General features: G+C 41.4%; 7 protein-coding genes across 22 annotated transcripts in view; 4 read left to right on the top strand and 3 right to left on the bottom strand.

The window, feature by feature from the left end:
• Window positions 1-7818, top strand: part of MAPKBP1 (mitogen-activated protein kinase binding protein 1) — a 107935-nt gene extending 100117 nt beyond the window's left edge. For all 8 annotated transcript variants that reach the window (XM_030038191.2, XM_041118294.1, XM_030038234.1 and 5 more), the window contains 2 exons: window positions 1712-1797; window positions 2792-7818. In XM_030038191.2, the coding sequence (XP_029894051.1) occupies window positions 1712-1797; window positions 2792-3085 (380 nt within the window). In that variant the 3' untranslated portion in view covers window positions 3086-7818. The remainder of the gene's footprint in view (window positions 1-1711; window positions 1798-2791) is intronic.
• A 101-nt stretch (window positions 7819-7919) lies between these two features.
• Window positions 7920-16905, top strand: JMJD7 (jumonji domain containing 7). The gene is made up of 8 exons (XM_030036966.1): window positions 7920-8060; window positions 8761-8914; window positions 9854-10107; window positions 10914-10970; window positions 11378-11473; window positions 13281-13357; window positions 14456-14615; window positions 16284-16905. The coding sequence occupies exons 1-8, from the start codon at window positions 7994-7996 to the stop codon at window positions 16370-16372; spliced, it is 954 nt and encodes a 317-aa protein (XP_029892826.1). The 5' UTR covers window positions 7920-7993; the 3' UTR covers window positions 16373-16905.
• Window positions 16811-22682, top strand: LOC115350882 (acyl-coenzyme A thioesterase 1-like). The gene is made up of 4 exons (XM_030036955.2): window positions 16811-16888; window positions 17864-18597; window positions 19853-20055; window positions 21404-22682. The coding sequence occupies exons 2-4, from the start codon at window positions 18144-18146 to the stop codon at window positions 22004-22006; spliced, it is 1260 nt and encodes a 419-aa protein (XP_029892815.1). The 5' UTR covers window positions 16811-16888; window positions 17864-18143; the 3' UTR covers window positions 22007-22682.
• A 6467-nt stretch (window positions 22683-29149) lies between these two features.
• Window positions 29150-87310, top strand: LOC115350857 (cytosolic phospholipase A2 beta-like). Of its 6 annotated transcripts, XM_041129258.1 has the most exons (28): window positions 29150-29239; window positions 29335-29458; window positions 30053-30102; window positions 30332-30510; window positions 33453-33638; window positions 35040-35183; window positions 37045-37215; window positions 39595-39686; window positions 59948-60020; window positions 61088-61264; window positions 61901-62037; window positions 62743-62874; window positions 64088-64146; window positions 65907-65949; window positions 67177-67240; window positions 67655-67782; window positions 67905-68015; window positions 69071-69108; window positions 70012-70147; window positions 71138-71274; window positions 71531-71753; window positions 72355-72472; window positions 73487-73624; window positions 74833-74937; window positions 75529-75714; window positions 78779-78945; window positions 79472-79658; window positions 82992-87310. In XM_041129258.1, exons 7-28 carry the CDS (start codon window positions 37209-37211, stop codon window positions 83234-83236), a joined length of 2703 nt encoding a protein of 900 aa, XP_040985192.1. In that variant the 5' UTR covers window positions 29150-29239; window positions 29335-29458; window positions 30053-30102; window positions 30332-30510; window positions 33453-33638; window positions 35040-35183; window positions 37045-37208; the 3' UTR covers window positions 83237-87310. The 6 variants fall into 6 exon arrangements, with proteins under 6 accessions (XP_040985192.1, XP_029892765.1, XP_029892774.1 ...); XM_030036905.2 differs by lacking the exons at window positions 29150-29239; window positions 29335-29458; window positions 30053-30102; ... (2 more) ...; window positions 35040-35183; window positions 37045-37215 and adding an exon at window positions 53507-53718; XM_030036914.2 differs by lacking the exons at window positions 29150-29239; window positions 29335-29458; window positions 30053-30102; ... (2 more) ...; window positions 35040-35183; window positions 37045-37215 and adding an exon at window positions 53600-53718 and having other exon boundaries at window positions 39646-39686.
• A 7838-nt stretch (window positions 87311-95148) lies between these two features.
• SPTBN5 (spectrin beta, non-erythrocytic 5) lies at window positions 95149-204327 on the bottom strand. Of its 3 annotated transcripts, none has more exons than XM_041128072.1 (70): window positions 204252-204327; window positions 195993-196108; window positions 194888-194968; window positions 193767-193883; window positions 191061-191228; window positions 189664-189783; window positions 188687-188844; window positions 187594-187822; window positions 184562-185193; window positions 183431-183569; window positions 181770-182002; window positions 181175-181328; window positions 180083-180283; window positions 178703-178909; window positions 177335-177526; window positions 176468-176620; window positions 175795-175925; window positions 174315-174566; window positions 173347-173634; window positions 172445-172691; window positions 171441-171580; window positions 170356-170455; window positions 169480-169650; window positions 169223-169387; window positions 168244-168470; window positions 167490-167676; window positions 166006-166206; window positions 164709-164825; window positions 163946-164109; window positions 162181-162313; window positions 161231-161376; window positions 160380-160494; window positions 158316-158426; window positions 156988-157167; window positions 152735-152938; window positions 151346-151495; window positions 138712-138816; window positions 137478-137663; window positions 133108-133263; window positions 132289-132480; window positions 131549-131644; window positions 128646-128764; window positions 127887-128001; window positions 125917-126030; window positions 124277-124398; window positions 123449-123611; window positions 121359-121547; window positions 120245-120322; window positions 118663-118835; window positions 117499-117589; window positions 116699-116845; window positions 114947-115084; window positions 113959-114215; window positions 113602-113788; window positions 110488-110700; window positions 109912-110108; window positions 109119-109323; window positions 108196-108390; window positions 106914-107069; window positions 106167-106384; window positions 104450-104639; window positions 103290-103466; window positions 102313-102417; window positions 100691-101311; window positions 99662-99733; window positions 98242-98328; window positions 97729-97820; window positions 97448-97533; window positions 96821-96956; window positions 95149-95476 (listed from the first exon to the last, which is right to left on the bottom strand). In XM_041128072.1, the coding sequence occupies exons 4-70, from the start codon at window positions 193875-193877 to the stop codon at window positions 95302-95304; spliced, it is 11679 nt and encodes a 3892-aa protein (XP_040984006.1). In that variant the 5' UTR covers window positions 193878-193883; window positions 194888-194968; window positions 195993-196108; window positions 204252-204327; the 3' UTR covers window positions 95149-95301. The 3 variants fall into 3 exon arrangements, 2 of the variants coding, with proteins under 2 accessions (XP_040984006.1, XP_029860363.1); XM_030004503.2 differs by lacking the exon at window positions 204252-204327 and adding an exon at window positions 202050-202684; XR_005933754.1 differs by lacking the exons at window positions 95149-95476; window positions 96821-96956; window positions 97448-97533; window positions 97729-97820; window positions 204252-204327 and adding exons at window positions 100163-100420; window positions 202050-202684 and having other exon boundaries at window positions 98308-98328.
• EHD4 (EH domain containing 4) lies at window positions 202771-235927 on the bottom strand. Of its 2 annotated transcripts, none has more exons than XM_030042534.1 (6): window positions 235654-235927; window positions 227024-227200; window positions 222260-222357; window positions 214096-214508; window positions 209897-210061; window positions 202771-207378 (listed from the first exon to the last, which is right to left on the bottom strand). In XM_030042534.1, exons 1-6 carry the CDS (start codon window positions 235887-235889, stop codon window positions 206842-206844), a joined length of 1626 nt encoding a protein of 541 aa, XP_029898394.1. In that variant the 5' UTR covers window positions 235890-235927; the 3' UTR covers window positions 202771-206841. The 2 variants fall into 2 exon arrangements, with proteins under 2 accessions (XP_029898394.1, XP_040984013.1); XM_041128079.1 differs by lacking the exon at window positions 235654-235927 and adding an exon at window positions 227841-228219.
• A 2821-nt stretch (window positions 235928-238748) lies between these two features.
• On the bottom strand, window positions 238749-278057 carry LOC115353588 (cytosolic phospholipase A2 epsilon-like). The gene is made up of 21 exons (XM_030043241.2): window positions 277937-278057; window positions 277501-277587; window positions 270179-270254; window positions 259926-260062; window positions 258983-259111; window positions 258257-258297; window positions 257646-257688; window positions 257163-257226; window positions 256058-256227; window positions 255841-255933; window positions 255020-255057; window positions 253665-253800; window positions 252022-252158; window positions 251479-251704; window positions 249951-250065; window positions 249369-249506; window positions 247452-247559; window positions 246170-246358; window positions 245126-245292; window positions 244223-244373; window positions 238749-239959 (listed from the first exon to the last, which is right to left on the bottom strand). Exons 1-21 carry the CDS (start codon window positions 277961-277963, stop codon window positions 239649-239651), a joined length of 2583 nt encoding a protein of 860 aa, XP_029899101.1. The 5' UTR covers window positions 277964-278057; the 3' UTR covers window positions 238749-239648.
• Window positions 278058-288358: the final 10301 nt, after the last annotated feature.

Below are 288358 nucleotides of genomic sequence, written 5' to 3'. Positions count from 1 at the left end.
CAGACCATGTTTCCCAAATTTTTAGTGGTAGATGCTGAAAAAGCTGTTTAGATCCAAGTTGGCTATTGCTGTGAACAGTTTACTGTGGCTTCTATGGATCACAGTGTGGCAGTTTAGATTAGAACTGTAGGGTTGACAGAGACCTGTTCTGCTTCTGACTTGCTCTGTGACTTTGGGTTTCTACTTAATTTTTCTGTCCTTGCATTTTCCTGCCTATATAACAGCTGCAGATAAAGAGACTTAATCGTTTTTGTTAAAGCATTTTGACATCTACAGTTAAAATGCTGCAGATGTGCTTAATACTGTTGCTGTGTTTAATATTCTCTGCTGGTTTCTGAGGAGCTCTGCTCTGCACACCCGAGAGGCAGAAAATGCCTATTACTCAAGCATTTATGTTATGTTTGTGACCTTTCTCCAGACTGGCAGCTCACAGAGCTGGAGGCCAGCATAAAAAGCATGATCAGAGGAGAATTCCAGAAACAATCATGAGAAGAAACAACTGGGTTTAAAACAAAAAGAGGGGAGGAGGGGGGCAGCAAAAAAAGAAAAAAAAAAAAAAAAAAAGAAGAAGAAAAAAAAAAGGCAAGAATCTGGGACTACACTGAAGCCCACTGTACTCAAACTCTACAAGGTTGGGTGATTTGGGAACAAAAAGTGCAGATGGAAGGATTTGTTCATGCCCCTTTGTTCTTCTAGATGTGTTTCTTTATGTATAAATAGATGTTTTTCTAGCTGTATTTGTTTATACGTCATCTAGATGTATTCATAAAATTAGCTAAGGTCCCCTCCAGCCTGTTCAAAGATGATGTTCTTAGAATTGCAGAAATAATAGTGCTAATGTGACCAAGTTTTGGTTTTAGGTAACTAAAGGAAGTCGAATGGACTTTGTCCAGGCCTTTGCAAATTGAAGATAACTGCAGACTGTGTGTGTGTCTATGTCTTTGTTCATGGTTTATGTCTAACTCATGAAAGCGTTTATTTTGTTAAACCATTGCAGGCCTTCAACTCTCATCCTTTGGAGATAATATCTGGTGGGGGCAGGGAGAAGATGGTGTCCTTCAGTTGCTTGCTTTTATTTTTCATTTTCAAATTATGGTGTATCGGCAGTGCATATCTTGGGTTGCTCAGAAATGTGTTTCTGTTGTGACTCAGTTTGTTTGTCAACCCTCCTCTGGACCTCAGTCCTCACTAGAGAGCACTGTAATAATTCAGAGTAATCCTTCATCCTCAGTGCATAGTTGTACATTGTGCAGAAGCATACATGAGGGGGAGCATGTAGATTTCTGACTAGGTGGAAGCTAAATTAGAGGCTCCTCAGATCAGTTCCTTTTGCCACTGGAAGCCTTCATTCAAACTTGACTTTAATTATAATTGAGAATGGCATGGGTAATCTGTGACTATCCTTGACTGTAACAAAAATGTGCAATCTGAGAAAAACCGTTGCTGACTTTGGAGAGACTAAAGACTGCAAAAATAGGAATGTTTGAAATAAGCAGCATCTCTAGGTAGTATGAAGGAAAGCTCATGTAGAGCTTACCTGTTTAATGATTGGCTCAAACCAGCCCTAAAAATTGAATGAGAAGTGTGTGCATATGGTCTTTCAAATATATAATAAAAAAAAAAAAAAAGTTTTCTTACCCAACTGTGAGATTGCGGATATTGGAGTGTGTCTGTGCCTTAGTTTGGGTTTTTATTTTTTCCTCCCCTTCAGAATCGTGCATCAGTGTAGAGCAGTGTGAGCACGTGGTATCCGAGCTTCAGGACAGCATGCGCAAAGCCATTCATCTTTACCGCATGGTGAGTGACCTCAGACATGGGCTCTGTTACAGTAGGTTGGCTTTACAGCCTACGAGCATTGAATGTATGTGCTTACTGACTCAAGGTGTTTTCTTGACTGGATGTTCAGTGACACAAGCTGCCTGGTTGTCCACTTGACTGCACCTTAAGCTTGAACCGGGGAGGCAGGAACTCCTGATGTCCAACTTTTGGATTTTCGAATGGCTTGCTATTGTACTCTGAGTAAATCAATTCACTTTTCAGTCTGTTTAGCCTATCTGTAAACTGAAGATAACAGTACGCTCTTTTTCAAAGGGGTATTAGGGAGTTAGTTAATATTTATACAGTGCTTCAGAGATATGAAATATTATAGGAGCTTTAAGTTTTATTATGCCCATCTGTTCTCTGTCTTTGATGTCTGGGAAAAGGATTAGCAAATGTGAGATACCATGGGAATCCAGCTGTGAGAGGGAACATGCAACCACTCGCCCGTCCCTCTCACTGCCAGACCGGAGTTACATGCAGAGCAATATAACAGCTCTTCGTTTCTTCTCTTAGCACTGATCTGTCAAGGCTCCTGTAATGAGCATGAAACTTCCACAGCGAGCTTCTGCCATTTGGTCCTCCGCAGCTCTGGCCTTAGTGCTTGCATTAGCTCTCTGACCTTGCCGTGTTCTGTGACCAGCTGCATCTGGCAGGCAGGAAGAAAAGGAGACTGTGGGCCTGTGCTGCAGCTGGGAAACATAGCACCTCCTTAGGCCCAGTGTAAGGGGAACACTATCCGAAAATGTGCTTCCCATCTCTATCCTATTGGAGTAATGCCTCTGCATTTTGTGTGACTAGCAGTATTGGATGCCTGCCCTGCTGCATGACTAAATTGGCAGCCTTGAATGTTGAAGAAAAGGACGCTTGAGTGGTCTGCAGATCTTCATGGCTTCACTTCCCTAAAAGGCTGACACTGCTCTACCTAAACCCCAATGCATTCTTTTTTTTCCTTTTCCCTCTCTATTTTCAGGTGTTAAATGATACGGAGTCTTCTACTGACAAAGATAAAATAGCAGGCCTCCTGACAGAAACGTTCTCCTCGATGAAGAAAGAATTGGACTCTCTGAAGGATGAGGAAGAGCTTCCAAAGGTTAAGGAGGTACTGGCGAAGCCACAAGATACCATTAGCCCAATGAATGAGGGATGTGGTGCCAATCTACCGAGCCCCAAGAGTCTGGGAGATGAGCAGACACTAGCTTTGCTGGAACAGTACTCAGAGCTATTGCTACAAGCTGTGGAACGACGCATGGACAAAAAACTCTAAGAGGGGTGGCTTTCAGGTGTTTGTGAATACACAGAAATAATCCCAAGAAGAGGACCACAGAGAGAGCTTCAGACCGATGCTATCATCACACTGGTCCAGGGCTGGTGGGGAGACCTTTATAAATTGATTTTCTCAGGCCCCTATAACGGACTTGCTCTAATTCCTAGCAGTGTGCTGGCCACAATTTTAATATTTTTTCCCCAATGGTCTTCAAATTCCTGTCTCTAGACAAAGTCTTGAAAGAGGAGTTTGGAGAAATTGCCTTGAAATTTCTTCATAGCCAGGAGGTCAGGGTATTTGGCACCTAAAGAAACAAAGAAAATCCAGTTTATCCGAGAAATTCTGAACTGCTGACTAAAAACAAAGGATTCCAAGTGAAGCCAATCCCCTCCTCTCCAAGGCTTCATGAGAATCAAGAAGCAGACTTTTTATGGGTTTATTTATTAATTTATTTTTCTGACTGTTGCTCTATGTCACGTTTGTGGCTATTATCTTTGTCCTTTAACAAAAACTGTCAATCCCTTTGCCATATCCCAGCGAGAAACAATCTCTGTACTATAAACCCCCAACAGGGAGACAGGCTGGAGTGTCTGTGCAATTAATGAACTGTTTTCTGCTTAAATCTTGTCTTGCTGTTCTTTCTTTTCCTGCCTTAGTTTTGTTACCTGGAGTAATCCTACTGTTGTCATGACGACCCTGTCTGCTTTTCTCTTGTTTCAAGACAGTCCCCACACTGTATTTTATCTGCATTCACCTCTGGGGGAAGGCTCTGCAACCCTTGGACCATGCTTTGGAGATTACTTAATGAATTCAGTAGTGGTATTTTTAATCCGGAATTTGACGTTATATTGGTACTTCAGACTGGGGTTTCTGCAGGTATTTTAAAAATGGGATTTAGATACAAATACGAAAGTTTGTTTCAGCCACCTTTCATGAGTAGAAAATGGATACTGACTTTGCTGTTATCGTGACTGGGAAATTTGGGGTGATGATTTATTTGTCAAGAAGTGACATGGAAAAGCTGGTTTCCATCTCTTACAGCATAACTCTGGATTTGAGAGATCTTCAGTGCAATGGCTCATCCATGTCATTTGTTCATTTCACTGTGATAGGAAAATGTTTCCTTCTTGCTTTTCCAGGAAAACAGAATATTTACATCCCAAGAAGGCTGGGATTCTCTTACCTTTTGTAAAGCTATTTCAACTACCCACAGAAAATGGTTTTCCAAGAACTTCGAACAAGATATTTTGGGATGTGATTACCACCATTTCACCCACCCCCAGCCTCTTTGCTTTTTATGAATTTCTGGTCTGAGAAACGGAAAATCTTCCCTTCTTGCAGTTGTGTGTGCAATACTCTTCTCACCCTGTGGAGCTTCTCTAAGCCCATGCTAACTTGTGTTCATTGTGGCTTAAAACTGTCCAGTGATGTTTACTTGGTCAATGATAAGCTAAGAAAAAAAAAAGTTCAAACCAATGAAATTCTTCAGCACCTTCCCCCTTACTCCCACTCCTTTCCACAACAGGGACAGATACACAAAATGCTTTATTTCTTCCTCCATCTCCAGTCTCTGTCTTGTATTTATTTTAAGGCAGAGCAGTGTAATCCCAGTTTATAAAACTAATGCAAGCAACAAGCTTATGGTGGGAGGGAGACTGCTAGTATCTGTGGAAGTCACTCAAAGGCAGCCAAACTGCATCACTTGGTTCCACAGGTTACAGGCTTGAAGCAGTTTTCTTTCATTTTACTGTCCTGGCTGTCATATCTTTGAAACCCCGTGGCACTCGGAAATGTGGTTTGTTGACTTCTCTGGCTTTCTGTGACTGGAGATCTGCAGTGCAGCCTTTTTTCTACCAGGCTGGCCAGACTGGTGTAGGATGACCTATTTCTTCCAAATAACTCCAGGGCTGAATAATCTGCAGTTCTCACTCTCCCCCAACAGGTTTGCTGGCTGATCACCACTGCCAAGTGCTTCAGGACTTGGCAGTATGGGGAGCACTTTGAGAGCTTTCCAGCTACTTCTGCCCGTAATTTAAATCTGCCTAATCATGTTTCAGGTGTCCTTCCTAACCTTTACTTCCATGGGCTTGTACTGAAACTTTAAAAGTGTTATTTTCTAGTCCTGTCTCAGCATTGCACTGTGCTGAATCAGCTGGTGTTCTCAGTCCCATGGGCAGCTTCGCTTGCACAGTCAGGTTTTGCAAAGGAAGGCAAGTTGAAAACCAGAGGCAAAATTTCTGGCAGTTTCCTTGAGTGAAGAGGTGTGCTGGAGATGCCACGAGTGGAATGTATGAAGGCAGTCATGTCGGGTCTGTGATGGACTTAGTGTGGGTCAAGCTTGCTTTTGAGGTAATTAGTTTCCTCCACTTTCAGACTGTGAACATACGTCCTAGTATACAGGAAATTCCTTGCTGTACTGGGGACACAAGACACTCAGGTAAAATAGCAGTCCCTTCAACCCAGGTATCTTTTGGTACTGGCGATAACGGTTTGAGGGTCCTTTATATTACTTCCCTGTGCAATTTTAGTCCATTTTATTATTTAAACCTTGAGGTAGTGACAAAAAGGGTCAGAGATGCTACAGAAGAGCCAGTGGCAAGAATGAAATTCCCATTAAGGTAAAGAGCAACAACCAGTGAAGCTGGCGTAGAGGTATGAAAAAAAGCTCCTTGGAAATGAGTTGCGTGAAGCAAATCTGATTTTTAAGCTGATCAGAGGGGGATTTGCTTCCTGGAATGGATTTTGCTTGGCTGCATACAGGAAACCAGAGGTAAAATCTGATCAGAATGATGGTAAGAGAAGTGTCAGGCAAGTAGATCAGCTGGAGGATGGTTGTGTAGTTTAAAATAAATTAGAATAGTATATGTAGGACACTCAGAGGTAGAGATGGTCTTGGCCTGAGGAACACCATTTGGCCAATACCTGTGAAAGATACAGTACAGAAAGGCTTCAGGAAAGTAGATTTAGGACTGAGATGGTGATCTGTAATTGAAGAATGAATTGGAAAGTGTTTGTTTTTAAATACGTCCTATTGGGCCCCTTGTTTCTTCGCTTGCTGTCCTCTAAGCAACTATTTTTTCTTAAAAGGCAAAGTCGTCAGCTGTTTGCCCAAGGCTTGGATGTTACAGATTGAGTAGCAGAAGGCCAGTAAAGGAGATACTGGTGCCACAAGTTTGTTGCTGAGAGGGGTGAGGAGATAGTGTTGCTCTTTATAATTTGAGACTGATCCAACCGATTCTTCCCTGCTAACTTCCTATTGCTGGCAATAGGAAATATTCCTAAAAATTCTAGTTTACAGAACAAAGAGAGCGTAAATGTGTTACCTTTTGTTGCACCTTGTGAATATGTTTCACCACAGGCTGTCCATTGGGCCAGGTGGAGAAATACTGAATGGTAACTGCCTGGGAAGTGAAGAGGCTTGTGGGAAGAGGTAATAAACTTGAGTCTATCCCTCTTACTGGTTTGTGATCCCTCTTACTGGTTTGTGTGGGTGTTAGCATAGGCACAACCAGGTATCTGCATTAAGACAAGTTGTTTAACATAAAGCCTGAAAAAATAATTTGGACCTACCTATCCTCTTTACATACATTTTGTCCCCTCCAACCCAACGTTCCTAGTCAAAATGAGAACAGTTGTTGGGGTTTTTGTTTCCATCTTGTAAATAGTATTACTTTGCCTGTGGGACCCCTGGGTTCGTTCTTGGGCTGTCTTGAACTGGTGCAGCAGGAAGGGCTGCAACCTGAGAGGGCAGCAATCTCTTTCGGTTTTATCTCCTGCTGCAGGCAGGTAACCCCTTCCTCCTCTGCATCCCTCAGTAGCACCCAGGAGCTGTGCATATGGGAGTCTGCGTTTCTTCCACCTCCTCTCTCAGGTTGTCCTCTCCTTTCCACGGGACCTCCCAGGCGATGGTTGGGGCAGGCCTTACAGCAGCCCCCTCCCCAGTCCCCCGTTTTGCAGACTTCGTCACGACTCAGAGGTATTGGGACGTTTCTTTCCGGGAGTAGAAACATACAAACTTAATTTTTTTAAAAGAAAGAATATGTATATAATTATATATAAGAAAAAATGAAATACAGGTATTTAAACAGCATTGGTAAATTCATGCATGTATATGGTGTCTCCCCCCCCCCCCCCCCCCCACCTCGTTGGATGTGTAGCATCCAGGATGCTAAATGACAAAAACCTCATTAAAACAATAGGCAGGTCTTCTAGCGGGCCCTGAGTGAGCAGGTGCTTCCTTCTCTGGATAAGACCAGCACGTCCCATATTTCAGATCGTGTGTGTAAATAACACGGGGGCGGCTGGGACTGTATTCGTATGGGTAACCCGCTGTAAAGCGTGGAGGGGGAGATGCATGGGGCGGCAGCGTTAGGAATAAGCCATGTCCACTCCGCATGTCTTACCTGCGCCCTGGGCACCAGGCAGGCAACTCTTTACCTGTGTTCTCCAACACTACCCTTTTCCTTCACCCGTTTAAACAAACGAAACAAAAATCCCCCCTTGCTTTATTTATAAATGTGTGTTTTTATACTTTTGGCTTTAGGTAAAATAATCCCTTAAAATGTCTTCTTTTTTTTTTTTTTTTTTTAATTATTTGGGAAAAAAATAATAAAAATCGTTTGTTGGGTTTTTTTTGCACTGTGAGGCTCCCCGCGGGGGAGCTGTTTTTAACTCTGTATTCATTTGTACTCCGTGTCTTAAACCGTTTCAATAAAAATGTGATCATTTGTTAACCGAGCCTGCGGGTGAGCTGCGCGACCCACTCGCCCACAGGGCCCGCGGTTTCGTTGTCCCGGCCCGGGGAGGCGGAGGCAGGAGGCGGGCGGCACCTCCTCCTCCGGGGCCGGGCCGGGGCCCGCTCCTCTCCGCTCCGCTCCTCTCCTCCGCCCGGGGCCCGGCTGCCGGGGCATGGCGGAGGGCGCGGCGCTGCGAGCCGTCAGGGGCTGCCTGGCCGCCTTCCCGCGGGAGGCCCGCGGTGAGCGGCGAGAGGGCGGGCCGGGGCCGGGGCCGGGGCCGGGGCCGGGGAGGGCCGGCTGTGGCGGGAGCGGCGGGCGCTGGGGCCTGGGCCGGGCTCCGCCGCCTCCCCCGCGCTCTGCAGGGGCCCCCGCCCGCCCCGCGGGAGGGGAAAATTCGGTCTCCGGCTGGCTCGGCGTGCCGGGTGGGCCGCAGCAGCCGCAAATGGCACCTGCGTGGGTTGAAGGGGAGCATCCAGGCTCCTACCTTGTTTTCAGCCAAATGTTTCCGAGGTGAAGCAGCAGCGGAAAGGCCGCTGCAAGAAGAAAACCAAACGTGAGAAAATGGCCCTTTCAGGTTGTTTTCCTATGTATAAAATAGCAAAACAAAGCACTATTCCGGCTTCTAAAAATCCTCCCGTGGTATCGTCCCTGTATCGGAGGCACATCTCCTGTAACGTCCGTCCGTCGTGCCCGCTCTCCCGTGAGGAGCTGTGGCTGACAGCAGGAGAGTGGCAGGGCGAGGGCCTGAGGTACCAGTCTGACACTGAAACCCTCCCTAACAGCCTCCGGGTTTTAACGGAGAGATTTCTGGAGCCGAGGGCACACCGCCGGCTTTCAGTTGAGCACCTGTGGCGTGGGGTTGGAAGCCAGTTAAGTTTGGTAGCAGAAAGCGCTTCTCTCAGGATGCTGAGTAACGCTGTTTGTCGTTTGCCTGGACAGAGCTGGGGTGGACAGAGTCCATACCCTATCTTGACAGGCCTCCGTCCCCGCTGGAGTTTTATCGAGAATGGGTGAGTCCGAATAAACCCTGTATAATTCAGAATGCCATCAGCCACTGGCCCGCTCTGAAGAAATGGACCTCAGCGTACCTCAGGTATGAACGAGCTTTGGAGCAGGACTGGGGGTCAGTTTCGGTTGACCTCAGTAAAAGGCCCTCGGTTAATCTTTGCTTTTATCCGTAAGATTAGCCCAGGTTCCTCCGTGCTTCTGTATTAAGGTGTTCAGTCTCACCAAACTCATGTGTAAATTTCTTCCTGCGAACCTGCTGTCCTCACCAGTTCCGATGCAGTCAGGAGGGTGGGTTTGCTGACTGTGTGCAGCCAACAGACTCCGGCTATCGAAACCCAGTCTGATCGCGGTGCTCTGACCAGTGCTCCACCCTGTAGCCTCCCAGTTGGAGTGGGGCTGTAGCGCTGTAAAGAATGGACTGACTTGTTTGTGGCCGAGTACACCTTGGTTTTTAGGAAAAAAAACAAATGATGAGCATTTTAACGATGATTTTTTCCTTTAAAAAGCCCTTTTTTGAGAGGGGATTTCTGGTTAGACCTAAAATCTATGGGTTTAAAATTAAATTTCTCACAGAAATAAGGGCTGTTAGCCTCACAATGTGTGTGTCAGTCTCCGCCTGCCCTTTCTCCCTCCTCCGTTGCTTTTGAACATATGGCCACCCAGATTTGGCTGGGTTGAGTGGTCCCAAGAATACCAAGCTCTGCCATGACTCGTGAAAAGAAGTGGCTGAAGAGGGCCCTCTGCATGGAGGGAAAAGGAGCTCCTTTGTGAACTCACCTGTTAGATACAAGAGAATTTAGAGAGGCAAAAGATACTATGTATGGTAGCCTTGACCACAGGCAGCAATCGGAGCAGAATGCCAGAGGCCTCACCGGAGAGTAGAAAATCTAGTTGAGACACCCATCTGTGGAAAGCCAGGCTTCTTATGTTTGCTGCCCATGAAACATGTTGTTTTTAAAGTAACCGGTGTCCAATATATGGGCCAATTGCAGGTCTGGCTGTAAACCTTTGATTTATTTTGCAGGGAGGTGGTAGGTCCCAAGGTGGTGAGTGTGGCAGTAACACCAAATGGTTATGCAGATGCGGTGTTTCAGGACCGTTTTGTCATGCCAGAGGAGCGCCAAATGCCTTTCATGGACTTTTTGGACATTGTGGAGAAGAAAGTGACCTCTCCCAACGTATTCTATGTGCAGAAGCAGTGCTCAAACCTAACCAAGGAGTTCCCTGAACTTGTCTGTGATGTGCAGCCTGACATACCATGGATGAGTGAGGCACTTGGTAAACATTCTGTTTCTCCTGTATTCAGTAAATATTTTGTATGGAGCTTTAAAACATGCTAGGTACATGGTGCATGTTTGTTCCATTTCTGGATGCCACAGCTCAGCTTGGTTTCATCCCCTTAGAAAGTAGAGGTGGTAAAATACTTAATAGAGTAGTCCAGGTTTTGGGGTTGGATTACTCCATAATCAGTATCTCGGCTGTGCATTGGGACCATCACAACTGAAACAATGTGGTGATAGTGCCATATAGCACTTCTTTTCATATAGTGGCTTTTCTCTGATTTAGAGTAATGTTTCAATTCGGATTCATGCTGTTGCTACCAAAGGTAGGATAACAAATGAGCGAAACAGCACACAGCCCCCACCCCCTTTAGTAAAATTACAGATGTTTGTTTCTAGTTAAACGCTGTCCTGTTTCAGTTGGTTTCTATTTTACAGCATGTCTTTCCTTAAAATGTCAGTGATTTATTGTGATCTCACCTTCTTTTTGCAACTGTATGTGGACGTGCTGTAGTTTCTCTGTGAGATAAGTCTTAGGGATTCAGAATGTGGAAACAAAGAGTTGTAACCATCGATTTGGGGATGGATAGTCATGAAGTCTGATGGGCACTACAGTGGCTTCCAGTGGAGGAGGAGGTTGCTGTTGCTCGCAGAGTGCTATTTGCAATGCAACCTGTCATAGTTACGAAGGAAGTTAAAGGATAGAATTTGGCAGAAATTGGCAGAAAATTATTTGAAACGCTTTTAAACATGACACTTCAAATTCTTTTTTTGTTGACGTTTCTCTGTTCCCTAACCATACAGGGAAGAAGCCTGATGCTGTGAATTTCTGGCTTGGGGAATCAGCTGCTGTGACATCTCGTATGTATTGTATGGCACTGTAAGTCTTCTGTGTGCTTTCAGTACAGGTTTAAGCAGACTTGTTTTGAGTTAGCGGCTCAGTAGGATTGTGTGTTTTTTCTGACAAGGCAATTCTACTTTAGCATGCTTTTTTGCATTCTTTCTCCTGCAATTCTGCAGCCTCTTACTGCTGTGTCTCTTGGTGCATCTACCTGCCATTGTGTCAGGCAAGGCACTGACAGTTTGCTTCCTTGAATACATTTGCTACAACATTATATTGTTAATTTCCTACTGGCTGCAAGAGGAGGAAGCAGTCTGGTAATAAGAGGACAAGCTGACACTTTCAGTTTACTATAGTTTCTGATGTAGAAAAGGAAATAACACTGATTTTCTCTCTTTCTCCACATGTCTTTTTTTCTCAATCCTAGTACATAAAGATCATTATGAGAACTTGTACTGTGTGATATCTGGAGAGAAACATTTTCTACTGCATCCACCCAGTGATCGTCCCTTCATCCCATATGGTACATAGTTTACTATGCAGTTTGTCCAGAGGTTGGAAGGAGGAGAGACTAAAATATTGAAAAATATGAAAATGGAAGCAGAGATAACATTTTGATGTTCATGCAGTGTTACGTTTTCCAGTGTGAACAGAAATCTCTTCTCTTTTGTGCTGAAGGTAGTTTGTAATACAAACATTATTCTGAGGTGAGGTTTTCCTGTCCTGTAAGGTAATAGGTTCACTGATACTCACGGCAGTCTCTTCAGCTTTAGAATATTTAAATTATTTAAGTATCTTGTCAGTATTGTAGCATGTCGTTTTTGGTGTTTAACAGGTTTGTATTCTGTCTGCTCATTCGTTTCTCTAGGAAAAAAACCAGGAAGCTGAAAAAAAGGTTGTAATTTAATGAAATATTCAAGTTACTACTTAATCTCTGAGAACTGGAGAAATGAAAAAAGAGATTCTTATGGCAGCATTACTTCACACTGCCTGTTTTCTGTTTCTTTATGTTGCTTTCCTGTGTGCACAGTAGTAGTTTGTTATGTTGCAGTGTCATCTAGAAGATGGACAGCTTAACTTTATGCCTCATAAAATAAGATTTTATTTTCCCATTCCTTGACTTTCAAACCATCAGATTAAGTGAATTCAGAGTGCTATATGACACTGGTACATTTTTGCCTAGATATGTGCACTGCTACAGTATTTTGTTTATACTGGTTTTATTTTGTTTACAACCTTAAAATCACAGAATCGTAGAATGGTTTGGGTTGGAAGAGACCTTGAAGATCATCTAGTCCATTCCCCATGCCATACACTAGATCAGGTTGCTCAAAGGTCCATCCAACCTGACCTTGAACACTTCCAATGATGGGGCATCCACAGCTTCTCTGGGTAGCCTGTTCCAGTGCCTCATGACCCTCATCGTAAAAAATTTGTTCCTTATATCCAATATCAATGTACCCTCTCTCAGTTTGAAACCATTGCCCCTTGTCGTGTCACGACAGGCCTTGGTAAGAAGTCTTCCTCTGTCTTTCTTATAAGCCGCCTTAATATATTGAAAGGCTGCAGTAAGGTTTCTCCAGAGCCTTCTCTTCTCCTTGCTGAACAACCCCATCTGTCTCAGCCTTTCTTCATAGGAGAGGTGGTGTCATATGTATGTGAATGTATGAGATACATGTATGTCATATGACTCATACTTTGTAAAACAAGTTACTGTTAAAGCATAGAACAGAGATAATGCGTACATTTTATAGTGTGTAGTAAAAAGACGACTCCATCTTTTTGAACATCAGGTTAATGGAGAGAAACTCTCTCAAGGGAGGGCTTAGAAAACCACATGTGCTGAAGCAATGAAAGAAAAGCAACCTGCAGTATCCAAAGCAGTTGATGAGCCCTATTGGATAACTAGTAACTCTTGTGAGTGCTATCTTGCTAGGCTGACATAAGAAGAAACGCCAGAATATAGAATGATGTAAGTCAGGGTGTAAGTCAGGGATGCATTTATGACTTCTGAAAGGAAAACAAGTTACTGGAACAAAATAGGACCAGAAGTAAAATGGGTTTTGAGGAGAATAATTCCTGTGAAGAAAGAAGGTTGGAATTCCAAACAGGAAGGCAGTTCAGTCTTCAGGCTGACTTAAAAAAAAAAAAAAAAAAATTAAGAAACTGGGTAAAAATCGAAATGGACAAAGGGAAGGACAGTGAAGACAGTAAGTTGAAAATGGTTTTGTCTTAATTTTTCTTTTACTTGGTGAAAATGTGAAATGCCCTGCGATTAGTTTCTCTGAGTACTGCTGAGTTGTGTCATTTAATTCTTTCTGTGGTTGCAGAGCTCTATCAGCCAGCAACCTACCAGGTGTCAGAAGATGGCTCATTTGAAATTGTGGATGAGAAGAGTGCAGATAAGGTAAAAAGCATATAAAGAACCCAATCAATGCAGTAAAGATAGTTTTGGACACTGCTGAGCCCTCAAACTGAGCATATTGATTGATATTTAGAAATCCTTCATTACTGGAAAGAGAATGCCCAGATATTTCACTTGTATTTTACTATTCGCAAAGGATGCCCAGCTTCCAGAAAAGATTTTTTACTGCACGCCTGAAACTATTGTTATAATAAACTGTCTGTCCTGCACCAAACTTAAATAGATCCAGTAAAGGACTTTTAAATTAATCAACAATAAAGGAATTGATTTCATTAAGACCGAAATAGACTCCTCTGCATTCACTTTCTTTTGGCACTCTATTGAGGGCTAGATTTAGCTCTACAGCAGTATCACCCAGTGCAATAAAACATATCTGTCTCAATGAATAAATTGTGTTTTCTTAGTAGTAGCAATATTTATTTCATTAAAATGTATAGATCTGGAGGCACTTTACAAAAACTCAGTAGCCTTTTGTATCTAATCTCTCCCCTTTTGCCTCTGCAATGTGACTAATGCTACAGCTGAACTTGAGCTGGGGCTTTTTCTCTGTTTCCAGAGTGGCACTCATGGAATCTCACAGGAACATTCCTGTAGTGCAGTAAGGTGGAGTGCTGAGGTTTATAACTCTGTAGGGCATAGAAGAAATGAATGCAGGCAAGAGGGATTTCCCAGCAGGAAGCGGGGGGTTTAGCCGCTGGGAATAAAATTAGACCAGAGAGCTTTAAAGAAGAAAAGAGTTTCTAAAAAGAGTGGTGCAGATAAAATACTGAAGTACTGAATGTAGGAGGAACAAGTGACTTAAGGGGCTGGAGGTGTTTTGAAAGTATGCCACAAGACTGAAATTTCATGGCTGACTTTTAGCACCTTTTCCCTAATCAGAAATGCTTCACTGAAGGAGGCAAATTTTTGTATCCTTGACCTATTCCCAGTTGAATGTGGAAAGCTGTGTAGCAGTACATGTTTTGCTAGGCAAAATACATGTTTTGTAACCTAGTAAGTTTGGTTATCAGTTGTTTTTCTGGAAGCTTGCTGGAATTTTTTGCCAGGCTCAGTACCATATACATACTCTTTTGCTTTTAGGTGCCCTGGATCCCCCTGGACCCCTTGAACCCAAATCTGGAACAATATCCAGAGTATGCTAAGGCAAAACCTTTGCAGTGTACAGTGAAAGCTGGTGAGATGTTATACCTACCTTCTCTCTGGTTCCATCATGTTCAGCAATCACATGGCTGTATAGCAGGTAAAATACACAGTATTTCCAGATATGTTTTTGAACTGTGGTGGGTGTGCCGCTAGATATCCCACAGCAAAGCGTAACGGGGACCAAAGGTCCATTTAGGATCATCTACCTCTCCTCAGGAGGAAATAACAATCTTGGCAGATGGCATGGGGCTACCTCCTTGCAGTCTGTTTTGCTTCTAATTCATAGCATTGTTGACAATTGCTAGGGATGTAGCAGAAGAAGAAGTCTTTCTAGTTGTCAAGTCTGGAGAAGGATAACTAATTCAGTGATCATGATCCAGTTTATGACATGGAGCTAAGCAGTTTGTCTGCCTAGCTTGCTAACTGCAAATTGGTCGTCTACATACCTTTCACAAAGAAACTGCGAGTTGTGTGTGCCGTTATCACATCAGCAAAAAAGGATCTGGGGGAAGAAAAGGAAACCAGAAAGTGTATGAGTTTTAGGCATGGATGTAGAGACAACATAGAAGATACTCTGTTGTCATGCGAGCTGGAATCTGCTCTGACCCAGTCTCTTACCTTGCTAATAAACCTATGCTTGTGTTACTGTTTCCCTGCACTTACCAAGAGTCTTGTTATCTCCTTCTTTGTAAGGTCGATCATAGTCTCTCTCTTTTTTTTTCCTTCCCCAAGAGAGTTCCAGAATTTCAAGCATTGCTCATTTGGTGCAGGTGGAGGGGTGGGGGTGGTGCAAAGTATTATCGTTATGTCATGTAAGTTTTGCAAGGTTTGAGGAAGAGTTTTTTGCTGTACTTTACCCAGGGTAATCCTGTCTGTGCAGTAAGAGTAAACACAGTATTTTGAACAACGTAATATTAGTGTTTGTGCAACACTGCAAATATTGCAAGCTCTTTTTTTTCAGTACTTTTGATACTGTGATAGAAAAACAAGCTAGCAGTAAAGCAGTATTTCTGATTCTCTTTTCCCAGTACTGCTGTGGCAGTCCTTAAATATCTTTTAGAAAAAGTAAGAGTTGTTTCCAGTTGGAAGCCCCCGGCCACTCTCTTTTTCTCTGTCTAGCAGAAATGCAGAAGAGCTGATGAGCTTATTTGGCCTTTAGTCTGTTAACTGCACTACAGTCTGTATACACTTGAAAAATCAATATTCTCTGGGTCTGGTCCAGTGAATATCTGAAGCTAGAGTGTATCCTCTTCCAAGAACCATTGGTACAATACTATACTGCTTGGCTTATTTTTTCTAGGAGATGTACACCAAAATTAAAATGAGAAGTAGAATTAAAGCATTGTCTAATTGATGACCTTGTGAAGTAGTGGTGAATTTGCCATCCTTTACACACTCAGAGGAAGAGAGGTTCCTATCCAGATATTAAACTTTGCAGCATATTTGTTATTTTTGGTCTAAACAGAAGCATACATTTTCTGTTCCTAAACATTTTGCCGCCTTCTGCTCCAAGGAATCCCCAGTACAGAGTCTGAAGAGGAGTTGGCTTGGGTTAAGACAGATTTGCATTGGCAGCAGTGTTAAAGAACTCTAATGTTTGCTTACATTATTTTTGGCTGTAGTCAAAGATGTGCTTGTTTCAAAGTTCAGTCAGTGATAAGGAAAAGCCTGTACTAGCTGAACTGTGTAAAACGGTCTATGAACATGTTTGTAAATCATTACATTCTAGCCTTAGAAATGTTTTTCCTTTTTCTTGTCTCCTCAGTGAATTATTGGTATGACATGGAATATGACCTTAAGTACAGCTATTATCAACTATTAGATTGTCTCACAAAAACCGTGAAGGTGTTATAGCAGAGGTGGGAGGCTCGAGCTTGTGATTCTCTCTGATGTGATACAATCATCAGCACCTGTGACTGGAGTACAAGCATGACTGAAGTGAAAAGAACCGAACATTAAATTGTCCTCAGCAATGTCTGTCAAACAGATCATGGCTATTTTGCTTGATTCCAGAGTCCAGATCGATTGGCCAGATTTTTTGGCTTGTAAGTAGAAGGTTTGATAATAGCATTTTTAGGTCTTTGCGTGTTGCCTCAGTGACAGTGAGCAAAATAAAATTTGAAGGGAGGCAATCCAGGTTTTGGAAATTCCAAAACAGAAGCCGTGACTGTTTGTTCAGATCTACAGATTGTTTTCTTAACAACCCAAGTGGACAAGGAAGAATCTGCTCTGTCACCCACCTGTGCATCAGGCTGCATCAGTCCAACACATGCATTCCACTTAAGGTGAAAGTCCTGTCCAGTTGTAATTCACTAAGTTCAGTGGCTGTGGTGTTTTGATGGTGAGAAATTGCAACTTCTTCAATAAAAGGTCAGTTTGAAAGCTTATTTCTGTACTAATTCCTTACTTTTTTTCAAATGATGTGATGGGTGGAGGACATCTAGGAGGACATGCAAAAGTCAGCACTGGCTATTTTCCATGTTAAGCTACATGTTTTTATTGCTGGGGTTTATTTGTTTCCACTGTTGTATTTAAATGTAGCCACATTCTTTTACATCCTGAGTGGTGATTTTAGAGTTGCTTTGCCAGATCTACAGTCAATCTGCATGTCACCTGTGGTCTCGTGGCATGACATGTGATTCTGGAGCTCTGTAGGCTCATTGATTGTTTCATTCCTTTGCCATTAATTGCTGCCTAACACATGGTCAGGCGAGTTGTGTGAACCGGGAGCCTGTTTCTGCAGCCTTAATTCCTATTTCTATGTCCACAGAACAGGATGAGACCACTCACGTGTCTGAGACCTGCAGGGTAGGACTAGAAGGCTACTAAATACACGAACATTGCAAAAATGTAGTAGTGTTGTTTATCAAAACCAAAAGCTGGTATTTATCATCAAATCTTCAAACAGTTCCTTAGAAACATTGGCGATATGGGGGGAAATTTATTTTCCATATATTAATTAGGAAAACGTAGATACCCTTTAGACAAGATCGCGTATTGTGAAGAAAAATATAATAATTCTTTTACCTTGTCTGTTTGTTTTGTTTTTTAAAGAAACATAGTTAAAGCATAAAGCACCGTTTTACCTTGTGGTGCTTGTCCAAAAATTGCTGAAAACTCGGGAGGGATTAAGGGCAGGCTTTGTTTCACTGCTAGATTAAGAGGTCATGTTACCTCAGGCTTTCCAGCTTGTTTGTATTCACTGTGCCTTGGCAAAGGCGCCCGAGGCAGTTCTGCAGTCAAATCCGGACTTTCCCACAGTCGGGGGCGGGGGGGAAAGGTGATTTGAATATCTCTTTCTGTCACTTTGGGGTTTTTAATTCAGTCTCTCTCTGTAATCAAAAGTAAGACCGCACAGGCACAGGACGGCATCTGTTCCCGGCGTGCGAGTGGATGGCGTTGCTGTACCGCCGCTGAGCCGAGTGTCTGGAGAGAGGCGTGCTCCGAACTACGCCTCCCAGCAGCCCGTGCCTGCTGACCGAAGGAAGTGGTCACGGTGGTTCCTCTTGGACTTTGGGCAGAGATTTGAAGCCTGAGAAGCGACAGGCTCCCGACGGTCCTGTTCCAGGCAGCCCGTGCCTCGCCGCAAAAAAGGGCAGCTCCTCTCCGCGCCGGCAGAGCTGGGATGGCGGTGCAGGTGACGGTTCTGCCTTCCCCCCGGTGTCTGTTCGATGACCCCGTGCAGATCCGTGTGGCGGGTCTCCTGCCGCAGCAGGCGGTCACCCTCCGAGCCAGCCTGGTGGACGAGAGCGGGGAGCTTTTCCAAGCCCATGCTCGCTACAGAGCTGGGAGCAGCGGGGAGCTTGACCTCAGCCGCTCCCCAGCGCTGGGGGGCAGCTATTCGGGAGTGGAGCCCATGGGGCTGCTGTGGTCTCTGCGGTCTAAAGCGCCCTATAAGCGGCTGGCGAAGAGGAACGTCCTAACCCCTTTCTGCGTGGACTTGGAAGTGTACGAAGGCCACGGGGACATGAGCCGCTTGCTGGGAAAATGCACCAATGAACGATGGTTTTTAGGAGAGGGGGTGAAGAGGATTTCAGTCAGAGAAGGTCACCTGAAAGCAACCCTCTTCCTCCCTCCTGGTGAGTTTTAATTCCGTTCTGGTTTTCCAGGTGTGACTTACACCGCGTAGTCTGCCCTGTGGCCCCCGGCTGCGCTTGGCAACCCAGGGCAAAGCCTCAGCTGATGGTTCCCTCAGCCTGTGCTTGGTCCAGATACTTGGATCCTCACAGCTGAGCAGGGAGGAGCAGATGTTGCCCAGGCAGGTCAAGTGCCAAGTGCAGGGAGGGCATGTCTCCTCTTTGTTCTAGCTGAGGGGGGTCAGAACCGCTCCTGCGGTGAGAGCTCTGGGGAAGAGCGTGTTTATTTCTTAGCTCCTCTGCTTAGCTGACAGGACAAAGAGGCCTCTGGTCTTTGGCAGAGCTGTGAGGCGGGACGGGTCTGGCCGTGGAGTGAGGAATGACGAGGCACGGTGGGAGCACTGGACTTGGGCTGCAGCCAGCCTAGGCTGCTCTAACAGCTGCGACAGATCTTCCTGCAGGCTCTGGACTTGTCTCTCAGTCTCTCTCTTTGGCCAAGGAAAAGCCAAAGAAAGAAGTCTCTACCTGGTTGAGCGGCTTGACTGCACAGGATACTTAGGAAGATGGGAGACAAATGAGAAGAGCAAGGTCTTTAATTAAACAGGTGTCATATTCCACAGCTCCATACAGAGATGGTGCTGAGGCTGAGTCCTGTGTAAAGCTGCTCTGAGCCCTGAGCTGTTTATGTTCCTTGAGCAGTACTTAAACATGAATATCTTGCTCTGTAATGAATAAAAAGTCCCTTGCAGCTGCTGTGACACCAAATCTTGTAAGGGAAGTCTGGGTATAAGAATGGGCAGAGCAGCAGCAGGAAAGGAAGGTCCTGTGGCTGCAGGAGGAGAACTGAGAAGCCCAGGGGTAATTACCCAGATCATACTGAAGCCTGAATTGGCGTAAGTCAGCGCTGGCATTTGTGGGTGCAATTCATAATCCAAGTATTCCCTCCCTGGAATACCTGCTAGCACAGTTGTTAAAGAAGCTCATGTGGCCGTACTGTTTGTTCATCGATCCCCAATGGCCTGAGAACATCTAGGCCAATGTCAGCTGAAATTCATGGTGGGAGAAGGATGCCCAACATGTGAACTTCCTATGATGAGTTCCTAAGAGAGAGAAGAAATATCCAAATTAGTGTCTTTACAGTGATTGTGTGTGTCCTGAGGGGGCACTACTGAAGGGACAACTAGAAACTTTTCTCTTTGAGCAGATATATATATATATATATATATATATATATACACACCCACATCTTTCATTGCAGGACCGGGTCCATTCCCTGGACTTATCGATTTGTATGGATCTGGAGGAGGTCTTGTTGAATACAGAGCAAGTCTCTTGGCTAGCAGAGGCTTTGTGACTCTGGCTCTTGCTTACATGGCCTTTGAAGATCTCCCTGCTATGCCAGAGATTCTTGAACTGGGCTATTTTGAGGAAGCTGTGAACTTCTTGCGGAAGCAGCAGCAGGTAAGAGATAAACTATGGTGCTCTTCCTGTTGGAAACTATTTTCCAGTTTTCTAATTGGAATGCTATACGTCATTGAATGCAACTAAGTTTCTGAGGTGTTATAAGCAGACAGCATTGTCTGAAAGACAGCATGATCTGAGAGATCGAAAAGCATGTGCCTCAACTCATATTTTGCAAGTAGTTGGATAGCTGGTTTTGCACAGCATCTTATAACAGTCCATAAACTGTTGTGTAAACCAGTGTTTGTTTAAGACTAAATCAGAGCAGTTCCTGGACTAGAAGCACAAAACTGCTTAAGCAGGAAATGTTAATTTTTTTCCCCTACTTTTGCATCTTTCAAGATTTTAGAAGGGAAGAAAATCCATTGACTTTTTCTGCTATTTCTGAGATGTTACAAGCTTTTGATTCTGAGTAAGTTTCACAAGACAGTAATAAAACACTTTAACAATGGAATCCCTTACAGTTGTAGCACTGGAGAGTGTGCCATGTCTTAAGAAGCTGGGGCTGTATTTGAACAAGTACGTGGGATGAGAAAGATGCTTTATAGCAATATATCATCATACCAAGAGAAAGAGACCAAAAGAAATCAAGTAGCATTTAAACTTTGAATGGAATGCTACTTAATGTGGTATTTGTTTCACAAAGTGACTTATTTTCTAGCACGTGGATACCAGGAATGTAGCCAGTGTGAGAGCAGAATTCAGCCTTGCTTGTTTGTCTTGTTCCTCATTGAGCTCTGAAACTTCCAGAGTATCTTACAAGACACACGTTACAAAATTAATTTGGTGTGAAGAGCCTTCGCTACAAATAAGTTGATTTAAACAGTTATTGGGCTTACTCAGCCTCAGGTGTAATTAACCTTATGTGTTCCAAGGCAAAACAGAAGATAACAGGTCAGCTATAGAAGAGTATCAAAAAACAATGGCATGAAAGAAAATCAATGCAAGTAAAGCCGTGAAACCCATGAAAATGTGGTTTTCCAAAGGGAGCCTGAGGAGAGAAGATTGAGGGGGTTTGGAGACAGGAGCAGTAAAAGATACAATACTGAGAGCAAGTGTCTAGCCAAGATGTGCAGGGAGCAAAGAGGCTTTGTCTATAGAGGTCACCAGGAAGAAAAAGTGTTACAGGAGGAGAAATGTTGGGGAGCTGCAGAATTCATAGTCACTGTTGTGGAGGCTCAGCAAAGGGATGGATATGGGAGTGATATAACCTGAACAGAGAGAGGGAAGGGGTAAAATATGGGTGGTCTTAGTTGGATGAGGAGTGAGGAAGCAGAACTGGAGATGTTATGTCAGCCCAGGAAGCAAGGAGTGGTTGATAATAGTTGTTTTCGTAACTGTGTTTCAGGTGAAAGACACTGGAATTGGCGTTTTGGGCTTGTCTAAAGGAGCTGATCTAGCCCTTTCCATGGCCACATTTCTGCCTGGCATCAAGGCAGTTGTCAGCATATCTGGAAGTGGTTTTAATTCTTTAATTCCCCTGCGGGGGGATGGCTTCACTATTCCTTCCCACCCCTATGATTTGGGGAGGATGAAGACCAGTGACGAGTCTGGCCTAGTAGATTTTTCAGATGTCCTACAGGATCACAGGGACCCAGCAACTTGGGATTGTCGCATTCCCGTGGAGAGGTCCTTGGCCAAGTTCCTCTTCCTGTCCGGACTGGATGACAGGAACTGGAAAAGTGACCTCTATTGCCAAGATGCTGTTCAGCGCCTTCAGCAGCATGGACGGCAAGTGGAATTTTGCTCCTATTCTGGAGCAGGGCACCTCTTGGAGCCACCATACTTGCCTCTGTGCCAGGCTTCGATCCACAAAGTGCTTGGGATGTTTGTGCATTGGGGAGGGCAGTGGAGGGAGCATGCCAAAGCCCAAGAAGATGCATGGCACAGGATACAGGCCTTTTTCTGGCAACACTTGATGGACTCAGACATCCCTAAGAGCAAGCTGTAGTGGAAGCTGTCAAAGATGCTGACCAGGTTTGGTATTTCAGCTCTCACTGAATCTTGGAAACTCATCAAAAGTTTCCTGGCCTGCCTTCCTCTAAACCCCACTGTTGCATAGTTGTTTCATTCCCCAAACAATTTTCCATTTTTTAGTTGAATTTTAGATGTCTTCTGGCCCCAGCTGCACTGTAGATTGGCGCCATCTGATCTGCGTGTGTGCTGTAGTCATCTGAGAAAAAACCAGCATCCCATCACGTGGATTGTGTTTGTACTGAGCTGTCTTTGCCCTCAATCTCCAACCATCTCCTTTCGTAGCAGGGAATACTGTCACAGGAGGAGTTTTTCATTGAATTGTTTAGTCTTGCACCTTTAACTAACCTAGATGTAAACAGCACTTTCTTGGGACAACACTTTAGCATACTCACCTTTCCTCTTGGTATATAATTTTCTCACATTTCTTAGTAAAAAGGTTGCAGCAGTTCTGATCTCAACTAAGTAAAGAGGCACTCTTCCAACTTATTCTGAAGTCCAGTGATAACTTTTTTTCCTGGTACCTCAAAAAACAGAAGAAGCGAATCTTACCCAAGTTACACTGGTTGTATCTCCTGCTGATTCCAGATAAGTTACGTATCAGGGTAAAGTTTCCACTGTACTGCTCAATAAATGCAATGTGGATGTGTGTATGCACAGTTTACTTGAAATTATCTCAATGAAGCCTTTGACTGTCTTTATGCCTATAAATACATAGGCTCAATCCTGGTGTAGTCACAAGCTGTCACTTCACCTGGCTGAAACATTTATATACAGAAGTCCTTACCTCCTGGTGGTAAGAGGAGTTGTGGAGTTTGCAGTAGGGGGTCCGCACAGTGCTCAAGATGGGGGTGATATAGATGTGCTAAGTACCTGCTTTTGAATGTTGAAAGTCAGTTTAGCCCCATTTTGGGGAGGACGAATAAAGCCACTGCTGCTGCTGAGTTTCCAGGAGCCCTGTGGAGTGGGCTGTCTCAGTGGTCTTGGCACTATAGCAGACAGCTGCGGGCTCAGTGACAGCTAGGAGATGCCACTCTTGAGAGAGGACTCACCTTGCCTTCTGGGGAGAATGTGCATTATCTCATCCTTTACTGAGGTCCAAACCTGCCAAGGACAGCTGTGATCTACTTCATGCTTTTGTGGGATAGTGGCAAACAGCAGCTTGATGGCATTTTCTAGATATCAAATGGCATCACCTGAGCAGATTTTGCCTCCTGGAGCAGTCAAGGCTCCCATTCTGACCACAGAAGCAAGCAGCAGCTGGAGGTCTCTGCCTTTCAGTGAGGCAGCAAAATCTTGCCTTTAAGAGAGCAGTAGTGCCTGGTTTCCAATTCCTGCTGAGATATGAGCCCTGCAGGAGCCTGGACCCTTCTGAGGGCAGAACCATGCCCTCAGTTTTCTTGCTTCAGGGAGCAATGGCTACTCAAAATGAGCATGTTGGGCCTCAAAGGGCTGTAGACTCGCTCATGCAACACAACACATCCAATGCAGAGTGTACCCACCCCTTCAGGTACTTCCAGTTTTCCCGCCCCAGCCTATTCCTCAGAATGGTAGATGGGTACCACTTAGCTCAAGGTGTGAGCAGTTAGAGTGGGGAGGTCTCCCTCCTGCTCACCTGTACTGGTCATCCACCAAGTTTTATGCTATTACCTCTTCTTCATTTCTTTGTCCCCTGTGTATCTATGATGTCCTGCATGGACTGTTCCAGGTGTTTAGTCAGTGGGTAGGACCTGGCAGAAGAGCGACGTGTAGCAACAAGGGAAGTCAAATACATTTAAGCAGTTCAATCTGAATAAGGGACATTTTATTTCCCCTCATTTTCCTATTTTATTGAAGCAGTCAAAAAACCCTGGGTTTTCGATCCACATTTTCTTCAGACTCGGCACTAGGCTGTGAGTTTCTCTGTGGTACGAGTAATTTTCATTTGTTTTTACTGAACGCAGTGAGGCTTATGCAGTGCAGTCTGTTGTTCTCCAGCCTGTGGGATAACTTACACCTATTTTAATTCCTTCTGAGGGAAAGAAAACTTTCTCAGCCTTCAGTGGGCAGTTTACAGAGCTATACTTTGAATTACAAAATTGTGAGCTTCTGAGAAAATACATTATCTATAGGAAACTACCATTAGAAGGAAAAGTACTTTCCATCAGTAAATCAACAATATCATCAGTGGTGCTTTCATACAGTCTGTTATGTTGTCACATTCAGCAACCAGGTTCAAGGAAAACAGCGTTGGAACTAGAGGATGAAGGGAGCTGACTGATGACTCCACTGATGACAATAGCACATAGGTCCTTCTTGTTTTGTTGCTCTGGAATGAAAGCTTTGCTACCCAGTTAAAAGCCCTTTATTTATCACTTGGATGGCAGCTGGCAAGAAAGACTGAAAAAGCTGATTTAGCTGAACAGCTCTGTGGCATATACAAACAGGAAAATATACAGGCATACATATATACAGGCATATACAAACAGGCCAGCCAACTCGGTTGCAGTGGGAATTCTTTATAAGTGAGCTGGCCTTTTAAAATTAAACTCAAGTTTGAAACTTACCTTCAGGAAATAGAAACTGGAAATTGGAGGGAGACTAATATAAAATAATTGGAAATGGCCTAACTTCAATAAAATGGTTATGCATGTTGTTAAGCAGGTTCTTCAGTGTTTTGCTGAAGACTTAGACTACTTAATGTTTCTTCTGCTGAAGAGATGATTTAGACAAATGGGGCTAAGCTCACATTTTTTTCCAAGTTAGCGGCAAAAATGCTACCAATTGCAGCCTCTAGAGTCAGGGCACTTTATATAGTTTGTCCAGGCTTACAGAGTACAGACAACATTATTCAAGAACAATGTGAAAATTACTATTTAATTAAAGATAATTGACCTTTAGCTGCAAAAGAGAGCCTGTGCCAAGTGTGACTGAAAAAACTAACAAAAATTGGATGGGGAAAGCTATTCTTACAATCTGCTTGTAATTGAAAAGTGCTTCAGATAAAATAGAGCATCAAAGTACTAGCTTGAACTGGAAGATCTCGGCTTGATGCTAACATCAATCATCCCTTTGTTTAGCACTTTGTGCTACATTTCTATTATAAGAATGAGAATAACAAAAGTTGTGACAAGTCTCTTAAGAAACTGAGAAACAATGTCCCCACATGTAAGCTGCTATGAACAAATTTATTATAAGCGAACAGTACATCTTGCAGTGCTCTTTTGGGGCAGGATGATTTCCCTAGCTAATTTGGAATCAGGCAACAATAGAGATTGCTGGTTTGCCAGTGCATTCTTAAAATTTTCCTTCTTTGCTCTGGTTCAGCTTGTGATCTCTCTACGTAGAAAGGAGACTACCCAAAAAAGAAGAGAACTGGTGTGAAAAAACATGTCCTTGAGTGGAATGTCTCTAAACTCTACTTTAGCTTTACTGCCCAGACCCCATGAACCTAAGATAATCTGGGTGAATGCCATCTAAGTTATATGAAGCATATATAGCTTATTATTTTAAATTAGGTGTCCCTGAAGCAGGCCACAGGCTATTTGCACACTGAGACCTTTGGACACAGCTTATCCTTTTCATTGTGGGCTTTCTGTATCACAGTGCAGGTATGTTCTTCACATAGCTCAATCCTGCTGTCCTATCTACTCAGTAACCCCTCATGAAAAGCTCCAGGGACTCCTAACTGGAAACATTTGGGCACTGCGTGGAGCAATGAAGTCCTCTGTACTTCTCAAGGCTTCTTGAAAAAGCTTATGGGGTTCTTTCCCCGTACTTTGCCATGTGTGTTGTTAGGCTGTGTATAGCTGTGGAAGAAAGAAGTTCTTGATGTTCTTTACCAGAGACCTAGAAGTACCAGGTCCAGTCAGGTATTGAATTGAACACAAGCTAAAGCTGATCCCGACGCATTTTGATACATGTACAGTATAACTTGGAGGAAACTGCAGAATGAAAGTAGTCAAAATGCCTTTATTAGAGAAAAGTGAACCACAGGTACAGAAGACGTGAAACATCGTTGAGAAAGTAGCTATACATTGAGCACTGTGCCTCTCCAGAAGTAGTGGGTATTTGCGGCTTCAGTGGAATTTTACTATAGACTGTGCTGAACAAGGAGATTTCAGTGCAAATGTGCTCCTGTAACACTAGCAGCTTCTTACCCAGGAGAAGCAGTGTCTCCGGATGGCTTCTGCAAGCAAGGTTGTTTCACAGCCACAGGACAGAAGGAATGAAGTGAAAGATGAGAATACACATTGTGCAGTGTAATTCAGAAGTGACCTTTCTCCATTCCCTGTTTCTGTTTCCTGTGTGTATTTGGAAGTCTGAAGATTATTATTTTTTTTTTAATTCAGAACTTACTCAGTTCTCTAATACATTACCAGATCATTTGTTGTCAAGCTGTGGGATAAGACCAACATTTAACGACAAAATAAAAATACTAAAAAGTTTTGCTATATTAGTATTTTGCTAAGAAATTTATAATTCTACCATTTCAGAAAAAAATCACTATTCTGCACTTTTTAGTGCTCCATACATGTCATTCAGAAATGGAATCTGAGCCAAATGTTGTATTAAGCGCAGAGAAGGTGATACTTCATTTGAAGTTTGGCTAGAAGGAAAATTAATGTTTCCGATGAACTAATGCTCCTTGCAGCATTTACTGCAAAATATCACTGCCATTTGTCATTGTCCAGGACAAAAAATAGAAATGCTAAAACTCACTGTTTTTCAGAGTCTTGAAAAGTTGTCCATGCAAAAATTACATTAAACCTAAAAATGCCTGGGCCCTGACTCTAGATAGCACTTAGAGAAAAATAATTAAATGAGTTACATTCTGTTAATTTAGGCTTGTATCTTTTCAGTGACTTAAGCCACTGAACATTTAACATCTTGCATTTAGACTGTAAATTTATGTCTGCATTAAAGTCACTTTAGTGAAAGGTATGGGTTTATGCTCCAGTTTAACTATTCTAAGAATACCTTGCTGCTCAAAGGACAGTCATGACTTTTTCCTGCGTGCTAATCTAACTGAGAGGTAATCCTGTGGGAAAAAAACCAACCCCAAACACAAAAGAAGATTAAAATGTTCAGCTGGATCAGAGAAAGAAGTAGCAGGAATGTGCATGGGGTTATCAGGAGAAGCAGGAGTGAGCGATACTGTGCCTTTCAGCATCAGTGTGGCCTTATGCCAAACCAAGATAATTGAGTAACTCTGAGCAGAGTTTTTAGTTATGTTTGTAATAACTAGTCCAGCTGATTCTAAATTATGATCCATTTCTGTATACAATGAAGTGAATGTTTGGTGGCTCGTTGTGTGCTGCCCCTGTTTACAATGGATCTTGTCCTGAAAGAGTAAGGTATTTGGTAGTGGAGAGAAAATTGTGAAATATGAGTATCAGATAGGAGGCAAGCTGGATAGATGGTTCAAGGGAGATGTCCTGCATAGGAACAGAGCATGTGCCTATCTCTGCCTTCAATTATAAGAGCACTTACTGTTTCCCTGGCAGTCTGCATACCACTCCCTGTAAAGCTAAGACCTCTTAGGCTCCATTTAGATCAGCAACGTGCAGGGGCAACTCTGAACTTCCATGCCTTCTAGGGATCTTATTCTATGGCCATCTGTACCCTCACCTTGAGGGCATAATGTCTGCTTTCTCTTTTTTCTCTACCTTTTGCACAGTCTTGCTCCTGTCCCACTGGCCACGACCCGGGCCATTCCAATTCCAGGTCACGCCGACACTTTGCATGATCTGCTGGTGGAGGAGGAGCACACTCAGCAATATGTAAGACCAAAGCCAGGCAGCCACATGATAACACTGGCAATGAGGAACCGTGACGCTTTGACTGGTGAAGACCAGATGATATGACATTGTCGTGTTGAGAAATGACCTCAAACTGGTTTTGTTTCTGGCAAACTACCTTTAGGTCGGTCAGAAGGACAGCTTTGCAGTGGTAGATTGGGTACAATGAAACATGTCTGCCAGTCTAAGAGCTGTAAAACTACAGGGGATGCTCTGCTACTAGCACTGAGAATGGGACATGTTGCAGTATATTTATAGGGGCTAATGATTGTGTTCAGCATGTTTTGTATGTGATGAAGAACACTGGAAAGGTGCACCACGTGTGGCACCTCAGTAGCAAAAAGTGAGATTAGGAGAGTGATAGGCCATTCAGATGGGTCATTCAGACTGGGCTAATACTTGAAGTATTTTTTTTAGTTTAAGTTTTGGTCTAGTTTAGTGTTTAGTTTTTTAGAATTATACCAAGGGAGCCTGGAGGTGGCTCTTGTTTCCATGTTGTTCATTTTGAGTTGAGTTTGCTGTTACTGAAAGGAATGCATGTGACACTGCTTTGGTTATGCCTGGTTAAAAGTAGGATCTGCAACAATCAGCTAGTTTGACCATGTCTGTCTGTAAGGGAGCTGGTAGGCCACAGAACAGCCACGACTGGGTACAGAGCCAAGTGTTGGCTAAGTAGACCAACTGCTATGACTGAACAGGAACAAAACACTGGGAAAAGCCATTAGCATCACACTAGCAGAACACAGGTATCTGGAGAGTGTTCTTGTTCAAACCCAGCCTGCTCAACTTTCAATTTCTGGTGATGGAACTTGCAAAATGGGACACATCTGTGATTTGGAGGTTACCTCCCTGTGTGACATCGGAATTACACAGGTGACAGTGCAATTTGTACATAGTGATGTATGGAAGTGATGCAGTTGGGCTTGGGGTAAGATGAAAGGGCAAATCTTTCAATCTGATCTGATTCTTTGTGAGAATCTCCTATACAGATTAGGTTGATGTTACATTGATAAATCCATGCACTGATTAAGCTGCATTTGTTTATGAATTCTGGATGCTGAGCCTAAAAATTCAAGCGTTAAGCAGTGGCTTAGAAGTTACACCTTGACACTGTGCAGGATTTGAGAATGTCTGTATGAGCTGGACCTGGTGCATTTGGCCTGCTGACCAGTCAGCAGTTCCCTGCCAGGCACTGAGTGCGACATGAATACTCATCTACTGTACTGATCCTTTGTGCTACTGACAGAATATTGCTAATACTAGATTTAAATCTGCAAATAGATAAAATATATTTGTCATTTGCTTCAACCATGTCAGCCATGTTTCCCACTGGTCTTCAAAGCATCTTTGTTCATGAGAATGAGCCGCACCCTGATCGATGCCACACAAACAAGCCCACTCCACGATGACTTACCATCTAAGTATACAAGGTACTGATTAGATGCAGTAGAAAAGCATTGGACAAATGTATGTAAGAGGAATATCAAGATTAACTAAATTCAAAGACACTACCTCTGCCTTTCAGAGTCCCAGAACCACAGATTACAAGATTCTGGAAGAGTATTCTGGAGAATTACAACAAACTGGTCCTGTTCTTGCATTCTCCTGTGGACCTCTTCTTTGACCATTGGCAGAGCCAGTGTGCTGGGGTAGATGGTCTGCTGGGCTGAAGCAGAGAAATCAGTCTTATCTTTAAAAGACGTTTGCCATGAGTTTGGTTATTCTTGTAATGGAGTCCTATTTCAGATTTCTAGGAGTTATATATCAAGTCCTGCTTCAACAGACAAGGTGCACTCCAGCCACCTCCCTGTATTCATGCTCTGGCACATACCCCCTCCTTGTTCCTAAATTCTACACTTCACTGCAAAGCAATAAATGAAAAGATACCTCAGCAACTGAGAAGGAGAAAATAGGGCTTGCTCACATGCAGTGGTCATGAATGGTTAGCAAATGCAGTAATCATGCAGTGATTAGTAAAGAAAGCAAACATGAGCAAAGTAGAAGAAGAAATTTTCCTTAAGACGCACCATCATTTCCTTCTTGTGTGGATTAGGAGTTTTTCCTTACCTAGATATAACACACCATGAGTGAGCGTTAGCGTCTCCGTGAATGTAACCTGAGAAAGCTCAGCAGACTGTGACTGTATAAAGGGGAAATTATCTTCTGTTTCTAATGTAGAAACAGTCATATATTGTCCATCAGTTACGTCAGGGATTTAATGTATGTGTCTTTCTTCTTTCCAGAGTAACATACATGATGCTGATATTCTTGGAGGCAGAAATTTCTACATGAGGTGTGCACAAGAGGAATAATCTTTTTCAGTTTTGGACATCAAAATGGGTTAGGAGCTGCTGAACTGTACAGAGGTCATGTAGCATTTAAAAGTCAGGAGCGAGCCATGGGTCTTTCCATGCAGTACTATAGCCCTGCAGCACTTAGGGCATTTCCCTTACTTGTGACAGAAGTAGCAATGTCTAAAGGAGGAAAAATTAATTATGTTTTGTATCTTTCTCGCTTGACAGAGACCTGATTGTTACAAGTGGGCACCAGCTCTCAGTAAACCCTTCCTTAAATCCCTGGCATGCAGCTCTGGACTGCTGCCAGTGGACTGAAGAGAGAGCACGCTGCTTTAGCTTCAGGGATGTTCCAGTGGAATGTCTGTTGGAAAGTGGAGCATGACAATGTTATTTTCCAGTGAAAGGTATGTTTGGAAGGCCCTTATTTGCCGATAAGGGTGTTTTTTCATCTTGCAAGAAAAGTTTTTAAGTGGCAATTCATATGGGGGGATTCTTCTCTCAATTGGACTGTTCTGAATAACTTCATGGTTTCCTTTCTTAGAATGTATGCAGATGCAATTTAAAAAAATCTTTGGGTGTACCTATCAAACTATATATGGCTGCAGCTTTATGGTGAATATTCATATTCCTGTTTGTAGTATGAGGTAGGTAAATGTTAACACTGTAAAGCCATCTGAAGCCTTTCAATATTCTGATAGCCTTTGTAACATTCCTGACTATTTTCTATAGGATGGATTATAAGTCAAGAACACAGTCACATGCTATCCTTCCGTGTATGTTCAGGATCAAGATTAAAATTCTACTTATGGGTCCATGCTTATAAACAAACATATGAAACAGGCTGTGCTGGAGTGTGTATTGGTGATTGATTATTGTGACAGTGTTCAAGGCTTTAAATAAGAAAGGTCAGGTACCCTAGAGATTCCTGCTGAATATCTGATCATCTTTTATTCAGTAATTTGCATGCTAGAGACATGGTGGCTGGTAAACGCTCACAGCTGTTCTGGTGAGGAGGGTGATTAGAGAGCTACTTCTTTCAGTTTGTGGGTTATCTTGCATCTGCAGGTAGGCAAAACAGTCAGACCTTAAGACAGAGTTCAACTAATTAAGCCACTGACACCAGCTGAGACACTACTGAAGAAGAAAAATGTTCAGGCTAAAAAAGTGATACAGACTGAGTATGTTCTATTCTACTAGCAGGGAATGCGCAGTGCAAGAACAACACATAGCAGTCACAGTTTGCAACACGGGAACATTGGGAAACAACAGAAAAAAATTCTTCGCAGTGAGAGTGGTTAAACAGTAGAAGAGGTCCCCAAAGAGGTTGTGGAATCACTGTCTGTGAACATTTTTGACTGAAAAAAAAAAAAAGAGCAACATGATCTAACTTTGGAAGTTAGTCCTGCTTTGGTCAGATGTTTGGATGAGATGACCTTGAGGGCTCTTTCCAATTTTTTGAGATTCTAAGAAATGGCATGAAGTGCACTTGCCTGAAATAGAAAGGCTGGTTCACGAGGCATTAAACACATGTTTGTTTATCCTTTTAAATGTTATGCACCACTCATGCATTATATCCACAGTCAGAAGAACAGGTACAGGAACCTATGACTTCCTTTAGCAAATGTATGAATACTTCAAGGAGGAGATGCGGTGTCTCCTCCTGTCTTCTGGAATGTGTACATGCCTTGGGCATCATCTCTCATAGAAACTGAGGGATAAATTTAACCAGGCAGCGAATGACACAGTTCCAGTCAGTTCTGTTGAGATAGGTGTTCAGGAAAGGTTCCTCTCTTAGAAGAAAGTACATACTGGAACTGAATTTTTTTTTTTTTTTTTTGAGAAGCAGATTCCAGTCTGAGAGGAACTAGTAGAGTTTTGGAAAGATCCTACCCTTGACCTAGCAGGCAAGTAATTCCATAGAGCGCTTGGGGATCTTAAAGATATCTTTAGCATGGTTTTAATGAGTGAATACTGTGAGTACTGTAGGTACAAGTCAAAGTACAGCTAAGAGGTGGAAGAGGTTTGTTGATTAATGAAAAGAACTGTAGCTCCTGTGGAGACACCAGTTCTTACTTTTATGTTGTGCTGTTTGTTGTTCGCTGCTGAAGATTTACAAATCCAGGAGAAGCAGTTGGCAAGTGGCAGTGGGTGAACTTGTATATGCCTCCGACAGCTCATCTTCCATCCAAAGCTGTCAGTGGTGTTGTCTGCATATTGCTACAGAGCAAAACCCAACCCTTGCTTTGAAGTAATGAGAGATTTTTAACAGCTGCATGAAACCCCGTCATAGTGCAGTTTTAGTTGGCTTGTACTAGAACGTGCAAAAAGGTGATGCTTGAGAAAACTGGATGTGAGGCTGACTTGGGACTGATGCTTCATTTTGTGTACTGGCTTATTTCTGCCCTTCTCATCAGACTAGATACTACAGTCCAAGCCTCCCTATAAATGCCTTATAAGAAAATGGAAGGAGAAAGGGCAAAAGAGTATCCTGCATAAGAATCTGTGCATTTGATGTGTCAGGAGCATGTCAGAAGCATCCCCATAGAAGAGGGAAGGTAGTTATTTCAAACATGCCCAGATTTTATCGGCGACAGGGTTTTTGCCTTTTAAATCAAAACTCACCATGAAAGTAATTTTGTTAAAATATGTCCATAAAAAAATTTGATTATGACTGCCATGGTAATATTCCTGTCACAGCTCCTGTAAGACTTCTTATCCTTCTCAATCTCAGTTACTTCAGAGGTTTGTTCATAGCTCTTGTGATCAGTGAAAGGTCAATGCCTTCAGCCTGTAGTCACTGATTTATTGCATCTTACACTCCTGCAAATGATTTCCAATACTTCTTATCATCAACGTTTTATCATCATCCTTCAGCTCTGTGGAAGAAAATATGGTGCCGCTCAACCATGGTGGCTTTTTAGAAGTGATCCATTACAAGCCTTGTTGCCTGCTACTGTCTCACAAGTGGTTTTTTTACTAGTTTCTATTTTATGATGGGAAAATATGTAGAAATATTTCACTCCAGTCCAGTACATGCAGTGGAATTTCAGTATGTGCAATAACCAAAATCAAAATCATAACCCAGCTAGGCAAAATAAAAAATCAACTAAAATAGAGGTATAAATTGCACATTTCTAAAGAAAAGAAAGAAAAAAAGTGCATTCAAGGGGTATCAGTTCTTAAATTTCTCCCCTTCATAAAAGGAAGTATGTAAGTGTGTGTGTGTGGACGGGTATGGGTGTATATAAATGTGTGTTGGAAAGGAGGGGAGAAATGGATTGGAAAGAAAAGGAAAAAAAGAAGATTAAAAAAATCTGTTTTGTAATTACTTGTATGTTTTTTGTAGAATGTAGGGTTCCCAGCAGAAATGTCCTTCTGCCAGAAGACATACACATGCAAGTGAAAGCAAGATGGCTCAGGTCCCGACCAGATGGTTGGTTTCACTGTGCAGTGCCAGAAGCGAGCATACAGTTCCTCCTCCAGGATTAGTAGAATAAGCATGGTTACGAGACGCCAATTGCTCAGCCATAAGGTGAATCCATTTTTCTCTGTAAGACAATGAATGACAGTATCACCGGCTACCACAGGACATAATAGCTACTTAGAAACAAGTCACTGAAATCTGTATTTTGTATACTTTCATAACTAAGTGGTTTTGCAATCAGTTATTATTAGTACAGTTATTGTCTTGGGACACTGACAACTAGTGCTTTTATGAAGACGTAATAACTGCTTTCCATCACTGAAGCTCTAGTGACAGGTTACAGAAGTTTTCTCAAGATCTCTCCCTTTGAGGTTGATGTAGAAACCAAGGAAAAATTCTACTTCATTTCTTGTTGATTCCACTCAATCACTAAAATCAGACGTGAAAATAACATGGTCCTTTGTTCTCTGACAGCTAGAAAGGTATTTTAAAAAACTCTTTTTTTTTCCCCACTGGGGAAAGGATTACCACTTAGTTACATAACTTTGTTTTATCCTCTTAAAGAAAGGCAGTAAAAGTCTCCTTGAAATAGCTGTTAAACTAAAAGTTGGGGCTCTCCATGGGGATTAGGAAGTTGAGGCTCGTGCCTTGGCTGTGCTTGATTAGGTTCTCCCATTTCCCACACTAGTGTTCTGATCAGCAGGTTGTTGATTATCGGTACATGGGTGGTTATGGTGGGTTAAGAAGAAAGTCTTGACTTTTATTCCACATTAGACCAATAAGTTTTGAAATCTTGGTATTTTTTTCAAGAGATGAAAGCTTTCTTTTATCAACCATTACCTTACACATCATATAATGTGGTGTTAGTCTTTTGGTAATTTAACTGCTTTAGGATATATGGCTCATTCTGTGCCCTGTCGGTGTTTCCCTTCATTCATCTGGAATATTATGCCTAGAAGAGAGGGAAGGAAAACCAGAGATAAACATTAACTTTTTTCTTTTTTTTTTTTAGTTGTCTCTGGCTACTAAGTGCATTTTACGTAGCTTAAGAACCACTGTCCACTAGCAAAAGAACTGCTTGGAAAAAGCCAATGCCATTCATCTCTGTACATGGCCTCTTTATCTTCTGAGGCCTGAGAGAAAGCTTTGATTCTGGAAGGTGCTAGTGCCTAGTAGTTCCTAAGCAGAGAGAGTTCAGTCATAGTCAGGCCAGAGCTATCTTCTCTGTCCACTTCATTTTCTGCTTATTCCATTTGCTTTCTGGGTATTTTAATTTGTGTCTGCTTGATTAGCCATATAACAGACACCACACACAGGATGATAATGGGCTGAGGCAGGTAACTCTACCTTTCAATTCACAAATTTAAGAAAAGTAGCTTGAATTTTTAACAACATGGAGGAGTAATTTGCTCCGTGTCCTTTGCATGTGCAAGTTCTCCCTTCCTCTGGGTTGAAGAGAAGAGAAGAATTTTTTAAGAGTAATTTATTATCCTTCTTCATTCCTTTCAGTTGTCCACATAAGGCTATTCGGCTTTCCAGCGCTTCTGCTTTGCTTTTCTTCTCCTGCAGAAGAGCATGATTTTGCATTGTCAATGAACATCAGTCCAGACCTCAAAAGAATGCAATTTCCTGGGCTCAGGAAGAAATCCAGAGGTTAGTCTCATAAATCCTATGTATGCTCTGCGGCTGTTCCAGCTCTGAGCCAAGTTTGGCAACAGGGTCATTTCATCTAGCACTCACGTAGTAAACCACATTTCTTTTATGACCTCCTAGCCAGCTGTTCAGGCTAAATCATTGTACATACAGTCATGACTTGACTAATGCCTGTGCATGTCTCAGCTGCTTTCCTGTTATTGTCTGTAGAATGGTACAAAATTCTCCTTATGAGGTGGTGTTCCTGAAAGACAGAGCCTCCTGCTACACATAAAAAATAGTGATTTTTCTGTGGGTCACCGCATGTACAGACCACAGAGTCAAGTAGATTCTAGCTGGAAGGTGACTTAGTATAAGAAATGTACTCATCTTCTGGGAGTAGATGAGTGTCTCTGGCCTGTAAGGATGGTTACTTCTTGCTGTGGTCCCCAGTTCTTCAGTGCAAGGTTCCATGTGGAGACACTCAGGAATGCTTTCATCACTGTGAGATTTTTCTTCATGTGTTTTAGGTTTTCATTAAAGAAGTGTAAAAACTGAAAACATGTTTAAGCATGCTTTCAATCTTTTCATGCCTCTGAAAATGGTAGTATCAGGTCATATCTCTCCAAACAGGCTTTTCAGCAGAAAAAGAGATAAAAAGAAAAGCAAAGCTCTGGTTTCTCAAAAGCCATTCATTACCTAAAAAATGTTTCACTGAAACAAGAGATGCTTTGGTGAGCTTAGATCTCATGACATTGTTTGCTTGGCTGGCAATTCTGCAGCACCCTCAGCTCTGACTTCCTGCAGGCGCAGCAGAAACAGCAGGCACAGCATGTACCTACCTCCACTTTCAGGGAAGAGCCACAGACCAAACCACCATGCTCTTCTGCTGTTGCCCCCGGGGCAGCTAGAGGCCTGAGCTTCTGCTGTTTATCCCTCCTATGTCCTTGGTCCTTTGTTTTATTCTCCTCCTACTTTAGCCTGTTTCACTCTGTTAGGTTTTCTGAATTCTGCTTTTCTTTCTTTCCTCATGTCTCTCATAAGATCAATGCCAGCTTTATTCTGAGCTCTCATTGTTGACAAAGTTTGTAAAATGAGTTCTGTATCTCTTATTATAATACAGATGATTGGATTATTGTGATGAAGTAGGTTGAAAGGAAAGGTATTATCAGGTCTCAGGCTTTAGTCCAATTAGCAGACTCTCAAACTACAACATAATTCTGTTAACACTGGTATGAACTTATGTCGTTGTGAGTCCACTGGCTGTTTGGACTGCTGCTGCAACCTGAATCCATTCTGTGAGCTGACTGTATCAGGGAAGGGAGAGCCTGGTGTATTACTGTAACAGAGAGGAGATTATAAATTAGGAAGACTTAAAGATGATATTTGCTTCAGGGCAGAGGGACTCACTCAGTGCTTATGGTACCTCTTAAGCCCTCCTTGTGAAATGAGGAAGAAATGACAGACCCAGCACAAACTCTTGTTGCAGAGGTAGATTTTATCTAAAAATAAAATACCTGTATGTCTGGAGCTGGGCTTTAAGAGTATGGAGATGCAAATGCTGCCATGGCAAGGATTCCTGCACGGAAGTAGGACCCTTTCTTACCTTTATCATTAACACATGACTGTCCATTTCCATAGGTGGATTAAGTTTGCCTGAGAGAGAGGATGTGTCCTTGCCAGCTATGGATGCCCACTGTATTCTTGGCTTTCTACAATCCCACAAAAAACACCAGCAATCCCTGGACATTAGTCTGGAATCATAGAGGTTTTCTGGCAACAGAATACCTTCTGCTCTCATAAGTGGGTCTTCTACCCCTTTCAGAGGAAAGGAACAGTCTCTTTAGCAGTATCTGTCTGATCTAAAGACTTCTTGTTTCAGCTCACCAGGTGGAGTCCTGAACACTGTCTCCAGGATTTTTGACCACGAGAGTACTATGAGACCAGATGTCACACATCCTGAAAGGCTCCCAATTGAAATCAATGGGATTTTACACATCCACAAACATTAGATTGGTGCCAGTGATCAGCATCTTACAGAAATGAATGCCAAGTGAGTACAGAGATTCATTTTTCCTCTTTCCATATTCTAGAATCATGATTTACTGGATAGGTGTGAAGTCAGTAATGGAGCAGTGGGGGCTTAGAGACTGGGGCTAGAGCATTTATCTGTGCAGAGATTAGGTGTAATGATTGTTTGCCATTGAAACTCCATTCTGGTTGTAGTCTGAAGGCTGTTCTGGAGTTTCACTGATACACTGCCTTCAGTTGACCTTTTGTGCAAGAATACACTTCATCCAAACCCAGCAGAAAGATTAAATACTTTCTTGGCTGTGGAAGAAGGTGGCTGTAAAAGAGGCAGTAATGAAAGATAGGGGACAGGCAAAGATCAGTAGAACCATATTTATACTTACATATATAAGAGTATATCAGCTCCAGGTATGTGCTGCTGAAAGGAATATTTGTTCCCCAGATAGTCATCAAGATCTGCTTTTAGCTCCAGCAGACTAGAAATGATGTCCGGTTGATGATGCATATTTCATTATATCAGTTGGTGCTTGCTGGAAAGGAAGGGAAAAGAATGAACTCCATTCTCTCACTTGGATATGGAATATTAAAGATAAGATTTGATGTGAGATGATCTAGTTCTTCTACTGCTTGCTTAAATAGTATATTGTGTTTTTGCAAATGAGGTGTAGCAGTTTGTCATGAGAACTGGAATTTTCTTCCAGCTCTGAAGAGGAATGTGGCTCTCCAGAGTAAAAAGCATTTACAGTTGCAGAAACAATAGTATACACGTCCTTTCTGAGCCTTTTCAGAAGGCTCAGCTACCACAGTTGGATCTCACACAGTAGGTTTAGACTTTTGCAGTTGGCCCTTACCCTTCCATTCTCCTGGATCTCAGGCACATCAGCTGTGCAAGCTGCGGCATCTCTCCTGCACTACGCTGTGCCATGTCAGATGAGTCGCTGCTGACACGCAGCACAGTGTGAAGGACTCTTCTCCTGACGTGACTATACCAAATGTCTCCCCTGACAAATTGCTTTGCTGTCAGGAACGTTGGAAATTAAAAAACTTGAGACACCTTCCTCGTCCTCTGAAGGAACAAATGCTGATGTTAAGGAGGGTCTATGCCTGGCATCACAGACTCACTGAGCGACTGCAACCACATGACTTCACGTTCTTCAATTTTTTCTTGACTTTGCAAATGGATTAGCTGTAAATCTGCCCAGAGCTTTGCACTGCCACAGCAGTAACAGTTATTATTATGATTGTTGAAATACACTGCTAAGTCTCACAGAGATAGTTCAGCTGGCTGTGTATTTCTCTGAATATTTTAGTATTATAAGAAAGTATAAAGTCGCCACTGTCACAAGATTTGAGGTTCCATTTATACAATCAATGCAATGCAATTAGCCTCCTCAAAAACAGGGAACAGGCAAACATAACCTTCAATTGCTAGCTGGGAACCCTCATTCTGCTATGCCATATCCTGAAGAAAATACAGTATATCTTGGAAACTCTAACCAGAGTCTAAGTGCAGGATGCTTTGGTTTACTTTAGCATACAAGGATTAGGGAGAAAATACTTCAGTGATTTGGGTGTATAATGGTGGTTGAGGCTTTAGTAGTGAAGGAGGACTGATATTTGTCTCCAGTCAGACATGTTGAGGGAACCTTTCAGCTATGCATGCCTTCCTGTGGGCTCTCCCAAATACGTATCCAAGCTCAGAGCAGCTGCCTTGTTAAGCTCAGAGCTCTCAAGCCTGCTTGTACCTGGTATGTCTCTGTTCCTTCCTTGCACATGCATTTCAGATTGTCAGCATTTCAAGGTTTGTTTGTATGTCTTCATTGCTGGAGTGTCTTGGGAGTGAACACTGATGGAAGCACGTGTAGTTGAGGTATAAGGAAGGAACGTGGGGTTACTAGCAGAGGGGTTCCCAGCTTGCTTTTCAATGTGATTGCAGCCATACTAAGCTTTTTCCTGGTATTCCAAAATGCTATGTAAGCAGTCACTGCAACTGAAGTCTGTATTGTTTCAAGGGAACAGCATAACCACTTTGACATACAGCTGTTTTATTTAATTTGACGAGATGGAACAACCCCATTTTGATTCAGAATACAGCCAATTGTAACACATTTTTTTTTCAAGCCAGAAAAATTCTACCATCAATATACAAGCTTTACACTTGGGAAGATGGAGAGGAAAATTTTATCATCAATGTGCAAAACCGTAGAATAATTTATAATGATTCTCCTTCCCAGCTGTAAAGGGTATGTCTTTTTTCAGTGTATACTGTCATATTCAAATGCTGGCTAAGTGTGTGTTTTGCTTTCCAGTATGGATGATTCTCTTGGCAGCAGGGGAGCATTCTGTAGCCTTTATTACAAAATTCTACTCCTTTAAACTATGGGTTTCACCCCCTCTGCAGGGCTGCCTCCAGTCCCTACCCAGGCCTGTCCATGGACAGCACTTCCATTAGCAATGACAATGACATTGAAGTGTGCAGCTTATGAGTCACAGGTAAGAAAGCTAAGGAGAGAAAACATGGGTCTGAATACAAAAGAGGACTGAGCTGCTCAAAGCATGGTCACTGCACCTGTATACCAGGGAGACATGTACACTGTCCTCCTAGTCTAGGGGAAAAATTGCTGTCACTGTAGTAAAGTAAAATTAACAGGTCACAAGATGGCAGCATAATCTCACTAGTCAGGGTGACAAAACTAGAGGGATCAGGTCATTAATCTTCCTCAACTCAAACTCCTATTTTGAATAATCAGAGTCCTGTGTCTAACTTGCTGGTGCTTCCCAGGCTCTAAACTACTATGTATCTAGGTGAAACTATTATGTACGTAGGTGAAAATCCTGTTACAGCATTTTTCAAACTAACTTATTTAATTTAAATTCAGGTGCACTGTGATAGTGTTGAAATAAATTGCTTACCTGGAGTTCAATACTGAACAAAAAATTACATGAGAATGTTATCTAACTAATCAATAAAAAAAGCAACATTTATGGTACATTGACTTTGCAAAGCCTATGCAACTGAGAGTCACGTTTGTTATATTTTCCCTTCCTTTCTGCTCTTGAGAGCAAGATATTCTGAACCCTGCCTCAAAATACACATTTCTTACTGAACATTAATTTTTTATAGTAGTACTGAGTGAATATATTCTCTGTGAAGAGCTTATTTAATATATTTTTCTCTTTCTCTTTGAGGAATATGTAGGTAATCTGTATTCAGTTTTCGTCTGCCTATTTGCCTGCCTGTCTCTGTCTCTTTCAAGAGATCTGCTCATTCTTCATGAGCTGTACCTTTTGAATGTGCAGTACTTGATTTGGAAAAAACAGAACTCTGCTAGGGAGAGATGATTCATCACATCAGCCACCATATTATGTAACACAGAGTGATAACAACTACTGAGAACATTCCTAGTAGCAATATTCCCACTTATGAATTTAAATATTTTCCTCAGGAATGTCTGTAAAAATAAATGGAGGTATCTGCGTATACTTGGAAGGAAAACAAGCCATGAGAGCAAGGCAAAAATGTCTCCATTTTCAAAATTAATTGCAATATTTTGTGATATTACTGCAGAATTAAACCATAGATAGTTAGATACATCTTCCAGGTGCACTTTTTTGAGAAGAATGTAGAATCATAGTTCTACCAGTTGCTTGCATCTACCAAGTGAATATGATGTTTTGGCACGCGTGCAAACTGTGTTTATGGGTATTTACTTGCTGAACTTACAGGCATGTTTTCAGACAGCACTTTTGCAAACATTGGACTTTTGAACATATGCTGAAATCCCAAATGGTCATTGGCTTTGGTTTTGTATACCTGTTCAGATGACAATTGTTCTATCCAAGTTTACTCACACCAGTCAATACAGTTGCATCTGAGCACCCATAAGCTAAATTTAATAAAGCAAAAGAAAAATGAGAAAATTGTACACTGCCCTTTCCATTAGCACGTCATTTCTGGGCTAAGCAATTGGCCACATGGTGTCACTGTGTCTTAAGGCAGCAAAACCTCTATCAATAAAGCCTTTAACAATTCCAAGTTTTCAAAGTATCCCAACCATGTGATATTATCTAAGGAGATGCTTCAGCAAAAATGGCAAGGTCACGGAAGCTTCACTGTAGGAGTGTTTTAGGAAGATATTTTGTACAAAGCATCTGTTTCCTGGCTTCTTGTACCTTCCTGAAATACTTCACAAATATTTTTAGCCCAGAAGCGCTTGTTCTCCAGATGTCTGCATTTGGGAGCATGATTATGTGGAAAGCTTTAACTTAAATTGTTGCAAGTCAGAGATTTAAAAATTCAGTGGTGCTGGACTCATCCTACACTTTAGTCATAGTCCTTCTTCTCTTCTCGTTCTGTCTTTTTGTATCTGAATGCACAACTTCCTTTGGCTCTGCTGAGCAGAGGAAACTTGGCCTTATGGAGCTCAGAGCAATATAAACTGCAGCTCCTGGGAGCCACAAAATGCCATTTAATCCCTGCTAGTTCTGAAGAATGCTTTGCACAACACACCTGCCTGAAGAGAGCTGTGCCAAAAGCTGATGTATTGGGTGTTTAACGAGTTTCGTAATGTACAGCTATAGCAACACCGAGACAAACAGTTGTGTACAGATATAGTATGAGCCTTAGCCAAGAAGATGATATCTGGCTCAGGGCGTATTGAAAGATTGCGAAATCTGTAGTAAGTGTCGGTGTGCACTGTTTCTTCTGTAAAATGGTAAGTGAGCCTAGAGTAGCCAGGCCTTATGCTAACATCCTGATAGCCTGCGTAGGTTAGATTAAGATTTCATAGAAAGGATAAATATCTGGAAATTACTTACCACCCAGTAGAGTGCTTTGTTTTGATTGCTAGGACATTAGGTAGTTGCAATGCTTTTCCTAAGTCAGCTGTTCTGCTTTGTATGAAGCTTACTCCCTGCATAGCTGCTGAGAATGATAGCGCTGTTTTAAGATCCATATTTCTTAGTGATAGTTTTGCTACGGATTTTGTTTGGGCCAGGAGTTCACTTGTAATAGACCTGTTTTGATGGCCATATCTTTAATTTAAGTGCACAGTCAAGTCATATTTAGCGTTATTAGGTCTACAAAGCATGGCTCTGTGAAAATTCGGTATGAATTTTGGTGCAATAGTATGAACTGAGGAAATGGCTGTGTTAGTCTGGTCTTGAATGTGACATGAGACTAAGTGCTAAATAAAAACTGGACTGTTGGATCTCACAGGCTAGAGTAGAGCAGAGGTACCTTAGAGTATGCGACTCCCTTGAAGAGACAGCGAGAGCATACAGGGTTGGTTCAGAAGACCAGAAGACATTTCTAAGTAGCAGATTAAGTTGTGTTTCTGCTTGTTACTTGCAATGTAACAACAGCTTAGAAGTATGATCAATGATGTTTATTTAGGAACGCTTACTTGAATATGATTTTGGGCTATGATTCCTCCCCTTTCCCCCTCACCATTGCTTCTTTAATTATCTTAAGTGGAAAAATTCTCCATTGACCTTTGTGCTGGTGGTGGCCCTTAGTATGGGAGCTTCTGCAGAGAGTAAAACATGATATGGTTCGTCCTGGGGGAAGAAGAGCCTGAAGCAGAAAGTAGCGTTGAACAGTAATGCAGAAAAGCAGATGGGGTCTAGTGTACGAGAAGGTGGTACAAACAAACCTGGGAGTAAATCAGGCATGTTGCCAGAACAATTTGTCCTTGTTCCGCAAATCTTGGAAATTGCTGACCTCATTATCTAGACACAAAATGTCTCTTGGTAGTGTGCAAGGGAGTTCTATCATAACTATAATTATCCTAATGGCACTGCTACCATGATGGTATATAAACTACAAACAGGAAAGGCTGAAACCCACTGACACAGATGAGATGCAAATGAAGGGCTGGTGCCTCTGCTAGAGGAATACGATAAGAAATGGAAACTGGCTGAAGAAATCCCTCAAGATCTGTCTCCAGGAACTGCCTTCAAAATGTTTGCTCAGGGAAGAAAGGTGTGAAGAAGGGGAAGGATGTGTGTTTCCTCTCCTTGTGGTTTTATGAACTCCAGGCCCTGGAACCAAGGCTCCTTCTGAGAAGGCTTTCATATGTTGTCCTGTGCAATGTATTTTCTGGGAAGCTCCATATTTGTTGGAAGAGGTACACTATATATCATTGCCAATGGAGTTTAGTTTCTAACACTATTAGACTACAGAGTGAGTCTCCTTGAAATAATGGGGACAGCTTGTCTCTTCATGTGAACCTTTTTTATAAAGCACATAGACTATCACTGCCTATGGATATTAGTCAACTACAGGCTTCTAATATATATTTGAGATGTAAAGAAAAGCTTGATGCATGGAAGAAAAAGAGATTTTTAAAGCTAAGGCCAGCTATGGTTATTTAGTGTGACCTACACAATGCATGCATTTTTTTCAGTAATTCCTGAATCAAGCTCCTAATGTCTGATTGAGCTACACATTATAGACAATCATCCAGGCTTGATTTAAATTTAGCTATCATGTGGGAAGGAAATGTGGTGTGGGGGCTGAGAAAAGCCAGGAGTCACAATGTGAAAGGAAGGTGTAGGAGGGAAAATGCATAGTTTAGCTATAACACAGGTTTCAAGGATCAGAAATAGAATTTATTGTCATTTATGGTACTGTGGCACTGCGAAAAGTCAACAGAGAAGTGAGCCCCATTTTGCTGAAAGTGATAAAAGTTCCCAGATAAGCTGCAGACCTCACTCAGAAAAAAACCCAGCAATCTAAATAGATTACATGAACACCAATGCAAACACCAACACAAATGAGAAAGTAGAAGCAAAAGGACAGGAGTTAAACAATAATTAAGCCTATGAATAAAATATGATATGTTTGGTTTTCATGGGGAGCAGAGAGGAGAGACTGGGATAATATTTTGTGCATATTCCTTTGTCTTTTGTTTGGTTGTGCTCCAATTCATCAAACACTTGTGCACCTGAGATGGCACTTTGACTGTGAATTATCCTATTAATATCAGCTAGACTATTCCTGAGAGAAGCATATGCAAGTGTCTGAGAGGATCAAAGCTTTTGACTTTTCAAATGCATGAGATAACTACTAAATGGATAGCAGAAAAGCTGGTATTGTCTAACCACAAAACCTACTAATGAATTACCCGTAGCTGCAGATCAGGAAGATGTCTGAATCTTTTCAGCACATCTTTTTCCAACAGCAAACAGAGAACTTTGAACTTTCAGAGTTTTACTGTAGGTTGGATTTTGACTGGCTGAATTTTGACTAGCTCCCCTCAGTAATCTGGAGTGTAGTGTAAGAGATGAGGATTTTACTTTTGCTCAGCACCACACAGGTAGCAGTAAAAACCCCAAGATGCTCTGTTGTCAGTATGTTTTGTGTTAGACACTGTCCTGACACAGACAGACCACATAATGGTGATGACTATGTATGTCAGAAGGAAGGAATTAAGGCTTGAATGATCACAACCAGAACTCAAATTAAGAAATCAAATAGATTCTTCTGTCTCTAGAGGCTGAAATGGATTGGCATTTGTTCATCTGTACAGTTCTTTCAAAATGTTAGGTATAAAAGGAATTGTTAATAGACAGTTATTAAGATCTGTTCCCATTTAGGAAAGCATCAAATAGCTTTACAGTATCTTTGTTTCTTGGTTTTGCAACGGATACTGTAATATATTCTGTTGAAGTTATTAATATAGACTTCCTAGTACATGAGTATATTGAATGAAAATTAAGCTGCCCTGCTCACTACTTCTTACAGACTGTCCATGGTACCGAGTGAAACCATTAATTAGTTTTCTGACTCCCAGGTTATTCCCCACAGAATTGAAGGATGTTTTGCTGGGGACAAGTGAACAGCATTTAGCTGCATCTGTAATAATGTAATACAACCATTCATTTAATTTGATTCAGAGCCACATAAGACTAGACAGTGTCCTATATGGACAGCGTCTTCAAGTATGAATTCAGAGGGTGGGACACATTTCTGACCCATGCTATGGCTGCTGGATGTTTTGGTGCTCTCTGGACCAGGTGTAAAATGATGTCTCCCATGATACAGACACTTGGTGGGGAATACACTAAATTTCTCCGAACATTGACAGTGTCAGTGTACAATGTTTGGGTTCATAAATGGAAGGTGTCTAAAAGGGATGTTTTCAAATGATGATTATTTGGACGAAGGGCCAGAAATATTCTGTAACAATAGAATCATGATAATTTTTCTTTGCATTTCTAGTTTGTCTTTCCTCTGAGTTGCTCCAGTTTCCCTGATCTAAGGTGAACTGTCTGTTGCTACTTTCGTTTTACACTACAAATTGCTTGCTAACTTGCCTAAGATGTGCAGAGAATTTATGACAGAGCCAAGGAGTATTCAAATAGAGCAGGGGGTACATTACCATTTTAATTCTCATTTCCTCTCTCCTCTTTTTCCTGTAAGCAAGATCATGCAGTTGTTGCACAAGGCATTCCATGTTCCACATATCTGTCCATGTTGTCAGCTGTTTGTGTATCAAGTCTGAGGAGGAGGAAGAAATATGAGGTGTGTTAGCAGCAGTCAGGTACTTCCCATTCACAGTTTTAGCATACATGAGGAAGTGATGTCTGATGAATAGAGCTGATCATAAGTTTTCTGATGCAACGCTTCTCCTTTTGAAAATGTTGATTGGATTCGGTATTGCTGGGTTGGCTGGTTCTCCAGCTTCATGGTAAACCTGCTTGGAAAGTTGTCATGCTGTTGTAAACCTTGTGGACCCACCTGGCCTGTTCTACTGGCTACCCACCATTCTGTGATGCCATGACACTGCTGGCTTCTCCCAGTTACCAGGGGCTACCCCCTAGGCTGGTCAGCAGTTGAATGAGCTGTCCATTAGATATCCTTCAGCTGTTGCCTTTGAGCTTTCTAGATCTCTTAGTTTTGAAGCACCTAGCCTGCCCAGGCGACTGCCTAGCCAACCATGTGGTAGCAAAACAGCTATGTAGGCAGGGTCCTGGCATGTGAACTGAGGCATCACACCAGAAATGTTTCAAAATCTTTCTTATATATGTGAGCAAAACCTCTTTGGGAAGGGTGAGGGGAGGTGTGCCAACATGATTTCCTCTATGGGGTGAACATTCCAGTTCCCAGCACTGGTGCAGGTAAGTCACGGGACGTTTTACCTTTTTGCGGTTCAGGGCTTGCTTGCTAGTACTTGGCTGACAAATGCATTCAGTATGTGCGTGAGTACACAGTAGGGAAGACCAACAATTAGTGGATTTGAATCATACGAGGTGAGGGTCTCTGCTGCTTTGCAATGTATCTATTGTGTGGGGAAAGATTGCAGAGTGCAAATTGCGCATGTTGGAAGAGGAGGCACCATTGCTGGTTTGTGCTCCGCTGCATTGGCAGGCTGTGGGTGAGGCTTGATTCCTGGAGGTATTTATGGGAGAGGTCACCATCTGAAATCTAGTCTTCCATCAGATCTCTACCCCTGGAAGCTAGAGTCTCTGAGCAAGTGCATCTCCTCCAGCCCAGAGTCTCCCTGGTTAGGCCCAGGAGACCTAATTTTGGACCTTTGGCACATAGATCTGGATCTTCTGGCAAAGGAGTCAGTGTAGGTAGCTTATTTTAATGTTCCTCTCTGAACAGACTCAATGCCTCTCATGACCTACACAGAAATTTTCTGGCTTGTTGGCCATATCGTGTCTCACTTGCCACATAAACCATGAATGTTGGAGGCCTAAGGTTAAAAACACCGTAGTTCATTGAGATGCTGAAGGCTATAAATTTATATTGGCTTTGGTGTGAGTTTCTATTCTGGGCTTTCACGTTTCAAGAAGCATTGTACAAAAATCTTAGGAGCTTCAGAAGTCTCAAGGTATTATATGAATTAAGAGGTTAAAACAGATCTCTGCCTGTGAAAAATCCGTTTTCTACTAGAATGAAAGCATTTAAAATTGCAGTCAAGTGTTATGTTTTATGTGCTGCTGAAACAGAAGAATTAAACCAGACCTAATATGCATGCATAGAGACATTCAGAGATAGTATCAGGCCCCATGGATGACTCTGCCTTGGCACAGGTTAGACTAGCTTTCCTGATACCAACTGAGACGCTCAGTGTGTTTCATGTGCCAGGCTGTCTGCTCACACTTGTCTGCCTTCTATACTAGGTTAAGGGGAGCAGGTGACAGAAAGCTGCTTTCATACTGCTGGAATAAAGCTGAGAGTGCTCTCAGTAAGGTGAATTCCCAGTCGCACTATAAGGAAGACTTTCTGACTTCTTTTTGTCACAAGAATGGTACAAATGGACTAGAAGAACAAACACATACCTAAACAAGAAATTTTTCTCATCAGAAATATTTTCTGTAGGGATAAGTATCAATGCAGAAGGAGGCTTTGCATTAAAATCCTCATGACTCTGTAGAACCCATAAAGTCCTCATGAAGTAGTCTTCTGCCGTCAGAGGTTACAATCCGGCAGGAGTGAGTCACAGCGTTCTTAATTGCTGTAAATAAGCTTGCAAGGCTCATAACTCATAATAGCTGTAATGGCTAAGTCAAACTCTGGTTATTCTGCTTTAAATTTTTCCCATAGCTTGGTTGATATCTAGAGATTTTGTATTAAAAAAGAAAAACAAACAACAGATACAATGATGAACACAAGTGAAGGAAGGGAAAAATTTAGTTTTCAATTTTGACAGCCTTGCAATAACCTTAGAAGAACTGTACAAAGAGGCAGTAAAAAGCCCCATGACTTTCTGGTGTTGGGGGTCAATGAATTGTGATGATCTACTCGCAGGGATGTGCGCTGAATTGTCTGATGTCTTTTCCACCTCTGGTACTCATTTTCCTATGAGTCTTGATGCTTTAGGCAGCTCTTATGGACAATGCTGTTTGCCCATGGTCAGATTCCCACTACTGAACGCAAGGTGAGTTTCTATGTTCTAGTAAGCTGAGGTAATGGCTACATGCCACTAGAGAAGGGCAGTCCTGGAAATTCCTGAGAAAAAAGGAAAAGAGACATTTTCTATTGCTTCAGCTCCTCAAATGAGCTCTGCATTTGGCCAGAAGAGTGCCAGAGCCAATACTGTGGGGTAGGGGCAGAACTCTCTAAGCTTGGGTCTGGGATGGGAGCAAGACCTCCTCTTTAGTGACAACTAGCTCTTAGATGAGTTTTGCTGCAACATGAAACTTCACCCTCAGCTATTTTTAAGACTTGAGCATTTTCAGATATTTACCAAGGATTCTGTGCCAGTATTCACTTCTTCTTTGCCTGCTACAAAGGCATACTTTGCAGGTACTTCCAAAGCTACTGGTCATATACTTGGATGTATTCAGTTCACTCTGAATTGGCTGTTTCTGTATTTCTTTGCCCTTTCTCTATGCTCAGATGAGTGGTTTTCTTTCATTTACACTTCACGAAAGACTTCCAGATTACTTAAGCTAGGACATAGGTTGGCTGATGCTAGCTTTATTTAAAAAGCCTACCCATTAACTAGACTCACCTACAGAATAACATAGTGAAGATACCTGCTACTGTCTTTAGTCTTGTTAATTTTGGAGGGCTACTTACAGGATAAATTACTGCTAGGAATGAATGAATGAAACCCTTAATTACTTGCATGTTATTTGAAATAAATCCTTGTATATTTTTTATCCCTTTCTGAGCCAACATCTAAGGGCTGTGCCTTGAATAAAATCACGTACAGGGCTGAAAGAGGATTTGACACAGCAACAGGATTAGAAAGGAAATACTGCTATGTGTGTCATACAATCACAGTAACCTTTGTTTTTTAATTACTTTCGCCCAGTATAATAACATTCAGTAGCAAACATTTCCTTAGTAGGTCTTGCCCCAAAGAACTTACAGTCACAGAGAGTGAAAAACAGTAGGAGAAAACAAGACTTACTTTCTTGATTCTAAAAATGTCACTATTAAAAAAATATAAGAGGTTGGTGGCAACTAAGAAAGAAACTCTTCTCTTGATAATTTGAAGGTAAATACCATAACCATAAGTCAAGGCTTCCTGTCAGCCAAGTGGTGAAGTGTAATACTTACCTAACTCTTCTGAGGTCTTTACTCAAGCAATTTCATACTGACATCAGTGTCAGACTACTTGAATAAGATCTGAAGATAAATGTCTCAGAAACTGGCTCGAGTGGAATGACATTGAAATACCTTACTCAATTATTTCAATTAGATGCTGTGCAATCACTTGGTTTAAAATAAAAGAACAATTTCTAAACATAAACACAGAGGGTTTCAATGTGTGGCTTTACATTGACGTGTCTTGGAAAGATAACACTCCAGTCCTCAGATACCCCAGGTAACTAATAAGCAGCTTCCTCCCATCTTGAAGCTGCAAAGATCACTATCTTGCCATATTTACAACCACACCTGCAAAGTATCTAAGGAAATTAGCAGCTCTCTCGCTCTGGCCAGGAAAAAGAGCCAGTGATACTGGCTTTACTGTATGATATCTTTATTTAAGATTGCAGTGGTTCAGGAGATAGGTAAGACGATATAGCACCTTTTACTTTTCTGAAACAGGTTTCGATCTTGTTGCCAGAAGGATGGTTCATTTACAAATGCTGCTATCACCTGCTACTCACATAGAGGACTTGGTATTTTGTTCTAATTAACAACAAGTGTGCTGAAAATGGTTGTTTGGAAAGCATTCAAAGATCTAAAATAATTTCAAACTAGCTGTGTTGTTTTGCTCACAAAGAATGGGGGGGGGGAAACAGTAAAAAAATTAGGAAGCTTTTATTTCAAAATTAAATACTACAGTTTTGAAAGGTCCCCAAATCTGGTGTTTCTGAAGCTTTGCTTTATAGCTTCTGGTTTCACATGGCAATGTTGAATTGAAAAACAGAGATATATTTTAATACTTTTTAAAATTATGTTTTACAGTGGTTAAATAACCCAAATGTGAAAAAAAATAGTTTGGGGATTAGCTGAGAACATTTTGAAAGTTTTTGGTTTGAATTTGACTATAGACCATTATTTTCTCAGATTACTATAATTTTTCTAACCTAGCCACTGAACTGAACAAGGTACAAACCAATTTATGAGGCAAAGAGGAAGCAACTGTTATCTCCCATTGTCACTGTCTGGCCCAACAAGAAGTCTCCACAAAGCTGCACTGTCTTCCACCTCCGTCTCCTCAATGGTGTGGCTGCATCTAGCCCTGGGAAGATCCATCATTTATCTCTGCTTAACAGCTTTCATGGGATGAATAAACAAATGTTCTCAAACAAAATCATGGGAGATTTATATTTATAGGAGGGTGTTTCAGTAATTGCCATCCTTGCTTGTGAAGCTGTCAGGATCAAGCACGGAAGGACTATGAAGACAGTGCTTCACTGAGGGCAGTTTTTTGTACACCAAAGCTGAGACAGGTTTGTGTGAAATTTTGCTGCGCTGTTGCTATTGCTGGGGTAAATAACGAACTCCACTAAATGAGTCTTCAGTACCTGTTTTAAGTTCTGTCCCAGTTAGCTTTTAAGTTTATGCCAGCAGAAGGATGATCCAAATCACAGCCATTTAGAGTTGCTACCACTCTGCTGCTTGGTTTCTGGCAGCTCAGCTGTGACTCTGAGTAGGTTCTTGCAAGGGGCTGTTAGTGAGCAGCCCACTGGGTGAGCTGCATGAAGCTGAACACTGTATTCATTAACTTTTATTTCTTGCATACTGGGAGGACCATAGGCTTGCATTCCTTCCGTTCTGATGCTGTTTCATGTAGTATTTTGTGTGCATTATCTGAGTGCCAACAGGTGGCGTATGAAGCAATTTAACCTCAGTGTAATTTGATATGTCTTTTTCTCTCTCTTCCCCCCCCCCCTCATGGCTTATTTCCAATTACTTTCTTAATATGAATTCAGAAAAGAAATAAGATTCAGTCATGAAGGTGGAATGAGACCAGCTTAATTAACCCGTAAAATCTTTCTAGAATCCCTCTTCTCTTTGTCTCCTGAACAGCCTTTTGCAAACTGAAACCGCAGATAGAGTGTTATATTTTCTGAATCCAACTCCACTAGTATAAGCCTGGCATGACTATGTCCTCCCTCTAAAAAGGGGAGGGGAAAGACTTTCTGTATCCCCTTGGAAGATATTGCCTACTATTTAGCTAGTTCACTAATGCATTGTGCTGTGCCCTCTTTGCTTTATTGAACCGTTTAGTTTTCTCCTTCCTTCTTTATGCAGTTGACTTTCTTTGTCTCACTTTCCCCATGCTGTACTTTTTTTTGTGTCTGTAGTAAGGCCTGACATCATGTAGCCCATCTCCCTCATGTCCAGAAGGAAATGGACGTGGTACTTGTCAGCGTGCCTGTTGACAAGCAACGCAAAACGTTTTATGTATTTTGGCCATGCTGATTTACTGGAAACATTAACTTCTTGGAGGGGCTATTGGAAAAATTAGCTCCATAGCTCTCTGAAATAACTTTTGCACCTTGATTTCAAGACATTCTGGGGGCTTTTTTCTTCTTTCCTGTTCCATTAAGACCTGGGTCTCCCTGCTGCAGCTGTTCTGTTTTTAATGTGTTGCTCTGTTTCCAGGCAGACATACCCCTCTTTGAGTGGAGTTCATTTTTCTCCGGCTGTTTTTCCATTTGCCTTCTCTTTAGGAGGTAAATTTGTCAGCCTACTATTTTGGTCTCTCAGTTCCCTACAGCAGCAGAACCTGTGATCAAAGCTGCAACAGCAATATAAAGGAGGAAAACCAAAATTGCTCTGAATATGAGGGTTTTTTCCTTTTTCTCTGCTTTTTTTTCTTATCTTTGGAACGGGGATGCTACAGACTCCTGTGTCCAAGGAAGCACAAAGAAGGGTGCTTGCACCGCAGTCTTGACTGCTCCTGTAAAAATGCCCAAGTAAGGCTGTCAAAACAACGTTACTGCAGGAGCACAAGACTTGCATGGTTAATTGCTCTGAACCCTAGATTGCTTTCTGATGAGTTTGGCTTATTTTCCTGGGAGTGTTATAGCAGTCCTTTGATTTGCTGCACATACACGACGGACCTTTATTTGAGATACCTTTCTTTTTAGTATTGCAAGGATGGCAACCTAACTAAGCACTCAAGTTCTCAGCCTGCTGCTTGGGTAAGCCTGCATCCAGTCCTCACCGCTAGCATGGTGGCTGCGTTGCCAGCCACAGCAGAGTCTTTGAGAAATGTCAGTTTGAGCTGTTGGTTGTCACTTGCATAAGCCCGGGATCATGTGACTAGAACTGATGTTCAATTGGTGACAGTTTTTTGTGGAAAATACTTTAAAAAGTGGTTTAAAAGTGATCCACAGTGTGCATCATCTGAGTTTCAGGAAAAATCCAAACCCAAAGATTTCCGGTAAACCTATTTTCCTAAACAATTATTGTGATTACATTTAATTTAATTTTTTTTCTTCTCTTGCAAAGCCAAACTCATAACTACTATTTAATGAAAATTAACTCTTGACACTCTTCCTTTTCGTCGGTGTAAGGTGTCCACTGGTTGTCTGGTGAGCCTTGGTCCTATCTGATATTACTGTCCCACAGTATCTTACTGCAAAATTATGGTGGCCTCCACAGGCCTTTTCCAAGTCTGGGTCTACACGACATCCAACATGAAATTGCAAGTGTGGATTAAGGTACAGCCGGAACAGATTGCCCGGAGCGATGTCCTGACAGGCACCCCATGGGTTGTCTGTCAGCAGTCCACAGTAGGCATGGGAGAGGTGGAGGAAGCCGTGCCTGTGCCATCTCCAGAGGATGCCTTAGGACCCACCACTGTCACCAGCAAGCTGATGGGGGGAAGCTGATGATAAGAAGCTGGGAGATGTCAAGTTGTCATGTTCTTCTTGTAAGAAGTGTGTAGAAGGGAAAAGCCCAGAAGGTATGCAGCTTTCCCTTTCCCTACCAATATTTATCTCAATTTCACCAGCATCTCTGCATTGGCCAGGTAATCATCCAGTAGGTACGTCAAAGTAAGGAGACTTGATTTACTGGCTGGCAGAAAGATTCCCAATAACATATTAAAACAAGTCCCTGTTGTAGGAAGAGTTGAAAAGAGCATTCAGAATTGGGTTGGTCTCCCACCAGAAATTTTAATAGAAGAGATTCAGCTGTCCCCTCCCTTTGATTTTTTTTTTTTTTTATGGAGTATTTTGTGGAAGAACTTAAAAGCTGCTGAAAATTCAGCTACTGACTAGATAGATGGAAGAGACGGGGAGTGAAGGAAGACTTGCTGAACACGGCAGAATCCACCCAAAAACCTGGCAGGTCAATATTGGGTCAATAACAAATTGTGAGAGGTAATAAAGCGACAGGCAAAGATGTGGTAACTGCAGCTTTCCTCTCACCTCTGACATTGCAGATCTTTCCCTCTAAGACGTGGGCAGACTCTTCTCCACACAGAGGAGGCAGAGGGTGGAGCTCAGCGCCTGTATAAATTATATGTGTCCTTCAGGTTATTTCAGCAGCAACAACAAGCTGTAAGCGTGTTTGTCAGCTGACAGATCCGTTCCCCAAATTGGATTTTCTGTTGCTGTCGCCATCTTGCGTGTCATGGGGAGCCCACCAGCCAAGGTAAGAGAATTGCAGCTCCGCGCTTTGCTGTGGCCCGGCACGTTGCTGTTGGGACCTCCCTGCCCCAGTTCTCGCGAGCAAATTCCCTCCTCTTTGCATCTGCTGAGATGCAGAGACAAACTGCTGCTGGTGCGATGTGGCAGGGTCATCTTGAACTTTGCAAATTTACCGTTTTCCCCTTTTACCTCACAGTAGCTGATATGTGAGTGAACTTCAGCGAAAGCACAGCGAAAACGTGGCCCTTTTCTTTTATCGTGAGGTGTACATGCTGGAGTGAACAGCAGGAAGGAAGAGAGGGCTGGCCTTGATGAGCTTACCTCACTGTAAAATGAAAGTGCGTTACCCCTGCTGCATGCTTTTCTCAGGATAGCACATGTTCGTCGCTTGCCCCAGCTGAAAAAACCCAACAGCTTTTTCTAGCAACAAAGCATAATTTATATTACTTTAGCTGCAGGGGAGAGTTCTACTGAGCTTTTTGGCTGATTTAGCTATCTTTAATGTAATGTTTACAGCGCCTGCGATTCTAGTGGAAGTATTTCATGTCTGGACTTGAGTTTTCTAATAGTAAGTTCCATTCAGAGATTTTAACTGATAGTTTTTAGTATAAATCAACAGAATTATTAGCTGAGAGTTGTTTTCTCGTGTATATCTTTAAAAAGTAATGGATGCAGTTCTGAAATGCAAGATATGAATTATTTACAACTAACTGTTCTTTATGTATCAAACCCTATGTCAAATTTTACAGCAAATAAAAGAAATATGGACATTCATGGGTTTTAAATATAGTGAGAAACAATGTTACATGCTATGGCTTATAGAGAATCATTAATCATTAAGAATAAAGAATACTTACTGTACTTGTGCCATGGTAATATTTGGAGGTGAAGTTAAAAGGTTCAGGAAAATACCAGTAGCTTGAACAGATAGCTCAAATGATAGATTAAAAATATTCAAACATTGGATGCTCAGGGCAAAGAATATAAGTTGTAAATGCAATGTACTTTCTGGATAAAATTTGTATCTAATCTACCTACCTGTTAGATCCAGAGCTATCTATCTTAGATATAAATATTATCTATCAATTTTAAATATCAATGTTATATCTAATAAGATAATTCTGGATCTAATAGATGAATAGATAGCTTAGGTATAATTTTATCTAGAAAGTCTCAATGACAGCGAAAGTTCTTGCATTTCACCCTAATGCTGCAGCTGCTATTCCATGAGTATAGACTGCCAAAAGGTTAGAGTACAAGCATAGCTTCAGGTCAGAAAGCTGCTATTGCCAAGGACGGAGATTCATTCAATATTGCAGGTAGCTCTGCTATTCTCTCAGCAAATGCTTTTTTCAGTACGCGTAAATTGGTAAACAGATACAGAAATCAGAACAGGGATTTTGTGTGGTTTTTTTCTTTTATATTTATATTTATATTAAAAAAAGCAAGTTGTTTAGAAAAGCGTGGATGCTTTGGACTATCTAGGAAGACCTACTAAAGGTCTCCCAGTTAATTTTGTGCTGTTTAAAAAAGCTACCAAATTGGCACAGAAGTGATGGACAATATTAACTTACAACTTGCTGGCAGTGTTTTTGATATTCATAGCAGGGTCTTTTCTTCTGCTCAGACAAAAATAATTACTCTTTAGCAGTTTTATTTTGTGAACTACGGAATAATTTTTATGTGGTAAAATACTCAGCAGTTCTGTTAATACAAAGCCTGAGGGACCCACTCATACGTGTAAAGAGGTAGCTGACAGAATATGAACAGGGGATGCATCCCAAATCCACAATGACTCTTGAAACGATCCATCAGTGATAACATGAAATTACAGTAAATGTTTGTAAGGAAAATTAGATTTACTCACTAACTGTTCAACTTCGAATGATAAGATATTAGATAATTGTGATTCCCAAGGAAAATGAGGCTTTCAGGGTCATGTTCTCTCCTTCTATTCCCGCTCCTGGTTTTGCATATTTCTTTAGTCAGTCGCTTTTCCCACCAGAACTTTGCATTCCTCTAATTTTAATGAAAATAGGTAGCTGGTTAGAAGGACAAATTGCTAGCAGTATTCTCAGTGATGGAGGGGCTAGTAAATTCAGCCCATATTAAGTGTTAAAGAATCTACGTGGAAGAGAGCGCTTTGGAACCGGGCTGGTCATGAAGCTTTTTTATAGTTTATAAGTTTATAGCTTTAACCTTAATTTCATAAATTGCCAAGTTGTGGTTGAACCAAATCCTCAGTATCTAAGGTAAAGTAAATGTAAAGAATATGCCAAGTGATTACAGTTGATGTGAGATATTGTACGTAAGATATTGTACAGCTTCTAGTACACCACTGGAGAAAGAAAAAGTAATCCATGAAAGGAAGTAATTATTCATGTCTGAAAGAGATTGATAAAGCTGAGTGATAAATCCTACAGCTGTTTACAGAATGTCAAAAGACAGAGAGCAAACTCCTCATATAAATCTTCATATAACTTGGTGTTATCCCATGGTGATAACTCCACTCAGAGAACTGCTTAGGTTTGGTGCAAGGGGAGAGAAATGCTAAGATTCCAATCAGCCTTCCAACATGTGCAAAACAAGGACTTTTTAAAAAAAAAAAAAAAGAAAAGAAAAGAAAAAAGAGGTGGTGATGGGAGGAGGTTCCCAGCTTGCCAGGCTCTGCAGAAACTACCTCCTAGGGTCCCTTTCTAGGGAAGGTTGCCGTCAGATCTTGTTCTAGGAGCAGCATGGAGGGGCAATAAAGAGCGAAATCAGAGATATGAGCTGTTGGTAGGTTTTTCTTCTTTCACTGCCATCCAAAAACTGTCTTGGTAGGCTCCATATTAATGAGCTTTGAGAAGATTTCATACTCTTAAAGTTGTCTTTTGGGGATGAAACCTTGAAGTGACTAACCGCCTGTAAATGGGAGAATTATGTGTCCTCCTGAAGCTGACTGGCATATGACTATTCTCTGGAAGCCAGACAGTAGGCCAGCAGATGTGTATTATTACAATCTATGAGATGTTGGCAACAGATGTGAATTTTCAGTTTGTTAAGGTTTGACACAGCTGTGGCAATTCTGCCATGCTAATTTTATCTCCTGTTTATTGACTTTTCTGTATTTTAGACCTGAAATGGCTCCCCCAACACTTGCTTTGAGAGTACGGAAATGTAGTTTACTGCTAACTGCTGTCAAGGGAAAAGAAATTTGGTTTGGGGGTTCGGTTGGTGGTTTTTTGGGGTTTTTTTTTTTCCTTTCATTTTTTAGCCTACTCTCTGGGACTCTGGACATGCTACTATTTATTGGTCTGGAGTGTTATTGTCTGGGATGCAAACATACACAGGTAGCTGAATCCTGCACTCTGTCATTGGCCTCAATGTGGCACTGCTAATTTTCCAGCAAAAATAGAATTATGTGCTTCTGGGAAAGCTACCTTTGACTCCGGATATTTACAGAGGGGTTTTGTTACTCTCTGTGTGTCTATGCAGGAAACTGTGTTTCTCCCAAGGAAGTGAACTAAAAGGAGCAAGACTAGTACAGCTGCGAGACTGTCAAGAGCTGTCTGGATATGGTGTCTGTGCTTATCAATTTGCATTAATCATGAAATTACACATTGTTTTTCATGTTATGAAAATAGCAAATGGTATCTCTAACCGTAATTATTTTTTCTAGAAGGGTATTCTGGAGTGCCAGCACTTTTGGGCAAGGATGTTATTTTAGACCACCCGAATCAGACCTTAATAGTCTGCTCCAGACGATTGTAGAAGAAAATTAGCTCCACTTTTTTTCTGATGAAAAAAAGAACTAGCTCAATTCTGAATGGTTATCATAGGCTGGAGGAACTGCAGTCTTGGGAGCAGGATGGCTTCTGGCTTCCCCTGGGGATTTGCACAGCCCATAGGGTTTATTATGGCCACATTTACCCATCTGAACCTGTTTATCTTTTACCCTGCAACAAGACAAGGACTAAGCTCCACAAAATCAGAAGTAGTGAACAGTCACCTTTGATGATGTTTGCTTTGGCGGGCAGATGTTGACGTGTTTAAGGGAAGTGATTGCTGTTGAAAGGGGAAGGGAGGAGGAGTGAGGCTCTCTGGTGCTAGTGGGAGAGGAAGAAAACATGACACCTATCACAGCTGAGAGTACTCTGATGATGAAGTGCAAATGCACCATTTTTATAAGCAATTAGGAAATTTTCATCACAAAATGTTCAAAGCAAATTGTATACCAACATCTGCTTCTCCAGTGAATGCAGACTCTGAGAATGGTTTGGGCTTCTGTTGAGCAAGGGGGAAGTTGATTACAAAATAACACCGAATTAACATATTAATTAAAAACAGTCAGCTCTGTAATTGGCTACATAATCCAATATTTCATGTTAATGAAACCCACTAGGAATGCTGACTGAGTGTTCCAGTTGGTACTTCTACGTTAAATAACTATTTGCACAGGAAAATTAAAGTCAGATTCTTTCAGTGGGCAACTGGAATAATATGGAAGTGTCCCAACTGGAACTTGTAATGTCCATAGTGCATTAAACTCAGAACCTTTTAAATACGTCAGTTTCAAATTGGAGGAAAACATAATAGAAACAGTTCTTGTCACACAAGAACAAATGTGTCTTGCATTTATATACAAAAAGTGTTTCAGTCAACCATTAAGAGGCCAAGAGACAGAGTAATCTGTGATTTTGTAGGTTTAACAACAGGGTTTCTCTGCTCAGAGTGACTCTTGAATATTAATCTGAATTTTAAAGGATGTAATTTTTAAAGTGACATCATTAAATTTAATATTAAGCCTTTATTTGAACGTGCCAATTCACAGTTCAAATGGTAACCATTTGATGTAACATAATTTACCTCTAAACAAAACTGAATGAAACTGAATGAAGGTTATTTTCATCTCTAATAAACATGTCCAATAGCCTCCACCCCATTTTAAAAGAATTTCAGATTAACTGTAGTGAGTGACTCCTTCTATAGGAAGTTCCTCTTTCCCCAGCTCTTTGTATCTCCAAAGTTAATCATTTCAGTGTCAGGAAAATTAATCGCAGTGCTAACTTTCAAAATACAATTGTTAAATTATTTTGTTACAGTGTAATGGGGTACTCTCATTTAGACAAATAGATACGATGTTTCAGTCAGTGTATAGTTCAAGCTGCTATTCAAATTAATGAAACAGTTCCAACATGGTGTGGCCCTGTTTGTTTTAATTAGTGGTAGTAGGACTGTATGTTATTATTACTTATTATTGCTGACAAGCCATGCTAATATGCAAAAAAATAGATAAAACACTCAACAGAAAATTGAAAAGAAACTTAAATGTTCCAATTTGAAAAAAGAAGGAAATATTTTCCCGCTTTTAGTATTAAGCTTGTCACATGTCTGTGTATGTATGTTCATTCAGGCTAATCAGAATGTCTTTTGAAAATGGCAAATACTTTCTGACCAGCTTAGGTTGGGAAGCTTAATTCTTTGTTAGAGTTAGGAACAAGTAACTTGAAATAAGTGTTACAATGATAGCTTGCCTATGATAGAAATAAATCTCATGTCTGGAAGGGAAGTGGTTCCATGCCCATTAGGTATTTTCAAGACACCTACCGATGTGGGATTCTGTGATATTATGCCTCCAAAGCACTTTTTTCTTCATCTGAAGGGTCTCTGCTGGGCCTATGGTCCATTCATTTGAAGTCAGTAGTGCATTCCTCTAGATGCCTTTTGGTGAGCTTGGGCTACTTATGAGCGTCATGAAAATTTAGTCTTAGTTGGGAAACATAGTCAGAAATTTTTAGAGCACTTTAGCAACTACCATGTCCTGGCCTAGTGTCAGTGCTGTGCCAGGACCCAGGCAGACAGCCGCAAGTTCCTAGTATTGCCTTCCAAAGGCCAAGTTTGGACCTGCCTGTGGCACAGGACCCTCAGCAGATTGGCGGTACAACCATCACCATGGCCATGCATGCATCAGGTTGTATGAAAATAGGCACCTCTAGGGTGACTACAAAAGCTTTCCATACCATCGTCTGAGTCTCTGTTTTCTTCCTCTGTCTTCAGTTACTCAAGCTACTTAGCAAATAGCCCAGTGTGCAGTCGTGCTATCATCTTAGTGTGGTGTACTTCCCCTGGAGGGCGGTCCCCTCACTTCAAACAGACAAACAGAAGGACAGACTGTCCCCTGTACTGTTCAAAATACATACTGTTTTTGTATTCTGAGCTGATAAAACTAATTGCATTTGTTTTCTCTGCAGATGAAGATTTGCCCCATCCACATGCTTTCTGTAAGAATCATACAAGCTAAGAACATCAAGTCAAGAGACCTATGTGAGTTATGTTTTGATTGTGTTTTTAGTCACCCTCAGAGTTTACACAGTGAGCAATGTTCCTAAGTTCTGAAGGTATACAAGCAGCGTACACAAAGCACAGCAATAGAAGTACTAATGCCAGGGCTATAATTAGATCAAATGCCTGAGGTATCATTAGATTGGAGGAAATATCTAGTGGCATTTCAGGGAACTGGTAAAAACCAAGACTCCCAGATGAATTTCCTGGGCCAACAAGGGAAGGTAGACCTTGTGAGGACGCTGCAATCTGTAAATCTGCTTGGAGTTGTTTGGGTTTGATGTTTATAATTCGTATAAATCATATAATGGACTGGAATTTTGCCACACAGGCCACGTATTTAGGCACCTTTTATTGAAATGTATGAATTATACACAATCAAAGGTAAATTAGAGAATTTGAAGCCTTCTAAAATACAGTCTCATTCGGGGTATTTGCTGTTCTCAAATGACCAGTCATGTTAAATTATACTGATAGTTTCTGGTTAAGGAGGGCTTCTGCAGATCCAGCCCCAAGCACATGCTGAACATGCAGGCAAACCAGACTTTTCTGTGTACTTTTGTATTCAACTTTCTTTAACTCATTATCTCGCCCTCACAGCCTCCTATGGCTCCTTCTCAAGGTGTACTATGGACCAACCATTCAGCTGCCATTTTTGCAGAGGTGTCCCATGGGTTCCTCAGTCAGGACAGAGACCTTGAGCTGCCTTTTCTCACACTCTTGAAACCTCTGGCCCGTGTACTCCTCTAGTGAAAAACGACATGTTCAGTCAAAAAAACGTCACTTTGCAGTGAGTTACTTGAGTTACAGCTGAGACCATTCACGTCTGGCCATGCAGGGCCGAGCACAACCTTGGCCAAGCCCGGTCGTGAGGGAGACCGGAGGGAGTGAATCCCCCGTTAGTTGAGTAACTGTCTGCCGAAGGGCTTCTGGTATTCCTGTGGCAAATGCCACGTAGCAACGTCCAGAGGTGGACACTAGAAAGGTGGTAGTGTGACAAGGCCTGCATTTCTGAGTTTCAATGATCTCTCCTATCTACTCTATTGAAGGGACAGTTCCACTTTCCTGCCAAAACCTTGCGGGGCAATGTTATTCACTGCTTGATACCAGTCTGAAGTATTTAGGCCTCTCGGGCTGCAGTAGACATCTTCAGTCAAGTCCAGGCTCCAGCTCTGAAAGACATCACCTTGGAGATTTCCTTTCACACCGTTGTCAAGCTTCACAAAGTAAATGTGCTTTCCCACCCCGGCTCTTCCCAAAGGACGGCTGCTCAAGGCACTGACTGCACTAACCATAAGGAGTAGATGTAGGCTGGAAGTGAGATGAAGATTTCTGACTTGCTCATGCCCTCGTGTTCTCGGGCCCACACGGGCCTTTAGCTGCAACAGATCTTCTTCCCTAGTACCTAACCCTTCTAGAGAGCCATCATTTCCCCTCCGCATGTTTGTGTTGCTAGACTGAGCAAGCCCGTCTCTTCTGATCTTCTCTGTAATATGTGTTCTTCTTTCCTGTAATCATCCTAACAGCCCTTTTTGGAACTAGCTCTAGTTTCAGTTAAACTTTTTTAACATTGCTGACTGGAATTGTAAGGAATATGCCCGATGAATGGTCAGTGGGATCTTTTATACCTCTTTTTCTTCATATGGGAAACACGGCTCTTAGTGTACTTTGCGTGTGCATGTGTACATTTGCAATTTGTAGTTACCCAGGAATTAGATGGTTTTCCTTGGTTGCTTCCAACTGATGGTCTCTTTACTTATTTAAGAAAAAGTAGTAATATTTATTAGTCCCCAGAATCATGGCCTTGCCCTACTTTTCATCTATAACACTGGCATCAGGTTTTTAATTTTTCTTTGCTGCAGTGACTGCATCAGACTGCTATGTGCGCTTGTGGCTGCCATCTGCTTTGAATGGAAAGCTTCAGACCAAAACCATCAAGAATTCTGACAACCCTGTCTGGAATGAGACTTTCTACTTTAGGATCCAGAGAGAAGTTGAGGTAGTAAAAAAATAGAAATGTCACCATTTTGAATAGCTGGGAATCCTCAGTTGACACCCTGTCAATCAACTGTGCTAAATAACTTAAGAAAATGCTTGTGTAAGATATTTGCAACTGACTGATTAGCACAAAACGGTAGACATGTGCAGTAGTGTTCCCCTCAGCTAGTTATAGACATCAATGATACAAATGCCTACATCTGAGCTAGTCCAGATTCCATTTGTTGTCACCTGAGAGAAGTAAGTACTGCTGTAGTATGCTTCATCTGGGCTATTTTGGATGGTTAATTTAGAAAGAGCTTTCCCTCCACTGGTTGTAAGGGATGGGCAGAGGAGTTGCTGTGGTATAGAGAGCAAATTTAATCCTGCCCCTAAGCTGTGTAGCTAAGAGAACTTTGGGGATGAAGAAACTGAGTAAGTGTGTTCTTTGGACGGGTTATCAGTGTGGTGCAGAGCACTGACATCTTTTCTGTCTCAGGATAGTGGGAGCTCTCTGTTATAGGTAGTTGTCTTCTGTTTCATGATAAGTTTTCCAAGGTTGGGTTTAATGATGGTGCTTATGTTAGCAAACTCCTGAAGGAAAACACATGTTTCTTTACTCTTACCACTGTGCTAGTCAAGCAGCTGCAAAAGTCTATAACCATTTTTTTGTTTCTGTGTAATAGCAGCTCAATAAGAGTTCTTATTTATATTCTTCTACTACCAGAACATTTTAGAATTGGCAGTGTGTGATGAAGATCCACTCACCAAAGATGACATGCAGTTCACAGTTCTTTTTAATGTTGCTAGAATCAGACCCGGGGAGACACTCCGTGAGACTTTTGCTTTAAAATCAGAGGTAAGGACTGAAAATACAGGGAGAGATCGGCAAGAGCTCATTGTCCACATTGGCTTCCATGTTAAGTGGGGTTTGGGTCTGCATAAACAGATATCCTTATATATTGTTATCAATATCTCATCAAAACAGATATCATTGTGCTGGATTTTTGTGACTCCATTAATCTCTTTTCACAGATTCAGAAAATGAAGCAGCTTCTCTCTTATGCCCACTGTCTCTGTGGGGGCAAAGTATCTTAACAGGGAGCATCTGTAAATAGTCATTTATATCTTTTATAATCCAAATAAATAACTTCCTAACCTTTTGGCTTTATTCCACTTTTGCCACGGTTAGAAGACATTTCTTCCTAAATGGCAACTTTTTATTACAAATGTGAAGACAATCCACTCACCACCTGAATTAAATGATTCTTTCAGGCTTCTTCTGTTGGTGTTCATGCTGGGTTTCCTTCTAGGTGATTCAGATTTCTCTAGCCCATAGTAAAGGGACGCCTGTTCTGCTAACATCTTTGGTATTCTGTTAAGGAGCCCATGAAAGAGAGTTGTCCAGAGAACAAAGCTGGGGTAGGTCTGTGACAGCTCCTGGGCTTGTCTGAGCTGTGGCTGAGGTATTGCTACATGCTCATTGCAGGAAGGAGACAGTCCATGCCCAAAAGAACTGCTACTTCCCAAATGCTGAAAGCTGTTAACATGGATCTTCCTTGTGACTCTGCAGGCTGGTGCCATGCACTTCTCAGCCAGTGGGTGAGTCACTGGGAAATAAAATGATTCAATAACCACCTCAGTCCAGAGTACTTTTGCATACTTCATCTCCGCTGGATTCAGTGTGAATGTGATTTAAAGGGTCTGTATGTGGAAATAACACTGGCATTAGTCACATTTGTTGCTGGGCTTCAATGCCTTTCCCCTGTGCACACCATCTTTGCAGAAAGCCATTATATTTCTGTTTCAGTCAAGCTTTCCCTCTCTGTTTGTATCATTGGAAATATGTATAATTCTACACATCCCACAATGGGAGGTTAATAATCTTATGTGCCTTTTGCAAGCCTGTGGTTTCCATTGCAATCTCAGCTTTGGAAAGAGGTAACACACAGCTTTTTTGGTAACATTAGCAGAAGAGATGTCAGCCATGGAATTGCTTTTTAGGTGTGCCTACACTGCCAAATTCTTGCAGCCTCCAATAATTCATTTTTATTTTACCTTTTTCTTTTTAGAAAGAGAGGTGCACTAAGAAATGGGAAAGTTTGGAAGTAGAATTCTGGATGGAAAGAATGTGAGTAAAATTCCAAAGCTGAAAGGTATAGATCTGCCAGGGACTAATAATATCTCAGAAAAAGAGGAACTTCTTTCAGCTTTTCTTCCCAGCAGTGAGACAAAATTATATTTTCAGACTTTGTTTTACCTTAACTTCCTCAGCTAATTCTGCCTTTCAGTGTATTTTATACCAATCTTACGTTCTGTTTGACATGTATATCCTGATCGTGGAAATGTAGTAACATTGGCATGATTTGATACCTTGTACACAAGATACATGTAAAACTTAACAGAGATGCTCTCCAAGTTGTTAATATTAATTGAACAGTGCCTAGAACACTGTGGTGTTTCTAAAAGACCAGAAAACTTGTATTATTATCGCGATATATACATAGAGTTACATAGACGGTATTAGAAAAGTCACCCATTAGGGCATAGCTTAGTTAAACTGAAAAAACATATCATCAACAAACAATAAAATTAAGACCATCCCCTTCAAAGTGGTAATCAATGTTGTCTGGAGGAGAACAAATCGCATAAGATAAACTTCATCTCTCTTTTAAATGCTATCACAAGTTTGGTTGAAAAAAACCCCTAAACTACATGTTCTGGCATATTTGAGCTTAGCATTTCCAAAAAAAGGAATATAGTCCAGTCAAAACTGACTAACTGCATGATTAGAAGAAGGAATTGTAAATAAGGCTTCTTATTTTTAAACACGGAAAAGCTGCAGAACATCATCACTGGTGTTCTTGGTTAATTTCTCCCACAGTGAAACTCAAGAAAATCTATTTAATTGATCTATGAGAGATGCCTTAAGAGATGGTATAAGCATCTCTTGCAAATGTGGAAGCAGCCACATCCAGATATATAAAAAGGACAGAATGAGATGCAGTGCTTGGAAACTGGACTGAGTAGATTCAGACTAGAAATAAGAGAACATCTTTCACCATTCAAGTTATAAGGCGTGTGGGGGATTCTCCATCCTTGGAAGTCAAGCCTAGTTATTTACATTTAAATACATTCTACAGCTGAAATAGAAGTTTTAAGGCTGGAAGTGGTGCTTGATACCCTGGACTTTGCAGAAGGTCAGAGATTACATACTACATAACTTTAATCGTCCTTTCAGATATATGAAAGCACTTATGAATGTGTGTAACATGGTGATGTTGGAGTATTGGCGTTAATGAGAGATGCTGTTAATAGACTCTGTAGGTTACTCACAATGTTAAATAACTACATCCATTCAGTGACAGACCTAGGTCTTACAAGGTAAAATGTCTGGGACAAAGACTTCCTATTACTTACCTCTGTGTTTTCCAGTCATACACATAGCACAGTGGGAGCTAATTCTTATTTGCCGTTCATTTGTGATCAGTTGTAAATTATAATCTGGAACAGTCAGAAATGTCCTTCCTAATAAGTATTTGCAGAATACACTAATAGTAGTCTCTGCTTTCCTCAAGTCATATGGTCATTTGTTAATAGCAGGACATGGTTCCACATAGACCAATATGTCTTTGTTCTGCTGTATCTTAGCATAGAGTTTCAAGCACTGGTATTTTTATGGGCTCTCCTGCCTTTCTTCTTGTTTGGCTACTACATTTTGGTTCATGTGCTTAGCAGGTGATCGTGTATTACGCCTTTTAGAAAAAAGATTTTGATACTAACATAACTATATTCAGTTTTAAGCAGGAAAGGTCATAAAACTGCTATTTTTAAAAAAATACCAGATGCTCACACAGTTTTTGTTTGGTTTTTTTGATTCTGTCTTTTCAGTCCTGGCCCTGCAGAGCACCTCATTACCAATGATGTCCTAGTGGTAAGGTTCACATACGAATTTAGCTTGGAGTGACTTTTCCTTCATTTTGATTCTCTCCTCTTCCCCCCAGCCATCTGACATTTTATAGAGAGAACAGAATCTACTATGATAGATAAGAGCATGGTGTGCATTACAAAGTGAAAGATGTGCGACAATTCCCATTCGTTATGGCTTAACTGTTGCCCTCTCCATGCAAAAATAGAAGTTGTGTTTCTTGAAGTCCTCAGGTATTACAGATGTCAATATTTTGCCCAGCTGTGGTTTGTTGATGTTGCAGAACCCCATATATGTTGGTGTTCAAAGTGAAAACTCTTGTGTTTCATGTAGTACAGTATGGCACTTGGCAAGAAAAACAAAGGTTATAAAACAGATGAGTCTGTGGAAGGCAGTAGTAAGTATTCAGTGTACTTAGGACTGGAAGGTTATCTAATGTAACAGCTTTTTGGGAAATGAGTTTTTTAATAAAGAGTTATTTTAGTCATTGAAACGTAGAGTCCTCTTTTGTTATTAGTCAGCATGTGGTACATTACCTATCTCCTTGGGCTGGCCCTGCAGCTAAGGAGTACAAAGTACTTCATGCCAACCACTCCAAGCCTGCACATGATTTCCAGATGCTAGCCTTTAATACCCCTGAGGCAAAGTAACACATATTCTGTTCTTTCCCCCTCATTTTCTGTGTGAGGCATAAGAGCTGTAATGATTGGCATGCGTTGTTCCTGAAATGGCTTGGAAAACTGTCCTGGCATAAGTTATTAAAGGTGAATTAGAATGACTCAGGTGGAGGGTAGCATGGAATAAATCCATGATCTCCCTACATCAGGACCAGCAAGAAGATGCTTTGTAGACTAATCACTGCCACAATACACAGAAACTCATCATCAGATGTTTTCCCCCACCCTTCCTAAATAATTATCAGATATATGTGGAGCTGTTTGGGCAACAGTGTGTTGTACAGAGTTTCCTGATTTTGGGATAACTTGAATGGGTATAACAACCTCTGACAATGCACCACTGTATGGACAAGTTAGTTCTGAAGCAGTGTAGCTGGGCTACTGTCCTGGGATAATGAGCTCTGAATTTACTCTTGTGCAACTGGATTGCTTCCAGCACTGAGACCAGTTTAGTTGGCTCTGTATTATAGGTAGTGGTTGTCTGCATGATGTTTCATTATTTGCTTCAGATGTGGCATTTGCTATCCTCACACTTTACCACTCTTGTCTTTTACAGTCCCGTGAGGTTTGCTGCTTGGAAGTGCAATTGGACATTAACGAAAGCAGGAGATATTTGAAAGGTATGCCAATTTCTCTGTGAAGTGAGGATATGACCAAATCAACCCTATCATAGTCATTCAGACCCAGATGGAGGCACTTCAGGATGCGGAGACGACTAACAAAATGTAATGCAGTAAAAGTCCCTGAACTGCCTCCAGTTGTAATGCTGTTCTCTGTGTCTTTTCCTTGAAGCTATCAAGTTTGGACACAGTAAACTTTGCTGGTGGAAGTATGAGAGAGTGCTGACTCTGGGAGCACTCCAAGCTATGGGGTAAAGGAAGGACTACCAGTTCCTGTGCTGTAGGACACTTGCCAGTGTGGCAGCTTACAAAGGAGTCATCACAGAGAATGACTCCAGCGGAAAGTTTGCCAACTTTGTTAGCTATTTTGCCTGAACAGTGGTATTATTCTCTAAACAAATCTGTTTTCACTAGAGGGTAAAAATCTTGTGCTTACGGTGTCTGCATCTCATGAGGGAACACAGAAAACAACAGACGACACAGATACTTTCTACTTCCATTGCGTGAAGGCTTGGGAGCCAGTTCTAAAAGTCAGGCTGCAGGTAATGGGCACAATACAATACCACTGTTCGTACTGCTTGCTTATTTCCAGTGTCACCAAAACAGTAAAGAACTGGATTGTTCCTATTCTGTGAATAAAAACCATGTTTTTTGTTCTCTGTAGAAAGTTTCTGATAAGGAAGATGACAATAGTAATTTAAGTGACACCTTAACAGTACCACTGAAATTTCTCCCTGTTGGACATAAAGTGAAAATAACCCTCCCTGTAAGACATGTAAGTGCTTCACCATTTATATGATCTTTTGGAGAGAGCAGTAGAGTAACCCTCAGTATTTAACACCATAACATTTTAAAAAAAATAATTCATTTAGTAAGTCTGAGTGAGAATTTTGTGCAAATACAAGTTTTCTGTGAAAAAGGTTAGCTTTCTCAGAGAAATACCAATTTTCAGTCAATAGAATCAATAATTGGGAATTCATCCTAGCCAGTTTTAGATGCATTTCAGACCAACTTTGCTGTCCTTACACAATTAAAGGAAACTTTTCAATACCCCTAGCAAGACTTTGGGATGCCCCAGTGCTCTTTATCAAGTCCGTAGCTCAGTCTATATATCTAAGTTTTAGATGGCTAAAGTTAGATGAGTTGAATCTTACCCTCAGAGAACAAGTCTGTCACATTCTTCTATGTGTACAGTCATGATGGTAACTGTTGGAGAGATACAACTCTAAGGTGCTTTAAAAGCAGTAGTAATGCTGCTGTGTGGCCAGATGAATCTGTTAACAATAGCCAGACATGCTTTCCCAGACCTTGCAGCAAACAAAAGGCAAAAATAAGAGAAGAATTTCTCGGCAGCCTTTCCCCTAAAGAGAAGGGAGAATGAATGTCTGTTTCGCCACTAGTGATTCCCCACCCCTCTGTTTGGACTCTCTTTTGCCTCCAGTAGCTTTTTGGAAGGATGTGGTGACTTGTATTCCCTCTTCTGTCACTGTCTTTATCTGGGTGCTGCTCTTCATCCTCAAGAATAGGAAGGTGGCAATGGGATACTGCTGCTGGGTTAGGATGGTTCATGGAGGTATATTCACAGTGAGGAAGAAATCCTGTTTCACAGCCCGTTCATCTAGCCACTTTGACTCCTCCTCCCTCTTTTGCTTCTCTGTAGAATATGTTTGGTGTTTAGTTGCTTTCCTTCTCTTTCCCGCTACAGCTTTCCAAAAAACTGTATGCAGAGTGGTAGTGGTGGGGCATTCCAGGACGCACTGAAAATCTGGATTTCAAGCCTCTATTTTTTCCCAGTCATTCATGTTCCTGCTCTCATTTCTTTGTTTACAGAATGTGCCACTGCAGTTGTACCTCCAACTAAATGATTGGTAAGGGACTGTTTTTTTCTCTAAAGGTTTTATTGCTCTTTGAACTGTGAATTCTAGAACGGAGTATCCTTTATTTAGATACAAGGAATGCACAAGACTAGGGTCAAAATATAAGAATAGCTCATTCAACATTGAAGAGTCACCAGAACAGATCAAAGTTAAATGTCCTTGGGGCAAGAGAGTCATGCCAAGATGCAAAAAAAAAATTATGATAATTTCAAACAGTGAGCAACTTAGTCACTGAGTGTCCTCTGCATCAAAGAACCAAAGACTGAGATTGGAGGCTTCTTCAAAAGGGACACAGAAGCGGGAAGAAGACAGAGGGAAAAGGGAATTTGAAATAAGCAAAACATCCAGAGTCCATACATTACTCAAACCACACAAGTATTCCTAAGAAAATAGATTTGTGGCTCTGGTGATATCAATAGAAAGAAGCACGAGCTAGGGAAGATGAAATGTTACACTGTAAAATAATGAGACAGACAACAAAGAAACCAAAATTATTTGAATATATTTTTCATGGTACTGTTTCTGCATAAATCTGTGGTACAAATCCCCATGAAAGACTTTGTTAGGTTCAAGTCACCCTTTGCTCAGAAATTATATGAAACAGAAATAGAAAGGATTCAGCTTACAAAGCTACTGAAAGACACAAAGAAGCCTTTCTTTTTTCATATTTGCTATCCTTAGATGGCAGTAAAACATACACTGAAACATCAGAAAATAAAGAGACCATGTAGAAGCAAAGCAGTTTCTTTGAAACTGGAAGCTGCATTTCTGTCTCTAAATCTGAACAGTGAATCATGATTTTTTTATGATATTTAGTAGACTGCAGTTGCTGAAAATAGACCCATATATGTTTTAAACACCAATCCTGTGCCTCTGAATTTATTTATGTTTTAGCACAGAAAAACTAGATGTGCGCTTAGGGTATGATCTGTGCCGAGAAGAGCAAGAATTCTTGCAAAAAAGGAAGAGAGTGGTTGCCGGTGCCCTGAAAAGGGTTCTTCACCTGGAAAGAGATCTACATGGACACGAGGTCTGTGAGTTGGAATCCAAGCATGGGGTGTGGGTCTATTGAATTAGGATCGGCACAACTCCCCACAAAATTTCTAGTAGTTTTTGCATGTTGATGACAAACCCATCGATTTGAATGGCAGCAGAACAGAAGTTCTCCATGTGGCATACCCCATAATCATCTAAAATTTCAGCTCAGCTATTCATGCCTCCATTCTTTTCAATGGGTCAAATTCCCAAGGACATAATATACCACCCTTCAAAGTCAGCATTTCCAACAGTGTGATGCAGCAGGTCAGCAAGATCCGAGGCATTGGTACATTGTGTTAGACACAGCCTAGCCAGACAACCCAAACCAAGTAGGAAAACAGGAGTATTTGAAATTCACTTCACATAGATATTTATGAAATCATTGTAATGTCCCTTCTTTAGGCTTACCTTTTTTTTTCATTTTTAGAACACTTTTTACAAAAAGTCAGAATTCTTCAGGGTGGAGAAAGAATGTTTTATTACAAGCTCCTGCTGAAATATGTTTTGTTGCCAAGATCCAGGGTGAATTTTTAAGTGAACATTTATTGTCTTGCTGGAATTGTATTTGTTGAATGGATGCTGTCCAAAGAATCATTTTGTTTGCTTAATATATTTTTTTTAACTCCGCTCAGGGCTTCCTTGAATCCATTCTTAATTACATTTATTACAATTTTTGTTATTTATAACAAAATCATATAATTATCTGTTATTAATCATTGCAATTCCAATTATAAAGAACAAGGGGAGGAAGGAAAGTTAAAATCACTGCATGTTCAAACTTACCCAAGCTTTGGGGTTAAGGGAACCCACTGAGTATCTGGAGGTTAATTTAAAGAAAGTACAGGTAAAGACTGGCTGAATGTTGATGTAATTTCATTGTCCTCCAATGAAGTCCGCTGAGGAAATTGTAAGAGCTGTAATTAGACTTTTCCAAGTAGGCAAGTGAGTAACTTTTTGAAGATAATACTTATGTTTTGAATAGGTCCCGGTAATAGCTGTTATGGCAACAGGCGGAGGCCTCAGAGCAATGTCAGCTATGTTTGGGCACCTCTTAGCTCTTCAGAAGCTACATCTGTTGGACTGTGTTACCTATATCACCGGGGCTTCTGGCTCGACATGGTGCGTACAGAAAATGAGATTTGTATTTGGAATGACTGTGACGCTACATTTCCACACAGTGAGAGAGATGCATTGCTTTCAAAGTCTGACATTGTTAATAAGTGAATGTAATTCCCCCTATTACTGTTGGCTCTTGATCATAACTTCAGTTTAGGCTTGCTGATTCTCTTCTTTGATGAAAGTGGTTGGGTAAATATAGTAATTTTCCAAAACCGTCCAAAGAAATGGATGATTTTCCCACATTTCTGTTCTTTAGGACCCTAGCAGACCTGTATGAGCATGCCGACTGGTCACAGAAGACTCTGGAGGGGCCACTTAAGGCAGTAAAAGAACAAGTGACAAAATGCAAGCTCAACCTTATGTCTATAGAGCATCTGAAGTATTATCACAAGGAACTCGCTGAAAGGGCAAAAGCAGGACATGTGTCATCTTTTACAACTCTGTGGTCGCTTGTTCAGGAAATGTTCTTACATGAACGGGTATGTACATGGTCCTGCCACACATCTGGGAAACATCCACTCATTTTCTTTAGCATTTTACTCTTTGAGGGCATGACATAATGTGTGGAACAAATCCAAAGTGACTGAGGCATCCCAGTGTGATTTGTAAACAATGACAGAGGATCTTGTAGCCAGGATTTTCCAGCATAGCTAATGGTTTGAAGCTGCCTCTGTACTAGGGTGCCCAACAGCTAGCAACTTCAGTAGGCAAACTTTCAGAAAGAACTGAGCAACCCCCCCTGAAAATTCATGTCTTTTAAAGTCTGTTTCTAGTTGGACACTTAAGAGCTAAAGTAATCTGTCCTCATGTGAACATTAGTCTCAGGCTTAGTAAAGATCTGTGGGATGCAGGCAATCAAGGCACTTAGATATTAATGAAGCGGTTACTAGGTATCAAAAAGGCAACCAGGAAGGAAAGTGCAGGAACATGAAGGAACAGGTCTCTCATAAAAATGTGACTCACAGATTCCTCTAGGTTGTAAAACATCTGTTATCTATCTGTACTCAGGTAGATTGTGTCAGTGCTTTTGCCTTATGCTCTTCCAGAGGTTTCCTGTGATTTTTTTATCTCTTTGAGTAGCCAAGAAAGTACAAACTCACAGACCAGCGCAAGGCATTGGAGCATGGACAAAACCCATTGCCTTTCTATGCAGTCCTCAATGTGAAAGAGGAAAAGTTCAGTACTTTCAAATTTAGAGGTAAGTATTCCTAGAGTTTCTTCTGACTCTGAATAGGGACTAAAGAGAATTTGGAGGGAGGGTGCATGTGTGTGGAGAATAAAAGGGGAATACATCTGTTGCTTGCCCTGACTCAGTATTCATCTTTTAATAAAATGTTTGTCTGGGTGTTGATTAGAAAGAGCAGACCTGCTGGATAACATCCTCAGGCACAAACAGGGCATTTCTGAAGGTCTGGGCTGAAGTTCTAGTTTTGCCACAGACATCGTGAGTGAGTGGGGGCAAATCATGTGATCTTTTTTTTTTCATGTGACGGTTCCTTAGTTTGTAGAAGTGCTGTGAAATGTAATTGTCACTTCCCTAAATACTACGGTGATAAGCGTATGAAAATAGAATGGAGTATGATTGCTATGATGGGGGTGATATGACACCCTTTAAATGGACACAGCCTACATTCAACAAAAGGTTTTGAAATGAGCAGATACTGGAAAGAAAAAACAGGTAGTACTTACATTTGGTTAGGTTTATAGCTACTGTTCTACTGCAATACCTGTGCAGTACAGCTTGAATCAGGAAACTGCACAGCCATGCCCACACTGTGATACTTTCTAGTTTGGAGCTGATGTGTCTTCAGGCTGCTTTGTTATATCACATAGACTGATGGGTTTGGGTTAGTAGAGGTTTCTTGCTAGTCATTCCATGCAGGTTGGATCACTTGCATGTTGTACATTTGATGCTCTTGATTTACAGAGGCAAGTGGGATCCTAGAATCTTTATGTAGAAATATATAGCCAAGCTTTTGAAGCTAATGTTAGACTCTTTCTGATGTGAAAAATCTAGTTCCTTCTGTATGCAAATCATCTCTCAGTTTGTATGGAACTAGACAGTGTAGTTTGCAATACAAAGCTACTGATAGTACAGAGCTGCTGAGACAAGCAAGATCCATGGAGCTTGTGGATTGCTTTATCCACAGGGGAAGGTTTTGTTTTCTTATTCTTATTACAATAAACATGCCATGTGTCAATTCTTTCGTAGAGTGGGCGGAGTTCTCTCCTTACGAGGTGGCCATACCAAAATACGGAGCCTCCATTCGTTCAGAATATTTTGACAGTGAATTTTTCATGGGAAGGCGAGTGAAGAAGCTGCCAGAATCTCGGATCTGCTATCTGGAAGGTGACCTAGCAGTGCAATATAGTTAATCACAACATGGTAGAAAGCATGGTACTAGCTAGCCACTGGTCTGTGTACAACACTCCTTGCCAGCAGGTCTGCTCTAGGTCTTGATTCATTGGGCTTTTTACCCGTTTTGTACACTTCTGCTCTTTGTAAAGCTTCTTTCCTCCTGTCCTCCCTTTTAAGCTGGGCAGATTTGGGAAAGTTGCAGCATGGTTCCCCTCTCCATTTTCTGAACCAAACAAGAAGGTGGAGAAGGCAAGTTGAGGAAATAATAAGCCTTTCTTCCCTGACCAGTCATCAGCTCTTCAACTTCATCAACTACATTTCTAGATAACGCATTGCTGGGGTAGAATTGGAAGGAGCTAAAAATAAAATATAACTCATCTAGAACAACCCACAAAGGTGAGAACCATCTGAGCTTTGTGGGTTGAGAATGGTGTCACTAATCTTCCCTGCCTACAAGGATGAAGGAAGCCCTTTTAACCTCCAACAACTGCTTTGACTGGCTGTTCTGCCTCCAAAGGTGAAGAAAAGGGGAAAAGCAGCTGGTCAGAGGAATCCATCTGCCCCAGGCAGATTTTAGATCCTTGTCAGAATTTTAGCCATTTTTGATACCAAAAACAAGGGTCCAGTGGAGACAAAAATTGTGTTTCTCTCACTGTGAAGTCTGCTAGAGATTGAATTTGTTCCTCCTGCGAGTACCTGGCATGGGTCTTAATGACAAAGGATAGTTCTTTCTTTTCCAAAAGCAGACTCACATATGGAGCCAATTCTATTTTGATCCTGGACCAGTTGAACTGCACAGAAACAAAACATGCCTGAAAGGAAAAAATGGGTCTTAGATCAATTTAAAGAATAAATCAGTTTAAAGGAGGGCCTCATGCTTATTTGGCTTCACCATGCTTTCAAAGCCTGCTTTCTTTCACAAGTACACAGTAAACACTCTAAAACATCGTTTGGGTGACTGATACCTCTTATTTTGTTACTCTGTACTATACAGTGAATGGTCTGTGTGTAGTTATCTCTTGAGAAAGAGCACTGAACTGCTGACACCATTATGTTTGAACTCTGTGAGACCTACTGCTTAAGCTGTGTCATGTCAGGGCCAGTTCACGTGGGCCAATAATACGTAGCATGGATGCTTGTAATAGTCGGTGGTCAACATGTGGTGGTGCAGTATTTTTCCCATGTGGTTTGCCTTGCAGGTCTTTGGACAAACATCTTTACAAGGAATTTGCTGGATGGCTTGTACTGGTCCTCAAATTCAAGTGAATTCTGGGAACGATGGGCCAAAGATATGGTAGATATAGGTAAGAGTTTCAAAATCAGTATTTGTTTTTGACCGGACAGTGCTTCCTATTCAGGAAAGGATTACGATACACTATTGCTACTGTTTGTGAATAATCTCTCACATGTTCTCCCTAAATTGCTGCATGTTGTGTTGCCTCACTGTGGATCTTCCAGCGTGATTTTCACCTGTATCAGAATGATCACTATGTGATATTTTCATCTCATCTAATTTTATTTTATTTTATTTTATTTTAAACCCAGAGGCACAATTCATGCTAGTTACAAATGTTTTTCATTTAAGATTTGCTCATGGTCTGTTAAATGGCTCCTCCCATGACTGCAAATGAGAAGGGTGGCTTTTACTTGTAGGCAAAAGTACAAAGCCGGTGTGTCATTTGAAAGAGTAAAAGACAAAAGCTGTGCTTGCTTTAAACAAAACCAAATATATCTTTGTTTAAATGGGATTGGTCATGTGCATATGTTTTCAGGCTGTCTGCAAGAAACAGGGATGGGAGGGACCCACAGGAAGACAGCAAGGGCAGCTAGCCGGTAAAGGTGCCTGGCAGAACAGATTGCTGATGTTTTTTCTCACGTTTCCTTCTCTATTTCAGACAAACATTCCCCTGAGGATGATGTCACTATCATCGAGCCTCCGTCTTGTCTGTCAGGGAAATTGTATGAAATGTTTCAGGACATTATGACCAAGCGTCCACTATTGGGAAAGTCTCATAACTTCCTGAGAGGCTTAGAATTTCATAAGGATTATATCCATCAGAAAAAATTTATTGAATGGAAAGGTAACTGCAACAAAGAGTTAGCTGCAGTGTGCAGGTAACATCTCAGATTTTTTTTTTTTTAGACTTTGGAAATCTCACATTTAGAGATATTTTCTCAGGGTTTGGAAATCTGTTGAGATGGAACTGTGTTCATGGTGTCTGTTTCTTTAGGGTAACAGGTTAAAATGAACTAGTCCATGGGCCACTCTTTCACCTCCTGAAGATATCTGTAATTTTTGTCAAAGCATGCTCTTTTACAGGAAGTTTGTCACTCTGCATAGGTACAGTAGTCAAAAGATTCAGAAAGGGTAGAATCTTTTGAGGTCAAGAAACAAAGGTAACACCGGAAGCATAAAATAGCAGGTTATTATGTGGATCAGATGAAGGAAGAAGATGAAGGATGCCCTTATGTGTGGTATTTCTGCCTGATGACTTATCCATCCAGAGAGCTCTCTTTAACCCTTCAGAAACAGAAATACCAAGAGCCAGCAACAGAGAGCTAAAGCCACATAGGTTTAGACTGTATATATTAAACAAACAGAATGCGTAGACTTGATGTATAAATTGAACAGCAATTTTCTATGGGCTGTGCTCTGCAGGCAGGCAAAGTAAACAGTTGTAACAGTTTTAGCTCAAAACCTATGAAACAATCTGTGAAATGATAGCAAGGTGATGGAGCTGAGGTTTTGTGCATCACAAATCTTCCCGTAATCCCAGTGTCCTCATTTATTCCATGAGCAGGGAACAGTGTGGGAGAACCCCACATTATTAAGGTTAATCTGACTTCAGCAAGAGAACATGTGTTCTCTGCCTCCTCTCAGTCCTTCTCTTTGGCAACTTGTGTTTTCTGTCCCCTGTTTCATTCAAGTTAAAACACTTTTTGTCCCTGGTTCCCATTGCTACATGATTTCCTGACAGTGGCAAGAGATGGTAGGGCTTTTTTGTGGACTGAGGCAGAGCCCAGAGTGTGCTAAGTGCTTTCAAAATGTCCATTAAGCAAAAAGTCCATGTCCTAAAAGAGTCTGCTCTAAGAAAACAAGTGAGAGAAGGAGAAAACAAGTAGCATAAGAAGGGTGGGTGAGAGAAGGAGCAAGCAAGTAGCTTGAGAAGGTGGATGAAGGATAAGATTGTCAGTCCGTAAATGTTAAAAAAAATAATTTTCCTTACATTTGTTGACTAGCAATTTTGTAAAGGCAAATGGGTAGAAGCAGATTTCAAGGAGGATTTGGAGGAAGAGAGCATAGGGACGCTAAAGACTAACTCAGGGTAGATATTCTACAAATAAAGTAAAATAAGTGGGAAGCATGAAGTCTGGAGTGGGAAAAGGGAAACTGAAAGTCTGGAGTGGGAAAAATTAGCAGATTTTGTATCCTCTTTTGGCTGCCTGCATGAGACCAAGCTAAAACCAGGTATGGATCCATCTCTAGGAGCAAGAGGAGATGCCAGTTCTGTGAGCAGAAGTGATAGTCTCATGGTAGGTGAAGTCTCCAGAATATAGGTCTGTTTTAAAGGCTTCCCTGCAGCTCAGGTTATCTGACACATTAAACCAAGACTTTAAATGCCATGTGAAAAGCCTAATTTTCATGGTGAGAAATTTGAGAACTCGTAGCCTGGAATTAGTGTAATGCATTTACAGTAGGGTTCATGCTTTCAAGGGAATTCCTGAGGCAGGACTTTTTTAAAGTCCCTTTTTGGGTGTGGGATGGAACAAGAGACTCTCCCAAGGAAATACCTACTTCTAATTCACATATCCAGACATGAATAAATGCTTCACAGTTCCATCTCCATGATAAGAAAATGGAAGTAATGGAATTTCAACTGAAAATATTCACCAGGCCAAGTAAAACTAAAAAGTATGCTCTGTTTCTTCTGTGAGGGACTGCAAGCAAATGTCTCTCATTACAGCAGAATCTGTGAATTCCCAGCAGCCATGAATGCTAAAATAAGCAAATAATTTTGTAAAGACCTGACAGTGAGGGAATGGAAAAAATATAAGTTATTACTTCAAGCTGCTGTCAAACATTCCAGGCTATGGAACAAGCTAAAGTTATTCTGCATGGTTTAAATCAACACTACAGAACGAGGTCAAGGAGGCAGAGAGATTGAAAGAAGTGAAATGCTGGAACTTACCTGCAGTATTTCTGTGATCAACAGTTTCTTAAAATACTGAAGCACAAATGATTTAAGGCTCAGGGGGTCTGCTCTGGACTTTGCTACCTCATTTTGTGAACTTGAGGAACACTCTTAAACCACTATTTTGATATTTAAAACCATGGCAAAATGTTTCTTATTCCATGGAACTGGAAATGGTACCAGGGGAACAATAGTGGACTTGCTGTCTACAGGGCAGGCTGGTGGGGTTGCTAGCAGAGAAATAAAGAGTCTAGCTATCAGAAACTGTCTTTAAATCGCAACTTGCCAGTTGGTATAATCCCCTTTTGGCTCCTTTAGGTGTTAATGTGTGGTTTAATTAATTTGAGCAATTCAAGCAATTTTAAGCTGTTGGTAGGGGATGCTGTGTGCATGATGTGGTATTTTTTTGCAGCATGGCTAAGATAATTTATATGAGAGATCACTGAAAGCGGGTTGAAGTCAGATTTTTCACCCTGGGAGAGGAGTCTAGTCCCGAGACTGCAAAAGCCAAAAGAGAGCAATGCGAAAGTGCAGTGATGTGCTGCATTTGTTAGATTTGTTGCTACACTGTGAAACTGTTTTTGTTGTTTGCATTTTTCCCAGTTCTTAGGGGAAAAAAAAAATCGGCTAAAGTCTGTATTCTGTGAAAAATCACTCCCCAGAGCAGCTGTGAGGCCAGTGGAGTCTGTCTCTCACCTGCCTCTGCCTGGCCGCCTCACGGCCTGCCTTTGTGAGTGTGCCCGGGGGAGTGTGGTGACAGGACAGGATTGCTCAGACGTGCAGTTTGGAGGGCGTGCTCCTGAGGCCACGTTTGTGGGCTCGCGTTGTGGAGGGAGGTGAGCCTGGTCTTGAGGGCAACCAAGGGGCTGCCCTTAACACGTAGCACAGACAGAATTACTGACTCCTCCTTTCCTACCGATGCACCACTAACTATGTTCAAAATGTTTTTCAGACACCGTGCTGGACTCTTTCCCTAACAATCTGACACCGCTGCAGAAATATCTTTGCCTGATAGATGTTGGCTATTTCATCAACACCAGTGGTGCAGCACTTTTCAAGCCAGAGAGGAATGTAGATGTCATTATCTCGCTTGATTATGGTTTGGGGAATGTGTTCAAGGTGAGATTAACATGCTCCGCTCCTTGCAGCCCTGGTAAAACTCTTCTTGTGTTATTAAAACTTTGAAGTAAGTGGCTGTCTAAGTCTTGATCGTACACTCAAGAGCAAACCAGTCACCGTGAGGAAAGAAACTTCCTTCAAGACGAGAACTATAGAAACCGTTTGGCTTTCTTCTCTGTAGTGGATTGCAGCATGCACTTCCTAGGATCCTCAGGGAATTGCAGTAACGGTTGCTGGAGAAATGACCTTGATCTCTCCTGGTCTGTCCTCATGACAAATTCTAAGGGTGGCTTTTGGTCATTCCCTCTAGCTGTAAAAAACATTATAGGGTGATAAGAAGCATCTTCTGACTTGTGGTGAGTGGTGGCAGAAAGTAGGGTTATACTGTGGCTGCTTTGGACTACACATTCATTGCAGAGTGATTCTAGGGACTGAATTAAGTTGCCACAGTATTTCTGTGATACCTCACTAAACCTGATTCTTGTCTTAGTGTTAGCTTTAAGGCAATGACATTCTGTGTCCACAGCAATTAGAGATGACATACAAATATTGCAAGATACAAAAAATCCCATTCCCCAAAGTGGAGATAAGTAAAGAAGAAGAGAAGAACCCAAAGGAATGTTACGTGTTTTCGGATGCGGAGGACCCCAGAGCACCCATAGTAATCCATTTCCCCCTGGTGAATGACACCTTTAAGGAATTCAAGGAGCCTGGTAAGTTCAGTCAACAAAACTATACTTTCTAGTTGAGTTCGGGCCATTTGTCTTTCCACAGCATGGATCTTATTTGTCCTTTGTAGCAATAATTTTAAGCAAGGGCACAGCTTTTGTGTGAGTGAGACCATCCTGTCTCCTACACATCACAGTCATACATGTATATTTGCCTCTTCCATTGAGCTATGAATGAGCATGCCCACTCACCTGTCAGGCCAGGTTTAGGTTACTGCATTCAGCTCAAAGTGCATGAGTTTCCACCATGGCAGAGCAGGAGCTGTCAACTCTTTTCCTGTTAACCTCATCATGTTAACCTTCTCACCAAAACTGGGATTGTGTTCCCCATATACAGAGTGAAACTGTTTCTCTCATCCAGTACACCATGATGTGACAGAGGTAGCTGAGGCAGGTCCATGTCTCTACTGATTTGCCTCCACGTACCGCTCAAGAGGCAGGTTAGCAAACCACAGCAGACTCAGTGATGTTGAGTAAGACACAGGACAGAACAAGGCTTTAAGCCACAACTCACCCTGCAAGGCATACTGGAGAAAGCAGCACTTGCAATGGTAAGATGTTGGGGAAAGCATAGGGCCAGAATTCCTCCTCGATCTAGAAGAGACTGAGAACATCTGCCAACTGCTTCTTCCCTCAGCTTCCCCCCATCAATTTAAGACCTAGCAGTGAGCAAGCAGCTGGGCGCTGGTTGCTTCTCCCATACTCTCCTGCCTTTGTGCCAACCACCATCTAGATGGAGAGAATTAGCAAGTCTCTCCAGCAATAGTAAGAATGATGTTTGTGGCCCAAGAGTCAGAGCAGAAGGAACAGGCACATGGCTGCTAACAGCTGGGTCAAGCAGTTCTGTTGAGAACATGTTCAGAACAGTAAATAGTAGGAGGTGGAGGGGATGCAATGTTTAGTTGGCATAATGGTAAGAAGCATGAAAGTTACTGATCGTCCTACCTCGGCCAAGGCATTTATATGGTGTTGTTGCAAGCATTGTGGGAGAAGGAGGTTACTTGCTTTATTAAAAGACAGTGAATAGAAAAAGCTGCCAGAAAAGCTCTGTTAGTCTGTGGTGCACACAAGGGAAACCCTGCATTAGCTCACAGAGAAGGGCCTTGTCCTGTACTTGCTGAAAAGCTTTGCGCATGAGTTTGGCAGCTCTGTGCACATGATTAACAGACAGCAAGACCCTAAGCGTCCCAGGTAACACAGCTCATATCCTTCCTCCCTTTCTCCAGGGGATTCAACAACAAACGTGGCTTTGCCATGGGGACATATGCAGTTGGGTTGGTTCCGTGGTGGAGGCCCAAGAGACCCTGGACAGTGGGATCTGCCCTCAGGTGTTGTCTTTGAATGCGGGCACGAAGCAGCAAAGGCCACGTTAGTACAAGAGACCCCCAGGATAGACTGGGTTTTTCCAACAGCTTGTGGGATACTCTGCAAACATCAGACAGGCAGTATCTTGTTGGTGCCTCTGCTGTCTGACTTCCTTAACCTGAGACCTTCCTCTGTGCTGGAGCTCTTACAGCAATGAACCCTGCAGTATCTCACACACCACCTTTTGAGCTATCAGGCCATGAGGAACTTCTGCTCTCCCTCGCTACTGCTCAGCACAGCAGACAGAGCGTTATGTTGTGGTATTGGGACCACAGCAAAATGGATGTCTCTGAGGGAGCATTTGGGGAAGGTTATGAACAGCAGCAAAACAGGTTAAGTAAAGCTCCTTTTCTGTTATGATGTTCACCAATGCTCAGAGAATATGTGCAGTAAGAGATACACCAGCAAAATCACGTTTAGAAACTCTATGGATGAAGAGAAGACATACCCAGTAGAGGGAACTAGGCTTGTTCGGTGGAGGCTGGAGATGGCCCAAATGGCAATGCATAGTGCGATACGGCCATCGAGCAGTGGCTAGCAGGTAAAATAGGTGAGTGTTTTAGAGTCTCTGTGAATGAAAGATGGATGAGATTATGCAGAGCAAAGCAGCTGCTGCAGCTTCTCAGCGCTCCAGGCCCAAATTCGTGAGCTGTGATGCTCACCTGCGTGTTCCGAGCAGCCGGTGACTCATCAATCAAGCTGACAGCCAGCAACTGATGTGGGTGGTTGGGGGAGGAGGGTACTTGGCAACCTGCTTGCGTGGATTTCAAGTTTAACAGTGGAGCTTTTCATTTCTAGATGGCTGAGAGACACCTTGTGGAATGTGGGTACTTATTTTTCTTGCTTTTAACTATTTAAATTCTAGAAAAGAGAATCAGCTTGTGAAGTGCCCATTTACAATGCAACTATAGACTGTGCTTTTCTGTGCTTGAGGCAGATGCAGCTGTATCTGGATGTGGATAGCACAGATAATATGGCTGTGAATATTGGGAGGCTCAATGAAGCAAAACTGGGACATTTTTAATACAGCCAATTCTAGTGACAGCCTGTGCCCAGCACCCTGAGATCACACTGCCCAGAAACCACTAGGTTAGACTAAAACTTTCTATGTCTCAAACAAAATTCTTGTGTCGTTTTCATGCGGTTCTGGGAGACATCATAAGGAATATCTCAGCAGTGTGTTTGTAGCCCTGCTGACAGCCATCTCACAATACACGTGTGGTTTGGGCATATTTGGTTCAGACTGCAAAGAGATAGGTAAAAAACGGAGAAAAAATGTAACTCTCAACATTTTGTAGAAGCATAAATATGAAGCTGCTGCTGTCCCTGGTGGAGGTGATTAGGGTGTCCTTTTAAGCAAAAAGATTGACCTAAGAGGGAGGATGGATGTTGGCAACTCCAAGAGGCTGGGTTAACCTGAGACTGAGTTGAAGGATGAGGGGCTGATGTGGGGTGCTCTGTTCCCTCCGCACCTCTGCACTCTGCAACAGGCAATCCCGCGTGGTCAGCATCACAAGGCCTCCTTGTATGTACTAGGTTGTCCACTCGCTCTAGCTGGCAGATGTGCTCTCATCACCGTTAATCGAGGTCTGATCGTGGATTTTGAAAGGTGTTCCGGGTGTGTGGCTTGACTGAGAGTCAGACTTACAGGGTTTGGGAAAGGATGTGGACCCAGCGGCACGCTGCCCAGGAATGAATGACTGTCTGCAGGGACAGGACAAATCCTGCCAGCCCTGCTGAGGGATTTCCAGGTCTGAGCTTTAGCAGGAGGGGGAAGGAGGAGCGGCTGGGAAAGCTGACCAGGAATGGCTCTTTCAAGCTGTGGAGGGGTGCAATCTTTCCCGGAGGCTGTTTTAAACAGCAGGTTCTGCCAAGTAGATCAGTCCCCTCCAACACCATGTGTTTTGTGCCCCAGATTTAGCTCACTGTGGTGGCTTTTGTCTTTCTCTGCAGGAGTAAAGCGCTGTCTCTCAGAGATGGAAGAGGGCAAAGTAAATCTGGAGAACAACTGCTCACCCTATTACCTCATTAGGCTAATCTACTCCTCTGAAAATTTTGACAAACTTGTGAACCTGAGCAAATACAACATCCTCAATAACAAAGACCTGCTCCTCCAGGCAATCCGGAGTGCTGTAGAACGGAGGAGAAGCAGCAGGACTGGGAATCTCCCCAGCCACTCTGGAGCTGGATACCCCTAGGCTGGGTTTTTGCAGTGTTCCCCACTGAAGGCTACGACAATCACATTACAACACATCACAGTTACGTTATAACATGTCACAGTCACATTATAACACATCACAGTGTTCGTTATTTGCAGGAAACTGAGGAAACCTGTACATTTCTCATCTTGCCTTGTTCAAGTTCCTAGCTTTCAAAAGGGTTTATTTAATCTCCTCCCCCCAAGTTTTCAGACCACGAGAGCCTCACACTGTCGTCTTACTTGTTAAGAAATTATGGTCCTGGTTAGCAGAGACCTTCTGGGATCTCCCTGGTGTTATAGAATATGGTGGTGGTGATAGTGATAGTACTTCATATGCGCCTGTCCCCTCAATCCTGAGCCCATTGTCGGTGTCTTTTCAATGCTTTGTTACAAACCAAGTCCTGGCCATTTGCATTCAGTAATGTCCAGATTTTCAGATAGGCTGAGCAACTAGAATTTGCACTGAATTGGTGGGCTCAGCTTTGAAGTCAGGCCAAAGAGTCATATATATCTGTGAACAACGGCCAGACCGCAATGTGGACAATTGCATTCTGTCTGGCTGATTCCCCTTGCTGATATAGAAATTATTCCTTTTTTCCATTCCCCTGCAAGAGTTTGGCACAGAAATGCTGCACCAGACTGCCACGAGCTGGGCAGTTACATTTCAAAGAGAGAGGACATTAGCTGCAGAGAGCGAGTACAGTTCTTTTGAGCATTGGCTGGAGAAAAAATTCTGCATAAGAAATGAGTGATTATATTGATTTATACAGGTAGTACCTTTACGCATTAAAATGTCAAGAGCCTGAAACAAGCTTTTGATACCAAAAACTCGAGGGGAATAATTACAAGTACATTTAATTTAATAATCATGACCAAGACATAAGCTGGTGCTCCTTACGTATGTAAACTGAATGTAGGATAACATAACTCACTAACAGAGTGCATAGCCATTGTATTTTCACACCCAGAAGATTTTTTCCCTTTACAGTCTTCTATCCCTAACTTCATAGGCAAGGTATTTTTAATAGGTGCTACACTAAAATAGAGCACAAATAAAAAAAGGAAATTCTTTATTACACCTCCTTGCTGGGGGAAAATACTTGGAAAAATGATGCCTGGTATTCATTTGCTTTGGAGTGCAGTGAGAGACTTTGCCTTGAACTAGGAGCTCGGAACATCTTTATAGCCCTCCACTATATTAAAAAGATGGTAGGGAAGGATGCTGTGCAATACAAAACAGAGCTCCACAGAAGTCAGAGAAGTTTCCAGACTTCCTAACACTGAAGGATTTGGACCTGCTTCTGGCATATTTAATCCAAACACAGCATATTCATCGGACCACCAAGGAAAATCTTATACATTTCTTCTGTGTTGGAAATTTACTTGATATCTAGAATTTTACTTGAAATCCAAAATTAGACAGAGAAAGAGAAACAGGGGTCTGCCTTTTTGGTATATGCAGACAGTATTCAAGCTCAGAGGGAGAGCATTTACAAAAGGCTTCTTTGCCTGAACCCTGCATCTACTAAATGCTTCTGCTGCTGCAAGCAATGGCAACGAATAAGCTCCAGCAATATTCCTTGTACAATGCCTATTTACTGAGCTAAGGAATACCATGCAAAACCTGAGGAGTCTTAACAGCTGGAATGCAACTGTACGACTGAATTCAGACCATGAGGAGATAAGAACTAATCGGATACTGGCTGCAAGGAAAAAATAAAGAGCCATTTTGAGCTGAAAGGTGAGTCGGCAGCAGGGTACTATCCCAAAAGAGAGAGTCCTACCAGCAGGATCTGCTACCTTCGTGTAGGAGAGCAGCACGTCCTGGCACAGAACGCAGCGGTGCAGGTATATGCACATACAAGCACATGCGGCTGTGTGCACCGTTTTCGTGCTCCTCTGGCTGGTCCTATGAAGAAACCCCTTCCTATAACCTGCTTGCGCAGAACAAAACCTGATTCCAGCAGGACTGTGAAGAGGCTGTGTGCTCCCACGTCCCGTGGCCTGGAAAACCCTGATTCACCCGGGGTCCACCGCTTGGCCCCATAGCCAGTGGGTGTTTGACCCCCTGCTCACCTTGGCCGGGCAGCAGGAGCAGAAAGGATGGACAAGGAGCGAGTGATGCCGCCCGTCTCCGTGCCCTTACTGCGTTGATGCGCTTGGGGCATCAAATTATTGCTTGTGTCTGCCAGCATTAAGCTGTTACACAGGAGGTGCAAAGGGCTGAGCTGGAGGAGAGGGCTGGGGGCTGAACAGCTTGTGGGGAGTCTCAATAATAGCAGCCGATAGCAGCTTTGCTGCTGCAGTGGTTAAAGGACTCGGTTCAGTCAGGGATACTGGTGTTCTCTGCAACAGACTGGCATTTCTTTTGACCAATTTAGGTCAATTTGACCTTTCTAAACCAATATCGAACTGAAGCTGGAAGACTTGGCCTTCAGGAACAGAGATTCAGGGCACCCCCCGCCGAGATACAGCAGATTCGTCAGGAACAAGACCACCAATGATGTTACGGAATTGCCTTTCGTTTACATATCATCCATATTGTAAATAGGAACACTGTTTTACCTCATGTACCTAATTTTTATGCTCTGCTGCTGCAAAAAGATATCCCTGTTTTGTTCATGGGCTACAGCGAGTGATCCGTAACCCTCGTGAACCTCGGCAGCACGTGCCCATCAGCGAGTCAGCTCAGCCGCGCTGAGAAAATCGGGTCTCTCTAAATGCTCCACAGACTGATAACTGGGGCGTGCTTGATGCATTCGTAGTGCTGCTAATGCAAACAGAAATGCCCACTAAAATGTGAACGAGCCAAAAATCCCACAGGGTTTTCAGGTAACCCACAGTCAGTGGAGAATAACTTTTCTGAGGGACTGTTAAACCCTGTTATAGAGTGAGGGAGGGAGCTGTGGGTAGGGAGGGAGGTGGGAAGGTGGTGTGACTCTCCCTTTGCCAGGAGAACTGTCACCCAAGGTTGTGCCAACGCTTAAAGTAGAGCCAGAGACTGCTGTTTAATCTTGCAGCCCAGAGGCTCAGACAAGCATGTACCCCTTGATCTCCTTGGGGCCCCACGTGGTACCCCTGTAGCCTTAAATGATAATAGTTTTTTTAAAATATATTTTTGCATTTCAGAACCTGAAATTATGTGAGGGCTGTATCGTTGCCCATCAGAGTGGGTTTTTTTTGTTGTTGTTTTGGTTGGGTTTTTTTGGTTTTGTAGCGTGACATTGAGGGAGCGTGTCGCTGGCCTGACGGGGTGGCAGGAGGACCTGGAGGGCATTTGTGAGGGCAGAGGCTGCTGGAGGACTCTGCAGGGTGGAGGGACCCACACCTTATCCATGCTTGTCCAGTCTTCTCCACGCAGCTTGTTGGGAAGCGGTGGCTGGCGCGTGCTGTCCCCCAAAGCGCCCCTAGGCTCTGGTTCAGAGCATGCTAATTTGCACAGCCCCAAACCCACAAAACTATAGGGCATAGCTGCAGTGACGTACGGCTGATCAGTGACCTGCGCTCAGGTCTGCTCCCTGGTCCTTTTTTCCTTTAGGGTGTACGTGGAGTCTAAGGGAATGGACCACTGAAACGTCGTGTGTTTGTTCCCCGAAGGTTGTATGGTTTTTCCCCGAAGGTTGTATGTTTCTTCCTTGTCCCCAGTCTTGCCTGGCCTTGTGCCACATGCTGTCGAATGGCTGTTTGAGCGGAGTGCATGAAAACCAAAGCAGGCACTGTAAGGAGAAAGCTGTCTCTCTGCATCTCACCATAAAAAGGCATGTGTGAAAAGGCACATGGCATGCTTATAAACTGGGCCTTGCTGTTCTGGCGTTATGTTTGCTTCACCACTGAAGATGAATGCATGTGCGCAAAAACCTCATCATCTGAAATGCACCCCAGATCACTGCTCTCAGATGAACGTTTTGCTGGACCCCCCCCCCCCCAGATACAGGGCTTGCTATCTGCTGCCAAACACAAAGGAAGCAAAAGTTTGTTCTTATAACTGTTAGCTACTCTTTATAGAAATTGCTTGCTTGTGTCTTTTAACTGTTTAATAATATATTAATTAAAAATAAAATATTGCAAAGGAGCACCAGACCCATGACAGTCTTTATGCGCTTAAACACAAGACTACATTTTTTCCCAGTTATAGTAGCACTACATATGCTAGATGCCTGCTGAGCACTTTGTAGGGCATTTATAGTTTCAAGATTGAGTGGAAAAATCAGAGGGAGGATATTCTGGTTTACAAAGGCATTGAAAGCTTGGAAAAAAGTGGAACAAAATCTACCTCCTGCAGTAAAACCCTCTTCAGTGGAATGGCACAAGGCAGGGCAGGAAAGCAACTGTACTGGGCCACAGCCAAGGCACAGCTTTATTTTGCCTCTTGGTGGTTTGATTTAAACGTGGACAGAAGCCTGCCTTTCACTGAACTTTACTGTTATCAATTAAACGGTGAGTTTAAAATACCTAAGTTTAAAAAAGAAAAGGTTTTTATTTTTTTTTGTAAAAGCAGTTAAAAATTATCAATAAAGGAAAACGCACTAGTTTCCCATTACTTACTTTCATTTGCTGTATTTTTTGTGACAGGCAGTGGCTCCAGCAGAGGTACAGCAGATGAAAGAGCTGGACTAGCCAAAAAAAAAAAAAAAATGATTAGATCACTTTGATGTAAGTGACTGATCTGAATCAGTCTGAACACAAATTTAAACTCTCAATGTTGCATGTACCCATAAAATATTTACATAAACTCAGTGTTGCGCACTCTCCATCCCTCCCACTGGAAAACTAGTCAATGCAGAGAAGACTGTAAGCAACAAGCAAGAGTCATGCTTCAGTCTGGCTAAAAAAGGACCACGGCTGAAGTCCTTGTCAGAGGAGTTGTTAAGGACTTGAAGCTTTAGCTTCCACCTGTCAGGCGAGAGCCCCCAGCCGCTATGCTGTCCTGGGTGAAAAAATGCCATTTCTCCCCAGCTTCATGCTAGGTAACTTTTCTTTGGCTCAGAAACAGAGATAAGTAGGGGAAGAAAAGATATTCTTCTTCATGATTGCACTGTACCTTAACAAGTGGAGTCTAAAATCCAAATGCTTGCATGAATAGATAGGTATTTAAGCAAAAAAAAAGGGCTAAACAGGTCCCATGCTGGAGGGTTCATCTGATCGCTCCTTTGTTAGCCTCAGGAGCCTGGGCTCAGTCTGGCATGGCAGGACTTGAGTCTGCGTCTCAGGTGAACAGTCTCAGTGCCATGTTATTTTGAGTTGCACCAAGAGTCTCTTTCTTCCCCTTTTGGATCTGCTCTGCTTCATCCTGACTGCTGAAAAAAGAGAATTCAGAATCAGAGCTGAAACTGCTGTCTATGAGCCCACTGCAGGGGGTGGACCTCCAGACGTGAGCGTGTTTGGTCTCTGGACAAAAATGCATGCCCAGCTTTAATTGCATCCTGCCACTTTCCTATATTGTTATACCTCTTAGGCATAAGGATTTAAAGTACATGATGATGAGAATCCCAGCTGAATCCTCTTGCATATCCAGGCTGAGGCACAGTAAGAGAAAACACAAAGCCACCAGCAGCCCTGTGCTGAATGCTTTTCTTCTTCCAGGCTTGGACTTCTCCCTGGAAGAGCACTGGCAGTTATGCCTCTGCTCGCGGGGAGGAGCTACATTTCTAAAACCACAGCAATTACTGAGTTTTCCCCTCTTGAAGAGACAGGAGGCTGTCCACAGCTGCTAAAAATTTCCAGGTACAGCATGTTGCTAATGCACCAATTCTCTTAAGAGAAAAATAACCTTCAGCAGCCCCAGTGTATAGAGAAATATTTCTTTTGTGGTCTAACGTGCATTTCAGGTCAAAACCTCCACTTCCCAAAACAAGTAAACCTGTCTAACCTACAGTGTACAAACAAACAGTCCTGCTAAATTGTCCCTATCATCATTTTTAATTGCTTTGGGTGCCAAATTCTTTTGGCTAACGCTGGTAACGTGCCTCAGGATTGCCCTGTGCCACGTACAGTCCTCCAGGGACATGCATGGGCTGGGCCTGGGCAGGACTTAGGGCATCGGGGTGGTCAGCAGAACTCATTGCTGTGCTTGCAGATCTTCCCTGGGGAAGTAGGAAAGCTTAAGGCATTTAAAGGTGTTCTGGGGAAAAGCATGCTATTCATAGACATTGAATTATACTAGGTAGATAGGGGTTTGGTTTGGGTTATGGGGTGGGGACACACACGCTTGCTTGGTAACTCCATGAGTTTCTTAATGTCGCTTGCTCAGAGTCCTTGGAAGAACAAAATCTGCGTGTCCTGGCTTTCACCCTCCCAGACCAACAGTTACCATGAAATTTCTTTTTGTGGGAGCCCAGGACTGGAGCAGTCTCATACACCTAGCCCAGATTTCCCTGCTGGAAAGGTGTAATAAACATTTAACCCACTGCACTTCTATGATGTCCCATATTTAAGGATGCAAGGGTTTTCCTAAAGCCTTATAACAATTTACTGTTTGGTACCAGAGGAGAGAGGAAGTAGGCAAGAGTCCTCCCTCAAGAAACAGCATGCATCTTCATATTATAGTCCTGCTGTGAATAGTTTAGGTATCGTCCTACATGGCCAGGTCTCTTAATGCTAATGCCAATGTATTCTATTCAGGCAGCAAGGCACTTTGGGCAAAGATTTTAGCTTTCTGCTTCAAGCATTCACAACTAATTAATTGATACGAGTACTGCAAGTAGCATAAAACTGTGACTGTATGTAATGATAAACTACCAACCAGTGTATATTGATTGCAGTGTGACAAATCCAGGCAGAACCTTAAAAGACCCATGGGCATATGGAAGCAGCGGTTTTAATAATGGTAATGACATTGTTAACAGAAAATATAATCCACATTCATGGGATATAAACCATTTCCTGAAGGTAAAAGAGTTATTTGCAGGAGGGAGAAGGAAAGAATTAAGTATCCAAGCACAGAGCGCAATCAAGTTAAGACTGGAAAGCCAAACTGATCTCAGTGCCTGAGATAAAACTACGTGACATTCTTTCAGTTTGTTCCTAGCCGATTCCTGGCAGCCAGCGCTGCCGGGAGATATATGGTCAAAATAAAAGTCTGGTAATTTTATTTCCGAGCACACTATCCCCTTCTTGCCAATGCGTCTCGAGGGAGGTCCTCCTGCTGTTGCTGTAAAGTGCAGCGTGTATACCTCCTCGTGGCCTCTTTGGGGTTTCTGCTGGGAAAGCTTCTCTGGGATAAACGGTGTCGAAATGTCACACACGCACCCCAGCTTAAGAGCCACAGTTACTGTTGGTAGTTATTTGAGTCTTATTGAGCAACGGCAGCTTCTGCCTTGCGGGAAGCAATGGCTTGAGCCACCTAAGCTGCCTCCTCAGTGCGCCGCACAGTGCCGGGACCTAAGCGTGCCGGTAAGGACACGGGACTTGACATGTAGGTGCATGGGGATGAGGCAACAAGAGCTGCGCGGAGGTGGATGGAGTCCTCATTTGGGATCACACGGCACATGAGGCTTCTGCTTTGGGAAGCCAGACTTAGTAAAAGCACAAAGGCCTGGGCAGTCCAGCTGGTGAGATCAGCAGGCCACTACATCGCTCCTATTAGGAAAAACATTGAGACACCTACACTACAATGTAAAATGCTTTAAGGCATTGCCCCTGTAACGACTGGTGAGCCCCAGCTTACCTGTGGGTGTGGATGCCTGGAAACCCAAACCCTACTCATTCTTCAAATAACATATTTGCAATAATGTGATAAATGCTTACATATAATAATGACAGGCTTCCATCTCATGAGCTACTTTTTTCAAGCCCTCCCCCTCTCATCCCTCTGGCAAATGGCAAAGGAGATGTTTACCTCTTTATTTGCCCATTATAGGGTTAGATGATACATTGGCAGGTGCAGAAAGACAGGCTTACACTCTATAATTTAATCCCATAGCCTTTTGCATTTTTAATGTGTGAATCACTTTTCAAAGGTTGAACATCTTCCCTGCAAGAATCTGGCAAACCCTGAAAAGTTCATTTTATTAGGAAATAACTGCTCTCTTACTTGCCTTCTTCCCAGGAGTGACACTCAGGTGGCTGCCAAGGGATTTTTGTTGGATCATAGAGTGAGGTCGCTCCTTACGTTCAGTTGCTGTGACTTCGCAGAGTGCCATTCAGAGCGCTATAAACAAATCTGTTACGCCGAAGCTGCCCTAACTGTGCACAGCCAGTTCAATGGATCCTTTACATCAGCACCTCAAGGCAAAAGCACGAAGCCATCGTAGTACGGGACAAAGCATTAAGTGCAATTATCTTTCATCTGTGGATCAGGTTGCAGTTATTCTTAGACTGGTCTCATCTAAGACTACAGTAATGCAGTTTAGAATGACTGACAATCCCTGGGAGAGAGGTACAGACCCGACAGCATCTAATTCCACTCATTTGTCAGTATCAAGCTCAAACAATTTAAAGACTGAAATCTTTTACAGGCCTGCAGCTCTGGCCACCTGGATTGTTACAGTTCAGTTTCTGAAAATGGTGACAACTCTTTTCTGCAAATTGCTTCTGTTGTGATTAGATCATCATTCCCCTCTCTTGGTATATACTTTTGACCTGCTGTCTAGTTTCCAATGCAACAAAGTGTTGTGAAAGGAATGAAACCATTTTATCCAGAAAAAAATCCCTGCAGGCCATGTTCTTATTTCACAGTAAAAAACTTTTTAAAGACTTTTTAAAATTCCATTTGTGTCTCTACCATTCTGTCAGGCGCCGTAACTTCTTTAAGTGGGGTCAGCGACCTAGTGCGGGGCCTCATCTTTACACTCTGGTCCTCAGTCTTAGCCACTAAAGAGGAACTAGTAATACAGCATCGCTGTTGGGGTGGTGAGTTTGGAACATGCCTCCTCAACCGAGTACACGCGTGTGCAGGCATGTGTGTGGGTGTGCACATGTCTGCCCATCAAGAAGGTTCTGTCTAGTCCCCTGTAAAAAAAAGATTCAGTTTTATGCACCTATCCACTTAATCCAGCAATTTCATAGCATTATTGCCCAAGTTCTCATTCTAACTTGTTCCAATTCTTTATCTCTTCTTTGACTGCTAGAACTGTGCTGAGGTAGCCTGGAGACTAACAGTCCGGCCAACAGGAAAGTGAAAGAGGAGCCTCACAGCACAAGTCTGCGAAGTCTCAGAGTGGTCTTCATCACTTTTAGATTCAGGTCTCTTATTTGACATACGAAGAGGAATCAAAGAGCATTAGTGGTAGGAGACTGCCTCTTGTGTGGGACAGAGGCACCAGAGAGCTGGCCAGACTTTTTGTCCTGGACCCTTTGCTCCTCGTCCAGAGCCCAGATTTGTGGTGTTGCAGGAATTGCTAAAGTTCATTTAGCTACTCTTTGCTCTTCAACCATGTAGATAGATAGCAGTGACATAGAAATTCAGAGCAATTGTGGGGCCACTAGGGAGGCAAATGGAGGAGAAAACCTAGTGATGGACAATATGGAAAAGGCTGAAGTATTCCATACTTCTTTTTTTCCTCTTCTTTTCCTTCTCAGTACTCATAGGTAAAGCCTGGCCCCAGGCCTTTGTGCGTACCAGCACGGTTACGGAAGGAGCTGGGAGATCCAATATTGGGGAAGCAACAGATGAGGGTCTGCTTAGAGAAGCTAGGTGGTCAGTAAAGCACTCCACCGTCAGGCTGTGTGACTCTGAGACTGCTGCTCTATTAGCTATGAAACACTACGGTGGCTGGAGGAGGGCTCTCATGATGCGATACAGCCTAATGTGAAGGCAAGAAAGGATCTGATAAACCATATACGAGGCCAATCAGGCTCACCACAGCCACTGGTGAGATCATGCAGCGAGTCCTCCTGGACTTCATTCCAAGCACGTGAAGGACGAGGTGGCAATCAGGAACATTCAGCATGGATTTACTAAGGGGAGATGAGGCTTGGACCACGTAATTGCCCTTCATTGTGAAGTCACTGGGTATATGGTCACGTGGAGAAAAGTAGATGTAATATACTTCAGCTTTAGTAAGGCTTGTCCTTTGTCTCCAAGACCATTCTCATTTGGAAGTTTTGGAAGTCTTGCTGGATAAAAAGACTGAAAACTGGCTGAGATGCCTTGTACAATGGCAACAATTAATGGCTTGACTTCTAGACATCAGCTGGTGAAAAATGGAGTATCCTAGGGTAAATACTGTGACTAATATTGTTCTACGACTTCATCAGTAAGCTGTACAATGAGGTAGAGAACATCCTCAGTATATTTGGGGTCAATATTAAAAAAATCAGGGTGTGGCTGATATGACAAACGGCAGATCTTCAATCCAGGAGGACATCAGGAAAACTTGAGGATTGGACCAACAGAATTCTCATGAAGTTGAACAAGAAAAAGTGCAAAACTCAGCATCACGTGCAGAATATGCCCCTTCTTTGTCCGCACAGACCGAGCAGCAATGCCTGGCAGTTAACGTGGACGGCACGGTCAGTATGAGTAAGCAGTGCAAATAAAGCAAATCATGTAACAGGCTATATCAGCAGGAGTGTAACCCCCTTCAGTCAGGAGTGACGGGGACGTACATGTAATATGGTGAACAGTTTGGGGATGCCCTGTTCAAGGGGGAAGCAGAGAGACTGAAAGGGATGTGGTGGAGGGCTACCAAGCTGATCAGTGCTTTGAGGGCACACAGCCTATGAGGGGAGAGTGGTAGAGTTGCACTTGCTTAGTCTGGCCAAAAAGAAGGCAATATGACAGCACCTTCAACTGCTGAAGTGCAGGTACAAAGCTGATGGGTCCATGCTCTTCTTGGTAACAGTATATGACATAGCAGGGGACAACAGGCACAAGTCCTTGTTTGGACTGTTCATACCAAACTTTGGGAAAATATTCACTCAGAGTAGAGCAGCACTAAACAGGTCACCCAGAGAGACTGTGGAACTGGCATCCTCAGAGGGTTTTTAAGGCTTGTCTACACAAAACCATACCTGTTCTGATCTAGTGTTGATGATTATTTGGCTTTGAGTACAGCCCTCCAGAGGTCCCATCCCACCAGTTCTGTGTTTGGCCCAAGGAGCGGTATCTTTTCAAAGTAAGCGTTATACTACTTGCCAAAAAGAACAGACCGCTACTGATGTGGTCACCTGTCTTTATTGCGCTGCTGCATCATGCTGGGACTTTGCTGCATGCACTGTGGGGATAATTTGGTAATTTGTGTGCACCTGACACAATGTTCAGCTACAGGAATGCAGAAGAGTGAAAAAGGCCAATAGTGTAATGAGAACAAGTTGAGACTTCATACGGATAACATACTATAGGACATGGTTTTTTCCTTCCCCCATATTTCCCCCAAAGACTATTATATAATTTCTACTCAATTCAGCTTCCCAATAGGCTCTTGTTAATCAACCTAGTTTTTGGTCTTTCTGAGAGCAGTGGTCTGGGGACTAGACTTCCTCCTTGGTATCCTGCTTTTCCTCTCCTTTTGCACTGAGAGACTGATTGTTCATGTATTATTTTAGTTTCAGATTCCATTAAAAATGAGTAACACTGCAGGACTTTTTTTTCCTGGTAACCTCATCCAGAAAGAATTGGCAAATAGCTAGGGAATTGTTGGTTAATGTGTTGTAAAAATGAAGGATTGTGGAGACTACAAAACACTGTAGGAATTATATAACAGATGTTCCCTTTGAGTCTTCTGCTTCTGCAGTGTACAGGCTGCCCAACCCTCTTAAATCTTATCTATTAATACCTGCAAAGCTACTTGCAGGTGGCTGCTGTTCACTCACATCTTGCACCTTGTGCTCTGCTTAGTGCTCACTTCACTTGAGCTGTGTGGCTTAAAGGTCCTTCTACTCTTCCATTAGGTAACTTGGAGTAGATATCACTTAGGTGACATGACGAATGACAGAGTCATCTTATACACAAAAGTATACCAGATGCAGTCCTGTTTAATTATATTTAATGGTTTTACTAGATTTAATACAGAATTAAAATAAGTTCCAAGGGTAGTGATTAACTTAAAACATATCAGTACATTTCCAGAGGGCTGGGTTAAGACATAATCGTTAAGTGTCTGGTGTTCAGTGAGGCAAGTGTCATTTTTCTCTTCCTGCTTCTAGTAGAGATGGAAGCAGTTTTGTTTTATTACCACTTTGTTCTAGGTTTAGGGTGGTGGTGGAGGCTCGTGTCACTGCGGTCCCATCTTCCTTACAATCTCCGGAAAATTCTGCAGACTCTCTCTCCAGTTTGATTTTGAAGGAAGGTGTTCTCCTATCAACAACATGCATCACCAGAAAATCAGGTACAATCTAGAGGAGTTTAAGTTGCTCTGTATATGTAAGAACTTGTTAGGCGTCTAGCACAGCAGCAAAAATCTACCAGGCAGAGGGACTAGGATTTCACATCCTAAACTGTAAGATTTTTACTGACTCCAAGTGCAACAGAAATTGATTTATACTACAGGCCAAATTTCTGAATTTGGCTGTGGCTGTGTTTTCCATGCCTGTGTATGGATTCTCAAAACAGCCTTTGAGGAAAGTATTCAAACAGTGCAACCTTAAACAACTGGTTTGGCTCCTCAAATTAGAAGGCTGGGTTCCTTTCAGACCCTGCTGGAGACAATGGTCAGAGGAAAATCCAAAGCGCCTGTTGTAGACTCCTGCTCTGATTCCCTCATCTGTCTCTCTCCGTTGAGCATACAGGTAACCCAGTCTTCAGATCAGATACTTTATTTTAGTAACTTTGGTGCCTATAATAGGTGATACAAGAATTCCTCTGGGTGTCCCAATTTTATGTCATGAACCACAGACAAGATATGGCTGACTATAGTGAGGCCAGTATTTAAAAACTGGCTGTAGCACATCATAAATGACACAGATTAATTGAGGCAGGGTCATACTCAAGAATACTGTATTTTACTGGGTTAGAATCATAGAATTGATTAGGTTGAAAAAGACCTTTAAGATCACTGAGTCCAGCTGTTACCCTAGCACTGCCAAGTCCACCACTAAACCATGTCCCTAAGCACCACGTCTACACGTCTTTTAAATACCTCCAGGGCTGGTGACTCAACCACTTCCCTGGGCAGCCTGTTCCAATGCCTGACAACCCTTTCAGTGAAGAAATATTTCCTAACATCCAATGTAAACCTCCCCTGGGGCAATTTGAGGCCATTTCCTCTTGTTACTTGGGAGAAGAGACCGACACCTACCTCACTACAACCTCCTTTCAGGTAGTTGTAGAGAGCAACAATGTCCCCCTGTGAGCCTCCTTTTCTCCAGGCTAAACAACTCCAGTTCCCTCAGCCGCTCCTTATAAGACTTGTGCTCTAGACTCTTCACAAGCTTCGTTGCTCTTCTTTGGACACGCTCCAGCACCTCAATGTCTTGTAGTGAGGGGCCCAAAACTGAACACAGTATTTGAGGTGTGTCCTTACCAGTGCCGAGTACAGGGGGACGATCACTTCCCTAGTCCTGGTGGCTACACTATTTCTGTGACATTAGTGACAGAGGAGCGGCACTTCCTGACCTCAGGGCAATCTCCCTTTGTAGGTGACTGGTGCCTGAGCACAAACAGCACTGACGTCTGTTCAGCCTTGTGGCACAGAGCCCCTACCTCAGGAGTGAGCTTTTGCTGGTTAGTCTTTCAGCAGAGTCTCTGTCTGGAAAGTCCCACAGTCTTGTCTGGGAGGTCTCTGTGTTTGGAGCGAAAGACTGCACCATCACTGTGGAATGTGATCTGCTACTGTGTCCTGCAGAGTCAAAGAACACAAATAAAAACCTTCTGAAGTAGTGTTAGAGGCCAAGTTTGCCATTTCTGGCTCCATAACAATTTTCTCTGAACATCATTGTTATAACTGTGCTCTGGCTTCCTTTCCAGTAAGACACCGCCTAGTGAGTTGTCCAGAAAGAGATCTAGATTCAGAAGAAAAGCTGTTTATCAAGATCCAAAGCAACTCCTTAATAAAAGGATGAATACAGCCCTTGGGCAGGACCCCTCCCTGGGAATAACCTGATGCTGACTGCAATACAACTGAAATGCTGCTTTGCAAGCCACACTGGGCATTCTCGTGCCAGGTCATTACATCGCAAGGTGGCAGGTGACTTGTGTACTGCTGTCTAACAGAGTTAAAAAGGACAGCTCAAAATGCCCCAGACTAAGGACAACTTCTCATTCTCTTCTCTTTCTCTCACCATCACTTGCTAAAAACACAGTTCATTCTAGAAGGAAGTGAGAATGTACCTATATTATTCTGTAGCGATCGCAGCCAGTCCTCCATCAGCGTCTGAGAAGGTGCTGCGAAGAAATACTCTGCCCCATCTCTCAGCCTGTACATAAGGATAGGAGACAGTGAATTCTAGTTAGTCTTGCCTTATACCTTCCGTCCCTGTGAGTGGGGCAAGCACTGTAAGACATTTCAGTTACGCCTCCTAACAACATCCAGTCTTAGGTGACTGCAGGCAAATACAACTGTACGGTTAGCTGTGTAGGCTTTTATTACTGCACTTCTCCATAAGACTTACTGCAACCTGAAGGCGTTCTCTTTCCTGATGTAATTTACCAGCCTCTCACATTTGGCGCCAGGAATGCTGAGGGACAGGAGTGTGGATACATTCTGAAGGAGGATGAAATTAAAACAAAATGTCGTCTGCATCTTTTCTGCTAGGATTCAATTCCATACCAACCCGCAGGCTGACTACACTCCCATACTATTTTTTTCTGCTTCTAACTTTATAACTAGGCTCACTGAATAGGAAGAACCACAGAAGAACAATGAACTATTGCATTATATCTTGAAGGCAATTCTTGAATAAGATACTTCTTTTAAGGAATATGTTTGAAAATTTTGGAAAGCTTATTATTCTGTCTTATAGTTGGTATCAGTTGAACAATTGTTGAATTTTCACTCAGCTGACATTTGAAAGAGAACTGATTACTCCAGCCCCAAACCAAAGCAAATGTAACTATTTTCTTTAAAATGCATTTTTACATGGGTAAACACAGAGATTATTAGAAAGATTCAAAACCAAAATTACCTTAGATGCTTCTTTTTCATCATTATAGAACTCAAGCTTTAATCCATCGAGTTTTACGTAGAAGGATTTCCAAGACCTTGAGCCTGGCTACATGAATAGAAATGGTAATAAAATCCAATTATTAGCTATATATTTTATTTGAACCATGAAATCTTTCATGTGCAACTTCCAGAGGAAGTCAGGAGCTGCCCATATTATGATCACAGAAGCTCTCTTAGTCATGATTATCTCCTAGAAAAACAGAACCTGCTGTAGTTTCTGGTGTGGGTGATTCAGGAAGGGTCTCTCTGTGAGTTAGGACTGAACAAATGACATATAACCTGGTGCAAGCAAGCTCTGCACCATGTTGTGGTCAGCAACATCTTTGAGAGAAGGTGAGTAATCAAAGTCATGTCTATTTTTGGCCACTAAAAGCTCCACTTTTTTCCCAGCTTGCCTGCTTTCCTTGCCTGCTAGTCACAGTCTGGTTTTGTTAAGTGTGTGGTTTCAATCTAAGGTGGCTGCTGAATTCATCTTAATTTCCTAAACTAACCCCAGTGGAATGCTACTGAACACTGTGCAAAAGTAGCTGCTATTTTCTACCCCAACAATGTACCACCGAAAGGTTAGCATACTGCCATGAGACCCTTCTGGATGAAGGATCCTATTATTTCTCTACATTCTTATTTTGTTATGCCAGTGAATCAAGCTGACAATTTGGTCATTCAGAGAAAACGAATGAAAATGTCCTAAGGAAGATAAGTCACAGTTTTTCTTGTTTGGTAATATGTAAGTTCAGTATCACAGCAGACTAAGTTCAGTGTATCCAGAAGAGAGGAAAAATAAATTTCTCTCCCAGAAGATGGAGTCCATACCAGATTCAATTTTTTAAAGAGTCTTTCAAGTTAAAAGTTTCAGAGGAAATATTCTATGGGACAAACAATCCAAGACAACTTGTTTACATGCAATACCTCAGCTTCATTCAGCCCTAGGTTAAACAAACCACTTCTTCAAAGAGAAACAGGAACCTTAATTCTCTTCTAGCACAGTTAGAAATTACAAGCATTGGGAGCATGGAAGTGAGGGCTTCCTCTGCCAACAAACGATCACATGCTGATACAGGGTCTTGAAGCTTGTATTTTAATTTTTTAAAAAATATTGGGTTTTTTTTTTCCCAATTCTGTTGATATATTGAAACCTGTATTTATAATTAGGGGAACACAATTAATGTGTTCATACAGCCTAGGCTTTGGTTCATAGATCCATTAAATGTAGGCAGACCCTGTTCTGCATGATTCCCATCACTTCTTCATGCATTTTAGTGGTAACTGAATTAAACCCACAGTCCTGAGCTCCTCTTCAGCAAGAACAAGTCAGACCAGATCTGTACTATAACTCAAGGAAAGATGAATTAAGGCAGAGTGATGGCATTTGTTTCTACCTGTTGTCTTCCGGGAAGGAGCTGGTCTCTCTTTTCTAGGAATCCCTCCATGTGCTGGAGATTTGCAGAAACCTGAGATACACAAGAGCATTGCTGTTTAACTTTAAAATGACCCTTAAACATACGTTATAACTTCTGAAGGTCTTTCTAGATAAATTCCACACAAAGAAACTGATCTCTACTGCCTCTAGCCTTTACATTCACAGCACAGCTAGAAATCCTTTCTAGGCTGCAGTCACATCTCTGATATACTACCTAAACGAAGAGAATTCACGTCCTTCTAAAACAATTTGCTCATGGCATTTGCTCTATCATGATGTATTAATTAATTAATTTTTTAATATTATTAAATACAATTTGCAACTTAAATTGCTGTAGTTATTCATACCACCCCTGCAATAATACTGAGTTAGACCAATATATAGTGTTGTACCAGTACACTTGGGTATGTGACAAACACATTCTTCTCAAAGTGCAAGAGGGGAAGGGAACAATTTTTACCTGTCCATGAGTTAACAGTGCATTTCCTGCCAGGGTGAGCAAACAGGAGTTGCTGGTTCTAGTCTTGCACCAGGTCAGCTCTTTGGCAAGGGTGCCACTAAGTCCTGCCTCTCTCTGACTTCTAAACTCAGTGGACACTAAAGCACCACCACCTCACCTGGAGGATATGGGTAAATCAGCAGTCTTGCCTCTTTGTGAGACAGCATCTCCTGGCTCTTGTTAAGTGTTCTGCTGAGTATTCAGCAGCATGAATAACCTCTAGTTTGGGAAAGAAAAACAGAAACCAATACAGTTGTCAAGACCTAGGCTATAAAGCTGAGCAAATTAAAAATGCTTTTAAGCTATACATTGCTGCTTAAGTCAACTATCTTTTTGGGAAGTGTATCAACTGCAAAGGCACATAAAATGCCTCTTTGTGTTTGTATAGTGCTCTCTGTGACTTTCATACAGAACTTCCTGCATTTCTTTCTTTAACTAGAACAGGATAGCAGTTTTGTGAGGAGAGCGCCAGGAATCCCTGGGACTTACCGAAGATATATTCTCTAATCTCTCCCAAGAGGAGTTAGACAGCAGTAAATCTGGTGATTTATCTAGTGACTTTCGGCCAGGCTCAGGTGGAGTTGCCATTAGTTTTGTCTGCAGGTTGGAGAAAGAGGAGCCTCTAGCGCTTTTTTCCTGAGGTGATAAAAGGCCTGTGGCATACGATTCTGACAAACTGCTGCTGCGTTGCTGGCTTATGGGAGTAGGAGATAAAGGAGAGCTTAAAGGACTGTGACTTTCCAAAGATGTGGCTCGTGGGCCCACTGTCTTTGATGTAGGTGGAGTGATAATCTCACTGAGCCTCCTCTCAGCTTTCATTTCTGTTTTGTTGCTGCTCAGCACTTCTGGGACTCCCCCAACAATTAATTGTTGGAATGTCGATGAAGACTTTTCAATGGGGGAGAAAATAGTTTCAAGTGGGGCCCTCCAGGACAGGCTGGGTAAGGGCACAGATGGCAGTTGTGTTGTTCTCTTTATCTCTGTCAATTTTGGTGGTGCATTCCTTTTGTCAGATGTTTTTCTTTTCAGAGAGGGAACCCGTACAACTTTGCCTTTATCCTTCTGCTCACTCTCTTCTGTGTCCACTTGTTTCAGAAGATTCTTCTCCCTCTGTAGGACAAAAGTATTACATTTTTAAAAATAACCTTCATTGCATTCATGGGTACCTACCTAAGATTTTTTTGTTCATTTTAAGCAGGAATATTTTTTCAAATATGCTCTCTCCTGGCATTGAATTTTATGGCCTCTACCTCCATTGGCATTCTTAGAATTAGAACTGAACATAATTGCTATGTGCTGAGCCATGAATACTAATGGCAGTTAATCTCAAATACAGTGAATCCTGCCCTTGCTAAGTTCCCTAGAAGCTGAGTCTTTGATAAGCTCTAGAGAAACTATGCTTCTCTTCTGTGACACTGCTTCTTTAAGTTTGCTGTAGGAACAGTAAGTATCCAGGGGTGTTCTCATGAAAAATTTTAGAGTGGAGGACCTTAGTCCCTTCATTTAGCCAATTTGCAAATCACTGAACAAAAGGCAGACTCGGCTAAGCTAATTTTTAGCCTAATGCCAAACACAAAAGCTATGTTTTGCTGCTTATGTCAGGAAAATAATTTAAAACCATTGAAACAGGATCTGAGAGGCTGACTGAATATTTTTGGTACTTAATACAATCCATTGTAGAACTCTGATGCCAGAAGGAAAAAGGCCTATCTCTGCCTAGGTCTCCCTTTATTTTCAGCCCTTTGCTATCCTCCAGCACTGTCAGGTGGCTGCAGGTCCCTACTGAAATCCTGAATGAATCAAAATCTCTCCATCTGTGTAGCATCACCTTGTTTCTCACACAGCAATGTGCACTACACACCCTTTTTGCTGCTCCTGGCAGAAGAAAGCTTCCACTTCTCCTCTAGAGCTTTTGCAAGCTAGTTGGACTCTTTTGGTCTACATACAGGTCTCATTCTCAGCTGCTCTATCTGCAGTCTCTCAGCTTTGGTGACTCATTTACTCCATCTCAGCACAGGAGTTCTTTCTTCTATGGAGTGACTGAGGCCCAAACATTCAAGGATCCTCATCATCCTGTTTCATACACAGCTCATCAACCTTCTACTTCTCACCTTAGTTTTCCTGCTGAGCTGAGCAAATTTCTCCTCCTGAGCTGCAAGCATCTTCTCAAAATCACGGTGTTTCTTCAGTAATTCCTCTACTTCAGACACTGAATCCTGAATGGAAAAATTATCAGATACAGAAGTCCAAAATCATGTCTATCAGAAGAGATTATACCTAAGATTTTCATCCCATTCTATTTAGCCAAATGATGATGCTGAAATTTTTGTAATTGAATGTCTAAACCCCTGGTAGTGTGTGAAAAATCTTAATTTACACTTAAAAAGAAGGTCTGTACCTTGCAGTCTGTCTGCTGTACATGAAAAAAACTCAAATAACAACCTTCTTTTTTCTGCGAAGCCATGTGGTACCATGGCTTCCAACTATAACTGTTTACATACAGATTAAGTACTTGGATTCCAGCATGTGCCAGACACAGAGTTTATTCCTGCCCTACAACACATGCATCTTAAAGCTGTCTTGCTCTCGGCTTAGTTTTCAATACCTGGGTTTATGACATTGTTTTCCCATCTTATAAACTATCAGAAGACAGTCAACAATGAGAAAAAACCACAACTATGGATGCTGGTGTTTAAATAGGAATTTACAAGGTAGCTATCAAGCCATCTGTGCAAAACATTCTACCACGCAACATGAAGTGGGGAAAACCCCCTTTTCCTTTCAAAACAGGCTCTCAGCATGACAGGGAAGATTGTGAGTTATCTTATTTATGTGAAAAAATGGTCTGGAATTCTCCCCAGTCTTCTACCACCCCCTGAAGCCATCACCTCCTGGAGCCCATCACCATGTAAAATGCAGCAACTGCCTGGGCTTACTTCTGTAAGAGCTCAGAGCTCTTGCCCTTTGTAATCTCAAGGGTGCATTACTGTTTAGGTTGTGATTAACTTCAGGCCCGAGCTGATACATGCTCCAAGCACTCTGTATATGCTAAGAGGCATCTCAATGGTGTTGTACTGTCATTACTCACCCCATAGCTAGGATCTGAAAGAAAGCTCTCCTTGGCAGCCAGCCATGTTTCTGCTTGTTCTAGCTCTCTGCGGAGCAATTGAATCTCCCAGTTTTCTTCGTATAACTCTTTCCTCATGTCCCAGCTCTCCTTTACCTTCTTCATCAGCTCTGACAGCTCTAACAGTTTTTCTTCAATCTAGAAAAATAACATTTGCAATGCCAGGAGGTGAAAAATCTAATCAGACTTTCACGTGACAGCCAACTAGCATGTAGTCTGCCCTCATGATCCAGAAAATGACCTCTAGATAACTTTGTGGTGTTAACATAGTTTAGAAAATATGCCTGAGTCCTCGTTTTTCTTCCTTGAATTCATTTAGCCTGTATGTTGTATAGCTATATATTATAATTGTATGCATATTCCACATACTGTATGACCAATATTCTCCTATATGCTTTCCCATGATGAAACTTTATACCAAGGCAATTTGTGTTATAGAGTTAGTGAGAACCAGAAGATTCAACAAATACATCCATCTATGGCAAGGCAACAATGGAGAGCCTTAAACTGCGGAAAGTTCTCTACTTCTTTCTACAACAGAAGTAATGTAATCTTGGATAAATTCTGAAGACGTTTTTGACAGTGTGATTGCTGGATCTACAGACAGTATCAAGACAAGGTTGGGACCACTGCAAAGGTCAAAGTCTAAACGTACCTAGATAACAAGATCACAGAAATTTTAACATTCTTGCCCCTTTGCTCTGTAACATCTCTGAAGAATTACATTTCTTCTGGTGTGCTCAGGGACATCAGTCCATCCTATAGTTGATTGCATTGTGATGTATTTTATCCTAGGTCTTGTGTAGTCAAATGCTAAAATCTCATTTATGTGGCGCATCTTTTCTATGGAATAGTGATACCTCCCTACCCCCCACATAGCCATCATCAGTCCAGTGATTATTCTTTTGTGGACAGCTTCAAAATCAATTTCTAGAGGAGTAAAAACTTCAAAAGGTGTTTTCTTTTTCTACACGTCACATAAAGTCTCCAGCATTTAATAGTAGAGAACCCGATTGTCCTGTTCAGTTCTGTTTTGAAAGAGAGACAAAGCTGCAACTCCTGCCTGTTTGATGTCATCTTTGTTCACTCTTGTTTGTAAAATATTTAACTCATCAACACACCTCCACAGACATGAAATGTCCGTTCTTCATCAGGTCACCTCCTGCCCGCTGCATTTCTTCATATTTTAGCCACTGCTTCTCTATCTCACGCTTGTATTCCTCATGACGCTTGATAAGCAGTTCAGCTCCCAGGACATCATTTGCCAGTTCCTCAGATATCACTAGTGCATGCATCTCATTGGCCCAGGCCCTACAGAATAGAGTCAAAAGGGTAAAAAGGGAAGGAATCTGAATCTGTTGGATACTCAGGAATGCACACATCTCCTGGCTGTGGATACATGTATACAGACTTCTGTTTGCTTATGAAAGATATGAGTATAAAAACACATTCATGAAGGTTCACTCACGCATCTATGGATTTTTGTAACCTGATACAATATTCCCAGTGCTGTTTCAATAGCCTGTTAGAAAGGCAGCTGCATCATCTATACATACTGAAGCACTGCACATTCGAATCCTCAGATGGAACTGTAACTGCAAATGTCTAGGCTGCGCACATTCGCAGTACTTTTATACATGGCCCAGGGACACAGAGACTTTCAGATGTCCATCTAACCTTATCACCATGCATGAAAGTACTTCATATGCATACAGAGCACTCATGCAAAGAAGCATATTGATAGATACTTTTTAAAGGAAAGTTTTCTACTCCATGAGCCTCAACTGGCTTAAACCAATGCATCTTAATTTACCTGAGCTCAGGATCTATCCCTTAGCATAGTAACTGTCCAACAGTCAGTGGTAACCACCTCACTGTCTTTGTATTTCTACCCCTGTCATGGACTAACTCTTTGATTAACTACACTGAATTTAAAATGTCCATACTTCTGTGAGAAATACTGTTTAAAAAACACAATTTCCATAAAAAATGTATCAATTTTGATGAAAATGACATTAAAATGACAAAATATAGTATTTTAATGTTGCTCTGCCACTTTGAGTATAGCATATTTCCATTAGTTATTTCAATTTTTACATTAGACCTCTGCTAATAGATATTTGGGCATGATTGATTTAAACAAAATGAGATGTTTAGCTCAACATACCTTTTTAAAAAAATATGTTTTGTAGATGGTTTAAACACTCAGCATTTTGTTCTAATTCAGATTAAAAAAGGAAAAAAAAAAAAATCATGGCACTTCCCAGCAATTTAATTCTTCCAAAAACCTGACCCCTAATAAGAATGGACAGAAGAGTGTGTGCATATGGGCAATGGCATTAAATACATGTGTGCAAAACACTTTCAGCACTTGAGCAAGCGCTAACCTATTCTAGAAGGTTATCTTTAACGTAGTTGCTTTGACTCTGAGAAAAATGGGTACTAGTGTCTGTACAGGTGTACAAATTACTTGGCTATCTAGCAGAGACTCCCCCATCTTCCTACAGAATCAACAATATTTTCAATTGGAATGGTCAAACTACCAAATCTATCCAGAGTGACTGAATTCTCCAAGACCGTCTAAGAAATAGTCTAAAAAAAGTGGGTTTGTCATGGATACTGTGCTGAGGTGGAGTGCCATGGTCACCTCTAATGTGTGGTAAATTCTGTGAAGTGCTGTTGAGAAGATGCCATGTATTATTATTCAAAGAGATTTGCGAGCAAGCTGCAGAGCACCTGGGACAGGAGTAAAATAACTAACAGGTGTAATTTAGAAAATCCTATACGGGAAAGACAATAAATAAGGCCCACTGCCAAACTCAAGGGGCCAACACATACATCAACTCCCTGCAGTCGTTGAAGTAGAGCTGGACTTGTTCTGCCTGGCTCAGTCTTGCCTTCCTCTCCAGAAACTTCTTGTCCAGGTTTTCCCAGCACTCATCCACATCTGTGAGTCTCTCCATGATGTTTTCTTTGACTTGAGGGTATGTGCGGCTGAGGTGCCAAGCCTCTCCCCGAATCCGTTCCAGCTCTTTCATGATGGCTCCTAGATCTCTCTGGAACAGAGACAGAATAGGTTGTAAGACCAAGTCACTACTTAAATCTATCAAAAGCAGATTTTAAAGGTAGTGCATATCTTTTCTAGCCACTGGCTGCAGAGAGGCTGGAAATATGACTCTGTCAAGGCCTTTCCTCTCAGTTTCCTCCTAATACCTTTTAACATTCATCATTAAGCATCAAAGAAGCTTCTTTAGATGTGAGACACTGATTATTTTGATAAGTGTGGAGCTGAAGTCTCTTGTAGTTCAGATGACACCTTTGAAATTATAATAACACCTTGGAATAGATTTTAGAAGAGAAGCTCATCCTTAGAAGCAAAAGCATTAATACTATATCACAATGTTAAAAACAGGAGGAAAAGGCTGCCTTCTGTGAAGCACAAAGAATATTTCAGGGTGCAATAAATTTATCTTTTGCTGGCCTGCAAACAAGGCACTTGAGAGGATTTCAAATCAAGTATCAGTCTCCTTTTTTTTTTTTTGCCATTTATGCTTTCTGCCACTGCTTCATGACAGACCCCCTTACCTCTACTCCCTCAAGCTGGCTGAGAAGTGTCTGTACACCTGGAAGATCATAGCCATAATCTTCTATATCCACCACTGCCTCTTTCTCCTGCATCCAGCCCTTTACTTCATCCACATCATGATCATACTGGTGAACTTGCTGGGCTGCTCTTAGATTCTGGAGTAAAGAAACAATTTAACGGTAATACTATCATGTCTGCAGCACAAAAAAGGGCAACCCTGATATGTCCTAATGCAGTACAGACTGAACAAGAATGGGAGTGAAATACCTTCCCAATTAAGTCACCTGAAAGTGAGGTGTTCAAGCTAACCTAATTTCCCCAAGTTCTCTTTGTCAATGGAAAGAAACAGATGTCTCAAAGAGAAATTTATCCCCACATAAGAAGAATGATCAAGATGGAGAGCATGACTTGCCCCCTAAAGGTAGCTTGCTTGACCACAGAAAGTGTCCTAAAAAACTTGCTTGGAATAGAGGCTTACACTGCAAACAGTGAAAATAAGAGGAGTTACGTGAAAATTAAGTTTTCTGAAATGAGAGGATTAAAAAATGTTCTAATACTATTTTACATTCAAACTATATATTAACAATTGTCATGCATTTACTGCTGCTAACAGACAATAGCGGGCTTGAGCTACTTCATAAGCAAAATGTGTATGTAACGGTAGTGAAAGAAAGAGTTGAGGATATCTGACATTTTACGTTCTCCTTAAAGCAAACAAAAATATTGAGTTCTATATGTCCTCTCTGCTTTTCCAAACACGTCTGTGACTGCAGTTTCACGAGATGGGGTGAGCTAATTTAACAACTAACTGCTGCCAAAAGGTAGGGGATTTGGCTGTGTGTTCTCTATCACCTTCTTTCCCATACCCCTTCTTTGACTTCAAGTAATTAACTCAGCAAAAAAATCTGGAGAGTTTTCATCTTGTTTAATGAGCTGAAGTAGTTCAATAAAGAGTCCAACAAGTGCCAGAGCTGGCCTCCTGTTAGTGGTGGTAAACCGTTAGATTGGCTTAGTTTTTCAAGAAACCAGAGCTAGCAGTGAATTAAGGAAAACAGAATTACTCTAGGCTGATAAATATCTTTCAAGTATAAGCCTTGCCAGGAACAGTAGGGTAAGCAGTGGCTACAAAGGGAAATAGATCAAGAAAGAATGGAACAGAAGACACCCATTGCTCTTATAAACCTTGTGTTCCAACATGAGCAATGCACTGGTTTGGGAAAGGAAGAAGGACATGGAAAACTGCAGGGAATTCAGTGCTCCAGTTTTTCATGTATTTCCTACCTCTGTCCTTGCATGGATGGCATGGCATAGTTTCTCCCATGTCTCATTGATTTGCTTTGTTCTCTTCTGGATAATGTCCATCTTGCTGTGGCCATCCTTCTCTAGTTTAGATGCCAACTCATTTAAGAAGACAACTTTGGAATGTCCCAGAGGTTTCACCTCATTTACAAAATCTTTAAACTTTTTCTCCAGCACCTATGGGATAAATGGGGACACAGACTTAGATATAAGAATTTCTGCCTACCTCTATGAGAGAGGCAGAGTGAATCACTTTCTCTGTACTGTATAACACAAAAGCTATGTATTGCAGTCTACAAGTGCAAATCACTTGATAAACCCAGATGATCTGGAGTCAGAAGGCGGCATCTATTGTCTTGATCATTTAATGTCTTATGCCACAGAGAAAAATCACCCACATCCTGACAAACAGATGCCGCCCAGATCAAAAGCTAAGAAACAAACTGGTAGGCTGTCCACATATGCAGCAGTTGTTGAGTGGACAATAGGAATTATACCTCTCTGCACTGTGTGCCCTGAGGAGAATTTTATCCTTGAAATCAGCAGCCAGAGGTGTGAACGCTGCATCCCAGTGGTTTCCACTGAAATTGTTACAAGACCATGGCCCTGGTCACATCAAAATTTTTAGGCCCCGTCAAATTTATAATCAGGGTCAGCAGCGCCAGGTGTGCTGACATCACCTTATCCCAAGAAAGAGCTAACTTTCTGATGCACCTATTTTTTCTGTCAGAGGATGCTACCTCAGAGAGCCCTGTATAAGCAGAGAGAAACCAGTCCGAGTTCTTGCTGCAGAGATAACTTAGTTTTTGTGACTATAACATGCTTCACCGTCAGCAGCTACACTTGCAGCAAATACATTCCTGCTTTGCCACACAATACATACGATACCTTTCATTTTCTTTTACCTCAACATCATCTAAGTCCTGCCCATAGTCATCGGACTCTGCTACAGACTGTTTACTGGAAAGCCATGCATCCACCAGCTGGAATTCTCTTTCAAACTGATAGAGCTGGAATTGTTCTTGCAGGCGTTTTCTCTGGGTCTCAGCCTTCCGTAGGAGAGACTGATAGTCTGCTAGGATCCCCTGGAGCTTTGAAAGTATGGCTGGACTGCAAAGAACAAGAATCAGAAGGTATGTCTTTGTTTTATTGTTCTTTTTGAACATTGTCTTTTCTGACAGGTTGAATTTGCAACACCTTCAAAATACAGAATAAGCCAGACATCATGGAGTGAGTTATGCCAAGCCGTTAAAACCAGCTAGTTCAGGAAATTAAAGTATCTCATATGAATGGCTGCTCTTTCCCCTTCCTCCTCCCCAGATATAAAAGCAAACTGGCAATGAAAAACAGTGAACTGTCAGGACTGTCTGTTTCCTTTCCCAAGCACAGTTTTTTCTGAAGCTTTATGGTAAATGAGAACTAGGTGACGGTTCCTGGGAATAGACAATGGACAAAGAAGCTGATCTGCACTAATTGGCCTGTTGTTAACAAACAAGGCTCATGAAAACATTAAAAAAATCATCAAGCTTTTGGGGGGTTGAGTGTGTGTGAACATTGGTGAAGGACAGATTGATGTCCCCTGCAGTCATATTTCTGAATAAGCCATCAAACAGCTACTGAAGGTTGAACTTTTCTGTATTTGCCTTCTCTGGGCATTTCTATTAGACCTGGAGCAGAAGCCTGTTTTCACTTTCCTACCTCTCTGGGCTGTCTTTGTTTATTAAGCTGGCACCCGTCTCCTGTACTTTCTCAATCCGGGGCCTGAAACCATCCATGTCCAGCTTGGTAGCTTCAAGTTTACGAAGTAAAGCTTGCGTGGATTCTTCATTCTTCCCATAATCAGAGGTCTCCAGAATGAAGCTCCTCTCTGCCAGCCATGCCTCCACCTCCAGTAGCTGTATAAAATACAAGGATGAGCCTGAACGCAGCTGTGATTTAGGTCAAGACAAAACTGGAAAGCAGTGGTGCCCAAAGAGACACATCAGTGAAAACACAGAGCAGCTTAGGTGCCTTCCTGTAATGCAGTCTAGCAGATACTATTCAAAAAAATGTGTACCCCGAACCCAGTAATTATGGTTACATGTTTATCCCTCACTGCAGTTAGTTGGAAAAGTAACTGTTATTTCTTCACTGTATCCATATTTACCAGATATGAAAAATCAGGACGGTATGAATTCTGCTCCTATCTCAGCACTTGCATCCATTCAACAACATAGGTATAGATTCTTTTAAGCAAAGAAAGACCAAAATAAATCTCTTATGAACCATCTTTACCTCATTCAGGAACAGATGGGACTCATATGACTGCATGAGCCGCTGTCTCCTCTCTTGAGCCTCTGCCTTCAAGGTTTCTACAGAAGTCTCAAGCTCCTTCAGATGCTCCATAATCTTGCGAGAGGCTGAGTGGCCTCCCCTCACCAGTTTCTGCCCTGTATTGAGCACTGCTTTGGTCAAAGCATCCCGACTGCTTATCTCATTCTCCAAATTCTGGAAAGAGTAAAGAGTGAAATGACAGACCAAAAATAAAAGCTATGGAGATTTTTATACCAGATAGTGTAGTCAAGTAACTCCATTATAAATTTGTTTTCTATACACAAAGATGTGTCAGAGATGCACCTCAAAGTGGTGAGGAGGAGTTTTTGGGCGTGAAGGAGTGATTATAGAAATCAAATATAGCCACGAAGATTGGACCTTGGTGTGTATCCACCTCAGAGTGTGGAGGGAAGAGGTTCTAACCACAAACCTCTTATCTGTAGATTCCACTGAAATATACCCACTTCCACCCCATTACATGGTGTTTCTTGAATTAAAATGTGTGTAGGGAAGAACAATCAATTTACCTGCTCATCAGTATTTATCACTTGCCAATACCTTAGTAGAAGATGCAGCTTTGCATAACAGCCATTGCAAATGCTGTGGGTACACATACTACCAGGCAGCCAAGAGGACAAGGAGAGAAGAAAACTACCTGAAGCAGTTCTCAAAGACTTTACTTGAAATTAATTTTTAAAGACTGGTAGATCTTAAAACCATATGCATACCTCCATATACCCCCTCCTATGATATTTGCCTGGGTGGGCAAGGACCATGCTGTCAATTTGTCTGTAGGGGGATGTGCATTCCACAGCTAGCTATGCCTGAGCACCTTGAGCACAATTTTACAATTGTTCTGTTTATTTTCACAGCTATGAAACATGCAGTTCCAGAGTTAGACTGCAGTGCTCAGTTAAGGTAGAAGAGACACCCTCTCTGAGGAGGAGAGCTGCCTTTTCAACTTAAGTATCAGACTTGGCTGGAAAAGAACTCTGATTCTAATCTTGCCTTTAACTTCCCCCTATTAATTTCAAGACAGCCACTATGTTGTTGAAAAGTGACACCATATCTGACCCCAGCAGAATGGAATCCAGTGGCAAAGATTATAAAACATCTTGTACTGTCTATTAATAATAAGCTAGCAGCATGAAGAACAACTTTGCAGTTGAACATTTAGGAACATGTATTCACAGTACTTCATTTATAACCACATGAATTTAAAAAAAAAAGGGGAGCAAGTAAGGGAGTGAAACTGTTCCAAGCCAAGCAGCTGTGTGTACGCGTATGATATTTGTGTGTAAATATAGTTTTGTTCTTAATGTTGATACATTTCACGCACAATCTCTTTTTTCGTAACAAACCAAGGACCAAATTTTGCAAATCTGGCTCATTAAGACAAACAATAGAGGGTGGAACTAACAGTATATTTAATTCTTGACTGTTATGTTACCTCTGACATTTGCTTGCCTGTAAGCCAACATTAAAAAAAAAGTGTAGAGACTCTAGCTACTAAAAGATTGAGAATTCAAAGCTTATATTTTAATCCTGCTTCCAGAAGAATAAGAAGCAAAATGGCGGGAAGAATTGGTATTTTATTATGCACTGGTGTTATGGTCTGTATCTCCCATTCTCACAGTTCACTGAAATATTTTGAGACCCGGCCAATTAACACAAAGATAATTGTAGCCTAAAGCAGTATCTCCACTGTTCCTTCAGTTATCCCAAATATTTTCTCAGATTAATTCAGCTCAGGGATTCCTGTCTTCTGTGAACCTAATTACTTCCCTACCATGCCAATCGGCTCATAATTTTTAGGAGTAATTGCACACATAACAACATTTATACTTTTAAACATGATGAAACAAGTTTTTTGTTCTTACTGTCTAATCTTAAAGTCAACAACTGCATCTTGCTTAAATACAGAATTTTTACAAATAAGAGAATTGCACAGAATACTAAGAAGGTACAAACTATTCACGATATACCCATGGGTCTTACTCAGGAATATTCTGGAAGATGCATTTAAAAACATTTTACAATTCTTCATTAAATTGTGAGTACACCTAGGATAAATCAACTTTTTAAGAGACTTCATCCCTGTCCTAGTATGTCACCTGTAGCATTCTTGACTTTTTATCCTGGGGACATTTCAAATTTTTTGTAAGTTCGGACTTTTATTTGTAGACATGCAGATTGCACCAAATGCTTGGGCTTTCTCTCTCTGTATGCATGTATATCTCACACACTCCCACTTTATAAGATCTTCTGTCCTTCCCAGCCCTATTGCAGATTGCATAGATTTTCCCCAGAAGGCACTTGACCTGGCACTTAAAACGGGCTGTCATTTGCTAACATTAAATACCAATAGCTGGAAACTTTTAGCAGGTTTTTCTTTTTTCCTTCCACCATGTGTTTGCTCCTTATTAAAAAACAATTAGGAAGGCAGCTGCTGTTTTATTGGTATTTGAGATGACAGTGTTCCAGGCACTGCTTTCTTTGATGGCCCATTTGAACCTTGTGAAACAATTCAACAGCTATCTTGAAAGCTACCACTGGAATGAAGGTCGGATAAGGATCATCATAATATCCTGTTAACTCCCTCCCTCCAGAGCAGAAAGAGTTTTGGGGGAAGATGTTTTCCTGAGAGCTCATCCTGAGACATCTGAGCAATGAGGTTACTTGGATGTACTTATTGAGTTTCAAAGAATATTTGTTAGGGCATCTGTTGCCCAAGGAAGCTATGACAGCATGCACAACAGTTTGTAAAAACTATTTTGTACTGCAAAGGCCAGGTTTCGAACTCAGCTCACAGAAAGAGCCAATGTGTCTGCAGAAAAGCATATGGTGTGGTACCTACACCACTGCAATGATAAGCAGCGTGGAATCCCACATGTTGCCAAGTCATGGACATATCCTTTAAAAAATGTCATTATCATAGGAAGAGGATAAGAGTAATCCCTGGCATCATGACTCCTGTTAGCCAAAGCACAGCAGATGAAGTTTGCCTGAGGCAAATTGAATTCCGTGTTCTCTCTTTGATTCTAAAGACTGACAATGGTTCTCACATGACTTTACCTGGTGCTTTTCTTGTAGACTTTGAACACTTGCCAGGGATTGGCCATAATCCCTGGAGGAAGCCATGGGGAGTTTCTCACGAACCCAGGCCAACTCCTCATCAACATCTCGGAAGAACTGGTACTGAAGTCTGCTTGCCTCCAGACTCCCACGTCTCTCCTGCAGAGGATCACGTAGACTTTTGTATCTGCAGGTTTTAAAGGGAACCCAATAAGGACCACAGATTAATAAGGAATTAATGCAAAATGTTCTTTTTAGAATGATGCAGAGAAGAAAAGAAAAAAAAATATGCAGGGAAGAAAAAGGCTGATAAAAGTAGGAAAAAGATGGCAGGAGGCAGGCCACGCACTCACACACCTCTGCACTAGTTGATCCACTCTCTCTTCTAGTTCATCAGCAAGGAAATGTTTCTCCTTCTGGAATTGCTGAGCTGTGACCACAAGCTCTTGTAGCCGGTCCCTATGGCCAGCAATATCTTCCTCCAGTTCCTCTTGTTTCTTCAGATGACTGTTCAAAACCACCAGATCATTGTTACTATACGGTGCTTTCAACTCATTTTCCACATCTTCCAACCATTTCTCCATATCCTCTACACTTCGCTGAAAATGAAGGCCCTGAGGACAAGCGAGAAGAAAAGGTCATTCAAACCTTTAGGACAGAGAATATGATATAAAAATTTTGGCCACTTTCAGTAGGAATTACACACAAACATGGAGAAGCTTCCCACTGCTCAGTGAACTTTTCCCAGATATGATGGTTGTCCAAATGAAGAAGAGAATTCAGAGTAAACGCAAGAACAGATGCAGAGAACATCAAGAACTAATCTTACTTGTGTTGCACAAATACAAATGAGGGACACAGTACCTTAAAAGGAAGCCATTTAAAAGGAGAGCTCTATTTTATACCCAATAGAGTCTCTGATAGCCCATGTAAAACTTACAGTCATGAGAAGTCATGTGCCTGGAGCTGAAAGTATGAAAAGCAGCCATGGGCTTCTTTCTCAATGTGTTGTAGAAAAGATGCCATTGGGACAGGTGCAGGGAGTTGACATATATGAGTGAACACATTTTCCCTCAGTATCCCTCTCTGGAATCCTAATCTAAACCAGCAGCAGAAAGCAGAAGGGAACACAGCCTACAAATCCTTCTCCCTTCATAGGGATCTCCAATTCTCCCGCTGATTCCATTCAATCAATCCACACTTAGTAGTTTCTTTGTTCTAATGGTCTTGAGGAATCAGGTCTGATTGTATCAAGTGACACACTCGTAGATGAGACGTGTAGCAAGGCAGCCATGCTATCTCTGGAAATGACACCGAGACCCAACCACTGGCATCCCTGTATTACCTTGTAAGCATCCTGCAGCTTGGCCTGTTTATCCTGGCAACTTGCTAGCAGTTCCTCCCATAGCTCTTCCATTTCTTGTAGTCTGGACTGAATGGCTTCAGGGGCATAGTGCCTCTCACGGAGCATCTTTTCCCCTTCCTGTAGCAGAGACAACAGTCAAAGTTTTCTTCCTTTGCTGAATGCAGCAGAATATATCACTTTTGCCTCCATAAATAAAGTCTACTGGCACTGCTCTGTAAAGGGCAGGCCGTAGCCATCACTTCCTGACGTAACAGATAGAGGCTGCAGAGACAAAGAAAAAACAGATAAAGGCAAAATTCTTATTGAAACTAGGGCAGAGACTGATTTTGCTGTTTTTCTGGCCTCTAAAATTATTTTAAATGCTAGAAGACAATATTAGAAGACAAAGAGTAAAGAGAATCTTCATCACACAACAGCTACATGGCCTAAAAGCTGGCAGGGAGCCTAGTTTGCAAGCACTCAGTTTTTTCTGTGATGTCCCACATTCTATGATCACTGTTTGAAATTGCCCAGCCATGTGTCCTTTTTTATTCACTTCCTTGAATGTTAAGTGAGAACTCTCTCATACAAGTGAACCACTGTATGAGATAATAAACCCTCTTTTAACCATGTACCATTGTACCACTATATTATGTAATAAAAGTCTATCTGTATTTCTAAACCTTGAGCTGCAGATGCTTAACAGGTTGGCAGAAGAACAGGTAGAGGGGGCACAGCAAGACCTCCATCGGGTAGAAGAGTCTGTAGGTATATCCTTAAGCTGGGACCAAGTTTGGTTTAGAAAGCTAAACTGAGCTGTTTCTACATTTTGGAATGGGGAAGAGGAGGCACAGCACGAAAAAGATGCTATACCAGGACATCAGTGTTAATTTTCTTCTAAAAAGCAACTACTAAGGCTATTCCCAACAAAAAAGACAGGACATCAAGAAATTGTGAGAAAGAGATTGTGCAAACAACTCTTTAAAAACAGATTAGAGAGAATTGTAACTCCACCCTTTAACCCCCTCTGCTGTGTCTGCACACAGGGGGCTTAAAAGGTTTAAAAAAAAAAAAAAGACAGACAAGGGTTCTACAATACTGGGTGCAAGTGAGTCTGAGGAGGGAATCTACCTTTAACGCTAAGTTATCTATTGCAAAATACAGCTAGTAAGCACTGTGCTGAAAATAAGGTTAATAAACATGTAACAGTCTGTCCTTCCAAACTCATCATCTGATCACAGCTTCTGCCAAGTATCTGCCAAAGCTTGTCAGACTTCCCTCATATCTCTCCTACTAGCATGTCTCTGCAAATGCAACACTTGAAAACTCTTCTTGATCCTTTTTCTTGGATAAATCTTATTTGATTTGTTGAAGTTGTGCATCCAATCAGCTAGGTTCCCTGCTGGAAATAAACAGGTGTATCTCTAAAGCAGCATCACCCCAGAGAGAAGTCCCTGAAGTCAGTGGATTGAGTCTTTCATTGAAAGCACCCATCTCTTTCCATTACACGCACAGTGAATATAGATAGTAAGTTCACACGACACAATAAAAAAGAAGTTGAAAGAAACTGATGGACAAAGTTCTTGATGGATTAAAAGACTAAGCTTCCCAGTCGCCTCAGAGACAATGTGAATGATGTCAGTGAGGGGACACTGATTCGCCCTCGCTTGTTTGGGATCACTGTAACTCAGACTGTCTGCAGAGACTTTCATGCCAGTTGTCCACCCTTGCCATCAACCCTGCTTCTCTCACAGATTTGATGGAGTCCAGACGATTTCTGTTGGCCATGATCTCTGCTTGGAAAGTCTGGTGCTTCTGCAGTTTAGTCTGCAGATTGCTTGGATCCTTCCAGCTATCATCCTGGGCAATGCTGTTTTTCTCATTGATCCAGGCAGCCACCTTTGGGGAGGAAAGAACAGAAGCAGAGAAAACATTCAGTGTTTCTCCAACTCCAACCTGACAGGCTCTCCTCTAGTATGTATAAAACATGGGACTAGTGAGTGGGGACACAAATGAGTTGTCCTTCTGAGATTCTGTTTCCCTAAGCTCCTCCTGCCTTTCATAATGAAGTCACCCCTGTATCTCTGTTTACCAGCACTGTCACCTGGAAAGGGGGCTGCATCTATGAGATAGTCCCCATGCAGTGAGCAAGTGCATGGGCACATGTGTGTATGTACATATGTGTGCATGGGGGAGAAAGAGCAATTATCTCCCTATTTCTAATCTGCTGTCAGTATCTCACAAGAACTGAACTATTTTGACTTTTCCCATGAATTTTAAAATGGTGGCACATTCCCTTTTAATGCATTTATTTCTTCTGGATTTTGCTGGTGTCCAATGCACAGTAGATCTTTCACCTTGTGACTGGAGGGAAGCTGTGACTTGAAAGCTGAAAAATATCCCTTCACCCTTATCCTCATCTCTCCCAATATCATCTCATTCCAGACTCAGTTCCTTGATTCTTCTCACAGTAAATCCCTTCAGGGATTCAGATCTATGCAGCGCAGTATGTTTTAAGAAACCGGAATACCATGAATCCTGTGTAATTGTACCTCAAAGGAATTCCTCAGTAACTTCTGCAGAAGCCTTGATTCCTCTAGCAGATGTCTGCGAGCAGCAGCATTCTCCAGCAGTTTCTCTTTTCTGAGATGAAGACAGATGTGTGAGGTAAAACCCACAGAGTGAATTAGATAGGATAAGGGTTTTCGATTTTCACCTCTAAACCACATGTGATCTAACCCTCCATTCTCTGGGAGAGAAATGTCCATAATATGCAGCCTCCCATGATTTGGACTGTCAGAGATGATGCTCAGGACACTATAGGAAGGATTACTAGCAGACAGATACGTTTAAAGTACACACAAAGTCTCTATATATGATATCTGTTCTAGGAATCACCATTATGGCCTTTCAGGGTACAAGAGAACAAAAACTCAGCATGTTTCTTATATGGAAAGCCTGTGAGTATGATGGTATTTGTCACTCGTAAACCAAAACTACACTATCCTTTCATCTTTTTTCCAAATGTGGACCTGCAGCACTTTATTCATGTTATTGCAGTCATGAGATAGTTTGATCATATTAATAAACTAATGTTCACTTTAATTGTAAGGGATCCCCAATCTCTCTTCATAAATTTTACGTATATCTTTTCACCTACCATGAAAAGATGTACACGTGGCACTTAACACAACTGCTTCTACTGTCTGCATTTAAGATGAACAATATGCAATGTGCTAGGAGAAATAAAGTAATTCACGTTAAAGGGCAAGGTCTGATCAGAAAAATTGCAAATGCCCTAATAGATAATTTGAGCAGGGCTTTAAGATCAACCCCATTAGAGCAGTGAAAAAGCAGTTGTGTAGCAAATGACCTTTTTTGATGTTATTTAATGATAATGAAGTATTTAATGGTACAGCAAGCCTCTGCGTTTTATTTGCAGCACTGTCCCTCAGGCCAGGCCAGAATACAGAATTACAGGAAAACTGCCTTTTTCTGAATCCTGCTCCCCCTCCACTTAACTGTATTTTGGAAACGTCCTAATGAAATATTGACTACAGTCAGGCCAGTTTGGCAAGATCACAGTGCAAAGTGCAAAGCTGAGTAAATGCAAACCAGTTTATGGTTCTCTTAAATCATTTAAAGATATTAGTCACATGGGGAGAGTCTCATTGCAAAAGAGATGGGTGGCTGACATGGGAAGGGTTTGACTTCACCTCCTCAGAACAGCCTGGCATCTGTTGCTGATGTTGTCCGAGTCATAATGCTTGTTCTGCATTAGCTGCTGAGCAAATGAAGCCATCTCATCAATTTTCTCCATCTGAGCTTCCAGGGCTTTTTCAAACTGTATGTGTTTCCGCTGTAGGCTCTCCACACTGGACACTGAGTCCTGGATAGAATTCAACAAAGGGAAATTGCTTTCAGTCAGAGTTTTTCCATCCACAACACTGATAATCCAGAAGCTAAATGGCATTTGTCCCACATTTGAAATCTGTCAAGAAAATTTATAGGTCTTTGAAATTTATTGGCATTGATTCTGAGACTTGGGGCCTAAATAATGTTCTATGCATTGTTTGAGGCCATTATTTCAGGGTCAAAACTGAACTAACTGCTGGGTGCTTAGCTTCTCCTGCATATTGTTGTGCTGCATAGAACATATCACTTCTCAAGAGTTAAAGCATCAGCTCCTAATCATAAATCAATCTTAAGACAGATGCTATTTTGGAAGCAAATGCGGGATGCCAAACTGAGATCAGAGTTAAATGAACAAATATGTCACAGAAAGAGATTAAACTTAGAGCCTCAGTTTCAACCCATAGAATTTTTAAGAGCTCAGATCCAGATTTGAATCTGAGGACTGGAGTCTGACATTACAGTTAATCTGGAGAGAAACATGGAATTTGACTTCTAACATTTGTGAATCCCAAGCTTAATGACTCAGAGTTCTCTTTTCAGCACCCCTCTGCACTTTTAATTTTAGAATCAGTGGCAAAATGTTGTTACCACTGCTTTCCCACTATTCGAAAGGAAGTGATAAAGCTGGCATAAAATGGGTCATAAAAAAATCTGAACTTCTGGGTGCTTACATGAGTCATTGGAAGGGAAAGTACTCACGGAGCACTTTCTGTACTGCTGAGCTAAATAAGACTGGAAAATGGGTGGCTCCTTCTAAGTCTCATATAATTCAATGGAGGGACTGTAAATACACACCTCCAGGCTGAAAATTACAGAGACAGATACCAGCCACTAGCATTATATGTTTTTCATACCATTTGTACCAATTATGTCTACATTGAACTCTGAGATGTAATTGTAGTTCCTGTAGAGACAACTAATTTGGTAGCACTACCTATATGAAGTGCAGGGTAAGCTAAGCATCAGAATGTATATCCAGCATCCTGCATAGCTTTTGCAACCCACGCATCAATCTGCGGTTTCAGTTATTGTAGTGTTACTGGTACCTGAGGTAGGCAACTTAAAGCTACAGTGGGTATGTCAGCAGTGATGACTTGCACACTGCTGGCAAATGTATTTGGGTCAGATATGACCAGTTAGAGAGATGCAGTCTCATTTTCCTGCTATAATCAGAGTAGTTGGACTTGTTACTCTTGGGACTGAAAATCCTATCCTATGTAAAGTATCAAGGAAAGAAACCTGATCTTAAACCATCAACAAGATGGAGCAGTAACTTCGGAAGGGGAAATATCACAGGAAGGTTCAGAGCACACCATCATACTTCGCAGCTCCCTTTCCTCCAGACTGATTGCAGAGAAAATTGTAATTTCTTGGAGCACCTACCCCTAAGTCGTCATTAGCTAGGAAAGCCTCTTTGCTGCTGAGCCAGCTCTCAGTCTGTTCCACATAGCCATAGAATTTCTGTATAGGGAAAAAAAGCAGTCATAAACATGGTGTAAAACAGAGGCAAACCTGACTTTGGTAGAGTATGCTATAAAAAACAAACTTCCAGGGCTATTAAAAAAATTAACTGCATAGCACTGGATGGCAATAAGCATTAGATCCTACAAAACCCACATGCATAACAATTATTACTGTAACTTTCTCCTTTATAATATGATTATTTCTTTTTGTCTAAGACATAGGGTACAATACAAGTACTTGTAGCTTGTTTGCTAAAATTGTAGAGAGTGCTGTGTAAAGTAACTGGCCAATAAAAAGGATGGTAACATGACCTGAAATAAGTAGAATGTAATACATAAAGAAGCATGAAAGCAGCCCTTACCATATGGTTTAAGTTCTTATATATATATATATATGAAACTTTTTAGATGGGACTAGTAGCACCAACTGTTATTTAAGGTACTTGACATTCCCCATTGTAAAATCCCCATTTCAGTTATATCTAACTGTTGCCAATAAGCTATTTGAGCAGAAATTTTGTGAGTGAGATGACTGTTACAGGGAAGTATTTCTGGAAAACTGCAGCCAAAAGAGTTCTTTTCTCAGAAAAAAAGCCAGGGAAAAATACAGTTTTCTGTCCATGCTGAATTTTTCTTCAGATCATTTTTTTTTAAAAATACTTGCCTGCCTCCTTGTTTTTGGGGGGGAGGTTGTAGAGTTTGGTAGAGTAGTGATTTTCCATTTTAAGTATGAGCCTTTTGCCAGTTGCATGAGAGTTTGACCAAATTTTGCTAAGTTTTATAGCCTTTGAAAAACATATGAGCATATATTCCACAGAAATTTCTTTGATTTGTAAAGGTACAATTTCTAAAAAGTCCTGTCACCACTGAATGTGCTTGGCCCTCATCATGCCTTCTGGGAACCGGTGAAATATACATTAAACACTGGGTATTATTAGCATATCTTCCATTATACCATCTTAGAAATTTGCTGTTTATACTGAGGAAAGTTGTCAGTGGTATGTGCATTCTTTGTTGAATGTTTTTCTACTCACCTGTAAGTCTTGTGCCTGAAACAATTTTATATGTTGCTCCTGCCATGCTTCGATCAATTCAGACCAGGCTTGCTGTAGTCTGGAGAGGGACTGGTGAATCTCAGGAGTTGCATAGTGACCAGAATTGGCAAGTTCTTGACCACAGTTACTGAGAGAGTTGAATCTTTCCACTCGTGCTTCAATCTCCTCCTAAAATATATCACTAAGGTTGATGTCAAGGGTTTACAGAACGCCAGTTATTCAGAATACAAGCCTTAAGGGGAAGAATATGGGCTGTAACTTTCCAACACTAATATTTGTATGGAAAATCATTCATCTTTGAGATAAGTTACTGAAAGAGTATAGAATTGCATAAAAGAAAATAAATGTGGAAAATAAATTACTTTATTGCTCTAATAACAACTGGTCTCTTACAAATCAAAACTGGGATTAAAATAGAAACAGATTAGAAAATACTTAGATATAAATGAACACAGTTCTGAACATCCATAATACCATATCCACCCCAATCTTCCCATAAAGGTGGTTCTTATGAGAAACAGTGCCTAGAATTTTTCCTCCCCTGCCAAATAAGTTGGCATCAGATTATTACATTAAAGACATGGTTTTACTTTATTTTGTGGTGTTAAAATGAAATACATTTAACTTTTTCACTTGGTCTGAGAAGTGAGTTATACCTATATACTGAATCCTGAAGGTGAAAGTATTACAAGCAACTATGACTGCTGTAAACTGAATGTGGAATTCCTAATGTAAACAATTTGAAAATAAAAATAACCATGCACTGAAATAATACCATGTATTAACATATAAACCACCTTAAAAACTATGGCATGTACTATTAAACGTCTGAAATTAGAACTGCTGTTTTTAGGGCTTTTTTGGGGGGTGGTTTTGCCCCATCATAGATAACACAGCTGTAAGATAGCCGTTCTATATTTTAATTCAGATTAGCACCTTGTGTTCAACTCTAGTCTCTCCTAAGGACTTTGGTTTGAGCCACTGAGCTGAACGAAAAAACACCCTCCGTTTTTCTTGTCTTGTCTATATTTTTAGTTTAGTCAACTCAATACAAAAGAACATAATGCCTGGATTCCTCCTTTCCTGTGTGACTATCTCCTTGGAGCCATCTGGATTCTTTTACTAACAGATATTAAAGACTTAGATCTTGCTACCATCTAAATTTGGAGTACACTACATCAGTAGTTTGGGGTATTTCTACTGTGACAAAGAATTATTAGAAAAAACATTGTTAAGGCTGTGACATGAGAGAGCATTGTTAAAATGGAAGACTCTGAAAAAGGAGGGGACTTCAGGTACTTCATACTAAATTCAAGTCTAGAAAATTAATCAGGATCTACAAACTATTCATGCTAATAGTGGTACCCACAAAGCACTGGATATTAGTCATGATTCTGGGAACATGATTTTTAGAAAAAGTAACATAACTACAAAGGAAAGGTAACACAACAGCTGAAAGATAGCTATGACACTTGGGAAAAAGTAAAATGTAACTTTTTTCTCAGGTTCATTAACAATATCACTCCTTTCAGAAAATCCACCAAAAATATTAGCCAAATTAGCCACCAAAAGACTGTGTGGTAATTACTACTGGGATATGAAGAGTTTCAGAACTGTATGTGTAGTACTGTCCAATGGTAATTTACTGCCCTGTGTGAGACAAATTGCTGTTTTTATTTTCCTTTCAGGCAAATGGAGTTTGCATGACAAAATCTAACTCAAAGCTAGAATTAACTGGCATTAACTTCTTGGCAATCTGAATAGAGAGATTGGCAGTGAGCATGTTTTGATACTGAACCAGCTTTTTATCTACAGTGTTGAACAGCAGTACAGGTGAGAGCTAATGGGGCTTTCTGAAAATTTTTGCAGAGACATGAGCTGCCAAACAGCTCATGGGATAGAGTTCTGTCAACACGTAGGTGACTTCTGTCCATAGCCTGTTATTGAAAACAGTCTTTTCACCATGTTATTGACAGACGCATGCAACAAAATTCTGCTGTGTCTGCAGCAATTAATTCCCCTGGGAAAGATTCCCAGTACGTTCAATTGGCAGCAATGATGATACTTGCCTTTCTCTCCTGATGCTCCTCAATCATGCTTTCCGCTTCATTTGCGCTTTTAGGAAGCCTCCCTGCTTCCATTACACCTCTGATGTTTTGGATCCAATCTAGCATCTCCTTCATCTCCAAGTTAAACTTCTGCAACTGATACGAGGCTGCCAGCTTCTCCTTCCTGCCACACAATTTGCAGTTCAGCGTTATCCAACACAATATCTAGTTGCCTCTCCCTCCCCATTGGCAGAGGAAAGTATCCTAGGAGAAGCCAAATGAAGTGAATTCAAGCCTCCTAGCTTTCCCTTACAGTTCCTAAACAGTCCTCATGTTAAACCAAAGTCACAGAAGATGCACACTGCCTTGGAGACAACATGCTTACCTTATTTTCTACATCAGCTCATTAGGAAAAGAAAGGTAAAAAAGCCTTCATAGGTGTTGCTTCCAGCAATGATTACAGCTTAGGCCTAAGCCTTTCTTGTTTTGGAAAGATTCAAGAAAAAAAAAAAAATCATTTAGAACTGTCCAAAAATAAGTCTTTCACAAAGGTTTCATGACATATTTAATTTGGTAATCTGGAGGCATTTTAGTAACATTATTTAGTGGGATAAACTATAAAATATAAAATAAACACAAACTCATTGTATTAGTTTTCCCAAAGTCATATCAGTGGAACTTTGCTTGTACCAAGCCACACTTGTTCCAATGCAGGTGTCTTAGCTGCCTGTATAAACTTTGTAAAGGATCCTCAAAAACTTTCAAAAGGCCCCTGGGCAAGTAGATTTGAGACCCCAGGGACCAGCTTTGCTCCCACTGAGAGATATTCAGACCACTAGAAGTCTTTACCTTTGTTTGGCCTGTCCCTGGAGTCGTAGCCAGTTGTTTTTCATCTCCTGTTGCTTCATAGTCAGTTTGTCATTTATGGATGGATTCCTTGTGGAAAGGCGGAAAGATTCCAATTCCAATGGCTGGAAAGAGATTTATAGTGGGGCAAATTTATGCCAAATGCTTATATTCATTCCTGAGTTTGCCTTTCAGGAAAAGTAGTTCATTTTAACATTCTAGTTTTCAAAAACAGGGACTTAAATTACAATAACAAAATATACAAAGGGACTTGTTATATGCACAAAAAAATACATGTGCATTTGTGACCAATCATCCACGTGAAGAAAGAGATGTGTGTGTTGCTTCACATGCACAAAATTTAATTTACAGTTAAGAAAGTGGTTATGCAGAATAGGGACAAACATACAGGAAAATGAAATGCTAATTGTAACTTCTATTAGCTTAAAACTAAGACGGGTGACAAAAGCCATGAAAATATGGCAGTATACAGAATCAACCAGATTTGCCATTCAGCAGAAGACTCAAAAATCGTTTGTATCTATTTCAGCTAGCAGCAGCATCAAAACACTACTTTCAGTGCAAACTTCTAGTTGATGCCATTTTCTTTAAGACAGCCTGATAAACAGTAATGAACACTCACCAACCCAGGTTTAAAGTTGGTATCTCTCTTGTAAAACTCCATCAAATTGATGAAAATCAAGAATTTTAATTATGCAGAAAGGAGAATATGCCAGTCTGGTTTTAATCCATAAGAAAAGTACAGATATTATACTTTGTACATGGTATTTGTGGTAGCATCAAAAAAAAAACCCAGACCAAACCTTGCTCATCTTTCTGTTTCCACACAGCAGTTCCCCATACAGCCTTGCTAATGCGATCTGTGGAATGCTAACTACTAATCACTCATGTTTCATACGAGAATTAGCTAACAAAGTCACAATGTGTGAGTGCATCACACATATTGTCACCATTTGCATACTGTTGTGAAGAAAAAGTTAACACTGGCCAACAGTGAAAAGGGTGAGAGGTTGTAATAGGATTTCTACTACTGCAGTTCAGCTGAAACCATTTCTTTTTATTAAAAATATGCCATTATATTGGAGCTCAGACCCATATTTAATGCTCAAGATTAGTCCTCAATGATGCAAATTGGCCATTTTACAAAAGCCAGAGCTGATCAGGCAGGCAATTATAATGTAAGATTTCTGGTTTTGATGTCTATGTCAGAAAACTACATGCACTGTGGGTTTTGCATTTTAGTTCTAAACAGAACTAAAGTCATGATTTTGGTTCAAGTCAGTACAGAAAGTGGGGGAAAGATGGAGATTTAAATTAGGATTCCACACTTTCCAAAAGATATAAATAGGACAGTCTGATTCATCTTGTAGGTGAGGTCCAGAAAAATCAGTTAACATCTTAAAAAGTGACTTCTCTTCTTAGATTTGGTGCATCAGGAAGAATAACATTTGATACAATGAAGTAGGTTTAAGCAGTGCAGTATTTTACTGAGAAGAAATCCATGCTGCATTTGCATTGCAGTGCAATTCATACTAATGAATCTGAAGAGTCACGCTGAACTTTGCACCATGTTTCCAAGGCACAAAGATGAACAGTATCCTCTGTACTTCCCCATTTCTTACCTCCATTTTGGACTTAATAACACTGATTTCTCTCTCCATCTCTTCATGCCTTCGAATCAGGTTTTCCACACTTTCCACATCTTTCCCAAAATCCAGTGCTTGTATCAGTACACTCTGGAGGGGGCAGTAGGATATGCAAATGGTGAAGATGACAAAAAGCAAAAGGATCATATCTTAAATCTTTCAAATAGTGTCCTCCTTCACTTCTTTGTATTGCCATGTGAATGTTCTTATTGTCTTTTTAAATATCAACAGGGCACCTTGTCTGCACTCCTTACAGAGATGGAACAAGAATTTACAACTCTTTGAACAGTTGCTATCCTACCTAAGGTGTCTCCGGCCATTCACATATAAAACAAAGCAAGCAATGCTTTCCTTGCATTTCTCAATCTTTCTTTTCCCCCTTTTTCCATATTCCAAAACAGCCAAATATTTCCCATTAAATTGTGGCACAGAAGTTTTCAAGTGTGTTTTACAAAAATATGGAAAATAAAATTGACACTCAGAATCCTACCAGAAATGAAATCCCATACAATGAAGGAATACATTTGTAAAAGTTGCTATAAAATTTTCAAACCAACAGCCTTGTAACCTTAAGTAGTACCACTATGTATCTGCCTACTAACTTATAATTAAATTAATATCATTACTTACGTGGATGAAAGAATTAGTTTTTATGTAGCCTTTTTCTTCTATTAATCTCAAAATTATAATACAGGATAGGCATTTTTACCTCCATTTTCTGAATGAATAAGATTTTTATACAAATTTTCAAAGTTGCGTATTTAATATGTCTGCATTGCACAGCAGGGACAAATATGCAAGCTAGTGTTAAATGAACTAACTTTGAATTTGGAACACTAGAAGCTGCTATATTCAAGCTAAGTAGGTAATTCAGGAAAAGCTCTATGGTAGATCAGCTAACTGGCTTTTGGTATTCAGAATCGACTTGGCTCAGCACTGTCTGAAGGAGATGGACGCTCGTGTCAGTAACACAGCAAAAAATAGACACCTGTCCCTTAGCTTCTTTGATTTGTATCCTACTTACTGCATTTTGCTGTGTTCCTTTCCTGTGGAAGGATTTACTAGACCGTATGGAGATGTCTACAAATGTAAAGATGCTGCAGCTTAATTACTTGTCTAATTCTCCTTACAGTTAGTGAGTGGAAAGAAGGAGTCACCGCTGGAGCATGAGTTATCTCATCCTCAAGAGGACACCTAAAATAGGTCAGATGCACTGGGCTCTAGAATTACCTGCTTCTTTCTACTGACTGTGGAAGAAACCATGGATGACTACTTTGGATATAGCAACTAGTCACCTAATACTAAAAGTACTATTTAATAAGCAATACCATTTGACTACAGACCATTAATTAGAATCATAAAATCACAGAATAATTTAGATTGGAAGGGACCTCTGAACATCATCTAGTCCAACCCCTGCCCAAAACAGGGCCACCTTAGATCAGATTGCTCAGTGTCTGATCTAGTTGAGATCTGAATGTTTCCAAGGACAGAGAATCCACAGTCTCTCTGGGTAACCTGCTCCAGTGTTTGATCACTCTCACTGTGATTTTTTTCACTTTACACATATTTGGAACTTTTCTGGTTGCAACTTGTACCCACTGACTCCCACCGTTTCACTATTAACCTCCAAGAAGAGTCCAGCTTCATTTTCTCTGTAACTTCTCATTAGGTAAAGACAGCATCCCCTTTTATTGCAGACTCTAATCTGTAATTTCTTACAGTACATTTCAAATGTACCTTTTTAACCATGAATGCCTTAGAATTGGTAATCTGCAAAATGTTTAATGACATTTCAGCCTTCCTACAAACTTGATATACAGACAACTATCAAAGGTCACTGCTGGATACTCAGTATCGCTCTAGCAATGGGCGTGCCTGGGTTTATCATTGTTGGCAAAATAAAACATATTCCCACTTTAATTAATCAAAATCTGAGAACTCACCTTCTCGGTAATTCTCTCTGTGATGTCATCAATTTCTCTGATTAAGGCATGAGTCTCTAGGGCTCCCTCTAACTTCTTCCTGTATGCATTCAGGTTACCATGGAAACTGTTCCACCTTATATTGAAAAGAATATTTTAGAGGTGTATTTCAGAGGTGAGGATATCCACAACTGAGTTTCATGATTCTCAGATCTAAGTAAAGACAGGATTTCTGAACTACTTTATGTATTGATCCCCAATTCCCCACAATAGGGGACACATCACAGAGAGAAAGCATTAGCCTGACAGGACTATGTGTTTATATTTATTCCAAGTTTTCAGGATGGCATGGGGGTTAAAAGCTAAAAAGTACTGATCCAGTTTCCTTAAACTCTCAATAACCTTACAATCCCTATCTTCATGCTTTTGGTTCTTAGCTAGTGGGCTGTGAAGTAGCAAAAGCAATATGCACTTCACCAGGACAACTATATGAACAGATGGAAGTGTCTTAGCTTCATGGATCTAGTGTGTAAAGTGCTGTGAAACAGCATATTTGCCTCCAAGGCTAGAAACATGACTTCGGCCCTGCTGCGCTAGTAATCCTTGTGGCTAACTGCTCTGAGAGTCTTGAAAGGCAAATCCAGTGTCTGATGTTTTGTAGTCATGATGTTAAAGACGAAAATATATGTCGTCATTCCTCCCATTATCCCGACCCAAGACATCTAATCTTTGCTTCTTGTTTTTGCTTTACACAGAAGCTCTAACTAAAAGCATACTCACTTCTCATTCAGCTGCTTCCGGCGCTCATATATTGTCTTTGTTTCTTCCTTGTTCTGTCTCTCCAGTTTCATGGCCAGGGCATTGATAGCCCTGATGTGAGCATCATCCACTGTTGTCTCCTGTAAAGTGAGAAAAGCAACAAAGGTATGTGTTTGAAATGCTTGTGACTGAGTTTTACACTGAGACATGAAAACCAACAATAACAGCAACAAGCAAGGGTTTTAACTCACTGCCAAGCATTTCAGACACATGGGGTTTGCTCTACTATAACTGCTGGTGTTACCAGTCCCTGATGAGAAGACAGTAAAGGCAAGAAAGAACATTAATGACTGTAGATACAACAATGATCTAGGTCTAGATGATAACCCTCAGAGCTTCATTTCTAAGCCATGCATTCCAGCAGGGGCTCATTTGTTGAAGAAACATAGGTGCAGTTGCTGGTTACATAGGTGGCTGCTGTGGAACAGCTGACGTGTAGCAGATTATTCCTCTTGTCAAACAGGTAGTGACTTGTGGCTCCTAGGCCTACTCGCTGTTTTTTCTAGATGGGCTTCTGTCCAGAAGTGCCTCTGTACTGTGGACAACAGGCTTAAAATCCATACAGCCTTGAGAAACCCAGACAACCCATGCCATTGAGTTTTCTTCTAAAGCAACATCACTGCATTTTAAAAGGTATGCTAAGTCTTCAAGGCAACTTGCTTCCCATGTACACACCACAGAAAGGATAATATTTGCACATTGCACATATAATCTGGACTATAGTGGAATAATTGTTCTTTTGGAGCATGACAGATGGCCAAAACTGAACACTGCTCCAAGATTCAAAAACATTCTCTATTTTTCTTAGACCAGTAAATCACAAGCTTAGCAGGGAGACATTAATCACTGGTATAGTAGAAGCACAGCTGCAAGATGCCAGCACACTGTTAATAGAAGTATTGACTCCATTTGTATTTTATTTATGCTACATCCATACCAATGTGCGTGCTTCCATATGTGCTTTACTATTACACACAGCCATAAAGTAAACAAGAGAAACCTGTAGACAGCCAGATATTCTTCAGAAACCCAGCAGTCTCCTCTCCTGGTAAATAATAGCAGCACAATGTAACAGAATATGAGTAGAAAATCTGGCAGCCATCAATGCAGGATGATCTCTCCCTCCCCTGATCTCAGATTTGTCTAGTGGGAAAACCTAGACTGGATGGATGCATACACTGTGCCAGGACCAGCCTGCTTCTGTTTGTATTACCCTATGAAGTACTGTATAACTAAGCATCAGCTATGAGGGTATCATTGTCCCAGCCTTTTTCTGCAGGAGTCATGTTCAGAGTGGTACAGGAGCAGTGGCTACAAGCTGATAGTATCCAAGGCCACGAGTTTCTTATGGCACATAAAATCTACCTTAGTTTATGGGAAGACTTTCCTATTCGGAGTCTTATACTGACTGGGACACTAGGTTGTTTCTGCTTCTTGCAACATCCTTCTTTTAGCTGGTACAACCTGTCGCAGAGCCCTTGTTCCATCCCTTAGCCCCCCTTAGCTCACAGTTCAGCTGGTGAGGACTGAAGGGCCAATGAAGGACTCTACACTAATTCCCTGGTGCTGAAGCTGAGTATTTTGGCTCTCTACCAAAATCCAGTACTAATGCACTGTCACAGGAAATTCTGCTGGGCTCTCAAAGGGGAGCTCAGGGTTTCCTCCCAGGTGTCAGGCATATCTATACTGTCACTTTGCATAGAAGAGGATTGTCTCCTTCTCCTATTAGGCAACAGAAATAGAAAATGGGAGCTGCCATAACAGGACTTGCCAACAAGGTAAGAGGCAAACAAAGGATAACTAATATTAGGAGGCAAAGTTAGAGTAAACCTCACTCACAAAGGTCTAATACACCTCTTTCCAGACCTTCCTCACAGCTTCCAGACTAGCAAATCAGCACAGTAATCTTTCCTGCATGATACTCAGACCTGTTAGTCCACATCTGTAGCAGTTCACACAAACAGAGAGAACAAGAGGCTGCTGCAAATGCATCCCCTCGATGTATGACCACACAGCTCTCATGGTGGGAGCTGAAGCACATCACAAGGTGGCCCTTGCTGTGGCAGGGCCTGTTCCCCAGAATTCCCGAGGTTTGGTGCCCAGGTTAACACATCTCACTGGAGGCAAGAGAGGCAGCTGGCATGACTCAGAACCACAAAAGAGGGTCAGAGATCCCAGCCCAGAAAGGTGAGCTGTACAGCTGTCTTGTCACATGGCTGCTATCCAAAGCGTAAACCACTGCTCTATTTTACTGAATGTCTGATTATTAACATTATGATTTATGAATAAACACGTGCGCTCTATAAACAAAGGCCCCCAGATATATGGGCTTCATTTGGATGAAGGAATGTGAGAAACTTGACTGTTCCTCAGGAGAAGGGGAAGGGAGAAATAAAGGAGGGAAATGGAGAAAGTGGTCAATTTTTTTTTTTACGGGCTTGTTCATGGAAGGTTTATATCAACTTTCAGATTTAAACATGGCTGAAACAACCATTTTTAATCCACTTTTGGATGGAACTCACTGTGACCTTGCGACTGCATGAACCAAACTGGAAATCTGCAGAAACTCAGGCTCACAGAATATGACATGACATTACATTCCAGACATGTAATTCAATCCAAAATTTTAGGTTGTGTCATGAGTACTTGACAGATCTGTTTAGACATCATCAAGGCAGAAGGCACAATGAGGGAAAATTCTATCTTTTTTTAATGGCTTATAAAGTGGCAATGCTTCCTACCCCCCGATCTTTCACCTCCTCAGGGTATTGGAACTGTATTTGTTACCCGGATATACTGCTGGGCTGGAAAGTTAACTGCTGCTTCCAGCCACACAAGGAATGTGCATGGAAAACACCTCTTACCCCTGATGTTGCTCCACGGAACTCATTCAGCTTCTTCATGAGCTGCAGGCAGTGTTCATAGTCATTTCCCACATCACCTACATTAATCATGACTTCCTGGTGAAATAAGCAGCAGACAGGCAAACATTCAGGCTAAGAGTACAAGAACACAGCACGTCCCAATGCTTATGCTGATGCAATAAGTTCTGTGATGTGTCTGTAAATCACTGACCTACAGCTTCTGAAGTAGTCTCTTCTGATATTTAGATAATGATGAGACTGAGTCCCAGCTCCCTCTCCAGTCTATTACTGATGATGGAAGCAACCTCTGAATGAAAACTTAGTGGATCAAATGGCTCTTCTTTCACTCTTACAAAGAGAAACTTTCAGATTTGATACACCATGAGAGTGAGTGCCAGTTGCCAAATGCTTCAAGTCGCTTCCATTCTAGTCTGCTTTCATTTCTCTTTCTTGACAGAGACACACGAGACAACCACCAATAATCACAATCTCTTTACGTGCGCATTTTATGTAAGAACATGTGGTAATACTGTCCAACTGACTCTGGCACGGAAACACTCCATAAAACTTTTAGAATTTGTTGAATCATTCCGTCCATATTGTTTGTAGAACATGTCATGATTCTGCCAGGCAAAAGCCACTAAGAAAGTATCCTGGAAGATGACACATTTATCAGAAGATCACTGCTAAACAGCAAGCCTCTAGTGTGCTGCTCAGGTTAAATACTAGAATCCATTTACCTTCTCCCTGATCCAGGCTTCCACCTGGTCCACCTTCTGGAGAAATTCCAGGAAGTCCCGGCTGTCCTCCAGCATCTTTCCACGAGCAGCAACAGCTCTCTTCAACTTCTCCCAACACTCCTGAAGCATGTGAACTCGGCAACGGATCTCTCCTGATTTTGGGTGACCTTTTGATACCAGGGTTTCTCCTTTCTTCACATTTAGGAGAAAAAATTAGAAATGAAGGTTGCCACTAATTTTTCATGTGATTACCAAGTTACATGACCTTTCTAGGTCATCTCTCACTTTCCTAACTTGGACTGCACAATAAATTACAAATATAAATTCTTACTGCCCAAATGATACTGCTCAGCTGGAAAGCTTTTACATCTGGAGGGAATCAAGAACACTAGGATTTGAATATTTCCCCGCCAAGAATGACATTCATGGAGTAGAAGCACCAAGAGAGGTATTACAGATGATTGCACCCTTCAGCTATGTGATTCACCCAGTTTCAACAAGAATGTTCACAAATTGGGCATGAAATCCTGTTTACCTTTTGTAGGAGTAATCACCCCAGGCAAGGAACAAGTCAGTGATATCTTCCTTTTCGGGCAATAAGGAAAGATGGAAGTTCCCCAGATAGAGCAATTAACAAATCTCTCTGTTGTAAATTAACAGCATTACATTTCCATGGCATGGCAACTGGGTTCTTGTCACACAAGTAGGATAATTGATATAGAAGTGGTGAAGAAGCTACCCTTCCTTTTCATTTCATCTATCTGTCCTTTGGATAACCAGCAATGATCTGTAAAAATACTAGCGAAGTGAGGGAGTTACCTTATTAACAGCTGTGACGATTTCTTCATTTGCTAGAATCTCTGCCTCAAAGACCTGATGTTTCTGCAGCAGCTTCATTTTGTCGTGCAGATTGCTAGGGTCTTGTATGGAAGGATCCTCTAGCTTCTGCATGCGCTCACTGATCCAGTCTTCTGCCTGCAGCGGTGTGAGGTGTCAGAATTAGCAGGGCAACTACAGCTGTCCTGTGGCCTCCTCCCAAGACACATCATTGTTCCATGCAAGTGTCTAATGCCTGGGCTAGGTAGGTTGAGCTGGGAGCTGAAAGTGGCTCTCTAGTTTCTGAACTATTCTACTTGCTAAGAAATAAAAGCAGATAAGAATGAAAGTATTTTTTAGCTGACCACAAGAATAATGAGAAATTCCTTGAATACCCCAAATTTTATCACAAGCCATAAAGAGATTATACAATCTTCTAGATTAGATACAGAGAATCCTTGAGCAGATACGTAGCCTTGACATGGTAGACATATTTAAAACAAGATTATGACAGCTAAGCCTTGGATTTAGGGCTCTGAGTTTCACCTCCTATCTCTGTCATTGACTTACCTGTAAACTGGATTAAGAATTCTGTGTCTCACCTATAAAACAGCACTAACATTTCCTGATCTCAACGATGTTGTGAGACCTAAATGGAAGATGATGTTGTGAGACCTAAATGGAAGATGCAAAGCAAATAAAGCCTTACTGATGGGACCAAGCACTAGTCAGATTATTTGAAAGAAAATACAACTCTATTCGCTTTTACACTTCATAAAATTCAAAATGGACTAGTCAGGAACACCAGATTCAGACAAGCAGGTGAATCATGAGGACTATCAAAGCAAGGGTTATGTGTTTCTCTTAGGAAATTATTTTTTAAGGGATTTAAATGTATGCAGAATAAAATGGACAATAGGATAGTGAGTTTTACACAATTTTCTTTGAAGTCTGCTGAACTTTAGCCCTTAGCACTGAAGGAAATATTTTCTATCCATCAAAACATTGAGAATTGAACACCTGACAAATGTTGTAACTGATCCTGTTGTCCTCAGACCACTGAAGTAACCTAATGTTTTGACAACACAAGAACAGCAAATTGAAGCCAGCTTTATCAGTTTCAAAGCATCTTGGCTGTCCTTGTGGAACTGTGCTACACAAGACTTGACAACTGGAGGATTTTCTCAGTTAATTAATGATTTGAAGTGTTGTTTCAGCTGCTGAAATTCTATAAACAATAACAAAAATAGCTTTCACTAGTAGTGTGCTCTCCAGAAACTGTTCCCCTCCAAAGCACAGTTAGAGACTCAAAAAGGAGCCTCATGTCAAGGTTGCCCAGGACAGCACACTGTCATCTGCTGTTTTCATTTCTGACACTCTCCTCACAACGTAGGGCCTTCTCCCATTACCCAGCCACACATTAACGCTTTAACGTCACTTAACTGACCTCTCATTTGAATGGGAGAGGCTCATCCATACAGTTAGGATGAGAAACAAATGAATCCCCTGAATACAGCCACTTAAAGGGCAATTTCTCTCCTACTTTTTAATAATAAGCAATGGCTTAATGAAAGACCGAACCAAGCCATTTAAAAAAAAAACAAACCACAATCACATCTGCACTCTTAGTGGCTTGGTTTATTTTAGGCTTACTTAGGATGGCTCTAGAGAGTGAGAGATCCTTCCCCTGGCCCCATGTCCACATTCAGATGTGAAGCAAGGCTGATCTGTTGTTCCAAGATCTTTCTGTGGAAAGACTTACAGTTGTCCGGACAGGCATTTTCACTTTATCGAAGACAATAGGGAGACTAGTGTTATGCTCAGTGTAGGCACATGGGACCAGGCTTATTTCTATGGGACTCATAAAATATGTGGGCACTATCAATTTAGAAACCTACATTTTCAAAATATCAGTTACTGTAACCTCAAGAGCACAAACTCTTTGTAAATTACGCTGATCCTTAATAACAGAAATATTTAAAACATATAAAGGCATATGCCAGTTCCAGACATATAAAGACAATAACTAATTATCTCTCTCACTCCTCTGAGATAAAGAAGTAAATGTTTTTTTATTCTCTTGTATAGAGGGTGAAAGGGAAAGGAAGTTAAATGCCACTAATATAATGAGCAAGTTTCAAAGTTGGTGTTAAAACTCAGAGCCAGTTAAAATCAAAACTTTCAACTTTATGAACTTTCCTCGGCAATAACCTAAATAAATACACATATTTCTAGGTAGCAACCTGCTCGTTTGCCTTCCATGTTAACACTGAGGTACAGACTTTGTGACAATAGGATAGTCTGTCTCACTTCTTTGGAACTAGAAAAGCGCCCTATTTCTACTGTAGGAGAGTGTGTCCTATTTTATGAGCTGCATGTGATCTCTTGAGTTAGTCACTGTGGGTTTTGTGCAGAAAAACCAAAATCCTATGCTCTGAAAAGGGTACAAACTGCAGCAGCTACCCTTCTAGGCAGACCATATGATGTTGAGCTCTCCATCCTCTCATCAGTAATTACAGACTGTGTTGTCTTTGTACTAACGTGTGTAGCAATCTGTGTAATTGCTTCTAGAGAGTAATTAGGAGAATTTTAACGATGACAGTGATCACTATTTTCTGCTGACACAAAAAATTCTGTTTGATCGATGGAAATGACTTAAGATGATTGCAGGAGGGAGAGTTTTTAGGGGATTGGGACCTGAACTATGGGTCTTGTTCTCCTAATAAGTAAGAATAAGCAATGACCTCATTGATTTCACAGCTAAACTCAAAACTCATCTCTGCAATTTAACTTCCCTTTGGGGACTATTCTTATATATGAACTCATACACACCCAGAACATCACTAAAATCAAATTAAACATTCCATTCTACCCAACAAAGAGGAAGAGAGATATTACTGTAAGATTTTTTTTTTTTTTTTTTTTTAATTCCTTGGTGGCATTCACATTCTACAGCAGTAGGCAATGAATTCAGGTTGGCGAGGTAAATGAGCTGGTAGTTTGAGAGCAAAAACTCCCTATAGAACTCTTGGCTGAATTTATGTGGAGAAAGTGGATGAGAAAAGGGAAATGTTCCTCACTATACAGGGCCAGATCCTCTGCTATAAATGTGTAATTCAAGAATGAAGGGGGACCCCAGCCCAAGCACTGATTTGACAATTACAGAGACGTGGGAAGAAATGCGGAAGTATTCCTACCTAATGGGTTGATTGTATCTCTAGGAGGGCATTGACAGTTTCTCTACCAGAGAGGATGCTGGCAGTTATGTGACCTTTCCATCAACACTACATTGCTCTTTTGAAAATATTAGCACTGTACAATGCACCATCCACTCCATCCACTCCCCTCTGCTAGTCCACAAGGTGGACTGGCCATTACTGGTGGTTTTTAAAAAAAGAGCATGCAGCTCTGGCTTTTTAGTGTAGCCAAAGAAAAGGGTATTTAAATGTCTGACTATTGTGGTGGTGGTAAGTTCCAAATATATTGTGCTGTAAATGGAATTTTAGCAGCCATTTATTCCTTAGATTACTCTTTTTCTAAAAACAAAATAATCTGGTTGTCATCAGCAGCTGTGTTACAGGCATTCATTCTCCTTTGGTGACAATCATAATTTGACCTGTGTCAGGACATGTGTTTTTTCATGGGCTGGGAGGGGACAAGGACATGCAGTTTTTCTTTAAAGGATGGAGGATAATCCATGGGATGCAGCAGCAGAAGGGGTGCATACCAGACCAGCAAGAGTGTTTGCAAATGTCCCTCTGGGCCTGTGTGCTGTTGTTTATGCCAGCACACTGGATGCTAGGACATTTTTCAGTCACACATGTTGTGCTGCCCTTTGAAAGACTGACCTAGTATGTCTTTCTAACAGTAGTGCCAGGAGCAGAGCTACTCAGTTACAGGACTAAGGCCAGAACAGGAGACAGAGACGAACATATTCTGCAGAGCCCAGTCTACAGTAGCTGAAGAGCTATGCTAGGTTACAGCGCTGTTTTGAAGCCCTTCAGTGAACACCCACTAGTAAAGCTTGGCACCCTTGCCATAATGCTTTCCACTTTATATTCACCCTGATTTGAAATATCTTTTTTTTTCCCACCAAAGGAAAAATAAGGTGGCAGCTGGCAGTTTTCCTTTTATTAGTTTTTATTTTAGCAGAGCTCCTGATGTGTAAAGCAGCTGTAATGGGCACAATGCCACAACGATGGCATAGTGACAGCGATGGCATTGGAGCATCCCTTTGCACGAGTGTGGCAGGAGTTGCCATACCAGAGTAGATTATCAATCCACTTAATCTCTGGCAGAGGCAAGCACTTCATCCAGCAGAGGTAGGCAGCTCCTCTGCCTTCTGCCCCTGTCCCAGTCTAAAACCCTCTTACCTCTTCCAAGTTCTGGTAGAAAAGTGCCAGAAGAAGGGTGGTCTGCAGCTTCTCTCTTCTACTCTGGGATAGATCCTTGATCTGCTGCTTCCTCTCATGAATGGCATTCAGTTTGTGCTGGATCTTTAGCCCTTCCAGTCCACCAAGCTTTTCTAGCCTGCTTGCCTGTTCTTCAAGAGACATCATCTGAGGAGGCAACAAATCTGAAATCATTTCTATGCTTCCAAGTGGTACGAAAGAAACAAAACCCAGGCTCCTTTCCATACCTAAAAGATTCTCCTTTTTTCTGGAATGAACCAAGAATAGCAGGGACAAGTTAAGCAGCATTCCCCCCACCCTCGCTCTATACTGTGTTACATCTATGACATCCTTGTCATTGGTCTCTGTAGTGCACCCTGGTTACTTAAATGAATTAAAGCTGTAGCTCCAGGAGTCCCTATACCACTGATCATCCAGTGCAAGGAATCATGGAGCAAGCCTTACACCCATGAGTGCTCAGGTTTTATTGCTTTGTGGAAATCAGGTGTTGGAAGGTAGCTCTCAATATGAGCAGTCAGTCTGGCAGGGAGCTGGCACGGGTTCTGGGAGCTCATTCCTTCTGGGGAACCCAGGCACAGCCCCAGGTTTGAATTTAGCCCTAGTCTGGATGAATTACAGCAGTGGCCACCAGCCAGGCAGACTCCTTTACATGCAGGTGAGCAATTCAGCATCTGTTCAGCAATTCAGCAATTCAGCATCAACATTCCAAAGGTGCAAAGAGGCTAGCCAATTTGGTACAGACATCGTATACCAAAAGTATATTTAAATAATTAGACAAGTCATCCCCTCTGACTCACTGTATTTTACTTGCTTTAAAAGCCACAGATTCTTTTTATGAAAAAAGCAGGAACTTCTGATATCCATAACACACAGTATGGCTTGCTTTAAATATTTCTTCTGCTAAGTCCCACTATTCAACCTACTAAGCGGTTTTCCTGTCTACTGCAAGACAATACAGGCAGGACTTGGGCATGGAGTGTTTAACACTTGTTCCCCGCTGCTCTGCCTCTTATTTCACTAAGCTTCCCCATTTTCTCTTTGGTTCAAGCATATCAGGTGTATCACAGCTGTCAGCAATTTAATGTGTTGCCATATATAAATAAATAAATAAATAAATAAATAAATAAATAAATAAATAAATAAATAATCATTCTAGCTCAGGGGTTGGTAGAATATTTGTTGTTGATTTTTGTACCTTCTCATCTTGTGACGCCAGAAGCTTCTCAAAAGCCTCATGTTTCCTTATCTGTTGCTCTACTTCATCTACAGAGCTTCCGAAGTCACTGCTTTTCAAATAAATCTATAAAAAAAAGTTTAATAGTTCAATGGATCAATTATCACATAAACCCGATTCATAAATGTGAGAAGAGGTATTAACTCTGCAGTTGAGAGTACACTTGAGAGGAAAAAAAAGGAACAGGGGGCAACTGAAACTGGAAATTAAATAGTAGAGCTTCATGGTCTTGAGCAAGAAAAGCATTAACAGGCCCAGCTAAGGAAAGTGACCTATCACTGCTTATTGCAATCACTAAGTCACAAGGTTGGCAGTGAATTGCAGAGGTCTAACCCATCCTTGTAATCCAAAGCAAGACCACCACTGTCATGTCTGACAGATGTCTGTATGATTCCTTCTTAGAAGACTTCCAATAACAGAGACTTAGCAGCCTCCCTGGGCAATTTCTTTCAGTGGTACGTTACCTTTGCCATTAGCAAGATTCTCCAAATATCTAGCCTGAAAATGCATTGCTAACACTTCACCTCATTACATACTGCCCTCTTCATCACAGTAAAGACATAATTCAATTTATATTTGCTCAGCCTTGGACGTGTTTGTAGGCTTTTTGCACACTGGGATTTCTGTCTTCTCTAGGCTAAAACCTGATCTGATCAACCATTCCACAAAGGCTGTGTCTTCTTGACCCTGATTATTCTTATTGCTCTCCTCTGGGTTTTCTCCATTTCCAATTATTTTGAAATGGGGTTTCTAATACTTGATGCAATAAGAGGCAATAAGCAATAAGGCTGCTGGAGTGAAGGTAGTGAAGACAGCAGGGAGCTTATATGTGCCTTTCAAGCTGTAATCTTCTGCATATATCTGTGTATAGTGCTTATCTTTTACACAATACCATGAACTCAAGTTCACCTTGCAATCTACTATAAGCTTCCAGAAACTTTTCAGAAGAACTGCGATCAGACCACCTTGTCCCCATCCTGTATTTATGCAGCTGATTATTCCCGAAAAATGTCATAGCTTGCATCTGTACCAAGTATATTACAGCTGTTATTTTTTCAGGCCATGTTTCCAACTTGCCTGCATTAATTTTATTTACTGTCTGTCCTGTCAGTCTCTGATGCAGAAAGACCTTAGTCTAAAATAACAAATGCAGTTTTAAGGAAACTGACATCTGCACTATTCACTTTCAACACTGTGAGGACCGTTTCTAACTAATCAACAGACATCTCTAAGGCACCACAGTATTTCTTGACTCTTTTCTGGTACTAGGAAAACAGACTGCCCAATTACTTCTCTCATGCATTCTGTTACATTCAGTTTTGTCAAATGCAAAAGAATAAACAATGTAGTTATCTTATTATCAACAAAAAAATTCTGCAGGCCAGTAGGAATTTTTTCTTTTCCAGTGGATTTAGTTGCCCACAGTTTCTTCCCTTATTCAATGACAAGACAACAGCAGGACAAAAACCCCAGTCAGAGGCTCTGATGGGACGTGAGCAAAAATTACCTGTGGACAAGGTTCACAGTGGGGTGAACATGACCGGACAGACTTTTGGAGTTCAGGCTGCTACAAGGGACTGCATTTATCGACTGGGACATAGCACTGTGTAATCCATTTTTGTGAGCTCATGGAATCATAAGTATTTGGATAAGGATGAGAAATTCCAACCAGTAACTCTACCTGGGTAAAGTGCAATTAGCAGAGATGGAAGAAGAATCTGACATCAGTGATATAACGTGAAAGAATTAAGAGGCAGGGAAGAAACAGAATAGTATTAGTGAAACAACACAACCACTATTAGTTTCAGATGAAGGCCAGTAAAGAACACAGGTAGATCTGTGCCTTAAAACCCTAGACATGCACAGGAAAAATAACATCTAGAGAGGTCTCTCTTGCTTTGCAAAACATTACAGTTCTGTAGCGGTTTACAGGGTGTTTTTTATAGGAGAGAAAAGATACTCTTTGGCAGCTCCTTTAGAAAACCAGCAGTGATGTTCATTGTCTGCACAGAAATATTGGATGACTGTTTAACCCCACAGGGCATCTTCTGAAGGAGAGGTTTCCCAGGCATGTGTTATGTGCAGAGGAATCCCCACCACCTTCTCAGGGTCTGAGTGCACCAACAGGCTCTGGCAGCCCTGCCCGGCCCCTGGACGGCCCCTCTGCTCCCACCTGGGGGTCCCTGGGAGGCTCAGCCCCGGCCCCAGCCTCGCCTGAGCTGCACTGAGGGGAGGTTTGAGCCCTGCCCTGCTCCTCCTGGGCAGCCCCCAGATTTCAGTCATTACCTCGCTTTGTCACCTCGATCTCCAGCCTGCCGATGGACCTTGCTGCTGCTGCCGCCACTCAGCCCTCTTTGGCAGCTGTGGCTAAGAGGACTGACAGCCAGACTTGGCCTGACTTTCTGGTTCATTTCGGGGGAGTTAATGAAGGGAATATTGTGCATGTACAGAAAAAGGCACAGAAGAATATCATGCCTAGGCCAGATGTTCAGACTGCTCTGTACTAATCCATGCCAAGTATCAGAAGAAAGGTGAATAAACCCCAAAACAGTAATCGCTGTCAAGAAGAGGGGAAGGCCACTGTACAACAGGCCTAAGTTTTTAATAAGTCTGGCCCATAAATCACCAGGATGCCTAAAGAAATACATTAACATTAATGCCTCTGTATGTTAAATACAACCCCCATCGGAAGGCAGATATTTTGTCATTCAAACTTTAATCCTTTGATCTATCCTACTCATCAAGTGTATGAAATATGACAGATATTTTTTTTTTAGAGTGTTTTTGGATTTGGTTAGCTCTTGTAGAGGAAGATCTCCACACATGTGGGCTCCATGTCTGTCTTCTGTAATGCTTTGTTAAACCACTTATAATTACCATCCATATTTACACTGCTGTTACTAACACTAAAATAAAAAGTTATTGGCTGAATCTAACTCACTCCTGTTCGGGGTACACATACAGCCACATGCTGCACCTCTGTTTTGGTGTTTTAAATGCTGCTTTTAAAAGCACTGTAGCTTCTCTGTCATATTTTGTGGATTATCTACCAGTTTTGGTCAAAAAAGATTTACCTGAGGAAACAGAAAATTCCCATAATTTTCCACATATCACTCCAGGACCTTTATTTAGTAACCATTAGCAGTGAAACTGCAAACTCTGTGATAATTGAAGAAATGGTTAGACATTAGTTTTCCTGCCCATATATCTGTGGTGGAAGAAAAAAGCGAGGAACATGTACTGGTAATGATGGTTACTTTCTTTGGAAAAAGAACAGAGACATCTGAGAGCAGGGGTGTAGGATGGTGAGTCATAAGCAGCTGCCACTGGAGTGCTCTGTGCCTTGCTCCCACTGAAAATCACTACACACAAATAACACTGAGCATTCAAAGCCCCATTCCTTCAGCTGTTACAGCAGTGGGAAAAAGTCCTCCTGATTTCTGAAAGCTTTGGACCAGGTCCTCCAAGTAGAAGCCCATGCAAATGCTCTTGGGAACCCAGGTTTTAATACTGAGAAAGAAAACTGGTGCACAAAAGAAAATTGGTGCAAAAGAAAACTAGCTGCGTACATTACAGGAGGGGCAATAGCAATACACTTAGAAGAAAGCAGCCCTAGTAGCACTAACAGTGCTACTTGGAAAGCTGGTGAGGTAAAAACTTTCCATTTGTCTTTTAAACAGAAATCTTATGACAGCAATTGCTAGAATCAGAACCGCAACATTTTTTTCATTTAAGCATTTGTTATACCAATCTGAAAGCAGAATGGAAAATGGCTCCCACACCACAATGCTGGCCTGTAGCCAACTGCATCACTTTTTGGCATATTTTTAGACAGGTCCCCAAACTCCTGCTTTGAATGAGATGTGTTCATTTCAAATACAAAACACTGAATAGCTCTCCTCAGGTAACCTACCAGGGTCTCTCACAGAACACAGCAGGTATAAACTTTCTTTCAAGTCTGTTTCTGTTATGAATCATGGCCCATCATCAGGAATTTAATGCTCAGCCACAGAAAGCACCAAAGACTTGACCACTAGCTATATAATGGACTTGTTTTTAAGTGAAGACTTGCAAAGACACTTAAAACCACAAAATGGACTTGGCCCTTTTTGAGATTTGAAATGGAGCATATTACAAATAGCCAAGTTATTAACAATGCAAAGCACTGAAATGGAGGTTTTAACCCTACTTAACCAGAGTTTTTCACTATTTCTGAGCTCATTGCATAGATTTAGCCACACTGTCATAAGACCTCTTACGTACAAATTAATGCAGAACTAAATGCAAAGTCCAATTAAAAAAAAAATATTCATTTTAAATTAAATAGTACTATATGCACACTTATGTGACAGCACAGGCCAGCTCTAGCTTTTGGAGAAATATTGAATGAAACATTTTAGTCATTAGGATAACTACGCTTTCTGGATGCCACAACTTCACTTTTATACACACTGGAAGCTGACACAGCCCGAAAAGAAATTTGTCTTCCAAGAAGTATCATTCTTATTTCTCTAGAATAAAAACTCTTTTAAGTGTTTGTGCAGATCCACTCCCTTCTCCTGCTTCTGCTTTTTACAGTATAACAAGCTTCACAGATTTTGCCCCTCACTGCCTGCCCTGGGCTTGCTGCTGAGATTGCTGGAACTCCACTGAAAATCTTTCAGCTCAAAGCACGTACTAAAAGCCAGAATTACTCCCAATTTTAAACGCCTTCACTTAAAGCATGTAATCAAGTCCAAACTCTCTGCCCATATAGATAACAACAAGGTTTGATTTGACTTACTTCTGATAAAATTAAACACAAAAAAGAATTAATGAAAAAAAATTTAAATTTGTTTTAGCAAGTAAATTAATGTACTTAATACCATGATTATATATGTTTCACAAATATGTTGTACCATGCTTCACTTCAGCAGAAGTTATAACAAGGTATCATACTATAACCATAAGTGGAATAAAACACACTGAAGATGATTATAAAAAAAAAAAACCAAACAAAACCATACACCTTTTCCATCATAGCGACATCACTGTATTATTGGCTTCTGACCTCACAATCTAGATGTGAAATTCTGATGTTAAATGTATTTAAAATTTCCTTCCCCCCTCCCACTGCATGCTGTCTCATCAGCATAAGAACATAATTACTTGACATTGGAAACATATATGGGAAAAACACAGAGAGAAGTCAGTGTTTGTTTTCCCATAACTGCTACAATCCCTTCCTCCCACCTATCCCTCCTCCTTCAAAATTCACAAGCTCAACCCCTAGCCTGTAAGTAGTAGGTGTTAGACCAGAATCCTATGCCCATACAACATCATCATTAAAATATTTACTTATGAAACATTCGTCTGAAGGCAGACTAAATTCCTCTTAAAAGCCCCAGAGCTTCACTGTTAGAAACTTTGCTGGGATATCCAAATTTGAATGCTATGGAGACTAAATTCCCTTCATTTCCCTCAGGAAAGGGTGGTACCTCTCTTTTTCTAAGGGTGGGGAAAAAAAGTGATTTCTTCCTACACACTTAAATATTTTGTGTTTTGAAAACAAGTATTACTTTTAAAAGTTACAAAACCAGGAATTAACTATTTAGAAATATAGCATAATCTGACAAGAAAATGAAAACAGTGAAACAGAAAAAAACTAAGAAAAACTACACTGAGGATTTGTCCCAGACCAACTAGCAGAGAAGAAAACCAGTTCTTGGCTCTGAAGTATTGAACCTTCAAAGTGCTGAGCACTATGACCCGATTATGCAAAAACTGTAAGAAACATGCAGAGCATTGAGCATGTCCTGTTGACAATAGTACTCTAATGGTTAAAACGAAACACTTGTTAAGTGCTCAATCAGATCAGAGTGCTCAGCTTCATTTAGGATGGATCAAGCTGTAGCTGCAGCCTCGGTGACAGCAGAACACAAGTAGCTTTCTGATTGTCCCATAAGTCATCTCTAGGGAGTGGGAACATAGCATGAAGCATACAAAAAGAAATCCATATGGCTTGATTAACGCAACTTAAAACTTCTGTTCGCAAATGTTCCTAGAATGGAATGGAAATCTTCACCACTCTCCTCCCAGATCCAAAGGATGCAATGTTGACAGCGATAGATGGACACCATGCACCCTCTGTGTCTCTGTGAGTTGAAGATGTGGTGTGAGCTGGTATGTTTGTCAAAAGGTTGTCAGGGCATACACTTTTTAGAGTGCATGTTTCCTGGGGAGGTCTCAAACCAGGTCTTGCCCAATGGCTAGAAAGCAATCCTGAGCAGCAAACTGGATTCACTGACAGAGAGAGGCCAGCCCCAATCTCCACAGGGTGAAAGGGTGGACCAGCTATATCTGAATCATGTGTTTTGATAAAGATTGTTGGACTTGGGCTTCTTCTAAATTCTCTTACCACCTGGATAGGCATAGCAGTCCAAGGGGTGGCAAGTATCAGGGTGATTTTGGAAACCTTGTGGTGAGCAGGTGTTAGACCATCACATGGAGTCTTCCTAAACTCTGGCCTAGATGAAGGGTGGTTCTGAAAGACAATCAGCTCTGGATTTAAATCCTTGCTCGTGACCTCATTCCCTCTAGCTGAATTTCCTCTTCCAGTCAGCACAGCTGGTGACAGCCATATATCTCTGGAGACAGTCTGCTGGGGAAGGCCAGGATACTTAGAGGAAGTCACATGAAATCTTGTGATTTGAAGGCCTGGAGACCCACCTGAAGGGAAGCCTTGTTTTGGTTTCTGGGATCCTGTTGGAAGACCAGCCGGAGTTTCAGGCACCTTCTCTAACTGTGGCATGAGCAGACTTGAATGAGCATGACTGCTTCCATGGGAATCTGCTCGGAGAGGCTTTATCGTCAAGCTGCAAGTTGAAATGTAAAGCTTCATTGAAGCATGGAGATCTGGCATTTGGACATTGCACTGGCTACAGCCTTGCTGGGGTGGGAGAGAATCACAAGGTTCCAGGGACGCATGCAGATTTTTGCTGCAGACTGTAGAAACAGCTGGAATAGCAGACAGATCAACGTCTAGGCGTGATGTCCAGCTTGGTGGAGCTTTGCAGGAAAGGACGTCAGAAGGCAAAGATACAGCAAGCTTCAAGGGATTGTTTTTTTCAGAAGAAATACGATGAACACTTTTTTCTCTTTCTGGACTTTGCCTGTAAGATGCAGATGTTGACCAAGGGCCAGAACCCTCATATCTATGGCCCTGAGGGTCCCTGGGAGGACTGGAACACTTGGATGTCTCATCAGGATTGACACAGTGACTAGTGCTCCCAAAACCTTTCCTCTGGTCTGTGTGTGCCAGGACGACATCTAGCCTTGAACAGTAAGCTCCAGAAGACAGACTGCTTGGTGGTGAGCTGGCAATTCCTGGAGGAAGCTCTGCAACTGATTGACCAGTGGGAGGATGCCATGCTGATGCTGGCATCTTTTGAAAAGGCCTGTCCCGCACAGCAGATTCAAAAGGAGGAGGTGGGGTCATTCTGCTGGAAGACAGCATCACTTCCACAGTGGAGACATAGGTTTCAGATGAAAGTTTGCAGCGATGGTCCCTGCATGACATTCTGAAGCTTAGTCCTAAACGATGCAAAAACCAAAGCCACAGAAGCTTGCCTTTCCCCTGTTTTTAAAACCAACTCCTAATCCTTTTTCCTTTGGCACTGGAAATTTCCATTCTTCCTCTGAAGCAAAGGAATGAGAGATGAATAGACATTCTCCAGGAAAAAATTCATAAACTAAAAAAATCCACATTCAAAATAAAAATGCACAGCTCTTCTAATACTGCTACCACCGCCTGTCACGTCTGCAAAGTGATATGAGTGTGGGATGGGCAGGAAGATAAATTACGGAGCATGAGGCTCTGCTCCCTGAGCGTTCTGACAGTAAGACTGCAGACAGAGTAGGAGGGAGCCAAAAACGCCTGCCAGAGACAGCCTGCAAATTCGTTGTTACTTCGTCTGTGAAAAAAAGGAAAGCAGCTAACCTGAGCAATGCATCTGCTGCTGTGAAAAGGTTAGAACGGAGCAGAGTGTACTGGACACTGCTTCTGCTCAAAGCAAAAAGGATTTTTTTTCTTCTTTCTCTTTTTCAGCTGTTGCTTGTCTGTACTCCGAATGGCAAGATCTCAGTTCACAGGTCTTAGAAGACTTTCCTACAACAGTTCCATGCAGTGGCACAACTGAATTCATAATAAAAAAAAGTTAAAAAGATAGATGTTTGCCTAATTTTCTCCACATGTGCTCTATTTTCTTTAGCATAGAACAATCCTAGACTAAATTCTGCAGAAAACCTTCGAAGGTTTAAGTAACTTGGATGTAATATAAGATGCTGGCATAAAGTCAAACCCGTCACACTGGCACAGACAGCAAATGAGAGAGCAGTTCTCAGTAGTAGTTCTTAGTTTAAAACACTCTGTTGCCTTCTTCCTTCCCCTGCCTCTTGCTGCTAGGGGAGAGACTTGGTCTAAGGCATATGAAGTACTGGGAAAATAGGATCCAAAAATTATGGGATGACAGAAGCAGCTTTCTTACACACATTTTGCAGATGTGCAAAGTGAAATGCACATGACTGAGTTTTGCCTCACACACAAAAGTCAGGAGAAACACAAAGGGTGGAGAGATTGCTTATATTTGTTTGCCTGATAGGAATCCTTTTTGAATGTGTGTTTGCTTTTGTCCTTTCTGAAAGCAGCAAATTATAAAATCCCCATTGGGAAAGTGGTTTGAGAGTCTTCAATTGATGCCTTGGCTGAATACTTTTTGAAAATGCGTTTGAAAGGACTGCTTTCCTACCATCCTGCCTGTCTCCCTAGGGAGCAGAGTCTGCGTCACTATGCAGCCACATTTTAACTCCATATAGTAGTAACAGAGCTCCATCCAAAAGGAATAGATTCGTCTTCCAATTGTTCGTCAAATGCAGAGAAGTAAAATACAAATAGTGACTAAGAAATCTCAGTTAACTGTCCAATAGTATATACTGATTCATAAGGCAGATGGTGGCAGCTGCAAAAGACAGCTTTGTGGTTCTTCCTATTTATCCCTCATTTAGATGGGAGTCCTGCAGCACAGGAATAACCCGTTTGAAGAATGATCCCACTTAGAGATGAGAGAACAAAAGCAATGGGAGGTATTCTGGGAATATAGGAATTCCAGCTGTAGAGGAATCAAAACAACGTTGCCATGTCTATTCAGGGCCAAGCTGATGCACCGTATGTTAAGGAAGGGCTAGAATCCAGTAAAAAGTAAATTCCTTCCTGTTCTTCCGTGAATGGCAGCAAATGAGCCCCTTCTTGAAATGGTTTGTTTTCTTTAGTAATTTCATCCCATAAATTCTTCAAAGATAGAGCTTATTTCATATGTAAACACATATAGTCTCTGTCTTCTCAGCAGCATAATAGCCTGAACCTGCATCACTATTTATACTCACTATGGACTGACATTACTCACGACTTTGAGGTGATCGCTGACATTGCCAGGTCTCAAATCAGTAAAACTGACTTAAAGACAGCAAAATATGATTTAAAATGAGCAGGTAGCAGTGGAATTTGTGAAGTACAGCTGAGATGTGCTTTCACCAGTACCCTGTAGCTCTAAGGCAAGCTGATGTTCCTGGGTAGTTGCCTTTTCTCCATGGTACTTTTGCTCAGTGTCAGCTTAAAACCAAGATGACAACAATGGACAATACAGGAGTGAGTCATTATGATGGAGGAAAGCTAGTAATTCCTGAAAGCAAAGCTGTTCACAGTATTGTCCTAATTGGTACATCCAGAGTAGTGAGAATGCTCATAGCTCCTGAATGCTCACAGCTCATTGAGGGTCTGTTTGTTTGCATCCTTGGATATGAACAAATTCAGCATCTCTTCTTCCCACCTAACAGCACTTAAACATTTCCTGGATTAAATCTGAGCACTAATCCATAACAGTCTCTTCTAGGCATTGTGGTAACTTGGTGATGGTAGGGACTGTGTCAGTGAAGGAGGAGACATATGGCTGACTGTGATATCCAGATTACAAATTTAGAAATCCATGGCGTTCTGTAATTTCCCTGGTATATTGCAGGTAGATACTTGGTCACTGACTGTAATATCAAAGGTATTTTTCTACATGATCACACCACTGTGACCTACTTTTCTATTTTATAACAGTAACTCTGCGAGCATGCAGCTGTAATTCTTACATGCACAGACTTCTCACAAAAGGAACAGTTCTTCAATCAGTAATCTCCTGAGGATTAAATATAAGCAAAATGAGAAACAAAAAGTTTATGAATGTTCTTTCCACAGCTAGAGTGTTCTTTTCAACCTGAGTGTTCTTTTTTTAAAAAAATAGTAAAAACAAATCAGATGCAGAGGGTGGTAGAGGGAACATAAGAGCATGCGACGACCATAGTTCCCTCATTCCCTGTACCTGCATGGATGAGACCAACTCCTTATTTTCTTGTCATTCTCCCTGACTGTAAAATGTCATCTGTGCGATGGGGTGCTGGGAGGGACAGCCGAGCGTCCACACTTTACTGTTCCACCTTCTGAACACTTAGTCACAGTGAGAACAACTAAGTACCAGGCTCCTTGGAAGTGCACAGAGAAAATACTACAAGAAAAAGATTCTGGTAATAGAATCTTTCCCTTCATAGCCCTCAAGGTCACAGTCTTCATGCTCAGGCTTTGCTTTGGCTGAAGAAACTTGTGATAGAAGGCAGGTACTGTGACTGATCCTACCAAGAGAATTTACCCAGTCTGTGATGAACACCCACCCGTTTTGTGGCAGTCTACCTCACAGCATATGGCAATGGTAAATTCATCTGAATAAAGAATTATATGAAGTGCGGTTTACCTGTACAGAATGTGCTGGGGGAATACCAAAAATGCCAGGTGCAACCCCTTTCATGTAAGAGTAATATACTCTTTTGCAACCAGGACTCATGACTGAGGGGCAAGAAAAAACTCTAACCCATAGCAACTTCCTACGCATTTACCTCTGAGGTATGTACAGCAAAGCCAATGCCATAGTCACAGTGCCTCTGCATGTTGGCTGATCTCCATTTCATGAAAAGAGAAAGAATACAGTGGCCAAAATTTTGTACAGAGATTATATGTTCCCTGATGATGCTAACTCGTTTAGGAGCTTAGCAATGAGGTATCACTGCTTGGTAGGGAATTGAGATAGATATAATGCAAATTGTGTGCCATTTGCTAGTTAAGCAACAAATAAAAAAAAAAATGGGCAGAACTATATAATATTTTACTCCAGAAACCTGAACCTAAGTGAAACTTTTAGTTTCATGTTTTGGCACATACTCAGAATGCAGGCCATACTTGCTAAGGGTGCCAGTTGTAGGGAATTATGAAGATACGGATTTCCTTCAGGGAATGACTAGCAGAAGGCTTTGAGCCCATGTATCCCAAAGGGTTAAGTATCACTGCATGGCACAGCTCAGGGTCAGTCCAACAAAAGATTTAGTGCCAGTGGCAAAGCATTGGCAGAAAAGAGAGCTCAGCACAAACCAAGACCCATTATATTATGCTGCTAGTGGTCCCGGAGAATTAAGAATTATTTTTCCTTAATAAGAAATCAGCCAGGGGTACAACAACCTTCAGCTTCACTTCAACTCTTCAGTTTGGCAACCTTTAATGCATTAATGTGGTTTGCATGCCAAGTCTCAACACAGTTAGAGCTATCAATCCATGAATTTGCAGAGAGTGACTGGAAAAGACATCTAAATTCTGCACTCAGTTTTGTAACAGCAAATGTCAAACCTCAGGCTGGAACCTTTTTAAATAGTTCCATGAATCAGGAAAGTGCAAGAAAGACAAAAGATCATTTAATATTGGTGAAAAAAAAAATTCTATTTCAAGAGCTGCAACAGGATGATAATAATAACATCCTTCTGTCTCTTTGCATTAACTGTATCAGCCCTCTTTTCATGAGAGGGTTTTTTCACTAGCTCAACTTTCTCTACTGCATCAAACAGAAACTAATATTCCTTACAATCAAATTCTTTCATAGTTGTTCTCCACACTGCTATCAACTCCCTTGCAGAACTGAGAAGTCAATTCCTTTAGCTGGATTAACTCACACTGCCAACATCCATTTTCCACTATTTGAATTTCCCCAGCACTAACCCTTAGCCTGGGGTGAGGTTTCCAGCAACACCTGCAAAGTAATCTCCCTGTCCTCTTTCAAACCCTCTTTACAATTTCCCTTCTCTCTGGAGCCTATAAAACAATTTGCCAGTGGTTAAACAGTTGGTATGCTGACATCTGTTTGTAAAGCAGATTAATACTGGACTGTTGTCTCCCTCTTCTGTTGTGACTTTCATCTGTTAGCTCTTGTGTTTATTTGCAATGAATTATCTTTCAGGCAAGGATCAACTTTTTGTTTCTGGTTCCTCACCTAAGCCCAATAAGAAAGGGGGGTCTTGTACATTGCTACAGTCTCCAAGTGATACCACAGTGCAAACAATAACAATAAAAAGAGTGTCTTGTCTATACGTAGACCCAAGGATTTTAAGTTGTAGGTGAACAGTAGTGCCCCTTTTAGTTTGGAAGAGTTCAAATGCTCAAAGAGTTTAACTGCTTATTTCGCATTTATAATTCACTAACCTCCTGTGAGTTCAGGAGCATGTCCAGGTGATCCCAATCCTTGTAGAACATTTGTTCTTGGTGTGTTTTCTCCAGCCACTCCTTCTTCTGTTTCCATTCATTGTATACATTTTCCTTCTCTTCCAATAGAGCCTGTAGCTTCTGCTGAATCTGAACACAATTTCCAATGAAAAACTCAAGTTGATCTTTACAGCCCGTGGAAGAGGGTAAGGTGGGGGGAGAAAGGATTAAGTGGAGTAGTGGATAAGCCCCTTAAATTACAACAAAATTATCAAACAGAAAAAAGTAGAACAAATTCTAGCATTTATATTTGGGCAGAGAGATAATCAGAAGTGCCTCATTTCAGGAATGGAGGAGTGCTTCTTACAGCATATACAGCAGTCCAAGCCAAGAGCAAAGAAAGGTAACTGTTTCTCAAGTGTACCTTCTAGAACCAAATCCTAATTCTCCATTATCTTTAGCCATAAAAGTGTAATTATAGCACTTCAAATTGGGATAGGACAGATGCTTAAATAAGTTATTAACATAGCATATTCTCCTAATCAGTGAATACATGCCTCAATGTTAGACTTCATGTAATTTCTGCTTCCAAACTTTGTACACCCACAGGCCTTCTATAAATGATTTTTTTCCTACATTTTTCTACAGGCGAAGGACTTTACAGTTAGGAAGATTTCTACTTACTATAGTAATACATTGCAATATTCAACAAATTTTCAGGAAATAGCTTGGTCAGACAGGAGAGTAATTTGCATGAACTCTGCAGTTTTCTGAAGGTATTCAAGAAACATGTTAATGAATTGTCAGGGAAAAGTAAACTAGTAGGTACTGGAAAAGAAATAATGCTGTGAGAATCTTAGAAGCTATTTGTCTTGAGTAAACTGACATTTTGATTTCCATCTTTCATTTCCAAGAGTTAAATATACCAGCTTAATTCATTACTACAGAAAATGTTTTGATTCATCTTTAAACTCTCTCATATGTTTGAGTTTTTTCATTCTTTGGGTGACAGGTTTTTGTCCAGCCTGGTCTGGTATGGATACTGTACTGTAACTTGAAGCATAGTACTTGTGTGAAAAAACAGTTTGGGAAGTGGGTAGAATTATCTCCATTGCTCAGAACATAGTGAACTTCTTGAATAAGCCCCATCTTGCTGCAGTGGGCCCTCGGGAGATGCCAGCACTCATCTACAGCTGAAGTAAGAAATGGAACAGACATTTTTGTGCCCAAACTAGGTCACACACTGAGGCAAATGTAGGTCATGCATATGGATAATGGGTGAGCGTACACAGGCATTTGTATGCTTACAGCCCGATATAGTATAGAATGATAGTTACAATGGTGTTAGGCAGCTGAATGCGTGTGACAACTCGAATGAGTTTCAGTTACCTCTTTTGATCCCATTTCCTCATCTTGCAAGAGTGACTGTCCTAGCTGTACAACATGACTATATTTCTCTTCTCGTGCTTCAATCTCTGCCAGTAGCTGTTGATGCTGAGTAAGTCTCAGGCTGCTAGTAGATATGTCCCGAATAGTCTCCTTGGCTCTCATTTCCCTTATTATTTCTGCTGTCCATAAGAAATAGTCCCATACCTGGAACCCAAGAAAATGTGAAAGTTGAGGTTAGAGCTCAAGCTTGGGTTATCAGGCAGGAAAATCATAGGCTGACTGTTCAACTTTAAATAAATAATAGGTAATAAAATCACAGATAAAAAAGAAAAAATTTCATTAGGGCTTAGAGTCCTTCTATGAATTTTAACAAGGGTGGATAACATGACTGCAGGAATTTCTACATACTCTGTTAAATCATACATGTTTTGTAATATCATAATCATAATCAAACTGTGTCATATCACATCAATAACAACATGATATCATTTAACTGCTTTTTAGTCCATCGTTCCTTAAGTGTTTTCTGGTGTTATTCCTTCACAGAGGATGAAACTATATCACTCTACTTTTCTGTGACTTAGCTTTGGCTAATACAAGTAATTCAAAACTTATGTTGTACACATATTCTAAAATGACAGTGAAAATTTTCAGGTGAAAAACAAATGCACTCACTCTAATAGAGGTGGAAAAAGTTAAATCACAGGTCAGAAAAAATTGCTTAAGCATCTCAGGTATGCAGATTCAGCTCTTGATTTGTGGAACTCTATGACTGAGATTGGCACAGAAACACAGTTCTGGAAGGAGCAAGGATATAATGCTAGTTTACTTTTAAAATCTGATGAACCAATAAACATGTTTATAATATCTTAAAATTTCTGAAGCATTCAGTTGAGGCAATTATGAGCAAGAAAATTCTAAAACAAATCTCCAAGAATTATTTTCTGACTGTTACGGAAGAAACTTGTGCAAGTAAAAATAAGTTGACATTTTCTGTATGTCTTTTCCTGCATTTGATTCTGCACCTTCACCACTCCACTTTAGGCATCTCATTTAAATCTGTAACAGGTGTTTTGCTTTTATGTGTCAGTTGGTAAAAAATAGGACTGCAAGGGACTGTACTTGGGATTATATGGGATGATTAAGTTTTGCTATAGTTTAATTGTGTTTGGATTAGTTGATTCAATTCTGAGGTGGTAAATGGTCCTTTAGTTTTTAAGTGTATTTTAAAAGACTGTTATGTATAGGAAGTGCTAAAGAAAAATGCTCTTTTACTGCAGAGAACTAAAAATTTTCTCTTATGAATGGTTGCTGGCTTTTCCGCTGAATGGAACAATGTAATGGAAATAACTTCTTTCCCGTTCTATTTTAGCCCTGGATTTTTATCCATATCATCAAAATTTTGTACAGCTTAAAGCTGACTTGTGAACCATCCAGCCAGGAAAAAATATTTTCAGAAAAGCACCACAAAATTGAAATTGGCCAATTTGGGGTCCTAACAGTTTAGGCTTTAAAGCCAAGATACTCTTTTCTTAAAGCCAGTGAACACAGCTACTAAATGACTCTTTAAAAGGACTGTGGCAAAATTTTGATTTGCAGAACTAATTCACACACAGCTGGAAGTCACTGTAGACACTGACATTGCATTTGGCAGTGCAAATGTCTAAGACTCCCTGAGATTTTAAGCTAAGCATTAGGAAAAAATCCATAAATCTCAGGATATTTAATGCAATGGAACAAGTCAAGAGCCAATAAGAGGTTATTGGGCTGCCACTGCCAGCATCATTTAAGGATAGACCAGGCATCAGTCTGCAGGAAACTCCTAAGCAGAGCCTGACAGAGACCATGCAGATCCTAGCACAAACTTCAGAACAAGAACCTCAGATCATTCAGAAATACTTTTGAGTCTATGTCTAAATTCCTCTTCCTTGACCAAGTTTCTTGGAAGATTTGGAGCCCTCTGCTGTTACTGTGTGTTGTCAGTTAGGGCCAGCTCTGCTATTTAATCAGACTAAAATCGTACTTGATGGGATGCAAGGAGATACACTAGATGATTGTGCTGCAGTCTCATTTCATGGAAAGGCTGATTTGTTTTTGTTTCCCTTCTTAATCTATGTACAATTTCATAATGAAAAAGCCCCACGAACTGCATATGAACAATACTGATGAAAAAAGTACACTGAACAGCTGAGACTAACATTAAGGTTGTGAACCTCTTGGCATGGCTGAAAGAAGAAAGGGAGAAAAGTTGCCTCTTTGCTCTCAGCAATTTGGGCGATGTTCTGCAGCAAAGCTGCTCTAACCTACCCTAGAGCTACTGAGATTCTTACAGTCATTAGACATGGCTGTACAACCCCGCCTTGTCCCATCTGGGCAGAAAGACTGGCTTACTGAATTTGCAGAACCAGCTCTTCACTTCTTCATGAATTATTGTCAGGAAAGGAAGTGAAAATTGAGAGGATCAGGAATACTTCTTGCCAGTGGACTGATATCAAAGAGATAGGGAGATGCCTGAGGCATAATCCCATCTAGGCACATCACTGAGAATACAGTCACCTGGCTTTGTCATTTGTTTTACGATGTTAAGAAAGTACCTTAATGACTGTGAACCCTCTATTAAGCACTGACAGATTTATATATTTTTAAGGTGTTCACTGCTTGTAAATTAACCAATGCAGATGAAAGGACGCAGTACCAGAGTAAGAAATGGGCTGCAGATTTGCCATTCAGATCACAGGATGCATCACAGATTTCAGACAAAATTAAAGCCAAAGGTATTTTTTATGGTTCCAGCAATAAAAAGAAAAAAGCTTCCCCACCAACAGGACATTTTCTATCTGAAGTCAATAACTAAATTTATTGCATAAGTTACGAAACAAATCAATAACAAAGTGAACTCTGAGTGACTATGTTTTAATGGATAAATCCATCAGATCCATCTCCTGATGAAGATGCCCTGAGGCTGAAGACTTGAAGAATCTAATATCTGTTACAAGAATACATACTAGAAGGATTTGCCTTGTTCTTACTATCATTCCTAGATATTGTCAGAAAGACAGTGGACAAATGATCTTTCACCTACATCAGTATAGAGCCACTTTAATTTTCCTTAAGTCATATTCTAATTCATTTTATATCCCCATCAACAGTTCTACACAAGATAATGGATTCTTAACAGTTAAAAACCAAACCAACCACATCCACAAAAAACCAAAGTGCCATAAGCATCCTTTATCTCTAACTGTACAGTATATTTTTTGATGCAATATGGCAGGTAATGCTGGTTTGACGCTCAAAGTGGATTAGCCTAATGTGCAGAAACCTCTCATGCTAACACAAATGCATCATGTACACTCTATTGTGGTCTTGATCCCAGCTTACAACCTTAAGACAAACTTGTGGGAAGGTTTTTTCCAGGTGAGCATACCCTGGATATTCTCTGCTCCCCAGCAAACATGGAAACAGAATGTGAACTACCAGAGGTATCTTTAATTGACACTAAGCTTACATCTGGAACAGTTCAGGAATACAAAGAATGTAAAGGCATTCTAGAAATCTACATAAGCAACTTCCTTCATGATAAAAGGGGGCACCCTTGCTGGATTAGTACCTGCTACTGCAGTACTTGCAGCAATGATCTACTAATTTGCAGTGGTATAGCTCAAGTGCCCTCACTGACATTCACAAAGTATTCCGTGGCAAATCATAGCTCAGTGACCTACTGAGTTCTTTGGAGACAAAGCTACTGTGCATTGCAGATGATGATATGCTGATACACACACGTCACTGTGTTTAAACAGCTTGAGAGGTTACTGCAAAGATCAGTGAGTTGTATTTGATACATTCCATGAAGTAAGCTAACTGAGGGTTATTGCATGCCCTGAGAGAGAGAGAACAAACTTTTAGCCCTTATAAATGGGATTCTAACATCTATTTTTCTCACTTTTACTCAGTGGGAATTGCAGAGTCTTTGAAAAGACTACTGCTACTCTTGAGAAGTGATAACCTTTTTTGACAACTATCTATCCCATACACAGGTGGATACAAGCTTTCCTTCCTACAGAAGGTAAAAGATCATGATCCTCTAACACCTTTCTAAATAGCTACAAGCACTTTAATACTTGATTAGTAACACAGATAGCGCCTGCAGCCTTTTACATGAACCTTTGCAGCTTGGAAGTACACCTGTGATTCACACACACCGAAGGCACCTTTCCCCTGTGTACCAATGGACAGAAGGCAGAAGTGCTTACATGTGCCTGAAACTGGTAAAGCTTGTATGCTCGTTCCAGAAGTTTCTTGCGCAGTTCCACTTTAGACTTCAGGGCCTTCCAGTTGGTCACTATTGCCTGTTGCTTTGCTTTCAGGTCTTCTACCTGCTTCTTTGAGCAATGTGTCAGCACAACATCTGCAGAGTGGATCAGCTCCTGCAGCTATACACAGGGACAAAAGAATAGGGTAGGAAAGAGAGAGTCATAGAGGTACAGCTAATATCAGAAAAGTTATGATAAGGGCTATGTTAATTGTACATGAAACTACAATTCAAGCAACGTTTTCTGACCTAACTTTTCTCAGGGTAAACAAAAGCTTCCCTAATTTCAGTTTTATGGAATAACAGTGACACCCAGTGTTTGCTAAGGCTCATCACAACAGTGATTTTTCAAATATGCAGGCAGATTTAGTTTCTCCTTTTATTATATCATTTATTACATGAGTAATGCAAATAATAGCTAACCGTACCTTGTTTTCCTCAGTGACCATATAGATTAACTATGACTACATTCTTTTCACGCATATCTCATACTCTTTTACCTTTAAAAGTAATAAGCAGCTGGTGGGATCAATTCTAGTGTTATCTGCCACAAGGCCAAGACACAAGGCCACTGATAAATAATACTGGGATAACTACTTCAGTAATCTCAAGATAGGACAAGCTGTGTTAACTATACCATTACATTTACTAAACAAAGGGATGTAGAGAAAACTCATACTAATTTTATTGGTCTAGTTGAAGCCAAGCAAATCTCCTATATACAAGGAAGCTGTTCTCATGAGCTGAAACTTTTCACAAGTTTGTATAATGAGCCCTATCCTTCCTTCTCACAGTCCAATTCCTACCCCTCTCAACTTGTTGAAAATTCCAGACTGCTGCCCCATCCTTCCTTCTGTAATCCTCTATAGTCAATTACTGCATTTTATGTTCAATGAATATTCAGTTTCTCTGCACATAGAACAGATTCTGGATATTTCCTTGTAATCACCCGGAACTCTTTGAAGAAGACGGTAAACACATTATAAAGCCTGGCATAATCATACTTTTCAAAAACAGTGATCAAAAATATCCCTGTGAATCACTTCAATAGTCAGCGCTCGTTATAATATGTCCCTTTTTTGTAAGGTTTTAAATTACCTACTTTATCACTGCCATCAAACCTTGAACATATTGAAAAAGCAGAAGACTAAGGCTCTCCCTCATAGAGAGCCTGTAATAATTTTGTTCACAACACTAAATTATTACTATGATTGTCTTGGAAACTTGAATTTTGGCTACACATTAAAGACCACAAATGACTTTCATTACCTGCTGCTCATTCCCAGAAAGCTCATGCTCCAGGGCCACATCGTTCCGGAGCTGAGTTTGTACACCTCTCATGTCCTTAGCAACATCATCTGGAATACTTTTGGACTTCTCCTAGAAGGAAGAAATCAGAAAAAACTTTGCTGCTTTCTACGTCCAAGCAAAACACATTACAAGCCTACTTTAGTCATTTTGCATAGTGCAACCCATACTGCACAGTTAGGACATCCTGGGTTACTCAACTATGACAGGTAAAAAGAAGCTGGAAAAATCTGTCCTAGTACATCTTTCCTAGTAACTCACTTCTAAGTATCTTAGTGATTAAGCTATCCAACCAGACTGTGAGAGATGACGCTTCAAGTCTTTCTTTGATCAGACAATACAGGAGAAAGTCTTGCAGGCTTTGTGTTGGGAATCAATCTTGAATAGCTACTGCAGTGACATAGTGAATTGTTAAAGTAGCATTAACAACCAACCAACAGTTTTAGGCCATTCTTTGGGATACAGGTGGTCTATATGTGAACCACCTTTAGACAAAAATTTAGTTATTCATGCTCAGGAAAAATTACTGTAAAGATGAAAGAAACGGAGAGACCATCACATAAAAGGAGACTTAAACATTTATTTAGCTCAACAAAGGTTCTGAGGGGATTTAGTTGTTACATAGACATGCACTGGGAACACAGCAAGCGAAGAGAAAAGGTGCTTCAGCTGGAGGACACCACTGTTGCTAGACTAAAATGATTAGAAACTTGCTCCAGGTCAATTTAGGTGAAAATTAGCAGAACATTTCTAACCATTGGAGAAGTGCGTTTCTGTAACAGATTCACAGGCTGGTTTGGGGTACCAACAATGCATCTAGGTAAGGTGCTGTAAAAGAAGTTGCATGTTGTAGTTGTCTATGCTATGATGGCACTGGAGTTGGTGACTTAAGCAAGATTTTGTAGTACTCTGTTCCTATAAGAAATGGCTTTCCCTGGTAGACATCTGACCAGGGTACACAGTAAGGGTTAGGCAAGATAACTGAATTGCTGTCCCACTCAGTAGAGAAGCTTATTAACAAGATGTGATGCTAGAAGTGTGTACTGATTGCCTGGACCAAACTTAGCATAGGGATAAACCAACAGCTGGTCTGTGAAGTGTTTCTGAACTATCACTTGTCCCTGCCACAGAATTAACTACTTCGTCATTGAAGTTAAATATACACCAGGTTCTGAAAGCCCCAGCTGGTATATGGTGAAATATTATGAATTTGACTTTCCATTCACCACAGGGAAAGAAAACAGGAATAACAGTTGAATAGGGCAGCTTCTTCCAGCACAAGCAAGTAGAAAATCTACTGCACATAACCTAACAAAGCCCTGCTGCCTTGCAAACAGTAGAAGCTCTGTTGGATCACTGCCTCCTGTACACATCTGCATCAGGGAAACCACACCTCTCATTACAGCAAGGATGTTGTTTCTCTGTGAAATTCTTCAGGATGCTCAGATAAAACAGAAGGCTGAAGATTTTCATTGGGACTTGTCTCCCCAGTTTTCACACTGGGACTGTTTAAAATTATTGCCAGTACAGGGCACTGAAATGAGAGGAAGAGATTTTTGGCCCAACTTTTCACATTAGGTCACATGATTGCCTGACAGCCTTCCAGGCTAACAATCACTGTAATCCAAACAAATGCCTTTTTCGCAAGACAGTTCTTTCTTCAGCACATACAGCTACAATGGTGTACACAGAACCACCATAGTGAGGCAGTGAACAGTTTCTTAGGACTGATGACTGCAAACAAAATTACTATATGCAGCCCTGGTCTTCTCAGGTTCTCCCACAGATCAGCAACTCTAGGTGCACCTGGTTTCACCAATGGTTCTCATAAGGTGACCAGTCAGGCATCTAAGGATTACCCATGAGTTTATTTTTTTTTAACACTTTGAGTAATCACACATGTTTCTTACTGAGATTTTTTTTTTTTTTAAGTCAGCAGCAAGCACACTGAGAATCATAAGAATACTCCACAAATTAAGCTGAAATGAAGTTTGTATTGCGTGAGACTTTCCCCTTATTTTTTACCTTAATATGGGCTAGAGCATCTGTCAGATCTTGGTAACACTTGTGAATCTCCTCAGCATCTCTCAGCCGCTCACCTCGTAATCTGGTGATTTCCAACAGCTCCTCCCAGGAGTTCCTGCAAGGGAGGATGGGGAAAAGAACCATGTAAAACATTTAAACTAGGAGTAAAGGAGATTAACAATCTGAAGACAGACTGAAAACAAGACCTCCTCTTACTTTGTTTTTAATTCCTGCCATTAAATTCTGTTGGAGTGATTCTTTGAGGGGCAGCGTGTGTCTCACCCTACTCTGTCCATGTCCTCCTCTCTGCTCCAGGCACTTAAATAGATGGTCCTATGTAAGGGTGCCCCTCTCCAATATGCTTTTCAGGTTTTATATGCAGGACTTGGAGGACTGAATCAGACTCTACTTATTCCTTCATGCTTCTCTTTTGGGCCAGTTTTGACCAATGCCAGACATAAAAAGCTCAGAATATCTTAATGTTGTTCTGCAGATCAGTCATGGGATTCAAATTCAAATACCAGAAGCAATAAAGAAGCAACTGAACTCCCAGCCTTTCAGTTAGGTGATCCTTTTTCAAAGAGCAAAGGAAATTCACTCACCCCTTACTTGAAAACACCTCTCATGCAATTTACAAGAAGCCAAATCAGCAAGCAGATAATGTCTGCCTTATAGTAATCTGTTTTCAAATGAAGCATGGCAGCAGCTCTGTATCAGTGAGCAAACTGCATATTTTGCAATTAGAGAATTGGGAGGACATGCCTTATCCTTTTCTAATTCCTTCTCACTTCCTTCTCCTTGAGAGTGAATTGAAAGGACAAAGCATTAGAGAGATAACACTAGTCTCCTACCTTAGCTCTTTCTGCTTCTGTCGAATTTCCCGGGACTCAGAATGCCCACAGTTCAGCAAGTTGTCTGCCAGCTGCTGGCAAGCCACAACTCTTTTCCCAGCTGCTTCCAACTGGTGTTGGAACGTGTCATATTTAGCACAAAGTTGCTTTTGAAGGAAAAACAACAATAACAAAAAAGGCATTTTGAGTGCTCTCTTTTCACAAACATACCTGCTTAGCTATCAGAGCACAGCCGAAAGACAGGTAATAAACTGATCATATTTGGAGATGGAGAAAATGCAGAGAATGACTGGATTTTACCCCCAAAGACCATGAGGACCTACAAACTATTAGCAAAACACGAGGTTTGTGATGCAGATGGGAGGCAGAAACATTATTACCAGGGATAAAAACAAAAATTCAATGTACAATGAATTTAAATTATTAAATGATATATTTGCACTTCATGAATGCAAATGTATATTCAGTACTATAACTGGATAATGTAGTCTGATTTTAAGATTTAGGACACAAGATATTTTGAAATAAATTACAAAAGTGAGGATTCTGAACGGCTATTGATTTCTAACAGGCTGACATTAGATTAGTTTCTGTGCCATGCAAAGAGGTATAACTGTAGATGTCTGTACACCAGCATTTGTGATGAAAAAAATCCTTAATGGACACCACACTGAAATATCTGGTTATTAAAAATAGAAAGGACTTGCTCTCTGAATGTGTAGACATTCTGGCATGAAGTTGTTTCAGGCAGCTCAGCCCCCATGGCAATGCTGCCTTCCTGTCACAACAAGTCAATGCTTCCCACCCAATCTTCACCCTTTTCTCTTCCCGTCTACCAGTTATTTATACTTACTTTTTACTCTGTCTTATAAGTTTTCAAGGACAACCTTAGAATCTGTTTACAGTCTCACTACATACAGTTTTATTGATCTGTTACTCAAAAAACTCACCAAGATATGTTCATAATCATTTCCATAGTCTTCAGAGCTGGCTGTTTGTTTCTGCTGAGTGATCCAGTCTTGCAGATCTTCATATTCTCGTAGAAACTCATGCAAGACAAGAGTCTCATCCAGCTTCTTCCCTCTGTTGGGGGAAGGAGACAAGACAATACAATTAGACCAAGGGAATATAAGAGGAGGGCAATCAGTAACTTTCTTTGTATTAATCCTCCAAACCTCTCACCATCAAGACTAATTCTCTTTCATGAAAGAACTGACTTTATTTCTCAAGATTGGAAATTATGTTTGTAGCATGACAGCTGTCGGCCAGGTCAGACTCATTGGCTGAGTTTCCCAGAAGAGCACTGTGCCTAGCTGAGCTCTCTCCCTGGTTTGTTTTTTTTGTGGTCTGGTTTTTTTTTCTTCTCATGAGAATACCCTTCATTTTTTTCCAGATCTGTCCTGATCTGTCTTTCTAAAGATAATTGTAGTACTTATGAAAATGAAAAGGAAATCTTTCTAACTGAGGGTGGTGCATCAGGAAGGCAAATGCTATGAAAGCCATTTTATGCTATTCTGCTCATATTGCCTGTTCAGCAAAATTGCTGCAACCTGCTGCGTATTTCTGATCGTCTAGAGTATCCTATAATACAGCCTGACATGTTACAGGCCACAGTAAAGAAAATATCAAGTTTCCATCTGCTAACGCTGTCTGGCCATTGTGCAAACATTTCAGGAAAGATGAACCTGGCTTCCCTGTTTAATCACAAATGCTCATCACAAGGGAGGTAGCCTGCTGAGAGAGTCCAGCCCACCAAGGAGAATGCACATCAGAGGCACAAACCAGAGCACCAATAAGGCACCGTGAGACCCAGGTTAACATTAAGCATGAATGAACACAAAACATTTCTGTGTTCAACACACACAAATGTTTTGATATTTCTAGACTGACTATTTCTTTTCCTGAACTTTTCATTCACTGGATTTTCTATTGAGGCTTTTACTTTTTTAATTGTAAACAAGAATAGAAACAAAAGGTAAAATATCAGCATTTCCTCTAGGCTTAATTATTCTAGTATTCAGACTCATTTATTTGTTGTTCTGTTTGCAGAGCCCCATTCCTTTTCTGAGTGAAATTTTTGTGGAGGAAAAACCTAAATTATTCAGACATTTGTTCCTTCCTGACAACAAACCAGAAGTGTTTAAAAACTCTGTGTACGAGCAAACTGTCCTGTTGTAAACATCTTACTGTAACAATAACAGAAAGGAAGTGAAATGAGAAGTAAATCACTCATTCAAGAATAAAACCCTTCCTACACTAGCACAGCCACTGGGCATAAAGACAAGTGTAACTGTAATTTCTCCCTTCTGCTATGTAATGAATTAAGTAATTTTCAAGCAATGCTAAGGAAATCTTTTAAAACCATTTTTTTCCTTTTGATAGCAGATTCCAAATACCACAAAGACAAGTCAGAATCCGGCATCTCAAGTGCCCTTAAGGGAGGATGATGAAGGGTAAATTTGTGGGCTTCAAATCCTTAATATGTAGTAAAACTCCCTGAATAAAATGTAGAGTTCTTGCTTAGCAATAATGAAAAGCTCATAGGTGCACAGAATTCTAATATAGAAAGAAGCAAGCAATTTCCTACATACAACTGAAAAAAGAGGAGATAATGGATATGATCTAAATTCCAGTGAGGCACTGGGAGATATGCTTTATTGATGTCAGTGGGCTTTGAATCAAACCTAGGATCCAAGGGGCAGTTCTAGTTTGTACCTTGCTGCTGCTAGTTCCTGCAGCTCCTGGAGTCTTGAATTTACTCGTTCCTTTGGTGCATCAACCTCAACATACTGGATGGAGCCCACAACAGGAAGAGTTTCGGCACTTTCACTCAGTTCTTTCATCAAATTTTGGTAAATTGCAATCTCATGCTCCAGTGCCTGGCAGAGAAAAGAGGATTGAGAGCCAGTTGTCCAAGATACCCACTGTTTGAACTTTTACACCAGCCTATGGTGTAATCATTGAGAAATTAAAAGAGGAGAAAAATTTCTGGAAGCATGTGACGTTTCCAAGACTTCATCAATTTTAGATCGTTTTCTAGAAACATTTTTTGGAAAAAAGTGTACATAAATTCAAACAAATTAGGTGAGTAAAGACAACTAGAAATTCCTGATACATTATTAAGCAGAGAAAAGTATTCCTGGAATCATACTCTATCTGTATTTTTTATCTTAGGAAAAAAAAAAATAAGGCTTCTGCATGCACTTGTTGAGACTGAAAAGCAGATATCAGATCACAGTCAGTTTTGGCCTCAGAAAAATAAGATGAGAATATTCACCATTCTCATTTCTCCTCAAACTACATTTTTTTCCAACCATATTAGTGAGCTGCATTGATCTCTTCTATCAGTCCATTCACATGTAGACATACATCAATGTGAAATATCTTGGACACTTAAGTACCAATGAGATAGAAAATTTTACAACTGCAGACAAAGAAGAAGATCAGGCCAGCGTACAGAATTTAAGCAGAGAAATACCTTATGTTTCTTGAGGAGTTTCAGTGTTCCATCTTCATCCTTACCATAGTCCTTGCTTGTCACAAGTGGATGTTTTTCTGCTATCCAAGCCTCCAGGTCTGAAGTGTTCATTAAAAACTATCAGTTAAAGGAAAAGCAAATTAGCTTCTACCTCAATTTTCAAAATACTCATGTTATTTTTTTGACCTAATAAATTCTAAATGGGGGGTGCACTGTAAGATGTACTGCAATGTTTTAATAAATAACAAATAAAGAATATTTAATCCCAAGAACTACTATTCCACACTGTTCTGTCAAATCATACAAAGGTGAAGGAGGCCACAGATAGAAGACTTCAGTGCAGGATAACTAAGGTATTCTCCAGGCTTCAAAGCTCTGGCAGTAAGTTTCAGGTTGTCTCACTTTTCTTTCTTCACATCACTATCCTTACTTGACTCTTCCTTTACCTTATTCACTCAGGGTAGAGGCTAACTGTATAATATCAGTGTGGTATTTCTCCTTCCCCTTCCTGAGTTCAAATCACCTTTAAGAATCAGGCTTCATAAAGCCTATAGTATGGACAGCTATTTTTATAGATGGAGGAAATGAGAGCCAGATGATCCAATTCTCCAGGCAACATACTTTAGGTGGGCCCGTGAACTCTGTGCAAATGCTGTTTATGTCTACAAAATCGGATGTGTTATCTGAATAACTGCACTCCTACATGACCCACTGACGACAGAAAATTTGGGTTATCGAGGTAAATATTTGAATGCAATTTTTTTATTTAAACAGGCTAAACATAAAGGTCCAGTCTCCTGTTGAAAATAATGGGTCAAAAGTCCTAACTCACTCTGAGAGTGAAAGAGTGTTATCAGTTTCTCAGTACCATTTTGTTGCCTGAAACATTGCCTGGAACAGTTAAGGATTGGATGGCACAAGAGATCCCTTCTTGTCTGTTTTCCTTATTGTAATTCTCCAGTACGAAGGACCAGTTCAGAATCCATTGCATTACTTAGGTCAAAGCCTGAGGCTGTATAAAGGTATTGAGAAAGTAGCTACTACTAGGAGAAATGTGTGTTCTACACACAACCATAAGGGATGAGTACAGAGTCTAAGGCAAACCTCTAGAGCAGCAGGTCTAGACTGGGGGCTGCATTCAGCTATGCGACCCAGCCCTCTATTCCCATGAGTCTGGCCTCAAGCAACTGAAGTGAATACCAGTCCTAGCAAAGCTGTTTTGTTATTCACTTTAAAGCTTTGGTCATCTTATTTGTCTGAAGAAGCTACAGTGTAAGCACTTTGCTGTAATTTGTACCTCCTGGAAGCCAACTGAGTGCTGCAGCTGCTTCATCCTTTCCTCACAGGCCTTCTCCAAGCCCTGCCAGGCAGTCACAAGCTCCTGGCATTTCTCACTTATTTTCTGAGCTGATGGGTGCTGGCCTACAACCATTGTCTTTCCTTTATCCAGGACCCGCTGGACTTGCTGTTTGTGGGCATTCACTTCTGCTTGTAGTTCCTGGGAATGAGATAAAAGAAAAATTAGGAATAAAGGAAGGGTATGTGAGGACAAAGAAATTCTATGTGCTCTTAGTCCTAAGCAAAACTGGCAGCTGGTGATGGTGGGCAGAGTATAGCCAGTGGACACAAGGACTGCATGTTTCTAGAACAGCTGCAGCCTCAGCCACTGGTCCCTGCCCCACTTGTATAATGTTCTGCTCTTGGTGCTGCCATTGAGGGAGGAGATAAGAGTCTGTAAGGTGGCAGCAGACATCACTTAACTTCCCTACACCCTCAGCATTATTCACTGAAGTCCTCAGCATGGTCGTCTGGCCTGATCCTACCCCTTCTCCTTACCACGCACCTGGCCCTTCCCCTGCCCAGCAGCCAGGGAGATTTGGGAAGATGGAGCAGGCCAAAGGATGAGACACAAAGCTGGGGGATTCAGAAAAGAGTGTTGAGCTGCTGATGGGAAAATAAAACATCCCAGAAGATGAATGGGCTGGAGGATGATGGGAGGAGAAACATTGACAACAGTACCATGAAAATCATTACACTCCTGCTGCATAAAGCCTCCCTACTGGTCTTACAACCCTTCTCATGGAACTTGCAATTCAGGTGCTGCAAAATCCAGTGTTGCCTGTGGTGCGGGGCAGCTCTAAGGTGCCCTTCTGGCTGTGAGGAACTGCTACAAAGAATCAAACTCTCCAGAAATCAGTGTTAACTTGTCTTTGTAAATATATCGACTGTGGCTTGTTCAAACCATTTTACAAACAGTACAGAACTAAAATAAACATTAAATGGCTGTTTTATGCTTTCCTAGAGGATCTAGCATGCACATACCTCAAGACTGCATGTATAATGAAGCAGTAAGCATAGAACTAAAATAGGATGAGCATGTAACAGTCAAAATATTCAACCCAGATCAACCCACAAAGCAAAACCCTCATTTTTTTCTATTTAGTGTGAGGTAGGCTAGCTTTTTAGCCACTTTTAATGGGAAGAGCTACAAAACTTCTCATAGTAATAATAATACTGCAATATATGACAAATTTTGCAGTTCCTATAGGAATTCCATGTTTGCTCTGAAAATCATCACCACATTGCTGACTTGTCTCAATCCACTGGAACCATTTTAGCTGGGCCAGTGCTGGAATCAGTGAATGTACTCGTTGAAAGTGTGGCAATACATTTTGCTTGCAACAGCCTTCCTGAAGGTAAAGGAGAAGTGTGCAGGTGCTGGTTTGCAGCCTGAGGTGAAATGCAGTGTGCCAATATAACACACTTGATTAAACAAGTTACCTTGTGTTTCTGCAACAGGCTTTGAGCCAGGTCCAAGGACTTCCCACGGTTGGTGGAATGGGCAATAGGCAATCGCTCATTAATCCAGTTCAGTTCCATGTCATGATAATGGTAGAACTCATAGAGATCCACTGCAGCTTCCAGCAACTTACGCCTCTCATCAAGAGGCGCTTGCAAAGACTCAAACCTAGGGGTCATCAATTAAATATATGTTAAAACAAAGCTTTATCCTGATTCTGCCAAGGGAATTAGGCTATGATACCACTGTGAAGATTAGAAAACACTGGACACTTCTTTGCAATTAAATTTCAACATGCTGGCTGCATATACAAGAATGTCTTCTCCAGAAGGCTACTTTTGGCAAGTAGACTTATACAATAACACTAAACATAAGCAGAGGAAAAGTGATTACACTTTTGAAGTCGTAGGCTTGTCCTGTGATGTTTTAAGGAACTAGACAGTATTAAATGCTGGATCACTGCACCTCTTGGAAAGCAGTGGGAGACCTGTAGATAAGCAAAAGACTAGAGGTGGAGGGCAACAGGAAAGGAGCAAGGTCCAGTAATAAAGGTTGAGGTGGGTCAACAGGCAGCTGTGTAGGTGCAGATCAAAGCACACTTGTGGTACAACTGGGAGGAGAAATCATTCCTGAATATGGGTTAAACTTAATAAATGAAAAGACATTTTCTAGAAGGTAGAACAAAAAATGCTATTTGTCACAAAGGGTGGAGACAAAAAGAGAGTGACACCTCACCTTTTCAGGTATTTCTGTGTTTCATCCAGAATCCTCTGGGAGTCAAAGTGATTAGTAGCCATTTTCCTCGCATGAGATACAATAGAGTTCATCTTCTCTGCCAGCTCATGCGTCTCATTTTCCAGCTGTCTGTGCTGCTTGAGTAGATCACGGCTGGAGCGCAAATCATGGCCTGTCTCACATTCCTGAAGAACTTTCTCAATTTTCTCTATCTTCTTTTTGGCATCCTGCCAGGAAAGATTACAGCTCACTCGTACTGACCTTTCAACATAATTTTCTCTCACTCAGCCCCTCCCACGACCATTTTCTGGACACAATTTTTAAATCCATATGTCCTTTCTTGGTAACATGATGGCCAGGTGTCTCTAAGAGGCAACTCCTGGGAATATTTTGTTTTGCACACTGTTTTGGAGTACTCCTCTCTCTGAGACACTAAAGCACATCATTAAAAACAGTCTCTTTGAACTATCTTCAGTGACATAATACAAAACAATCTTCAAAGGCTTCAGACTGTAGCTACAACACAACAGCAGTTCCATGACATACTGGTATTGAAACAGCTTCACAGCACATTGTTCCTCTTATACAATTTGCCTGGATGGCAATGTACTTAATACAGTGCCATGCCTCCAACCCCCAAACTGACTCCAAGCAAGCAGTTATGTCTGCACAGCATTGACCCATACAGAGAGTTTCGATTGTCTTCCCAGTACAGGATGGCCACACAGATGCAGTGCAGAGCATGAGTTCAACAGCTTTATGTCTTGGTGCTGTGCTGGCACTGTTGACCTGCTCATAGCTTTGGAGTGAGCCTGGTCAGCGTTACATTGGGTTTCCTCTCCTGAGACTGTAGACAAAATGGGCACCTTAAAATACACTTTTATCTGGATGGTGTTCTGTTCTTTTTCTTGAGGACCACACAACAGAAGAACCAGGCTCCTAGGCAATTCCTCCCCTCTGTTCCCCATCACCTCCTGACCTGGAGCAGTTCCATGAGCTGTTCTTGCTGCCCAGCTTGTCTCAGCTTGTCACCTCGGTCTATCATTTTGCCGTACAATTCTTTCCACTTCTTTTGAAGCTCTGACATCTTCTCCTGGATAGAAACTGCAGCATAATGTTTGTCTTGAATCAGCTGATTTCCTTTCTGGAGAAACACAGCACATCATTTTTTTGAGCAGACCAGCATCTATGAAGTTTGGGACAAGATGGGAGCCTTAGCTCCAAAACTGCCATCACCTTTATCAGTGTTGCAAAGTGCTCCTCATTAGCCATCATTTCCTTCTCAGCAGCCTCATGCCACTTCAGTTTGCGTAGAACATTTGTTGGATCACGATAGGATTCATCTGATGCAATCTTGTACTTCTCTTCTATCCATATCAAAAGCTCAGCAGCATCACGATTAAACTCCTTACAAAACCAAACAGGATTAAATTAATTTAACTTCTGATTCTGTGTGGGTTTGCAGTGCGTCCTTGCTGTTAGGATCAAGCCCTGATTTTTTTTTTTTTTTCCTAACAGTTAGGAAATGTGATATATTTTCATATTGAAGTTGTTCTACATAATCAACACTCTTAATTGAAGAGGTATGATCTTGAACCATTGACAAGTAATATCTCCTAGTCCCTTTTTTACCACATTTACTAATCTGTTGCCTTAAATTGTCAGTGAAGTCTTGCATTTTTGACAGACTATTTTAACCATAGGTGGTCCAATCCTCCAGTATAAGTTTGTATCTCAGCACTGGAAGCTAAATTTGGTGCCAAAAGTACAGTTACTGTAAGTAACTGTGACAAATTATTAAGGCCCAGAACAATAATAAGTAATGAGCAGAATAAACTTATCCAGTAGACAAAATATTCTGTTGATTTTTTCATTCCATTTTTTTCATTCATCTCCATTTTTGTTTTGGTATTTTGCTATGGTTATGGCTTTGTAACAGTTATCACCAATGCATCACCTGCTCCCTGGAAAGTGAAATTCTCTGTCTTACAGCCAAAGAGAAAGTAAGCTGCAGCAGGAATGCTCAGCAGTTTGAGATTTGTCCCATATTAAGAGAAAGGGTAAGATTATTTCACACATGCCTGACCAAATCTGCAGTATCAGTCCTTTTACCTGCAGCTGTAGGGAATCCAACAACCTCTGTTTTCTCTTGGCATTGCTTTGTATCAGCCGCTCCCACCTTCGCTGGAGGGTGACCATTCTCTCTTCAATACTACGAAGAAAAAGAGGAAGTCCAATGCAGTACTAGTCATATTAGTTCCCCTTGGTTGTACTGTAGTCATGACTATGATATAAATGGAATCTAGTTCAACACCTCTGTTGACAGGACCTAGGGATATACAGCCCTGTCCCATGACCATGCTGGGCTCATCTGGAAAGCAGCTATTGCTTGCCAGCTGCTTTGGATTTTACTCTTGTATGGCTGCGTTACATTAGTGAATTGCAGTCACGTACGTGTGACTAAAAGAACCAGACCTTTCTCTTTCCCAAATATTCCACCTTAACTAATAATTTTCTCTGTGATGTAAGTGTGATGAGGCTCTGGAATGGCCTTTTAATGGTAGTAGTACTGGCAAGAAATCAGATTTTAAGAGCAGTTTTATAAATTTGTGAAGGGAATTTTCAAGACATTATGACTGTGATCACAAGAACACGGTCTTTTCGACCCAAGAGGTTCATTCTGATCCTATATTTCTAATTCTTGTTTATGCAGAGGTCCCCTTACTAGATCATAGTGGCTCTAGCACAGTAAAGGAATTAGAGATGACAGTTCAGCTTCAACAAAACCATGAAGGAGCTGCTCCTGATGAGTTATTTCCTTGTGAAGTCTTCTGTAACTTTTTAACAGCAAACATTAATTCTAATGTCATACTGATAAATGAAGGAATATTTGTTATATGTAAGCATTTAATGAGTTTACATTAAAGAAGTTTTAACACTGTATATAATTTATGATACAAGACAAATTATTCTAGCATTCTGTCAAATGCCACTTTTAACCTAAAGCATTTCACTTATTTGTCCTGAGAGCACAGGAAGTCTGTATTTTTCTGAAAAAAATCCACCGCCCCCCCATGCAGCAGATCACAGCTTGGAGGTCAGCTAAAATCCTGGCTCAGAGAAAGTTTTTCATGTCACCCTAATCACACTGGATTGTTTATTAAAGCTAAATAAAAAAGGAAGGAGTTTGGACTCACACGTGAGACGCAAAGTGCCTGCTCTCTGTTAGGTTCACCCCATTTTCATTAAGTGCCTCAACTCTTCTCTTCAGTGCCATCAGCAGTTGTTCAAATTCCTGATGTTGCTTCAGCAGGCTTCGAACAGCATCTACGTGGTCCTGCATTTAAGGAAGAAAATTTGATCAAGTTTTTTCTTGGTCATATGTTGTTTCTGTAGCAACGAAAAAAAAATTGGACTTTATTTTCCCCCTTCCCTTTCAGGCAGGAGATATAGTGTATATTTTGCATATGCCTAACGATGTTCAGGGCTGCAAACAAGCAGCAGGTGTTTAGGTTTGTATCGTATCTGGTTCTTCAGTTTTATGTTTCCATTATGGTTCCATTTTCACCTTTTAAGAAAATCTGCATTCTGAATTTATGCCAGCAGTCTGGCACATCTAGGTACGTGCAATACGAAAGGCTGTAACTGAGTAAAACTTTATTCCACTAAGCTGACCCAAAAGTATTGAGGTTTCAGTTTCAGCTGAAAACATAAAAGGTGGTGAGATACCACAGCCTCCACCTTCACTGATCTTGTGAATAGTGCCTGCATTTGTTTTTTCCCTTCATTTGCTTTAATGTTCTTAAAATACTCAATGGAAAGAAAAGGCTTTATTTTTTTAAAGTCAGGTTTTTACTTCACAAAAAAATTAATTTATTATGGTCAAGCCGAAGCCTTTTTTTTAATGGTTAGCCACCAAACTGAGTTGTCAATTGTATATAAACCATCTGACATGTACAAACACAGCAACAAATCACAACTCTAGCTGTTCTTAAGATTTTTTTTTTTTTTGAGAGACAATGAGCTTCGTTCTCATTGAGTAAGAACATAAGAACATTAATAAGAACCTTAAAGTCTAGTTTCCAAGCATTAAAATGCCATGACCATAAGAATTAGGAAACTGATCTAATTAAGAAAATTGTTGCTACTCCCTGGATGGGGAGACAAAGTAGGAGAAAACAAAATCAGCTGCTGTACATACCCCAAGGTCATCCCCCCGGAGGAAGGCCTCATGGCCAGAGAGGGCTGCATTGATACGGTCTCCCTCCCTGTTAAACTTCTGCAATTCCAGGCCGTCCTGCAGCTTTTTCCGTCGCTGTTCCCACATTTTTTCCAGCTCTTTGTTCTCCTTGGCAAGCCTCTCCATGGACTGGTGGACATCTACAGTCCTGCCATTACTGGGTTGTTCATGGATTACTTTGCGCCCTAGCTCTTCCAGCTGCACAAATCTTCCCAGAGTCAAAAAGAAAAGTGAGACCTCACTGCAGAAGGGTATATACGAATTCTCTTTCATCACAGCTCTTTGCTCTCTTGGCAGTGCCTAGACATTAAGCTTCCCTCCCTCCCTTTCACTCTTTTTCTGCTAGCCATGGTTGTGCACTACAAAGTACAGCTGGTTGGTTGCTCAGGGATACATGCTGGAGGCAGTAGGTGAGATTTCGCCATTTGGATTGAAAGCCCAAACAAGCAGGCTTTCCCATTAAAAGGGAGAGGAGGGCCAACTCAGTATCTGGAATCTCATAACAGTGCAGAAGGAGAACTGAAGATGATGGCAACAGGAAGCATAAGGCCTGAGAAGGGAAGGACTTGGGGGAACCGAAATAAAGTGCAGATGGCACTATCTGAGTGTCAGGAGAGCTTGTGGACTACTACTCCAAATACACAGCTCCTCCTTTCCCCTCCGTCAGCCATCAGGGTAAGTATGCAAAAGCTAACTGGATTTTGTGTTCTGCAGTCTCCTCTTGACACTAAGCTTCAAGAGCATTTGAATAAACTCTCAGCATCACTTTCATACACAATTTATGTACACGACAGACATATTTCATCTTCACAGTACTGTTGTCATATCACCCCACTCTGCCCACCCAGACAGCATCTCTCTACCTTTCTTTCTGAGACCTAATTTCTTTCAGCAGGTCCTGATGTTCCTTCAGCAATTGCTCTGCAGAAGCCACATCCACACCCATTTCTTCACTGCTCAGTTTCTCCCGAATGCCTTCTGCCCACAGCAGGAGCCTACGGCTGTCGTGCAGGAAGGACTGTTGATTTTGGGCCCACTGCAAAATGTCCCGCTTCTTTTGGGTCTCCAGCTTGAGCTTTGCCAGAAGCCTCTCCATGTTCTCCACCTGCTCAGTGATGGCTTTGCTCTCTGCAGGGTTGGTGTCCTTAATCCTACAAAGGAAATAAAATAGATTCAATTAGATGAATATTTCAGGCATTTAGAGCTTGAATCAATACTCTTTAAAAGGAATGGATTTGGATATTTACACTTCCATTAAAAAGAAAGTCAGCTAAGGCAACAAATACTCCACACTAGCAAGAAATATTGGTGTGAACAGGGTGTACTGCAGAAAGTGCATCCCTGTGAAAGACTCTGGTAACACTGTTGTGGTTCAATGAATCATTCTCAGTGTGAATGTCCAGAAAGCTTAAAGAAGTAAAAACCTTTAAATTCATATTTCAAATTCAAACTCCTGTGCACAATTCTCTGCTATTTTTCTTCCTTCATCCTTGCTTCCCCTGATTACCCTCTTTCAGGACCTAAATGATACCTAGGGTATCAAAATGTGGAAGTAACTCCCATTAGTAGAGATAACTTGTTAGAGCCACAAACATCCTGTAGTATTTATCCTCCTGCAACAGTGAAGTTTGGAAGCAATCACTTCACCAATCACCCAACCGTACTCAAGAGACATGATCTCAATCCAGCAGGCAAGTGAGTTCTTCAGGTTGCTAGAAAGAGAAACTTAGAGAGAAACTTCATAAGCTGCTCATTCTCTTTACAGCCATAATTTACAATATTATCTTAGAGAACTAGCAAAGAATATGGAAACAAAAAGCAGGTTCCTTACGATTTTGCAACACTCCTCAAGTATTCAATTTTCCTCTCTATCACCAGGACCTCTCTCTCAACTGTAGGCAGTTTGCGCTTGTCTGACTCCAGCCCAGCAGGTGAGTTCCCTGGTTCCAGATCCCTGAGTTGGACCATCTTGTCTTGCAGTAGCACTCCTATGCTCTGACAGTCCTGAAGAAATGTCCTCACATCAGCCACCCCAATCAGCTCAGAGCCCTTCTCGTCCTTCAGAGCTTCCATGCGTTCCCACCTTGGAGAGAGATAACCCGATTACTTCCATCTAGCCTCAGGCACTACCCCAAAACTTACCTTCACCTAGAGAGCAGATTCAATTTACAGCCTTCATTATACACGAGCTATATCCCTTTTCTATTCAGAAAAAGTCTTGTATAAAGATTTCATCAGGACTTGAGTGGGCTGAAGGGGTGAACAGTAGCACGCCCCTGCAACCTCAAAAGTTCATCTCAGTGCCATCTCAAGCAAGGGGACCCTGCTCAGGTGACCAGAACACACTGGACACGATGCCAATAAACAACAGTAGTCAAAATCAGGACCCAGCTGTGCCTCTTAGTTCCAGCTGGGTGGTGTGGTGCCAAGAGTACGTACACAACAGGTACTAAACACACTTTGTGAAGTCAAACAGGATTTGATGTTCCTTTCAATATTTGTGAAGGGCACCCTCACCCCGATGTTCAAGTAACCAAATCAGCTGCTGCAGTGCAATACAGAGAGAACTGCTCTGAATCCATCGCCACCACCTGTGGGTGGATTCACGTTGTGCTTTAACACACGTACACGAACTGCTGCGGTTTAAGTATCTCGGTGTCAGGGGTCTAGAAGCACCCCCCAGTCCTGGAGGCATGACGCCAGCCTCAGGGCCAGCCTAGAGCCAGTGCAGCTGAGGGCTGCCCCCTTCCCACTGGTGACAGTGGGGATAGGCTGCCAGGCAGCTCTGAGGATGGGGACTCAACTCTGGCCCTGGCTGCCATCCCAGGCCTGCCCCGCTCGCCTCCCTGTGGGACAGGCCCTGCATGCTGAGGCCCCTCTGCCCGTGCCGGCTCCCCATCCCAAAGGGAGCAGGCGACCCTCGCTGCGCCTTGACAGTCTGGCCCAGGCCCAGGCCTCACACCAAAAAACGGGCTTCCCGGCCAGGTTGCAGCCCTGGCCCCTCGCCACAGACTAGTCGGGCCACGGGGACTACGGGCTGCCCTCCCACCTGCCCTTTTCCCTGGCTGGGGCAGTGGGACAGGCCCCGGCTGCGAGGCCCAGCCCAGGCCCCAGTCTCTGTCTGGCAGCAACAGCCGCCCCTGAAGGCGGCGAACCTCAGCCACACGTAAAAACCTCCCCTCAGGCCAATTCTGGGAGTTAAAAATCTCTCAGATGGGTAATCTCGCAGTGTGGTCTAGATCGGGTGTGAAAGGTCAGCTCTCCAGTTGCCCCCATGAGATAATCCTCTGTTTTATCAGTAGCACCTTTACCTGCTATTGATGTCTTCCAGCCGACTCTGGATCTCAGAATATTTACTGATACTGATATTTCCATATTTAACAGCTAAGTTCTCAATATCTCCCAGCTGGCTTTTGCCTGCAGCCAGTTCCATTAAAAAGCTCTAAAACAGAAAATATACAAGAACGCAGAACTTGAGGTTTTTCTATTTCTGTGGACACGATTCTCAATAATCCGTCATATCCACTCATGTCCGACTTTCAGAGTTGGCTTGTCCATTTACCTGTCTGCTGGCCACCATACACACCTGCACACATAGTTCCCCTATAGCCCTCCTGACCTCCCCTGGTGTGCACGCTCTGCCTGTGCACGTATGTCCCACTCCACCGGGATGCAAGTGCACGGCAGGATTTTTTCATCATCTGGCATTCTTCTTCAAGTGGGTTAAGACAAACGACAAAAAGAGTCCTCTTATACCATGATATTTGTACACGATACCATGTCGACAGGAGAAGTTAAAGGGACATAATTACATCAGCTTCAATAAGCTTGGCACAGTTTATACAAAAGAAGCATCTGATCTATGCATGACTCTAAGTTGAAATGAATTAATGGACTCTCAAAACTTCATTTCTCAACTTCATCTATTCTCCCAAGGTCAATCCGATTTAAAAGATGTCATCTGTGAGCAGGGTAAAGAGGTACCTGATATTTCTGCTGCATGACCTCCACATTGTCTGCTTGAGGCTGAAGAGTCCGGAAAATGTTCTCTTTATCTTTCATCCATGACTGAAATTCTTCGCAAGAGCTACAGAAGCGGTAATATCCAATCATGTCCTCCAGAGCCTTTTTTCTGTCCTGTGAAACAGGTGAAGACTTAAGTATTGTTGTAATAACTCCTTGCTGCTTGAAGGAAAAAAAAAAAAAAAAAAAATCTTTGCATTTAAACTACAGTACACAGGTGGTAGCTTAGTAGTTTTGCCAGACACTGCTGAAAGAGAACAGAACATGTTACCTTAAGATCACAATACTTCTTCCCAGAGCAACAGTGGTTTAAAAGCCTAAAAGAAGCAGTTGGAGACTGCTCAGCCCCTGACAGGCAGCAAGGCTGCTGTGCTGCTTACTACTGCTGACTGAAGATTTACCTCAGTAATCTCAGGAATATGTAAAATGACATGGTTTTGTTGTTTTTTAGGGCAGGATTGTGGCAGGTGGGTGTGAAAAGTAATAAATGGAGAATGTAGATCATGGTCGTTTATTTTTTCTGGTAGCAGGTAAGAGAGCCCAAAGATTTAGGAGCTGCAGCAAGCAAACATTAGGGGCGGAAAAAAAAAAATTACACAAAAGAATCCGCTTTTCATAAAGTAGAAACACTAGAATGTAAATAGGAAGTTTGCCAGTATAAATTGTGTTTTAATACAAAACTTCAAGGATAATCTCAAGCCTTGAAGTCCCACAGGACTTCACAGCAATGAGGCACATTATTAAACCGAAAAGCGGAAGCCAGCACAGCACTTAACCTCACTTCGCATTGCTTTGGACTTGACTATCCCACTGGAGGGGATACTATACCTCAGCCATGCTCTGTAGATTTTCGTAAAGTGAATCTATTTCATCTTGGGTCTTCCAGATGTTCTCTGGAAGAAAATGAACATCTGGGCTGGAGGTTCCAGGGAACGCAGTTTCAGATGTTGCCCAGGTTCGACTGAATGGTAGCTTAGCTGTCTTTTGATTTAAGTCACTTGGGGCTTCTGTCTTCACTGTCTGTTAAGTAAAATTTAACAGAATCAATGGATGAGTATTTCTGATTGGATAAAAATTTCACATGGAAAGAAAAATTTGACTTGCTATTTCAAATCACAGCATCCTGACCCTTTAAACAAAACATTTCCAGTATTTGTTTGAATCTGTTTCCTTTGTTTTATTCTGAAAGAATTAACCAAATAACTGAAAAACATTTTAGTTTTGTTTAAAAGAAGTTTCATTTAGCTCATTTTAAAATATATTGATTCAGTAAAAATTCTCATTTTGTGCCCACATCAAAGTTGGTTTGGTTTTTTTTTTTAATTTGTAAAATTGCCATCAAACCAAGGAATTGACTGTGCTCACAGTTCTATTTGTGGTGATGTTTTAGTACCTGAACATTTCCAGTTTCAAAGCCTATGAGTGTCCTAGTGAATAAATGCTTTTATTTGCACATTGATACCATCTTGTCACATGCTTTTTCATGTTTAATAAAAAAGCAATACAATTTTTGTTCTAATAAAGATTAATGTTGGAATGATGAGGTAAAGGAAAGACCTAAAGTGGTGCTCGTAGCTCTCGAACTGGTTTGGCTAAACATTGAGTCATCATAGAAGTCTGAAATAAGCAAGCTATGAAATATGTCATTCATCTCCCCTGATTTCTGTTGTCAAATGAGCTGATCTCAAGTCAAAAGTTCCCTTTCTAGTCAGTGAAAAAGAGGGGCATCTGCAGAGGTTGACTTCATCCCATGTGCCTTAAACATCCATCCTGGGATGGTATGAATTGCTCCTGGAGCTGTGGGATGGTTCATCACTACAATAGGATGCAGAAAGAATTTGTAAAGATGTTTAGATTAAATGTCTGCTTTTTAAAGCTGATTGAAATTAGGAAGGTTATGAGATTAAAGAGTGAGAAGGTTTTTGTGAGGAGCAGTAGAGGGAACTAACGTAGATGAATGTATTTCTAGCATTTCACAGAACACTAACTAGGTGGGCTACGAATGGCCAATGAACAACTTTGTCATCTAAAAATTTGCCTCAATTCTAATTAAAAATTTCTTCTAAATTAAAAAAATGCTATTGTTTATGTCATTTGGAATATTCTATTCTGGCAAAACAAAAATATTTTACATAATTAAAAAACATTTCATTTACATTCTTCAACAAAATGTGACACAACCCCTTGTCTACTTACTGCAGCTGGAGCTTGCTCTGCTGCAATGTCAGCCTGCTCTTTCAGGCGTCTCATCTCAGCGGAGTAGGCTGCAATCTCCTTCTCCAGGCGCAAGTGACGATGCAACAGCGCTTCAGCACTCGATTCATCTTTTCCATAGTCCTTGCTGGCCAGAAGGGGCTGCCTTTCTCGCAACCATGAATTTGCTTCATCGATGTCGGCAAAGTACTGAAGGAACACAGGGAAGAAAACACTTGGTTTCAACCTGAAGGTCTTATATCCAGCTCGTTCCTCTTTTGAAAATTATGAATAAGGGCAAACGCCATTAGATCTGTAGCTATAAGGTTACTTCCAGGTGTTGTGAAAACCATGAACAAGGTAGCTCTAAATCTGTGATGTATTTCATGATCACATCAAGCACAGGTAATTCACAGAATCACAGTCAGTAAACAGATTCAAGGATTGCCTATATAACTCTTGAAAACCTCCTAACTAACTAAAACTTTATGGTGCTTAATAGCAGCAGTAAAAGGAGCCCACAATGTACGATGTTGGTAGGCACCATGTAATTCCAACAGATATTTTCTAGAGGTTCTAAGGAATGGTCCAACAATGAACAATGAACTCGGTCTACAACAAAAGCTTTCTCCTTTTTTCCAGAATTTGCAGTCTGCCTGGATATGGTTGTAAAAAAGCAAAACAAGATTTTGAGATACAGAATAAAATTACAACAGAAAAAAAAGAAAACCCATAGTAGTGATAGAAAAAGAACTAAAACACCATAATGATGTTAAACTTACTAGACAGAAGAGGTAATTTAGACTTTGTCAAGAACAAAACTGTTAAGTTTTGTTCAAGTGTCTCATGGGAACAAAAGACTGAGCAAAAAACTTAGGAAAGGGAGAATAAGAATACCTGAGATAATGTTATGTGATTTGTGAATGCTGCTTTTATAAGAGCTCTTTATTTGCAGATGTGTGAATGTTTGCAGGTGTAAAAGTGTAGATCAGAATGGCAGGGTCAAATATTTCCCTGGCTTTGGGAAGTTCATGGTTGATCCAAGTCTTACGGCATGTTTCTTTCGTTGTTGGTTTTGGGGTTTTTTTTTTTCAGGGTAGAAAAATGTCACACAGCTACCTACAACCCACCCTCAAAAAAGACTGCATCAGCACTATTATGTGAGCTATTTCCTTTAGCATTTTTAACTTAGAGCAACTCCCAGCTGCTCAAATCTTCTGCCTGGCTGACTTGCAGGAGGGTTGAGACTTTGCTGCCAGAGATCTTTTTGAAGACAACACTTGAAGGCATCCTGCCACTGTTGCCCTGCATGGGGGGGCATGGGGCAGAGCGGAGCCACACCTGTGTCCCCCCTACCAGACATCACAGCAGAGCCCTGCTTACCTGTTTGATGAGAGCTGCTGCCTGCAGGCGGCTTTTGCGATCAGCCACCTCATCTTGGAGCTGCTGCCACAACTTTTGGAGGTTGTCTGTCTGCCTCAGAATGTCCTCCTGGCGCACAAGGTTCTTCTGGCTCAGCTCCCAGCCCCTCCTCATCACATCTGCACATATGGCCCTGTGGGAATTGCACTCTGCTTCGAGAGCCTAGCGGAAGGATAGGAGACATGTCAGCACAACTCACTCCCCACCAGCTGAGAGCAAAGAGGGGGTCCTATTCTCCACTACTGTAATACATATGTTTCCAAGAGCCCTGTGTCTTATCCATGCCTATGACTTTTCCCTGAGCCCTGAGAGGGTTGCCCCTTGGCTCCACACACACAAGTTACTGTCCTACTTTTTGCCTTTAATGTAAAGATTGTTATGCAGTCTTCTCTGAAGGAGATACTTGTTTGTCATCCACCAATTCAGCTGTCTTATACCTTCCAGAAGCAACAAATACACAAACAGATGCACACAAATGTATATTAAAATTACAGAAGAGGCTCCTGTTTCACTTTTTCTCAAGTCCACAGGTCTCTTCACTTGTTCACAGTGATTCTTTGCCATAAGAAGGCAGTAGGTCATATAGCTAAACTTCTGATATTAGTCCACAGCAAGCTCTTAGGGAATGTGGTAACAGGTTTGTAAGCTCATACAAGGTTATCCATCCTGCCTGCTGATACCTGTCTTCTTTTCACCATCTCTTACCTTCCCAACATCTCTCTTGGCCAGCAAAGGTAGGTGGGAAAAACAAAAACTAGCAACCTTTTCTCCCTCCCATCCAAAGTGAGCTAATACAGAGCCCAGTGTCTTCACTAGAAGCTGCACTTCTAGTCTAGTATGAAGCGTATTCCTTCTCTACCCTTGCTTTCCCCTCTTGGGAAAAAATCCCTACCCTATACTTTTTTTTAAAGTTCCAAACAGTAGTCATGACACTTGAGATAACAAGCGGTTGACAGCTTGCTTATAAGTGCTGCACTGACTGAACTGAAGGACATAGATGTTCTAAGATCTTGCTATAATACAAAGACAAGGACCACCACCAAAGTAAGGTACCTTATGCTTCTGAATAGAGGCTGTAATCTGGCTGACATCTTTCCCTAATGTTGTCGTTCTTGCTAGCTTCCATTTTTCAGAGATCCACGATTCTTCCTCTTTGCAGTCACGGAAGAATTCAAAAAGCTTCAAAGCCTCTTCTAGTTGAGATTTTCTGAAACAAAGAAACAAACAGTATATCTCAGTCAGAATTAGGATCCCATGGAGACAATGGTAGCATAATCAAAGAAGAATTTAGAAAATCCAGAATTTGAATGCCTTTAATTTCTCTTTGTCATAGACTAATTTATTCATGGAAGAAGACAAAGGACACAAAATTACATTTCCCTTTTCCTCTGGCAGATGAGGAGATATCCACATGCTATTCAGACTTCACATACAGCAAGTCATAATAAATGCTGAGAATGAAGCTATTCATCTATGAAAGCGAGTGATCTCTTTCAGTCAACTGCAATCAAGACACTCAAGTTGCTTGTGTTATGTCTCTATAAATGGAGAAATGAAAAATTTCAAATGCTGGGAAGGTGTTTCTTCTGATTAAGGGAGTGATTGGCCATCCTAATCAGGAAGAACAGAGCCATAAGCACAGCCCTACCGTGACTTGCTCAGAGCTGTAACGTTCTGATACAGCTGACGAAGCATCTGAACTTTTGCATAAAGCACTTCTGGTTTAACTGTGCTGTCCTTGCTGATTTCTGCTGTCCTCTGGGTGATGTGTGTCAATCTATCATCATAGGAAGAGATCTGCGAGTCAACCAAGTTGTGCTTCTGCAACAAATCTACTACTTCCAGGAGCTGCTTCCCACAGTCCTGGGAATTCACTAGCACCTGCAAACAAAACAAAAGGCATTGGCAGAGAATGCATCCAGGGGCTCAGTACAAAGAAATCAGTTGAAAGGTTCCCGTTGACTCTCATAGCTTCTAAATGTAAAAGAATGGTATCACCTAGGTAAAGCTGAAAAGCCGCCTAATTAGAGTAATCATACTTTTCTTTCAATTTCACAAGCTAATGGCAACAATCCAGAGTTTCTACCTACTGCAGTGCAAGTAATGGTCTCTTCAAATAAGCATCTGTTTTCACACCTAAGTTATTTTTACTGATTAAGCACTCAAGGTCTCAGAATTCACAGGTGCAAGGAATAGCCCTTTGCTATACACCCATCTGTATGCAGACTGATTCACAGTCTGTGTTTGGAGAATTCTACAATACCGCATTTCATGGTATGATTGGACTGCAACGTTTCTTTGTTTCAGGAACTTACTTGCCTTTGCTATCTAAATAATGAAAGTAAGTACTTCATAGCATTTAATTGGTGGCTGATGAAGGTACCAAGTGCTTAAAAGTCTGTCTTCTTTCTAATTGTTATCAATGTATACCTTTATTAATCTTATCGTAGGATGTTATCTTTCATTACCAATCTTCTCCCATATCCTGAGGCTGTCCCGGTTCCAACACTACCACCATTAGGTGTTCTTTGCTTACTAACACTGGGACAGAAAGATTCATAACTTATAGATAGCTCTTATCTTTTATTTGAAATTCACAACTTCATATAACATGTTGACTCTTTCAACTTAGGTGCAAGGCAACCTGTAGTCGTAAAGATTTTTTTGTCTTTAAATAAGACAAGGCAAGACCAAAGAATGTATATATACTTCCTGCCACTACAAAATCAATATGAAACCAGTTATTTCCTATGCTAAAGAGAAGACTTTGGGCTCTGACATTCTGGTAACACTTGGAAATTCTTGCTAAAAGCAATCACTGTGCATTTACAATGGAACTTTTCTCTCTCACAAGTTTAGATACTTGAAAGCCAGACATATGCCTGAGCTAGTCCCCACCTGTATAATCACTGGAGTACTTTCAGAAGGTAATTAAGAAGAATTATGTGGAATGGGAACAGGAGGCTGTTTTATTCCCCTTTTGCTTTTACACTGCTAAATTTAAGTGATATTATTTCCCATCTTTATTTTACTCCATAACTTGAACCTGTAATGCACTCCCTGTAATACCATACCTGGCTTTCTGATTAGGGAGAGCCCCTGTAGCAAAGCCTGTTTTTTCTCATGTAGTTACCCGCAATGATGAACTGAAATGCACAGTTAGGCATCTAAGTGAAAATGGTGTGTTTTTTCTATAGGTGATGGACTTATCCTCTGTTGGCACCAGGCAGTCCTTAGAACATGGCGGGGGGGTTAGGGACACACACTGGTAGCAGTGCAGGCTGGGTGCTGGTGGAGAGGGCTCAGTACCTGCAGCTCTTTCAGCTCCTCTGTAATGGCATCAATGTCCCTCAGAAGGACCAGAATTTCCTGCATTGTACCCAGGGACCGTTGTCGTCTCTGCAGCTGATCCAGAAGATCCTGCCATTGCTTTGAAATGCTGTTTTGCCTACAAAGGAAGGGAGAGAAATGACCGATTTGGGCCAAAGACTTTGGGCAGCACTGGGAGATTCTCAGTGCTTGCAGATTTAGGGGAGCTAAAGGAACACACACAACTCTTGCCACTAGTGCAAGAGGACAGACCACGACCACAAAACAGGTCAAAGCAATGTTGTTCTCTAATTAGCGTGATCACGGAGAGGAATTTTGACTAGCACATCAACTGTCATTGACTTTTATTAATTTAGACATTGTTTTTTATGGATCCTCATACCTGACATCCTACATTGCTTTCATTTGATACAATGGAAAGGCTTGGGAAAAAAAGTAGTCATCTTTAAATGGCTGCTTAAAGTAAAAAATTAATATAAACCATATGAGTCACAATCTGATCTCATAAAGAGTTCGGTTTACTCTTTTATAACTGGTTTTCTTACTTTTCCCACAGGTTTCTGATTTTGTCTGAACTTAGAAAAGCATTGAAATACCACAAGAGAAGTTATTTCTATGGCATTCGTAGCCATTCCCAAATAAGGCTATACTGATAATCAGAGAAGTCATAATTTCTCAAGATTTGCTCCAAACTGGAGTCAATCTGAGAAGACTTCGTGCCTTAACTAATCTGTATCTCCCCAAACTACACACTGAAAAAGAAATGTGTTGATTTGGAAAAAAAATTATCCCTCTAAGCATTTTTGATGGAAGATAGAATTTTTGGCAGAACAAGTATTTTCATAAATAATGAAAATATCTTAAAACTATTTTTCACTAGAAATCAGTCTCAGGGTTTGACCATTCAAGAAAAAAAAATAAAATTTTAAAGATGATGAAGCATTCGTCCTATCTGTTAAAACTGTTCACAGGTAGAAGAAATTCCTGCCGGTTCTACTCATGAGGAGCAGAGCTACGATTCATAGCTACAATTCATTGTCTTCCACCACACCACAGAATTTCAACTAATTACAACCTCCATCACTACACTGTCTCATGACCGTCACTCACTTCTTCACGATTTGATCTTTGCCGTGATAGTTCTCCTGGCTGATGACTGTGGCCATTTCGTCCAAAGCTGTGAAGCGTTCCCTCCTGGGGAGTACATCTGCCACAATGGCTTCCAGCTTCTTACTGGCAGCTTCCATCCTGTCTGCGCTCTCCGGCCAGAAGTCCTGCTTCCCAATCACTTTCCTCATGTCTTCCAAGTAGGACTCACGCAGGGCTGCCTTCTTCAGGAACCTCTGGGCTAACTGTTCCAGCCTTTCTAGCCTCAGCATCTCCTCTTGCAGTGCTTTTCCCCGGTTGTGCTCTGCCTTTTCCAGGATAATCCAGTGCTTTTCCACATCCTGCAGTGTCCTCCCCTCTGGGGGCAAGTACGGCCGTTGGTTGTTGGCTCTCTGCTTGGTCCTGATGTTGAAGAGATGAGCTTCAATCATGCCCTTCTCTTGATATTTGGGGGGTTTCTCCACAGTGCGGAAGGTCTTGAAGTTGGCCATGAAGAGCCACATTTCCTGAAGAGAGTTGGGGAAGTGACGGTCATCCAGTTCTTTCACCTTCTGTTTAATCCATTTCAGGAGGTCAGAGACCATCTGCTCATATAGAAGCTTCAAGTCATCTATCTCCTTCAGGAAGAACACGATCTGTGATGGGAATATGAAGTTACAAGCCACATAAGAAGCAGAATGAAGCAAGGTGGGTGAACAGAAAAGAAAACATCTTCATAAACCAAGCTTAAGATTCAAATAGTTGAACATGTGTCAGGAAAATAGTATTTAGCAAGCAGGTTGCCACAGTCATCACATTTTATACCAACGTGGTGATAGCTGTCACATCTGAGGCCAGGTGAAATCCTAGAATAACCTTCTATAAAACACAGATAAATAATTACTAATTTTCCAAGTCCAGGACATTTAACTGTTTCATTTGTGGTCTGACCTGCCTTTATTTCAAGTTCACTTGGTAAACACTGGAATAAACATTTAGAATGAAATCCATGACAAAATAAGAAGTGTTAGAATGAGATCATCCTTCCTTTCCATTTTACATTTTTTTCCATCTTTGCCTTTTTACTTTGTATTATATTTTTTTCCTTGCCCTAACTTAGTAGCCCTCCTGCAGATGTCAGGTTTAATGCTGAACAACGTTGTCTGCCGCTATCATTTCCCTGAGCCCGCCTGCTCCAGCCAGGCAGATTAGTAAGGGAGGTGGCACTGAGCAAAGACCCAATCCCTGCAAGTGGTAATCTGCTTTTACCTACCAGAAAGCGCACTTGGCAACGAATAAGTGTCACAGTGTTGGAAGAGGAGTAAAACAGCACCGACCTTTAGTGCAGGAAAAGCAGCCCGTGACATCAGGGCTCCCTTCTGTATTTTCTGCCATCGTACCCAGTTCTCGCTGAAAGATCCTAGCAAATGCATGGTCACCTCAACATGGGAGGGGGAAAGGAGATTTACCTCCCCAAGCTGATTCTCTCTGCCATCCTGGTCACAGACTTAGTCTGAACTCAAAGGCTTCCTTGACACATTCAGGCTTCCCTCCCCAATCCTATTAGTAAATTCAGAGCTGCCTATTTGAGGGGACTAAGGACATGAAGAGATTAACATCTGTTTTGTTCTCCTGAATGTTTGTGTGTGTCAGAAATGCAGGAAGACAGGAACGCAATATTAGACACAGGCTAAAAATAGGGTAGGAGGCAAAGAGAGAAAAAGAAGGTAAGTGGAAAGAGAGAAAAGAAAGAATAAATATACCCATACAAAATTGAAAAAACAGTGGAGTACAACAAGAACTGAAAAAGGACAGGGTGAGAAATACTCTTTCTGGTTTTTTCCCATAATGTAGAAGTTATGGCCTGTTTGATCCTTGTAGTTCCTCTAATCCATGCTTGCTGACTCAAGGACTATTTCAGGTTTATCAGAAGAAAAATAATGTCTCCTGGCCAAAATCCAGCAACTCATGTGTAGACCAGTCAAATCCTACTGCCCACTTGCCTCACTGATGCCGAGACTTTGTTTGACCGAATTCCAGGTTCTGCTCTCATCTAATGCTTCTTCTCTTCAGAGAATGTCACTGTTACTTATACATGTTTTGGGATCATCTTGTTCTTGTCCCAGACCACTTTGTTAGCTGAGCAAACTCTGCTTTGCAACAGCTTTTCACCTTGTCACCACCAGGGAAGGCTTAGTTTGGATTTTTGTGCTTCCCATTGAGCAATATATTCCCCCTCTCAACTGCACAGGCAGTTGCCTGAGTCCAGATGTTCATGTAGAACACATCCTGGGTGTGTAGGTTTTCTGTGGGCTATTTGTTTTGTATCTTTGACAAAACCAGAATAGATTATTCTGAATGTTGAAAAGAAATTCTCCCTAAGGAAAGTGGTCTTCAGTAGAACAACTACAAAATTCCTTCAGTTTTCCATCAACAGGATGCAAGTAGTTTTTAATATAACTCATGATTGTATGTGAGACAAAATATATGTGGAAACTGAAAAAAAATTTTTTTAGCTTTGGGTCCCCCCCCACCCCAGGAGTGTTTCCCCTTCTTTTGCACTCCCTTGTTTTTCATGTCTTTCCCTCCCGCCCCCATTTTGCACTTTGCACCTGACTAAGGAGTTATGAAGAAAGGATGAGGATTTTCACAGGAAATAAAAAATCCAAAGTAGTCTCATAGAATAAGGGATCATCTTTCCTATTAAATCAGAAAATTGTTGACTAGGTGTGCTTTTGCCTAGCAGTAATCCTCCCAAGACTGATGAGATCTGTATGCCTCAAGCTGCCTTGGAGCCTCATCAGTTCTCAAACAGAAGCTGTGAGGTCAAAAAGGGATTCATTTTCAGTGAGATAAATGCAGTCCCCTTTAGAGATCAGAGAGTCTACAGACACTTCTCAAGATTCAAGTGACAATAAAAGCTATTTCAACTGGCTGTGCCATTTGATTCAGTTCAAATGTCCCGGAAGCTGAACTTGCAAAAAAAACCCCATTTCCAACATAAATTTAGCTTTACGTATTTACCTTTTAACTTCTGAAGATAGCAATGCACTTACTTTGGTAAGTCGCTTTTGTATTGTCTGGCCTTGTCTAAGTCTGGAGAAGTAGTGGTAATAGAGTGACACATAAGTCATGATGGATCTCTCATCTGGGTAGGGTACTGCCACATCCTCAGCATCAAGCAGTTTGCTGATTCCTAGCTCTTTCTCAGCAACATCAAAGGCGTTGTTCAGGTTTTTGATGGGCTGGTCTTGCCGCAGTAAGCTATAGTTGATAAGATCAGGCCTGGGCAAGGAGAAGAACAAAGCGTGGAATGGAAGATTTATGTTTGTCATAAATTCTTCCAGATTATAAACAATAAACTGTAAGACTAAGGAATGTGACATTAATGCTGAAATTACTCTGTCTGACCCTGAGCCTCATTCAAGAGCATTGCCCCTTGCCTATGTAACAGGAAGAAAATTGTCACTTATGAAATTGAAGTACCAGCCCCAGCAAATCTCTGCCCTTCACTTATTTTGCCTCTTCACTGATGGGTGAAAACCAAAGCCCACTAGAGAGGCAATTCTGAAAAGGGAGGTGAATCCCAGCTGGGAAAGTTACAGGATCCCACCGTGGTATGCTGCCAGAAGATGTTAATGGGAGAAGAAATGTTCAAGGTTGTCCCAGGTGGTTTCTCTCTCCTGCCTTGGGCTGTTTTCTTCACACTTTTGCAGAGGGCCAGAGAAGGGAGAAAGAAAGAGTCTGAGAGGTTGCTTATTCTGTTACAACTGAACCAGAAGGTATACATGTTCACAAAGTTCATACAACAAAACCAGTCTCTAAAATAATAACTTTTGAAAAAGAGCAATGGGAATGTGACTGAGAGGCTAAGACCAAATAATGGGCAGCATTGTTCAGATGTGTGATATTCCCTTGGAAATTTGATTTTATGCCCAACTAAAAGAACTACCAAGCAGGAGCTTTTGGTCCTTCCTTCCTCAGAGAGACAATATCCATTTAAGAAAGGAGAGTCTTCAGTGAGAAAGGGCAAAGAGAGAATTTGACAGTTTCTTGACAAATACTTGTAATTCAGACCCTGGAACAACTTGTGCCGGAGCTAGAAACAGCAATGAGCAACTCCTCCTGAACTGACCCATCAGATCTTACCTGTGAGCATGTATGAGTGCATTGAAGGCCAGCCCATCACTCCAGCTTTTGGAGAAGTCCTTCACATTCACGTTGGAATAGCTGGCAGTTTTATGCTGACACCAGAGTAATAAGGCTTCGTTGGCAAATAGAACATCAGCTTTGCCTCCAAATTCTTCCTGTGAAGAGAGCAGGGGAAAGAAAAATCAGTGTGAACAATATATGGAAGTAGCATCAGTGGGTTTACACTTATGTTCCAAAGATCACTTTGTATTACTTCCGTCCTATTCACAAATCCCCTCAAAGTCATGACTTGCAGATTGTATCTGCCATAAAGGTAGAATGATTGAACATGAAAGTAGAAGTTTTTTTTTAAAGTAAAAGTGAATTGAATGAACTCAGAAATTATAACATGAAATGCAGGTGTTAAAAAGTTTTAAAATATTTCTTTTCTGCAAAGTTTGTAGAAATCAAGTGGAAAGCAAAGCTCAGTTTATCTGCTTCCTTATCTGTGAACTAGAACTCAGAAACAAAATATAATGTATCCAGGTCTAATGTTAGGAAATTACTAACTTTGATTTAATAATACCTTCGTAGGATCTTATCTTTCATGTACTCAGAGTACATGTTATATAATTTTAAAAAGAATACTTTTCTTCAGGGAAAGAGCAAAGGAGCAGCATGCAGTTCAAATCTAGAGAGAACTGTCTTCAGAGAAATTCTTCCCGGAGCCAAAAGCCAGTCAAAAGTTTATGGAAGAGAGTGAGGAACATGATTATCCTATCTATCTCCAAGTTACTGTTTTCTGTCTCTTTGAGAAACTATAAAATGGATTCAATTGCTTTTAGAAATTGTTGGTTGAGTAACTGGGTAGTATTATAAGATCTACATGATCAAAATGGTTGGGAAACATCATCAAAATGGGCCTTGCCAGCCTGAAACTCTACAAAGTCTCTGAAACGCTCTAATCAGGCAAAAAGACAAAGACACTGTTTTACCTTATCAAGTTTGATAGACGAAATCTGAAATCGAAGTATAATGATCCAGATAAGTCCCAGGATTAAGGTTCTGTCACCATCTACGATATTCTCAGGACCAATCACTTTTACTTGTACCTGCTAATAAACCAATATCCGTTCAGCATAAAAGTACTCATGTCCAGCTCTCTGAAGGAGATATCTGTGTAACAAGCTGTTATCAAAGAGGCTGTTCAGGCTGTTTTCTTAAGGAAACTGGTTTTATGTGATATCTTCATTTGTCTATATACCTGCAAGCTCCCATGTTCACCCTAGCTCTCACATGCACCAAGGATGAGTTTCAGCAAAAGCCTGGCAAAGGGATGGTGGTCTCAAAGATTTAAAGTTCCTCTACGGGTTTTGAAAACTGGTGGCTAAGGAGAGGAAAGAAACACAATTCGGTGCTCCTTTCTTCCAAAGGAGTGATGGCAGGGCAAATTCAGAGACCATCTCCTCTGTCCGGTCTCCAGCCAGCTAGTCAGCTTCTGGGCTCACCAAACAGTACAAACATCCTACTGAACAAGCCATGACTGTCTTCTCCACTATTACTTGAGCAGCAAGTAGGTTGTAGTTCATGCCAACAAAGCGGTATCTCTTCAAGAATTCTGAGCACACTATACTGGCTCCTGCTATCTGCATGATCCCCTCTCTGGAGGCTGGACTCGTGTGACAAGTGATGGTTGGCTGGTCCGGCTGGCAGCGCCTGGATGTGCACGTACCACTGCGCCTTACACGGTGTGTACCCTTAGCAGGCATGTGTTAGATGGAGCCCTGTCCTGTATTGCATTTGTTTTGTAATTAGCAAAAATCCAGACATTATATACTTTCCCACGTCTACTGCAATGAAACCCTTCTGCTCCTTTGGAATTCACAGCACAGAGTTTTGCGTGATGGTTTTCCAGAGAGGTCTACAGCAAAATGTTTGCTTGGAAAAGAAAAAAACCCTACATACTAATTTGTAGCTGAAATGAGGATGCACAACTGCAATAGATAAAACCACTGCAATGACTTGCAACTGTTAGAATCAGAGATCTAAAAATCTCCATTTTTATACCAGCTAGCTTCAACCTTTGCCTAATGGTGTTTGCTCTCCCCCAACATCTGGGAAAAAATAACATCTAGAAAGATATAGAAATGCAGTACATTTTCATTTAGGTGTGACTTGTTCTGGGGGAACATTAGCTGTTTATAAGTCATGTTACTCAAATAACAAAGAAATTCAAATCTGATTACTTTTTTTTCTTTTAATAAAACCCCTGGCCTGTCTTCAAAGAATATCTTGTTGTGTATTAGAGGGGAAAATTATAAAGAACATAATACTATAATTAGTTAGTAACATACATAAGATGTTGCAATCTCTAATATCAATGTTAACTGACCTTGGATTTCAGAAATGTGATGGCTTTGCTATTGTTCTCTAGAAAATGCACTCTCATCTTTCCCCGGTTTGGTCTGGGCAAAGCTTCTCCAGAGAGCAGCTCCAGGAGTTGCATGAGAAAGATGCCATCCTTCAAGTCTGTGTAAATATCTTCTATCACAACCTTTACCTGCAAAGACCAGTCAAACAATACAGGCTCTGGCTGAACATATGGCCCACAGAACCCTCTACTTCCAATACTAAACAAACAACACTGTTTTGCTGTTTCACTGAGTCTTCTGTATGTCAGTGCATATATGCAAAAAGTGATGAATCTTAATTCACAAAAATGGACTTGCAGGAAGACTGACATTATTTATGAAAGTAGGCTGAAGTAAAAAAACCCAACAACTCACAACTGCGCAAATAAAGAAAAAAGCAGGAGATTTTGAAAAATAAAAAAACCCTCAACATTTTCAAAATCAAACATTTTGGAAGTGCTGACATTTTTTATTTCAGTTCAAATGAATCTTTTCAACTTTTTATTCTGAGCAACGCATTTCATTTAAAAATTGAGCTGACAATCCCATTCAATGACTCTGGTTTTACTCTACAGTCTCAACCAAGTCTGTTACGTCCTGCTTAGACCTGTGCTACCACCCAAAGCCTCCATATTTTTAACCAGAGTCTCACACTAAGCAAAAGATTAAGATCGTTTACAAAAATGTATTTCATTGCTGCCAGTAGTGAGGTCACCCAGTGCTTAGGTGATACAACATGACATAGTGTGTACTCTGACCTAACAAGAACTTGCCTTGGGCGTTTCCTTTTGGCCTTATGCCACTAGCCATCAAGAAGTGACATTAAAACCATACCACACACCCAACAATAATTTACTGTGATTCTGAAATCACAGTAAATAACCTTTTTGTCTTCAGAGAAAAAAAAAAAAAAAATCCGGACTAGTAGCTTTTTTAATTCAGAGAATAGTTACATGTAGGGGAAAAAAAGGACAAGTAACAGACATGCGCTTTTTCATTCCTGACCAATTATTGATCCGTTTAACAGATTTTTTTTCTCCAGAGAAAGAAGAAAACACTGAAAGTGTAAAAGCAACTCAGAGAGACTTTAAGTCTGTACTGTGCAGAGCAAAAATTCACAACTTTCTCTGACTGATTATCTCCATGAAAAACTCCTTGTTTAGTTGCCAACTTTATTTCTCTTTGCATATTAAATAAACTTAAAATTCTGCCTGCAGTATATTACCATAAAAAAAGTTCTGCGACACTTCTATGAGTGAAGAATAGTTCCACTTATATTTGTAAAGACACAGTCTTCATATATCTGCTTTATGCCTCACCCAGCAATAGTTTTAATACCTTTGTTGCATCATTCTTCTCATAAAGATACCAATCACAGATTGCTTAACAAATTCAATCCAATAGCATCCTTAGTGCTAGATTTGAAGTAGTCAACAGTGCAACTAAGAATACTGCAGTGTCCTGTAGTACGATCCAATCACGTTGAAGTGTGTGTTGAAAAGCTGAGACTTGCTGAGAAGACCTAGATAAGCGGTCAGTCTCTGCACGATTTCTTACCGTATATGGTTTGGAAAGCTCTCACAGGCTTTTTTCCCCATGCTTTTACGATACGTGAACAAGTACTGTGCAGGAAGTTAAGACCGACATTTTAATCTTTGAACTTGAAGGTAGCTTTAAAATGAGAAAGTATATATATTTATCTGTAGCTAAACAGAAATAATTTCCTACGCCATAAAAACCTAACTTTCTGCAGGTGGCAAAATGAGAATGTGTTTTGCAGTTCTCTCATGGTAAGAAAAATAAATTTTAAAGTTTGTTGTGCTCTGAGGCTGCCTTTGCACCAATCACCAGCTTAAAGCATTACACTGAAAAAATTGCATCTAGTACTGAAACATCATATAACAGTGACGAGCTAGAATGGAACCAAGAGGCCTGGTCCTGCCTGGTGTCATCAAGGTCCATTTTCGTTAATATCAACTACAAACTCTAGAAAAGGGAATTGGTTTGGGATGATGTAATACCCTACTGTGACACAGCTACATCATTAGTGCATCAAGTGAGTTTATCTGCAGTAAGTCTGGAGACTTTTGGAATATGGTGGAATTGCCTTGCACACACAAATCAACTGTACACTACCTCTGAAGTTTTTTGGAAGTCTGAGACTTACTGAAAACAAACTGGTCTGTACTTGCATGGTAGTATGTCTGAAATTGCTAGACTTAAGGCAACTTTTTCAGAGCCATTGAGCAGCAGCTCAAGCTGGACTGATTAGACAAAGCAGAAAGTCTTAAATTTTGGCCCTGCAATTAAGAATTGAGCATTGTTTGGGGAAATCCAGACATCTGCAGATACTTTACTTACAGGAAAAAGAAGAGCAAATAAAGATCTTCCTCTGAGGTGATCACCAAGTTACAGTGGACATCTCAATATGACAGGGTTATATAGTCAACCAAACTGAACCCCGATTTCAGGGAAGAATGGTAACATGGGCAATGGGAACAGATGTAAGGTAAAAGATACAGGCTGGAGCATTCTGGTTAATCAAAGCCTTCCTTGCTTGCACGTATGTGTAATGACAACACTCAGGAAAAATGTGTAAATAATAACATAAAAAAAAAAGAATGCAGTGGGTGAAATAAAGAAAATAAAAGCCAGAAAAAAATCCCCAAATTGATGGAGCTACCTACATTATTCCTGAAGAAGATATTGTTCATCCAGTTGGTGAAGGTTTTCTTTTGCATGGACATACGCTGCTCCTGCAGCTTTTTGATGTGATCTTTTTCATATTGGGTACCCATGGTCACCTAGGAAGTCAGAAACTCCAGTGAGGTGCTCAGTGCTGAAGAGATCTGCCTGGCCAGCTACAAAAAGCAATAACGTGCCCAGTGTATGTATGGAACCCAGCCCCAACAGGTACGAGATTCAATACCCTGCCCAGTATATTACCTTAATTTCCTTTTGCTTGTACTTTGCACTTTAATTTCACTCAACTTTATTTTTAACTTACTTGACTTCTCCCTTTTAAAATGCATCTCTAGCTTCAGGATGAAAATGTGATAAGTATCTGTGCAGCTTTACTTTCTTTCTTTCAGTCTCTCCCAAGTCACTTGATCCCATGAGGAGCACCATAATCTGAAAGCTGTCAATAACTTTCTTGGGTGTGCTGGAAGCACATGACAGAGAACTGATCTTAGACCCTGTCAGAAAAAGGCATCTGCAAATCACTCCAATGAAGTGCTTGAAAGCGTGTTATGTTCTCTGAGGACTGGTTGAGATGCTGCTGTTGGCTTTCAGACCACAGTATTTCCAGCAGAAATCAAATAGCTGTTTAGAAAGGAAATGGAACTAACTTGGTTCTTTCATGAGTTCAGTTTTTGCATATCTATCATTGTAAGGATGTGACACAGGTCCATAATCACATGGACAAGGTCCTAGACTGGGAGTCAGGAAGCGTTATTCCTTTTCCTCAGGCTGTCACAGACTTGTCTGCCTCATCCATATCAGTGAAATATCAGGCTTGTAATTCAATACAGCATCCAAGCTGAACATTCAGGAAGATTAGAAAGGAGCAGTCTTCCCTTTAGGGTCTGCAACACCATAAGCCGGATTTCAGCTCAACTGAACAACTCTTCTAGAGTCATTTGGCTTATGGTATAAATCTGTGACAGCAGTGACCTTACTGTTATGAAGACAAGAGAATCACTTTAAAAAAAAATATTAAAAAAATCAGTGTAAGATCCATAGCTACAGATATCTTTAGTGACCAAACATCATCTGCTTGGACTACTGCCATATTTATAAGTATTACCTGGATATCAGCCTAGCTGCAAAACCAAGAAACCTGTTGTAATGGTGGAAGAGGAGAGAGGTGTCTGCTGCTGTCAACCCACTGCAAAGAGAGAAGGGAATGAAAAATTAAAACCTCTGACAAACTGTGGAGTTGTGGAGCAGGGTGACCTGCTTCCCAAATATTCTGTGTCCATTTCACGAAGGCCCAGTTCTGAGCTCTTCTGGGCTCTGTGCCCTTTTAATTCATAAAACATAAATTACTGAAAAAAACCATTATCTGTCCTTGTGTGAGAAGACAGAAATATGGAACTAGCAACAGCAGCCACTGCAAATGGAAAGTTGCTTGCCTGATAGTTTTCTGTGCTCTAATAAATATGAAGAATTTTGCCATTTTACAAGATGAAAAGGTGCAAGAAGTGCAGAAGCAATGATTTGTTACTGCATTTTTTTTTTTTTTTTTTTTTGGCAGTTTTTTCTTAACCCCCAGTGCTTGACTTCTGCAAAACAGGGACAGCATTGAAGCCTGACAGTTCAGCGACAACACAGGGAAGGATGACAACCATAGATGAAAGCCTTATAAAAATAAGAATTTAGCAAAGTTTGAAATAAAACTATTAAGAAGATTCTCACAATATTTTCTTATCTTTTGGGCTAGTTCAGCACTGCCTACTTCCTCTATGTGGAGAGCAGATATTCAAAGAATTGCCTTTCCCTGCCAGAGGGGTGATATTAACTCACTCCCATGTAATAAACCCCATATAGTTAACCCATATCATAATGCCATTTCTGAATTTGCCAAATAGTTTTCAGAATGTCTGTGGGCTCCTTTTTTTTAAAAGGGTTGTTATTCAAGCATTGCAGCCACCCTGAACAATGATGAAACTGATTTCGTTTAGGTGCAAAGGAAGCTTATTTGTTGAGCTACTGCCTCGTGCAACAGCTCACCTGCTTTATTAAATTAAGTTAGAAATGCTCTCTGTATTGGTAGGTGATTACCTGAAGACAGATCTGTAATAGATTATCTGCCTTTGCAGGATGCAAAGGCACTGCTAAGAACCAAATCTGGCTATAATGATACATTACAGAAAAAAAAGATCAAAGAGCATTAAAAAAAAAGGACTTACTCAGGTTTGGAGGAACTCCTTTCTGACATTCAGCAGTCGGTCATTCTGGAGAATGACTTTCAGTTGCAGATCCACTCCTATTCCTAGTTCAGCTCACTGTTTTCATGCAAAGCGACCTTTGAATTGGGGAACAGAGACCAAGTATTTATGATCTACCTATGAACCTTTCATCTGATCTGAAGGAAATAACCCACCAGAACACAATGAGTAAAGGTTGTCACAGGCCTTGTCCGATTCTTATGCTCAAAAACCATGTATGAATGGCACCAAAATTGCTATATAGCAGTGAAAATAGTCATCCACCATACTGATGCTTTGGTAAAGAGCATCTTTCACAGTTGTACTGAAGGCTTTGACTGATCACAGGCTGCTTTTCTAAAGGAATTCTTACTTGGGAAATTGAACCCGACAATGGAGTCTGAAAATGAAAGCACAGCAGAGGGTACAAAGATGAGACCAATTCCCAAGTGGTTAAATTGGGATACAGCAAATAAATTGCCAGTCACTGCGTTGAGGAAGCTCATGTGCACAGATACCTGCTGCTGACAGGGCAAACTGGGATCAAGCTGGCAGTGCCAGCTGCTTCCAAAGTTTACTGTTGATGGAATTTTCATTAATAACAAAAGCAAAAATAATTCTGGTAACCTATATAACAGTGACTTACATAACTGTCACTTAGAAGGTCACGCAAGCACTGAACATGTTGACCTGGCATCATTGCCAGGAACCAGAGGGTTGCTGCTGGGAATCACTGCTAGAAAATGGGCAGGCATCTGAAATCAGAAGCTGTAAGTGAAGATGTCCAGCTCAGAGATGAGGTAAGGGAGTAGCAGGCTTTTCCCTTCTGGCAAGTGTAGTTTAGTTAGTATCCAAAAGTGACAGGAGGAAACACATAAGAAGAAATGAACAAACCCTCCAAAACTCAGTGCAGATATAACTTGATCAACAAAATCTGTATCTTCATACACACCCTAGAGAAATGTTGTACATAGTATCATGTAAGACAGCTAAAAATAAAAAATTTAATACATACGTTACAGGTATTACTCAAAATATTCCCTCCAGATTCCTGGACTTGTGTTCACCAGCAAACTAATACAATGTAATTCTTCGTGACGATTAAATGGGAATATGATGACAGGAGGAAAGGGATATAAATTCAGCAACTGTTTACACCTCTTCTCTAAGTTCAGTGCCTAGTTGTAATTCCACTCTTCTCTTTTCTGTCTTGCTTCTGGTTATACCTACTTTCTTCTAAAGGTAGTATTATAGGCTGTTGGCTTAAATCTGGTACAGGTTGGCTAGGCTGTGTGTGTTGAGAAAATGTCCTTTCTCCTATCAAACAAAAGGCAGAGGACCGGTAGTTGAATTGGCCCTGGATACAGGAATTTCTCCCTATTGCAAGTTAATTATTATCTAAACAATTAAACGTGTGAAACACTGCCTTTGTTTTTTATGATGATACAAGGCAATCAAAGATCTGGTATAAAATTTCACTAACTCCTGAATACCTATCTCCATTTGTAGTATCTGTCTACAGTTCAAACTTAAAATGGTGGACATATGTGACACCAATAAATAAAGCCATTTCCTCAGTGCTTTACATCCTAACAAGGTGAGAGGGACGGCACGATATTTGTGTGCAGTTTCCTGGAGGGACCAGGAAAAGAATCGCCCCTCCGGGCTAATTACAGGCCCTCTCTTGCTGCCTTCTCAGAGAAGGGGAGCCTTACCACTGACCTCGGGAAGGAAAAGGGCCCGAGGAGCACCCTCCCCTTGCCCTGCTTTCAGTCTGAAGTGGTTTTCCACGACGGCAGCAGCGTTTTCTTGTTTCTTAACTGGAAGGACCCTGATGTGGGATTCCCTTCTGCAAAGTAGCAGCCACGTAAGATGCGTTAGGTTTTTTTAGCACCCTTTCTTATCTGCCACAATCTTGTTCTGCTTAAGAGGGAAACCGAGACCGTGGAGATCAAACAGACCTCACGCCCAAGCAGCCTGGCTTGCAGCTCCGAAGCTCCTCTGCCCGCAGCCCTTCTCCCACTGCTCTTCCACTCCTGGCAACACCATATAAAACAAAGAGGGATGTGACACTTCCTTTCTACCTGTTTGAAATTTTATTTGGTTTTTTGAAATATAAACCTCCTCCTCCCACAACAGGTATGTGAATTTCCAGCTCCTCTCTAAGACGGGAAGAAACGTTTAATCTCCCTGTCGCAAAGAGCGTAGAAGCAACAGTCGCAGGGCCCGCAGAGGGTCGCGGATGCGGAGTTTGCTGCTCCCGCTCCCACCCCTGACCCGAGCGAGGGCTGATCGCCACGAGCTTTCCCAGGACAGCAGAGCCCTGGTCCTGTGGAGGCCTCCCTGGCCCCGCTCTCTAGGCAGCAGCCCTGGCTTCCCCCTCTCATCGCCCTCGCCCACCGGGATGGAGGAGTCTGTCGGAGGGGAGGACTCTCGCGCAGGCGGGTACAGATGCCTTCATGTGCCCAAGTGTCCCTACAGAAGGCCGTTCACAGCTGACGGTCCTGTAACTAAATGAGCCCTTCATTGTACCAAGCTACTACATCCATCCTCTGAGCTGCCACGGAGCAAAGGCTGCTCCGATTTAAAAGCCACGTGGACATACTCACGCCTGCTCTTACAGAGGACTGAGTTTATTCGCGTGGCTCAGGTGAAAGGTTTGGCACAGCCCATCACCCTCCATTACATATGCTTCGCATACACATCTTCCTGAAGGTACGTGAAAATCCCGTCTGATCTCTGCTAAGGAGAAGGTTCCCCAAATCTCAAAGGAAACAAGTACGTTAAGTGCGAACACATGCATGACAGCTCGGCCCTCTACCCCACGCTGTGTCTCCAGCCACGTTGCTTCCACATGTAAGTCTCAAAACAACAAACATCTGTGCCTCGAATCTGCAGAGCAGGCAGGCAGCCCACTCTCAGGGCCGTGTTCTTGCAGCCCCCAGTGTGCCAAGCAAGCACAGAAACCATCCCGCTGCCGGGGTCCCACAGGTAGCTCTCCCCTCTGCCACGCTCCCCAGCTCCAGCAAACAGCTCATGTTCAGTCCCATCAAGGCAGTACGGACACAGGTGAGATAAATCATGACCCCAGAATATTTCCTAACCACATCTTGAATCACAGCAAATCTTAGACCTCACGGTGGCACAGAGGAGCTACGCTTTGGATACCGAGAACACCAGAGAGCAGCAGGCAGCAATTATTGCAAGAAACTGTTCGCTCATTTGGGATACTAAGGCTGAAGAAAAGTTGGGGAGTTAGTCAAAAGCAGCTTAGGAGTGGCATGGAGACCTCCAGCTGCCAGCCTGCACAGATCCCCTGTTTTCGCAGGCCGCTCAGCGGAACCCAGAAGACAAATACTTCTCTCCGCTGCTCTCCCCGAGGGGCTCCAGCTCACCACCCTCAGGCACCCCCCCTTAGCCCCCCGCATACCTGCCTTCCCAGCGCCGCTGTCACCAGCTGCCCCGGGGTGCCACGCACCCGCGGGCAGGGGGGTCCCCGGTGGATAGAGCCCCAGCTCCTCTCAAAGCTGAGCTCTGCCTGGGAGGATCTAAAGCGGCATCCCGGGATGCTGGGCTGTTATAAACCTCAGCCTCCCCATGCTCTAGTCTAAACTAGAAGTTGCTTTTCTCTTTGAATAGTTGGCTAGCGGCAACGTGACATCAACAGGGAGCAGAATTCAAGCAGAACAGTCGAATTACATCATCCAAAGGAACCGGAGCCCCTTGCTGCATTTGAAAAAAGAGGACAGCTTAAAGCAAAATCAGATGAATTTATTTTTCCTGGCACGAAGAAGTTCAGTCATCTTTTTGAAACAGAAAATATACATTTGCTTGTTCAGTCATGAATTAAAGACATTTTCTCCTTGGAGCTGTTTATATTATCTTGAAGTTTTCCTTCTGTTTCTGAACCTCAAATAGTAACATAAGAGCTTCAAAGGCTTTGCAGGATGAACACATGGGACAGAGGACTTTAATTCTCTTTCCATTTCATACAAACATAGATAAAGGGTTTCAAGTGACAGAATAGCCTTAATATTTTGAACATCAAACTGAAAATGGGCCTTAGAAGTTGCTGCATCGGCAATGCCAGATCTAACTAGTGTATTCTTATCATCTGGTTCAGATGTTTTAATTTTTATTCATTGCTACTAAGGATGGCCACTGCATGAGTGCAAAACTTCTCCTTTACAGCTGCATTTTAGGGGGTTGTTTGTGTATCAGGGGGATAAAGCATTTAGCTCTATTGATGAAAAAAAATTGTGAGACTGCAACGCAGATTGGCTCCCAGCACCCTCAGTGCCAGAGCACTGAACCCTACTCCCAGGGAAGGTGTACGCCATGGTGTGCACTCAGGTTTTGGTCCCCTACTGCCCCAATCAGCAGACGACTGATTACAGTCACAGCTCCCTCCCAGCGCAGCCATCCCGGTTTCATTGTAAAGGCCACCCAGTCATGTGGAACGACTGAAAGTAGTAGGCAAAAGGCACAGCATTGTATAAACAGTTAACATTAGGAGTGCAAATTTTAGCAGACAAGAGATAAGGCAGGGTAGTTCAAAATGAAAACAAATTGCAATTACTCTTCAACGTAGGCTAAAATTGCCCAGCCCTGAACTTACTGGTTATAGTTACACTGTTGGTTAATTTCTTAATTTCAGACTAGACATGAATGCATTTTGAGAAAAAACACAAAATGATCCCAAAAGGAAATAACTAAGCATGAGCAGCATCTTTCAACAGTTTCTTGTTTAAAATGTTTTAAAAATGACAATCATACATAGAAATCTTACAGTGCATCTGAAATACAGCATCTGGTGAGAGATACGTACCATCCATGTAAAAAGAGCTACTTTCACTACAGTGACATCTTCAGAGCTCCAGACTGAAGTGGAATATGGGTTGCCGAGCTAGCAACACCTTGGAAAGAACATAGACAAGCTCTGTCTCAGAAAAGAATAGGTGGGAGAACAAGCCAGACCTGGCATTAATGAGTTTCTAGTATTCACTGGACCAGAAAGTAACTGTGAGTCCACAGTCTATCACCACGTACAAATCTGTGCTAGCATGAAGTCCGGTGGGGAAAGGGAGAGGAACCCAACTCAATACCATGGTTTCCACAAGAGGTGGTGTTTTTCCCTCAGAGGTCAGAAAAGCTGTATAGACACAGGACTTCTGAATGTAATCGTGGAAGACAGGTACACCTCCTCCCGACTGTGTTTTGATCACAACAGGTGTTTGCTGGGTTCGGGCATTTATTTCCAGAAGACAGCTCATTGCCATGAATCCTGAGCGAAGGGAGGCACCTTCAGCAGATGTGTTTGTTCATCTGTCTAAAGCAGGGCAAAGCAGCCAACTCTTTCTCCTGGGGTTTCCTACCCAAGTCAGGCAGGCGAGCCCAAGAGCCAAGTTTTCTAAAAGGTCCTCTGCACTCACAGTTAGTACTTGCAGCATGATAGAGCCTTGGATCAGAGAAGCTCAGAACAGAGTCTGCTCCAAAGCCCTTACAAATACACCAAACGTGGGAGCCAAAAACAAGGTTTGGAGAATCTAAATAGTACAGTAGGCATAAATAGAAATGTTTCACAGTTTAAGGATGCCAAGTATTAGAAGTAACAACTACTGCAAAACTTAGTGTCGAACTGGTAGTGTAGATACTCATCCACCTTTCCCGTTGTCCAAATATAAACTGTGGATTAGTGCAGAACATCTGACTATGAAGGGTGCTGTAAATTTTTCGAAGTGTGATATGTCTTGTATGTGGAGTATATAAAACACCATTCTATGAAAAAAAAACCACAAACCCCCACCTCCAAACTGCATTAAAACCTCATCTTCTCCAGACTATTGCTAACTTTTATAAGGAACAATTCAAACAAGCCACTGCAATTCAACAGCAACATAGCCTCCAGGAACCCACAACATACTGTTTGTGCATGAAACACTTGCTTTCGTGTCACGTACAGGATGACCACCACGAGTGTAACAGCCTAGCCTGCTAACGCTGCTACGCACAAACCCCTTTAAATCTGCAGCAACTTACGATTTGACAGTAGTAGGAGCAGTAGCTAAACTGTAGCATCCTGGTGGCACAGATGTGTCTTTGGAGATGCCTCAAATAAGTTGTGTGTATACAGGAGAAGGAGAAGGGAAGGAGGAATTAACTGAAGCACAATATTAGAATGAATGTTCTATTGATATAATTGGTTATTTTTTAAGTAGTAGGTAGCACACAGTGTGGAAGATGCTCTTGGATCTTTTGGGACAAACATATCAACAAAGTACTTTTTGCTAAACTTCTATTTAATCTACCCTTATTTTTCAAGGTTAGTACCCCCACTGAAGTTAAAAGACATGCATTTCATCTGGAGTTCCAAGCTTTCAATCCACACAGGAAGTTTTTGATTTATCTTCCATACTTGGACTTTAAGAAATTTCCACGCTTCGACATTAAGAAACTCCAAAATTATGTTCTGCAATAAAAAGCTAATTAGAGAGGTGCTGGAGGTTTGTTTTTTTTTTTTTTTTCTTTTTAAATACAAATTTAATTCTGGAGTCAAGCCTTGGTGTGGGCAGTAATTTCAGCAACAAGTTCAAGGACATAGAAGAGAAATAGCCATAACCTATTACGGATACATAAACTGAGATGGGAAAATAAGCAGCTTGCCAAATAGCTACTATGCCTATGAGCCTTAAGTAGCAGGATTACAACATTCTACTTACTGAAAGATTACCTTCCAGAAAGAAGCTCACAAACGAAAATCTCAAGTAGTTCAATATTAGTTTATTAAATCAGCAATTTTTATCACCACTTTCTAAAAATGATTTACAAAGCATATTAAAATATATTACAGTATCTGCAAGGAATTTATTGTGTAGTAAAAGTGCAACAATAATGAACTTACAACTTTGTTTGCCTAGTTGGACAAACTGAAGCATACTGCACAGATCAAGCCTTCCCTCAAAAATCAGAGTGCCTCTGAAGTGAAAACACAGTATTTAACAAAAATATTAGAACAGGTGAGTATGTGAAGTAAAAAACAAAGTTCACGTCTGTTCATTCAGTGCTAAGTTACACATACCCATCAAACCATACGCTGCAAACTCTGCTTGAATTCCAACAACACAAAGAGCCAGCAAAGTGAGTGCATGTCGTGAAGGGAAGGAAGTAAGAAGAAGAAAGAGGGCACGTTTCAAGTACTGGGGATGAACAACATCGTTGAAAGTCAGGGACCGGATACTTCTGCTTTGAGACCAGGTTCCACACAAATCCACACCATCCCCAACCAACAACTGGGACCTCGCCCTGACCTAAAAAAAATTTGTAAACTCACCATTTTCAAGCTGTCGCAGCTTTGAAAGGCTCTTGCTGTCCTGTAGCGTGGTTATGAGCAGTAGCCCCACATTTTCTGTTCCAATCTCCACCAAAATTCTAAATAATTTCTGTGGGAACAGAACTAGGGTTGGGAATTAAAACTGTGTTGCGGAATAGTTGGAGAAGAGGTAAGAGCAGCAGTCTCTACTTTGGTTTATGGCAGCAGACTACACCAGTGGACACCGATTTAACAGGATGAATTACTGACAGTTTTGAATGGCCTCGCAGCAAATGTAATCAAAATCCTAGGCATAAAATGGCCAACAAATCTGACATCTTGGTCTTTCTTCAGCAGAGATGAGTAACATCAAACTGAATACCAAAGGTTACCTCATACTGCTGTTCCCAGTAACTATTTAGAGCACAATTTCATCAGAGAAGGTAATCCTGCTCACTTCTCATGCTCCTAACACATGGACTCACTAACTCCACAGAACATTACCCAAACTGTTGTGTGTGGCTGGTTTAACTAACTGAATGGTCTTGCAGGATCTGACAAGCCAGAAAGCCAGCAAGGCAAAGGGAGTACCTCCACGGGTATGTGAGGAGGTAGTGAGAAAAGATCCCTTGCCCTGAGCAACACCAACCTACTGTATCAGTTTAGCTGTGCAAGAAACTGCTGCTTAAAGTCCACGTGAACTGTACTTTAATCTTATCAAAGTACGATGCTAGTGCACTGCACCACACATCTAGAAACACATTTATGCATGTAGCTCTGCATGACAATCCTGAAACACTTCTATTCCTCCAGATAAACAGAGAAAATCCACCTCTACTCCTATACATGCTTTAGTGAATTCTCCTTCCAAATTCTCCAGGAAAACAAAGCAAAACATTTCAACCCCATCGAGACAAAGTATTTTAACTTACCAAAATGATGGATTTCAATTTACCTCCCCTAAGCCCAAGTTAGCACACTGTCATAGGGACTGAAGAAAAGGTTGTGTTCTCCATTTTACTGCGAATAAAGCTAGAAAAATAGAACAAAATCACTGAGAAACTATCCTGCTCCTCTCTCAGAAGGAGGATATTTCTACTGGCATGGGATCACACAGCTCCAATGCATGTGGAGCATCACCCTTGGAAGCTACACACAGTGGGAACTCACCCCTGGAACCCTGTGCTGCTGAAGAGCAAGGTAAGGCAGACAGAGTCAGAAGACCAGCAACTTCCCAGATCTTCTCAGCTTTGCCCACACTACAGTAGTCACAATACACAAGCTTGCTTGCTTTCTCCTGGTGTCTTTCCTTACTAAGCTAGTCAGGTTGGTCATTAGTGTATGAATTTGTTACTGACTGCAGACACTACACACAAACAAACATACATTACTACTTCTGCAGCCTGTTTTTAACAACTCCTGCGATGTCTATAGGCTACTTCCTGTTGAATCAGAAATAAATTACATAGAAAATTCAGTTACTCTGCAGACGTACAGTCACATAGGTAAACTCACGGTCAAGTTTCACAGCTCTACTGAAGTGCACAGAGATGCACTAAGGCTAATTTAGCTCCTAATTTAGGTCTAACAGAATTAAAGTTGGTATGCTTGAACGATAAGAGAAAAACCTAAGAATTCAAAAAAAGCAAGTCCTCAAGAACAATTTAACTATGCCAGGATATCCTTGATAAAGGCCCGGAAGCCTGGCAAGGTAAAGGTGTTCTGTCATTACTTAAAATAGCTTCATTGTTTTCCCATGGTAAAGCCCTGGCAAAGTTAATGGTAATTTCACATCAGAATAGGACAGATGCAGAAAGATAAGCGGTCCGAAAGATCTGAAGTATTAAACCTGACTGACAACCTACAAATGTACAATTTGGAAAAAGAAGCTGAGGCTGCTCTTAGGTCACCTGCAAATCTGAACATGTAAATGTGACTAAAATCTTAGCTGGGAGACAATACCCAAACTACTTCCCTCCCCTCCCTTACTGCAAGGATGCTAAAACATTTTTTGGCTTGCTCTGTCTCAGAAGGCACTACTGCTACACTTACTGAGACTCAAAGAAAAAGTGCTCAAAACTACAGTACCTTTGATGTATAGGGTATTTCATACTACAAACTGAAAACAAGTCAATTCCTGCTCACAGGCACAGAGTAAAACTGACTCCCAAGTTTGATTTTATAAAAGAACTGGCCCTCCCCAAAAGACTCAGGTTCACAGGGCCAAAAATTTGCATTAAGGTACTGACAAAAAACAGTTGTAGGCAGCCGATATGTTCACCTTTGATTGTGTTGTTAGAAAAATGAATGTTTATTAAGCGTCCATTCCTTTCACAGATTGTTTTCAATAAAGGAATAATATCTGGAGGGACCCATCTATCATTTATTACAGTCAATATAAAGATTCCTGTTAGCCTCCCCAACTTTCAAATCTGCCACCATAGGAATCGAATCTCTCTTTTGTAGTTGTCAGCCACGTGTTGGCAAAAGAAAGCTAAAACCTTTTCTTTAAAATATTATATATAAAAAAATATACAGACATAACTGTATAATTACCTGTAAATAGAAATTAAATACCAATGAAAATTTCCCAAGACGATCTGATGCGCTTTAAAGAGGGTGACTTTAAGCAATGCACCTCTTCTGAACAGAAAGTGAGGCTTGTTTTCAATGGAAACGTGATTTTTTTTTTTTTTACCTTATGAAAACATTCTGCTGTCACTTTGAACAATTCAGGAATTTATTGTCTGCAGAGCAGCTAAACTGAAACCTCAAAAGAAACTCCAAATCCAAGGACCAAATGAGATTCAGCTCTTCTAACGATAATACAAAGTATATAGTGCTGTATAAAATTGAAGAAGCATTTCTTCAGGTAACAAGACACAATGATGACAGATTGAAAGAATCATTTTAATATTTTGCAGTTCTAGCTATAATCAGTAAAGTTTTAAAATGAGTCTGGTCACATTCTGAGCACTTGAAAGACTCTCCCCATTACTCTTCTCTCTTTTTCTACCCCCCTATTAAATAATAAAAAGAAGAAAAATAAAATTTCCTTTTATATCAGCCTTTTCTTAAACTATAGAGATGCTGACATTCACTTGATGCCTAAAGTATGTTTTTAGCATAGAAAATGTTCCTTGCACAAGCAGGTGAATTTAACACTTAGAGCTTCCTTGCGCTATTTAATAGTTTGGAGAAACTTATGTTGCTAAGTATTTATGTTTGGTGAAGGTCAGTGATTTTTATACATGGTCTTTTCTGCTTTATGGTTGTAAAGGCAGCAAGACATGGAAGCAGGACTACAAAAACATTTTCACCTTACGATAGATCTATACAAGGCACTTGTGATAAGCATGTCTGAGTGAAGGTCAGCAGGGACAGCCATACGAATGCTTCCCTGCTACCATGCTTCTAATTTCAATAACTTGCATGAAATGTGCTGTGAGGTTTAAAGGATCTAAGCCTAATTTCAAATTTGTTGAAAGATTTCCAAAATCCTTATTCTTCTCCTTGTATTTTTCACTCTGCTGTCTGGAAAGGTTTCCTGTGAGATGGTGGCACCAGGTGGGAAGGTAGTGTGCCAGGCAGTTCATATCCATCCAGTTTAATCTTGATGAGATGTTTTGCTAATGCAAACTCCTCATCATCCAACATCCCATCACCATCACAGTCTGAAAGTTTCCAGATCTTCCCCAGGACACTGTTGGGTAGTTTAGAAGTCACCATCTCCTTCTTTGCACTAATCCCAGATATTTTACCATTGATTGGTGACAGAGTGTAGAAAATCTCATCATAAGCAGGTTTATCTTTGGCAACAACCCATTCATCTTCATCAGCTCCTTCCTTCGCACCTTCTCCATATCCGTGGCCAAAAGGTCCTGCCATGGTGCCATCAAATGCTCCACCTTGTACGATCTCTGTGGGCATATTGATCTCTTCCTGTCTGATCAGGCTCATCAGGGAGGCAATTTTGTTGGCCAGCATGTTATCCACAGCTTCAATTAGCTTTGGTTTCAAAGAATGAAATTTAGTGAAGTCACAGGTCTCCAACAGCTCCTGTCAATGACAAAGGTTTCAGTGACAGTAGTTAGGAACATTTTCAACACATTGAAGAGGTTAAAGAATGGGCTTCAAATTAAAATAGTCTGTTATCTTTTGAAGCAAATTCCGTAACAAACTCCTCTTGAAGGAGAATCAAAGCTGACAAGTATGTACCATACACCCAATATATTGATCAAACACACTAAGACAATTTCACAACAGTGTAGGAGCTCATCCATTAAATTACATTTACAACACAATTTTCAAAATGGCAATGCATAAAAACATGGCAGTTGATGAATGTTACCCAACGACTTTCCATTTGGTGATTTTCTTCCAAACAAAGAAAGCATGCAAGTAGGTCCTCACTCCTGCTAGCACTTACGCAAGTGTTTAAAGTTAAAAATAAATCCAAGAGTTTGCAGGACTGATCTGATTTTAGAGATTAAACTTCTTGTTTGTGGTTAGGTCATGAAGAAGTGTCCTTTACCAATAAAGAAAAACTGAGTTGGGATAACAGCAGCAGCGTTTTTGTAGAAGTGCTGCCAGAACTCATGAGGCCATATGGTCCCTGCCGAGTTTTCATCTTGTACATAAATGCCTACTAACCTCAGTGAGATGCTTAACTAGGTGACATGTGCTATTCCAACACAAGCTCCAGCATGTTTTACACCAGAGCGTTGGAAAATTAAAAATGCTTAGGCAATTATTAAATGATTTCTACATGCAAAATGCTAGCCAGGAAGAGAGAGTTACAGTGGAAACTTAAAAAAAACCCCCAAATAACACCCCCCCAAACTCCTCTCAAAATGTGTTAAACTGCTTTAACAAATCGCACCTATCACCTCAGGGACCTGCTCCCATACACATAGAACTATAATGATACAAACCCAAGAAACCCAAAGCCCAGGCAACTGGCTTTGCCCATGCACACAGAACTTTGGATTTCTTGCCAACCAACAACCATCACTCTGTTCCGGTGACATTTATACACAATCACCTGATTTACAGCAACCGATCAGTATAAATTTATGATATGCGATAAATCTTAGAAAGCAAAGGTCAAACCTTCTATCTGTTTTGGCACAATTTTGTTTTCTCACAATTTTGCTTTCTCACAATTTTGCTCCTCATTACAGAAGTGACTGATCTCTCATGTATATATTTGCTGCCATCTGCTGCTGAGGCTTAGCGACATGCACGATTAGTTTGATAACGTTCCATTCAAATTTTGTTTCAGTGTTCAAACTGACAAGTGATCACCTCTCATTCTCTCACTTCGCATCACCAACAAAAGTGGCAAGGAAAGAAAGAGTCAACTTTTTCTACAAAACCCCCTTTTAAAGCCTAACTCATAAAACCCTTCCAACAATCCTGCCTGTGAAAACCTAGCTGAAATAGATCTTGTACTTCATCTGTTATTTACTGTCTCATGCCAATAATTGATTCCCAAGTTAAATATTTTAGTTCATAAAAAACTTGTGCACCTCTAGGTTAATCAGATAGGTTAATCAGCCAGTCATCACTCTTTATGATTAGCAGTGTAAGTGTACCACATAAATTGTCAGGTTATGCAAGTGTCAATCTGGAAAACATCTTCCATCACACTCATGACTAGCCCATGGTCAGACAAACTGCATGCTCCTGATCTCATGTCCTTCAGCGTCCAAGCTGAATTATCTTCTAATTCAAAGGCCATTTAAGAAGCCTATGATCTCAGATCCAAAAGTTGCAAACTGAGGCTTGAGGAATAAATTGAAAAGCATTGCTAACACAACATTAGCTGTTCTTCCCTAGGATACTCTCTAAACAACTCACCTCAAATCAGAGGACAGAAATAAAAAGGTGAGAAAGTGACAGAAAGTTGGCAGTAAGATTGTATAAAGTTCAAAAGAGGAACAAGAGAAAAAAGGTATTTAAAAATTAACAATAAGAGTATAAATTGAGAACTCTGATCTCTCTTCTATCTTCATAGAATTCAAACTCAAAAGGACAAGAAAAAACTGAAAGGCACCATTTTCCTAAGAGATAGGTTTTAAATTGGACTTTACAGATAGCACATTGCCTTCATTTCTCACTGGCAAACAGTATCAGTAAGAGCAAGAATAGAGTATGGTGAAAATGATTAATATGTGACTACGGATATCACCTACACAAGTATATGATAGCATTACAAAAGTGATATAAATACCCAAAACAAGAACCAGCTTAACCCGTAAGTGTTCACTACCATTTTATTTGCACAAAACCTTTGGTACTATCTGCTATAAGGGACCAAATATTGACTAAAAGGACAGAAGGTCTGATTCCTTATGGCAATTTCTGCAGTCCAAGTTCCCAATTTTTTTTGTTCTGCACTGCTTCCAAGTCATGCTAACCCCATAACAGACACATGATTGATTGTCACATCAGCTGCTCTATTGCTGAAGACCCTAAACTGTAATGCTGAGATACTCTGTCCTACCTTTTCCAATTTGGAAATCCTGTTGGAAAGATAGTTTTATTTCAGTGGAACTGTAATCTATCATCCTACCTGCATTTTCTTGACTTCAGGGAAGTCCCCTGCAGAGATATGGTACTCCCTTTGCAGCTGGATGTAGATCTCTGGTAATCTACTGATCAGTTCCTTCTTCTTGTTCTCTTTTCCAAATACGGAGGGCATTTCTTTTTTCAGATAGCTGATGATATAAGCATGAACCTAAAAAGAAGCAAAACTCAAATCAAGACTACCATTTATCTACACTTAGCATTAGTGTTCTTCACACAGGTCGTAAAAAGAAACAGAAATAATATGTTTCCTTAAGTCAGCTCAAGGATAAGATATTATCAACAATTGTTTCTGAAACTTCACGTTTACATGAACAGTTATCAACTAGTTTTGCTGCTTTCAGCATTCCTCTGAAGGGCAGAGAGCAAGCAAACACATTTAAAAGAAATACAGATGCACACTTGCAGCTTAAGGAGAAGCATGGTACAGCATTCTATCAGTACCAACAGTGAGAGAAAAAGCAAGGCCCCAAAACCACGTCCTAACACTACATGCAGTGATCATACGCAGAGTGCCAGCCGTACTGGTCCACCCGCCTCAGTGGTAGAGATTTGTAACTCCATTCGTCTCACCAGTTATTGTGAGAAGCAATGGGATAACGCCTCAAGTAATCCAAGTATGCTAAGCAGCAGGGCTATCTAGCTGAAGTGACACTGCATTCCTACCTATTCACTCCCAGAAAAGCGAGGACCTATAGTCTATATTTATGCAGCCACCAGAGGACGACAGAGCAGTCAGTATACTATAAGAACAGCATGCCATGGCTGCCTTGTGAAGCCTTAGGGAGAAAAGTAGAGCCTTTCCAGCATATAAGGAAAGACATTAATTTAGGATGACAAGTCCTAAAACACATTGATACTTGCAGAGCTCTTCGAGTTTCCCATCTGCCATGATCAAGATAACCCAGCACTGCCATCAAAACACCCATCCTGCCCGTGCACCCTCCCTTCCACCCTTACCCTGAACCATTCACCTCTTCACCTTTACCACCCTCCCACCACCTTTCACCACCAAAAGGATCTGTTTGGCCACACAGCGAGTGATCTGGTCCAGGACAGAAACGGACTCACTTCTTAACTATGGCGAGTTGACTTACCCACTTCATTGCGTGGACACTGACACTCGTTCTGCACAAGAGAGGGAAGCGCAAAGGCAGCCTTCTTTTAGAAGCAATGCGCATCTATCACAAGTTGACATAATCAAACTGCTTTCCTAACCTCTGACCCGGCCAGGACCACTGAAGTCAAATGACCTCCACAACAGGATAAATCTTTACAGAACTCAGGTCCTTCTTCATTAAAAAAGGATGCAGCTGTTTCCAAAACAGAAGTTACTTACAATTTTCACACACACACACAGAAAAAAAGGTTAAAAATAAGAACGTCTATCAAACCATTGAGCCGTAAAAAGCTGAAATTTTGAAGACTGGGGGAAGACAGACTACCATAAAAAAGCATCAGTAGGAAAAAGTGATTACATAGATGTGGTGTAAGTATAATACTTAATACCTACCAAAACACGACAGAATGTGCCTTACAGTATTCTGTACAAACCTTACACAATCTGTATAGCGCTCTCCCATTCTTTTCCTTACTTATTTAGGAGGCTTACTGGAAACTGGAAGAAAAAATTTTCTTTGTTTTTAAAGAAAAATGGTTTAACCAGTTTTTATTTGCACATCTTACGATCACAACTTTCACACATCACTTCCTCATACCTAAAACAAGTGCATGCATTTTAACTGCAGATAAATTTAGATTTCTACAGAAGAGAAAAAAAACCAAACAACCCAGCATAAAGAAGCAGGGTTTCTCCATAAAACCATGAAATTTTGTAACACGGTAGATATGAGTTTTTCTCCAGAACGACAGAACTAATTCAACAAGGATATTTCTAAGAGAGTTTATAAGTAATTGTAAGTAATTTTATGGATCTAATGTTCAAAATAATACTTTGAGCGAAACCAGAAAAGTATGTTTATAGTTCACAAGCAGTAACAGCTTCACATGCGTATGCTAAGTAGTCTAAGGTCTGCCAGTATGCACATGTGTTTCTTGTAGATAAGAACAGTTCCCATCTTCAAAATGGTATAGTGAGTCACAGAACTTTAAAAAAAAAAAAAAGAAAAAGAAAAAGATAAAAGCCTAATGCCCAAATTTGACAGCAAGTTAACAGTTTGCTTTTGGGTTTTGTTACTGTACATGCTTTAGAAGAGATTAAGAACAGAATGGCATGAAATAGGACAAAAAAATATCATGCAATGCTGTAAAAAATGATTTTTGAGTGTCAGTACTTTAGGTTCAGTTTGGACGATAGAAAGACAGCACTGGAAACATTACACTGCTGCTTTCCTGGAGATAAACAGTTTATTCCCCTTCAATAGCTGTCTAATTAACTTGCCCTATGAGCATACTATTTTGTATTCACCTTTAACCATTTTTATTTTACATTACATAGAAACACCTAAAGACAATCCATCTGGCACTTTTCCACTTCCAAAGCAATTGTAACAAATGAAAGCAAAAAGCTGCCAACAACATCAACAAAACAGATTGAGATCATAGCAACTTTTAACACAACATCATCAGGAATGTGACTTTAAATGGAATTTTCAAGGAAGCAACTGCTATGGGGTGCCCTAAAGCTCAGGCCACAAAAAAAACCACCCACCCACAACCCTTTAAGTGTATCATTGTATTCAGAGAATTAAGCAAGCCAGCATAGGAAGTGGTATACATCCCCCCATGACTATTTTTTTATCAATGTAAGTTTATCAATGTAAGTGCAAGTCCTCTTCATTTTTGCTTAGAAGTCCACAGAAAAATGTATTGCAACTGCATTAACTCAACTGATGTTCTGTTTGATAACTGCACAGGAAATCAGAATTTCTGTTCGGTACCACCAGCTTTCTCCCCAAGTATTTCTGAGGTTAGTTTTCCTTCTTTTCCAATTTTCCAAATGATAAATTGTAATTCTTGAATCATCAATTTTCATTTTGATCTTGAGCTTTTCAAAACAAAGAGAAGCTTGGCAGTGCTTTTAACTGTTATTCTTACAGCAGCTGCAGTGCTACAATAAAAGAAACTCACTGCAGAATCAGAGAAAGAGGCAAAGAAATATTTCAGACTGCAGACAAAGCTTATTCTAGTCAGGCTGTGAGAAGAAAGGACAGTTGAAGCTAGCATTGTTAAGCAGGTAGTCTGAAGATTAGTGTAAAATATAACTGGAAGGTTTTACAAATGGGTAATTAAAACTTGGTGATAATTCACCAAGCTTTACAGTGACATTCACTCATTCATCAAAGATAACTAGAGACCTATAAAAAAAAAATTTTAAAGGTTTTCAACAGTCAGCTATAGACAGTCCCAGCACAGTCACACACAGCCTGCCCATGCACACTAGTGAGTGACTGTAATTTGCACACAATGCATGTACTCCTCCAGAGCCGAAAACAAGGGGAATGGTGACAGGGGCTACCTACAGTGGGGCACGTAACTCATGTTCCTCGATAATGAGACATGTTTTTTTCTGGATATGATGACACAAAGTCTGTATCACCCAAGTGTCTCTGTGACTGGGAATGAAGAAGATACAATTGGAGAGGCTCAAGATTTTCAATCTAATGCACAAGCATCTCTCCAATTCATCAGTATCTGTGCTTCACCAAGAGTGAGGCTTTTAATCAATCTTGTATTCTAGAGTGTAACAAATGCATTTAGTCAAAGTGTTTTTCCACTGCAGCTGATTGATAGTATGCATTAAGGCTTTAATATGCAAAAAAGCTTATGGAAGGTTGCATGTGGATAGCTTTGGTTGTGGTTTTTTGCCCCCCTTTTTCTTCTTTTTTTTTTTTTTTTTTAAAGTGTTCTTTACATAACAACTATTGTTAAATAAAAAAAAAAAAAAACCAAACATTCCCATACCAAGCAAACAATAGCTTTAATGCCCTAAAAAACCCATCAAAACCCTTCTCTAAAGTTAGGGAGGCAACCCAGCACAAGTCTCGATTTCCTCCTACTTGCTTCTATATCCTGAGTGGCTACCTCTTGCTTGAAAAACTGACAATTCAATCCATTTGCTGAAAAACACACAGCTTATAGGTAGAGAAAGATTGGGAAGGCTGAGAAAGGACATACCAAAGAGACTGCTCATTCAATTAATCTAGTTTTTTTATCTTTTCTTACCTTTGCAAGTCTTGCCCTCTTAATGAGATCATTGAGTTTCCGCACAGCTGCCTTCTGCGGGAGACTCTGGATATCCTTGAAAAGATCTTGTGCCTCGGCTTCAAAGAGTCTCCGATTCTCTGTGTTTCGGAGAGGATGGGCCCAGAAGGAGCCAATGTACACCCGCAGCACTTCTGGAGTGTTGATCACCTTTCCCAGGGACCACATGAGAGCACCGTAGACCCTCATCAGCTGCTGTGTGTCCACTTGGTCAGCCTTATTAAGCACTACTCGAATCTTGTCATCCTGGCCCCGGAATGACTTAATAGCTTCTGAAAACTCATCAGATATATCCAGCTTATGGGCATCAAAAAGTAGGATGATGCGGTCGACCCTCTCAGCAAACCACTGGAGAACTTGGCAGAAGTCGTAGCCTGAAGGAAGAATACACTATTACAGTCCTACCGTTCAGAAAAGCGAGTCTCAGAGAAGGTAGGGCTGGGGATAGACAACAAGGGGATCATAGCATCTGCCTGGGGGAAAAGAGGAGATGAACCACCTGTAGGAGAGCGTCTGTGGACAATGAGGTCAGGACAACTGTACCCTGCATTTCCTTAGACTGGTCTCACTATTACTGCCTTTTGTTTTTATTACTGCCCTTCCTTCAACCTTGCTATCCATCTCTTAGGTTATTATCTTTTGTGCTGCTGTGCGTTACCGTCTCAGGCCCATGTCTGCCTCTTCTCAGGAGTTCTGGCTCCTGTAGAGCACCCAAGCTAAGCAGGTCTGTGGGGTTCTTATCACAAGCTCTCTTCATCACTGTGAACACCAGCCACTTTTGTAGCACTGCCTATCTGTACTAACAAGGAATGTTAGTGCAGCACTCTGGCGTAGGTCAGCAACGAAAAATATTTGGATTTTAAAACCATTTCTAAACTCATCTCTCCTTGCATTGCAACACTTGTTTATTTCGGCCACAGCAGACTCAGAGATACAATTTACAAGTAATGTGCCTGCATTGCTGATGGCTTTGGGGACGTGACAGGTTACAGAACACGAGCAGTGACCTTTCTGATCATCTCAAACAAATTTTTTGATGTTCTTAAAGGAAGACGTATTCATAGCACCTGTCTGAACACTTTTATAAGTGCAGCTGGTACACAATCCACATAACAAACAGTATTCAGGAACTCCTTAGTCAGAAGTGACACATTTAATGCGCAGAGAATCACCACTAGTGATGTGGCACTGGGCTTGGCATGTATGTGACTCATTTTGTTTGAGTAAGGAAGAGCAATGTATGAGCTGGGAGCTGACATCCCACCCCTCCTCTTCCTCTCAGAAAGAAATCAGAGCTGAAAGAGCGAACAGTCAAAATGCAAGGACTGGCATAAGTAACCCAAACAGAATCAACAGTTTTGCTCCCAGCAGCATATATTTAAATGCCAACAGCAAAGAAAGCTCAGTTACCACCAGTGAGCCCTCCAGGGTGTCTTTGGTCATTTCTCAGCTGTGCAAGATAAGCCTTTAAACCGCCAATCCCCCAGCAAAGAAAACCCACTTAGACTACTCATACATGAGCCAATTATCCAAACACTTCATACACCTGGTCCAGATACAAGCACCTTTCCTCATTCTCCCTAGCATCTTTTAAACAGTATAAATAAAAGGGTATGGAGACATTGTAAAGTTGCTTAGCTTTTCTTAAAACAATGCTGGTTCAGTCAAGTCATTATTCATTATACCTTCAAGTTGGTGGTCTTTAACAGGGAACCCAAAACCAAATTAACTTTAGCTGCTTTCCAGTAGAACCTGACTAGGGCCAACATCAAGAAAAGCAGACAACATGAAAGTAATAAGAAAAAACAGTGAACTCCAGATTTGTCATGGAGCATACTTGTGCATGTTTAGCAACACAGGAAAGAACTCAGTCTTAAGTCTTTTGTTTAAAAATTACAAATAGCATATGAAATGAAATCCAGGAATTCTAGTTAATAGTAAGAAAGTGTCCCCATTTACCTGTCTTCCCTGCCCCCCCCCCCCCCAAAAAAAATCATAAAGCTTCACTAAAAATCCAGCACAGACACCTCCAACTGAAAGGAGAGGGCTATGTTAAAAAGGTGTTATTAGGATCCAAAAGGATGCAGGTCAGACTCATTAACTGGCTATACAAAAAAAAAAGCCATCATAATCTTTCCCATTAAAAGGATTACTTTGTAAGGAACGCAAAATCCATCCCCTTTCCAGATAATGCTGCTCTGGTACTTTCACAGGTTCTTTCCTGTGACCAGTTCCTGAAGGGCTGAACACGAGATGAAAGGTGGGGGCAAGGAGGAAAGCTGCACAATACAGCTCGAAGACAACTCTTCTCACTTCACACTAACAACCTAATCAAAACCAGTATGAGTTAATATATCTTTATAAAAATTTAGCACGAAAGAAAGGGATAAGCGAGATCTTGTACGTCACTTGCATGTGACAACAGTGCACAAATCTGAGCCACACAACAACCTATTCTGATTTCACTCACGTAGAAGCAAATATGCTTGAAATGAAATACATAAAGTTGCAAAATTAAGCAAGTTAAATTCTATTAAGTTTTCCACAAATGGATATGTGAGAAAGAGACTTATAAGGCTGGATAAATATATAAATTCCCACCACACATTTGATGCATTTTGAACTGTAAAAACAATTGTAAAGTCAACCAGTCTACGTTAACTAACAATAAATCTATTTTAAATTAATTAAATATTAATGAGGCATTTGCTTTGAGAAAGAAAAGTCGACTTGTTGAAAATGGGTAAGAAAAAGACCTCAAAAAAATCTGAAAAAATTATTCATTTTAATAAAAATTTGTCATTAGAAGTGAACCTATTTTATATACAGACTCAGTGGTTACACATTAGAGTATATCTGAACTACAGAGAAGTAATACATGGTTAAATATTCCAGCACCGAGACACAACGCATTTAGGATTGTCACATACAGTACCTGTGCGTGGATTAGGACTTTCAAAGTTGAGCAGTACTAGGTCAAGACTGATCAGTTTGGAAAACTTGACCAAAAAAATTTGGTGTTGATACTTCTCAGCCTCTTGCTGCTCTACTGTTCCTAATTCTTCAAAGGTTTGTTCCCAATGACTCATGTCAGCAGTTATATCCAGCCTGAGGATCTGTGTCTCACCAGGTACAACATCTACTTGCAATGCATATTAGAAAGTCACAAGTCACCCTTGTACCCAGCTATGGAGCAGAGGGAGCAGTGATCCACCAGCAGCACTACAGAGCTCTTGAGCTCATCCCAAGCTGCGGGGAAGGAGAGAGTTGGTGCCTCCAACAGAGGCATAACTGTTGGGCATCAGTAAAGGGCTGAGCAGAGACCATAGAGGAGAACAAAATGAAACAATGTGGAAGAGAGAAAAAAGTTGGAGAGAAACTGCATGTGGTTACCAGTCTTGGAAACACTGATGGGAGGAATGATCGTGAGCTCTCATGCGTCATTAGCACAGGGCAAAGCACCAGCCCGGTGCATGACAGCCACCAGCCATACTCAAAGATACAGCTGTGCAATCGTACAGTACGAGCGTGGGTCAATTTTCTGTGCCAGCTAGTAATAAAGATCTGAACACATGGTAGGCTTTCCCTTGTGGGCCCAAGGTAAATAATTTCTGACTTGCCCTAATACCATCTCCCAAAGCTTTTGCAATTCGGAAAACAATCAGGGAGGCTTGATGGGCTGCACCCATCCTCTTTGAGCACAGACAGGCAGAATGTCCAGTTCTTCCACCCCTGGGGCTGGCACTACTGGTGCAGCAGAAGAGGCACCTCTCAGATGAAGGCTGCAACGAGGAGCCTCCAAGCTCAGCGAAGAGCACCCACTCACCAGATGAATCAGGGGCAGGCAGGGTGCCGGAGTGATCCCACCTGCCATTGCTGTCTAAGTACCAAAACCAAGGCTACAACACAATTTGGATAAGAGCAGCCTTTCCCCCCTGCCCAATGTGCTGTTCTTCTAATGTTTTGCCACAGGTGAGCAACTAAACTGCCCAGTCTTTCAAGTGGAGCTCAGTCCCACATAGAAAGGTGCACTTTTTGCTGTCCGGGGTGGAAGTTTCCAGTTACGTTAACGAAAGCCTGTCTCAATCCAGCACCCAGGACAACACTCTTACTGCACTCCCGTTGCTGGACTAATCCTAAGGGGAATGTACAGTGTCTCACTGCAAGGGAAAGCCTGACACAACGCTGCAACTATACACATCACCTAACTTAATCCATGACTGCATTTTCACAAGCCAGATTGAACTGAGAAAGTTACCTGTATTTAAGTAACTCCAGTTCCAAAAATGTAAGCTAACCAATATCCTCCATTCTCCCGAGCTCCTTCCCCATACTTGAAACTCTTGCCTTCATGCCACTCATGGTTCATGATTACCAACCCTCCTCCCCCCGCCCTTTCTGAAAGCAGCTCCTCCCCACACCCTGCCAGACATTGCTTCTCCTTCCTCCTCTCGTTGTTCCTCCCAAATACTGCAGACCATACGCACGTTTGTCTGACACGGGCTTTGTGAACGTCACCAGTGATGCTGCAGAAGCGGCGCAGGGACGGGCATTGTCTGACGGGGGACAATGCTGGCACACGTCTGCACATTCTCCTCCAGCCCCTTACGCAGCCCCTCAGCTGACAGGCAGGACGCTCCTGGCACAACCTCCTGCCCACAGCAGGAGCGGGAAAGGTGTGTCACGAAAGACAGCTTTGAATGTTGCGCTCTGTGTGTATTTTTGACCCTTCAGAAAGCAACCAGCTCCTTCATCCATGGCCTGGATGCTTTCCAGAGTTATAAATAAAACATGCTGGTAAGTAGTGTATATCCTGTATTTTTACATAGTCCCTTTACTGTTTTCCTCCATTTTAAAACTGGAAGTTAACATTTGATTGCTTTGCTACACCCTGCTCCTAGTGATACCTGTCAAACTCTATCATTATGCAGGTGTTACATCCATTCATAGGTAAATAGTTAAGCAGTTACTCACAGGAAGATGGAAAAAAACACCAACAGCAAAAAGTGAAGGTTTTACACTGAGGTCCTGTAATGTTATTCTTCCATCAAACACATTAAAACATCACCAATAAGAAAAATTGCTGCTCACAAATGTTAGAAACAAGCTAAACTTCTAGAAAGCTAATTTAAAAACTCAGATATGAACAGACACCAACAATGTGCAGAATAGAAAGCATCTAAGAATACTTATCAGGTGTTATTAAATGTCATATTCCATTACCGAATTATGAAAAATCTCATCTTGTATATATTATTTAGAAAATAGCAGCAAGATTCATAAGGAAAACAAAAGTTTAAGATATAAACAGAAAGAAACTAAAAGCCTAAAATATTTGCTGAACTATAAAATTTTGAAATACGAAATTGTGAAATTGTCAGAAAAGGAATTCTGAAGAATCACCCTGTGTATTTAGGCTTTCCTGGCAAGCACAGAAAAGCATCCCTATGTTTAAGTCTGTAATCACCTTCACAGTGAAAGGAAATGGCAGTTCCCATAGTGAAGCATACCAGCTGCAACCTTTTTCAGTGAGAAGCAGCCAGTGAATTTAAGAGGTAACAACACACATTTTGTAGGAAAAACCTTTGTTGGTCTGAAGGTGTACAAACAGAACCTTCTCCAACAGAGACACATTTAGGGACAGCAGAAAACATCTTGTAGAATCCTGGTCACATTGGCACACAGTGATTTAAAAAGTAATCTAAGCAAGTCAAACTTTAAAATGTGCTAAATTAGACTTGTAGCATAAATATGTCAAAGTCAGTCCAACTCCTGCAGGAAGCAGGTCAGACAGGCTTTGCTGTGTGCAGCACCACAGGACAAGTCAAGTTTGTGCTCCACCTCCACAAAACCACCTGTATGAAAACTGCATAAGCAACCCAAAAGTCATACAGAGGAAATGTATCTGACTATGCAGTATTTCAGACACAGGTGAGCGCAGTATTGCCTAATCATCAGCGCGTGCAATAGGTTGATACAGTGACTTGTAGGTACTTCACGTATGCTGATACCTAAGTATATGAAACCTTAAACCTTGGCAGCAGACGCCCGGCAAACCTGGGGCACAGAGAGAACAGCGCTCTAAAACTGACTCCCAAAACCTTATTTAGAGTACAACCACACTGATTAAACTGCATACAGGAGAACCACATTTGTGATAATAGAACTATGCCAAGTTACGTATTCAAGACAATCTTTCACACATTGAAAGAAAATTCATGAAATGCAAACTAGTCAAGTTAAAGCCTGCGAAACAGGTAAGAGTTAGAGGTTATGACTCAGCACTGTCAGCTTAGGTGAAAGTCTACCATATCAAAGGGCAGGTCAGCTAGGCCATAAAAGCAACTGACAAGGCACATACCATCAAGAATTCTGAGCAATAAAGGAAAAACAGTCACATGTTAAGTTACAAGAGCAATTCTAGATGGCAGTGAAGAGCCATGGTCCTTTAACAAACACAGGATTACCAGTGAAACATAACCTGAAGTGAAACACAACTATCCCACTGCGAAGTCTGGGACTTACTTCCACAGCAATCCCTAATGATGTCGAATTTTGTCATACAATTGCTTACTTTTTCAGTGGCATATTAATATCATGCTCTAGTTTTCTGCTTATTTCATGTTTGCTTCCACACTGTTATAGAAGTGGCAGCAGATACTTGAATGCTGCCAAGCATCATTTTCCCTTGATTTAAGAAGCAGAGAGGGAGAAAGATGAGCCTGGTTTTTCTTGGTGGAGGAAAAAGGGAGCTAGAATCCATAACAGGGAAGCAGAAGTAGGAGATTTAAGACCATCTTTGATTTTATCAGACTCTGTGTAAACTGAGACTTAAATATTTTGTGGACATCTTATGAGAAGATTAAAGATGGTTAGCTACATATGTGGTAATTTCTGCCTAGAAATAAGAGTGCCAGCTTGCAGTATTTGTTTTACTCATCTGGTTTGGCAACATTCAAGCCTTTGCTTGCACAGAGGTAGAGCACTCATTGCTGTTCATCTCTGCTAGTTCACCAATATATCACATACAGGAAAACACAGCTCACCCCATGATGAATGCTTTACATGACTATATGAGCAATAAAGAGGACAAAAACCACATTCAGACACTGCACAAAGAAACCAGAAACATCTAGTAGACCAGTTTACTAAGCAAGCATAGTTTAGATCACAGTCTTAAATTAGTCTCTTATTCTGTCACTGCAATGTAAAGACAAAACTATGGTTGCACAGCTGGCATATATTGTGTTCATTCCAGGATATCCTCAGAAAATGCCAGATGTGGTATGTTAAAGAACGGATTACTTCCCCCTCCCAAGTTTCCATTTCTTAAGCAAAGGTCTGAAAACAGAGAGCAGCGTAAGCCACACACTGGATCACCACCATTTGCAACTCCACAGAAACCTCTGACATGCACTTAAATGCAGCTGAAGGAAACAAGGAAGAAAGTTATTTACCTCATGCTGTTTTAATAGTTTCTTAAAGACAGGCTAATTTCTTAAACAGCATATTAAAGACAAGGTTCAGTTCTTCACAGAATTTTCATTTTATTAAAAAAATATTCTCATTCCCTCTTCCTCCTGCTACCTTAACTCTCTTGACTAAAAATTATATTATGACATGACTGAGCAACCTTAAGAAGCAACACTAGCAGCTGTGCCTACAATAAAAGCACTTTATTTATAGCCCAAACCCCTCAGTTTTTAAACATGACCAGCTTGAAGAGGTATAGCTATTATGAAACATTTCTTCATTCATGAACTTCAATAGTATATATGAGTCTATTCATTATTACTTTGTGGAAAGCAATTAAAATGATGGAAATAAGGCTTTTTCTCAGGAGCGTCAAAGCACTAATTAGTCAACAGACCATACAACCATAGCCATTTGCAGCCATGGCAGCAGGATGAGAGAAATCCCAACCTTACCAGTTTTCAAGAGAGAAAATTCCAAACCCTACTTCCAGCCTTAAAACATGGGTTTAACAGGGCTTATAGTAAGAAAGTTTGGGACACACCACCACTCAAAACCACTAAAACAGGCCTCCAACAGATTAGGATGATGACTTGTCCAGTACAGCAAAAATAGTTAGTGAGCTCGGTTATTTTCAAGTCCTGCAACTCACCTCTGCTGATGCGCTGCTTCTCTCCAGAGAGAATGCCAGGGCTGTCAATGATACTGATGCTCTTCAGTACCTGGTTAGGTAACTGAGAACACATGAACCTGCGGGAAAGGAGGAGAGAAAAAACACTAATAATAGGTCTAGCTCACATGTACATTGTCCCTTGAGAGCTCCCCTTCATATATCTGCTTTTAGAAAGACTTGAGTGAGATTTTTAACAGAAAAGTTTCTTAAGCCCTAATGAACCCATATGTCTGGGAACCATACATGTTCAAGAAAACAAAATGTAAAGAGAGCTGTCAAAAAAAACACAAGAAAACCTTATAAAACCATATGTAAGTCTAAGCAAAATTTGGAATTTTATCAGTGCAAGAGCTGACAACATGGGCCATACATGCAACATTAAAAAGACTGCATAAAACAAACATTTTGCTAGGACTAAAATTAGTAGACACAATAAACAATACTTCACGTACTCCAACATTTTCCCAAATTCAAAGAGATTCAAAAGAAAAGGGGAGCAGGCAGAAAGCCATACTGATAACATGTTTATATTCCAGTTACTGGCAAGTCACCCCCTCACCTGGTCTGGCAGCATTTGAACAGTCCCTGTCTCTAACCTACCACCCTCCTTAGGTGGGGCTTGCGGAGGACTGAGAAACAACAGTATTTCTCCCACAAACCGAGCAAAAGCTTTAACACTGCCAGAATCGACAGTTCAAATTACACACAGCAGGCTCTAAACAATAATCTCCTGCCTCTCCGATGGGAGACAAAGTCAATGGTGGTATTATGAAAAATGAATAATTCACGAGGCCTCAGAGTTATGCAAAAAACACTCTGTGTGTTAAATCCAAAATACTCTGATGCTTCTGGGACAGTGCAGGACTGAAGAACTTCACCTCCCTTCATCATAAACTGCCTTTAAGAGATTTGCATAAGAGTTTAATCTTCTTAAGGGGTAGCAGCTGAAGACGTACTAGCAAGCAGACAGTGTAACCTGCCCTCCTCCTGTGAGCCTGCAGAGCTTGGCAGCCATTCTCCTGGAGGCAGCCCAGCACAGAGTTAAGCTGCAGGCTCAGGCCATAGGAGAGCTGCCCTGTGTTAACCCATCGCTTTAGAAGGCACACTGCCTCAAGAAACAGGGTATCACCCACAGCAAATTTTAACCGTACCAAGGTCAAACAAGAACTTTAAGATCAAAGATAATCTGAGTTAAGATGAATTCAGGCAGTCAAATATCACACAAAACGTAAGATATATCAAAATTTGGAAGCTATTTTTGGACAGATAATGATTCAGATGATTCAAAGGAAATCAGGAAGAAAAAAAAAATCTTTACACCTCACTTCACCTTGTTTTTCAGGTGTCCTTGTAGTAACGAGTCCGTAACAAAAGCACACAGCATCTCTTCTTGGGTACAACAGAAACGGCAGCATCAGCTATGCCCCTCACTGAAACCCAAGAGGGGAATAAGGAAACAGCAGCCACCTTGGCCTGATAAAACCTTAGGGTATGTAAACAGCACTACCCTTTTTTGTCTTGGGTTTTTTGGGGGGGGGGGGGGGGTTTGGTTGTTGGTTTTTTTTAGTGGAACATCAGGTGTAGAAAATACTGCATATCCTGAAGTAAACTTTTCCACTAAGGCTAATCTTTTTAAGAGATGCGTTTGAAAGAGCAGTGAGGTACTATTGAATAAAGTAACATTTTTTGAACTTTACAAAACCTAAAGGAGACACTATGTTAAAGCAAACACATTTTGTGGAAGCATAGTGGACATGCATAAGCAACAAAGAAAACACATTTAACCATGTCAACCGTTACAAAAATATACATCACTAGTATGTACAACATGAAGTAGCTTTCACAAATTTGGAACAGTGTAAAGACTAAATTTTCTTTTTTTTTTTTTTTTTAAATCACTGTTAGAAAGCCCAGCACTTTTTTTAGTATCACTGAGATCTTTCTAGGCCTACTGTACAAGACAACAGGCACCATTATTTCAGCTGAACAATACAGCAGTATTTTCACTTAGGCATCACCCAAACTGGGACAGCTGGAAAAGGCTGTGCAAGAAAATAGAGAACTACAGGCCTCAGAAATGGAAAGACATTGCAGTCTTCACAGCAGTCATTAGTGGCAAAGGGAGAAGGAAAGTATACAGGAAAAGAATACGAAATAGAAGGATAAACTCAGAATTAACTGGCTGCAGCTTTTAGAATATATCCATAATCTAAAGACAACAGACGGGTTAAAAATCTTACATAAAACTAATATTTCAGACAACTTAAAACTGTAATGCTAATTGTATCTGAGTATCTCTTTTTGACATTGAGATTTGGCTCTGGACCACTATTTCTTACATGACCTGTGAGAAGTGTGATTTTTAAGTTCTGCCTCAAAAAGCAAAACTACATACTATCTACTTTAATGACAACAGACCTTCACAAAAAAAAGCTTTATAAAAAAACAGTTGTGCGAATGATGTTACTGTAACTGCTTGTGACACATTAGATCTTTGATACTGTCATGTTTTTCATATTATTGTAAAACTATTGTTAAAGAAAACCAGCAATGTTAGACTATCCTTGCAAAAATAAGTTACATTGTTTGCAAAAATGAAAACAACTTTGTAACCACATGATTATTTTTGGTTTTAGATTAAATTTGGACAACTCAAAGAATCTAGTAAGAATTTATACTCCTTTTTGTGTCCATTCAAATACCCATTAGAACAGAGCAGGACCTCGTGTTTCTTCTCAGCAGCACCAATTTATTTCCGTGATCTTCTGGTATACTGCAATATTCTTTCCTCACTTATTTTAACCAGCATCCAAGGGCACTCTATGTCCTGTCCCCATCCCCTTTTCCCCCATCTTTCCTTAAAAGTACACAGGAGAAATAAAAGACAAGTTTCTACACTCAAGAGCCTTACAGAGACATCTATCACAAGCAGTGAGATACAGGGGGAAATAAGAAGGGGTCATGGAAAAAAGAGGCAAGGTAACATCAATAAATTAATGTGGCTAATTAGTAAGTACAAGCCTTGATTGTGCTACTGTCTTCTTGTTTGTTTTCAGTTTCTCCATTACCTCAGTCACTGTTTCCTTTCATGTCACATTTAGATGAAAAGGGCACTTGACTTCACAGCCTAATTGTCCACAGCCTTGTAAAAGTAATATCTTAAGTTTTTCCACAAAGCAAAACACTATGATTGTGAAATCATTCAAAAAATAAAGAGGTGAGGGAGAGAGAGGAGTAGAGAGAAATATATTAAGACAGGAGTGAAAAATGTAATGTTGGGTATAAAGCATTGTTACTGCCAGCATGGCAAATGAGAGAAGGCAAAGCAAAATACATAGTATGATCACAGGTAAAGATGACAGGGAGAAGTTACTCAAAGATGCTGAAATAAAGCCTAAGACATTTTCAACTAGGTAAAGTAGGAAAGGGAAGTGAGTGGACAGTATTGAAAAAGCAGCAGTATGATCATAGTGGCAGGCCAAGCATGGTGCTAGGGGAATATAAGCACCTAGACCTCTGCTGCAAAATTAAGAAGCAAATGTGAATATTGGGGAAGATATGGTTGCTTACAGCACTGCAATATAACAATATAACAAAATTGTTATTTAAAATGGGACTTGACTGCAGCTTCCCAGAACACATATTATCTCTCAGCAAAGTGATAGCCAAGCCAACTATAACCAGCTATAAATGTTCTTCAGTGAATAAGCACAGTGAGAGATAAGACTGTACATGAGGAACTTTTAACACATACGCCAGTGTTATCAGCCAAACAGGAAGGTTTATTGTTAGAAGAGAACCAATTTAGATTAATGGGCTTGCAAAACCAAGCCTCCATGTCAAGCCACCATCAAATACAGGAAGAAAACAATGTGATTGCTCACACAATGCGAACAAAGTTATTAATAACTTTTAACTGGAAATATTTACAGCTGGACTTCATAATCCTAAAGGTCTTTTACAACCTAAACAATTCTATGATTCAGGCTGCTGCTTAAGTTACCCATGGCAATACTCACAGCCTCTGAACAACTTTCCCCTTTTTTGCCAATACCCAGCAGCCATCCAGAAGCTAACGCTACCATCCTGGTCTACAGGACTGCTTGAAGACCAGCTAGTTAAACAGTTAACACCTTGAATGTGTACTTTATCCAGGAGGCATAGTCAAATATTATCCATTCTTGTAGGCCTTTTTACATATCCCAGCAACTCACAACTTTAAAGAGCTATACCAAGACCTCAGGTGAGACCAGCATAAAGGAACAAGACAGCATCAAAGGGAAAAGATCTCTTCCTTTTTTGGATGGTAGTTTTCAATAATAGTACTAACCTACCAGTTTCACTGAGTAGGGAGATTTGTGTCCAAACTGATCTTGAGTTCCAGCTGGCGTAATGCCTTACAAACAAGTTAGCTGGTGGAGCGTTTCAGCAGTTCTCTGTGAACTGGTTTTAACAACGATTTTCTGTTCTGATAACTGAATATATATATAAACACTCCTTACCTTTTTAACTTTTTTTAAAGTTTTACACAGCTGTATGCTACTACTACCCTACCTAATACTGCTTTTTTTTTTTAATTCACTTAAAGAACCACTGCTCCTGGTTGTATTTGAATATTTATTCCATGCTGTTCAAAACAAGTACAGCAGAAAAAACTTAGTAAAAAAACAGTGATGCCTGAAGGTGGTATCAAGTAGAAATTTAAAGATAAAAATCAAAAGACAACAAGAAAACAGATCTCACCTGTTCAGGAAAGCATTTCCAAAGCGGCTGAGTTTGCGGAACGGCTTCTTAGGATCAACAACTAGGGCATTTCCAGGAATACTTCCTTCTGAATCTCCATACATCACAGCAATAAAAGAATCCGTGGTAGGCTCTGGACCAATCCGCATGCCTGGAAAGTCTTGTTCGAGCAGGTATCTAAAAATGGAGAATACATAAAGTAACAGAATGAATGACTGGGAATGATAACAACAGCAAATACCTATAATTTGCTTGAAAATTCCCAAGGATATACATGCTCTAGAATAATAAAATTACATTTTTCCTGCATTTCATTATTTCTATTAACTAGGGAGGGAAAAAAACCCACCAAAAAGAAACCACAACTGAATTCTAGTTTTTCACAAAAACTAGGTAAAAAGATAAAGTAAATCCCTTTACAAAAACAGGGTGGAAGTATACCCTCAACCACAGCACCTGAACCACTCAAATGGATGTTTCTTCCAACGATCCCAGTGCTGTAGGTTACACCACAAGACACTGCTACTTTTGTGTGTATTTTCAAGCCCATAGAAGTGCTGCTGGTACTAAAAGAGAGTAGTCTGAAACAGCGCATGAGCAGTGTCAGACTGCTGACAGATCTAACCCTTCGATAAACTCAGTATGATTTTACTAACTTTAACTCATCTTACCACAGGCAGAGATAACACAGTTATGAGACAATACAGTTACATCTGTTTGGGAGTGAGGAAAGGACTTTTTTCTTTTGACCCGCATATCAAAAAGTAATTGTTAACTAAGTCAGACCTGCAGAACTTGAGGCCTAACGGTAACGTACTTCTGAGAGGCAGTGCTGTACCAGCAGAAACCACCTTGCATCTTCCTTTTAGTAATCCACTCAAGAGATGCAGAAAGCACATACTCAATGGACCAATTCTGATACACCAAGTCTTGACTTTCCAGACAAGAAGGTCTCGAACAAAGGATATGTGTATTCAAATGCTAAAACTTAATGGAAGCAGAGCGTGCATTTACAGAAAAAGCCTGTCTGCATCCCTTCTTGGACAGCAAGTGAGAAGCAAGAGAAGCCCCAAGCCTATCAAGCAAGCCTCCAGCTTACAATGTTCCTCTGGCCTACACTATGACAGCTGCCACTTTTCAAAACCAGAAGCGGACAACCCTGCTTAACTTTAAAGCATGAGTGCTACTGTCCTCATTTACAACAGCATCATCTTGAAAACGTTCACCTCAACATTAAGACCAAACTGTTTTCAAGTGTGTTGTAATTTGACATCACAGGAGCATTAAAATTCTCCAATCAACTCAAGTCATCTCATAATTATTAATTCCCTGGGTTCCACGTCACCCTGGAGTTCTTAAAAACCCCCACAATTTTAACCAACTACAATTTAACTTTTTTACATAATCAAAGCTGGATTCAAATGAGTTCTTCAGGCACAGGTGATGGTCCTACATCCAATGACAGCACTAGTTAAGTTTGAGCACATCTATATTAACATTGGTCTTTGAATAATAGTTTTTTTCTGGCCCTTAATCCAAAAGCACTATGCCTGTTCTGCTAGTGCTGGGTTGACCCTGACTGGACACCAGGTGCCCACCAAAGCTGCTCTATTGCTGCCCTCCTCAGCAGGACAGGGGAGAGAAACTATAACAAAAGGCTCATGGGTTGAGATAAGGGCAGGGAGAGATCACTCACTAATTACTGTCACAGGCAAAACAGACTCAACTTGGGGAAATTAATTTATTACCAATCAAATCAGAGTAGGGTAATGAGAAATAAAGACTAAATCTTAAAACACTTTCCCTCCACCCCTCCCTTCTTCCCGGGTTCAACTCCACTCCCCATTTTCTCTACCTCCTCCAACCCCAGAAGCACAGGAGGACGGGGAATGGGGGTTGGGGTCAGTTCATCACACCTTGTCTCTGCCGCTCCTTCCTCCTCAGGGGCAGGACTCCTCACTCTTCCCCTGCTCCAGCATGGGGTCCCTCCCATGGGAGACAGTCCTCCACAGACTTCTCCAGCGTGGGTCCCTTCCATGGGCTGCAGTCCTTCAGGCACAGACTGCTCCAGCCTGGGTCCCCCATGGGGCCACAGGTCCTGCCAGGAGCCTGCTCCAGCGTGGGTTTCCCATGGGGTCACAGCCTCCTTCGGGCACCCACCTGCTCCGGCGTGGGGTCCTCCACGGGCTGCGGGTGGAGATCTGCTCCCCCGTGGACCTCCCTGGGCTGCAGGGGGACAGCCTGCCTCACCATGGTCTTCCCCACCGGCTGCAGGGGAATCTCTGCTCCGACGCCTGGAGCGCCTCCTCCCCCTCCTTCTTCACTGACCTGGGTGTCTGCAGGGTTTTTTTTCCTCACATGTTCTCACTCCTCTCAGCTGGCTGCAGTATCTTGTTACACAGCAACTTTTTCCCCCCTTCTTAAATCTGTTGTCCCAGAGGCGCTACAACCGTCACCGATGGGCTCGGCCTTGGGCAGTGGCAGGTCTGACTTGGAGCCGGCTGGCATTGGCTCTGTCGGACATAGGGGAAGCTTCTAGCAGCTTCTCACAGAAGCCACCCCTGTAGCCCCCCCACTACCAAAACCTTGCTACACAAACCCAATACAATTTCATAAACAAATATTTGAGAGGACTTGAAGGCTGCTTTTGCTGCAAAAAACATTCTACAAAGTATCTGTACTTGCTGAACAATCTCTGTCTTTAAATTCAATACCCAAATACTCACAGACTTTATAGATCAGTGCACAGAAGCTGAATTTATGGAACAAATACATACTACGTACACATTTCAAAAATCTTTTTCCACTAGCCTTAGCAAACTGGCTCCAATCAGCTCAACCTATGATCTGGGCGGTTTAAAGCATAGAACAGTTATTTACATGACATTTCCTGCAGCTTTCTGCTTCCAAACAAACAAATTAGAAAATGCCAACGCTAAAAACTGTGGAAAAGGAGGAACACAAGAACAGTCATGCCAGAACATGGCAAAGTCAGTTTGTTCTACTTCTAGAATTAAGCTGTACCTAATGCACAGTAACAGGGAAATAAAACTAACCCCTCTCCAAAAGCAAAAAAACCCGAACACTCAAAACTTCTCTGCCCGTGCAGACTGTACAATGCAGCAGATCCCTCATCTTTACAAAGTAGATCATGTATCAAAACGAAGACAAAACTCCTTTGATAGCTCAGCAGTTGAACACTTTATGCATGGAAACCCAGGACTTTCAAGTATGTAGCAAACAGCTAAACACCTAAACCAGAAGTGTATTCCTGCCTCCCCATGGAACACCATTGCAGACTAGAGCCCTCTAAAACAGGATGCAAAGGCTAACTCACAAGAGCCACTACCATTTTCACTAAAGCCACACTGGACTTATCTACAGCATTGATTTTGAAAGATCAATTATACTTTGAACTTCTAAAATAAGATTTTTAACTTGCCACAATAAAACATTCTCCTTCAAAGTGTCTCAATTTTGCTTTTAATCTTTGCCCTTCTTTTAAAAGAAGAAAGGATCTCTATGAGACTCCTCACTAAGTTCTTCTCTTGATATGAATTGTCACTCCCAGACTTCTGCTGACAGAGGCAGCAATTCCTAAGGTGGCAACACATACAAGAAGCTCCCAGACAGCAGTAAAGAACATTGTACTGAATCAGATGCACACGAGAGAAGTCCCAGATCCCAGGTCACAGAAAACTACATGATGGGATCTGAATGCAGGATAAGACACCTCCAGGGTGACAGGATAATTGCTATCCATGATAAGCTCATGAACCTGCCAGGCATGGTTATGGACGTTCAGCGGTGGTGGTCTTTTAGATGACTAAAAAAAAAGTAATCTCACTGCCTGCTCATTGCTGCACATGTAACGCTTGCAGAATTTACAAAGAGTTGGAAGTATGGAGCACCTTTCAGGATTTCCAACATCTGTATTCTTAGCTCGGAACTCAACAGTGCAAATTCAGATTAGCTGCTTATTGAAATGACTAAACAAGAATAAAGTGCTACTGAACTGCAATGATACTTCCAAGTTAACTTCACAGATGCAGCTTTAAAAAACAGACTTTTCTAGTGATAACAATCCAGGAAGGCAAGATCTCCTTCCAGATACTAAGTCCCACCCAACAGTCACAGTGCTGAGCCTGGTACAGCTATTCAGGACAGGAAACACTTTCCAAGGCAGGTCTTTTCCATTAGGACTGGCTCACAGTTGCACATCAACAATCAGTACAGACTAAAATAAACCCTAATTCTTCAGCACTGGCTGTACAAGCTATATCACACTTCCTCTCAGCATGAAAATACAGTTTCACTTAGGTACACAAAAGGGATGAGCAGTCTTCTTGTAAAGTGAAAAAGCTGCAAATGTTTTTGTACACTATGCTATATTAACACAGGAAAATACCTGGATTTTTAGCATCCGCAACTGCATGCCCTTCTCAGGAATTTTCAGCAGAGAGGGAGTTCAAAAAGGTTCACAGGAAGAATGCTTAAAAATAGCGAGCGTCCCAAAGACAGTCTAGATCAAACAACAGACATCCTGTTGACTCTTCTCCCTTTGTTTTTACCTGGGCTATAACCTTTCTGCTTTGCCAATAAACATTCATTTATGTTCCTTTGCAAGATGTATAGCCCGACTATGGGAAACTGGTTTACAAAGTTCCAGAGATAGCAAAGATTACTCACAGTTGCGGATACTGATAATCATCTGAAGTCTAAATGCTTCAGCTAAGCCACAGTAACACACAAATGCAGGTGAGCTGGACAGAGCAGCATTGAGCAGGAATACCCTGTGACGCATTGGGAGACCAACTCAAGTCTCCTTTCATAAGGCTGCTCACCTCCATACTCCACCAAATCCTCCACACTTTTTGGTTTTTTTTTAAATACAACAAAACTAGCAGGTGTTTTCTTTAGTGTAAGAATTCTGCTCCAAATAACTCAAGTAAGACTTTCATGTAGAGCTAGCAACAAAGAAGTTCCAGCTTTCACCCAAAGAAATTAAGAGGGACCTTTTCCCCCCTGAAGAAATAGATGCAGCCCATTCTTGCCATACAAGCAATTGCACACTACTTGCAGACTCCAGATATTATGCATACAAAAGGGTGCTTTCACAAAATCCAGCTCTGGCTGAGTTAAATAGAAGGAAGTTTACCATTTTAACCTCTGAGTAATACCCCTGAGCAAAGTAAAAGCCCAGCCTGGCAAGCTGAGGAATTTAGTTTTGTTTTTCCTCATCTTGATAAGTTCTTTAAAAAAAAGTCAGTCTCTTACACTTTTAAAACGGAAAAGCTATTAACAAATTAACCACTATTAGACTAGAAGTTTAATTCATTGTCAGAAGGAAAGAAAAAGGTCAGCAGCTACAAACTTGCACTGACCAGCTCCTATCTCTTTTTCATACACTACAATTTTCCTCTCCTGTCACTCCTGTCCCCACTTCTTTCTCTAAAGCAGCCAGGAGAAATTGAGAGAATTACAGAAGCTGCAAGGCCAAGCAGCAAGATAAGCATTTGGCCCTCACCCATCCCCCCACCCCACTAAAAACAATCAGACAAGTATTAACATTGGGCCTGGATATATTTGTTTGAACTGTCAGCATTGTCAGACACTTGAATAAACACTTGAATAAAACAGTATCACAACACTACACCTTAGACAGGGAAACTGGCTGGTTTCACTGCATTGTTCCAAGTGCAAAGAGGATAAACAGCATCAAGTGAAAAACCAGAAGAGCTGTTAAGAGACCTGGAAGCATTTGTTTGGTTGTCTTACTCCCCAGGGACACTCAGTCATTGCTGGATCACTGTTTTCCATGAAGGCTTAGTGGAAGGAACTAGGTGGATGTGGATGTGTCAGAGGTATGAAAATGTGAAGTTCTCACGATAATGTCTAAATCAAAGTAAATCCCACATGAGTATTTGTCAGCGAAACAGAATTGTTATGTTCACACATAAACCTAATAGTAAACACTTCAGTAGATCTAGTATGCCCTCCTGTCTATGAAATGGAGAAATGTGGAACAAAAAGCAGCTTTAATTATGTTTTAAAATAATGTTTGCTTGTTAAAAGACTAGTGGGGAAAAAAACCAAACAACTGTAGTCTAAATTCTAAGAAACACTATCTATATAAACGCAGAATTATAACAATCTTGAGAGTGCATGACATTTTTTCCATGGGAAATTCAGCCTACCAGAGGGTAAATTTATTTGTGGCTGACCTGGATACTCTAATATTTTCCCATGTCTTCTAAGTCTTGCCTTCAGCGTACAAGCACTACTCTTTTTTGCTTTTCTTTTCCTCCTCTAAATTGGATTTTGAGTAACAGTCACTGTGACACTATTGTCTAAGTTGCTGCCCACCTTGAATGGAGCATTTTCTCATGCTGATTCTGCCAATTATTATCTATTCTACAGCAAACACTGATGTAATGAATGTTCATCATGGTGAGGTCAGACTGTGGTCCTTTAGAAGCAGTAACAGCTGTTCTATTACTGACTGGGGCTCCACAGTCAATTCCTGTCTTCTCCACTTTGCAATCTACCTAAAATGGGGACAGGAGAAAGGGGTAAGTGGGTAAAGAGAAAGGTGCATCACAGTAGAAGTCACCTCCTCCATTGAGTCAGATATTTTAATAAAACTCAGGAGAAAACATCTTTGAAAACTTTATCTCTGTCAAATTTGTCTGGACATCTTCACCCAGCAGTGATCAATGCCAAAAAAAAAAAAAAGCTGGAAATAGCTGTAATATAATGATACTACTTTTCTCATTCAGACTGTACGTTAGCATCAGTCAACCCTATTGCTCAGTATTTTTTGGTTAAGGTGATAAGTTACTCACAAAGCAACAGTACCAGAAATACATCTAAGGCACTGCAAGGAATATCAATGTTTCTAAGTGCAATATTGACTTGCACTCCAGTCAAATATGGGCAACTGTAAAGGACAGAGAAGTTGAATGTCCATAAATCAAGAACGTGTGTTGTCATCCACAGCAAACTCTTAAAGGAGGAGCAAAACGTTTCCTATGAATTGCAAATGACACAGCAACTCAGCTGACGGGCAGAACAGGTTCTGGTACATACGTATTTGGGACTGTTCTGTCTCCGTATTACCCACGCTCTCATCGTCCCCTGTCCATAAGCCAGGTAACAACACTTACCTGGAAATATATACAGACTAACAAAGCAACTGTAATTTTAAAGAAGAAAATGAATCAGCATGACTAGAGAAATGTTAGGAAAACCCACATCACCCTCCCCACAAACACAGGCTTTCTTGTGACTACCTTTGGGGATCCCGAAACTAAGTTTCTCTTCTTTTAATTATAGCCCTATTTCTATTTTTTAAAACATTCCTCTGAGCAAAACCACTTTAAGTGTTTGCAGGAATTCACTCATCATCTGTAAAGAACCAGGTTCAACTTCAAGCCTCCAATTACATAGTCGCAAAACCAGAAAAGAAACATGATTAGCTCTGTAAACATCTGAAAAGCTCTCAGATGAGTAAAGGCAAACATTGCTCTTCATTGGAAGAGGGAGGTAGGTCTCTTGCACCGTAAAAAGAAAACAGTGCTATGGTAAGGCAGCCGGTAACCTTTGGAACCGAAAGAGAAACACTTGTAAAGTTTACAGAAGTACTGTAATGAAATTCAGACATAATAAGTAGGTCAAAATTTGATCCAAGTGACCACTCAGTGTCTTTTGGAGAGTTTTGTATAACTTTAGACTGATTTGTAAGGGGCATATGAGAGGCAAACACACTCAAACATATGCAAAATATTCGCAAGCTCGTAATACCCAAGGCACGCTTCAGCTTCCTAAAAATCGCTAACAAACTTAGCAATAAGGAAGACAGGAAAGACAGAAAATACTACAACAGCAGCAACGTTGTTAAGCTGCCCTATTAGTGATATTGCTTGTTCAACGCAATTGACCACCAGAGTTGGGGAGAAAAAACCCAGGACTTTCCAGATACCGTGTGTTTTCTGCCTTCATAAAACTGTTGTTGCGTTTCTCTCTTATCTTCACATCCAAGCTATGCAGCAAACTACTTTTGGGAAAGAAGGGGAGGGGAGGTAAGGCTAAATGGTCTGTGACAGCCGATGCAGCCATGCCGGTTGAAATAATTTAGAGATTAAGAAAAAAAAAAAAAAAAGAAAGAAAAGCTAAGAGGAAGTGGACAAGGAGGGTACACTTTCTCAGCAGAACGTGAAATCGAGATAATACCCTCGAGCAGGAAGCTGGCAGGCGACTCGCAGACCATGTAACAGAGCCGGGAGCGGCACCCACCCTCGACACAGCGTGGGGGGCTCCCGGATAAGCCCCGCTCCTCGGGAACGACCCCGGGCCGCCGGCAGCCGCCGGCCCTGCCGCCCCCCGCGGCGGAGCCGTTAGCCGCCTTTCGGCGGGACGGGCGCTCCCCGCTCCGCGGCCGGGCTGCGAGGGCGTAGCGGGTATTTTGTCGCGCAGCAGAACGGCCCCGGGCAGGAGGCGAGGGAGGATCAGCGAGCAGGCGGCGGGGGGCGAGGCGGGCGGGGCGCCGGCCGGCGTTCCCCGAGCGGGGCCGGGCGCGGCGGCGGCGGCCTGAGGAGAAGGAAGGGCGCGAAGCACCGGGGGTCGCCTACCGGATGAAGGTGGTCTTGCCGGTGCTGTACTGCCCCACCAGCAGCACCATGGGCTTGTTCTCGAAGTCGGCCTCCTCCAGGGCGGGCGAGTGGAAGTCATGGAAGCGGTAGTGCTCCTCCAGCGGCAGCAGCTTGCGGAGGTAGAGGTCCCGCAACCCCCCCGTCACCGTCTGGACCACGTCGCCGCCGCCTCCCCGCTCCCGCCCGCCGCCCTGCTTCCCCAGCCAGCTGAACATCCCGCCGCCAGCGCCCCGCCGCACTGCTCGCCCGCCCGCCAGCGCCCCGCGCTCGCCGCCGCCGCGAGGGGCGGGGGGGGGGCAGAGGGAGCGAGGGGCGGTCCCGGCCCCGGCGCGGAGGCGGAGCCAGCAGCGCTGCGCGGGCGCGGCTGAGGGAGGGGCGGGGCCGGGCAGCGCCCGTCTCCCTGAGGTAAGCCGCCTTGGCGCCGGGTGGGTTAGGGGGTGGGCTTGTTTTTGAGGGGGGATGTTGTTATTTTTTCAGAATCAGTTGGGTTTTTTGGGTTTTTTTTTAGCCACAAATGCGCCTCTGGAGGTTAATTGTACCTGCTGCTCCTCCACGCTAAAATTTCGGCGCCTTGCAGTGAAATCCTGGAACCCTGTGACAGCTCCGATCTGGAGACAGAAGCGCCCGAATGCTTTTCGTGTTTTTCTGGTGATGGGCGCCGACTTTGGACGCCAGAGAAGTGTGTGACTAAGCGCCGCCGGGGTTAGCTACGGCGTGAGGCAACTGTTTTGAAGGCAGTGAAAATTCTTAGTAGAACACTGAAATTTTGCTGTGGGACGTGTGTCGCAGATACGGCCACTAGCTTTAAGCTTAGGTCTTGATACTGTGTTAAGCCACATGGGAGGATCACCTTTTCTATTGATTTTACAAGAGATTTTAATGGAATACAATACCACATTCACTAAAACATTGAAGAAAGCAGGAAAATTAGTCATTTTTTTCTCTGACATAAAAGTTTGTCTGTGCTTGCTCACTACGTGGAAAACAAATGCTTGGGCTCCCAGTTTAAAAAAAAAAAAAAAAAAAGGAGGAGGGGGATTTTTTTTCCTGAGTCTTTGTGTAAACATTATGTTAGAAGTGTATCTTTTGTGTTAACACACTTATGGCCTTGGCTCCTTTGCAACATCCTTATTTAAATCCCTTTTTGCTGGGCCAGCACATCTACTGATTCACATTTTTAGCTATGTACCTTTCTTCCTAATTTGCATCTTGAATACCACATTTTCTCTATACGCTCCAGCTCTTTTCTAAATACATCAGCAGGTTTAGATGTGCCCTTTCCATCTCCCTCCTCCACGTGCTCTTCCTCAAAGAACAGATGTTAGGCTTTAACAATGCTCAGTCCTGAGCATTTAACCAGTCTGCCTTTTCTTGGCTACTTGCTTCACACTTTATTTAGGGCTGTGCATGTGTTTTGCAACTCTTTTGCTGCAATTTCCATGCTGAGTCTAAAGATTTTACACCATTTCATGCAGGGTCTTGCTGACTGGCTTCCTCATTTTTTACAAACCCATTTTTACAGTTTGGTTTTGTATCCCTCTCATTTTCATGACTTTTCCCCATAGATTAGTCTATAGGTAATTAAGTTATCCTTGCAGTTACTTACATCTTCTCCATGTTACTTCAGTAATTTCTTTTAAATGAGTCTAGTCTCACCACATCTTTAGGAGTTCTGACTACTCCTGATCATTTATTATCTGCAAAAATATCCGGGCTGTGGAAAACCTAAGTACTGCAGTCTGGGGTGAGACAGATTTCCCACTTGTCTTTGATGCATCCAGTATTTAGTGACTGGAGAACATCACAGAAAGAGGGCAGGTACAATACTGTCTCAGACTGTCCTCCCAGCCTCTGGGAATTGATGATTCAGTGCAGGACTGAGGCAGATGCAGAACCTTTGGGTTTTTTAGTCCTCAAAAATTTTCCATTGAATGCATCAATCAGTTTTTTTGAATGCATAAGCTTTTATCAACAACATCCATGGTCAAAGAGGTCTGTAACTTAATTACAGAACTACCTTACTTTGTTAACTTTGAACCTGCTGCTTGCTAGTTTTGTCTGATCCCCTCCAAGTCTTGTATTAGAAAAGAAGTGCTCAGTCACTCCCTGTTCATCTCTCACGGGGCACTCCAGATTTCGTAGATCTCTCTTCTCTGCTTTTCACTCCTGTTGTCCTTTTTCTAGGTTGCAGATTCCTTATCTATTCGCCCCTTGTGTGGAAGCTATTCCACCTCTTTGATCAGCCCTGACATTTTCCTCTGTGTTCTTGTTGAATATAGAAAACTCAGAGGTACAAAATAATTATTTCACGTAAGCTTTTTGAAATGGGGTAAAGTGTTCATTGTTCTCCATGACCCCTTCGTGGCTGGTGGAAAGCTGCCGGAAGGGCAGGGAAGTGTTTGCATTCACACACCTTGTTCTGCTTGTCTTCAGACTTCCTGCCTAGATGCTTCCTGCTGTTAGTGGGATAATTTTTGCCCTTCAGACAATACAGCTCTTAACTGTATACGGGAACCTGGGAGTCCTTCCAAATTCTCAGGTCTGGCTGTGCCCTCTGGCTACATCCCATCCCATATTGCGATGAGATCCAGCATGCATCAGCACGACTGCCGCCTTTGCTCTCATGTTTCTGTGGGAGGTAAACCCTGGGCATATAGCCCGGACAGGAGCAGTATGGGCTCCTGTAGTGTACACCACAGGTAAGTGTTCACTGGCCTAAGTGGTAAACAGAAGGATTACATTTCTGGGCACCACCTAGGAGGAGACCCTCGACCTTGAGAGCAAAGGGATTTGCAAGGCTTCCATTTTTGGCCCACAATAACAGGATCTCTTGACAAAAGATACTACAGCAGAACTGAGGAGCAGGGAAGCCTGTAGGAAACCTGGGCTTGTAGATATGTCTAATAAATAAATCAATAGCATTGAATAAAAGTTAATTTAGAAAAAGAATAAACAGAGTCTTGGAATTCCATCTGTCAAAAAACCAGACCGCTTACCTGAAAAGAGCCATGTTAATGTGATGACCAAAACATCAACAAGAAAGTTGAAAGTTAATGTTCTGTTAACTTCAGTTTGCAATACTCTATGGCAAGTTAAAAAATCGCATTTGGGTGAGTGATATTACATATACAATTTTAGATCTGCTTTGTCTGTGTTTCTGGTGTCTTTTCAGATGTAATAGTCTCAAAAAGTGTGAAGCTTTAAACCTTTGGTATGTATCAATAACACTTAAATCCATCTTAATAAAATAAATTATCAGGAGTCAGTTCTTGTAGAGATGGGTCTTAAATGTAATCCTAAACTCAAGGGGTGCCAGGATCCTGGGGCAGTTCACATCTGGGTCTGGAGCAGGTATAATTTCTTCTTCAATAATTTTTCAGCAGCTATGAAATAAGTCAGCATGTTGTCTTTAATTGTCTGGCTAGTAGAGAAAGAAGCACCTAAAAGAAATGGCTTTAACATGTATTTGCTGTGAAAAATGTTTATTTGCTGTAACTGACTCCAAAAAAGTGTTTTATTATATAAAGTCTAATACTTATTTACATTCACATAAAGACTCCTTAGTTCACAAATGGGATTCTTGGTTTTGTTTTAGAGACAATGGATTTTGTTCTCTGCTGCATTTCTGGACTGACAATCCTCTCTTTTTATAGCACAGGTAGAGCACAAACATGGCCAATGAAAACTTCCTCACACTTCCTTGTCCATGCATTTTGGCCTTGGCTTGAAAGGTCACTTCTGCAAGCACGAGCAGAGTACAGCCTCACCTAGCCACGCTCCTGAGGTTGCCAAGGAGGGAAGCACATTAATTCATTAAGGAAGAGCTCTGGGTTTTTGTGTTTATTCCCTTCACTGACAGACAGGCTTTTAGCATTTTCGATGGCAAATGAAGTGCTATTCTTAGCATTCTTTGGCTTTTCTTCACTTCGTAATCAAATTCCTTTTCTTCTTCGTTAACAGGACTCAGAGCTATTTTATTTCATATTCCCTAGTGCTGGGCAGTCAGCCAAATGCTGGGTTCCCTCTCTATCAGGCACAGACATACCATCCCCATTGGGAGGTTTTTGCAGTGGTTGCTCTTTCTTATGCTGCTTTTTCCGCTCCACGGCGGTGCGCAAGGCCTGAAGAATCAAATCTTTATTGTTCTGGATGTTGTAGTAACTTAGGTTCACCAGTTTGTCAAAATCTTCCTCTGAATAACTCAGATTGTTTATGTAATATGGACCACAGGTATTGGCAACATCAACATCACCCTCTGCCAGCTCTGAGGGACTACGTTTCACACCTAAGGCACAAATAATGACTTGGTTAATTAGCAAAAAGTAATTAGGGTCTGGGTGTTTCTCAGGCATGCACACATAGTGGATCACAACCCAAAATTTTCCCTCCACAGGTGTTTTATTGCTGGGATATCTGGTTGGCAACAGGGGCTGGAGAAGCTGGTGGTGGTGAGGCAAGTCGGTGTTGTCCTGGGTACTCTTGGAAATGCCAAAACAAGTAGAGTAGTTCCTCTTTTGAGCACAGGAGGGTGAGAATCCCTCCTTTACCTCTGGAGTGAGCTATCAACATGGTCCCCAGGTCCCTCTCAGCGCTGACATTTTCCCAGCCCCAGCCTCTGCCTTGCAGCTGTCTCCCAGCCATCGGAGCACCCTACACTTCTAGCCAAGGTGCGAGTAAATGGCAACTACTCCTTCTCTCTTTCCTCCCCTTCTCCCAAAGCAGACAACAGCAGCAAGGACCTCATGACAGCATGGTTTCTTTCCAGGTAATGGGCCTGAAGCCACTGCCACTTTCTGTGCCTTCCAGCTTTGACTCTACATCGTGTTATTTCCCTCACTACTACCCTTTCATGCCTCCAGAAATAGGCTGCTGAAATTCCATGTATTTCAGTGAGCCAAGCTTTCCAAAAACACACCTGCATTTTCAGTGACCTGAGAGATATTCTTTCACCCAGCACAACTTAGCACAATCTGCTACATCAAGTCTTGGTTCCTACTGGGAAGAATTATAAAAAAATACAGAAAACAGACCTAAACAATCAGATGCTATTATCTAAACTGAGAGACTTCACAGGGTCATTTTCTGGACATATCCCGGAAGCAGACAGTGCAAATATTTACAGTAATTTGCTTGAGTTACCTACTACTATAAAAAACTACAGGCTTTATGTAACCTCAACAGTGAGAGTGACCCTGATATTCCCTGAATCACTAAGATTTGGCAGGGACACTGGAAGAACTTTTCATGCCCATTTCATCACCCCAGGATAATCAACATATATATCACAGACCCAGGCAAAACAATTAGGCAGGTAGTCCCACAAGTGTCGTCTCTGGAAATATTAGATCCGTCATATCTTATGATCTGAAGACAAATTCAATAAACTTATTTATTTTAATTCATTTGACAGTAGAAACCAGATTCAAAGCTAATGCGGAACTTTATTTGCAGGCTATCACAGGGCAAATATTCACAGGGACCTCCACAGTAAGTTGTTGGTACAGGGCAAAAAAATACCCAAAGCTTACCCTGGGAATCACAAATCTCAACAAATTCATAGATGCGGCAGATGTAAAACACATCTCCTGACTTGTTTTGCTAGGACCTTCATAAGTCACCTGTGCTTCAAAATAATAGCTAATCTCAGCTTGGACCCGGCCATCTGCTTTAGACAGTGACACCATGAGTGGTTTTGATTTAGCTGTTGTTTTAGACACACCGCCACTTACTGAGTTGGTGGAAATACATCTGTACATTAAACTCAGTAGATGCAACATGCGCCCTCTGAGCTGAGGGTGTGTTTTACATGATATACTCAGTGCACAGTAGGCAAACCTGCCTTTCCTGAACTCAGCAAAAGCGAGCACTCTCTGCCTGCACTCAGAGTGCAAGAAGCCCACTTGGCCATATTAGTTTTTGCTCGACTCTGCACTGATGGGACACAGCATATGGGCAGGCTGAACTTATATCTACCTGTTAGAATGTAGAACAAACAGGTTCTTGAAAGGGAGGAGGTCAATTAATTTGGTTACATTCTGCAGATTCCTGGACTCCAGTATATGCCTTTGACTGCTAAAGGACAGCTGAGGATCCCACCCCTGGGCCAGAGACCTGAAGATGTGGAGATCCACTGCTGTGTGCTAACCTGTACACCTGACACGAGGGCTCACACATGCTTTTTTCCTTCCCCATCATTCCCACGGACCCCTTGATTTTCTAACAGCTGGCATGAAGGAAAGAGAGCAGTAACAACCCAGAAATGATAGATAATACTGTCAGGGATAGATAACACAGGTTAACACAGGCAGGAAATATAATGCTTGTTCTCTCCTCATCACAGATTAGAAAGCGTCAGACAAGAGAATTTTTCTGTCAGCTTCCAGTGAGACTGTCACATTGGCAAGAGGGTGCTACCATAGTGAACAATCACCCTCCACAGTCACAGATACCTGCAACACCTGTACCAAAGCAGGGGAGCAGGCATTGGGAAAAGTCAGCATGTCTCTTACTGACAGGACCACATGCATTTGGGAAATCTTCTTTAACAACATTGATCTAACAACATTGATCAAAGGGTTCAGGTTTTCCTCAAAGGGTCTCTCCAAGTCTGAAAGATGTGCTCCTCCCGCCTTTGCAGACAGAGTTACAAGGAACTGGTATCACTCCAGTGAAGCAGTCTAAGCCTCACACAGAGAATCCCCTTTCTACTTGATCATGGAATAGTCTAACCAGTGCAGAAGTAACCCAGTTTGAATATGTCAGTTTTACTCATTTACCGGTCAGGCTTTAAATTCCCTTTGCTGAACAAGCTGATGGATGAGCTGGCTATGGAAAAACTGCCCGTTCATGTGATTGAACTAATACTTCACATGCTATACAATTTAGATCTGGGCTAGGGCATGGTACTGAAGCACTATAAATTAAGCTGATCTCTGCCTGTCACTAACAAAGGGCAGACATCCATTCACAGCCTCCCAGGACTTTCTGCAGCATCCATCCTGCTGCTATGGAGGTCAGGTCTCAGCTGCAAGGTGGCAGCACTCCCAAAAAACTGCATGGGCTGAACCCTTCCATGTCAGCTCAGCTGACACTTCACCTGTGGGGGCTGGACAAGGACCCCTTCTCTCTCCATTTAGTCTCAGCTTGCAGCTACCAGCTGAACCGGTTGGGCAACACAGGCTTGCCTCAAGTGTATGTAATATCCAGGTATCATGCAGATCTTCATATACATCTTCTACATACCTAGTAACACCCCTTTTTAGATTCCCTGATAATTTATGTTGACATGTAGCATGTGCACATCATCTGTGTACACCTGATACTAGATAACTGAGTTAGGCACAACATCCCTAGGTTCTGTAAATTATTGAGGGGGAGAGGGGAGGCAAAATCCCTCACAGAGCACTGCAGAAGAGTAGTACAGAAGCCAATTCTCAGTTTCTGTTGTAGTTCTTTCTCCTTCTCTCCTGTCTCTAATTCTTTCTACAAAGGGCAACTGCAGGAACCAACCTTTCTATTATCTGATCTGTGATAACAGCTGGAGTGGAATGGTGTGCGTACCTGTGTAAATACCCTTGACTATTTGAATCCTGTTCAAAACCCCAGTTGTATACCTCAAATGTGCAATGAACTCAATCCAGAATATCTACAAAGCAAAAGTAGTGTATGATTTTTTATTACTTGCTTCAAAAAAAAAAAAAAAAAAAAAAAAAAAAAGGGAAAAGAACTAATACAACTGGGACAATAGTTTCTGCATGTGTTTTGTTATTAAATTTCATGTACTATATACCAGCCTAGAACTTTTGGTTTTCAGTATACTGTGGGGCTTTGAAGTGATTGAAAAATAAGTGTTCTCACAGCATGAGTTAGGAATTTTATCATCTGGAGAATGAGTAACTGAGACTTTTGGCACCAACAGAGGTAGTATGGCATTGTGGGATATGGTACCAGGACTTAGAATTCATCTGTTTTGAAGTGACTGGCAATGTTGCTATTGAAACTCTTCTTAAATTTCAAAGTAGGACTCACTGAAGTGAACAGAAACTGTCAGCATGACTCAGTGTTGTATTTTCATCACTTCAGTGCATCTCAGTATTATATTTTCATCACTTCGCTAGTTCACACTTTTGTTTTCAAGGTTATCTGCCTAACTGTAAGCCTGGCAATTATTTTAAATGATGAAATCCTTAGATTCCCCAGAGTGTTCTCTAACATGAAAGGATGACGAGTTTGAGAGGAAATAACCCTGCTATTTTCTGCCGCAGGAGATAAACCGAATATACTTTTCATCAGTAAACTCCACAATCTACCTATGAAAAGCCCCCCCGAAAATATGAAGAGGGGCATATGGCCAAAGGCTGATCCCAGCTGCTGCTCTACTGTCCAGGAAAAGTTACATATTTTAAGCTTCTTGAGGTGGTTCAGATCTAAGCAAAGAGAGTCTGCATCTGTGTTTGAAGCATGATCTGAAGAACAGATATTGCACAGTAAAAAAGAGAAAGAACACGGCTGCTGCCTCTGTTAATGTGATGGGTAACTGTAAACTTACCAGGTGCTTTGTAGTCCCTGAAGGTGTCATTTACTAGAGGGAAAAATATTACAATAGGCGTTTCTGGGCTCTCCTTGTCACCAACAATGTAGCATTCCTTCACATGTGGGGTTTCCTGATCATCTGGCACCTTTGCAGGGAAAGGAATTCCCTGTTTTGCAAAGTATTTAGAGGCTTCTTTCAGAGGCTGGTTGGCACAACAGGAAAACACAACAAAAGAAAACATCAGAACATACAGGAAGCACTTTGAATTTGACCAAACCCCAATTTCACTGGGAATGTTTGTGGGGTAAGGGCCAAGTTCTGACTGTGGCACATACCCAACTTAGTTGTAGACTGTATATGGAGCCAAGACTGGGAAGGCCAGGGTTAAGTGGGATGGATCTGGGTCCACATGCCTGTCTTTGAAAACCTACATCCCACATTTGGATATTAAAAATGCTGCCCTTAGACAACTTTTTATTCCTAAGGAATTTAAAGTTCCTAAATACAATCTGTTCTTGCATTTATTTGCATATCTGGTCTTCTGCATCAAACCCTTCTATTGTTACAGTTGTATTGTCCTGAATGTACGTTTTCCCATGGATAAGAACATGCATGATTGCATTGGGAAGTCTTAGACAATTTTTAAATGCAGTTTGCTTCATTCATTCTACATCTGACTGCCTTCAAATCAGCTAAAACACATTTACACATAAAAATGGGCAGATTCAGTTTACTAAATTCTTACTTCCTGATAACACTTGTACTGTTCAATAAAGATATGTGACCCTGGTAAACTGTTAGCTTATTTACACTTCCCAGATACTGGGGGAAAAAAGTTTCTATGAGTAGAGGATCAGCCATTCTGGGAACTCAGTGACAAAACAGAGAAATCAGTAAAGAAGAATGTACAAGGCTTACCCCTGTCTGGGAACCTGAACTGTAGTTGAAATGCAAAATGACATCCACTTTCCTTTCTGGTCTCATAAGGGGTGGGTAACTGGTAGCAAAGGCAAATGCAGTATCTATCAGGATGAGGTAGTCTGTTCCTGCTGTCAGGTGGTTGGGCTGAGAGTCAAGCTCACAGTCTAGAAAAAAAACATTTTTTTTTCAGAGGAGATGCTTGATGCGAGAGAGGTGCTGAGGAAAGACAACTGTTAACAAAAAGGGAATTCAGCTTTTCTTGGGTCTTAGACCTACCTATAGAGCTGATAGCTGCAGTTCAGTCGTTTCTCAGTTCCTCATCTGACTTCCTCTTTTCACTATTTACTCTGCAATTTCTTTGGCTTTCCTCTAATTAAGAAGGATTAACTTGGGGCTCAGGAGAACAGAGTTAATTCCATCCCCTGCTTTTGTGTGTGATTCTGATTAGGTCAGGGTTTTTTGGTTTTTTCTTTTGATATGTAAAAAATTAAAGTGGCACCTCACTGTCTCAACATGCTGAAGGTTAAAGATGATTGGTGCCTTGCACACTACGAGAACAGGGGCACAGCTACTAAGGTACCCGGAAGATCTGGTACCAGACTGAACACAAATTCCCAAACTGGGTAACAGGGAATACTGTTACAGAGGTTATATCTTACTTACAAGTAAAAAGGTAACATGAAACAGGGCTCCCTCCCACATCCCTTCAGTATTGGCCGGGCAAGAGACAGCATATGATGGCACCAGTGCCATGCAACAAGCGTGCAGGCTGGCTGGCTGGCCCATCAGTAGACATGTGCTGGTTGACTAATCAGGATCTTTTTCATCTATCAGTTGCCAGACTTCATGAAATTTTTAAGAACTTAGTTTTGAAGCCTCACCTGCTACATAATTTCAGCTTTCAGTGACAAACAGTTTCAAATATTATCAGAGGATGGGAACAGAACAAAAAGGCAGTCGGCTTGATAATCTCTTAAGCATTGTTTCTTTTTCACGAGGATGGTTGAAAATATGACTAAGAGCAGGGTGCTATTGCCATACCTTTCCATTTGGAAAACTCGCTCTCTAGGTAGTTGTTGTTCATCTGGAAGCCCTTCAGGAAGTTATGGATTTCTGAAGCTGCTGGACGTAACGTGGCGACATCTCGGAAAATGTCTGAAAAGCTGTCAGTGGGACAAACCACTCGAGTATCCAGCTCATTTGGTCTTGTAGGGAATAGGGTTTCGTCATCTGCAGAAGAACAAATAACAGTTCTCATATGTGGTTTCATTGTTGATGTCAATCTGTTCAATCATCATTTGTTTTAACATGTTTGGCAAAACTTGGACTTCTTTTTTTATTTTTAGGGTCTCCACAAATCTTGCAGTTTTGCAGGTAACCTTTGAAAAATCTGTTTTTTTTCTCACTCCACAGTGGTAAAGGCCTTGTTTGTACTGCAAGAGTCCATCTCACCTACTATAAATTTCTTTGCTTTTCTATGATTTTATCCACTACAATATCCTGCGCTTACCCTGTCTTCCTTTACTACTCCATGCTACAGTTTCTCTCTCAGCCACACACATAAAAAGCCACACAATAACAATCACTCAGCCACACAAACATAATTAATGTTCCTCGCTAGCGAATGCAAGCTCCTTTTTTTAACAACAAGAAACTACACCCTGTAAGTGCAAGAAGATAAAATAAATCACTCTTTTCCCTACATTTCTCTTCCTTCTCATCTTTTTTCTCTGTAGTATGTCTGTCTTTTGTATTTCTCCTTGAAATCCCACCCTGCAGATCTTTCTTAATTTGGTATGTTTTGCAAATCTCATCTTTATGACTAGTTTGGAATGACTTCTAATAGTACTGAAGTTTGTATCCATGTTTTGTAGACCCCAGAGATGCAAGGATGGTGTTTGCTCTTGTTTCTGTGAAGCCTCATGTCATGGAACTCTTGGAAGTTCCAACTTCCAAGAGAGGAACTAGAAGACTGTGGATTGCTAGGGGAGGCTTCAGCCTCTCCTACTCTACAGGGGTATTATTCTCCAGTTTTACCCTTGTGCCCTGAAAATAGTTCATATGAGGGCCATTCTGTCTTTTTTCTCCTGTGACAGATCCCATGGTTTCTTTTCTCACACAACTCAAATGATTGCCATACTGTGATACACAGCATGAATTTCCTCCTAGGTTCCATGTGGATTACAGGAATCCCTGAAGAGGGAAATCCAAAATTGCTTTGAAAAATTTGGTGAGAGGATAGCAGCACAGAGGGTAAAAAAAAAAAAAAGAGAGAGAGAGAGAGAGAGAGAGAAAATAACATAATGGCATAAGAATAACCCACCTATGTCAGTAATTTTGTCTCGGGTCCATTTGTGCCAGAAGTCTTCTGAATGAACAGATATATACCAAGCATCCATAAGATTCAAGGAAAATACACTGCTCCAGATCCCTGTGGCATGGGATATATTTGACAGAAAGTAAACCAGTAAAGACCTGGAAGCATTTTCATCCACAATGACTTTCAGTACCTCTTGCATTCACTAGCAAACTTCATTCATTACGTTTTCTTAGTGCACAAATAAAAGGGACTGTCTTTATAAATCGGTATATGAATCCATAATGTACATAAAGAATCTAATTTATTGTCATTTAGTAAGAGGGCTGGTAGCACTTCCAGTGTATCTGCTAACACTCATTTTTGTTATGTGGCAAATAACATTTTGTCAAGTTCATTTTAATACTTTCCACCTGTCCTCAACGTTTGTTATTCCCCAAGTTGCCAGGATTTGTAATTCTAAAGGTTTTATTTATTTCTAGCGCAATCCTGTTACAGGTATGCAGTTATCATGCAGGACTGTCAACCACAAAACATTCAAGATTCATACACTAGTATCCCTTTAGAATGAGGAAGCTGACTTAAAAGTTTTGAAAATAGAAAGTGTAAATGTATGAGTCTTTTGATTTGCCTTCTGTTTTTTTACAGTTTAGGGCATATGTGGGTTAAATTTGCATGTTCCTCTACTGGCAGATGTAGCAAAGTTGATGGCAGTCCAGACTGCCACCAATCTGCAGCCTTTCAGGTTGATAAAACACCATTACCTGGTATGGTTAAATGTGCCAGGTGCGCAACGGTGCCTTCCTGAACCCTCCAAACTGCAGAACTAACCCTGGCGCTCTTGGGAGGAACTGAGTGATGGATAGAAGAGGCTGCACCAGAGCAGCCTGGTGATCGCCTGGCCCAGCAATGCCAGCCTGCAGTCAGAGGGAAGGGCTTGGCCATGCAGGAAAGAGCTGCAAGACCTACGTAGCCAGTCCCTGCTCTGTTCAGGGGCTGGGGTGCAAAGGAATTTGCTGTAAACCTGTCAAATAACTGTGTCACTGGAGTAAGTAACACTGCCTGAATGAGGGGATGCTGGGTCATTGGCAGGGAACAGGGGCAGAAATGTCCCAGCATCGCTCTAGAGAAGGGCGGAAGAAAGTGCCAAGGTGGGAGGTGTAGGAAGGGGTCTGGTGACCTGCTGGCAGTAATGACCACAGAAGGGGAGACCTGGGTACCTTGTTTGATATTGCAGCCGGGGACAGAGAGATTCTGATTTACTTTCTTACACCTCACCGCTAGCTGTAGTGAAATCTTCACACAAGCAAAAAGTCTTAACTTCTCAAAAAAACCCTGAAACTTCCTTTATGCAAGTGGTGGAAGTAGGAAGAACAATGAGGCAAGAGATTGCTTTTGCGAAGGGAAAACATATTTCCTTACTGCTTTTACTGTTTTTATGCAAGAGGTAAAAAAGGTAAATATTTTTATGCAAGAGGGAAAAAAGGTAAATATTATGACCTATTTGCACTCTGAAATGGAAGCGTTATCCTGGAGGATTAATCAGGGTTAGCTGCAGCAGGAACATTGTAGATAAAAGGCTGTATTTTAGAGACTTGGGTTGCAGAAGAGACTGATGATTTAACTTAACGGCAATGTTACGCAACTTTTGTTGCTGACAAAGACATATAAGTATTGCAAAGGCCTCATGTCAGTAAGCATAACTGCCTACGAAATTAAATAAATCTGTTCAGCTGAATAAAATTGCAGAGAAAATAAAAAAATCCTGCAGAGAGTGACCTGTTATCAGTTCTAATATTTTACCATAGACTGCTCCTGGCAGACAAAAAAATATACTAACTAACTGCTTCATTGCAGAAGAGGGGTTTGTGCAGGAGCGGATTATATTATATTACATTACATTTCCCCAGAGCAACAAATCACCTTCCAAAAAGCAGATTCTGGATTCTGGGATTTTCTTCATCAGGCGACCCATGAAGAACTCACTACCAAAATCTTCTGCACGAATGAAGGCCCCGTATTTCAGGAATCCTACCTCGTAAGGGGTAAATTCCACCCATTCTGAAAGAAAAAGCACAAGACAGACTGATTACAGCAGCAGAGGCACAAATCAGTTGAATAAAACATACGATATTGGCCAGGTTAAGGCAGACTGGTTTCTAGCACACTTTGCAAGCAGACATTTATTCACTGTATATTTCACAGTGGTGAACATGAAGAATGAATTGTCCTCTTGCATCTAAATTTCTCTCCAAACTTCAGATTTCTGAAGCTTTCTACAGAAATGCAGAGCAGGTAATCTCGTGATAATGCTCTCCATCATCCTACTTTTGATCCCGAATACAGCTGAATACACTAAGGCCTTCAAAAATTTAACTATTAAATTTCTACTCTTAGGTGGATTGGCCTCTTAGAGTATCTGTGCATTGAACCGATTTCTTTACCTAATCCTAAATTGACCTCTGTTGGGATTAAATGTTAAATGCAATTCTGGAGTATTATTACCTCTAAAATCCTGGTCGCTGATTTTATCCTTCACATTGAGAGAGAGGTAGATGGGCATGGGATTTTGACCCTGGTTTAGTGCCTGCTGCTGATCTGTGAGTTTATGGGACTCCTCCTGTTTTGAAGAAGGACAGTAGCTGAGGACGGTTAGATGACACAAAGAGCCTCCCACTTCATCTAAGTGGGCTTTGACAACACAGTGCATACCAGACTCCAACCAGGATGTTCCCCACCGGTTTAGTTCAGTTCCCTCCCTCTGACCCTCGCCTGCCTCAGCACTTCAGCACACAAATAGTCCTAAATTAAGTTCATATGGGGAAGAAAATCTGAGATTTCAATGGTGGGAAGAAGATGTTGTTATTGACATTATTTGTTTCAGAAAAATGTCTGGAAATATTTGAAAAGCACTCTTGGCAGGAAATATTTCATTCAGAAAGAGTAACCCCTTCCCTGCCTGCCCAGAAAACTATCTTTTCCTCAGACCTGTAACAGAGCCAAGGCTCAGACAGCGTTAATGATCAACGAGCCTTGACCCTTACTGCTTCTGCTGCAGAGCACCTCGCATCCTCAGGCAGGGTGGAAAGGGCAGGATGGTTTGGAGCAGTACCAAGGCTTGAGAGGGTGCTGAGTTCAGATCCTCCTTGAAGGGGAGCTGCGGGTGCTCCTCCTCAGCAGGGCAGCCCTTGGAAGGACAGCCGTGCCACCGGGCTTCCCTTGGGCTGTGCGGTCAGGGGTCAGGTCTGTGGCACTGCAAGGACACCCACAGCTCCCTGCTGAGCCCACCCCAAGGGAGTCTCTTCCACTGTGCTGTGCTCAGGCAGTAGAAATTGGGATGCGCGTGGGGTTAATCATATTACAGGGGCAGTGTTTTCTCTTTCTTGAGTATAAATGGCCTATTGGAAAGGAAATACTCACGAATACTAAAATAGAGCCTGAACATTGCCTTTTGGTGGAAATGTTTACAGGGTGACGTAATCCTGTTAACAACTTAGAGATACTGTCTTTGGGTTTGTGATTTTTCTTTGCCTTGTCACACTGTGCAGCAATTTTAAAAGAACAGTAGGATTTTCATTTCAATATTTACATGTGAATTCGTTTTGAAGTTGTTCATACTATAAGTTTCCCATTATTTCTCTTTATTCCCACCCTTTCTGCACCAGGTATGATGCTAAGATCTGCATAATAAGCCAATAAACACAAATAATTCTACTGCCAAGGCACATGCTTTAGGCATCTATCTGAAAAAACAAACAAACAAACAAGCAAGCAAAAAACTCCTTTTCCGTAAGGATGGTCAAACACTGGCATATGTTGCCCAGAGAAGTTGTGGAGTCTTCACCTGTGGAGATATTCAAAAGCCCATGGTTCAGGGCAGCCGGCTCTAGCTTATGCTGCTTGAGCAGGGCTGTTGGACAAGACAACCTCCAGAGGTCCCATCCATTCTCAACTATTTTTTGATTTACTGTCTGCCCTCTCTGCTATATTCACTAAATACTCAAATCTGAAGAGAAGGGTGCTGCTATTGTACCTTTTCATGTAACATGGTTTCAATGATGAGTCCCCATAGATCCGTGAAACATATTTGATGTCCTTCCTGTTTCCTCTGGCACAACTCTTTCAAGTAGTATTTCAGGCGATCGGGGGCAAAACAAGTAAAGAACTTATTTTTGAGCACATGCTTTCGGGCGTCTTTGAGTGTTTCCTTAAGATCCTTTTGGGACCAGTCAGGATCTTCATACAAGTTTGACATGGTCCTAAAAAAAAAAAAACCACCAACAAAAACCCTGAAGGAAAAGTGTGAGTTCTGAAGCAGAGCTTTGGGAAGTTATGGAGGTTTGTGTATCATGCCTTGATTCACATGAAAAGGCACATGTGTGTGTGGTACCATCCATGTATTTAATCAGGACTGAATTAATTCCAAATGTGGGGAAATACCCACTGAAGTGAACAAGAAAAAGCCACAGCAGGAAAGCAAGCCCTTTCTTGATAGTAAAGATGATACAACTCTTCAGATCACTTCTTGACATCACATATAGAAAATTCCTATGAAGACTGCTTATGTTGGTCTTACCATGTTGTGCCGGATAAACCAGTGATGTATGAGACACAGTCCAAGACATTCAGCTCCTGCACACTGAGAAGGTGAGCATACATGGCCGTCAGAGCTCTGGTTCCACCACCTGTTGTCATGATTGCCACCACAGGTACCTGTTCAATCCCAAAATGCATGCATTTAGTGACATGGTCTGAAAAGGGAGGGAGACATCTTTGACTAGATAAGAGAAAGTTACAGTACTGATAAATAATAATAAAGATCCTGCATGCCACCGGTCTGCAAGGAGAAGAAAAACCTGAATTAATAATGAGGCATAGAAGAAGTAAGGAATACTTCATGTTTCCTCTGCCAAGCAGCTGTGCATTAGGACATGAAAATCCATCATCTCAAACATCACGTTTTCACTGCTCTGTTGCAAAACCAATAACACAGACCAGCAAAAAACTAGAGGGAATGGTACCTCCTGCCATCTGAACCAGATTTTTACCAGATGCAATAGACCAGAAAATATAGGTGCTGTCTCACAGTTTCCCGGTGAGTAGTAATTACCTCTCTGTTACTGAAATTTGCTAAAGCCAGTTTCTACTATTGTATAGTTATTTCACAGGCCATAGTAGATGTATCATGACTGATGGGTTTAAGAGCACAGACCAGTTCAGGACCCCTCAGACCAGAGGCTGGTGACACCATCCCCTTTTACAGTTGCTAGAGGGAAAGAGAAACCATACTCACTCCACCTACCACATATATACATACAATACTAGGTATGCAAGTTAGCTGCAATTACTTCTGTCTGTGACGACAGAGAAATCCAGGGTCTGGTAGTCTTAGAGGAAGGATTAATCTGTAAATATGAATTGGCTCCATTAACAGTAAAGATAGCTACCATGCATTGGGGTGAATTAATCTCTTGTGTAAATCAGGACACTCTAGGGAGATTTTTCTGCTGGGAAGTATGGCTGCCCCTGCATCTGAGGGGAAGGAAATGGCCCACGGCTTAGCGCTGGCATTTAAAGGCAAGGTCTTGTGTGTGAAAAGTCTAGCTGCGCAAAAAACCTGCTGAGCTCAGTTTAGGGCAAACTGAGGAAAATTTGTCGTCTCTGCATCTGAGTTGAGGCTTCACACTGCAGTTGTGGAAGTATAATTAAAAAAGAGAAACATGATTTTTCCCTGCCTTAGACCCTCTGGTATCATTCCCATTTGCCAAGCAAGCACACGCTCTAGCTGCAGAAGATGATGAAGTCAGACTGGCAGCGTGCTGTGCTCACACAATGGGAGCCTAAATGCCAGCACAAAAGGCACAGCAAAATAAAGTCCAGTCTCAACTGTGAGGGAAAGAAGTGCTGAATCAATGGTTTAGGTCTGGTTGAGATGACTGTGAGGCCTAAAAGAAGCTTTGGCTTTGGTGCTGAGAGCACCTAGTCCTTCTCTGCATTATTGTGTCAACTGCTACTGAACACAAAGCTAGGTCCTGTAGCAACAGGGCTAGTTTTTTTATTAATGTTTCCTGTGAGTACCCATTTCTTCCCTAGATAGAGAAAAGAAGTCAGCCGTAGCTTGCACATGAAACTTTATACTCTTTCCAGGAAAATGGGAGTTGAACACAAATTTTGACACTCAGCTGTGGAGAAAATAGGCAATAATTATGTCTCAGATACCTCATCATCCTGCAAGTCCTCCTCCAGCTGGAGAATGTCCTTCAGAGCGGCTGCAACCACCTTCTTCCTCTTGTGAATGAAATCCTGTTCCTGGGCACACAGGTCAAAGCCCAGGCGTATGTCTAGGTCGTCCTGGCTGGAACAGAGGATCAGGTATCTCACATCATGTTTATAGTCTAATTCAGCATTTTAATTGCTTCTACTTCATAAATAGACATGCCTTCACCATCAGGTCTATATAAAGCAAAGCAGGAAGAGATGAAATGTTTTAGTTTGTTCCTGGAGAACAACAGTACATCTTCCTTTGGACTAAGAGGTTTTGGGTTTTTTCTTTCTCCTTGCCAAAGACGCCTGAAATTAAACATAGCTACAAGTAACATAATTGTTCCCTTTGAATCATAAAACTAAAAGCCTGCAGAGGGCGGTGTTTTAAAGGTGGCTTTTTAGAAGTCGTGCAAACTTCTACTAATACCTGTGAACCGTGGACTGAAGTTGTGGACTTTTGTGATCGGATGTTTTTTTGTGGGGGGGTGTATACAGTAATTTATGGATATTTATAAGCACTACAGCTGCAGTTTGGAAGCTGCTATGAAAATCTTTCTTGGGTGTGGTAAGGAAGAAGTTTTCAAATGAGAGCTGTAAACTGTATGTATATCTCATAGCATATTTACAGCATGACAGAAGATGCACCTGGTTTTGTAAGGGAAGAGAACTTCCCTTACAATATGTTACATAATGTAACATATTCTTCTTATATATTTTACTAAGGCCTTAACCATATCTCAAAATACACAATGTGTTTCCTTGGTTTAGAAATAAGCAATCACTTGATCGAGTTAATTTGCATTTATCTCTTTGAGGAGACATTAAAAAAAATAAATACAGGCACATTTATTATTTCAATTTCTTCATATCCTAGAGTGGCCAGGCACGCTGACTTTGGTCTTTTAGTTTTCTCCTCTGACCTTGGGAAATAGAGAGGTTTCTTTCAATTAGTTTTGAAATGCTGCTTTCATTGAAAATCTGCATTTGGCAATAAGTTGTAGACGTATCAAAGAGTGTCTACAGTGGCCCTTAGCACATAATTTTGATTGCAGCAAAATGTCAATAGAAAATTGGTGTGTTCTTTATAAAACCTTTTCTTAACTCAACGTATAGTCCCATTACATAAACTCAGGGCCGCTGAAAATCTCTGTATTGTGTACCAAGTCCATTTTATTTTGTAGTCTGAAAGGAGGATGAGCCAGCATTCAGGATGCAGGCTGCAACAAAGGGATTGGAACTTGATTGACAACTATCCAAATTCAAAGAACCGAGGGGAAAAACACAGAAGGAAGATAAATAAGGTATCTTACCATTTTTTCACCTTAAAGCGCAAATCAAATTTTCTGTGCTGAAAATTTAAAAAGGTAAAATTATCAATATTGACATATTGTTTAGAACAGTCCTTTTCCCCCACTCAGAATGAGACATAGCTCTTTTGGGTCATCATTATACCTAGAAAGCTCTGAACCCCAGTGAACTGAGATTGAGAGATAGACTGTCCTCTCAATGTTTCATTAGTACCCAGAGATGTGCAGCGATTTAATAAATTAAGACTTTGGTATTATCATCTATAGTCTGCATCTTCTCTCTGCTGTGAAACTCAGGTGTAGCTTGCGCTAGTACTCCTTAGCTACACAAATAAATAGCAGAAGAGCTTCAGTGCTACACCTCACCTCCCTGGAAGGGACCACCATTAAACACGGGTCTTGAAACTAAAGCCTCTCACAAAACAATGTGAGATAAAAGGGGAAAACAAAGAGGCTGAGCACCCGTACCTGTGGCCACGGGTTTGCCTCCCATGGCAGTGTGCCAGGCTGCAGCCTCACCCCCCTGTCCCTGTGGCACCCAGTGACCTCCAGCCTGGCCAAGGACATGGACAATAGAAGGAGCATGAGCAACAGCTTAGACATTTTTCTTCTTCCTCCTTCTCCCCTGGATTTCCCATTTTATTTTGCTCCAAATAATTTACTTCATTATGCATCACCCTAGATTTGAGGGAGGTTAGAAAACAACTGGCTCTGTATAAAGAGAGGTGCTCTTCAGTTTCTGCCTCTTGGGAACCAGCAACAATTTTTAAAAGCAAAAGCTTTAAAAGCTTTTAAAAGCAACAATTTTAAATGCGGACACTTACCTCACCTACCACTTCCCGCTCAGAGGGGAGCGACTTGAGAGGGAGAGTCAGGGGGACGCTTCTCCTTCTTGCTCCGCATGACACGCAAGCACACTGAAAAGGAGCACGGAGTACTTTTTGATTAAGACAGGAATATTCTCCTCTTGCTGCCTACTCACACGTAAAGGTCAGATCATAGGACTGTCTGTGTTGTCTACCGTGTTCTAGGGTAACGTACAAAGGTGGGAAGCTTCCTCTTCTTTGTGAGTGAAACATCCAGGGAAGGTTGCTTGTATTTGGCATAGTGGAAGAAAGTGGGATCTGGGACTGGGCAGCCAGAGTCACAGCCAACTGAAACTCTCTGGGTTTCTTCAAAGGATCCTCTCACTGTAAATGTTAGCTCATTCTCTAAACCAATGAGATAAAATGCACACAAAAAGTTACTTCTAATTGCAAAAAAGGGAGAAAGGGAAAAAAAGAAGCAAAGTAGCTTTGAACAAACCCCTTCTCCTCTTCATTTTTATTTAGAAAGCTGTCTTCTGAAAGTCATCCAAGACCCAAACATTACAGGTGGTTGTATCTTTATAATGGGCTGAGCAGGAAGCTGGATGGGAGTGTGATGTGAATAGCACTGAATTTTAGACTGCTGCATTCCTATTGCTGTTGCATCATGACACAGTGAATGCAACCAGGTACTTTGCATTGTAAATCATCCTCATCCCAGGCCAAATAATGAGCAAGAGAAGTTCTCAGTCCCCTAAAATAAGATCTGACTCTGCAGCAGATGACCCTATTTATATGAAGAGATCAGCTAATCCTGCTGGTGTGTGTTACGCATGCTCTGAGATTGCCTACCAGATCCAGCCCCTCAGGGGATGTGGGCAGAGGAACTTCTAGATTCTGGATGTTGATCAGGGTCAGGCAGGAGCCAGCTGCTGAGTGGCTAACCCCTGCAAAAAATGAGGTGTTTCTGTGCATATGCAGAAGTCGAACTGTCAGAGATCCTGAGGAAAGTTACGGCCATGGACTACAACACCTAAGGAAGTAAGCTTCTTCAGGGTTTGGCAGTACTACAGCAGAGGTTTTCAGGATCTCAGCCTGGGGTTTAGATACCTTCTGTACAAGCATCTGATGTTGTTTCTAGTCTGGCACAAGGCTCCCTGTGAAGTCAGAACCCCAAACCTACACCTGCTGCAGAACCGGTGGCATTCCCTACTGCAAAGTTTTTACAAATTGCCTTAGATGTGGTCAGCTAAAGCCTTAATATTTGGATGATGCAATTTCTAGGCATTGTTAGAGAGGGCAAAATCACTAATACTCCGTTAAAGAATTCATAAGCTTACCTGAAAAATGCTTCTTCTTCATCCTGCTGTCCAAGTGAACTTCCAAGCAGGCTACTTCACGACACTAGAATAGATGTGATGGGGACAGAGAATTAGATTACTCTTCCAGACATCTCACCACCAGTGCTGGCAGATGTTGGAAAGGTCATTGTAGCAAGGGTCATTGCTTGAATGTGGGGGCCAGCTGTGTTGGAGACTTCTGCCAGATCCAGTGAAAGTGAGAACATCATTGTCATGCAGGAAGATGGTACTATGCTAAGCACATTGTAATTTTCAGTGGATGCAGACAAAACAAAGGAAAATGATAGCATTCTGAAGGCTCCTTTAAGATCATGCTGGCCTCCTCAAAGATAAAGGTCCTAAGAGAAAAAGTGTCACTAAAGAATGAAGACTTGCAATGTTTCCCTCACTGCCATCATAGTCAGCTAAGGTAAGGAAAGATCTGGGAAAGAACACAAGAGAACAGAGCAAATGATATTTTACCACTATTGCCCCATTTGTGATGATGGTTTCAGGAGGACCCCGGCTAGAAAACAAGAACAAATAATATGTATTTTATAAACAATATAATATCTGGATACTGTCCTGAACAGGACACATTTTTCTATCTTAATTTTTTTTTTTTGCTCCTTCCTATTGTTTCTGGAATTATGCTCCCTTTTCACTAAATGCCACATAACTACCTAGCAGAAATGATTCAATTGCAATAAGGCACCTGGAAAGTGTTTGTAACAGCCTTAATAGCACAGGTATGTCACAGATTGGGTAGTGACATTCTCTTCAGCCATAAGCTGCCCAGAGAACGCTCTCCAGAAAATCTACAGTTACTGCAGTGGGATTTACCAGCCCCAGAAAACCAACTCTGAACTATGTAAGTAATGTATAAATTGTAAGAGAAAGTCACAGAATTAAAATTCTGAACTCATTCTCCACATCATGGCATTTTCCTTTCTTACAATTATTTGCTGATGCACACATTAAGTTTAGAAAAAGGGTGAATCTGGCTATTAAGATGATACTGGGTGTACAGAAGGTTTCCCTGCACTGATGCACCGCTCCAAGCTGCTGCTCCTGTAATAATGGTTTTTACTCACATGCTCTCCAATACAAACTCAACTTCCAGCTCCTCCCTCCTCTGAAAATGAAAGAAAGAAAAAAAATGAAGCAGTCTCTATTAGCATGTGCAGAGGTTTGCAAAGTGACCTTCATTTTTGGAAGCACAGTTTCCTTTATGCTTTAATAAGTAACAATATTCTGTTTCGTGCTTGCTATTGTCAACATTAGAGGACAGAGGCAGCTTTTTCTTCCCCAAGGAAAAGAAGATCTCAATAGTACTAGCAGAACAAAGGGTGTTTGGTCCTTACAAGTCTCCCTAGTAAACCTTTATTTTTCACACTTTCTTCCTTGCCAGCTTCCATGTGCTGAACACGATATGCTAAGACTTAGTGTTTAGTAAAATATTGTGGAAACAGGCCATTTTCCTGTCCTTGTATTGTCTTTCTTTTTATAATCTTTGTGAGGATTAGATAAGCTCTGTCATTTTCTGTCAGATTATTAAAAGTGCAAAGCTTGCCTAAAATTACATCTGCTCTGGGGCTTGGGAATTTGGCCATGATGTCTGCCAGAGAAAACCAACAGGAATTTGAGAAGGTCATCTATTTTGTCACTGGTGTGCAGTTTCCAAGATTTTCATAAATTTTGTTACGTTTTCACCACCAAGCTGATCCTGGTGGTAAAAGACAGAAGAGACAGCACACCTCTTTAATTAGAGGGAAGAGAATGGACATCAAGATGTACTAAATGTCTGACCGAGCTCTTACCTGTGGATGTAGTGGGAATGCCATAAACACTCTTTCCCCAAGGGGGATTTTAGCTACATCAAAAAGCACAATCGCGTGGTCATCATCATGAATGATGTCATCATCAGAAACAGTAATTTCCAGAATATTCTGGGAAAAGAAATGAAAAATGTCGAATCCATTATCATGTACTGAAGAAGCATGACATTTTGCAGCTCTTCCAGGTTCAGCACCTGCTTTACAGAGAGGAAATAGAAAAGTATTGATGACAAAGTGTTACAAGGAAGAGTAAGAAAATGAGTGTAATCTGCTTTATAAGAAACAACTTCTAGTCTTATCAATTAAGGCTGAACTGAGATTTCTCTTGGGTCACCTTTTATGCTTTTAAGCAGCTCTCACAAAAAATGCAATCTTTTAGGAAGCAATATGGACAGCCAGAAGTCCTATATTGTCCCTTATCAACAGGGGCAATAGAGGTCACTTCATATCAATAACTACCTTTCTACGTCCTTGGGGTTTCCACTTTCAGCCACCTGTTCGTAGGTATTTGAGTGTAGTGTAATTATCAGCAGCAAACTGAGTAAAGATCTTAATCATACTAGGATTTAGCAGCTTCCTGGCATTGATATGCCATTATTTCACGTCCTCTCAGGGAAAGATGTGTTTTTCTGTTATAGTGTTGCTTTATATTTTCACTTCATAGTTTCTCTGTGTTGTCACTCTGTCATTGGTCCAGTCAGCCTTCTACAAGGAGGTCAGACTCATATTACCGATATATAAATAATAACTATCTGTTAGGAGAGAAGTGGATTCCAGCAAAAGCCAAAATTGTTTTGCTCCAGTTTGCTAGGGGAATTTTAAGTAAATTCAGATAGGCATTAGAAGACATGACATCCTGTTCTGGGCTAAACTAAAAGAAGGTGCATAGAGATGAGATGAAGAAGAGAGTTTTTGGTTTGTGTACCTTGACTTTTCTCTGTATCCGGAAGTAGAAATTTTCATTCCACACAGGATTTCTGCAGTCTTTGATGGTTTTGGTGTGAAATTTTTCATCTGAAGCAGTTGGCAACCAGAGGCTCACGTAGCAATCAGATTGGCTTACTACAGAAATATAGGCACAAAATATCTGGCAGTGGAATCATGACACAAGAAGTGGAGGCATTTAAACGCTCTGTAGCTTGAACATGGATGAGATATGGCCAGTTCTTTCTGATATACATTGGCCAAACCAGCAGGATAGAAATCACACAGCTGGATAAAATTAATTTGTTGCTCATCACAACACTGTTTTTAATAAGCAGTATATGCAAATAACTGTGCACAATCCTACACATTTAAAAAAAATACAGTCCTAGCCAGTGGATAGAACAACATGTATAGCCAGGAGTCTTATATTGCTTCTTATCAACATTGTTTCAGCTCTCTGCAAATTTGGTGGGAGGAGAAACTGCAACCGATGCAGCAGAGAGTGAGCTTCAGACCCTGCGATAGATTGGGTGTAAATTGTCTTTGTGGCAATTTAGCTTTGTGAGAAATCTTAAAAGAATCAGGTCTGAGTCTGATTGAGATAATTAATGTCTGGCATACCTGGTTATTAATGCTTCACGATGGAAAATTAATTATTCCAGCTACCTAGAGCATTGTCTCCTTAGGTGAGGTAGGAAGGGAGAGGCGTACCAGCAGTACAGTTGCTTTTTCAGGAGGTCAATAGGTAGCTGGAGCCTTTTCCTGGTGTTTGCTGATGCCTAAAAGACCTGGAAGCTATTTCCTACTCCACGTCTCTTCCCAGGAAAAATGAAGCGGCAGAAAGAATTTGGATCTTGTGGATGAAGGGAGTAAGCCTGCACTTACTCTAAGGGATCATCTCCTATAGATCATGAACCAAGCAAACACCAAAGAGATTCCCAGACCTTGGACAGGAACTTTTCCAGCGGCAACTGGAAGGGCTGATCCATCCTGTTGTATAAACACAGGCTTTGATGAGAAAAAAGGAGAAGGGGAGAAGTCTGGTCCCATGGCAGTCAATAGAGATAACTACTTCATGAACAGAGAGAGAAAACTTACTACCTGTAAGCACGGCACAGGTCTTGAGTCAGTTCCTCAAGGTTAAAAGAGTTCATCCTGGTGTTTTTGCTCAGGGTATCAGATACATTGCTTTGGGAAATTTTGCCTAAATATAAAGTGTTGCCTGAAATCCAGAGGCTCTGTGACTGGGACATCCCCAGAGGATGATGCCTGTAGAGCAGGGATAGTCCCAGGTAACTCTTCACGCTGAATCTGAAGGAACTTCTTGACACTGCTGGGACTTTTCCCTCATGAAGGATGTAGGTTGCCTTCCTGTCTTTGAAATTATTTCCACAGACAACATTTCAGCATCTCAGATTTTTACATAATTGAAGTGACAGAATAATATATTGACTTTGGTAATTACCAGTGTAATATTCAATTTACAACATGCAGGAGGGCTGTGATTACCCATCTATTTGATAACTGAAATATTTCCCCTCACTGTGCTGTCTGACGGCCGGCCGAGCTGTGACGTACTTGTCCTGATAAGTGGTATTGCTGGCTCTGATCTATAGTTTCTCAAGAGCACATAGGAAGCCTGTACAAAAGCAAAGAACCAAATGTGGCTTCAGGAGGTCTAGACCATCCCACCTTTCATTAACACACTTATCACTGCCAATCTCAAGTGTTACGAAAACACGAGTCCAGTGTCCCCAAAATCACCAAAGTGGCCGAGATGGGACATAATTCAGAAATGTTAAACTGATCCTAGACATAATTTCTCTCCTTTTTGGTTTCTGGCCATCGCAGGGTACAGGAACGACACATTTCTGTATTTTTGCTGTAGTTGCAAAGGCCTGTTCTTTTCTTTTCCTTTTTGATTCTTAAGGAAAACCAAAATGCTCTATCCTTTTTAAAATTCCAGCTTTCAACTACACAGTGTATAAAACACGATTTGTGATAGAACTGAGAAAGCTGGCAGTGCTAAAACTCTGAGCCAAGCATGAATGAATGTCTTTTGTTACAGTTTCATCTGGAATTTACTGATTTGCTGGAGCATTTTCTTTGACAAAACATTTTCACGAGACTACTTTCTAAAATTATTTTTCCATATGTGTGTTGCTTTCACAAATACTTACTTAAAATAAGCTCTTGACAATTCTTTGTCAAACTGATGAAGTACAGGCTAGATAAATGGACAGTGAGGTATATTAAAAACTGGCTGAACTGCCAGGCTCAAAGGATTGTGATCAGCAGCACAAAGTCCAGGATGGAGGCCAGTCACTAGTGGTGTACCCCAGGGGCTGATACTGGGGCCCAATGCTGTTTAACATCTTTTTATTAACAATGTGGGTGGTGGAACAGAACACACCTTCAGCAAGTTTGCAGGTGGTACAAAACTTGGAGGAGTGGTTGACACACCAGATGTCTGTTCTGCCATTCAGAGGGACCTGGACAGGCTAGAGAACTGGGCTGACACGAGCCTCGTGAAGTTCAGCAAGGGAAATGCAAAGTCCTACACATGAGGAGGAATAACCCCATCCACCAGGACAGGCTGGGGGCTGGCCAGCAGGAAAGCAGCTCTGCAGAGAAAGACCTGTGCATTTTGGTGGACACCAGGTTAAACATGAGCCAGCAATGTGCCCTTGTGGGAAACAAGGCCAACAGCCTCCTGGGCTGTATTAGGAGGAGTGTTGCCAACAGGTGGAGGGTGATCCTTCCTCTCGACTCAGCACTGGCAAGGCCACATTTCTGGGTTCCCCAGTACAAGAGAGTGAAGGATGTACTTGAGTGAGCCTAGCAAAAATCCACAAAGAAGATGGGGGGATTGGAGCATCTGCCATATGGGGAGAAACTGAGAGAGCTGGGACTTTTCACCCTGGAGTAGAGAATGCTCAGGGGGATCTATCAATGTATATAAATACCTGACTGGGGGCAGGGGAGAGGGAAACAAAGAAGTCAGTGTCAGACTCTTCCCAGTAGTGCCCAGCAAAAGGTAAGAGGCAATAGACGCAAACCAAAATACAGGAAATCCCATTTAAACATGAAGAAATTTTTTTTTTTTTTTTAACATGAGGGTGGTCAAACACTAGCACAGGTTGCCCAAAGGAGGTTGTGAAGTCTCTATTCTTGGAGATGTTCAAAACCCAACTGGACATGGCTCTGAGCAACCTGCTGTAGCTGACCCTGCTTTGAGCAGGGGGCTGGACTGGATGATCTCCAGAGGTGTCTTCACACCTCAGCCACTCTGTGTGATTCTGCAATATCAAGGCTAGCTGGTCACAGACAAATTACATATAATTGTTAGTAACTACTGAGTGCAAATTTGACCTTGAAGATGAGATGAGGTGAAACCACTAGGACAAAGCACATCTTCCTCCCATGGAGAAAGGGGAATATACCATATGTGGTTTTGCCACAATTCATCTACAGTCCCCACTGATGGGCAGAGGTTATTGTTTCCCATAAAATTCCTGTGATTTTCTATATTTTCCTTGAATTGTACAGACAGTATCAGCTATTCCCCATGCTGTGACTCTAACTGAGCTTATTTATTTCTGTAGAAGTAGCAGTTCACTTGAAGCCAGGCTAAGCTGTGAGGTGAACAGTGGGACAAATAAAAAATAACAGGTATTTTGGATGTCTGCTGAATACTATGAGGACTATGATACCCTCATTACATGGGAGCACTTGGAATGACTAACCAGCTTTTTTTGCTCCCTCTCATCCCTGAAAAAAGCATACAAGAGACCTACTGAAAATCTTCCAGTTTATTCATTGCTACCTGGGAGGTAATACAAGAAATTGTATTTGCATTTTCTTCATGCTCCAACTTTAATGCAATAGCGGGGCATCATTAGCAATTTCATGCCATGCCAGGCCCTTACTTCAGTGCGCATGTTGCAACTTCATTCCCTGATGACATAAAGTCACCCATGTGGATGCTGAGACATCTGAACTCACAGTCTCTTTGGAAGTAAGCACTAAGTGACCCTGCTATCCTTTTCCAATTTTTAACTTCTTTGGATTCAATTGCATTTGTGTGTTGGTGGGACTGTTTCTCATCTCTGTCTTCAAGCTAAAGATAGGCTAAAAATTTAGGACTGAACAGAAAAGTTCAGAACTGCAGCCAGCTATTTGCTGCTCTGTGAGAGTACAGTCCTGTGACATGATCCTGAAATGAACCATCACGTTCTAAAAGCATTCATCTTCATCACAAGAAAGAAGAAAATTACAGCACTGAAAACCCAAGCATACAAGAAAAACTAGTCTCGTAAGAACAATGAATGTAAACTATAAAACTCATCTGTCCTGTTACTGCATTTCATAACACCAAAAAAAAGAAATAATTTTCTCCTAGTGAATTCCTCCCCACCTGCACAGACAGGTTCTCCTTGAATCCTAGTTTACTACGGTTCACCTAAAAGGAGGAGGAGAGCCACTCCCATTTCTCAATCAACAGACATGGTCTCCAGGGACATTTTCCCTCACCAGCATAGTATGATGCAAACAATATTAAGAAGTTACCTCCAACTGCTGCCTGTCTGAGAGCTGATTTGAACTGAACTTGGTCCTCTACAAGAATCCACATGCAACACTCATCTGTAAGCGTAATATTACTCTCTGTAGCTTGCTTGTGGAAATAACGAAAGCTCATAGATCTACTGTGCTTAATCAGTGATGTCCTTTACCAGGAATGGACAGAGTCCCTGTGTGAATGACCCCTCCACCCAGTCCAGCCATTTCAGTTTTGTAGCAAAGTAGGATTTGCTCCCTGGAGCACAGATTCATTGGGTGCAGTACCTACTGCAGTCACAGAGCAAAGCTTTCACACCCTAGGTCACCTCTACCTCCTGTGCCACCGGCACCACTTGCATCCTTGGGGCAGGGCTGTGAGTATCACCTGCACTAAGTGTATTCTCACTAATTTGCTTGAATTTATTTTCCATAGCAAAAATAACCCCTGATGTCTCTGGAGAACCGCTCTGATTTGCAAAAACTCCAGGTGTATCACCCCAGAACCAACTCATTTCTTCAAATGGATAAATTAAGAGCTTCCACAAAATAATTTCATAAGCTGGGAGAGGAGAAAGGCTCTGAGCTCTTCTTTTATAAATATGCAAGGTGTCTCTTCATGCAAAGATGAAAACCAAAAGGAAAATCCAAAAACAAAAGGAAGGGCAAAGGGAGAGGCATTATTGTTCTGACCTCCCAGCTAAGACCAACAGGTTTCCTTCCACAGCTGAGACAGCTTCCACATGCACCCGATTTCTATAGTTAGAGAATATACCTGATAAGCACAGTCACATTTCAACCCCCCTAAGGTTTTTCCTTGTCCTACTGCAGCTGTGGCAGCTGCAACACAGGGATCACCCTCCCCACAGCCTCTTGAACTGGCAGGACAACACCTATCAGAGAAGTTACTGTCTCTGGGATGAAAGCACCTGTCAGCCTGAAATTCACTCCAAGTAATTTCTCACTGGGACACACAGCTCAAATTCACCTCTGCAGTCCAGGCAGAGTGGTGCAAACACCCAGGTCAAGCCAGACCTGACACCTACCCTCTTCACCCCTGCTGCATTAATGAGCCCAAATGCTCTCCAGTACCAAAGATCAGCTCTTGGTATGTGGTATCAACTGGTACCTGTGCAGGCTGCCACGGTTTCAGAGAGCACTCTGTCACAGAGACCTCTTTACTCAGGCCTTCAGGGTTATGCAAGACCCAGTGGAGTCCAAGAGAGTTTCGCTATTTCATATTGTACTAAATTGTAGCAGGGACGGCCACATCGCTGCAGGTCTGTGTCACCGGCGTTGCCTGAGGACCTGGGAGAGGTCTGCTTCCACTCCTCGGTGCCTCAGGGCAATTCCCCTCTCTCTCTGTGCTTGGGCTTCAGGTGTGCCAGATGAGGCAGATCCCCTCACTGATCATCTGTTTGTCCATGGGATTGGGATAAGGGTGTCAGCTCTGGCTGTGGGCTTTAGGGGCTGCGATCAAACAGCAAGTAAACGCTAATGATGGTAAAGGTGGGCCAGGCTGGGAGCTTGGTGCAGCTCTGTGTAGCCACCCAATAACTCATTTGTTTAAGGAGAGCACCTGGAAGATGTTGGAAAACCTGTGCCACCATGGTCCTCCTCTCCCATCACCTGGCTCCTTTCTCATCCTTCTGGGAAACAGAATCACTGGAAAGGGTGTTAGAAGCAAGGAAAGGAGCTAATACACCGTTTCCGCCGCCACCTCATCCTGGCCAGAAATTCCTTCTACGCATAGGGAATTCTCTAAGATAATTGACACCATTAACAGAGTCAGGAAACATGAGCTTTTGTAAAAGCCTCTGGCACTAATCTCCAGCTCAAGAGGAGCAAATGAACACACCAAAAATCAAAAAAGTCATTCTTTTACCCAAAGCTGTCTGCAGTCTCGGACTGAGGAGGGGAACACCACTGCAAAGCGGGTGCCAGACTGTAAAAGCCCCATAAACTTCACCAGAATTGCTTCCTTTCTAGCATGCCCACCACCTCCCCAGCGTAACTGCATACGGGTGTTGGAGCCTAGTGATGACGCTCAGCGCCTGCAGAGAACAGGATGAGTGTAAGTGATCTTATCCAGGCGCCCGCCTCTCTAGTGCCCACAGTGAGATCAGGGAGTGCCAGAAATGTGTGTTTGAGTCTGACCCATGATTACGAATTGGCATAAGGTTCAGCTAGAAATACAGTGAAAACTAATTAGCTCAGGTCTGCCAAGAGCATTTGCATACGATAAGACAGAAACCAGTTGTATGAAGTATGAAGCAGATGTCGGAGTTGAACATTATCTAAGTATAGAGGAGCCCACAAAAGTGGTGGAGCAACTGTAAGTATATGAAAAGGGCTAATTGATCCATTGAGAAGGAGCAGGGTGCTTTCTTTTTGTTTTAATTTTTTTCTTTGTGTGAAAACTTATGCAATTATTGCCAAGCTCCACCAGCAAATGTTGTCTACAGGCAAAGGTGTAACACCAGATTTCAGGATAAGCTGGGACTCCATCCCAGTCTTGCAAAACACACATCCCACAGGTCTTGAGGTACATGTTTAAAAACCAGCCAAGAGAAGTTGGGTGCACTCAATAGCGAGGAATGTTAGTGGAAGTATATAGAAAGCGCCATTCACTGAAGCCAGGATTTGGCAAGTAAGTCAGGGAAAAATATAAGGACTCTAATGGCCAAAGGACCTGGTGTGGCTGCACTTGCAACGAATGGATTGAAAATCAGGGAAATAGAGCATGTTTTAGCCAAGCGGAGGTGAACAGAAACTCAAGCGAACAGATAACCGCATGCTTAGAAAAGATGGGAAGCCAGCATGCGGGCACAAAAAGCAAGTCATAGAAGCTGCTGCACTTGGTTGGAAAGGTGGCTTGTTCCTGGATTTGATACTTGGAATATGAAAATCTAGGGAAATCTGGAATATGTTATCACAAAAATTGTCAACCTTCCACCGATATCTTAGTCAGATAGCACCTGTATCAGCTGCACCTGTATCAGCTGCTTACAATCCATTTTCAGGGGAAAAGATCATATTGCTGAGACAAGGCTAGGTAAACATAATTTTCTAATTGTCATCAGCACATGTTAGCATGTGTAACTATTCTAGTTTTCTGATACTTCAAATACTTTCAAGTGTCAAAACCAAAACATTAAGCTAAAAGGACATTGGTATCAGTGCAAAATCAAGCACTTAAAAATTACAAGATACCTTTTTGCATAGTAACGAAGTATTTAAATCACTTGGTATCACACTATTTTTCCTGGGAGACCAGCTTCTTTGAGAGCACAGGCAGGTTGCTGCTCAGTCAACAGAGCTATTTAATATTTTATCTTCCTTGTTCAATGGCATGGTGGTTTACTGTGCTCCATTATGGTATGACATCCTTAAGAAACAGGCCCAAAGTCACAATGTACCTGGGGAATTACCAACAGAAAGGAGAGAGAGACATCCTTTTCTTCACCTACTGGTCCCCAAATCTTGTTTACTGGTAACTAACAAAAGAATCTGAAGATACTTCTCACTGTTTCCAGGACTTACCTCGCTTCTTAAATTAGGATCCCTCTACACATAGTAAGACACAAGCCCTTTCAAAATAAGCACATCATCTAAATAGACGAGAAAGAAAATGTGTGGAAGAAGATATTCTGTTATCCATGTTTTATAGATAGGGCAACAGAGGCACAGAGTGTTTGGGTGACTTGCCTAAACTTACACAAGTCTGTTGGCAGAGCTAAAAAGTGAGCCCACATATCTTGGTCCCTACTCCAGAAATGTACATTTTGGTGATAATGGGAATTTTCCAAATGTCTGCATCTCATTATGGAAGAATTCTTCTGAAATCCCACTGTCCTCAGGATGGAGGACAAGATCATAACAGTAACACTATTTTCTGAGAATGCAGCATCATTTTACTTTGTGCAATCCCTTTGCCTAAGCTGGTGAATCATGATTCTTATCTTGTCATTCAATTTCCATTCTAGATCAAAGGTGATACTAAAAGAAATTAAATCAGCACTTCAAAGGAATGAAGGTGAGGTCTTGCACATATGTGCAGTGTTTCACAGCTGTGACAAAGAATAGAAATTAATTTGACCTTCTTTGCTGTCCTATGATATTTCTTCTATTCTCTGCAACCCAGTATTACAGAACATGTGAACTAAACACTTCTCTCCGTTTGGTTGGAAAATTGACAATGGTGACATCTATGTTCTTGAAGCACCAAAGTGATTGGAATACAAAAAGGTGATTGAGGAATTTTCTTTGTAGAATATTGTTCCATCAGAAGATGAAGATAAAAACAAATGGTAGCATTTGGGGTGAAAATGTTGCCATCTCTGAATTATCCAGTGGAAGTCAAGTAATGCTTACCTGAAGAAAACAAGAAGATATCCTGCCATGTCCTTAGCCTTCCTCAAAGTCTGTGTGATGACTTACTGGCTCACAGAAAGATGGACCTTTAGAGCTGCCTGTCTGCTAGTGAGGAGTGAGGGGTCTAGTCCAAAGTAGCCTTCTGGAGCAAAACCTGTTAGGGTTTCCAGGCCAAAGTAATCTGGAGCGGAGCTGCTGCTTCACTGGCAGCGTGGGGTGCCTCATCTTGTATCTTTGGAAAAGTTGTGCCTGTCATCGTCTGAGTTTCTAACTTCAGGGAGTGTATCAAGACAATCTGAGAGTCCTTGACATGCAGTGTACAGCCACTTCCTCCGACAACTTTGGTAACTACACCTAAGCCACCACATTTTGGAGTACCATAGCTAAAGGATTGCCTCTTGGTCTGTGCAAACAGCAATTGTAAATGACTTTTCACTTTGATGGATCCTCTAGTTGTACTAAAAATATTAAAAAGTGGGAAGACAGAGGAGAAGGGTAACATGTTATGTGAAATGTTGGGCAGTGGAGAGGCTGTGGTATTAGTGAACTTCAGCACAATCTCCCAAAAAGGAAAGAAAATGCACAGCGAAAGGAGGAAGAATAGTGGATATGCAAAACTGTGGTTATTACTGACCTGCCAAGTTCATGAGGCACATGTAGGAATGGCAGGAGAAAATTCTCCAGAGAAAAAACCTCTGTAGAAGTGGAGCACCAGGTAAGGGCTGGCCAAATGCCACACATTTTCAGAACACTTTGCATGTAAGCTCTAACATACCATGTACTACAGTCCCCAAAAGATTTCAGTTACACATCTTTCAGTGGGGGGCAAGAGTCAGAAACATCCGTAACAACATGGCTGGCTCAGGATATGTACACTATACATCTCACTGAACTTCTGAGATGCAGTGGGGCTCTTTAGAGCAAAGAATTATGAGTGACTGATGTGTGAAGATTTCAGCCTTGTATTCTATGTATTTGTTATAGACATGGGATATGAACACCTTGGTATTAAAACTGGTGTTAGGATATTTTCATACCTCTGAAATAGCCAACTTGTCTGTGCTTTGCTGACTGATGAAAGTCTTAAAGATTTAGTCAGTTCCCTACCTGGCATTGACCTGTGGCTGAATTCTTAAACCCCAAACAACAGAGAACCTTTGAAATTGTAAATAGATATTCTGTGGCAGAAATTGGCTTTGATTGTGATTTCTTAGCTTGTATGATTTGTGTGTTTTGCATTTGTGCAGTGGCTAGCACAAGCAGGGGCTGATCCAGTAATTTTAGAACTGTATAATGTCAGTAAGAAAATCTGGTACTTACAAAAATCTGCCTGATGAGCATTTCTCAACTTTATGATTCTTACAGTGAGCAGGGAGTAAGGTGACATTTCCTCCTGCTGAAAAAAATAACAAAGGAGATGTGCTTTAAAGTTTGGGATACGTGTATTTACTGTAATGACAACCAAACACTGAAAGGAACCCAGGTTCTGCTGAAGCCATCTCTTCCAGTTGGCATCACAGCAAAAATACAATAGGCAACAAAATGCACTTTTCCCACAAACCTAATCGGCCCCTAAAGTCTGCAGTCACTGAAGCATACAAACAGAAAGCGTGGAAGGAGAGGATGAATAGGAAAGTGGGGACAGGAGGTAAATAAGCTGAGAAAGTTCAGTTAGCCAGCTACATTAAATCATACATGTAGTCATCAGCATCCAATACGATAACACAAAATTCAGTGAATCACAAATCAGAAACGCTCCAATTTTGGTTGAAAAAAAAAGAAGGATCTTTTTAGGTTTTCTCAGTTGTTTTTTAAAAGAATCATTTTCATGATGGAAGGGTGTCTAAGGATTAGTATTAGCACCTTAGGGAATGTCTCAGGCCACCAGGGCAATACACAGCTTTGGACAAACATTCCTAATTTGCTTTGTGGGAACAGAAGTTTTCCTTACCCAATGTGGTTAGCTGATTGATAGGCATGGAGTAGTATAACAAAGTACATGGTTTTGACTACAATCCATCTCAAAGAAGGCTATCTCCAATTCCTTGTTGAAGATGCTAGGCTTCACCAGCCAGGTCTGTAAAAGTTTTGACAATCACATGTGCTTTAGGGATTTTTACATCTTCAGAGAACACGTCCATCATGTCCAGCAGCAGCAGCTAGAGCAACTAGGGTACCAGCAGAAAGATGCAGAAAATGGGCAAAGCTTGCTATGGCTGCAGCACAGATAGCTGTCTGGATTCCCTGACTGTGGGAACATTTGTGGAAGATTTGTCAAAATAGCTGAAGTTTATAGAAAGGAAAGAGAGTTGCACCATGGTTGTACACAAGAGACTGAATGAAAAGGGTGAATCAGCACTGCGAATGGCTATCTGTATCATAGTTTAGGAACAGAAGCAGAAGAAAAGGAAGAATTTCAGAAATTTCAGACTATATTGAGTAATAATTCCCAAGCTGATGTGTGATTACAATAGGAACAGGTCTCGTTAGATAGTTGGGGTAAAACAGCAAGACTGCAGTGAATGCCAGAGGACAAGGGTCTGCACAAGAAAGAAAATACTCTTTCAAAGTCTGTCAAAACCTGAGGGCTGACTGCATACAAAGATGTTATCAGCAGATTCTGTATTGGCTACCTCCAAAGAGAGGGGAAGATATAAATAGTATAACATATATATTAAAAAGCGACCTTGAGAGAGTAAGGTTATGGAATAATAATTATTTTTTGAAGGACTTCTGAGTAAAGCATCAATAAAACCAAAATGTTATAGCATTAAAATGAGGTAAATTTGGGAATAGGGAAGTGTTAGTTTGCATTTCTAATAGCAAGGGTCTGTGGAATTTATAAAATGACCAAACTAATTATGATGACACTTGTAGATTTGCAGAACGATATTCAGGCAAATAATACTGAAGGCACAGTATGTATCAGGGTCAAGCAATAGGGGCCACTTCAGTGACGTGGACACCTGATGGTAGTCACTCATATTCAGGAAGACTTCAGGGAGGAGTTGCGATAATGGCAGAAGGCAAATAGATCAGTAATTCTTACTAAAGTCACCTCACAAAACAACAACAACAACAACAAAAGGCAGCCAAAGTAAGAAGCTGTTGTGAAAGGTAATGACTAAAAGTTTGAAAAGATTATCGGAAGTGAAAATGGAGGAGTGCTGGTGGAAGATGATGAAATAATTAGGCAATGTTATCTGTTTTCTGAGAAACGTCAATTAAAATAACAGGGAGAAACTCTGGAGTGAAATAAGAGAAAGCACATTCACAGGTGCTGCTACTGTGACAAAAGTCAAAGACTGCTGAAAAGGTCAAAGTATAAGAAATCAGTGAGACAAGACAGTACATCAGCTGAAGTGTGTAAAGCATTGAACCACGGGGAATTCATCATGACAAAATCTAGCTTAACCTCCCAAACCATTTCCATCTCTATGAGGAAGACAGACATGAAGGTCATAAAAGGAACTTGCAAAAAAGTTGCAGTAATTCTCAAGCTATGAAATTATCCAATGAAATGGCAAGAACGAATTTTTCAGAAAATGCTGGGTAATTTAAAGGCATATTAAAATAAAAGTTAACCAGTGCCTAAAATAACCATAAAGCTTTTCCCATGAGCTCAAGCTTATAATCAGGAATCATAATGTCAGAATATTTTCAGTAAGTGGACTAGTTAAAATGCTAATACTTTTTCCTGTGAGGTAAAGAAGCAGCACACCCATAACAAGAGGGCTATTAAGTGCTGAACAAACGCATTCTCTTTATCAGGCTATAAGGAGTAGAAGATCTTGGCTTCTGGGTGGGTGTATTCCAAAACTAAATAGGAAGTTAATCACTGTTGCTTAAAGTCATATGTAGGGCACAGGATATTTTATAGGGCTGTTTGTTCTAAACAGGGGAGGTAAGATCTCAGCATTATCAGGATCTGGGCTGAGCCAGCTCCACACTATTGTTTCAACCATTATTGTTAGACCATTCCTTTTTCATCGCCAAGGAATAACTCCATGTCTTCTTACCTCAACCTGTTTTGTTCTTAAAGAACAAACACTCATTGGGTGTGTTCATTTGTTTGTATACCTTTGTCAAAAATAGTACTTAAATTAGAGAAACATAAAAACTTCAGCAGACATATCTCAGGGGAAATAAAGGAAAGAGTTAAAGGAATCGCATTTAGCGTTGGTGCTCTCTTAGCCTTCTTTAATGGCATCAGTCCTTCAGTCAGCACTTTGGAACATGTATTTTTAAAGATTGTTGGAGATGTGCATGAACTACCATGACTTTTTAAGAGGTAGAGTGACAGAAAGAGAAACTAGCGTGGGTTCTGCAAAGACACGTTTACACCAAGCCACTGGCTGTGCGCTCATTCCCGAGTGCCATTGCAGCAGACTAGAGTACAGGTTATGTGAAGAATGTATCACAAGAACCTCATACTTTGCATGCAAATGAAGACAAACTGATAAGAGACTTAGAGTATGGGAGGGCTGTATTAGGAAGGAAAAAAAACCCAAACCCTGAAACAATAGAACATACCCAGTGTTTCCATGAAGAACAGCAAGATGCTACACAGAGTAGATAGTGTCAAAGGTTATGCAAGGGTTCAAACACCTAATTTCATGTGGAATCATGGTGAGAAAGTGGATGGGAATATTTGGTGCCACAGGAAGATGGTTTGGTGTAAAGAGCAGGAGTTTAGTTAAATTTGAAGAGCTTGCCAAGGGAACAACAGGGGAGAGTACCCAATCAGCCATAATGTACAGATTAGAAATTTGATTGAATGAGAAGCAAGAATTATTTCTTACCTCCAGGAGGAGAGCTTTGAGTAGGGGCTGTGTAAGAGAAAAGCCAGTGAGCTGTGCATGGGAACTCTGTGTACCAGGAGAAAAATCTGACTGTATTGCCTGAGAAAACTGAGTCCTGTGAGACAGCAAGATACAGGCTATGTCAGCCAGAGCACACCCAGCATTCAGTCATGGAACAAAGACCACAAGAGAGAGAATGGAAAAAGAGACTCAAGGAATTAAGAACAGAGGAAAGAGCTAGCGATGTGAACCTGAGAGATGCATTCAGTAAGTGTGTTTGGTGGCAGAGAACTTGCAGCCAGGCAAGTCATGGCTGAGCTTGCCTCAGCCTAAGCCTTGCTCCCTGGGTCTATTCATCGGGTCAGCATGGTTTACTAGCAAAATCCCTGCTTGTATTAGCCTGCCCCCAAGAGTAATGATTACTTTAAATTCAAAGGAATAATGAAAATGCTAGTTTTATCTCCATGTTCTCAACATTTTTACCAGTTAGGAAAGGGTTTTCACAGCACTCAGAACCAGTCTGTACTCTGAACCCCTCTCACTTTCTCTCAGTATAACACTCAGATGGCCATATTGTGCAAATCAAAGTCCTTCAGAAAAAAACCCAATCTGTTCTAGAAAACATTTTCATCCTCTCCTTAGGGCATCAAAGGAGGAACAATATTCAGTGATCAACATCATCATTTGAGACACCAATGCTTTTGAAGAGAACTGCTAACTATTAAGAGAACTATTAACTATAAAGCAAATCTCTGAGACAAATGAAAAGGAGACTTATCCTCCTTAGAGGAGGCAGTTAATGAAAAATTACTTCATATAATACTTTTCTGATGGCCAAATGCCAGACATGAAAACTACTCCAGAAAATTCAAAGAGCAAAATAACATCTTCTTATAACTGAAGCTCAAGTCCCTGGTGCCATCAATGGAAGCCATGCAACTAAACAACTTTTCCCTCTAGTCATCATTTCATTGCAATAAGACATTGAACAACGCTAATAAACTAAAAAGCGAGTGTGTTGCTGCTGATGATTATCACTTGTATTCCATTAAAAAAATGGTTAGTTCAGGGAGTTGGTAATGTAAACAACTATCCATGAGTGACTAATTATCATAAACAGCCAGTTTCAGCACAAAATTTGCATTCCATATTAAGCCAGGAGCAATTCCTGATACCTAGAATAAGGGAAGTATTACCGAAATTTGAGAATCCACAGTACAGAGATGAGCAAATCCTCTTGCAGTCCCCTCTAATAAAGATAAATCTTTGTACCCTGAACCTCTGAACTTATCCCTGCAATGACAGAGTGATGGTCAGACTGAACAGCCTTCCTTAAAGGCTCATTGTTACCCCTGCAAAAGGTAACCTTACATGACACACTTCAATCACAGATACTTTTTTTAAGAGGGAAGGGAGACAGGGCCCTTGGTAACGTCATGGCTTTTTCTAGTTTTGCAGCAAACCATTAAGGAATGTACATCATTTTATGTGTATCACTTGCATAAATCAAAAACTGATTAAAATTCTCCTAGTTCTTCTCTGGTTTCGGATTTTGTGTCCAGCAGAATACTTTGGTGAGCCTCCCAGCCCTGTGTTAATACTACTAATCTTGAGCTGAGATTATGCTTCCTAGTTTCTTGCTGTTTGCATTACTGTATATAAGTTTTTAGTGCATTCACAGATGATGAGCCAACAACTATTTTTTAAGCTGATAATTTGCCAAGGGAAATACCATTGCTTTTTTTTTCATTTTGGAAATAAATTATTCTCTATAAGACAATGCACTAACAAATAATATCCAGTGATAAATTTTCTAGTTTTACTGTAATTATGGGCTACCTTACTCACAACTATTTATGATTTTCCTTTAGTATGTTTCATCTTTCCTGTATTCATGTGTAGGGTGCTAGAAGGCAAACTGTCAACTCAGGACTCCCTGAAATAGCTAAAGAGATGCTGTCTTGATGCTCCTATCCGTTTTAAAATATGACAGAGGTTTCACAACGTTGTTACATTTTCCTGAAAATTTAGCAGTGGGGCATACTTGGCTTTACACTGTAGGTAGGCAACACAGCTAAATTCCATGTGCAGCCCATGGGCATGTTTTTCTAAACCCAATGCAGTAACTATTCAGTTTATCACACAGCTACCCAAAGTCCTCTCAAACTGAAGCAAGTACTTCGGCAAATATTTGAGCATTAGCATTAAGGAAAGCTTTGCACCTGTTTACTTGTTCTGGCACTCAAGATCTGCTATAAGCATGTTATCCTTTATAATGCCTTTTTACTAAGGATTATCCTCCTGTTGCAGATGGCAAGCTATGGCTTGCAAAAAATCAAGTGAATTACTGAAAGCTGCCCAGGAAACCCAATGCCAGTAAGAGGCAGGAATTGGCCAGCTTGCACAAGTCTGTGCCTTTAATGCCATTTTTCTGCCAAGCTTTATTACACAGGAGAGAAAATCTATTCAAAAGGCAGGAGGCAAACAAAGAGTGTCTGAGAATGTCTTGGTAGTTAAACACCTATGGATAGCAAACAGAACTTTCAGAGGTTCTTTTGATAAGGAGAAATTATGACAAGAAGAATGAATTAAAGCTGTGGAAAGGGTCCCATAGCCCCTATATGCAGGGGTTTATGGCCACAGGATCATTTTATGTTACTTTATATACATTCAAAAACATGTGCTGGATTCTAACAAGCTTTATATACATGTAACTACCTTAGCGGTGAAGAAGGATTGGATGCTTTTAGCCATGGATATTCTAAACCAGAACACAACTTCAGTATAAATACAGTAAATCATTACAAAAATGCTAGAGATCCGGTCATTGCACTGTTTAATAGTTGCTTTTCCTGCTTTAGTACATTCCCTTGCTGGGCTTTAGCGCACACACAGAGCAAATTATGAACACCTAAACGGCATGTCAGTTTTTGTTATGCCACTTCACCATTTACATCATTTCACACCCCACTGATAGTTTGTCACCCTTTTTGTACACTAATTTCTATCTGAAGAGCTGCCAGATTGCTACTAACAAGAAATCAGTTTGATCAATCAGTTTGATAAGGTTGTGACATACATAAGCAAAACAATGTTTGTAGTTTTCTATTGATTTGGAAGTCTGGTTGCACAAAAAAGAAATTAAACATACAGGTTTCCTATGAGCTATAGACACTTGAATCAAACACCATTTAAGATAACATCAAAAGTAAGTTAGCTTTTTGTTTGGAGCCCCCCTGCTTTTACTTTGAGGCAGCTTGACACAATGCATAGTTATCTGCAAGCTAACTGAGTGGAGACAAAAATCATCACTGATACAGCTGGTATGTGTTTGATGCAAATATATCTCTGTCACAGGCCCTGCAAAGGTTGCTAGAGTTGTTGTTCTTTTCTTGTGAAGAGTTGCACAGTGATCAAAGTGGGCATTTGTTCTGGAAATTGGCATTAATTACCAAAACCCAAAGGATCACCAACAGCCATACTCTGACTTTCCAACACTGGCAACGTTCTCCTTTCATGCTGGGCTAAAACTCTATTAATGTCAATAGTGATAGATAGTATTAAAAGAAGGCCCATTTTAACAGTAAATTGACAGCATTTTCCCTAAGGAATAAAACAATGAAAATAACACACTTTATGTAAATAAAGGAATAGAATAAAAAAATAATGGAATGCAGATGTTTCACCTAAAGAAAATTTTCTTTCATGAAATATTCCTGTTTCTAAATAAGCATATGAATCTTTAATAATCAGATTTGAAAAAAAAAAAAAAAAGATCCTACCCTTCTCAAAAAAATATTGGTTTAGTCCCACCTATTTTTAGTTTGCTGAAGTTGGTACCTTAACATCAACGTCGCTTGGGGCTACGTAATGCATCATCCATTTTCTTTCTTCATTTTCCAAGGGGCTTGATTTGCTGCTTGAATGCTGTTGAGGGAGGGAGAATAAGGGATGAAAAAGAGAGTAAAGACCAATTTTTCTACTTATTTCAACTCCTCAATGTGAAATTGCAATGTGGAGCAAGCAATTCACACCTCCTCATTGTTTGCGGTGGATAAAATGAACGTGCCCGGAAAACATCAGCTGTTTCTGTGCTATATGGAAAGATACTGACTCCAGGTCCTTGTAGCTGCAAATAGTCAAGGAAGGACAATCTTGTTTTCTTGGAGATTTCTGTCCTACAGGTATCAGTGGACTTGACCTGCTTATAGTCTGATGAAAAATCTAAATCAAATACTCAGAGACTCCTGCCAGGCTTGTTCTGTTTTCCACTTACCTGAGGAAAGGCAGAGGTTGAAGCCATTGCGATCGCTGCTGCATTAAAAGCAGGTGCTGTGAATGGCACCTGAATATTAGACTCCACAGTTGCCAGTGCCTCCTGAAACAAATTTACAGCCATGAAGAGTGTCAGAAGTTGCAACAGGTGTTTTATTACATTGAGTCAGAGCTCCACCCTTCCATGATTTCTGAAACTGGAAAATTTCCCACCCCCATTACTTGTCCAAAGAGCATGTCTGTTGTAAGTTGTGAACGTTCATATCTGCAGGTCTTGTGACTGAGTAGAGCATGCTGAGAGACCAAATTATTCCCACCTGGGGGCTCATGGAAATGTAGTAACAGCAATAACCTGATTGATGATCTGATAGAGATCATCTATGAGAGGTAAACTTGCAGCAGTAATCTAAAAGCGATGACAATAATAGCCTAATAGACACATCTACCTATTGTCTCCATGCAAAGACCCTGAATTCCATGCCCTATTGCCTCCATAATAAAAAAAAATTTAAAAAAAAGATGGGGATGATCATTAGAAGGAAGACATTTAAGTATGAAGATGCTAAGAATTCTTCTGAAGGAACATTTTTCCCTGAGAAGTGCTGTTGCATTATGATTTGTGCATATGTGTTTGTTTTTATTGTAGTGTTCTACTTCAAAATAATGAAAGGGAGAAATTTGAAAAGCAACGTTTCTGTGCCCCCTAAAACACAATGTATCACTTTTCCATTTGAAATGTTTTACTGATTTCTGGGCTTTACATTTAATACAGTATGCATCTTAACAAAATCAATTGAGATTCAAACATTTCACCTTGAAAAATCATGAAACTTTTCAACAAACTAAAATAATTTCATGTTTTAGGAGATTTTAGCTCCGCCCCCCCCCAGTTCAGAACTGTCATTTTCTGGTGCAAAACTCATTCAGATTTCTGAGCAACTTTATTCAAATCACCAGCCAGCTGGGCATTACTAGCAGATTATTGGAATTTAATGGACTGATCCTGTACAATTTATGTTGGGTTTTTTTTTAAATCTAATGAGGATCTGTGTGTGTTCAGCACACCTCTAGGAAGCTGAGTGATGTATGTGTTCAGCACACCTCTAGGAAGCTCAGTGATTAAATTTTCTAATCCATTATGCAAGCATTATTAGGCACACATACATTTGTATTGAAAGTCCTCCCAAATGATTAAAAGTAGTGCTTATGAAAGGACTTGAGATTAATGGGATGACAAAGCATGGTGCTTCCTATTAGAGACCTGTACAAGTATGAAATCACAGCCACTCAGACTGTGTCGATGAGTGTTGTACAAGAACCTTGACTGACAGAAACTAGACACAAACCAGTCTCATTACATACTTTTCTTATATGCACAGAGGAATCAGTATGAAAAGCTGGTGTTACAAGGAGAACAAGTTAAGACAGTTTGATCATCTTACCTGCAGTATTCCATCCTTGCAAATTTTATTTGCAAAGGTTTAATTTAATGCCTACATTTTCTTTCCTTTTTTTTAAAAAATTAAATAAGCACATTTATTTTATCACATCGTGCAAGGGAAAGGTTTGCTGTGAACTTCCTTTCCCACCTTCATCGTATTGAAACTTTTTAATGGAACAGGAACTGCTTAACTGAATCCAGAATTAGATAAACTACAGCAATAGGCAAAGGATAGTCACAAGCCTCTTCCCCACTTTGGCTGATGCTTTGCTTAGTATGAGCACTTACACTTCTGTAAAAAAAAATTTAGAATCTGCCTTTTTTTGGTGTAAAAATGGTGACCAGAAACAGTTTAGAGAAAAGTAACTGCACACACAAAAGCACACACATTTTCTATTCCTTCTTCTACAGCCTATCTGTACCCTTGATTGAAGTGCCTAGAAGAGGTGCGGTACTGCAACAGAGGAATGAGAACGTTAGCTACAATTTCTTTGTAATTGTGCCCCACAAAGGTTATCAGCTCCAGGTCTTGTTTCTGCAATGTATGGAAGCTAATGGGTGTGAGGTTTTTGCATAAGAGCCGGTTTTCATTTACGTGTGTCATATTGCACCTTTGGTTTTCAGACAAAAGGAAATGAGGTGGGGGAAAAAGCCTCCACCATCCCTTAGGAAGGTGACTAAGAGTTGCTTGTTGCCTAACAGCTAACTCTTCTTTCCTGACTCAAGCCTTCCTGATATGAAATACCTGTTTTTTAAGCTCAAGTCAGAGGCAGCCAAATGTACCTTTGACTCAAAGCTGGCACTGGTATTGAATTTCCTAAATTAGTTCAAAGTTCAAATTGCTCTTTGCTATGAAGCACTATTCCTTTTGAGGCAAACAAGGCTTTTTCACAAGACAGGCACTTGGGTAGGCTTGACCTCACCCAAATTAAATCATATAAAATTTAGACTTCTAGTCGAAGCCGGTTGCCACTGTTCCCTGTGTACTGAATGGAGGAAAAAGCAAGCATGGCAACTGCAGGTAGTGACTAAGCCCCTCTATATTGGATTCTTCTGGAGAAGCCTAAATGTGCAGGTCATACTTGACACCTAATTTCTGCATGGTTGAAGGTAGGTGAGGTGAATCCCACTCTGAGTAATCAGTATATCCTCTTTAATCACTTATTTCCAAAGTTACTGATGCTGAGGGAACTTGACATTGAGGAACGTGGTTGTGTTGTTAACACGTGATTCACCCTGTCGCAATGTGAAGCTGCAAAACACCCTTGGGCAAAGGCTCTATTAGGATATAAATGAAAATCTTCTCACGGATTCATTCAAATAACAAAGAATAGGGTTTGTGATAACCAGGATAACTTCCCGCCATGTTCCGTTCAGGATCACCTAAGACCCCTGTGATCATGAACAGGACAGCTTGACTTGGGACTGCTGTTCATAAAGCACAGGCTGTTCAGTGGTAGTGCATGCCCAGGCAGATTAAGGGAGAAATAGGAAGTTGGGTTTTCTGTGAAACCCCAGGTTGCAATCTGTGGAAGTTCAGCAGCTGCTTCATAAGCACCTGAGTATAGATAAGATAGATATTTGCTGTTACATATATACTAACTTTACCCAAACTCAGAGGAAACTTAAATTCAGAAAATATTTCAGAAACGGTCCAAGAAGTACTTAATGTCCCAGATAAATACTGGCAGTAGCTCAGATTTGCAAGCTTATTTGGTCTGTTTATTCTTACATAGACCATAATCTCTCTTGATAGATCTGATTTCTAGGAGACCTGTGCATGTGCATAAGTGCAGTACCTTATTACTGAGCTTATATATAAAGTTCTTAAATCAGTCTTTCTTTTTGTAAGGCATGCCCTGCATAGGAACCTAGTTCGTACCAGCCTCACCGTTAGTCTGCCATCAGATGCTAAAAGACATTGGGACTGCTAAAGCAATTTATCCTGAAATAACTGGCTTCTAAACCTTTTCAGCTGTAGTAAGTTAACGGTATCTTGGTATCTTAATAAAATCAGCAAGTGCTGATGGGGTATGCCTTCGAGGTTCCTTTTCTTGTCTAACCTATGGGACGTCATATGCTATTGTCAACTTTAAATTTCCAGTGTTCATTTCATTGCAGTTAGCTCCAAGGAATAAAGGGCATTACAAGAATCTAGTCCATGTATAAAACTGTTGGTCACCAGAGTGCATTTGCTGACTATAGAGAGAGAAATGTGGTTTCCCATGAGGACTGTTATTTGAGAGTCCCAGGCAGGATCAGGGGACCCCAAAGCAGGTGACAGGTTTGCCACTGATTCTGGCAGTTCCTCAAAGTCTTCTCCATTGCTAAGCAGGATCCCTTTTACTTCCTTAGTGTAAAAGCAAGCATTGCACCTTTCTGAGTGCATTGCTTTTTCAGCCAGGAGAGGCTTAGCCAGAGTGTTTCAGCAGACATCAGGAGACTGCTTTTCTCAACGTGGCAATGGCTCAGGTTTTGGTATGATGAAATTCCTAACTTTTGTGTCATTTTCTGTGTTACGGAAGAGGATCGGACAGCGCACTGTGAGACCAGAGCCCACATCCGATGCAGTACCGCAAGAGAATGAAGTCTCTCCCTCCTAATAAACCAAGAGGGACAGAAACAGCCAAGAGATTCTGCCCCAAAAGACACAGCTCCCTTCTCCTCCACAACCTGGGGCAGGTGACTGCCTCCAGTATGAAAGCCCTGGTGAGAAAACACAAGCTATGGGAAAAGGAGTTCCTTAGGGAAGCCGTACCCAACCGAGGAAAGGCTGCCAGGCACTGTAGGTATTTCCCATCCCACTTGCAGGCTGAAGAGGAAGCGCAGGGTTAGGTGATGCACTCACTCCAGCTAGTCTTGCAGTGCTGAAATTCCTGTTGCCTCTTTCTTGCGTGAGAAAGCCCCGGCTGTTGCAGAAGCTCTTGCATCCAGTATGTCTCCACATTTGCAGAAGCCATGTTCCCATTGCCATGTTGACTTCAAGCCCTGTGACCCGTTGTGCAATCTGAAGAGGTGTGCATGGCAGCGTATCTTGTCCTATATACAGTGTGTTGTCACTGGGAGGATGGAGTGCCAGCCTTTCCAGGGCACCTGGTAGATCATGAAAGCAGTGCTTAACAAACCCAGGCTCTGTTGGGAGTCACAGGGACACCCCACAAACCTGCATTTTGCGCTGTCTGAGACTGAGCTATCATCCATGCCTTGTGCCAGCTGCCCGTGGGATGTGGCCTCAGTGATGCTACGTGCATGACTCCACGTGGCTGCTAACAAAACAAAGTGATTTCTCAGGGAGTCCCAAAAGGCTTCACAGTTGTCTGGAGAGCCGAGTGTGGGAGAATTTTGGGCTGGTAGGCAAGAGTCCAGCTATCATTCCATATGCTCCCGCTGAATAAAATACAAACCTGTGCAGGAATCTAGTGTGGCCACCTACTCACAAAAGGGCTGATCACAAAGATTAAACTATGTTAACAGCTCCACATGGAAAGACTTTAAAGAAACAATTGCAAAACATCTTAAGGAAGTGTTTCAGAAATGCATAAGGAAAGAAACATTCTCCAGGAGATCAAGATAGGCAACTCTGTAAGTACATCCTATTACATGATAAATTAAATCATCATTGCAACATGATACTGTGCTAAAACTCACAGACATCAAAGACAAGCGTGACTCTTAAGTCAGGTCAAGAAAACACAGATTAAAGAAAGACAAATTTGTAAAGCAAACATTGCTGAATATCCATTATACTAAATGTAAGGGAGCCACATGTTACTAAAGCATGTGGAAACCTGTCTAAACAGCTATTGCATGCAACTCTCACATGGTTTTGATATTTTGATCCTATGTGTTGTAATGACTAAAACCTACTCAATTACATCACATTGCACAGATATGACATGAAAGGAAAATTAGTTATTCCATGTATTTCCACAAGTCCAAGACAATGATAAGGTCAGACTAGCTGTTGGTAAAAAACTTGTGTGATTGACAAAGAGAAATTCCTACTGCTTTGGAGGCTCAGCATTGCAGCTTCATGCTAAAAACCAGTAGGAAAAGTCAGGGTGGGCTAAAAGATGTCTCTGGAGGCATTACTATCTGTTCCTGCTGCAGCTGAGGAATTCTCAGTGGTATGATATGAGCTATCCCAATTTCACAATTTTGGCTGAAAGTCTGACCTCTTTCAGAGGTGATGAGAAGGCAGCAGCTGGATGTGAAAAAACAATGCACAGTACATGGGAAAATGGAAACTATGAAACTTTCTACTTACATCAAAACTCACAGAATATAGGAAAAAACGTGGTTTCCAGGGGTGACAATTGGAGGCATATATATACACATACGTATATATGCAAGTATATAGGAAATGTATATGAGGAGAAAGCAAAATCCTGTCAAAGGTCCATATTTACTACTTCATAGAGATAGCAAAATAATTACTAATGATGCAGCTAAAGCAGGCATGCTGATAAAACACTTGTGTTCTATGTTGGGAAAGAGAAATATTATGAACTGTTTCACAACACATAGCCATACAACACATATTAAGACAGAACAGAGATCATTCTTACCAATTAGTTCCAAAAGCATAGTCTAGGAGCATTCTTGACTGTCTATGGTTCAGCCATATTAATTCTTGGGATACTGCAGAACTGCAGAAAGTTGAAAGAAAGTAAATATCATGCCAATTTTCAAAAGTAGCAGGAGGGATGTGGTAAGGTGCCAGTAGATTGGTTACCCGGGCTGCCATTGGGACACAATATCTGATTAATTAAAAATCAGTTATCATGTATTACCACTCTTGGTTCTCTTGCTATTCCTCAAAATGTGGGCTGGTAATCATACACACAAAATGATCCATCATCCCTGAAGTAGTTAATAGCAATACCTATTTTAAGTCAAGAGTTGGTTTCAAGTTACATACATTCTTCTCATTTATGTTTCATATGTTTTGTACAGCATTTGTTAATGTATGCATGTTTATATTCAATACAAGTTTCAGCACACAAAGCAATTAATTATACACTGAAAACTGCACTCCACCACACAAGGGAGTGTTTTCCCCGAAAAAGATTGATGACGTGTGATTAGTTAGCCTTAGGATAGTCATTAACTAGTACAATTTACTGTCTGGACAGCAGATGGTTCCACCCAGTCAAATTCCATATATATGTGTGTGTGTGTGTGTATATTTATATATGTATAAAAACACCTGTGGAGATTTGGAGTAAAAATGATGTCTGAAATACTTTCCATGAAGGCAGAAATAAGGGACCTACCTGACTTAAATATGAACAATATGGCCTAGCCATATGGTTTGGTAAAGAGTTTAAGAACTGTATAGCTGGGAAATAAAAGGACAGGAAAAAAAGGACAGGAAAGCTGTTGGGAGCTGATCTTAATAAAGGTAGATATAATTGTGTGGTTTTGTTTTGTTGGGTTTTTTTAATAAATTTATATCTATTTCTATTAAGCTTTGTGAAAGTCTTACTTATATTTGGATTATGCACAGAAATTCTTCTTTAATTTCCTTATCTTAGGCATGTAGTAGAGGTGCTGCCAGTGTACTGCCAAAACTGCAGTGTGCTGTTCCTATGGGTGCATTGATCTTGCAAACCAGGGTAGTGGAGCTGTCTTTCAGTGACCAGAGTGCAATAAAGCTGTGAAGGATGTCAAAGCAATTACAGGGCGTTCCACTAGTAAGGTACATGGGATAGTAAAATGGTGATGCAAGATGACTGCATGGAAAAGAAATATTTCTGGGTTTAGCATTAGCCAGAGATTCCCTCTAAGGTGATGAGCAGTTTTGGTAAGCCCTGAGCTACCTTCTGGAAGTCAGTCAGTATAAAATAATGGGGTTTTTAATGTGAAGAAACTTACTTTGTTCTATCCTGCAATTGCAGGTTTTTTTACTTACCATCTATTGTGCAAAGATAGTAAGATTTTGTTATGCAAAGATTGAAAAAAAGTATATATTACTAAGGTTAAGACTTTGCTAGCTAACTGATTTCGGAATTAGTACTCTGTGAGAAACATCACTGAAAAAAGTTTTCTTCTGAGGAATTTTTAAGAGTTTACCAGTCTCAAACTCTATTCAACATTTTCACGAGTGATTTGGAAATAAACATGACATCCTGACTGGCCAGATTTGCAGTAGAACAATGATTGATGGAGTGCTGAGTAATACTGAGGACAGGGCAATCATACAGAATGATCTGACCTGCTTGATAAACTGGCCTGATTAACCACAGCTAATTCGAACACACTGAAGTGTGAAGTTATGATTAAAGGAACTACAAATATATGTTACGATTTACTCCCCCTCACAAAAGGGAAGACTGTAGTGTGGAAAACACTAACCCACCAGCTTATGGAAGATGAACAACTCACCCGAAGTCTCTAATGGGAAATAAGGACAAGTGGATTCTGTATATAGAAACTAGGAAGTCATTTGTACGTAAGAATGTAAGAATAACAAGGCGATGTTCATCTCAGTGCATAGCAATAGTGGGAAGGGTACTGGAGTCTGCATTTGAAAAAGGGACAATGAAGAGTTGGAGGGAGTGCAAGAACAAAGATACAGCTGGATATACAAATAAAGCTTTTTTTATAATGAGAACTTGAAGGGCTGAATCTACTGTTTTGACAAAAAGACGACTGTGATGTAACCTTGGTAAATTTTATAAAATCGACCCTACTTAAGAAACAGTGGTTATGCAATGGCTTTTAAGTTACTAGGAAAATGTTTAACAAGAACTAATATCTGGGCTCTGGCCAAACTAAATGAAGCTGGAAACAAGGTGCGTACTTATTGCTGGAAGATGATCACCCACTAGAACATACTTCCATGAAATGTGGTGACTTCACCATTCCTGATATCTTTAAAAGAGGGGTCTTTTTTCTTCAAGATAGACTTTGGTCAGCCACAGGTGACAAGGATTAACATTTAAGTAACCGTATGGCAGGTAACAGATGTGACATCTAACAGGTCTAACAAGGTGATCTGATGGTACTTCTGGCTTTTATAAGTCTATGGGAAGAAATTAGATGAATAATCTAGTACAAATACAAAACTGTATTTGCTGTTTTACTTTGTTCTTCCACAGCATAATAGGAGCTAACCAGACCTAAACAATTCAAGAGCTCTGTACAGTGTTATAAAATGGACTTATTAAAGAACAGCAAGCTGGTAGGACCATTTAGAAACCAACAGTGGGAAAAGCATGCCCCAGAAAACTGTCCCTCAGTGTTTTGCTAAAGGCTTATCATTATGTACTTGCAAACAAGGACTGCAAAGGCAAAGGATGCAAACAACCTAAATATCCCTCCAGGCTTAGCGTTAACCTCCAAGAGCTTCACAGTCCTTCTTTACCTCTCCTAAGACCTTCCAGTCTTATTTACTGCAGCCTACTGCTGCTCCTTATTGAACCTCCTGTTTTGGTTTCACATGTGAAAGGTGTAAAAAGCCTCCTTCAAGCTTGTTGAATCTTGAGTGAGGCCTGACTGAGCAAAACCATGCCCCAGAAAATGTCTAAAATGAGACATTTTGCAAATGACCACAGTCATTTAAAACAGCCTATCCATTTGGGGGACATCCTAAAAGAAAAGGCAAGCACAAAACCCCATGGGAGATACCCAGCTCCCCACAGATGTGTGAACGGCTGAAGCTGGAAGCACTAGTGATATTCTGTAAGGAAATTACATCTGACCTGTTTGTAGCTATAAGAACCGTTCCTTGAGAGGTTCACACTGACTGTGCAAAGAAAGTGAACTGGTCATGAGAAAATCTGTCCAGGCTGACTACATGTTTTGGGTTTGTGTGGCGGGGTTTTTTGGTAGCGGGGAGGGGCCGCAGGGCCGGCTCCTGTGAGAAGCTGCTGGAAGCTTCCCCGGCTCCAAGTGGGACCCGCCTCTGGCCCAGGCCGAGCCCGTCAGCGATGGTGGCAGCGCCTCTGGGAGAACAGAGTTAAGAGGGGGGGGAACCTGCAGCGAGTAGTGGGGTTGGAACGTGAGGGGAACCCCTGTGCAGACACCGAGGTCGGTGAGGCAGGCGGGGAGGGGGGGATGCCCCCGCAGCCCGCGGCGAGGCGGCAGGCTGTCCCCCCCAGCCCACGGAGGGGAGCGGGGGAGCAGACGCCCACCTGCAGCCCGGGGGGGAGGAGGACACCAGAGCGGGTGGATGCCCCCCAAGATGGCCGTGACTCCATGGGGAAGCCCGCGCTGGGGCAGCCTGTGACTGAAGATCGGCCCGCAGAAAGGACCCTCGCCAGGGAAGTTTGTGAGGAACTGCAGCCCGCGGAAAGGACTCACGCTGGAGAAGGTCGTGAAGGACTGTCTCCCGTGGGAGGGACCCCACAGTGGAGCAGGGGAGGAGTGAGGAGTCCTGCCCCTGAGGAGGAAGGAGCGGCAGAGACAACGTGTGGCGAGGTGACCCCAGCCCCCATTCCCCGTCCTCCTGCGCTGCTGGGGGGAGGAGGGGGAGAAAATGGGGAGTGGAGTTGTGCCCGGGAAGGAGGGAGGGGTGCGGGGAAGGTGTTTTAAGGCTTGGGTTTGCTTCTCATTATCCTGTAGTGATTTAATTGGTAGTAAATTAAATTGACTTTTTTTTTCCCCCCATGTTGAGTCTGGTTTTTGCCAGTGACCATAAGTGGTGAGTGATCCCTCCCCATCCTTGTCTCGATCCATGAACTTTTCTTTATAATATTTTCTCCTCATCCCACCAGGGGGGTGGGGATGGGGGAGTGAGTGAGCAGTCTCATGGTGCTTTGTTGCCAGATGGGCTTAAACCACCACACTACAAGAAGGCCAACTCTCAGAGCTTCATTCTGGAAGGATAAATGCAAAGTGAAGGAGAGCTGAGAGCCAGAACCTATTCATAATCCACAATAAATATCTTCTGAGAATCTACCCTGGACAAACCACACTGTTAAAGCTATAACTTTTCAGCAGTACAGAAATAAAAGCGTGACTATATCCAGAGAGCTC

This window comes from Aquila chrysaetos, chromosome 2, assembly GCF_900496995.4.
Source record: "Aquila chrysaetos chrysaetos chromosome 2, bAquChr1.4, whole genome shotgun sequence".
Classification (NCBI taxonomy): Eukaryota; Metazoa; Chordata; class Aves; order Accipitriformes; family Accipitridae; genus Aquila; species Aquila chrysaetos.
The sequence above is the reverse complement of the archived record's forward strand: the minus strand, read 5'-3'. Positions and strand labels throughout refer to the sequence as shown.

Coding starts and splice junctions, on each gene's coding strand:
- EHD4 (XM_030042534.1), bottom strand. CDS start 235,889: ATGTTCAGCTGGCTGGGGAAGCAGGGCGGCGGGCGGGAGCGGGGAGGC. Junction 222,358..227,023: donor GGAAATGCTTTCCTGAACAG/GTGAGATCTGTT, acceptor CCTTTCCCGCAG/GTTCATGTGTTCTCAGTTAC. Junction 214,509..222,259: donor GAAGCAGCGCATCAGCAGAG/GTGAGTTGCAGG, acceptor TTCTTCCTTCAG/GCTACGACTTCTGCCAAGTT.
- LOC115350882 (XM_030036955.2), top strand. CDS start 18,144: ATGGCGGTGCAGGTGACGGTTCTGCCTTCCCCCCGGTGTCTGTTCGAT. Junction 18,598..19,852: donor AACCCTCTTCCTCCCTCCTG/GTGAGTTTTAAT, acceptor CTTTCATTGCAG/GACCGGGTCCATTCCCTGGA. Junction 20,056..21,403: donor TCTTGCGGAAGCAGCAGCAG/GTAAGAGATAAA, acceptor ACTGTGTTTCAG/GTGAAAGACACTGGAATTGG.
- LOC115353588 (XM_030043241.2), bottom strand. CDS start 277,963: ATGGCTTCAACCTCTGCCTTTCCTCAG. Junction 259,112..259,925: donor GGATACAGAGAAAAGTCAAG/GTACACAAACCA, acceptor TTCTTTTCCCAG/AATATTCTGGAAATTACTGT. Junction 256,228..257,162: donor GAAGAAGAAGCATTTTTCAG/GTAAGCTTATGA, acceptor TCATTGGTTTAG/AGAATGAGCTAACATTTACA.
- JMJD7 (XM_030036966.1), top strand. CDS start 7,994: ATGGCGGAGGGCGCGGCGCTGCGAGCCGTCAGGGGCTGCCTGGCCGCC. Junction 10,108..10,913: donor ATGGATGAGTGAGGCACTTG/GTAAACATTCTG, acceptor CTAACCATACAG/GGAAGAAGCCTGATGCTGTG. Junction 14,616..16,283: donor ATCACATGGCTGTATAGCAG/GTAAAATACACA, acceptor TTGTCTCCTCAG/TGAATTATTGGTATGACATG.
- LOC115350857 (XM_041129258.1), top strand. Junction 67,783..67,904: donor TTCTAAAAGTCAGGCTGCAG/GTAATGGGCACA, acceptor TGTTCTCTGTAG/AAAGTTTCTGATAAGGAAGA. Junction 69,109..70,011: donor TACCTCCAACTAAATGATTG/GTAAGGGACTGT, acceptor TTTATGTTTTAG/CACAGAAAAACTAGATGTGC.
- SPTBN5 (XM_041128072.1), bottom strand. CDS start 193,877: ATGGGTACCCAATATGAAAAAGATCACATCAAAAAGCTGCAGGAGCAG. Junction 188,845..189,663: donor CGTCTATCAAACTTGATAAG/GTAAAACAGTGT, acceptor CTCTCTTCACAG/GAAGAATTTGGAGGCAAAGC. Junction 128,002..128,645: donor CGGAAGCAGCTGAATGAGAA/GTGAGTATGCTT, acceptor TTTCAATATAAG/GTGGAACAGTTTCCATGGTA.